This window comes from Halictus rubicundus, chromosome 1 (genome assembly GCF_050948215.1).
Source record: "Halictus rubicundus isolate RS-2024b chromosome 1, iyHalRubi1_principal, whole genome shotgun sequence".
NCBI classification, from domain to species: domain Eukaryota; kingdom Metazoa; phylum Arthropoda; class Insecta; order Hymenoptera; family Halictidae; genus Halictus; species Halictus rubicundus.
The window spans coordinates 23,968,875-24,183,096 of NC_135149.1; the positions used below are offsets into that span (position 1 = coordinate 23,968,875).

The 214,222-nt window shown below is 35.1% G+C and overlaps 22 protein-coding genes and 3 long non-coding RNA genes across 38 annotated transcripts; 7 read left to right on the top strand and 18 right to left on the bottom strand.

The window, feature by feature from the left end:
* Positions 1-4,286: 4,286 nt before the first annotated feature.
* Positions 4,287-17,999, top strand: Wech (tripartite motif containing 71 protein wech). Of its 3 annotated transcripts, none has more exons than XM_076795265.1 (7): positions 4,287-4,413; positions 10,168-10,341; positions 10,909-11,181; positions 11,535-11,861; positions 12,425-12,715; positions 12,968-13,528; positions 13,956-17,999. In XM_076795265.1, the coding sequence occupies exons 2-7, from the start codon at positions 10,243-10,245 to the stop codon at positions 14,535-14,537; spliced, it is 2,133 nt and encodes a 710-aa protein (XP_076651380.1). In that variant the 5' UTR covers positions 4,287-4,413; positions 10,168-10,242; the 3' UTR covers positions 14,538-17,999. The 3 variants fall into 3 exon arrangements, with proteins under 3 accessions (XP_076651380.1, XP_076651372.1, XP_076651390.1); XM_076795257.1 differs by lacking the exon at positions 4,287-4,413 and adding an exon at positions 5,933-6,266; XM_076795275.1 differs by lacking the exon at positions 4,287-4,413 and adding an exon at positions 5,933-6,266 and having other exon boundaries at positions 12,977-13,528.
* Positions 17,568-28,904, bottom strand: LOC143361615 (uncharacterized). The gene is made up of 23 exons (XM_076801170.1): positions 28,811-28,904; positions 28,466-28,599; positions 27,947-28,109; positions 27,713-27,822; positions 27,376-27,544; positions 27,104-27,219; positions 26,498-26,629; positions 26,097-26,331; positions 25,759-25,916; positions 25,572-25,699; positions 25,201-25,355; positions 24,935-25,059; positions 24,541-24,718; positions 23,686-24,153; positions 23,004-23,234; positions 22,238-22,358; positions 21,065-21,144; positions 20,853-20,978; positions 20,351-20,422; positions 20,061-20,267; positions 19,467-19,838; positions 19,106-19,265; positions 17,568-18,561 (listed from the first exon to the last, which is right to left on the bottom strand). The coding sequence occupies exons 1-23, from the start codon at positions 28,902-28,904 to the stop codon at positions 18,489-18,491; spliced, it is 3,807 nt and encodes a 1,268-aa protein (XP_076657285.1). The 3' UTR covers positions 17,568-18,488.
* Positions 21,145-21,938, bottom strand: LOC143358273 (uncharacterized). The gene is made up of 3 exons (XR_013082938.1): positions 21,853-21,938; positions 21,528-21,580; positions 21,145-21,210 (listed from the first exon to the last, which is right to left on the bottom strand). It is a non-coding gene; the product is annotated as an uncharacterized LOC143358273 (long non-coding RNA).
* A 2,704-nt stretch (positions 28,905-31,608) lies between the features above and the next one.
* Positions 31,609-38,146, top strand: LOC143359927 (uncharacterized). The gene is made up of 6 exons (XM_076798363.1): positions 31,609-31,918; positions 33,548-33,689; positions 33,908-34,063; positions 35,971-36,231; positions 36,777-36,946; positions 37,734-38,146. Exons 1-6 carry the CDS (start codon positions 31,694-31,696, stop codon positions 37,944-37,946), a joined length of 1,167 nt encoding a protein of 388 aa, XP_076654478.1. The 5' UTR covers positions 31,609-31,693; the 3' UTR covers positions 37,947-38,146.
* Positions 38,147-39,321: 1,175 nt separating this feature from the next.
* Positions 39,322-61,443, bottom strand: Dpp10 (Dipeptidyl peptidase 10). 4 transcript variants are annotated; one of them, XM_076795546.1, is made up of 16 exons: positions 61,257-61,443; positions 51,750-51,908; positions 51,019-51,171; positions 50,470-50,597; positions 50,118-50,329; positions 49,578-49,741; positions 48,838-48,941; positions 46,973-47,093; positions 46,154-46,389; positions 45,521-45,819; positions 45,186-45,355; positions 44,505-44,647; positions 44,193-44,387; positions 40,887-41,047; positions 40,191-40,402; positions 39,322-39,759 (listed from the first exon to the last, which is right to left on the bottom strand). In XM_076795546.1, the coding sequence occupies exons 1-16, from the start codon at positions 61,275-61,277 to the stop codon at positions 39,616-39,618; spliced, it is 2,622 nt and encodes an 873-aa protein (XP_076651661.1). In that variant the 5' UTR covers positions 61,278-61,443; the 3' UTR covers positions 39,322-39,615. The 4 variants fall into 4 exon arrangements, with proteins under 4 accessions (XP_076651661.1, XP_076651653.1, XP_076651644.1 ...); XM_076795538.1 differs by having other exon boundaries at positions 51,750-51,911; XM_076795529.1 differs by lacking the exon at positions 61,257-61,443 and adding an exon at positions 56,572-57,735.
* On the bottom strand, positions 59,574-61,261 carry LOC143358517 (uncharacterized). 2 transcript variants are annotated; one of them, XM_076795690.1, is made up of 3 exons: positions 61,000-61,261; positions 60,550-60,847; positions 59,574-60,331 (listed from the first exon to the last, which is right to left on the bottom strand). In XM_076795690.1, the coding sequence occupies exons 1-3, from the start codon at positions 61,055-61,057 to the stop codon at positions 60,313-60,315; spliced, it is 375 nt and encodes a 124-aa protein (XP_076651805.1). In that variant the 5' UTR covers positions 61,058-61,261; the 3' UTR covers positions 59,574-60,312. The 2 variants fall into 2 exon arrangements, with proteins under 2 accessions (XP_076651805.1, XP_076651814.1); XM_076795699.1 differs by having other exon boundaries at positions 59,590-60,385.
* Positions 61,444-62,637: 1,194 nt separating the features above from the next.
* On the top strand, positions 62,638-63,423 carry LOC143359986 (uncharacterized). Its single transcript, XR_013083196.1, has 2 exons — positions 62,638-62,999; positions 63,089-63,423. It is a non-coding gene; the product is annotated as an uncharacterized LOC143359986 (long non-coding RNA).
* Positions 63,424-66,152: 2,729 nt separating this feature from the next.
* On the bottom strand, positions 66,153-73,711 carry LOC143358287 (uncharacterized). 4 transcript variants are annotated; one of them, XM_076795306.1, is made up of 14 exons: positions 73,480-73,711; positions 72,482-72,597; positions 71,645-71,760; positions 71,451-71,574; positions 71,167-71,383; positions 70,809-71,090; positions 70,472-70,719; positions 70,259-70,387; positions 68,859-69,964; positions 68,385-68,726; positions 68,174-68,308; positions 67,787-67,975; positions 67,560-67,705; positions 66,153-66,858 (listed from the first exon to the last, which is right to left on the bottom strand). In XM_076795306.1, exons 2-14 carry the CDS (start codon positions 72,548-72,550, stop codon positions 66,683-66,685), a joined length of 3,279 nt encoding a protein of 1,092 aa, XP_076651421.1. In that variant the 5' UTR covers positions 72,551-72,597; positions 73,480-73,711; the 3' UTR covers positions 66,153-66,682. The 4 variants fall into 4 exon arrangements, with proteins under 4 accessions (XP_076651421.1, XP_076651441.1, XP_076651450.1 ...); XM_076795326.1 differs by lacking the exon at positions 73,480-73,711 and adding an exon at positions 72,886-73,219; XM_076795335.1 differs by lacking the exon at positions 73,480-73,711 and adding an exon at positions 72,839-72,857.
* Positions 73,712-75,828: 2,117 nt separating this feature from the next.
* LOC143358305 (uncharacterized) lies at positions 75,829-86,286 on the bottom strand. Of its 2 annotated transcripts, XR_013082941.1 has the most exons (5): positions 84,661-86,286; positions 81,651-82,506; positions 80,785-81,264; positions 77,805-78,338; positions 75,829-76,999 (listed from the first exon to the last, which is right to left on the bottom strand). XR_013082941.1 is itself a non-coding variant. In XM_076795347.1 (4 exons), exons 2-4 carry the CDS (start codon positions 81,944-81,946, stop codon positions 78,044-78,046), a joined length of 1,071 nt encoding a protein of 356 aa, XP_076651462.1. In that variant the 5' UTR covers positions 81,947-82,506; positions 84,661-86,286; the 3' UTR covers positions 75,829-78,043. The 2 variants fall into 2 exon arrangements, 1 of the variants encoding a protein (XP_076651462.1); XM_076795347.1 differs by having other exon boundaries at positions 75,829-78,338.
* Positions 86,287-86,356: 70 nt separating this feature from the next.
* Positions 86,357-93,931, bottom strand: L(3)72ab (U5 small nuclear ribonucleoprotein l(3)72Ab). Its single transcript, XM_076795294.1, has 5 exons — positions 93,778-93,931; positions 93,648-93,701; positions 93,312-93,475; positions 92,593-93,112; positions 86,357-92,481 (listed from the first exon to the last, which is right to left on the bottom strand). The coding sequence occupies exons 2-5, from the start codon at positions 93,690-93,692 to the stop codon at positions 86,806-86,808; spliced, it is 6,405 nt and encodes a 2,134-aa protein (XP_076651409.1). The 5' UTR covers positions 93,693-93,701; positions 93,778-93,931; the 3' UTR covers positions 86,357-86,805.
* A 218-nt stretch (positions 93,932-94,149) lies between these two features.
* LOC143360093 (uncharacterized) lies at positions 94,150-95,239 on the top strand. The gene is made up of 4 exons (XM_076798690.1): positions 94,150-94,399; positions 94,476-94,641; positions 94,723-94,926; positions 95,042-95,239. Exons 1-4 carry the CDS (start codon positions 94,216-94,218, stop codon positions 95,229-95,231), a joined length of 744 nt encoding a protein of 247 aa, XP_076654805.1. The 5' UTR covers positions 94,150-94,215; the 3' UTR covers positions 95,232-95,239.
* A 158-nt stretch (positions 95,240-95,397) lies between these two features.
* Positions 95,398-97,562, bottom strand: LOC143360022 (uncharacterized). The gene is made up of 2 exons (XM_076798580.1): positions 97,370-97,562; positions 95,398-96,697 (listed from the first exon to the last, which is right to left on the bottom strand). Exons 1-2 carry the CDS (start codon positions 97,448-97,450, stop codon positions 95,624-95,626), a joined length of 1,155 nt encoding a protein of 384 aa, XP_076654695.1. The 5' UTR covers positions 97,451-97,562; the 3' UTR covers positions 95,398-95,623.
* A 1,336-nt stretch (positions 97,563-98,898) lies between these two features.
* On the top strand, positions 98,899-102,165 carry Ecd (ecdysoneless cell cycle regulator). 2 transcript variants are annotated; one of them, XM_076795374.1, is made up of 6 exons: positions 98,899-99,078; positions 99,303-99,569; positions 99,651-100,144; positions 100,219-100,717; positions 100,792-100,990; positions 101,379-102,165. In XM_076795374.1, the coding sequence occupies exons 2-6, from the start codon at positions 99,314-99,316 to the stop codon at positions 101,797-101,799; spliced, it is 1,869 nt and encodes a 622-aa protein (XP_076651489.1). In that variant the 5' UTR covers positions 98,899-99,078; positions 99,303-99,313; the 3' UTR covers positions 101,800-102,165. The 2 variants fall into 2 exon arrangements, with proteins under 2 accessions (XP_076651489.1, XP_076651479.1); XM_076795364.1 differs by having other exon boundaries at positions 98,899-99,569; positions 101,379-102,164.
* Positions 102,166-102,168: 3 nt separating this feature from the next.
* LOC143358325 (tether containing UBX domain for GLUT4) lies at positions 102,169-104,878 on the bottom strand. The gene is made up of 7 exons (XM_076795386.1): positions 104,659-104,878; positions 104,501-104,556; positions 104,165-104,414; positions 103,638-104,006; positions 102,750-103,107; positions 102,473-102,638; positions 102,169-102,406 (listed from the first exon to the last, which is right to left on the bottom strand). The coding sequence occupies exons 1-7, from the start codon at positions 104,740-104,742 to the stop codon at positions 102,250-102,252; spliced, it is 1,440 nt and encodes a 479-aa protein (XP_076651501.1). The 5' UTR covers positions 104,743-104,878; the 3' UTR covers positions 102,169-102,249.
* Positions 104,879-106,637: 1,759 nt separating this feature from the next.
* LOC143358360 (dynein beta chain, ciliary-like) lies at positions 106,638-134,318 on the bottom strand. The gene is made up of 46 exons (XM_076795450.1): positions 133,370-134,318; positions 132,581-132,729; positions 129,904-130,149; positions 129,242-129,466; positions 128,949-129,150; positions 128,701-128,867; positions 128,027-128,439; positions 126,953-127,223; positions 126,092-126,354; positions 125,334-125,644; positions 125,056-125,171; positions 124,245-124,456; positions 123,752-123,955; positions 123,189-123,260; positions 122,333-122,548; positions 121,838-122,075; positions 120,719-120,911; positions 120,291-120,468; positions 119,880-120,008; positions 119,593-119,812; positions 119,086-119,247; positions 118,415-118,561; positions 118,158-118,319; positions 117,512-117,748; positions 116,733-116,954; positions 115,946-116,197; positions 115,535-115,661; positions 115,225-115,358; positions 114,650-114,887; positions 114,125-114,312; positions 113,711-113,880; positions 113,372-113,592; positions 112,952-113,228; positions 112,542-112,817; positions 111,606-112,011; positions 110,627-110,943; positions 110,118-110,250; positions 109,687-109,968; positions 109,398-109,604; positions 109,059-109,260; positions 108,840-108,971; positions 108,581-108,753; positions 108,059-108,169; positions 107,790-107,963; positions 107,519-107,667; positions 106,638-107,063 (listed from the first exon to the last, which is right to left on the bottom strand). Exons 1-46 carry the CDS (start codon positions 133,545-133,547, stop codon positions 106,769-106,771), a joined length of 9,597 nt encoding a protein of 3,198 aa, XP_076651565.1. The 5' UTR covers positions 133,548-134,318; the 3' UTR covers positions 106,638-106,768.
* Positions 134,319-135,777: 1,459 nt separating this feature from the next.
* Positions 135,778-137,580, bottom strand: LOC143358467 (dynein axonemal heavy chain 17-like). The gene is made up of 5 exons (XM_076795644.1): positions 137,358-137,580; positions 137,116-137,191; positions 136,873-137,025; positions 136,356-136,451; positions 135,778-136,224 (listed from the first exon to the last, which is right to left on the bottom strand). Exons 1-5 carry the CDS (start codon positions 137,519-137,521, stop codon positions 135,778-135,780), a joined length of 936 nt encoding a protein of 311 aa, XP_076651759.1. The 5' UTR covers positions 137,522-137,580.
* Positions 137,581-137,907: 327 nt separating this feature from the next.
* LOC143355942 (dynein beta chain, ciliary-like) lies at positions 137,908-138,384 on the bottom strand. The gene is made up of 2 exons (XM_076791236.1): positions 138,076-138,384; positions 137,908-137,966 (listed from the first exon to the last, which is right to left on the bottom strand). Exons 1-2 carry the CDS (start codon positions 138,359-138,361, stop codon positions 137,908-137,910), a joined length of 345 nt encoding a protein of 114 aa, XP_076647351.1. The 5' UTR covers positions 138,362-138,384.
* Positions 138,385-138,598: 214 nt separating this feature from the next.
* On the bottom strand, positions 138,599-140,025 carry LOC143356017 (dynein axonemal heavy chain 9-like). The gene is made up of 3 exons (XM_076791362.1): positions 139,433-140,025; positions 138,970-139,244; positions 138,599-138,773 (listed from the first exon to the last, which is right to left on the bottom strand). The coding sequence occupies exons 1-3, from the start codon at positions 139,544-139,546 to the stop codon at positions 138,599-138,601; spliced, it is 564 nt and encodes a 187-aa protein (XP_076647477.1). The 5' UTR covers positions 139,547-140,025.
* A 1,083-nt stretch (positions 140,026-141,108) lies between these two features.
* On the bottom strand, positions 141,109-143,356 carry LOC143356068 (dynein beta chain, ciliary-like). Its single transcript, XM_076791493.1, has 2 exons — positions 143,051-143,356; positions 141,109-142,422 (listed from the first exon to the last, which is right to left on the bottom strand). The coding sequence occupies exons 1-2, from the start codon at positions 143,354-143,356 to the stop codon at positions 142,372-142,374; spliced, it is 357 nt and encodes a 118-aa protein (XP_076647608.1). The 3' UTR covers positions 141,109-142,371.
* A 144-nt stretch (positions 143,357-143,500) lies between these two features.
* On the bottom strand, positions 143,501-146,151 carry LOC143358487 (dynein beta chain, ciliary-like). The gene is made up of 5 exons (XM_076795659.1): positions 145,834-146,151; positions 144,838-145,068; positions 144,569-144,676; positions 144,299-144,512; positions 143,501-143,860 (listed from the first exon to the last, which is right to left on the bottom strand). Exons 1-5 carry the CDS (start codon positions 145,957-145,959, stop codon positions 143,700-143,702), a joined length of 840 nt encoding a protein of 279 aa, XP_076651774.1. The 5' UTR covers positions 145,960-146,151; the 3' UTR covers positions 143,501-143,699.
* A 7,711-nt stretch (positions 146,152-153,862) lies between these two features.
* LOC143358508 (uncharacterized) lies at positions 153,863-162,816 on the top strand. The gene is made up of 3 exons (XM_076795678.1): positions 153,863-153,966; positions 160,743-161,204; positions 161,807-162,816. Exons 1-3 carry the CDS (start codon positions 153,952-153,954, stop codon positions 161,900-161,902), a joined length of 573 nt encoding a protein of 190 aa, XP_076651793.1. The 5' UTR covers positions 153,863-153,951; the 3' UTR covers positions 161,903-162,816.
* A 1,127-nt stretch (positions 162,817-163,943) lies between these two features.
* On the bottom strand, positions 163,944-176,151 carry Nes (lysophosphatidylcholine acyltransferase 3 protein nessy). Of its 2 annotated transcripts, XM_076795603.1 has the most exons (8): positions 175,587-176,151; positions 173,896-174,003; positions 170,095-170,217; positions 168,674-168,789; positions 167,084-167,242; positions 166,286-166,516; positions 165,598-165,906; positions 163,944-165,131 (listed from the first exon to the last, which is right to left on the bottom strand). In XM_076795603.1, the coding sequence occupies exons 1-8, from the start codon at positions 175,669-175,671 to the stop codon at positions 164,859-164,861; spliced, it is 1,404 nt and encodes a 467-aa protein (XP_076651718.1). In that variant the 5' UTR covers positions 175,672-176,151; the 3' UTR covers positions 163,944-164,858. The 2 variants fall into 2 exon arrangements, with proteins under 2 accessions (XP_076651718.1, XP_076651725.1); XM_076795610.1 differs by lacking the exons at positions 173,896-174,003; positions 175,587-176,151 and adding an exon at positions 172,630-172,651.
* On the top strand, positions 176,086-179,198 carry LOC143358546 (uncharacterized). Its single transcript, XR_013082965.1, has 2 exons — positions 176,086-176,195; positions 177,039-179,198. It is a non-coding gene; the product is annotated as an uncharacterized LOC143358546 (long non-coding RNA).
* Positions 179,199-179,980: 782 nt separating this feature from the next.
* Positions 179,981-200,218, bottom strand: LOC143358416 (uncharacterized). Of its 2 annotated transcripts, none has more exons than XM_076795568.1 (2): positions 200,005-200,218; positions 179,981-181,915 (listed from the first exon to the last, which is right to left on the bottom strand). In XM_076795568.1, the coding sequence occupies exon 2, from the start codon at positions 181,870-181,872 to the stop codon at positions 180,148-180,150; it is 1,725 nt and encodes a 574-aa protein (XP_076651683.1). In that variant the 5' UTR covers positions 181,873-181,915; positions 200,005-200,218; the 3' UTR covers positions 179,981-180,147. The 2 variants fall into 2 exon arrangements, with proteins under 2 accessions (XP_076651683.1, XP_076651674.1); XM_076795559.1 differs by lacking the exon at positions 200,005-200,218 and adding an exon at positions 190,636-190,965.
* A 905-nt stretch (positions 200,219-201,123) lies between these two features.
* LOC143358459 (G-protein coupled receptor dmsr-1) lies at positions 201,124-213,998 on the bottom strand. Its single transcript, XM_076795632.1, has 4 exons — positions 213,637-213,998; positions 207,651-207,888; positions 206,095-206,496; positions 201,124-201,988 (listed from the first exon to the last, which is right to left on the bottom strand). The coding sequence occupies exons 1-4, from the start codon at positions 213,958-213,960 to the stop codon at positions 201,783-201,785; spliced, it is 1,170 nt and encodes a 389-aa protein (XP_076651747.1). The 5' UTR covers positions 213,961-213,998; the 3' UTR covers positions 201,124-201,782.
* Positions 213,999-214,222: the final 224 nt, after the last annotated feature.

Here is a 214,222-nt window from a genome sequence, read left to right on the forward strand (position 1 = left end):
TTAGCTTCCTTGGTTTGTACGACAATAAATAAAAATTAGGAAAACGGACAAGCGGGATTCGAACCCGCGTCCCCAACTTTGGGACCGGGGAGTCCTGACCCCTATAAATATGTCTACATAATTGATATTCTATTCTTAGTTCATATAATTGCAAAATATTCTTTCAACCATTTTGATACTAAGGATTAGTCTGTATTATTTTATGAAAATACCACATGTGTATTATAGGCAATTAAAAATAAGCGAATGTTGAATAATTCCTTTATAACATTGTACAATTATTCTTTATTCGTATAGTATAGCTTTATTTATAGCGTATAATATACTGTACGCTATATTTTTAATATTAATTGAATAGTACTGTATACTTGACTGATATTTTCATTCTAAGTAAATGAACTTAACGTAATCGTTTTACAGCTACAGTTGTAAATATTGATGTGCATATAAATACATGTACAATTATGAAGACTTTAATTAATATTAGCAAATAAATATGTTCCTTATGTAATAGATTTTCTTGTTACTTAAAAATTAACATGTATGTAAATAAATAGATATTTGTCATGAACATATTTATAATTTTAAATAATTGTTATTTTTCATAATAGCTGCAGCAATATAGCCATTCTTAGTGTGTTTTCTATTTACAAAATTAAATTTCATTATACCAGAGAGGAAGTATTACATATCAACCTAAAAGAATGTAATACATTGTTACATTAATTTAAAATAGTCTAAAACGTCTTTTAAACAGGCGAACAGACAGTCGAAATTTAACAGCTTTTAACGGGTGCGTTCAGTGCCATTTATGATTAATGCCGGCAAACTTTCCCGGTACCTGTCCCCACTACTTCTTGAATTACTATGCACTGTGCCCTTTTTCTTTGTACTCTTAAGCTGCCAGTAGGTAACCAACGACTTAACAGACCTTCGAGTAAATCTCGAAACTCTGTTTCGCAGAGTGTCTAAAGAAACGAATATACTCCGTTCGTATTTTTGGAAATGTAGTTTCAAATAGAACTCAAACGACATTTTCAAATTGAGAAAGATTTTAGAATTATATCCTGTGTATAATCGCAACGATGTAGCCCCTCATTCTATTAAAATTATTTTTCAAAAATACAAAAGATACATTCGGTATCTGTGAAAATTAAATTTATTGCAATAGTAAAATGATTACACTATAACAAAATTATATTTCAATATATTAGAAATTATTATTTTATTTTATAAATTATTAAATAATAAAATTATTATTTTAATTCATATTAATGAAAACCTAAACTAATATGAGATAAGTCTGAAAGAAGACAGAAACGAGTAGATGCAGTTTAAAGCAGTGGACAGATTAAAAATATTTAGGAACATTAATAAATCGGTGTTAGCTTCTTAACATTATTAAAAGAAGAAAGAAATTTTCACTTGGCTCCTCTTACTTGTAACTGAAGCAAACAATTTTTGTTTTGCATGAAAATCCGCAGTCTCAGTGACAAATGTGTTAAATTGACACGAGGAACAGACGAGGGTTGAAAAATATGCTAATATTGGTAACAATAATACAAAATGTGATTGCATTTTGTGCAACGAATGAAAATTTGATCTGTGAATATTGGAATGCAGGAGCAAACGTGAAAATCATGGTGGAACACCGAGTTTCCCGTTTTCCACAAACTCGTGGTTATGGTTTCGTGTCCTGAGGGCGCACGCGCGCTTTGTATGGCGTCTGAGAAATATAGGTAGCGAATAGGGAGGAAAATCGAGAAGAATGGTTGGGACGTCGCTGAACGACACCCCTGCACAGTGATCTATTTTAGTGACGTGAGTGCTTCCAAGGTCATCGCAGGAGCAAACTACCACGACGCCTCCACCCCGACGCCTACACATGGTGTGTGGGTGTAGAAGGACATACTGGTCAATTCAAAAATGATGTCACAGGATTCACAAATCCCGTCATTGCCCATCAAAATTTTCCAAATCAATATTCATTTGTTTGTTGCATAGAAAATGCTCGATTTTTAACAGTAAACGAACATTACTTTCCTGTAAATACAAAGTAAGCAAGCACCATATTAATGTACCTCTTCTGTTAACAAATTACAAATTTCCCGATAGTTGAAATAAAAATTTCCGAACTCGATTGCGAGAAACAGAAGTGAAGTAAAAACAAACTGTTTGTATTAATAGTTTTCACGGTTCAAAAATATTGTAACTATATTCTTAAAGTCCTCTAATGCCTTTTTATAATTTTGTATTTCATTCATTTACTTGTCCGCAGTCTACTGATGACGAGTAAACATTTTCCAGTTTCAGACACTCTTTCTCTTGTTTTTCAATGTGATACAACTGAGAGTGGGCTGTTTATTATTACTATTATAAATGGGAGCTGTACCTTTTTCTACAAGAAGATCTATCCTATTGAATTAATCACTTACTATGCTCGAAAATTGGAAATCATTTAATAAGTAAATTTTTCCTGATAATGTTTTTTTCTTGTTTTTTTAATGTGATAAAATTCTTTAAGTTCGAGCGGATTGTTTATTACTATTATGAGTGGAAACTTCCGATTTTTCTAGAATGTTGGAGGATTACATTTTTTAGTCTCCTGTACATTTCAATTTTGCACATTCGCGCGTGCGCAGACATTCCGCAAACACGGATTATTCAACGATTCTATCCGTTCCCCGATGTATCCGCCTACTTTTACGCCTACACCTAAGTAACCGTGTAACGCCTACGCATCCTCCCACGCCATACGTTTCGCAAAAATTTCGGAAACGTGGCGCAGTGCTGCTGGAAAGTCCTGCTTACAATTAGTCCTGCTGGAAGCTTACATATGCAAATGACACAACGAATTGTTAGCTTTTCCCTGTGCCTGAGTATCGAATTCGTTTACAGTAGATTTCCATTTATTTCTACAGCGATAAACTGCGATATGTGCCTGGAGTTACCTTTAACATTTATGGATTCTCGGGGCAATATGCAAAATACCAAATTGTTCGCAACAGCAACGTAATACCGAACGGAGGGGCAGTCGAAGCGAGGTGTAATGCAAATAATTAAATCAAGATATAATACAAATCAACGCAAGATACAACATAAACGATTAAATTAGCGACTAGTTTAATTGCATTAAACCTGCTTCATATTGTAGAATATATACAAGTGAACATTTATAATTTTTAAATGATTGATGTTTGGTAAACTCGAACACGTCAATTCTAATTTACAATTATTTTGATAAAAATATTAGTGGATACCTAGTGTTGTAGAGTGCTTAATTGTCGTAGAATATTTTTAAGGTTCGATAGTGACGATTTTTGCGTTGTCTAAGGTAGATTCGCGCACTGTGGTTGATATGGTCTGTAGAATGTTCCATTGTCAAAGGGAAAAACGAGAGAAAGGTGCGACAAAGCTCGAGAGAAAGGGCAAGCAGGATGCTTTCGATCGTTAAAGCACTACAGCGCCCGGACACGTGATTCTCATACCCAAGCCTCTCATTCATAAACTCGTGCCGCGTTAATTCTTCATACGTCAATTGATGTTCCTGGCACTAGTCTCGCTTTCTCATCAAAATCAGTCAATGACTCTGCTAATGAAACGCTTTCGCGCAAAAAACTTATTCAGATCACGTGAAATAGCGATTTCAATGAAATTTTATTAAACCGAACGATAGAAGAATTTTTCACAAAATAATAATTAACCTTTTTGTGTCACTTCGAGCACTGGAAGGAGCTAACAGAATACTCCTAGAACCATCCACGGTAGATTTTCAAAACGCTGCGATTTTAGAAGGTCAAAGTAAACTCCTGCTACCCTAAAGTCTAGATGCCACTATAGGGTGTCTTATTTATCGAACCGTTTATTGCGTGGGGGATTGGCACGCTAACGAAGCCGATTAAAATGTCACGATACTAAAAAACGTGTAGAACAAATCTGCAGAATAGTCGAATAGATCTATCCCGACCGTGTCAAGTGGCTAAATTTGATACACAATTGTGCCAGGGATGCTGGGGTCCAGCACGCGACGACCGCGTACGATCGCGTCGCACCTGTTCCTCGGAAGACGTGGAACCTGATTTGGCTGATCAACCCTACCCCGGTTGAAGGTCATCGTTGCTGGGATATAAATAAAAGTGGAGTGGCTGTATGACTGTGACAGTGTAGCTGGACTCGCATTGAGCGGTGGGCTCCATTCATGATTTCGCAGCGCAGGCGCCCTGCCACATTCTCGGATAGAAAATTGCTCCTGGCTTGGTTACGTAGACACTGGGCTACGTTGCTACATGCACACGGTCACTCTCGAAGGTGCTGCGATCGAGCTCTCTACACCGGGGATGACGGAGGACGTCTAAGATTCATCTCGCTACGTCCGAACGACACCGAGACTGTCCCGCGTACGCTGCCACGCATGTACGTATCCGCCGAACAGTAATTATTCATCGTGACAGTGGCGTATGTTGTAACAGTGGCTGTGATCCTGACAAATGCATTCCGAACTGAATTTTTCGGTTTCATTGAGCATCCTCACCGAACGTCCTCCCATGCGAGAACGTCCCACAGAGTTTTCCGTGCTCGGCGATCCCCTGTAGAGTTCATTCGGCATACCTCCGTTAGAAATTCGTTAGAGAAGTGTACATTCGAATTTCTCGTCTTTTCAGCCTGTAAATCTCGCCGGAATCGTGCATATGTATAGATTCATTCAATCGAGTTGTATGGATTATTTAGAGTCGAAGTTAATAAATAAATTTAAGGTGTAATCATTGGATTATTATTTACGCCGGTGGACGCCGGAGCGAAATTCTAATAGTAGATTGTACTGAAATTTTGTTGACAATTTATGGTGTTTAGAACCATTCACAGCTTCATTCATTTATTATTATTTTTTTTTAATACATTTGTAGGTAGTTCTTGTCTCCACTATTGTTTTCGTCGTTCCTAATACAACATTTCGAAACTTGTCCGACTGTCGAAACTTGAGTGATAAAATGACGATTTTTATGCTCTGGGTCCAAATATACCCGCCTCCGGCCGTTTAAGTGTTAGCACTTTAGACTCCGAATTTTTGTTTTCATCTTATTCTAAAACAACTCCCTATCATTTTAAACATTCTATTTAAAAGACAGTTCCTATCCGAAAGATAGTAGTAAAACAATGATTTTAAAATAAACCACTATACGTACAGTGGCTTAAAATGAAAATATATAACTAACCTTTGATTGTACATAAATTTTATTGTTTTGCGATACTTAAATACTTATACTGTTTGTTTGCACCTTTAATGACCGGACACGTGAGTCTAAGGGTTGAACAATCTTTTCTGCTCATCGTGTCGAAAATGACACATGTGTACATGTATATTGCTTATCTAAGTAAAAGGAAAATTCATATTGGTGATGTATGATACACGTTTAAACAATGCAATTTAAAAATGTCGAGTCACGCTCGAGATAGGAGTGTGAAGGGTTGACAATTTTAATAATTTTATGGATTGATAGGAAGCAGGAAGAAAGGATAAATTCTAAGTAAAAAGAAAATTAATATAAAACATGGTAAATAATCCAGCGTTTTCGAAACATGTATGTTGTTTCTTTAAGTAAAAGGAAAATTAATATTACAGAATATAACGCGTATCTAAGCTGGCAATTTTAAAACGTCGAGTCACACTCTACGTAGGGTCGCAAAGGGCTGATAAACAATTTTGAAATTTTATCGTTACTGACGTAGCTGTCGTAGGAAGGAATAGTAAATTCGTAGGACGTGTAGGGGAAGGGAAAGGGAGGGTAAGGGGTGGTTTAGAGAAATGTTAGTTCCTCGGGGGAAAGGGTAGTGCGGGGGTGTGAATCACCGATCCGAGCGAGGGGTAAGAACGCATTCTTCCGATTGGTCGACGGCTCGGCGAGGGGAAAATGTGGAGGGGAGGGGTGTAAGGCTCCCGTTTCAACGAGACAGTCGAGTCGAGTAGTCGAGCTCAAGAATTCAGTGCGGATCGGGAGGCTTGACGGCGTTCGACGATATTCCGTTTTGACGAGCACGTGTCTTATACCAATGAAAATTTCGTGTTCGCCTAACCACCTTATTGGCATCTTGGACTTCCCTGTGATCGAGTAAAGAATCAATTTACCGCCGTTCAAATTCATCGCATCATAATTCGTCGCCGTTTCCGAAAATTCTTATCGGACTGTTCAAGAAGGTGTGTTTTTGTAACAGAACCAATGACGTATTGAATTTTTAATATATTCCGAGGGTGACTCATCGTGGCTAAGGTACGTATTTTTTCTCAAATTAGTTATAAAAATATGAAATTTTTGGAGGAAATCAACGATTTCTGTTTCGTCTGTTTTGTGTAAATCCGGTATGCGCGATCGGATTTTAAAATTCGTATTTGATGTGTTTGGATGTACGGGAAAGTGATGATACACGTTTCAAACGTTGATCGTTATAGGTCAAATGTATATGTTCGTTTACGTTCCCGTATTTATGTCGTAAAATGTACTTCTCGGACGACATTGAAATTCGAACGAGAGGGAAAGTATCTACGTTGGCGCTGTTCAACAATAGTGAAAACGAAATTAGGAAACTATCCGTTTCCACGGTTGTTTTTCCGAGAGCCTTTCTCCCTTTTTTACTACATTTATCGTTGCAAATGAAAATAAATTTTCTAGCATTTATAAATTTTAAATATTCGAGACGGAACTCGCCGAGAAATATATTTATAATCATAAAGCTTCCTAGCAGACATATATATAAAATAAATAAACATTTTTGTTTCGACCATAAATAATTATATACAATTTTTATTACGCTATGTACACTTCAGATTGTAAAACCTAAACACAATATATATAATAATAATAAAAAAATAAATAAATATATACGATTTTTATTTCATTTCTGAAATAGTCTATTATGGTTTTTGTTCAAAACACAAACTATATTTCCTCTTCGTGTGTCTTCGAATTAAATAATCCCCAATTAAAATGAAAAGGACCGTACTTTTGAATCATTGTTTTTTAAATACATTATAGTAAGAAGATTGGATGTTGGGATATTTAATTTTCAGTATGATACGTACACGTTTCTTTTTTTATTAGCTTACAAATAATATTTATTACAGCTGTGTATAAGGATATATTTTTGTTAAATAATGTTGTAATAGATGTTCAAATAAACTACATCTTCCATTTGTTGTAAAATGGACTACTAATATTAAATATTTTCATAAATCTGAGAAAATCTTTGTAAATACTGGGATATTTCGATACCGACTCATTTGGGGGATCAAACAGCAAAAAATAAATTTCTTAGCGTTTGTAAATTTCGAACAAATATAAAAATAAATATTCACAGTGCCTTACGGACGTGGAAAAATAAATTATTCTTCCCGCATGATGCTTTGACGGTAATGTAACAATTTAAAGGAAATCGCTATTCTATCGTTATCCTAATTTAATGTAAATATCCCCCATATATTGTAAAAGAATATACTAAATTTGGAAGTAAAAATTATATTATACTTAAAATATATTATATTTTCTAGCGTACCGCGTTTTCCCATTTAAAAAATGAATTCGATACTTTAATGAAGATATTGGAACGCTAGATTTTTTAGCAAATGCTTGTTAATGTTAAAGTTTCCGCAGTTGCGCGTTGCGGAGTATCTATATAACAGATGACAGATATTTCACTTTCTCTTTCTTTTTGACCCTCTGAGAGAATAGCAGGTCTAACCTTGGTCGCCATGGCGATTTCAAGGATAGCACCCTCTAACTGCTGCAGACCAGCTGCTGGAAAAACGAAAAGGGAAAAGTTTGCGGGTTGGCGTGTAGCGTTTCCATTCTCGTGAAGCCGGGCGGTAGGTACCGAAAGTGATCTTGGGTTTCCCGAAATCTGTACACAAGTTTTCCTGAGCTCTTCATGCTCCGAATTCGATGGAGTAACGATGTTACGGACCTTATAAGATAAATCTCTGTAAGAATTTGAATACCAATGTAATTTAAATTATGTTCTTCTGTAAATTCATTTCTTCTGATGTACATTTTGCACGAACACATTTACACAAATTAAATGTTTTTCATAGGTTTCCGACTATCTTTTAAAGGGCTTCAGTATATTAAATTCGTATAAAATGATATTTTCCAATGCTCTTTTTTTGTAAACAATAGTTGTTTTTACACGTACTAAAATTTATACTATTTTTTCAATCTTACGCAAACACAACATTGCAAATATATATATACTAAGGCATTGTGTGAAAATCCGAGAATAATTTCATAAACGGAAAATGAATTTTTCATTATAGTATTTATTGCAAAATAAAAATTAGTATCTGAAATTTTAAATCGAAATATTGCTCTAAAAATCTGTGTAAAATTTGTTTAAAATTTTAAAATGGACGAAGACTAAATTTCTCATCATAGAATGTACTGTAAAATCAATCATAATTAATTTTCTTTTTCAATTATTTCGATCAATGAGTACAAGCTTTAATTATTTGATCTATTATGTTTTTTGAAGTGGAAAATTGATGGTCACAAACAATGTTATGCTGTGTTACGTCGTTCAATATGCTACGGGCATGTACATACAATATTGTACACCACTTCACACTTACAATAAGCAAACGTGTACATATATCTACTCACATTGAATTTCGTCACAACTCTGTAGATCTTTATGCAAAATAAAAATGTTTCTGCATCGATTGCAAGAAACAATTGATTACTTTATACGTCATGTTTACTTATGTTTATTATATTTTATATATTTTATGCTCACAGACTACATTATACACTGAAGTGTATTTTAATTTATTTGGATCATTAGAAGAAGAAAAAATAAGAAGAAATGAGATAAATATTCCCTATGTACACTTAAATATAATAAAAATAAATAATAATAATATTTGTATTTTTCAATTCTTTTAATTTTTTTGCTGTTTTAAATTTCACCCACTAATTTTTAATTTTTCGTATGCCACGATTGAAAAAAGAGAAAAATTTCTGTAAAAATTTACACAGATATATGAAAACTAAATTTGTGATTAAACAGAGTGTAGTATATTTACTTTAATATCTACTCATTTAAACAGTTGGATACAAATAGGTGATAGTTGGCGAAATATTTGCAAAATATGAAGTTCTAATAGCTCCCCAATCAAGAGAACTCCGTACGTCACATTTTCACATTTCAAAATGCGACATATTATCGTCCATTTCGCTCACAGAAATAATAAAAATTAATAAAAGATTGAACCACCAAGCGTTGAAGTCATCGCGCAGAAAAATCTGCACGAGTCTTCCGGGACTCATGTTAATGTTCCTCGAGGGTAACTCTTAAGGGTAATTCTTAAATATTTTAATCACATCCTCGACAAGCCGTTGCAAACAAATTTCCACCTTTTATTAACACAAGAAAAAATTGCAAAGACGTAAATGTGGAATTGAAAAATAATTAACGAAAATTACTGAAGGACGTGAACCGTATTTTCATGCAAAAATGTTCATCATGTTCCATTAGTATAGCGTAAACAATTTAGCAATTCTTCCTTCGTGAATCGTGTATAAAGGTTCATGGGTAACCAATGAGGTAACTCTAGAGGAAACTTAGGGTTGAAACGGGACTGAGACATTTTTTTTTCTCAACTTCCTTATGTATGTATATGAATGAAGTTATGTCGAATTTCCTGTTATTGATTTCTGCAAGGTTCTACGAATGAAAGCCCGGAACCCCATTTCTCCATCCTCGAACCGAAGGGGTATCACAGTTCTTCCCTACTCTGAACTTGTATGATGACCTTGAACCAGCTGTGTAGGGGTGTGTTCATCTTTGAAACTGGAACAGGGGGACATGCGTAAAATTTAAACTGCTTTACCGTTGACTTTCAATGAATGATTTCGAATTAATTCGTAATCGATACACGGCGACGAATACTGGAAAGTTTGCTCATAATTCGTATCAATGTTCAAGCTATAGTTCTCAGATACGTATCGATCGTATTCAGATTTTTAGCGATTTTGATCATAATATATGTCCAACGAAATAAATCTATCAAAAAATCTATGAATAATGGTAAAATGAAATATTTGAGATCCGCCATTTTCGATCTACTATTTTTGTTAGATATGACCAGTATGATACAATGTTGTTCTGATATTTTTGTTTCAGGCGAAGGCATTACGACGAATTGAGGACTTTAATACCGAATTTCTATACGGTTTTTAATTAGTCGTCTAATTCACCATGAATAATGGACAGAGCTACCATCGCGATACACAGTTTTTGGGAAAATATACCTCCGACAGTCAAGAACAGGAACAGGATATAGATATGATTTGGAAGGTATGGTAAAGAGTTCATCATAAATCGAAAACATTTAAATACAAATCATAACAAATCTTTAAAATTTTGCACACTAGGATTCATGACGCTTTACCATACTATTCGAAACAATTGTTACATTACTATAATAGATTTCACCCTTAAGTGGACCTTCGGAATGTACCTTTTCACATGCTATGTTTCCATTAAATTATATTCAACATTGTACCTATATTTATTTCATCTCTCTCAAAATGGTAAATCAAAGCGTAAAGAAATAGTAAAATTGCATCTACGAATATTATCGATAGTTACACATATGATTACTGACATAAAGAGCCGATGCGGCCCTAATAGTTCAACGGTTAATAAAAGGCTAAACATTTGCGTGTGATCAATTCCACAAATTTTTTTACGATTCTTTTTAATTTTAGTTTTTCTTGTCGATAAAGTGTATTAAATTTGACTCGAAACTGAGTGCAAGGGATTGAGATCCAAGAATTATTTAGCCTTCTATTTTTTTTTTTTTTGTTTAGGTGCCAAATATTTTGTTAATGTTATGTTTGCTGATCATTTAATTGATTGCAGATGGCGAACAAATTCCCATGGCAGTGTATGGGATCTGGTAACTCGGACGCTAGTTCACCGGGTACCGCGTCCTCGGGAAGTAGCACGAATTCTCAGTGTTATGGTCAATCACCCGATGACCTCAGTGTTGATTCTTTGATTAACAGTCTACTGCAAGTTGTAAACGCTGATACTTTTAACGGACCGGCTTGTTCGCAATTCCCACACTCACGCAGTTTCATGAACAGATGCAAGGACTGCATTGATACAATGTGCGACTCGTGTCAACACACGGTGAGCACACATCATCAGTACCAAATTATCAAACGTACCAATATACATGTCATTATTGGATTTTATGCATTCTTGACTGAAACGAGTAGATGCAATTTAAAGCAATGGATGGATCAAAAGAAATTAAGAATATCAATATATTAGTTCCAATTTATTTAAATTATTAAAGGAAGAAAGAAATTTCTCATTAGTTCCTGTTCATTGTTATCGGTACAGACAAATTTTTATTTTGCATAGAAATCCGCAGTCTACTTATAACAATATTTTGTATCAATTGCGATTGATTTGCTATATTTTTTTAGGTAATTAAATACCTCTTTCATTTTATTTATACAATATATTTTTGTTTACAGAATTCAGGGGACTTGAGCCACGAAGACGATCACAATACAATGCAAAATATACTCTCCGAGATACCAAGTCCTCCGCTAATTAACGCGCCGAATGTATCATCAGCAGGATTGACTTTATTTTGCGATGTGCATCGCGACGGCCAAAAATTTTATTGTCAAACGTGCAGTAAACCCCTTTGTGGCGAATGCGGGATTCACCATCATCATGGCCACGTTACCGTAAATTTAATGGAGGCTGTCGAAGGTGCTGGAATGCAAGCTAATCAAGTATTGAAAGAGGCCAAACTTGGCATCTCAGCTCTCAGAGAGGAACTAGATGCTGTACAAGTAAGATTACAAATAATTAAAAATCGTGCGAATCATCTCAACAAATCGGTATTAAATTGTAAATTAATATTTATTTTTATTTATTTTATATTTATTAATATTTATATTTACTTTATTCATTCTATATTTATTTTTATTTATTTTCCGTTGATTAATATTTATATTTATTTTATATTTATTTTTATTCATTTTATATTTATAAATATTTGCATTTATTTTTATTTATTTTATATTTATTTTTATTTATTCTTCTTTAAATATTTAATGTCAGATTTAAATTAACATTCGTTTTATACAAAAATGATGATACAACAATACGAGATTAAATGTTACACATGAGAAAAATTTGGACGATTATTGTACAGAAAATAAAGAAAGAATTACAATATAACTTGTTGGTTAACTAGAAAGGGAAATCACAACTTTTTCCGTTTAGTTTTTTCTATCCTTGACTTTGAGAGTGACCTTGAACGACCATATTTATACGAATAGAGGTTTCTACGGATCATATTTTCTACGATTAAAATCCTCGTTTGTAATTTGACAATGTACTTTTTTTGCAGATAGCAGCTGAAATTTTAGAACAGAAAGCTAGACAAGCAATTGCGGACGTGATGCTATGCATAAGAAGGGTGGCTGCGGCTTTAGAAACAAGAGAGAAGGAGTTGTTAGGTAAAATCGAGAAAGCTAGGCTTCTGAAATTTTCTGCGTTGAAAGTGAGAGATGAAGGACTTAGGAATGGACTATCCCGATTGTCGCGTGCCGCTGAGAAATTAAACGAGGCGATGGAATCCAAAACGCTTTCTAACAATCCGCTAAACTTATTGCTTACTAAGGATATGGCTTCTGCCGAGGTAGTTATTAACGAACTGACATTTAATCCGACAATACCAAAACTAACTTCCTCTAACATGCTGCATGAGAATTTGCATGAATTTCTATTGAACTTGTGAAAGTTGATTTTTTTTTTCATTTTTGTCCATTCTCAGCGCACTATAATAACCTGTCCCCGACCATTCTCGCACACCTCCGGTTATGGAGGGTACTTTTGCACATTAATTTTGCAGGTACATGGCATATCAGTCCATCGTTTTCATTAATTATAGGTTTTCCAGATACGTCAGAGCCGACAATGTCTTCCGTCACAAGAAGAAAATTGGATTTCCTTCAACGGCTTGGAGGGGACAATACTGAACGCTGTTGCGAATTTAGGAGCAGTTGTTGTGAACAATCCGGGCCCTATAGGCGACCGTCGACCAGTGAGAGGTCGAGGGAACTCGCCGCAGATATTTCGTAGACAAACATCATCCATCAACTCCATCACTCTACCTCGAGGAAGACCGGTTTCATCGAACAGTTTCCCGGTTACTGTTCGAATAAATCGCAACGCAGATTTGTCGGTGAAGCCGTTGAAAATTATCGGGAACGATGGGGACGGACGAGAGAATCTTTGTCGGCCATGGGGCATAGCATGCGACAGAGAAGGTCACATAGTGGTCGCGGACAGATCGAACAACCGGATTCAGATTTACCGACAGGATGGTGTTTTTGTGAGAAGATTCGGCAGTCCTGGTGCCGGGCCTGGACAATTCGATCGCCCTGCTGGCGTCGCAGTCGATGCGCGTCGACGTATAGTTGTAGCTGATAAGGATAATCACCGTATACAGGTAACGATCAACGGTAGACTGCCGACTTGTTCATGCTCTGAAAATATCTATAATATAAGGTCTTCTAAAACTCCTGGAGAGCAAGTCAAATGTCTCAAAAACTAAAAGACTCTTGAAAGAAATGGAGACAACAATTTTGAACGCTTTATCAGGCAGTAAATTTTTAGTTACCTGTAACACTGCAAAAACCGATGAATTCATTTAGAAAAAGACCTATTAACCGTGGCGTGACCTTCAGTCCTACACTTAAGGTCAAATAGATGGGACCATTCAATGGGATTTTTGATAAAGCTTTTGTCTGAAACATTCTTTTCTAAAGTTCCTGGTTTGTTTTTGAGATATTTGAGACATTTGTCTTTTTGTATGTTCAAACTTAGACGTCCAGAAGATAAGTGCCTTCTTTACATTATTTTAATGATCGCTTTAGGTGTTGACAATGGAAGGCCTATTTCTTCTGAGTTTTGGTGAGAAGGGGTGCCGCTGCGGACAGTTCAACTACCCGTGGGATGTGGCAGTGAATTCTGAATGCCAAATAGTCGTGTCGGACACAAGAAATCATCGTGTTCAACTGTTCAGCCCAGAGGGCGTGTTTCTACGGAAGTACGGCTACGAGCTAGCGTCGAACATGTGGAAACACTTCGATTCTCCGCGCGGAGTGGCGTTCAATCCGGAAGGCAACGTCGTCACGACGGATTTTAATAATCATAGAGTAGTAATTATTGACGCCGACTTTATGCACGCTAGAGTCTTCGAGTGCGAATGTGCAGGCGGTTCGAAACAGTTCCTAAGACCACAAGGTTTGGTGATCGATGACGATGGTAATATTATTGTAGCTGACTCTAGAAATCATAGAATACAGGTGTTCGATTCTGCCGGTGTGCTGAAGTGGAGATTTGGCAGCTACGGGAAGGGCGACGACGAGATGGACAGACCATCGGGCATCGCGCTCTGTCCGGATGGTAGAATCGCGGTTGTCGATTTCGGTAATAATCGGGTTCTTATTATTTAGATCGGTTTAATATTATTGGTTCGTGAGAATAAGATTTTATACACGTTGAATGTACGACGGCCGTGACAAAAGGAGCAAACGTTGCTGTTTTCCTTCGATTTTAGATATAAGCGTGTGACGCTTAAAGCCCCATGGATCAAACGTTAGAGGCAATATTTTCCTACTTGTTGTACATAATATAGAAATCCGTGGTGGGTTCCTTTCGAGGCTTCGGGTTTTCTCACTTTGAGTGCCAAGCAATAAGTACAAAATGAACTTTTTGTTCTGAAGTCATATCGTTATTGAAGGTTTCCACGTAAAAAAAAAGGGGAAAAAAAGAAATTATTTTCACATTATTCATATATATAGTTATCACACGTCCGTAAATTTGTGATCTGCGCAGAAAAAAAAATAAAAATAAACGAGAGATAACGAGCATACGACCGTAATAAAAAAAAAAAGAAAAGGAAATCGAGAGTGATTATAAACTTCAGTATTGACTATCTTATAAGATAGCAGTAAATTATAAGAAAAGAAATAGAGTTAACTTAGTCTATGTCTCTTGAAATTCCTAAATTGTGTTCTATTTATTTTTTAAACGTTAACGTATATAGTTACCAATGTATTTCTTATTATTATTATTTTTTTTTATCAGAGGACGATTGCGCATAGGAGGCGTATAGAATCGAGAAACATGCATTAGAATTGAGAAATTGAAAGTAATGCAATAAAAAGAGCGTGTGTCGAAGTGATTAATATCGGCGAAGTTGACTGACATTTTGTAATAACAATCGCATAAAGGGTGCTGTCCTATATTTTTCAATGGAAGCGTGAAAGAATGTCAATTTTTAACGAATAGAAAATGCGAACGAAATTTGTTATCACACTTTCACTACGCACATTAAAACTTCCTTTCATTAGTTTGCTTGCATTACTTTACATAAAAAGGTTCTCTACTGATAGAGTATAGTTATGTATTTCATATCAATTTCGTTAATATACACAACTAAAGAAATATAGTTTTTCTTCTTTGACTGTAATGTACATAAAAGAAAATATCTTACTGTTGTGTGACCGGACAACACTTAAAAAAGAAGAAAGGAACAGTATACAATACTATTATATGACCAGCGTCTTAAAATGCTTAAAACTATTTCTATAAATTAATGATATTATTGTCTCCTGTTAAATATACAAGGAGACTAAAATGCAATTTGATGTTAAACATACGCATGTGTGCATGATCAGTGTAACTAAAGAGTTTGTTTATGAATGTATGCATCTGAGAAGGAATGTTACTTGGGGAAAGTGATGCTGCGTGTAATAAGAAGAAAAGTTATGAATAATAAGGGGATTAACAAAACAAAGAATGGATATGAAATGATGAAAAATAAGAAAATATATAATGAATTTCCTCCTGTAAAAAAATGCAACACTTCATCGATTTAAAGAAAATTAATGCTCCAGTAATATTTTAACATATCACGATTCGAAATATATTTTTAGTTACCATTATGGCAATTTAGTGTAATCATTTGTAAATCAGCATAACACATTTTTATTATACAAATTATATGTTTTACATTTATTACATTATTTATTTTATTACACTTTTTTAAAAATTTATACATATATGTTTTTCGATGGTGAATAATATCGTCTGAATCATCCTCGCTATTACAATTATTATCTTCATCAAAATTATACGCAAGATATTATGAAATTTATATAATTAAATCATTTCATCTAATGACATTTGCTGCGGGCAAGAAATGAGTTTTATATGATGTGTAAGAATTGAAAAAATATATATCAGTCTTTTAAAGAAATACAGATGTTGCCGCATCTATAATTTAATTTGATGTTAGTGAACTGAAATGAAATAATTATTTACATTCGCACGATATAAGACTGAACTAAGACTGATTTAATAACAATATAACAGATTTTGTTCCTTGTTTATTTGTACACAGTAATTAAAATATTAAGAGATTTGTGTTTGAGCTTCTATTTTGAAATTACGTTCAAACCATTGAAGAATTATTAAATACAATTTAGTATTATATAAGAATACTTTTATTGGCCTACTTTTAAGAGGTACGTACGATTTTATTAGTCGACTTATATTCATTCTTTAATGAATAGCATCCGTTAACAATGCAGTTGCATCAACGTAATATTATACACTTCGATAGTCAATCAATAGCAGTATTAATCGTTTCATTTTTGACCTCACGTTTGAACACCAATTAATTAAACAAATTGATCATATACAAATGTAATATGTAGAAATATCTTCGAAAGTGCGTAGACATGTGTGTATATATATATATATATATATATATATGTATATATATACATATATATATTTTAAAACCATATATTCGATGTTTAAATTAAAGTACAAATTTTTGTACTTAATCATATGTTACTAGCTAATAATAATTGAGTTTTAACTATCGAAGATGTTTCTGCACAGAAGAAATCTATAAAATCAATTTTTTCATGTTATATGTATTATATAAAACGTTATGGTGTTTGTGGCAATAACATTGACCATAGCATAAAATGATTTTAATAAGAAAAATGTGTGCTTATCTAATATATATATATTTTTTTGTATTTACTATGCTATGTTAACAGACAAAAACTAATAAGTTAGATTTTTAAGTCATACATCCAGCTCAAGTATTTATTATGAAAGATATAGTGATATTCAAGGTGTCTTGAGATAAGTGAAAATAATATGTAATTCACTGTAGATGGAAAGATAAAATTGTTTATCTTTATTACTTTTTATGCAATGTTTGATAGTAATACAAAATATATATATATATTTCCTCTAGTCTCATGTCAGCAGCATAGTTTTATATTTTCTTCACTGAGGTGTAGCACACATTTGGACAAATGTTACAAAGTTACAGAAACAACTGCTATCTTTCTAATATATATAACAAGATGTCAGATTTTATAGAAAGATATTAATAAGGAACAGCTTTTCTCTTATTCCCTCCTTTGTTTTACTATTTGATTGCTATGGGCATATGATACTTTCTTTTTTTTTTTGGGACACCACACATATACTTTGATAGGCCAGTCATTAGTAAGGTGCATGTAAATATTTCTAGTAAATATGTGGCAGAAAAATGAATAGCTTATAATAAAATCAGAGCAGGGAATAGATATCAAGCGCTGCACGTCCATTTTCAGAGAAACTCATACACGAATCTAAATGTTGTGTAAAATATTGAATTATAATATAACTTCTGTTATGGATTCGGATATGTGCAACAGAACAGATGTTATAATTAATTCAATATTATACTCACGTGTGTATAAAATGTATGAAATATTATAGCTGATACATAATGTGTACTATACAAAAGTAAAGTACAACAAGACTTACATCCAAGATATTTAGTAAAATACATTGTACCCGGGAAATTAAATATTCTTCTGATGAAAATAAATTGATTCTTGCTATTTTGCTAATGTTTTCCTTATTCACCCTTTTATGTAAAAATTGCATGCTATCAAAAATACATTATTTGTTATAATAGTAATCTATTTTACAAAAAAGTTCAAAAGATTATGTATATAGTGTTTCAGTTTTAAGTAAAAATAATGCAACAGCTTATAAATAATTGAAGGTGTGAAACTGACGAGTAATAATAAGTATTATTAAAAATGTTCTAAGTCGATCATCAGAAATGGAAGACGGACAAAAATGTATTTTTTCTTCCAATAATTTTAACAAATCGAAAATAATGTAATAACATTCAAATTCTTGTAATATATTTATAGTCTTCTCTTCATAGTCTAGTAAGTATAAAATCGCGTAAAGTCATATATTATTGAATAAGTTGATAATATTTAATTCTTTTAAGAGCACACAACGTCGCTTCTATAGTAACACCTGTATATGTAAATATTAATCAAATGGAATCTACGAAATGTGTTCATTAGGAAAATTTAATTTTCTGGTACCGTAACATTTTTCATTTCGTTTATATCTTTTTTTGGGGGCAACACTATCTTCTTTCGCCTGAAAAATATTTTGCAATTTATATATTTAGATATACACAGGGTATCCCGAAAATGTTGTACTTCCTTGAAAGAGGCGATTCCCGAGGTCATTTGCAGTAACTTTTTCCTTTGCGAAAATCTTCTGTGCTGCTTTGTTAAAGAGTTATTTAAAAAAAAACGCAGACCAATCGGACAGCGGCTAAACTGGTTTTCGCCGAGCGGGCATTGGCCGAGCCCGGGTTCCCTCTGCTATAGCCGCGCTCTGATTGGTCCGTGTTTTTCGCTAATAACTTCTTAATAAAGCCACGGAGAAGATTTTCGCAAAGGAAAAAGTTACTTCAAATGACCTTGGGAATCACCCCTTTCAAGGAATTAGAACATTTTTGGGATACCCTATATAATGAAATTATAAAATATATATAATTAAGTGACATAAAATAATGAAGTTATTCACAAGTGGAGTATGTTTACGGTAATATATTTTATGGATTCAGTGATTAATAAAAATAGAAAATTTTCGAATTAAATTTTCTTTTACCGTTCGCGAAACGTGGTGTACCTACCTTATGTAAAATCGCGAAACTAGAATCGCAGCTGCAATTAAAATCACTGAAATTATTGCAGCAATGACAGCAACATATTTTTCGTCCGGTAACCAAAAGAAAAGAAAACGTGTCGCTTGATCCTCCATTAAATGGGTTCGCCAATTCGGAGGCCCCAAAACTGGAACGAAAAATTCAAGTACAATTTTGCATGTTTTTATACTGCTAATTTCGATGTATTTATTTATGAAAACAATTTGATTAAAAGTTGTCTACAATAACGAAATCTAAAATAACAAAAGTTCCTTTCTGTGAAAATCTGATTAAAGTCACTGCAATCAGGCAACATTGTTAATATAACACTGATATAAATGGTAGTTACCTTTAACAGAGATCATATTTGTTATCCAGACGAAGTTCAAGTCGTTTTGCTTCACAACACACTGCCATAGTCCTTTATGCGTTCGATTAACTTTTAGAATATGGTCTACATCAGCTGCGACAGGAAGAGTGATGCCATAATCTTTCCACGTCTTATTCTGCACCAACCAAGTCACTTGAAGGTCTGAGTAAACGTGGCCCAGGATAGCACAATGACACGTAACAATCATGCTCAGAGTTTCTCGTATTTTCATGTTTTCGTTCGCTGGAATGACCGCCAAAGTAATGACTTTGACGATCGAATAGGTCCCATCGATACGGCGCAAAGTTAGGGCATATACACCGGAGTCGTTTACCAAAGCTTTTTTTATGTCTAAACAAACATGCGAACGGGCGTATTATAAATTACGTATTAAATTGTCGATTTTACAATAGCTATATCTTCTGCAATAAATATGTCGTTCAGGAATGTTGAAGAGACGTTTCACCATTTTATACCTTCTTTTATTTTTTTCGAATTGTTCTCGAAATAAATCACTCTTCTGACTCATTTGTTTGCGAAGCTAGTAAGACATTACGCCAATATTATAATTACCAATATTATAATTTTTTAGTTCCACTCTGTCTGCTTCGTCCTGCACAAAAATGCCGTTTAAAGACCACTGCAGTTCAGAATGAGGAGATTCTTTAACAATCAGATCAACGATATTCTCATCCGATGTAATTGTTGCTGAATGAAATTCTTTCACGGTCAGAGATGTATAATTTGAACGAACCCTTCGATTAATCAGAGTTATTGTGTCTGTGTCACCGAAACACAAGCCATGTTAGAACTTCTATTTATACCACTATTAGAATTTTTGTAATTTATGTATTTATGTTTACCTTGCGTTACATCACCACACAAAATTTCATTGCAGCGACCAACCATAGTATGTGGCCCAACACATGGTTCACCTTTAATTGTAGACCAAAAATAACAGTTATCCCAACAATTTTTACAAAAATAACTGAATTTCATGTATTATATCAATTGAGATTCACAAAATGAAAGTTTAAAATAAATATTTTAGTTACAAATAGAAGTGATAAATGACCAAAAACTATTTAAAAAATTTTCAGTCACTCGTAATTAATATTTGTAATTAAAAACAATTTCGGTCGAAACGATCATTGTCTTCCTATGGCTAGACGATTTTATGCATTTATGACAAAAATAGGTAGTTGTAACTTCAAACAGTAGAAAGACGAAAATCTTAATGTGAATTTATTAAAATTGTTGAGGAAAGAAATTTTTATATGGTTCACGAGTGTTGCAATTAACAAGGAAAATTTCCATTTTGCATAAAGACCCTGCAGTCTGATTATAACAAATTATGGTCCCTGCCTTTAACATTAGGTGCTGGGGAATTGCAAAGTCGTTTTCTAGTTCCTGTGCCACCATTGCAGCTCGCGCTGCACGACCATGGTCCCCACTCTGACCAACCACCATCAATTGGTGGCCCATCTATATCTGTAAATATTAACGCCTATAGTAAAAAATATAGAAAAACTGAAGGTCCATTTGACACTTAACGGTGATTTAAAAATTGCTTTTACCCATTGGTAAACAGTTTACAGACCAAGTAACCCATCCACCAGGGTCAACTCCGATAGAAAAGAAGTAAAACAGAAGAGGGCTAAGGTGTTCATAATGGAACACTTTAGTTTGATTGCAGTATGCATCGATAATATTTCCGAACCACCTTGAAACAGAAACATATATGTAAGTAAAATTGAAAATGATAAAATTCTTTATCTGTGCGAAGAATCGAAAACACTTCAATGGGTAACAATATTTGAAATTTATTATTATACATATTATTATTATAGCACTTTTTAAAAATAAATCTAAAGATATATACAATTTGGAATCTTAATTTTATTTAAAAAAATAATATTTACCATATTACGCGCGTGATTCAAAATTCAAAATGAAATCAAATAGAATACGATGTTGAAGAACATGTTTCATTTTATTTATATTTTATATAAATTTTATTTTACAATTAATTATTCTTACCTTACAGTTATATTAGTCCACGAATCAGTTGTAAACAGTGCTGAAGATACCATCTGTCTATGGAAAATTGTTACATTAGGGTACGTGTTTCTTGTGAACAGTATCCAGTGATTTTTTTCGCTAAATGTTAGTGCATAAAATCTGTAAGAAAATGGTATTCGGAAAAATTTGTAATATACTTTAATAAAACACAACGTCGGGTTGTTTGATGCTCTTAACTTTTACCCGCCTTTTATAAACAAACATATTTTTGATTGGATATTTTTAATTGGAGAGATGCCGCAACAGTCAATAGTATATATTTTACAGAAAAGATAATCTTTACCCTGGAATCGCAGGTAGCATGAGCAGTGGTATATTAATTACGCCTTTTCCTCGCAAATGAAATGTAACTTTATCAGGATGTATTACTTCCTTCTTGCTCCATGCTGATATCGATAAAATTCTAGCATAACGATCCGTTTTCGTGTTTTCGAGAGGACAGCCTGATATGATAAAAATTATAACACGCGAAATTGTAAATAAGATTGAAGAAATCGGCATCGATCGATTTCCCAAATTTCTGCCTTCTAATATTTTAAAACACGTTAAAAAAAAAACCTGAATCATGATCAAAAGCAACACCAACAGTCCGTCCTTTCTCGCTGCTATAGTAATAGTATATCGGCAGGAATGTTGATGACGGATCTTTATGCGCCCATTCAAATAACGGCTTAGGGTCCTCTTCATAATAAAGTAAAACTTTTCCTCGAGGAATACTCAGTGTGAACGTGCTCCATTTCCCCAAATACAACAAGTGTGGCAAAGTTTTCATTTTCACTAAAGCGACAGCTGCAAATATAATAAACAATTTATACAGATCATACAAGCCACCAGTCAGCAATCGACTGGACTTGCTATAAGAACAAAGAATAAGTAAATTAATTTCTGAAACGATTTCCTAATTTAAGAAGACCGACGCGAATCGATGTATTTCTTAAGAGAGGATAAACATTTTTTTTCAAATAAGAACATGTAGAAAATACTTTCCAAGTATTGAAATAAAATTCAAAAATACTTGCGATAATTTATAGAAATTCTAATATTAACAGAATTCTATAGCATTAAGTTACTGAACCTTGAAGTAATGATCCTTAAAGTCATTTGAAGTAATTTTTTCCTTTACGAAAATGTTCTCCGCGGCTTTGTTTTCGAGTTATTAACGAAAAACACGGACCAATCAGATCGCGGACAGATTCTGGCTCGGCCAATAGCACCGCTACGCTCAGCGAGACCTGTCGCCAGGCCTGCAGTCCGTTCGCTATAGCTGCGCTTCGATTGGTCCGTGTTTTTTGTTGATAACTCGAAAACAAAGCCGCGGAGAACATTTTCATAAAGGCAAAAGTTACTTCAAATGACCTCCGGAACCACCCCTTTCAAGGTTTACCGACATTTTTGGGACATCCTGTAGTTTCATATTAAACACCGTAAAATCACCTTCAGTTTCCGACTCATAATAGAGAAGTACTTTTTCGTTATTCTGAGCTCCGATCTTAAGAATATAACGTGACTTAAAATTGTCATCAGCTGTGAAGACGAACACTATACAATCTGGTTGATCTGGCTCCCAAGATTTTAGAGCGAAGCGTAATCCTTCGAAACGATGTTCGGGTAAAACGTACAAACGTCTTCCTGCGGCTTCTCCTCTGACAAGAATCGTATATTCTTCTAGAAATTATAAATAAATAAATATTTCAGTTATTTTCCAATTACAAGGTACTCTATAGTTTATTTATCAATCTTTGTATGGTACATGTATATAACTTAAATATCCACTGTAAGGGTATACAGTGATTTCTCTATATATGTCGCCAAGGCCTGGATGATAAACGTCGCGGAATTATCTCCACTACCGCGGGGTATACCTCGTGAGAGGCCACGAAGCTCGAGAAGCGTCGGAATGTAAACATAACACGGCTCGGGGTATGTCTCCTGGACGATACACGACACTGACAAGACCCGTGTTGTTGACAAGTATCGAGAATTCACTGTATTTTCTTCGCCGTCGAAATTTAAAATTAAATATGGAATTAATTTATGATAAAATACACACAAACTACTTCATATATCATCACGATTAAATACATTTAGGATCTTTAATTTTAAATGGCTAGTGTACCTGGTTTTTCACAGTCTCTGACATTGCAAAGATCCTGTGGCACCGAAGGATCTGTAGTATAGCACCAAGTTCCAGCAATATTTCGCGAAGGGTTTCTACAATAATTGCTAGCATTTTTAGCACTACCATCCGGGTACAAAGTACCATTGAAATGTTCATGTGCAATCGTTCTCGATGGGCTAATTTTCGAGATGGATTTCGTCGTAAATTTCGTAGAAGGTTTTGGAGTAGATGTTGTTGTTCTGCTGATCGACAGTATCCCTTCATTTACCGGAGGTCCCCATTTTTTGTATGGTTTCACGCGGCTTGGTCTTCGTGTACGTTGCGACGTTGTTGAAATTGTTGTAGATCCTTGAGTTGGTTGCGGAGGAAAGTCGTGATCGGTTAGCCAATACTCGCAAGCACGGCCAGAACGTGTTTCTGACAGTGTACCTACATAATCGTTTGCTGTTCCTGCCATGCGACACTCTAGGAATAAAATGTAACACTTTATTTCCTAGTAGGGTAAGGGATCCAATTACTGTGGGGAGTACCCATTACTGTGCCTATATTAATTACACTTATGATTATTTTCATAGCATTACTGATCACTAGACTGCGGATTTTATGCATTTGTGGCAAAAATCAAAAAAATTTTCATCCTATTGAAATTCTTCAAGGAAGAATTCGATTTTTATTTGATTCCCGCTTCTTGCAATTTATGCAGACAATTTTTATTTTGCTCTTATAAAACATTGAGCAAATATTATCGCACAAAAATCATGAATTTCACGAACACCAATGTATAAATTATACATAATTTTAAATAGCAAGTGTAGTACAAGCTCAGTACAAATAAAAGTTCAGGGACCTTACCTGAGGATCTACAGAATCGAACAGGACAGTATTGTTTCGAGACAGTTATCTCTTCCCAAGGTGTAAATGTGTAACAGTAAGGACCATTTGAATCTCGTGTGGGATTTCTGCATTTGTTTAATGCTTTCAAAATGGATCCATCCGCAAACTTGTTGTCATCTTTTTCTTCGTTTCGAATCTTTTAAAAAGCAATTGACAGTGACAAAGCTACAAGTATATGTAAATTTAATAATGTGTACTACCACGCGTAATAAAAATGCTATTAATAATAATAATAATATAACAAGATCAATTTGTTAGTACGTATTTTTTTAAAACCGAGTAAAAATTTACAGAACAAAAAGTTATTCCAAAGATTAAAATTACTTTGAATAATACATTTCACGTTACTTACTTCTTTCGAAATCCATGGAATACAAGGAACTTCGCCGTCACTCGTCCATTGTCCACCTTTGTACAAATAATCTGTCAAATCGGAAATACAGTTCGGCGCTGAAGGAATTTCCACAGCATCTGTGGCTGGAAAAAGAATTTCATTCAATTAGATTGGAATATTTTTTTTTAGGGAAGCAATTTTCCTCGAGGACCCAAGGTTTTTTGAGTGGTACAATATTGACAGCTTTCTTTTATGTTTCTTTTTTTTAAAGTAGTGATTTTTACCTTCGGGAGAACAAAATAGTGTCCAGTGTGCCACGGACTTTTCACTTCCAATGCTGAACCATCTCAAATTAGCAAAAAAATTATTGTTCACGTAGAATAGTTCGATAGCTGTCTTGGCCTTTTGATAAAATAAGCGGAAATGTTCTCCAAAAATGCTAAAAAGTAGATTCTGTTACTATTAACTAAAAACTAAACTGCTGACTTCATGAATCTATTAATTCAAAACTGTAGACGAACTAAAATATTAAAAATTATTAAGTTAAAATTAGAATTAAGATTACTAATCAAAGAAAGTATGAAATGTCTATCTGGCAGCTGTACTTTTGCAATTTTGATGAAGACAATTTTTATTTTGCATAAAGTTCACGAACCTAATGCTAAATTCTCTCCAGGACCAGAAATCAAGCAGACCTCTGCTTGGAATTTCTTTGAGATAGTGCTTCGTCGAGTCCTCTTCTTCTTGGTACGTGAGTGTTGCAATGTCTTTGCCTATTGTTACCTACACCAAATAAGGTTTCGAAAAAAAGCTGCTGTTTTATTTAGAATTGATGTTTTTACCGTAACAGACGGATACTCCGATTTGGGTGTTGGATATAGTCGTATGTGAATATTTTGGCTTGCGCGAACGAAAACTCGAGCGTCGTTCGTGTCGTTATTTTTTTCCATGGTCCACGCTCTAGAGTAATTAGTCCCAAAGGTCGTATGGACTTCGCATTCTAAAAAAAATTCTACCTCAGAATTTACATTAACATTCAAATTCATTAACAATTCAAATGTAATACACGGTTCACAGATATATTTTTGATATTTAATTAGTTTTAATTCTAAATAGAATTAACTATGACAATGTTCGACGCGAATACTGCGACAAGCGTTTAAACTACTTCAAAGCATACGTTTTTGACAAAATGTGGTGCTCCACAAAACTCCAGTCCCTCGAATCCCGTAATACAGAAACGTTTCTGGATACAGGCTCGTGATACCACGTTTCCTTTTGTATTCTTGCATAAGCAGAGGCTTCGAACTACCTTCAACACCAGCAGACACAAACCCGCCGCCCCAGGTTATCCATATTCCTATCCATTTTGTGCCAAGCAAAATTTCAGGACTGCTTTCAAAAACTTCCTCGTCCTAATGCAAACACTGTTGTGAAATATCAATCGCATACGAAACCTCCGTCGCCTAATTTATTACATTATTCGAAAAAGAAAAAAATTACTTCAAATGACCTTGGGAATCACCTCTTTCAAGGAAGTGTAACATTTTTGGGACATCCTGTATATAAAGTATTACTCACATCAGATTTAGGGAAAGTCTGTCCACTGCCAGAATTTGCGAACAGCAACTCTACACCAGCACTCCATTCTTCAGCAATTTTCTCAGCAGTAACAGGGACTGGCAGCAAACTGAGTAAAATTCGCGCCTCGGCCTACAAAGAGAGCCTTTGTAAATAAATAAACAAAAAGGAAGTTAGAATTTGCCAATTGCAACATACAGAGTGTCCTGAAAATGTTGTACTTCCTCGAAAGGGGGGATTCCTGGGGCTATTCGAAGTAACTTTTTCCTTTGCGAAAATGTTCTCCACGGCTTTGTTAAGGAGTTATTGAGGAAAAACACGGGCCAATCAGAGCGCGGCTACAGCGGACAAGTTCGGCTCGGCCAATGCCAACGTCGCGCTTAGCGGGACCCGTCCCTGCGCCGGAATCCGTCCGCTATTGCTGCGCCCCGATTGGTCCGCCTTTTTTCGAATAACTCCGAAGCCGCGGAAAATATCTTCGCAAAGAAAGAAGTTATTTCAAATGACCGCGTGAATCACCCCATTCCATTTCAAGGAAGTACATTTTCGGGACACCCTGTATATAATTCCGCAGAATTATAATTGAATGTCTGATTGAAAACTTACGTTTTTTTCGTCAATGGGGTCCCACAACTTCATCCAAAATGAGGTGTTACCGCCAGGCGCGTCCAATTTCGTAAGTACCGAGTAGTCAGATACGTTTTTGATGTATGTTAAACATTCTAGAAAATACAGGACGTGAAACAAATATTAAAATCAATTTAATATACAGGGTGTGCCGAATATAGTTGTTACAAGTTGCTTGCTCAGAATCTAATGACGATATCGATTTTACTTTTCTTTTAAATTATCAATAAATTACCAATAATATAAAACACCTTTAGCGTCGCAGAATGGGATGTCACAGTACTCCTTCTGAAGATACTCGGAATCTTCTTGTTCAACGTAACACCATGGCCCTCCGCTGTCTCCGGAAGGATTTCTGCAGAAATTGCTCGCTTTCTTGCGGGACACTTCCGGAAAATTGTTGTCGTCGAACTTCAAATTCTAAGCAAAACGTCATAATTAAAAATGTCAAGGTAGCGTTCAGATTTATCAGACTTATGCACGCAACAGGTGGAAGAAAGGCGGAAAATATTATTTTCTATAACAATGTAAAATAAAAATAATAATCCATTTCGTTTCATTTATCTGATTCGTCGATGCGTTCTTTACTTTTGCTTTCTCCATTTTCTTCAGCTTGTGCCACGATATACATTTTCTTCCCGATGCTGCGACCTCTCTGGTACCACCGTATTCAGCACCTGGCCCTGACAGTCTACACTCTAATGAATCGCGTTTTATCAGTATACGATCATCATGCAATATAAAAATGTTCTACCTTGATCACAACCAACCGGTATTAATGATTTCTTCACTTTCGTAGTGATTTTTATTCATGTTAATTACCTCCGAAATTACAAAGGGGTACATCACATCGATCATCTATGAGTGATAGATCTAACGTATAACACCATGGACCTCTCGGTTCTCCTGTTGGATTTCTACAGTAATTTTTAACAGTTTTCATCGATCGTTCAGGAAAGTCATCGTCGTGAATGTCTTTACTGACCTGATGACGAAAGGAGATTATGTTGTAGGAGATGCTTGACAACATCATTAGTAAAATGGATTATTAGAAACGAACAGATAGAAATAATGAATTTATCAATAAAATTTATTTGATGTTATAGTTTTTCGAATGTCTCAAAAATTGCTTTTTATTTCGAGTTCTAGCAGTTATTTCTATTAATATGTTGGACTGTGTTATGGTCAAGGGAATGCTTAACGATATTGCTAGTAAATAAATTGTTATGGACATTAAGTATCAATTCAAATCAATCCAAAGAAGAAAAGAAAAGAAAAGAAGGTGAATTGATGTTAGTACAAAATTCTAGGAAGCTGCATCGGAAGATATAACTTATTAACCTCGTGTATTGGATCAGCTGCTGTCCAAGATTGACACGGAACGTCGCTAACAGTTTTTGATATCGAACCTCTGTATTCTTTTCCGATCTGAGTTAGCTTGCACTTCATTAAGTCGGTTCGTGATGCGTTGTGCACTGTAATTATTTACAGTTCATGTTGCACGTTCATTTATTTTGGTTTAGTTACAGAGGAATAGAAAAAATTGTGAATTAACATCTATCTAACTGCCAACAAATTTTCTTTTATGCACCAGTCTGTTGTACATACAAATCGTGTAGAATTTGTCAAAAAAGGAAATAAGTATAGAAGAAATGTCTGAGAAATGTAGGAGATATTAATTATTACCTTTTTGAGTTGTAATTGATGGTACATTGCAGAACAGAATTATTAAGCTAAGTATTCGAAATTGTGCAGTACGGCTGTAATTTTCACAGTACATATTTATCAATAAGCTGACAATATACAATTTGCAACAATTATCGTTTAAAGTTGCCCTTTACACTGGTATAAAACACATTCAAAATGCGATTTAAATGTACACAATATTACAGGCTGACAAGATTAAAGTTGTAAATTATTGGCAACGTCAGACGTCCATTGAAATTCAATGGTTATACTGAAGATTGCTGAGGATCTGAACAATAATCATACGGAAAATCCAATTACGTCAAATGTCTATACAAACGTTTAATTTATGGCATAATAATATACATAAGTGGCGTTGTGTGTATGTTCTCACATGCGCACAATTTGAGAAAATATGTATACATTATTTCAATAACATTGATAATTTTTTTTATTCAGAAAAACACAAAAGTGGTTACACTACAATAATTGTACAATTGTTTTATAACTGCTTACAAAAAAGGTCATACTGCTAATCTAAAATAAAGAGCTGAGAAGATTCTTAACTGGGATATTAACAGAATATACAATAATAATGGTAATAAATATTTAATAAATAATATTCTGTCGCCATTTTACATCTGCCTGCAAAGCCTAGTTCGCTAGAAAAGCAATTAGGATGTTTCTTGTCGTAAACTTACGCTGCTCGTGTTACTTGCAGGTACCGGCACTTTTAATAGGTCCAGGTAAAGAACGAAAAAGCTGCAGTTTCTCATAACGTGAAAATAAACTGCAAACTGTTCGCTGCGATGCTCCCGACAAATAATTTAACGAGAGTTATCTTATTACGTACCTGGCTACGAAACATTATTGATAACACATTATTTTCTCTATTATATCTTTCCTCCTACTTCGAACAATGTTATTCAGTGCATGCGAGAGTAAAGTAGACAAATAAATAAATTGACGCAGCGATTTTCTACAGAATCATCTTCACAATTGAAATAGTTGTGAATTAAAAAATTTTAAATGTATCATTTTGTTCTGACTGGTAATTCTAATTTAAATGATCCTTTTTAATGACGTATCGACTGTACAGAAACAATAAACAAATCGATTGTTTACCACTAACAGTTCTTCATAAAGAACATTCTATAAACAGGACGTTCTTCTTGAAAATCTTCTTTGATTAATTGCACCTGTCCGGTGGCTTGTTGCAAAGGCGAAAAATCAGACTGAGAACATTCCTAGAATTCTTACTGTTTCGCGTTTCAACTACTCATTTTCCCATTTTGCGCATAAAATCCGCAGTCGTCGCCATCTCGGTGCCGAACAGATCGGAGTAGAATCGTCGAATATCGTTCTATCGTTCGAAGTTTAATATTTCATGGAAAGTAATGAATAGCGAGCGTTCTCAGGTGACGAGAAGAGCGAACGGTTATAGAAGGGAAAAAGGAAAGGCATCGGGTAGCGAAGTAAAGTGGAAGATGAGCAGAAGAAAGAAGAAGAAGAAGAGGAAGAAAGAAGAAGAAGAAGAAGGAGGAGGAGGAGGAGGAGGAGGAGAAGGGGAGAAAGAGAGACACCTCAAGTAGATAATATGAGAAAGAAAGTAAAGAATCAGGGAGGCAGTCGAGGCTGGTTGGCAGATCGGCGGTACAGGCCTGAGGAAACGCGACGAAAGAAAGAAATAAGACAGTCTCGGGAGGCTGTTACGTAGAAGAAATGGCGAGGAGAAGAGGAGCGGTGAATAAAAGGATATATGGTAGGGCGTGGAAGCGGTGAGGATGGTAGGGACTAGAAGAAGACGGAATAGAGTGGAAGAGGAACGTGAAGGAAAAAGAAAGGGCACAAGGAGCGACAGGTGCCCAATCGCCCACGTGGGTTCTCCTTTATGGCGCTGTAGAGACGGTAGAAGGGTGAAGAAGACGACGAGGACGACGAGCCGGCTTCCTTGTGCTGGTGAAGAAGCCGATACTCGTTCTATACGCCAAGTGCACTCGCCACAGGATGAACATAGTGGGGCAAGGAGCTCCATTGGCGTATAGTTACCCGCTTTCTTGCCCATCGTGTCGATCTACAATTCAATTTTTCACCGCGAATAATCGAAATCTTCGTCCCCGTCCGTCTGCAAGCGAATCTATTCACGATAGAAAGAGACACGGTCGTACCTTGACGAGACCGTCAACGTCACATGCATCGGGACAACAGGAAAGTCAAGCCGCCGGCCGAGACTACGCCATTGAAAAAGTCTACAGCGGGCCATGTACTGTGAGTGGGAAAAGAGGTAAAGAAGGGGAAGGGCTACCCATTCGGTAGCAAATGCTGGTAACCCGTCGCAAGGTCAAGATCAGTCGGTTAATCCTATCCAGTCAGCCGAGGCCCTTGCACCTTGGAGGACGAACGACCCTCACGCACGGAACTGAAATTTCATTTTTCGATCTTGCTAAATATATAATATAGTTTCAATTTCTCGTATTATCCGTTTCTCGAGTGTACACAGTCGAATGGTAGCACCAGTTCCGAAAGATCGTCAGTGCTCCGTACGTGATGCTTCCCAATTAATTTGGTCCGATTCCGGGAAGACGATTCGGTGTAAATGTTCCTCTCTCTCACTCTCTCTCTCTCTCTCTCTGTCTGTCTCTCTTTCTCTCTCTGTCTCTCTCGAGTCTCTTGTAGTATTCGATCGTAAGTAATATTCCATCGGTCGGTCCGAGAGGCAATTAGGCGACGCTCGACGTTCGGCACGGTCGGTCTATCGGAGGGATAAACAATTTCGCGCGACGATTCACTTTGTCACCGTGGGACCAGTTCTAAGACAGTGTTTACAGTGGAGACAACCGTAGTTGTGCCTTCTACAACGCATCCCTCCACGGGGCCTCTGTTATGGAAACCTGCGTTTTAATACCGAAAGAGTTTTCTCTGGTACTCGCTAACGATCGGTCCACCTACAAGGGTCTCTTCAAGAATGATTCAGGCAGCCTAGTCACCGACGTCAGAATATCGGTCTGGTCGAACGTACTTATTCCATCGGGGACCTTGATCTACCCCTTTCAGGGGTCCATTCGATTTGACAAGATCGACCTCTATTCGCTTCTAGACGATAACGATGTAAGTAGTCGTAGCCATTAACGTTACATTAACACCAAACCTATCCAAACGTGCCAAAACACTACACGCAACTGACGAATAGACGACTGTCGCGGATCTCTGCGCGAAAGATCAGCGTCGATCGCGGCAAACAGACGTCCGATAGAAAATTATTTCGTCTCTTAAGTGTTCTAATAACCTGGAGATAGTATAACAGTTTTAACCGTAAACAATTTTACTGGTTTATGGAACGAAATCGGGGAACAAGCGTGGTCGTTTAAACCCTCGCGGTGTACCTTATGTTATCGTAAATTTCACAGCACACCTTTCATTCAAATTTCAACAAATTGACCGCAAAGAATCGTACATCAAGTTTTGAGGTCTCGTCGTGAAGCTTGAATCTTCAAATCTGTGGTGTATCGAAATGAATTTTTTAACGTTCTCACGGACGTTTGAATTTGTAGCATTTTCGAGAACGAACGCCCAGTTTTTCACCCGATTGTATCGTGCACAATTTTTCTAGGAGAAAAAGGTAGAGGATTCAAGTTTTAAAATGAGTCCAAGTTTATTGTTGTACTATTTTTCTGTTTCTGCACAATTTTTCATGAACGGGAAATTTAGTGTTCACTTACTTTTCTCGAGATCCTCGGTCTAATTATGACAGATTGAATCAGGGATTCTATTCCTTCATTTTCGAAATTATTTGTATAGTGATCGTTAAACAAAGAGACAGTCGTTTGTCAGTTTACTGTGAGCTGCTTGAAACAGTCCGAAACTTTGCTGTTGAATTTTTTGCCAAAGTCCGATACTTTGTTTCGTTGAATCGGTTTTGTGGACGAGACATCTTTTTTTTTGTTCGAGCTCGAGGAATGTAGAATGACAGGTGAACTGTTCCAAAGAACCGATTTCATTCATAAAAAGGTTTTATGAAAGTCATCAATTGGCTAATAGTGTCTACTGCCTAGTACTTCTCTGGCATCCAGCATGTATCGTATAATCAAGAGTGACTTTGATCTTTGGATGACATGAATTTAATTAGTCAATTATTGAGGATCGTATAAGAACTCCATACGTTAGAGATTAAGTCGTCAATTTGATTGCCTCGGCGGTTCTAGTTTTTCGAAGTAAAAATCCAATCGAACTGCTACTACTCCATAATTGTACTACTACGTAAATTTATGTTACCGAATGTACACTGGCGTGCAAAATTGAGCACTAAATTTTCTAAGAAAAATCATAATCATTCCGGAATCATTTCAAAGTGTAAAGCCTCTACAGTTTCAGTTTCTGCGAAGTAAAAACATAATCGAACTGCTACTACTCCCTAATTGTACTACTACGTAAATGTATGTTTCCAAATGTACACTGGCGTGCAAAATTGAGCACTAAATTTCATAAAAAAGATCATGGCATGATTAAGTGCCATTGAAACTTTTGCGACAACCTAATATTTCGAAATTGCAATAATGACTTCGTTGAATCAACTAGAAATATCGAATTGTTCGTAAATTGTTCGAAAGAGAAGTGGAAAAATAGTGGAACGCTCGCGAAAATTTCCATCCCTGTTAACTTGATTTTTATAGAATGTAAAGAACTGTAATATAGGGAAAAGAAAATCTTATTCTTTTCCGTCATTACTCTCGGTTACAGATCAGACGTGAATATGGGTGCTACGATGAAGTTTTCTTTTCAAATTATAGCCTTAACAAACGCCAATGCAATTGGATAAGATTCCTTCGTATAGTGCAGGCTTATAATGATCAAGTTAATCTGATTGGTACCAAAGTAAAAGGTAAGATAATAAACATGTTACAACGTACCGAATAACTAGGATGTGTTTTAGCATTCTAGCTTAAAAGATGAAAATCAAATTATTGCAAATGGCTAATCTCATTATTTAGGGAAAACATTTCAGAATATTCTGTGTAAAATTCTTTAATAATTACAATTGTTTAGCGAATATTACAATAGCGAATCTTAATTTGTTTATGTTTCATTTCTGGGACCTAGGGGATCCAATTTTCGAAGTAATAAAGGACGTTCAACCTGATACTGAATTAGTGGCTTGGTTCCTTCCTACGGCAGAACAAGATTTCGTTTTTATATCGCATGATATGTGTTCGAGGTCCGCTTTGTACAGATGCACGATCGACTCTATTCTAGATGGTGAGTTATTCAACAATTTCAAACCGTAAAACTCTCTGCACTAAAATGGCGACTTTGAGCTCTAAAAATCACCCACTATTTAAAACAATTTTTACGTTACCAGATTCGTTTTCACTTAACAAATAGCTAAAATATTCTGGAACTAAAAACATTAAAAAATTTTGTTCTAAATTTTCTCCTCAATTTGAAAAATTAAACTTCCCCTTTACAACAACATTTTATGTGCGATTTTTTTTAGTCGTTCACTGAGCTTTGAATTGAAAATCAACTTTGCATTTCGTTCACGGGAACGAACTTGTTGCTCGTTTCTTTTTAATAAAAGGGCTAAAAGAATCGTACGTCAAGTTTCAGGAGATTGTTGTAAAGCTTCAATCTTCAAATCCCTGGTGGATACAGTCAGGAAAAAAATGTGCCAATGATTTTAGAGTCATTTCAATTCAAAGTAACAGCATGTCTGCAATTTCCCAGCTGTTTCGTCCGCTATAAACATTATTTACGCCTGCCATAAACATCTTAGAAGGAAACGAACGATAGGCTGCGAAAGCAGAGGCTTCCAGCTTCAAAACGAGCCTCGGTTCATTGTTGTGCGACTGTTTTTAACAAAATTGCAACGGTTTCAATGTTGAGGATTTTTTCGAAAATCGGTCAACTCCTTTCGGGACTACTGCGAATGTAAAACCTTGTAATATTTATGAAACGCGAATTGGCACGGAGTGCGACCAGTTTAAACAATCGACTGCGTGCGGAACAAAGAATGGCCGCGATATCCGGATTTTTGGTAATCGTAACTATTCGCCGGGGCGCAATCGCGTTAATCGGCAGAATCGCGTGGGGCAATTGAAAAAGAAAGGAGTCGATTGGGCCCCGGGAAATTTGAAATGCAAATATATGCCGGTACTTTTGTCGGCTAGATCAGAAGACGCTTGTTCGTTCGGTCATGATTCAAATGCGTAGACCCCCGCGCTTACGAGGAGATAAAGGACAGTACAATGCCACCGAACCTTCAATTCCGAACAGAGGCTCGCCGGCGAACGAAAAGAAGAGTAGGGAATGGTTAGGGGCTGAGGGCTGGGCGGAGACAGCGAACGGTTGCCGTGGTGACGAGGGATCGTTTGCCAGAACAAGTTTTATAAGAAACAAAAAAAAAAAATATTAATACTACTATACAAAGTGCGACAAAAACTATCACGTACGTATCGCGTTGAATTGAAGACAACCTCGTAGAAAACGCTCTAAGTGCCAAAAGTCAAACAAAATTTCTGGGGCCCAGAAGACTCCATTTTCAAAGTACTCGAGCACTCGAAATGCGAGATTAATTTATTTTTATGTTATCCTCTGGAATACTTGAGGCTATTTATTTACGTTTCTTATTTGAAATACTTTAGCGTGTTTTCCTTTTGTCATAATTATTTTTTTCTCGCCCCAGGTTCAATCAATCATTACCTAAAATGCCTATAAACATTATCCAACGACATGGAATTTCACATAGAATTTAAACGAAATGCTGTTATCCATATTGTTATAATTTTATTAATTATTTTCTGGTAAAATATATTAAGTTGTTCCAAATATTCGTTTTATTTTTTATGCAAATATTTTTCAAGTAAACGAATGGGACGGTTAAATATGTGGAAGCTGAGGACGTAATAAAATATTAACAAAAGCGATTTTGCGAATAATATTTTCAATGAAGGATAGCATAAAACACTAATAAGTAGACTCCGGATTTTTATGGAAAATAAAGATGGTAATTTTAACGTAGTGAAAATAACATGTAGATACTCTCACTGTTTTAAATTGCACCTACTCGTTTTTCTCACGAATGCACAAAATCCGGAGTCTACGACTTAGTAGGGGATTCGCTATGGGAAGATGAATAAAAATGATCGTTTCATTTCGGTTTCAAGAATCTCCTTTAGATTTGTCCATGGCACTACTTTCTCATCATTCGCCAGCCGCAATCCCGCATCCGTACTATGAAGTTGACGAATACGAGTCAACATCCGAAGAGTCCTCCTCATCGACATTGTCCTTGACGGGGGATCACTTGGACTGTAGTATTTTGACAACGATCAAACGGGGCGAGAGAGTTTTACTACCTTGCGAAGTGTGTGGAAAATCCTTTGACAGGCCTTCTCTTCTGAAACGCCATATGAGAACGCATACAGGTACGTGAAACACATTTAATTAAATAGTTGCAATATTATTGCGTTGAACACCAGAAAGGGCATATTATTAAGTTTGGCCAGAAAGTATTTTTGCATGTTTTAATGTTTACAAGCGAGCTCTAAGAATGTGCTTTGAAAATGCAATGATTCAACTAAAGTATATTTAAATAATATTATATTTAATATTTAATATTCATCTGTATCCAACTGGTAAATAGAAACGTAGTGCGATAGTAAAACTTACATATTAAATAATTATTAGCACGAAATGCTTTAAAAATGCAATGATTCAATTAAATTATATTTAAGTAATGTTATATTTAATGTTCATCTGTATCGAAATGGTAAATAGAAACGTCAACATAAAATCTTCGTCAAATTCTACGTCATCATAAAAACTTCATCAAAATCTACACATAGTTATATTATTTTTATGTTATTAATGGTTAAATATTAAACAATTATTAGCATAAAATTGAGTGGGTCCGCGTCGGCGGACATATTAATAATAATCTGCGAAATGCATTGATATTATTATATTTAAGGGGAGAAACCGCATGTTTGTGTGGTGTGTAACAAGGGTTTCTCAACCTCGAGCTCTTTAAACACACACAAGAGGATTCATAGTGGTGAAAAACCTCACCAGTGCCTCGTTTGCGGTAAGAAGTTTACGGCCTCCTCCAACTTGTATTATCATCGCATGACTCATATCAAGGTAAGTTTGGAAGGAGTTGCTTCTGATAAGAAACGCTCTATACATTGTTCAGTGATGACTGGAACAAATGCCAGCAACTTGTATAACATAGCAAAACGAAGTAACCATGAAACACCTCGAAATCATTGTCATAATCGTCATAATCGCAAACTCAGTACATAGATGGATGGGCAAACCATAGAGAGGATGAATTATAATTTGAAGGATAATTTTAATGACAAGCAGAAACAAATTTTTCGAGGTCACTATAATTTTAAGGTCATTTTCTTAAGCTTCAAGGTCACTTTTTAAAAAGATATCAAGGTTATTGCACTGTTCTCGAATGGAGCTATGTATGTTCTTCATCGCAACATGATAGCTTCAAGACGAATCTAATGACTTATGATACTACGACCTTCAGATGACCTTGACTACAAAAGTTAATAATAGTTGAGTAATGGATGAAAATAGTGAAACCATATCTACGATTGAAACATTGCCGAAGGAAAAATTATTCTATTATAGAAAACGTTCGAAATGATGTCTATTATCAGGAATACATTTTTTATGTATTAGTTTTGCTTAATTTTTTCATCACACATACCGTATTATTTTTTTAATATAACCGTGTTCCTCACCCATATAGAAACTAAATTAAAAAATGAAAAAAGTGTTTGATAAAATAGAAAATAAAATGAAAAATTATTTCAAATACATTCCAAATAACGAAACAATCCGTATAGAAAAATTATTTTTCTATTCAAATCGAATAGCACATTGAATAGCAAATCGTCATTGTGTTTCGCAGGAGAAGCCACACAAATGTTCCCAGTGTTCGAAATCATTTCCGACCCCGGGAGATCTCAAGAGCCATATGTACGTGCACAACGGATTATGGCCGTTCAGGTGTCATATTTGCAGTCGAGGTTTCAGTAAACCGACCAATCTGAAAAATCATATGCTACTACACCTCGGCAGGTGTACTAACAAGAAGATTGTCAAAACTATCTCCGATTATTAACAGTGTAAAAACATTCCCGTTACTCTAGAACAGAGCTGCTCAACATGCCTGTTAGCGGGCAAGGGCACCCACCGATGCTCGAGGGCACAGCTACGGGCAAAACTACAGGCAAGTGACTGGCCACGTAGCTGTGACAATGCTTCTGACAAATACACGCAGCCTTGCCCGTAGGGGCGTGGCTTCGTGCTCACCGTTCTGTGTACGCCCAGGGCAAGAAAATCACTGCCCGTACGGGCAGACGCTGAACAGCTCTGCACTAGAACGTTCAGCGAAGATGCCAAATCTTCCCATTATACATAATACGGTGATAACTAAACTTATTCTTTTAAATAATTATTTAATAAAATTATTTACCTAAATTAAATGTTATTTTCCCTGTTTTATTTATACGAATATGTGCGGACATTATTCTATAATGATTGTTGTTAACGCTCCGACAGCAAAGACAATGTATGTACATACATAAGCCAGACGAATCCTACTCGATATTAGAAATACCTTGGCAGGTGCAAAAGCCTCAATAAAAATATTGATTTTCACACTTTTCAATGTTGTTTGTAATATTTTTATTTTTATATGTATGAAATTATACTTTTAAAATGTTCAATTGTTAAGCATCGTGTAAATCAGGATAGAAATGAGTAATTCATAGTTATGGTTGATAGGTAGTGAATGCGATTGTTCAAATATTTTTAATACGTTCATAATCGCATGTTCTAAATTGAATTTCCGTTTTTTTTTCAATGCGATCATGCATTGATAAATATTGATAAATAACAAAGAATCAGTTTCAGGCAGGTAACAATTGAAACTGGTATAAAATAAAATCATAGAACAATTTAAAAAATATTAAAAATATTTTTAACCTTTTCATGATTTGTTTTAGTGTAAACCGTTTGAACAACGAACGTCTCAATAAACATGTTACGATATTAAAGTTTTACAAAGTTGTAATATTATATTGTTATTAATCTTGTTACTTACCTCTTAATTAATAAGGATCAGGTATTTCGCAGCTGTAAGCTAAACTTCATCCTGAAATGAAATGCAATTTATAAGCAACAAATAGATGTACAATACAATTTTACACACCATAGTCGATAGGAAAATACATACCATAAAGATCAGTACTTACTTAATAAATTTAATATAGCATAATGGAGTGAAGCTATATTGAACGAGTACTTTGAAAAAATTAGTTTAATTCGAATGAGAACTTATACAATACACATACATACATATGTAAATGCATTTAAATAAATATTCAATTCTTTAAACAATAATAGTTCTTATATTATTCATTCAATCTTTCATTGACGATCTAGACGATCTTCTCTAAAAAAAATTTTGTTTAATATTCAACGCTGTTGCGGTGTTTATATGTTTCTTAAAATTGCATAGGTTCATTTTTATTGATTTAAATCTCATTTTTAATTGAAAATACAATGATCGTAATTTAATTTGCTTGTAAATAACGATTTTTGTGTGTGTGCCCTTTCGTTACAACATCAATTCAGTGTACAAAATAATGCGAAAATATTTTTTGTTTTTTTTTCTAAAGATATTAATGAACGGAACACAATATGGAGATATTTAAGATATAATATTTATGCATAGAGTTCTTTCACAAATGTTAGATTGTTTTTTGAATCACATTATATACAGACAGCTACAAACCAGTACCACCACTGATAAGACCCGCTTTCGTATCGGTAGGTACTTGTTTTTGGAAACAATCGTCTAAGAATTGTGCCATTGATAAATAAAGATGTCCCTTTACTCCCGCTAAACTATGACTCACGTCTGGGTACACCTGTAAAAATGATTACAAGGGTCACAAAAATTATTACAAAATTTACAAAAAAATATTTTGTTTTTTGTATTTGTAACTTTGAATACGAAGCTATACATTTTTTTCATTCTCATGAACAGAGAACAAGATGAATTCTTTCATAGTTAAATATTATTAAATATTAATATTACATGCCTCATTTTCTGTTTTATATTTGTACAAAACTTTTCTATTTTTTTCCATTATATCCAATCAATTATCTTATTTGAAAATAACGAATTAAAAAATAATAGAATGAATTTTAAAACAATGGATGCTATTCATTTCGTCGAACATTTTATATACGCCAATGTAATAATAATTGAAGAATTGTCCATTATAAATTCACACGATAAATAAAATAAAAATAGGAAAGATTACAAGGCGTGTGTAGGAATAATAAAACAGTATACCTGTTGTCGAAAAAGTATGCCTTTCTTGGCAAGATGCCGTGCAAGTGCCATTGATTGTTGAAATTGAACATTATCGTCAGCAGTGCCGTGCACTAGGTAGAACATTTTGTCCCTCAAAGATTCTACTTTCTCATAAACGTCTGATTCCGCGTAACCCTTGTAATTTGACACAACAGTTGGCATGCCCATGTATCTTTCTGCATACGCGGAATCTGCAAAAATGCAAAAATGCAACAATCAAATTATTGCAATCATATAAAATTGAAGAATGACGATTAACGCTGCTAACGAAATACTAAAGCATTTAGGATATAAGAAAAGTATAAATTATTATTTTAGAATTAAAGCTAGATTTCTATTACTCAGATCTCTGATTAAAGATAGCATAAATAATTACAAACTCTGGTAAAAAGTACCAACTAAAATGCAATTTTCTTCAATAATAACTTTTCTATTTTTTAAAAGAATATTTTTAGGTACTTTAATAGTGTGGTAAAATAGCCCTAAAATTTTAAGAAGGGCGAATCAACCTGTTACAATAAATTCCCAAAGAATTAATTTTTTAAAGAGATTCTTCTTTTTTTCTTTTTTTTTTTTTTATTGTGTTTATTCTCTTAATTAGGAAGCTTCCTTTTTGCTTTCAGTTATTTGTGTAAAGTGTTATATGTATAAATGAATCAACGTTTGTTAATGTACCATAGAGTTTCCATGATACAATAGGCGCCACGCTTATGCCACATTGAAATACATTTCGGTCGGGATGCGCTAATGCGAGTGCAGCTACGAAACCACCGTAGCTCCAACCCCAAATTGCAACGCGCCTTTTGTCCACAAAGTGCAACGAATCTCGCAAATATCTGTAAATAGAAATATCAATTTTATACATTAACGGTATAAATAGTAAAACTATTAAATACATATTCAACATATCGATTACATTTATTAATATATAAGAATATCAATTACGGCTTCGGCACACGGTGTTGTCACGTCTAGGGATTATGCCGAAGAAAATTTATAATATTCTTAATACAACTATTTGCTATTTTAATACAAGTAATACGACTTTTCGAATGGAGTAATTTATTTTTTAAAAGTTTTTGCAAATTGATGTCACATTGACTAGGTGCAAGTTTATTTTCATATTGGACAACATTTGTATGAATTATGAACAACAACTGAATATAACAATGTAAACTTGCGTTAATTGTATGTTGAATGCTAATGAAAATAAAAATTTCAATGTTTATTATAATGTTATTATGTGTACAATGAATCGCTTTAGATTGAACAGTTTATCACTCGAATTATGGAGAATTCTGATATCCTCGGTTCGGATAATCGAGGTCCTACTAAACTCTTCAATTAAACAAGCAATTATATTTCGAATTATATCGTGTTTGGTCTCGTTTTAATCGGAAACATGTCACAAATAAGTTGGTAAAATTATCATAGAAAAATAATTAAAAATAAAAAAATGTCGTCATTGAATTAGTGTCGTCTCACTCTTCTGGAGCTCCTAAGTTCTTCGAGAGTGTTCCCAGCAGGGGATAAATTTTTCACAAATATCGTGCACATCTCCTTCACATGTATCGAGACATTACTGTAGTTTGTTCCGGAATCCTTCGTCTTTGAATTTGAAGAAACCAAATATAGAAGTATAGTGTAACTCTCGACAAATGAAATTATATCCAATCTAAAACACGACTTAGCCAATTTACACTCGAGTCCATGCAACAATTCAACCACATACACTCTTAATAATATTCGCACACTCTTCAAAGGACGATAACTTTTTTAATACTGGACCGTACGTCTTAAATTTTTTTTTGAGAAGTTAGAACAATTAGTTTGCTACAAAACGTAGAAAGAAATTTTGGAAAAATCGAGTCGGAATTACAGCGGAAATACTAAAAGTTGTTTTTACAAAATTGTAGTTTTTTAAAAATTGGTTTTGACATAAAACAAATCGTATAAAAGAAATTGTAAGAAACAACCTTCAGTATTTGTTCTGCAATTCCGACCAATTGCAATTTCTTCAAAATTTCTTTTTCACGTCATGTGAAACAAAAATTCGAGTCGTATGATCCACTATTAAAGAATTTGTCGTCTTTTTAGAAGTGTCCGAATATTATAACGAGTGACCGTATGTGAGTAACATTGATACCGCTGACATCTCTACACATCCTATAAGCGACCTTTCCGCCGCTACAGAAATACAAACGACAATTCCACAAGGACTCACGATCATACATAACAAACGAGGCTGCTCTACGTCGAGGGCAAGCTCAGCTGACTATGATACGCTTGCCAACGGCCTCGTTTTGTTAGACACAAATGCAATTGTACCGCTAAACATATTTTGGCACACTTTCTAATAACGTGGTCGATGAAATGATGTGCTGGAACCAGCTCAAATTAAACTAGAAACGATCACAGTGGAACAGTGAAAATGACCAAATTCGTGGAACTATGACTCCTGAAATTTTTAATAATATGTATCCTTCTATTAGTTTCAAAGAATTCAGAAGTTTCCTGTTGATAGAAAACTTCTAAACAATACTGGAATAGTAAAAGCGCAATCGTACTATTCACAGAAAATATTTCGAAAATGTTAAATGAAAAACACGACACAAATTTTCATTTACATCAAGTAACCAAAATTTCGGCAATACCCTACTATGCATGATTAAATATTTTCAGTTTATGTTAAAAGACAACATCAGGTACCATGGCAGAATTAATGACCACCAACCATGCCTTTTGGCTATGAAGACACGTATCAACAAATAGCTAATATCGACTAGCCCTAAGAGTGCAGTACCATCTACAGTAACGATTAATCTAACAACGGTACCATTCTCTTCAAACGTTACAGATCCACAAAGGAGTACTAAAAAAAAAAGAGAAAAAAATTAAACTTACATGGATCCTCGGTCATGACTGAATTCCTGTCAACGAGAAAGCTGACAAGCAGCCAAAGAAGCCATCAGCGTCCAATGTGTACGTACTTATTGTAACCTACACATGGACGATCTGTTAAAAGAAATGGGAAAATAAGCTAATGATGCAATGAGAAGCGGAGTGCGATCGTTGTTAGCCTCACTACCCGGAAATCATATGTCCGAAAGCGTGACCTCGGTGACCTCAAAAAATTTACTAATTGCGAGCGATTTTTTATAATATTAGAAACGCTTTTAAACATGTTCAAACATGATTCCTCAATATTCGGATATTTCTCGAGTTACTTTAAAAATTGGCGGCCTGAAGCAAAACCTAACTACACCATGCGATAAAGCGGACAATAACAGCATTTTAAATTTATTCTTATTTATTTGGAGAAGATTGTGTTTGTGTTTGGAAGATGAAGCTGTGTGAAAATAATTCTTCCAGTACCGATTAGTAACTTCCTTGATCATTTTTCCTAGCTACAACAGAACTCCAGGTATAACCTATCCCAATTGTGTAACCTGCCCTATACATAAAACAGAATGAATGGTACACATTACGTATAACACTTCCTATATGGAAGCATCAAAGTGCAATAGAACGGTTAAACAGAATCGTATAGCGATTTTTGAGGGGCCATTTTGTAGGAGAAGATTCAATCGTCAATGGTGGATCCAGGTATAAACAAAATTATTCATTCTCGTACGGACGGAAGAAACCTATGATAAAAATTTAGAAAAAGTTTGTTTCTTCCCCCTCCTACAGTTTTCTTCGCAAATTTATTTTTTGTAGTTGTGTACGTATAACCGTTTATAAAAATTATGTTGTCAGTAGTTCTTGGGTGCATAAATCTGTATTTACGCAATCTCCGAAGAGAACAGTAGAGCAGTAGAATGTTACGAATGAAATGAACAAATTAAGATTGTAAGTTGGAGACATTAATACCTCCAGGACGCAACATATATTTATGCATAGCGCAGTTGCAACTGTAGTGATGCATTACTTTTGTTCAATAAAAAAGAGGAAAAGATTAATCGAATATATTATACTCACTCAGTAACTTCCAGCTGGTCGGCGACTTCTACGGAGCCAAGTCTATAGTACACTTCGTGCAAAAACTTATAGCCTTGACCTCCACTGCCTCTACCATCGATCTGAGCGACAATCACATTTTTCCTACTGGCCAGGAATGTGTTCCAGTCTATTTTGAACATTTCCGTTACTAATTGCGACCCAGGTGCACCGTATCTAAACAAACAAACGATCCCACGTCGAGGAAAAACACTTTGAACTTCATCTGCTCAATTTTTATACAGGGTGTCCCAAAAATGTACAATAAGAACGGTGATTGAACGTCATACTTACACTTGCACAACCAAAGGGTACCTCGTGATTTCATCTTCTCGCAGACCTGGCGGTAAATGTAGTCTCACTTGTGCGTTGTACCCGCCACTTATTTGAACGGGAAATGTCTTTATTTGTGGAAGTGCGAGATTAGCGACTTTTTCCTAAACAAAATTGTTCGCAGAAAAATTAGAGAGCACGAAATATGTATATTACTGACAAGGGACGATCCCGAAGCTACACCGTCAAATCTGAATGAAACTGTGGGAGGATGTAGTTTTTGCAAAAATATTATACACATATTTTTCTCAGCGGTCATCGTTTGGAGCTAGATGGGTGGTTTACAAGGCAAAATGGTGTATTTTTCAATAAGGAATCCAGCCGCACAACCCGAGTTTAGATACCTTAATTTATTTAAAAAATACATTGAAAATGACACTTTTTAAATTTGTTATGCAAATGTTAGTCAATTTTCTCGAATAATTGTGTGTGATAAGTGAAATACAAAATACGGATAAAAGAGGTTTTTGATTTTTGTATTTTAAAAAAGTTGTAATTTTAATATTCCGGCATTTTCTGTGCTAATAATTAATCTAAAAATAAATATGTGTCTAATATTTTTACAAGAACTACGTCCTCCTAAAGTTTCATCTGGAGATGTCATTTCAGAATCATCCCTTGAGAAAGAACAGGGTGCCTTACACGCAATAGTGTGTTATTCTGCAGAACGTAGATCAACCGTGGCATAGGTAATTCTGTTTTGTACAATGCGACGGTCGGTATACTGGGCCCATAGCACTCTAAAATAAAATAGTTCGTACTCCCCCGTGGAAAAATAGCATTATGGTATTGACACGGTTCTTCGTTAAACGCTAAAAAAGGAAAAAAATTGCTGCATTAGAATTTGATTTTATTTCAATGTTATAGCCACTTTCGTGTTCCAATAATACGCAACTGCCATCGTGATAGTGAAGTAATTTTGCAAAATCTAAGCTTACGTAAAAATTACTAAAATCACTCTAGATTTTTATACTTACTCGGAGGTACATATGCTTTAGGTTTTTGTTTCTTCGAAGGTTTCTCCTTTGCCTTTTCTCGTTCCGAATGTTGCGCGTTTTCCCGCGCTTCATAGTGGTCACGTATATAGTTATTATCGGATGAAGTACTGTGATGACGTGAAAGCACCGTGTGATGATCATTCAGATTTCCTTCTGTGACATCTGTACATGTAATGCAGACAGCAGGATGCAGAGACGAGCCCACATTCGGTAACAGAGAGCTCACGTAATAGAGATGTCTCTGACCTGGTCGCATAGGCGGTATACCTATAAAATATCTGTACAGAACAATTAGATTAGCTTTGTCCAACAACTTATTATAATAGTTCAAGTCGTTTCATAACGGAAGATACATTCAACTTCGTGGGTTTCAAGGACGTTCGATATATTTGAATATTTATTACAAGAACGTATGCAAGAAAACGTGTATTTTCTTTTTTTATTTATACGAAATATTGAAATATATCAAAGGTCCTATCATTTTGTCTGGCACTGTGTCTCCTGTATCTTGCAATTGACGCAGACAATCTTTATTTTGCAATGAAATCTAAATGGTTGCAGAAATAAAGCAAACCGTAATTGAAATGAGAGCAACAAGCATGTTAGACTTACATGGTATGGTTCACTTGATCCCATGCCACTATTTGGGTGACTTCGAATTTCCCGTGGGTTAGAGGAACAACCAACTTTCGATCAACATTCACCCAAACAATGTGTTTATAATAACCAGATGGACCATCCTTAACTGGACTTATTGCAATATAACTGCTTCCATTTGCTGAGAAAATAGGTGCTTCCGGAGGAGTGTCCACCCATCCGCGCTCTTCAGATACTATCCTTTGATATTCCTGAATGAAACATTAATACTCATTGGACGTACAACAATTTCCATTTTGATGTACTGTATAAGTTTAGCAAATACGATAAGGGACCCAATTACCGTGCGTGTGCCAATTACTGTGCTTATATTAATTGCACTCATTTTTAAAGCATAATGAATATTAGAATAGAGATATATATATTGGTTAAACTTTACCTCGGGAAACCAGAAATTTTTAACTTTTTTTTGTGTAATCCTGTAGATTTTCGCGAGAAAATGCCGAAAATCCAAGTTTCAATCCTAGGAGATCACTACTTCAAAAGTTATACACGTGTAAAGACGTGCGATTTTTAGCATTTTGGACAGGTAAGAGCACCGCCATGTTGCTATGTGGTGACCGTCGCGCGTCGGTCACAGGATTACATAAAAAAAGTTAATAACTTCTGGTTTCCTGAGGTAAAGTTTAATCTATATGTTAACTGATTTTAATGAAAAAGATTTAACATCTCTTTTTAAATATTTATCATGCTTGAAAAATAAATATAATTAACATAGGCACAGTAATTGGCAACCTCACAGTAATTGACTCCCTTACCCTAATTCTAACGTACCTGGCAATGCCACTGTGGGCTTTTGCATATAGTGACGACCGAAAGGTTTTGAGCACGTGTTAACCACGTTATGCACACCTCCGTCGAAGATATCCAAGAAGCCGAAGTAAAGTAATGCTCTCTGTTAATGGACAGAAACAGTTTATGGTCGGAATTAATCAATACAATGACATTGAAGTAGAATCTTCCGCGTCCGAAGTATTAAAAAAGAGAAATATAACATATACATTAACTGATTTGAATGAAAAACAATTTAATGTCTCTTTTTTAATATTCATTATGCTTTAAAAATAAGTACAGTGTTTACTCTATATATGTCCCAAATGCCTAGCCGATAAAAGTCCCAGAACTATCCCCATTGCCGCGGGGTATACCCCGTAAGGAGCCTTGAACCGATACCTCTAGAGCTTCGTTGTCCTTTTCTACGTTCGGCGTGGATCAAAGAACAGTATCCCCTGGCCGATATATGTCCCTGACTAGACCCGTGTTTTGGACATATTTCGAGTAAACACTGTATAATTAATATACAGTAATTGGTATCCCCACAGTAATTGGGCCCCTTACCCTATTCAGTAGGGCCATCAAAATTGTGTTCGTTAATTTTACTCTTTTTTTCGAGCCTTTCTTCTCGAAAGACCGTTTCCAAAAACGGAACTGTTAGGGGATTTAAAACAACTTGCATATTAGAGTTGTGTTCGGATACGGAAGATTCTACTCTACTCTCACTTTTGTGTCTATTGTCTATACTATAGATTCTACAGCATCGCATGCACAATTCAATCGTTGATGACATTTTTACTTCTCCCTCGTGTTGGCAAATGGAACAGCTATAATAATTTTTGAAGCTACTAGAAATAATTTTAAAGCTTCGGTCGTTGCATTAATATTTATCTTAGTTCAGAGCGTTCTTATGGTTTTTAGAAGAACATCGGAAATTGTTAAAATAATGTATCCGGTAGCCAACATAAGGGTCGAAAATAATAATTTTTAACATGTATTTGTACATAATGTTATATTACTAACATTCCTTTACCATGAGACGCCCGTACACAAGATTCAGGAAGCAAGGGAAACATATGACACGATCTCTTGTTGAAGATGTATCAAATTGTTATTAAAGTACAAAGTCTTTAATATTTAAGGTGTTTCATTTATCTCGTCCACTTTAACATCTTCGTTAATTTTGCAGATACAAAATATGTAAAAAGAAAAAATTGTTTGATGTAAACGAACGGCGAATATTGCGAGTCATGCTGTTCTTCAAGGTCATTTCTCGAACTTTCAAGGTCATCGATAAAATTTTCCTCTAACAGTGCCTCGTTTTTATCATTGTCTTTTACATTAAAGCCAATGTATTTTGCCATAATACATAAAGACAAATTACAGGATCCAAACAAACATAATGTTTGACATTCAAGAAGGTCAACATATTTGATATCTCTCTTTGAGCTACAATACATATTGCGGTAATGAAAATATGTGAATCGATTGAAAGAAACATCGGTGACCTTGAAATCTCGTAAACAAATTAAATAACAAAAACGTTCTACCAATCAGAATGCTTGTCCCTTTTCATCGTTCATTTTTCTATATATATTTTTGGAAGTGAAATTATGAAATGCAACCGAGATATTTTCACTGCTCCAGTTAGACGAAACGTTCGGTACCTATGTACATACATCTGTTACTATAATAATACATTGGCATTAATGATGAACGTAAGCAGGAACTAATTAATGCCATTATACTGTGTGAGAACTCAACCAAATTTGAATTATTGTCGACAATGCTACTGATTACCATGCAGAAATGGAAAGGGGCAAATTTAATAAACCTTTTACTCTAAAATTCATTTGTAAACTCACACATGCTCGATGATAGATGGCGGTTTCACTACCTTCGTATGAATAGTCTTTGGATCTGCCAAATCTGCTACGTAGAGTCGCGCCACAGGATTCGGAGTACCTGGCTGAAATATTTAAACAATATCCAGTTATATATCTCTTGTGTGTATATGTATACATGTGTATGTATTTTTCTTGAAAACTGTTTTTAACCATGTTTCTAGCATTTGAAAGAAACTTCATTATTCCGTGGTTCTTCTTTGTAAAGTGGATTATTTACAAACAACCAAAGTGCATTCTACTCTTAAAAATAATCTCTGCCACTGGCTATATACAGGGTCAGTCAGCTAACGTTTGCATCTCTACGTTTCCTCTGTCTGTGACCTTGAATGAACTTGAATAATGATAGTCACTGAATTCCCAATGAAAGGGACTGTCATCGTAGATGTTTAAAAAGGGGTGGTCCCATTAAAAAAAAAACCTGGTGACCTTGAGATCTCTAAAAATAATCACATAGAAATAAATATTTTTATGGCATCGTGTGATCCCGAACCTATTCAACTTTGCTCTCCAGATATTTGATCTTTTTTTAAAAACAACAAAGATATTTGAGGTGCAAACGATAGGTGACTCACCTTGTACATTTACTCCATCTTACAAGTAATTAATAAAGGTCCAGTAGAAAGAGTCCTATTTGAGATGAAGTGATCTGAAAATACAGCGAACGAAAATCTCATGAAGATGGGAGAATAAAAAAGTACCTTTGGATAACGAAGGGACCGTATATCGGGATAAAGAGCCTTGTTTCCTTCTCCAAACCACGATATGTGCATTTCCTCAACGAGCGAATCATTGAAAGATGCATACAGCATCATGTGGCTATCTGGCGACATCCAGATAGCCTCTGCGCAGTGCAGTATTTCCTCTAGGATGTTACAAAATAATAAATAATGACATACTCTCCGTCAATCATGCGCAGAATAAATGTCCAAGTATACAGGGTGTTCATGCCGCGTTTTTCTTACAAATAATAAATATTAGAAAAAAAATGAAAGAGGACAAAGTAATGCTGTTCTTTGCAAGCAACGCAATGGCGTGTATAATTTTTCTGGGTTTGCACTATTTTCTTTTCAAATGGAGGTGACCTTCAATTTTTTAAATCTTATACACACGGTCCCAAAAAATAATGTCCCAAAAGTAAATGTTGTATTTCGTTTTTATTCGATTCCTGATATTTATTATTTGCAAAAAAAATTCTCGGTAGTAATAGCATGAATACCCTGCATGTATGGCTAGTGTACCTTCGTATAGCCAGTCTGGTAATCCGTTCGACAATATACCAGGAATCGACGTGTTAGTAACTCTGTATCCTGTGTTGCTCATGGGACCAGTTACGTAATAAATGTCATAATCTTGCACCATGACAAGTCCGTGACCACGCGGTGTCCATTGTGCCAATAAGAGATAAGGATGCTCCACCCTCTCCGGGTACGGGGTCAATCGTATGCTTTCCCTGCAATAATAGACTAGCGATGTGTATTCCTTACAATTAGTATTATCGCGACAGGAACGTTATCTCGAATTGTGCGTTCCACTCGAACGGTAACATGTCTGCATTATTTATTGGTCCGTGTGGGAAATTTCTTTACTAACCGCGTGTTCACATCGTAGACTGTGTACTTCGCTAAATACGAGTACCGAAACAGTTTCTTCACGTCGTGAGCTAGCAGCAAGTATTTACGATCCGGTGATAACAAGAACTTGGCTGGATTCAGTCTTCTCTATACATAAAAAAGAATTCTTACGACATTGCTTTATTGAAATAACAAGAGTACGTTTATTCAGAATTGTAACAATTTTTATCATAATCTATGTCGGTAGGAACAAATGTATTGAATGACTCCTTGGAATTGTAACTTGGAAGGAACTTCAATAATCATGGATTAGAAAATTAGGAGTCCGCCATTTTGACAAGTTTCGTAATTCCAGCGTTACACGCTAACAGAACATAAAATTGATTATCTTGTCAACCTAGTTCTTGTAAAAACTTTTGCTAATATTAATACTGAAATTAACCATCTAATATTAACTAAAAATTGTTATCGACAATGCTGATCGGTTGCAGCGGAAATGAAGTAAGCGAAACACTTGCGCCATTCAATTATGTTGCTCGTTGTGTCTGTTGAACGGTGTCATACTTACAAAAGTTTCATTGGGCATTAAGCTACGGGAGGTAACATTGTCTTGATTAATGTGTAACAGCGAAATTCCACCCCAAACGTCCCTGTAGCAAATGTGTTGTTCGCTTGTCCATGAACCGTTGAAGAGAAGGGGAGTTAATTCTCCGGATAGTACCTAAGAAATCGTTAATTTCGAATATTAAAGCGACACGAAATTACTGTGCATTATTTTCCTGAATTTTTACTCCGTAATCGCATTGTTATCGCAGTGTTTATAAACGTTCGCTGCTTAACAGTTCAGTGAACTGTAAACAATTTCCGATAGTTCAAATGGTTTCCGGTGATTATCTGCTCACTCGAACTAATTACGTTAACCATGTACATTAGCGAATATTAATGCAAAAATGCCGTAAACGTTAGAAATTAATTTTTACTGCGATACAATAGGCGAAATTAGTCTTTGTTAGAACCGAAGTGATGATATTCTTATTGGAAAATTTAGAATTTTTACTACAACAGTGTTGGTTCAATAAATAAATGATTTTGATTTTGTTAGATTTTTAGGAGGTAAAAGTGGCAAATTACAACTGATATTAAGTCGATGGGAAATCAATTTAATAAATATTGCACGTCGGTATCCTCCATGTTGCATTCAAAACGAGGTTTCTCTGTTCTAGGGGTTCTAGGTGTTAGGGGTTGGATGTTCTTATGGTTTGGTAAACAAAATATTAAATAACGAATAGTATTGGATACCTCAGATAGCCGTAGCCTCGCACCTCGGACCCTAGGACCTTCATCGGGTGGTGTCAACAGGGCAACCGACGTCACTATCAAAGCTAGGACAGCAACGATCACCAGCAGAGCAATCAAAATGCCGCGCCAGTTTCTTTGATTTTGATTCGCCGAGACGAGCTCCTATCACAAAGGTTTTCACTAACGCTAATGTCAAATAACAACAAACAGCACAGAGAAATTGAACATTTAGGCCTCCATGATTTTTTAACGTTCCCAATCGTTTGGTGAAAAAAAAATGTTTCGAACAAAAGTGAATCAGTTTTCAATGTTCTACAAGTCGCATAATTATAATTTAATAATCATTTAGTAATTTGAAAAAAGGTTTCATTACAATGAAAAATCAAGGGCACCTCGAAGCATTGCAGGAGGCCTAGTGATAAATTAAATGACCTTGAGGTGACCTTGAACTGAGAAATCGTCACGAATCTGTTGAAGTATTTCAATTTATTCCATTAGTACTTTTACTGTCTTTTGATGGCTGTACATTTTTGTAAATAATTAGATCTAAAAATATCGATACATTGCTTTCAACTTGTTAGAATTGTTACAGAAAGAAAGAAATTTCTAGCTCCTGTTTCTTGCAATTGATCCAGACGATTTTTAATTTGTATAGAGATCCGTAGTCTATCGATTGTTAACATGTAGAATCAATTTTAAGCAAAATACTTTATCTTGGAACGTCTAATGTTTCTGTGATTTGAAATTCTAACAATGATTTAAACAATAAATGAAAATGATATTCGCCACGATATTCATAAAATTGTTTACAATACTTTAACCCTCGGATGGTGGGACTTGGGTCCATTTTGAGTTACAAACCGTTTCATTAAAATTCTAATTTTTCAGCAGCCAGTTTGAATCATTGATTATTCGTATTGGGTTTTATAAGAAGATCGACGTTGATCCCAAAGAAGTAGATTGAAAAATACGTGAGAAATATTTCGGTGTACGAATTTGCATGGATTTAGCAATGGCTGCCACGAAACCGTCAAATGCATTCGCCTTGCGAGGGTTAATAATAAAAACACAAATAAATACTGTCTTCGAAGGTTGATACGTACGGTCTAATTCACTGACCAGCTGGTCCACCAGATATAAACCCCTCAGACTTTTATTTCTGAGGATATTTACAATCAATAATTTATGAAACGTGTAATTATAGTACCGGAGACCTTCGGAAATGTATATATATAATGCAAGCTTGTCGGAATGTGTACAATGTCATTTCACATTAAAGCAGCACACTCAAATCGATTAAAATATGTAGCACTTTCGAGGAAAGTAAAAGTGTCCGCAAAACGGGTGTTCATATAATTGGTTCACTTAACGAGCGTTCACATAACGGAGATCCTTGTATATACAAGAATTTATGGCTACAATTTTATAGATTTTCACGAAATTTGAAAATTTAACTTTAGAATCTGGACCACTGTGCGTCAGTTTTCTTGTTAATCACTTGCTTTATAACTAGACTGCGGATTTTATGCATTTATAACAGAAATAAGTAGCTCAAATACGAGACAGTAAAAACATTTATAAATATATTATATTATTTCCAGAAATGAATTATTTCAAGAAAAGAAATTAATATGTAAATTGTTCCTGTGAAATGAATGCAGACAATTTTTATTTTGCATATAAATCAAAAGGCTAGCGGTTAAAGTTGATGAAACGTAATGCAAAGAAATTTGAACGCGAGCTGACCATGGCAGACTGTGAAATTAGATGTAATTTTCGACAATTTGGGTCAAAATAGACTCAGGCTCCGACGTCGCGTCGTAGGGCTAATAGAAAGGTGACCAACTTTTTTTCCTTACTCAGAGCAAGAGATGTTTCAGCTGACATTAGCGCATACATGCAGCCTAAACAACGTATGCGCATAGCCGCACACATTCGCAGAAAAAGAAGCAAAGAAATGCAACAAAGACAGACAGATAGGTCGATGGAGTTGAGTGGATATGGAGTAGGCAGTTCTCTCGCATCTCATTTGTCAGCGAAACTGCTAAGTAGGGAAAGTGGTCACGTGCAGGCCGCAGGCTTTTAATTTGTTAGCCCTATTTTATCATATCAACAATAACATGCAGCGCGCAACAGTATAAAATTGGAAATTGAAAAAATACATGTAAAGAGAGGACGACTTTAAGGGATGCTTAACGCTCTGACTATATCATTTTTTAAAAGAAAAGTATTCGGTATGAAAATCGCAAATTTGGTACACTTATTGACTAACATTCGTAGTATGTACACGAATTTTTTAAGCAATTATTATAGTTTTTCTTAAGCAATAATAATAATTTTCGTCAAAGCTACAGCGGTAACGATAAAATTTTGGAAAGTGATATTTTCACCAGATTCATGAAACAGGAAAGAAAATTTTTTTGAAGAGACATGTCAGAGGCAGGATCGGTGAGCGCATTGTTTCATTAGGTGTACATATGTGTACGTTATTAGGGTACAAGAGAAAACAAAATGGCCATTACCGAGGAATTTCAATTTCTTCATACGGAAACGAAAGCGACCCTGAAAAGAAAATTGCGTCATTTAAAACGACCAAATGCAAACTCAAGTCAAGTCTAAAACAAGGAGCCGATTATTTTTATCACCGACACTGGCGGATATTCACGGAGCAGAACCGTCGCGTTACTGACATGTCCGAATGGGCCATCACTCGGTTTGAAAATAAATGAACGTCTCAATTGTACCAGTCATAATAAATAATAAATCGTCCCTTCTCACAGAATGTACACATTGCTCCATCGAATGTTTGTCCGTTTATTTACAGAATGATGCGTAAACGATTCTACTCCCCTTTTTACACATTGACGAGAATTATTAAGAAACGCCTTTTGTTAATTACGAAAATATGTACTGCGAGCAATCATAAAAACGTGTACTATAATTCATAGTAAGCACAAGAAATTTCAACGAAAACTGGAGTGGGGGAACGCATTTGTGGAATGCACTTTTCCAAATTGTTTGTGAAAAAACATTTGTCACATACGAACGCTTTAAACGTGACCTGTTCCGAGACAAACACTCGTCTTCTTTAAATTGTTTGAACTGTTCTCTCGACCATTGAATCTTCCCGATAAAAGCTACAAAATGAAGCTCAAGATTGAAGTCGTAAAAAGTTGGAGTTCAAAACACCTAACTTACCCCGTGCTTTAAGCTAGCACGAGCAACAACATGAGCAACACCCACGCAAACGAAGAATGGACTACATATCAGCTAAATGGACAAAACTTAGTAATGGCACCGCTACTGTGGCATTTTGTTCACGAAACACCACTGAAAATTCAATTTGAACTCCCCTATGATCGAGAACCCGCGCAAACTTTGCTCGGTAACTACTGTGCCACAGTCAAGCAATTGTGTTCGCTACTAATACAACCATGTCCCGATGAAATAATAAATAGTAATAACAATGCTAGGCTATTCATCAAGAACGTTGCAGAATGTGAATATATAAAATATTTTTCTATGTGCCAGAATTATCGTCATTGACCCTCATTTTTTGCTTTGAGGTTTTCCTAATTTAATTTGTTCTTTAGTTTCAAATTTACACAATGGTAAAGGTAAATGGAAAGATAAGTTAAAATTATGAAATTATTAAGATTATAAAATGATAAGGTTATTAAAATTATAAAAGTATAAAATTATTAAAATTATTAGCCAGCCGATTTTATTTATGGATAAGTGAGTAGATGCAAAACAGTGAAAATATTTAAAGGATTTGAAAGTTTGTTTATTTACTCATTAAAATTTTTATTTTGCACAAAAATCTGCAGTCTGGTGATTATTGTGAATTCCTTCTTTGGATATGAAAATGGTAAAATGAGTTTAAAATAGGGCTATTTACTTCATTTAGAATAAAACGGAGGAGCATACTATTTATTCAGCGTCAGTGGAGAACGTGTTGACACACTTTGACAAACGATGGTTAATACATGTGTATTGTATTTATAACAATTCTGCGCAAGTTTGTGTTAAGAACGTGAGAGGTTTCACGCATTCCACAGAACACTTGACATGCGTTTTCAATGGAGATACGAGCAGTTTGAAAATTTGTTGTTAATGGCGGGATACGTTTGTTCTTAGGGTGGATCTTTCCATGGGCAAAAATAATGGATCCACGAAAATTTCACAATTGTTTTTCCGCAATGCAATGCAATCGTAAATGTTTGTTGGCGTTGTTAATGTTGTATAAAGGCGTGTCATAATGAACAAAATTAAAACAACATGAAAAAAATTGAATTAAAACTAAAACTAAATAATACTTAATACTAATGGTATCAATATTTAATACTTTTTTTCTTTTAATTTCATTCAATTAAAATTTTATTTTCAAATGACACAACTCTGATTTTAATTTTAGTCTACCTAATTCAATCAGTGTCGCACAAATGTTCGCAAAAATGTATTAATAATAGATAAAAGAACTTAAAGCTACAGCATGCAAAGCAGTACGATCCTGTAAAATCATAGTGTGTTGTACCGTTACACCGAAAACGTATCGTGCGAATTTCTACAAAAATTAACTAAATCTCGTTGAAACAGCGTTAGACTACCACAGCTATAACGCATGCACGGACGCAAAGCGGTGTACGATCCTGCAAAACTGTATAGGCGCTGCGCTGTTCTACAAGCGGAGTGCAGTATTAAATGTTTATTAAAAAAACGGCCATAAAAATATCGATCGAAAGGGCAATCGTGACAATAGGTATTCCGGGAGCGTGAGAAAAGTGTTTCGATTCGACGATAACGCGAATCGCTTAATTACCTCGTCGTCGTAAATGTTATCGTGATCTGCCATTGAAAATAGAAATTGACTTTCCGACTATCTAGCCGTTAACTTAGAAAGCAATCGATAGGACGTGTTATGCTCTTTCGAATACGACGACGGAAATTATGGGCGCACTCCGCGATGCACGGGCGTACACACACTCTTCGCGGAAGTAGAACCGGAGAGGGGAAAAAAAATCGAGAAGGACAGACGGAGAATAATTTCGTTCGAACTGTGTGTTTTTTTTTCTTTTCTTTTTGTTTTCCCCCCGTAACGATACGACGTACACGTTCCTCGACTTCCACATACACCGTGAGAATTTCTGGTACTGCTGGGAAGATTGTCTCCAATGATGCTGCGAGAACGAAGCCTGCGCGTTTCGGATGCTGCGCGATTCCATCCACCTCTTTCGCGGCGTGTCCTTTTCCCGCTTATTTTTACGCGAATAGGATCACCATCCTAAGATCACTGTGGACGTTAACATCCGACACGGTCGCGGCCGACGGGTAACGATTTCACCGCGAAACCTAATCTGTTTCGATAATGGCGCGGTCGCTCTCTCCGAAAACGAAAACGTTCTCACCGAAAAGAAGCGACAAAAAAAAATTCGACATCTTCATTTCGAATAGCAAACCACGCATGTTGAAATCGTCGTCCGAATACGTTAAATTGTTTGAAAAATTCTTTATACCCTCACTTTCTCAAGCTCAAAATCTCACAAAGTCGTTCGATCATATTAAAATATGAGACGCCTGGAATTACGTGTCTTGAAAATAATAAAAATATACAAAAATATTTTACTCGCGCGCGTATCAATTTTTGATAAATGTTTCCCGACTATAGCCGGTAGAGAGTCAACGAAAGTACAACAGAAACTACAACGGAAAGTTCGGAACTGTAATTGTAGAATCGTGTGTTACATTGAGAAAATAAGACGATTATCTCAACACTTTGAACTTCTGTCTTTCATTCGCACCGCGTGTAATTACATTTGTTAAACATTGCACAAATTTCTTCCTTTCGAAGATGTTGCTAATTGCGATTCCATGGATTTCCGTTCGACCGGTGCCGATAGCGATGCAGATGCTTCGCAAACATGAACGCTACGGCCACATATGAACATTCGAGTAATGACTTTCATAGTATGTATGTATAATTTCGATAGATACAGGTCGCATGATCAACATCCGTTGAGTAGTACGATCGTATTACGTCTGCAACTAGCAACATATGCCACAACGGACGTACAGCCAATGAACGAGCGTACCTCATGAGACAGTATTGATCCAGCCACACGGACTGCAAATTAATATCTGTTATCAAAACTAATTGGGGGGGGAAAAAAAAAAATATATATGCGATCGCAGCGAAAGACTAATCACAGCGATCCCTGGACAGTGGACGTTCCTACACAGATTTTTGGGGAAAGCTGTAGGACCTGGTCAGAATCATGACTCCAGGATTCTAAAAATATATTTATTTGTATTTTCTGCATAATACATGTGTCCTGCATATTCATGTTTAATATGTAGTACATGCAAGAATACGTCGGATATCTTTTTCTAATTGTCGTGCTTATTAATATTTTTCAAATTAATTTTGTCTAACAGTAAATTCTTATTAAAAATCGTATACATTAATTGCACGGCATAGGAACCGAAAAGGAATGTATTTCTCTCTTCAGTTGTAAATCTTTTTATTGTTTGAAATTACACACATTTTTGCCATAAATGCATAAAATTCGCAGTCCAATTATACGTCGTGAAACATTGTGTGGACTTTTATGCAAAATCGTCTGTATTAATTGCAAAATGCAGGAGGTACATATTTGTTTCTTATTTTTTTAATAGTTTCAATCAGTTGAAATACATCAATATTCCCAAATTCTTTGAACGTGTTCGCTGTTTTGTACTTGCTCAACACATTTTTTTATTCTTCGCTCGTTCGTTCGTAATTGCATGGTTAAAAGGGAAAAAGCAGAATGAAAGCTGCGGAAAAATTGCAGTAGGCTGCTCGTGCGAAAGGCTGACGACGAGAGCATCGTCCTCTGGTGTTTCTGGAGGTGTGTGGGTGTACATTAGGGGTGGTGTAGTGCTCGGCTGACTGCAGTTTGCATTGCGTGTCTCCTAAGTCTTCAATTCTCAACTGCAAGCATATCGCCTACTGCTTAACAGTTTTTAGAAATCTGTAATCTGTAACCATTGTTGACAATGTTCCAATATCAATCGTTTCAATCGTGAACCAACAAGCAACAACGTGAACAACAGTTCGCGCGCGCGAACCTGATGATTTTTCAAATATGTGAATTTCGGAGAGGAATCTTGAACAAAAAGCGTTTGTCTTAAATTTGTTATTTATTTTGTTACGTATTTTGTTCGGAAGAACGATAACAATCGAAAGAAGTTGGAAAAGGAAAGGAAAGAAAACAAGAGGTGGAAAGATATTTTAATGCAAGCCGAGAAATGGAAGGGAATTAAAGATAATTTAGATTGATTTAATGTTCATTTATCGATATTCTTAATTATTTTAAATTCATAATTCCACCATTTTAAACTTCAGCTATATTTAAGCTCTTCCTCTCGAACACGTTAATATTTCCGACACGATAAATTACGAATGTATGGACAGTTTATTAATGAACTAAGTATTTGATTTGTTACCAACTTCTGCTTACGCGATAGAGTTCTAAAATTTTAGATTTTATATCCTCCTTCACGATTTTATTGATCCCTTGTGTACAGGAATCTCTTTTACAGTCAATTTCAAGTAAACTTTTGTAACTTTCAGTGTTAACACAAAATGTTAATAAATAAGCAAAGCGCTTCAAAAAATAAAACATTAAATAGAACGTTTCTTATTGTTTTAAAATCTCGAAGGATCCACTATTGCAGTTTGTTGAATTAATATTTACAGTGCTATAATCTATTAAAAAACAAACAAAATTTAACTTCCTATTTCATTAAATAAAGCTGAACAAAATGTAACTACTTTTAAACTGCGCTGCACAAAACGTTTTTGTGAAATTTTGAATGCAATACAAATATTTTTGGTGAAAATAATAAATTGAAACTTTCTCTATATTTACAATTTATTGACAATTAAAAAGACGTATTAAAGGAGCTTTATTATACTGAATAATATACTCAATTTGTTCTAAGTGTGTGTATCATTTAAATAATTTCACCTTCCCTTATAAAAGACGGTTAATAAAAAAGGGGTTATAATACAACTTTATCATTAATTAAATACAGTAGATCTTGTTGACATGGTACTGTGCATTAATATAGACTCAGAATGTCCGCAAACGTTGATCAATATCTGTTGCGTTTGCGTGTCAGTTTCGGAGAAATGTCGCAAAAATCGCGGGAAGTTCAAATTGTGTTCACAAAATCTTGTATTCAATATTTTAAATATATTATAGCTTTTAATATACACGTAGAACTTTAGATGAACTAAACGACTTATATATTTTCTCATAGAAAATTTAATACGGTCTTTTGTTACACAATTCAATTGTATAAACTCTAAGAAATGTTTGCATTATTACTGTTCTTAATGTGATACACCTTCTTACATTGCAGAATAACCTACATTTAGCATAGTGTCCTTTATTCTTATTATATCAGAAATTTGACATTGCAAATTGGTTCATTTAGATAAACTATAAGTATATGTCAGTCACATATTTGTATGCTGTTGAAATAATTTTCATGTTGCTGCCTGTTGCTACAATCTTGTTTAAAAAGTTATCCTCCTCCTATTTTGTAATATAATTATTTAATCAAATATTCGTTGGTCTCAGTGGTTTTACCTAATATAAATAGAATAAATCATAAACTTTAATGTCAATGTACTATTGTTAAGTCTCTTTGTTTCACGATTGCCATGATAATATTATATTATTGAATTACCAGAAGAATTAAGGAATCATGGATAAAATCTTTGACTATTTCAAATACCAAAATGAACTGTTACCTTTGCCTACAGTTACAACATTTACAATTTTGCTGGCGGGCATGGTTACTCCATTGTCTACGTAATTCAGAAAAGTTTGAGAACCATCTACAGTCAGGTTTAGGTGGTACACAGCTGTTCCACATTATTTCTTCAGCGCATTGACATGATTCTCTATATGTACTTATGGAGCTGTTAACGGTGTGGCTATTGTTTTCATTACTATAAGCGAAACATCCTCCATAATTTTGACAGAAACATAAATGGGCTTGAGGATTTGATATTGAACATCTTCTGCTTTCAATGTCACAGTTGTTCGCTACACAAATAGTTAAGCTTTAATAGTCAACCAAATTATCAACCCCGAGTTATATCATAATTTATATTATCATCTATCCATTAAAAATTATTTTACATTTTATACTTCTGAGGAAATACTATAATTATTAATATAGTTAGTATGCTACTAACCACAGCAGCCACCACAGGAAAAATGTTCAATTTTGTCAGTTCTTTTGCAACAGGACATAATTCTTGATTAAGCGTGAAAAGTAAACTCAACTTTTGTATAGTGAATGTATCCTGCCATTTGTACTCCTGTTATTACATTCGCAGTAATGTTCATTAAAATTTGGTTTACATTTTAGTAATTTGCATTAAAATTAGTTATAAGTTAAGTGTAAGTGCAGATGGAACTTCATTTATCTTAATTAATATTTTTTTCTTACATTATCATCATGGTAGGACATTATTTTGTGACAGAGGTTAAAACAATTGTTTATGTCAATCTGTTTACTCAGTTAGGCGTCTACTACGATGCGAGCACAGAATTTTTGTATAAAGGTGAACCACCGAACACAAAATGCTGGATTCGATCACAAATGATCACAGGAACGACATGCAATGTATTTTACTGTTTACTGTCAAGGATTTATTAGACTCTGGGAATCCGCATTACCATTTCCATGTTGCGTGCAACATTATCGACAGTTCATAAACTTCCTACAGACATTGCATCTTATGGGCTTTTCTGTCTAGGCCTGGGGGGGCTCTAAGAGTCCCGTACCATTTCGGTGTAGCGCCCAATGTTACCGATACTTCGCGAATTTAGGCGTACATATTAGCACAGACGAAGTATAGGAATCACACAGGTACGGCCTAACTACCGGCTTAAACCAACCAGAGAAATTTTAAGAATTCCACAAGGGCAAGATAAAGGTAAAGCTATTGAAATGTGGACGCAATTACCTATAGGCGCTTCGGGTACCACGGGTCCTCGGAGGGACCCCCGATCGGAGGAATGACAACTATAAGCAAAAAATATTAATTTTAGAATCGGAACCTTCGAAAGTTCAAAAGTAAATTTCGATGAGAAATCAACAAAAAAAATTACGATGTTCATTGAATGAGGTAATCCGTAACTCGAAGGTAATTCGAAACAAAAACTGAGGGAGCTGCCAAGAGGAAAACAAGGAAAGCATTGAAGGCCCACTTTGGCCCACCTCGAGCAAGCGAGAAGAGAGAGAAAGGCTCGTCGGCGACGAGCTCGTTACCGCTATCGCGCGGTCGCGCAGGCGCAGTAGCGCTTACCGCGCGGCACATGCGTGGCTGTGCCGCCGGCCCCACATACGGTGATTTCTACTGCCCTTTAGGATAGATTTTGGCTGGAGTAAGAAATAGAAAGCCAACGACGGAATCTCGTCTGTGCAGAAGGCCACCAAGCAAATTCTCGTCGGTGAGAAGGTGAATCATCACGGAACCATATCGATTATCAAATGTTACATTCTCCGATGAGTGCGCAGTCGGCTGTATGTAAAGGAGACACCGCTGCGGCTGTAGGTAAGAGCGCGTCGGCTGTAGGTAAGCGTAGCGACTGTGGGCAAGCAGGGGAGCGCAGCGGCTGTAAGTAAGAGCGAGATCGTGTTGGCTCTCGATATAAGAGGCCAGCGGTTTTCCTGGATATCGTCACGTTGCATGCATGAGTGGAAACAGAACCGAGCAGCTTCTAGCGGGGAACAGAACTGAGCAGCTTTTAGCACAGACGAGGTACAGGAGTAGTCCAATCACCATATAGGGTTTCGTGTCTCTCGATCTGAAATACCGACATCTTTAACAACAACTAGATTTCTTACGCCCTCTACTCTGATGAACGATAAAACTTGTAACTAGATCCACATGAACTTTAGACCATATACCTATCATAAATGATGATGATACGACTCTGTACCTCATACACGAGTACGGCCTACCATTCTCGCACACGGGTGTAAACAGTTTTAAATCTAACCCGCTGAGGAGAGCAAACCTAACACTAACCTAACCCGAACCTAACACTCTAACAAACTAACGAAAATGTATTCCGAAACAAAAACTGCGTGCTTGGATTAATAATTGAAAGGAGCTGCCTTGAAGGTGAAGGTGGGCCAAGAGTAAACAAGGAAAGCATTGAAGGACCTTCGGGTCATCCCGAGGTAGCCTAAAATAAATTCAGACACAATTCAATTAAATATATAAGGTTTTATAACTAGCAAGTCTTAAATTCTACTTTACAATGTTATAGGAAATTATAAATAAGCAGCTATTAGCTCGATATTGATCTCTCTTTGTAAGATACTAGAAAATCTTACAAATAGAGAATAATACCGATTGTCCAGGTCTCACCACGAGGAGGTTGCTGCACAAGTGACCCGAAAGGGACTCAGAATGAAATCGAGATTCCTTCTTGCTCCCTTTTTTACGACTTACAATCTTACAAATTAACAAGGGATATGGGACACGATTTTTAATGTGTTTCATATATGTTGTAGTGTAAATGTAATACAACATGTATGTTTTAAAATTGGGTTCAACACTCAAGCGTTTTTTAAATATTAATTAAAAAAGGATGCTCATGGATCAGGGAGTGCTTGTCGACATCGTGTCAAATATTTTAACTTTATTCCTTTCCATAAAATCTTGCAGTACTATCCTATCGTTTCCTGAGCATGAAATAAATTATCCAAGCCGGTTCATTTGCAAATCTATCTTATTTGTCCAAGCTTATTTCGAGCCCAAAAGTTCAGAAATTTCCACGGTAATCCCTTCTTAATCTAAAGCATCATTTCTTCAATTGTAAATAATTTTATTAAACGATTCGTGCGTGTCGTTCAGAGCATTTCCTTCACACTCTTGCAAGAATGCTAAATACAGTGAATTCCTGTTGTAAGTCAGTGCAAGCTTCACGGTTGGGAATCATTCAAACTACCCACACCACCACGGGTGTATACCCCGTGACGGACCGTAGCTCAAGAGTCGTCGCCGCCGAGGAGTATACCACAACACCGTCGGGTATATCGGTGTGAAACCAGAAGACCACTACTAATCCAATTACAAAACTTTTTTATTTTCCGTTATTTTTTTATGAAACTTTCACCAACATATTCGTGGCATTTTTCTGGCCTCGAGCCACGAACGCGAAAAGAACTTTCCGGACCACCGAATAGCACTTTACACAGCACATTATGTTGTATTAGTAAATAATAATTGATTGAGTACGCCTCCTTGAGTGCTAAAATCCATTTACATAGGGCGACTATACATAGTAGTCGGTATTAACTGAATGCTTAATAAACGCACACGATGAAAAAAGAAGAAAAGCTCTCTGTGCTCGTCTGGCTTATTTAGCACGTTCGCGGACACGAATGTTATAGCATTCAAATTTTAAAGCCAATTTTTATTCATTTAATTTTATACAACCTTAAGTTTTTTTAATTAATATACATTTCAAAGTAATGACCAACTGTCATTACAAATGACAGTTAACTTATTATTATTGTTTATGTCTAATCAGATTTCGGATAGTACAACTAGTTTCAAGAAAAATTGCCTGTCTATTTTTGCAGCTCACTGAAATTTTTACTGTCCGTGAACGTGTTAGGAGTGAATAGACGTTTAGACGAAGGTCTGATGTCAAACCCAGAATAGACGTTTAGACGAAGGTCTGATGTCAAACCCAGAAGAGCAAATATATAGTAGCCGAAAAAATAAGCGGTATAGGCGGGGCTTTTTTATCGCTGGTAATTACAGTAACAAGGTACTATTGCGCTGCTACTTTCTCTAGAAAATGTATTTTAAGGATATCAGGAGGCAATATTAGAAATAAACAACATTTAGGTAAAAAAATGACAATTTAATCATTCATTTAAAATGTATAATTAAGTAGCGAGCTGTAGTTTGTGGGTAGGGAATATGAATATGAGTACGAAGTCAACTTTATCTAAAGCTGAAAGTATAACAAAATATCGCAAACTAGATATAAATATATCTACGTGATCTGTCATGCATTTAGTTTCGCATATTAAAAACGGTTGAATTATTCTTAGAAAAATTATAATAAATAATTTTTTACTGTAGACATAAAATAAAGGTATCATCAATTTCGGTTAATTGTTTTCATACTGACACAAGAATATTTGACTGACTGTATACGTATTCAGGTGTCATTCTGTGTTGCATATGTCCAGTGGTGCCCGCTTAATGGTGATGTTCTGTTTCCAAGTAACTATTTGACTGACGCTTATCTCATTCAATGAGTTTTCTAAATATCCTATTTGCATTCAATGATTCTTACTGACTATCTCCAAACACCATTCATATTCCAACAGGCTGGAGACAGAAAATAGTTGATGATTTCTGGATAATTGCCTTTGTATAGTGCTATGAAGCATGTGAAAGTTGCAACCACTAAACGAGCACTACTGCTTGTGGTACACACAAATGTTATTGATGCACAGCATCTTCGAAGTAACGAAATACATTTACTTTCCTATGAAAGTAAAAGTTATGTTTTTAAACAATATATACAGGGTCCCGATCCAATCTTTCCGCACAATTATATCTGAAAACTATTAGCGATTTAATAAAATGTTTCAGTCACAATTTCCTTTCTGTATTGGCGAGCTCTACGGTTTTATTCAGAGTAAAAATACATCCAACATCTCAAGTACACCTTAGATTTCTATGCGATACAGTGCATTTCTTTTATAGTAATCTATATCGTTATATCGATCTAACACATAAGGGGAAAAAACGTACTCTCGAGCCTTGTTCAATTTTGCTCTAAAATCATTGTTTTGCTACACACCGCAGAAACATTATTTGGTATACAACCTATTCTAGTTTTAATCGTTCGTATTATTTCTAAGTTTAATTAATTATATGGTGTACGATTGTACGAAAAGAACATAAGCGATTTTCAAATTGTCGTAACTATTGATAAAAGTGTCTCTGTAAATCATGGAATGGAATAATCATGTTGATTACAATACGGCTTGCACAAAATGATTTATTCTTAATGAAACAAATATAGTGATTTTCTTGGAGCCTTTTGTGAACAGGCTGATAAAATATACTCTCTGAGAAGTCGTCTTACAAGACTGTGATTAATGGTATTGGGATAGTCCTCTCGTAATAATTGTTTCTATTTCTATTACCTGAACCATTCGTAAGATCCCAAAAAGAATTTGGATCTGCTGCATTTTTAAAGCATACTATATTTGTTCTATACAGAATAAACGACATCTGAAACATTGTATTAAATAATTGGTAATTTTGGAGATAAGAATGTGAAAAAGATCAAGATGGTATACCCTCTAGCATGTATATATATTTATAATCTTATTCATACAGAACACTTTTAAAATACAATAAATTTCTGTTTGAAAAATTTCTGTTTTTCATTCAATGGTTGCATAATTAATGCGGTAATGACTTCAATAACTTATTGCTATATAAATGAGGAGAAACTTTGAAATAATCCTATTACAATTATACACTGTTAACTAACCAGACTTTCAGAATGAAATTTAATACTTCCATTGTTACCGAAAATAGCGTAGACTTAAGTGAGATATATCCTGTACAATTTAATAATGTTGTTGTTGATTACTTCGAAATATGAAGCCGTCACGTTCTATATTCCTTTACAAATACCACAAAATCATTGCAATGGTAATGCATACTCTACAATAATCACGTCGTAATTCTCACTACATATCGCCTGGTAGAAAATACCAGTATACCATTTCACTTACTTTTTTTTTGCATTGGATATAATCGTTAACGACATCTGTACTAAATTTTAAATTACATTTACAACTAATAAGTAGTACATGTGTCAAACCTTCCTTTTGCGCAACTTAGCTTTTGCTTCTTTTAGTAACAGGTCGAATGTGTTATCTTCGTTCATCGGCGGCATGTGTCCTCCTCCTCCTCCTCCACCTCCTCCTCCGCCACCTCCTCCTCCACCACCTCCTCCTCCACCACTGCTCGGTGAGCTGCTTGCCATGCCATCTATTGTAAACAATGTACAGTCAAATTTAGAACATTCTTCCCATTCCAACATGAATATTATATTGTACTGCAATTGTATTAATTACGTTTGTTGTAATTTAAATCAAACATGAGGCAGCACTAGATAAAAAGAGACGAATTTTCAAAAATATTGTAGTTCCGCCACATAACACTGTACAACCGGGACTTGAAAACTATTATAATATCGGTTTCAGTTCTTAACACAGTTACGAAGAACCTTTATCTTAAATAACTGCTAAGAACAACCAAAATTCTCAGCTAAGTCTGTCTCGATTGTGGTTCTTATATCGGTTCAAAACAATTATTTTTTCGGTTCTATATATCGATTCTTACGGTTATACAATCGATTCTCGTATCAAAGTTTCCGCAAATGACTAAGAATTATTATAACTGCATTTTATGGTATGTTTTACAAAAAAAGAGAGATACATTTACACAGGGTACAAAAAGACTAATGATTATCCGTTCTAGGGGCGGATCTAGACCTCTGGATCGGTGGACATTTGTACAAGAAACTTGCCGTAAAATTGTTTCCATAAAAAACATAATTGTTAAAAAATTCGGAACCGTTTCAAGCTCTGCGTCCAACAAATAGTAACTTTAATGCATTTCGATAACCAGTTAATTCTCTGTGGTACTCCAGTATTTGTTTTAAATTTAATACAAATAAAACTTCTTACCAAGATCAGCATATTTCACTTTACAAAAAGCTCGTCGCCCTCCAAAACATAAATCGTATCTGGGTAAAGCAGGATCATCGTTACCATGCTCGACAGCTTCGTACGCATCATTTTTATAAGCAAACGTTACAAAACCATAATTATCCCTGCGATATAACGAACAGTCAGAGACTCCATTTCTATTTGTTGATATTACAAGAGATGCTACACGATATCAAAATATTTACCCATGTTCACGAAAATGAACACTAATGTCTACAACGGGTCCGAAAGCTTCGAATCTTCTACGTAAATCAGCTTTCGTAATTCCTTCTTCTAATCGTCCAACATAAATTACTCTTCGTTCCTCTACCTGTCTTTGCTTTTCCCTGTCGTACCAGGTGTCATATGCTTTATGGCAAGAACTCGACGGAGATCTAATACAATTAAAATGGCGCTGATCATCTAACTATTAACAGGTAATTAAACTTAGCTTCTATTCTAAAATGTGTCATTTGGTTAATATTATTGTCGTGATCAGATGTTAATATATGAAGTATAATAAAATTCCGAATTGCAAGACACCATTTTTCCCTAGACATAATGAATGAATTACACTTGTGAATGATATACACCTTCTCCAATCCCTATAACTACGATAACTGCTTGAAGAGCGTTGCCTGTGTCTATCGTAACTTTTGCGATAGCGCCTTTCCTTTCTTCGACGATTTGGCCATTTGCTTCTCCCAAAATTAGAACGGGTCGAAGATCTGTAAACGTAGATTTTAAAGATTTTTAATCGAAGGGGATTTTTTGTACTCCCTTCATATAAATTGAAGTACGTACCTTGAACAACTGGAATATCTTGAAGAACACCGGGACCTTGACCTGGACGATCTAGAACGTGATCGTGAGTATGTCGATTCTGAACTGAAAGTAGATCTAGTGTTTGAACGCGAACGTGAACGAGATGACCAACTACTACTTGAACTGACAGAGCTACGACGATGGCTTATTCTTCGGTTGCGTGTAATGCTGCGTTTACGGGATCTGCTTCTACTACTACTACTCCTGCTTCTGCTTTTACTCCTACTTTTACTTTTAGTTCTTGATCTAGATCGACTTGAACTAGAACTAATTCTGTGCTTTCTGTAAGATCGTTGCCTTGTGTTCGGGACATGTTTTTCTCTGAAAATGATAATTCGTACGATTTAAATAACACCAAAAAATTATGCAATTGTCTTTAAAAGAACAAATATTTTGTTTCGAAACTATTCAGTAATTATAGTAATATAGAAAATGTCTAACAATATTTATTACCTGTCTTGCTCGTGTCTTTCGTCAACGTCAATTAAAGACTTTGGAGGAAATTCAAACACAGTTTCGTAAGTTTGTATTCCCATGTCACAAGTTTGTGGTTTCGGACAAACTTTCTCCTCGTCCACATCTGCTTTTGGCTTTAAAATCGATACGATCTCTCTTTCAGTCCAATTAAGACTTCCAAAGTCATCTTTGATCGGTTCTGTTGTTGTAGAAACGTGATGAATATACACCAATGTCATTGGTTGTAATGGTGAATTCGTTCTGCTATTATCACTACGATTTTGCTCCCTTCTACTTCTGTATTCTGCTAAATTCAATTTTTTGCGAGGAGGTTTCCTGTCTTCTTCTTGTGCAAGTTTCTCTTCAGTATTTTGAATACTTTCGTTTTTATCATTTGAACCATTATTAGTAGTTAATACATTTTCACCAGCGTTAGTGATTACGACATTTGGTAGTTGCGCATTAAGTGGCTTCTTTAATACAGAAACCATCTGTTTTGTTCTCTGATTCTCCCCGTTCACGGACTTTGTTTTATTTAAAGCACCACGTTGCAATTGCAAAATACTTGTCGCTAAAGCCGAACGTATTTTCATTTCGGGTGTCGGAGTTGGATTACTTGAAGACTCATTCCGAAATTGATTAACAGAATTTGTTGCATGATTTGACGTAACACATTGAGAACTTTCCTTCTCTGTTACTTTTTCCTTTTGACTTTCAACGTCAATCTGTTTCACATATTTGCTTGGCTGAACACTGTTCAATACTGTAGCCCCTGTTTGTTCTTCGCTGTAGTCACTTGTTTCATTTGAATCTGACGTATCATTTTTCTTCGCACTACTTTCAATCGAGTATCCTCCCCTCTTTTTTATTACAATTTCATTCTCACGAAGTGGTACCGTCGGTTTTGCAAGCGTAGAGTGACAATCAGTTCGTTGCTGATCACCATCTTTAACTGGAGTCGCCTTTTCATTGTCACTCGATTGCTTTTCATATTCACTGTTACTATCAGAACTACTAATGGATGAAGTGGCACTACTACAATAATCATGATCCAATTGAACTAGTCCACCATCAATAGTTCTACTTTTATTATTATTTGTTACCTAATTTAATCAAATAAAGAGTTGTTAAACTTCATGTAAAGTGCCCATTATAGAGATTTAAAGAAACGGTATATTTGATTTTACTCATTACTACAATGTATAATTGATTTAAAGTGAATAATATTTAAATGTGTACGAGAACCCGATGGTTGGGACGGGTTTTCGAACATTTTGGGATGCTAATTTTCTTAGTGTCATGCAACTCTTTTTTTCTTAGTCTTACGAAACAGAATTTAATTGCTTTCCATTAAATTATATTCTGTAAACATATAAATAACAAATTTTTATACATACTATTTTTAAAAGCTTATTTCGCGAAAGCGTGGCAGCAGCATCTTGCATACGGGTTCCATTACTACGTCCGTTACCCTGTATACTTGGCCTTGTTGGTATTATTGAAATTAATTTTTTACGCCCGGATGTCTATTACAAATTCATTGTATTTTCAATAAGAATATATTTTAAACAAACGAGTATTCTATAAAACTTAGATTCTCGTATATTTACCTTCATCTTTTCTATTACTTCTTTGGATAGAGCATTTCTAATATTCTTATGAAGATTTGAAACTTGTGACAATGATTTCTTCGAAATAGTGATTTCAGACTCTCTAATGAGTTTCTGATTTTTCGAATAATTTAAATTCGAATCTCGATCAAACTCTGTGTTACTTTTGCTAGATGAATCAGACGATACATTATTCTCAGAAGCTTCAAATTTTTCTAGTAAACTTTCAACAGTTCCAGCTTCCAGGACTATGATAATAATTATAGAATCATTATAGTACATTTTTATAAAGTGATTTATCTGGATCATCTTAAAATACTGCGAACTCGTTTATTACCTGGTAATTGATTTATCGTATGAGATTTATCGTTACGATTACTAGTTTTCGTATCTTTATTTGAAAGTATATATTTCTCTTTTTTTCTCTTCTTTTGTTTTGTTAGCATATCTGCAGTGATATCAATTCCTATACTGTCGTATTTAGGTATATTCTTTTTTACCTTGTTCTGACTATTTTTAGAGTATAAATAACCTTGTTTATATTCTATATCTATGTGCTTATCTCCATTCTTAATAACACCAGCTATTTTCTGATATGAATTCTGCTCTACTATGTTCTCTAAAAAAATATGAAATTATATTACAAAGAAAATAATGGTTTTAAAAATAGGATGATAATATTAATATAAATAAACCTGTGTCTTTGTTACTACTGCTTGGTTCTTGCGTGTTTTTACTGTTCTGAAAACATTCTCTTTTGAGGCTTGCTTGTTTTGTTTTAAAGCTTTCAGGCTCTATAGTCTGTATTAACTGTTCCTCTTGACATACATTTTCTGAAATGCAAAAGCTTTTTCTGTCAGTAGTATTCATATTTATCCCTATAATATCCATATATTCGTCAATATCGGTTGTCTGAAAAAGAAAGTTTGTGAAATCATTCTGTAAATACCACATAATGTGATTAAGAAACTAGTAAAACCTGCAAGTAGCCAATATGTTCTTGCCAGTCTGTGAGAACTTTTGCAAAATCTTCTTTAATATTATCCATTTTAGATATAGTGGAAATGTCTGCCATTGATACTTCATCCACATCTTCGGTATGTCTAAAATATATTAAACTTCTTAGTGTCACTTGTTTTCAGAACTAAACTAAGAAAAACTGTCTCTACTTACTCATGTTCATTGCTCCATAAACTATCAGAATTTGCAATATCAAGATGAGTTTCCATATAATCGAAATCATTTTCTACTATGTGCATTAATAAATCTTGAGGCTTTTCCATTAAGTGCTACAAAGAGACGATGTATTTCATTGTATTTATAGTAACACAATACATAAATACTTCATTATTTCAAGACTATCATTACTCAAATAAAACTTTTAAAATTCAATTCACATTTTGTATACCCAGGAAGCTATTAGATCACATCAACCTAATTACGTACGTGTACTATTAAAATATTTAAATGAATTAGAAAAAAAATAATAATGATTTTACTAAACCCAAATGTAAGTCCAATAGAAGAGTATAGTATAGAAATTATATTAACAATAATTTAGAAAAGTATTAGTGTCATATCTAATATACTTTTGTTACAATGTCATACAAAAAATACGACTATATAATTTGTAATATAGAATTTGCAATTACAAGTTATAATTTATAATATTAAAATCTTTAGAAAAACATAGTAAATTAAATATAAAATGTGTTCATCTTTAATGAGTATATTAAAAATAAAACACTTCGCAACCATACTTTGCCATTGACATAAATTGTAAAAGGGCAATACACAGAGCATAATTGTTCAAACTCATGTGACAAAAATGCACAAATTATAAGTATCTAACGAAATAAATATACTAATACTTAAAATATTAAAAATTTATTTTTATATGATTATTAATATTAACATTAAAAATAACGTCATCTAAATATGAAAGCATAACCTTTGTGTCTACAAACACCAAACTATTTACATTTTCTGAAAATATAATAAACAAATTACCTGTTCCAGAGACAATGAAAAATCTGAAAAGTGTTCTTCATCGTGAAAATTTAAAAACCCTGTTTCCATGATACAACTTCAAGCGTATACTTAATTGGCAATCCTGTATAATCAGCCTGCAATTGGAAATATACAAAAACAATAAGGAAATTTGTCAAAGTGATATGATGCGGCCACGCGTTTCTTTAAGGTTATGTTCGAAACAATGGTAATGTGACACAAATCTTGGTATACAGACGTTGAAATTGATACTGGTTTCAGATTATCATTTCATTTTCAAATATTTCGCACACTCGACGATTTAACGATCACAATTACGTATATATTAACATAAAACCAGAAATTTATCCACATTACCCACTGCAAACGTGAAAATGCTAAAGATCGACAAAGACACGAGATACCGTTATATTTTAGCGGAGTGTAAGAAAAAAGGACTTGTCGCATAACCACAATCTGACAGGTGTAATACAATAAAACGTTCTGACAGAGGTTTACTTTATAAAATAATCTGCGATGTCTGCTGTTACAAGACGATTTTAAATGCACATGTCGAGTTTATATTCTTATAGGGACAATTCACGCCTGCACGCGCGCACACACACATGTACTGGCGCATAGATTATATACTATGTGCACGTGTATCTAACACGTGTGCAAAGAAAGCATACTCATATGTAGTTGCTACACACGCCACGCCTCCAAATATTTTAATGAATTGTTTAAAACCAACGTCCAAACGTAGGACAACAATCAATAAATTGTTCAATCACTTTGTAAGACATTACGAATCACACTATATACTATTCTTTGACAGATTTTCCGTACAATGCCACGCAACGTGAGCAGCATGTGTCACTGGACATATGCCGATCGACAGATAATTACATATGTAAGTTATCATTTTCATATAGAATTAAGGTTCGTTCGTGGAATCATTAACAATTGATAGTATTGCAAACAATCTCGAAATTTATAGATTAATACTGTGTACTTACTTAAACATACACAAGCAGCTGCATCACACGTGATCGACACGTTTATACATGCTTTTCCCGGTTTCTTCACACCACGCGCACTACTGGTATACACATGGAAAATGCGCACGCGTCTTTGTGTAGTAGTACGTACACACCATAAACGAAAATTGCACTAGCGATGAAACTTCAGCGTTTTTGGAAAACCTATTTCTAGACACATGCGCTCCTAAGTGGAACCATTATAAATTATGAATGCGGCCTCAAAACTGAATGCGGCCTCAAGTGTGCCGCAGTGTTGCCAGATTTGTCTCCCACTCTACCGCCCCCCTTCTACGACGCCATTTCCCCATCCCCCGGACGGCGAGCATCCCCACCATGGCTCGATCACGTGACGCGATTCGTCTCTGTCGTGCATGTGTCACAATGTCACGTGACTAATTCGGTAATGACAGAGAGAGGGTAACTGTATTCCCTTCAATTTCCTCTGGTCTGGTGACACTGGTGTACCGTGCGCGCTCCAGATGATGGCTAGCAAAGTGTATTCGTTCTAACTCTACTATTCTTCGGCCAATAGCAACTCCCAACCGTCCCACGCATTGTTGCTATTGGTCGAAGAATCGTCCTAGGGTTAGAACGAATACACTTCGTTAGCCATTATCTGGTGCGCGCGCACGGTGCAAGTGTACTATACGGAGCTGGAAAGAAAAACTGCGAAGGGAATGCAAGTTTAATTGGTTGTTATCTTTACTATTGGTCAGAACGATAATGTCAACGAATTAAGTAATATAACAACCGTTATTAATCTTTCCAGCCGTGCATAATACGTAAATCTACCTTTTAAATATGTAAGTTTTCATGTAGAAGTGCGCATGCGCCGTATTCAAGAGAATAAATTTAATTTAAAAATTACATTTTTTACTTAAAATAGAAAGATTTTTAATCATAGGAATAGTAACAGGACATTTGTCTGTTTTCTAACGTTTCGAATTTCTTGCATACTGTGTGTTTATCCTTTTTTGTCTAGAAAGTCGGTATAAAAGAGAGAGAGCAACGCTGTATGCATGTAGCATATCAAGGTTATCCAATTTAGGAACACAAACATAAAAAATTCGAATAGGAGCTTCATCTCTTGTGCACAGTATGACAATGATCGACGAGATCAAGACTCGATCCGGTTTATGCTTGAATGGACCTAGCTAATAGAAGATTAGTCCTCTTAAATTTAAATAATTGGAACGATTTAAACCGGTAGCTTGGAATAATGACTCTCCTTATCCCATAATTCCCACGTGCAGTCCTTCAGCATTATATCGTAGCCAGAATGTATCATCAATGTTGTTTGCAGATACCCTCAGATATTCTTGAATCCGCTCGAATTACTACTCTAAACATGAAACGTTAACTTCTCAAATACCTGAGACTGTTCGTTGTTTATAAGAAAAATATATTCCATATGTGCTAGTACACATAAAAAAGTATTAAATACTGTAAGTAAAGAATGTATGTAGTCTTATGTTTGGGTTTATGGAAACCTGAAACGTGAGTAAAAAATAAAATCAACTGGTTTTCTTTGTTGGTAAAGCTTGACGGAACATCGTCGGAAAGTTATATTCAAAAACAATAATAAACAAAGCTTTTATGACAAATATTTTTCTATATAGCGTAGTTTCTTCTGCAGTCCGACACAATTTTATTAAAGTCATTTTTAATTTAGGATCCTATTCTTCTTACAAACTTTAGGATCGTTAGGGCAGACTCCACATATGTATCTGTAACTTACTGTAACTATAGTACAATATTCACTCCGAGAATGTTAAGATTTTAGGGCTAAAGATGGTTATTTATTGTGCAGGGACTACATTATCAAAGACGCTCTTTAGATGAGACTAGAAAAAAAGGGGAACCAAGGGATTTAGAGACTTAATTTTAATTTGTCCTAATGTGACTCTAAGCTTCTCTTTTTGTCCGCATGATGTTCTTCGCGTCCGAGACATCTTTCATTAAATAAGCAAATGTAATTAAAATTATATCGTGTTTGATCTCATTTTAATCAGAACTATCTCACAGATGTGTTAATGGAGATCTTGTAAATAAAAAATTAAACATAATAAAGTTCTGTCTTTGATCACTCTTGGAGTGAATGCTGTATATCAATTACCATAATGAGAAGTATATCAAATCGGCACTTTTTAAACGTCACAGATTAAAGTTACATATTGGTCAGTAGAACCTGTATTTTTCTTAGGTGTTATAGCCCCTCCCCCTTTTTACAGCACCCGGCATCAAGTAAGATTAAAAAATCCTAGGTAATATCCTTGGAAGAGAAATCAAGAATCCCCCCCCCCCCTCGTGCAGTACATAGAATCATAGCCACAGAAAAATACAATCATTAAACATTTCATGACCGCCATGCCCCATCGTCAATTACAATATATATTAATAGGAAAATATTAATATCCATATTAAAAACATATATCGCATTCCACACCATATCTCGTTTAGTTAGAGACCATTGTCATACATCACAGAAAAACACGTTGTAACACATTCTAGTACGCTGGTATTGTTTGTATGTATATATGTAATTATTATATTAAATTCTTGTATGTCATTACAAATCGACTATCTATATTAACGTTAAACCACATCTAAATTACACAAATGGTAACGAGCTTTTCGTAATAGTTAGTTATTAACAAGCAGCGGCTTATTCCGAATGGAAAATTGACCAGCAGCCCAATAAAGAATCGGACCGTACCGCGCTATGATGAGTATACAATCACCTTGTGCAATTAGGATGCACAAAATAGAGTCAAATACACTTCTGCTATATGCATCCTGTTCTTAACGCTACGTAGTATAATAAGTAAGAAAAGTTATAATCAATTATGGTTTACCGTTACATTTATGTGAATAATTCATTATAACCCGTAACAGCTGAAAATATATTGGTACAGAATAATATTGCTTAGAGTCAATGCAAGAGTGTGTAACACTATGCTAAATTGAAAGTCATTATCTTTCAGTTACAACAGGCTTTTACTAACTTATTAAACCCTTCGAGATTTATTTTACAAAAATTGCGTAACTATACACTGGTGGAGCATTGCAGCGAGTCTCAAAAAACAGAAAACTTTGTCATTTATTTTTAATTTAATTATAAAAAACATGCAGAGAACGTAAGTTTGCGGTTTTATTCTTAGTATTTTTAGAGAGGAATAATACTGTATTTTACTGTAAGGAATTTCATAGTACCAAGTAATTCACCTAACTTGACGACTTGGAATGTCTCGTAAACCACTCGCTGTACATTAAGATTGTGATCCAAAAATATAAAACAATAAAACAATTACCTAGCTACAGTACTAGATTAAATCTTCACTGGTTTGTGAAAATCGCTTTAGATTGAGTTGTTTATCATTTGGATAATGAAGAATTCAGAGATTGGTTCGGATAATCGAGGTTCTGCCGAATCGTGGATTAAACGAGTAAATATGTCGTGTTTGGACTCATTTCAATCAGAAAAATGCGTGCTTCACTGAAAACAATGTAGTTTTAAACATTCGTTGCGTACAACGAACAGCTTACGGAGTATACATTTTGCAATGGCGTTGAAGTCGCTCAGGAGGTTTGAACGCGTCTGAACAATCTCACGACCGTTTCCTGAAATTCTCGTTCTCGTAATCTTCACGGATGCTATATCGCATTTACTCCCCGGTAGCTGCTACTATAAACATGAAAAACAGCGCGACCTTGGCACTTCTCGATATGAAACGAAAGAAGCGCGTTCGCGCCACTTGGCACTTTCTCCTCCGGATTTTTGATATGACACGCGACGTTTAAAGATCTAGAAAAAGTTTGCAATGATCGTGAACGTAGTTCGACGGAGATTTCGAATTGAAATCCAGCAAGCTCGAATTCCCCTTGGAATGTCACGTATATGCACGCAACGAAGAGTTCCAATGGGTTCGAACAGAAGAGCTTGCGAGCTCGCGGTAAAGTTCGCGACTTTCCGTAAAAAAAAAAGTTCAAATACGAACTCGCGAGCCTCCGCGACATGTTTGGTAGTCGATCGCCGACGTTTTCATCACGATATTATCACTTGAACCCCAGTCGCCAAAGAACTCTGAAGTCGCAATGGAGGGAGGACGTCGACGGCATACGTCGAGGTCTCGGAGGCTCATTAATCGAATTGCTCATTAATAAAAAACCGTGACACGCTCACAAGTTTATTTTGGACGGTGTCCGAATCTGTTCGAAGATTTCGTTGCGTACGTATACACGTTCAAACACGTTCAAACAGAGCGCTGTCAGTTCCAACTTCCTTAAGTTGGACGAATTACCTTTTATAATTCCTATTATTCGTAGGAACAAACTGAATAAATTCATTTAGAATGTACCGTATGTCATCCCGTATAATAATTAACGTTCTGTACATGTACCTTTGCATCCTCGAATTTATAACTGTTTCTCGTGACTTACTGTACAGATTTCCTTTTACTGCCCTGCATAACGAAAGGGTTTACACCTTTGCGCAATAAATTATTTGATCGAAGATTCGATAATAAATATTTGATTCAATTTATTCAACACTATCAACAGTAGCAGTATCATCAAGAGTGTGCAGCCAGTTGAAGATCATCATGTTCCTCTCGTACTTCGACAATTGATTGCCGCGCTCTCTCTCCACGTCTTTAATGGTCAGCGCGTGATTTCGTTCTTTTCGTCCCAACAAAGCGATTCCGGTAATAGTCGATGCACCAGGAACTAGTAAGGTACTGCTGGAAGTTTGCGCCGCGCTCGCCGCAGCCTCTAATTGATCCAAATTAAACTCGCTCTGCGAGAGCCGTTCCAACGCGCGGTAAGTAGTCAACAATCTGCAAACCATAAGGACGCCCAATCAATAATTGATCCTCGTATCTCGCTTCGCGTTTTCTCTACCGCAAACAAACGTCAGCCAACTGATACACCACTCCGTTTCAATGAAACTCGCGCAAATATTACTTCAGAATGGAATATTGTTAAATTTGCAAACGAAAAAATAATCATGGTATTTAGGTCCACTCTGCGGTAGATTTGTAAAAATCGCTACGTATTCTTGCGGCCAACATGCCCTCTAAGAGTAAGACTGAATTCACTGTAAAGCTAGCATACGGGAAGACTAATTTTGGTGAAAGATACTTTGTTGACGAGGTTGTAGTCTCTGTTACCGTTTATGTACACTATTAGCAAGTATGGCATTGCTGTGCCGTTACATTCAATGGAAATTGTGTAGTATAGCTATTAAATAGACTTCCAAAGGAAGGGTCATGCTGGTACCGTTGAACCAAGGGCTATATGCCATTTCTAACGTATCGATAGCAATTAGGACCCTAAAATAAAATTTGCTTTCTTTCAGTGACAATTCGGTTATGGCACCTTGCGTTCAACCGCGTCAGCAGAACCAGAAAATCGAGAATCTACTTGAAACCGTGATTATACCGTTTTCATCAAGAATAACACGCCATTTTGGTTACACTGTATATCTGCAATGAAGCGCAACCTATAAAAAAATAAACACTAATTTATCACGAACTATTTTTTCTTCTTGAAGTATAGTTTTTTCTCTACTTGATCAGAAGATAAGTCAACTGTTTCTACTACTATACAGGATCTCTTCTTAAATGTTGATTGATTAAGTCACAGAGGGTACTCTACTATACTACCATCGGTGAAGTAGCTAAATATTACACGACTACTGCACTGTGAAGAATTATTAGATTTCCTACGTCTGTTATGATACTTGCTCAACATTACTCACGGTTTGCGAGATTATAAAAAAGGGTTCATTTTGATACACCGAGGAAATCTGTGAAGTCAGGTATTGAAATGATAAATTTTCACTTTTGCGTCGTTCATTGCACCATGCCTACAGTTTGTTACTATTCTAGAAACTATGATTAGTCCAAGTCCTGTGACTTGAAACCCGATTTCTTCCGATTTCTTCTGTGTGAGCTCCGACTATGCAGAATATATGAAAATTCATGGTATTCTGCTAGTACTTGTGGAACTCTATTCAAAGGGGTATGCAACCCTGTAAGCCTAATAAAATGGAGTAAATCTAACATTTCTTTTCGCATATAAAGATTCTGTGAAAACAAAGATTTTTTTAGGCAACATTAAGCAATGTTTTAGCTTCATTTCCAAATTCTTTTTTATTGCAAAAATTACAAAATAGTGGAGTTGTATAACATTACCTAACTCCAGGTCCAGCAAAATCGTACACTACATTGAAGATAATCTATTTTTGTTGAAGTTAATGAAACAATTTCTTATTTTTTATATTCCAGTCACTTTTACCGCTGAATGCAAGCTGACTAAGGTTTCGCTGGACGTGGAGTTAGATAATGATAAACATCTCCACCATTGTGTAATTTTATGTAATGAAAAAAATACGAAAATAAAGCTAAAACGTTGCTTGAAAATCGACGATGGTATAGCAGCTGTACTATAGCTTCTATAATCTTTACCGAGGCCGAACTCTGCCCTGGAATTATAGCAATCCTCCCTTTGTGCGGGAGTACCGTTACCTTCTACCTGAAAGCCAGCCGTTGAGGCTATGATTTATGACACGGTGAAAGAAGAGCCCGATTAGGGCTAAAATTTCGCCAAACCCTCACATTCCCAGCCAATGTCAAACAATACAATTCCAAAAACAGAAGTTTGTGTCCGAGTCATAAACCGCTTGCAAGCCTCAAGAATTCATCAAATCAGCCCATAAACTCATTCGGACTTGGGTTATATAAACCTCGACCAAATTTGAATGAAGTAGTTCCATTTAATGGTATACATATACAGGAGGTCTATCCCACTTAAATCGACCCCCTCGAATACCTCTGAAATTGTTTACGATCCCGGAAAATGTTTGGAACAAAAGTTGAATGGTATCGAGGGGGACATAATTTGATGCCGATAGCTGTTTTGTAGACCAATAGTTTTGTATCATAAACGGCTAAAATCTGCAGTCTAGTCGTATCATTTAAATGCAACGACATGCTTAATATAAACTGTCCTGCGACGAATAGCCCCTAAGAAATAGTAGAAGGTACTAATCAATTATTACAAATTGTTGTAAATTATTATAAAGTGTTGTAAGTAAACTGTTGACATCTTTCTGACAATGAGCCATACTACTCAGTCTTCAATCTTTATCGAACTCCTAAGATCCTCAAGACCCTAGGAAACCCTGAATAAATAAACACATGGACTGGCCCGATACGTCATCCTCTAATCGCGCAATGTATAAATATTCCACACAAACCAGAATGAAGGTTATTTATTTACCTTCGGCGTATATATTTCTGACGGACTTTTTTGTTCACGGATCTGACCAGATCTGCTCCCGTGAAGGGTACCGAAGGTAGCGGGGGTGCGGGCGGAGGTTGAGGGGCTGATGTTTGAGCTGTCTGAGTGGATAAATTTTGCTGGCGTTGTTGCTCCTGTGCAGCCCCTCCATGAGGACTAGGAAGTTGCGACGTAATGGCCACGGGTTCGCCGACCGCGACCCATGTGCTGCAAGATCTCGAAGCATGATCGAGTCTGGTCTGCTCCAAAAGCAAAGTACTTCTTTGGGCAGTGTCCAAGGTCAAGGCGGAGACTGCTGTTCGCAGTCCACCTGTGTCCAAAGCATCTGGACTTGGTAACTGAGAGACATCGCTCGTACTGAAGCTTTTGCGAAGACCAAGCGCTGACGAGAGTAACCCACAGCTACGAATCAGCTCGTTTTCTTCCTCGAACCAAAGTATTTCCGGTATATCCGCTGGCCTAAAACGTATGAAATGCTGCATAAATCAATGTGGTAAATCCAGAAAAAATCATTTTCTTAAGTCTCTTGACTACGGAACGATTCTATCATCCAAAGGCTCCGTTCTACTGATCAGTTCGGATAATCGAGGTTCTACTATATCGTGGATTAAACGAGTATTTCCGATCCTAATTGTGTCGTGTTTGGTACCGTTTTATTCAGAAAAATGTCGCGGATATGTTGGTAAAGGTTTCATTACAAAAACGGTAGGAACAAAGAAGTTTTGTTATAAAATTGACTCGGCGATACGCTGGTGACGACGTTTTGTTTACTTGCTGCCACCTTCTACGTTCGCAAGATATTACAATAATGCGTTTCAGAGGATGTAATGATTAATAGCTGATACCTGGTGGTCTGAATTTGCCGGAAATCAGGTTTCGGCGATGGACCACGGCCAGCAAGATGAACATCGGTGTAAGATTTGAAGGTAACCAGTCTATTGCCAGCCCCCCTAAGTTCGCTTGCTATCGAGGAAACACTAAACAGGGAGAGATCGGTGGTGACACTTTCATGACTTGGCGATCTTAACATTCGTGGAGTTACTTGAAGCGCAGGACACGGTGTATTAGTTACGCTGTTGCAACACTGTATTTGAGCCACCACCGGTATCGGCGAAGCCCGTTTTCCTTCGCCCTCGGACATTTTTAATTCTTTCAATTTTCACCCCCCGCGATTTCTACTCGTAAAGACGAAATTCTTCGTGCTTTTTTTCACAAGTGATAATCATTCTCGTTTTGCTTGTAATAACTGTAATATAGCACAAACGACGAATACCGTTGCGTATTACAGCGTTCGAATTCGATTACTTCTTAACTTAGAGGCTTCCAGGATTTCAAAGAATTTGATAGTTAACTACTTCCAAAAATGCTAATATATTTTATAAATTCAAGATCGACTCTGGTTGTTTGCGACGGATTACAAAAGAAATTGCGAAGGTTGACTTTGTCCCACTTATTTTGAATGAACCACTGAATTAAGAATTTGCCGAAATAACAGAAAATCATTGTTCAATTTGAATGATTGTGGTTTTAGAATTTAGTTTATGTTTCATAGTAGATTGACGGTCATATTTCTGTCGCTACTCATATCGCCAAGCAATTAATAATTTTACACATTGCCCGTGATATATTGGAACATCGAAGCATTGTGATATTCATGTTTCCCCTTCATGTTACATAATTTACGTTGTGTGCCAGGAAATCCTGAAAAGATAATAATAAATATCGTTATGTTATCAATATAAAATTAGTACTTAATTAATACTTAATTTTATATTGATAAATATTAATTGTTATTAGTTTCTTTATTAAATAAATGCAGGGAACAAATAGATGGGAAAATAATAATAAGGAAAGGAAATTGATTAATGATATAAACGATACATTTTCAAAAATATAAATAACAAACAAAAATTAAATAATGCGATAATTTATTTCGAAATTTTTGTATAACAAAATATTTAAAATAAATGTGTTTCCTACTATATTTCTATTTTTTCGTCTCTCAACGGAGATTTATATCCTGAAATATTAAGTGTTTATTGTTGCGACTCGACATGGTTGAGAATCTATCTGTCCACTAGCATTCTACAAAGCCTCCTTCATATCGGTGTCTAACATATAGTGCGGTTTCTTTGTTAGAGACAAAGCCTCATGCTCGTGAATAGCTATATTTGCTCGTATAGAAATGCACGCCTTCTGATAGGAACGTCTTTCAGTTTGTCATAGTATTTCACAAAGGAGAGCTAAAAGCTTTCAATGTTATAAAAACTCGATACCGTCGTGAACAAATTTCAATTAATGCTTGCTAAAACTAACTTTGCTGGTAACAACGATTTTCAACCGCAAGATATACATACACAAAATAAAATTAAAATTAAATACAAAATATTTTTAACTTTCACAAAAAAGACCATAAATGAAGTTCTAAATCCTCTAACATAATGATACAATAAATTAATAATGATTATTTTTTTAGAGAACAATCAGTATATTTAGATGATATGTTGCAACGTGCTATTAATGAATTTTCATTTGTTGTGATATAAAGAATATTGAAAATTACTGTGACATTAGCATCAGCCATGAATATTCTTATTTGATCAAGGAGTAGTTACTGTTATGTAAACAAATAGGATAAATGTAATTTTCATTCATCTGTATGGACTTTTTAAATCTTAAATAAACATATGCATATTCTTGGTTTCTTCAGTCGATTCTAAATATATTAAGAGAATTAATTCTTATAGTTTAGTTAAATTACTTTCTAAATATATGTGATTCAACAATTTTAATTAAAAATGTAATAGGAAGACAAATATAAATATAATAAATAAATGCATTTCTAAATGTACAAACCTGCACAATGTTGAATTACATATATAAAGTTTATTGTTCTCTGATGAACACCTGGGGTGCTAAACCAATTTTTGTTTGATTCCTATTAGCAATGTGAATTAATGTAAAAAATTCAGGCAGCTGAAGTAGACAAGTATCAATGCATAATTTTTATGATAATCAATACAGATACAAAGCTTTATATTTTAAGATTAGGTACAACTATTATTATACCGTAATACCTTGTCAAATAATATTAATATTCGTGACCTCTTGATCAATTTTTCGTGACATTTTATCCCAGCAAATATTGTATATGGTAACAGCACTGCTAATATTCTAAAAGTACATATAGCTTATTCCATTTTATTTTTTAAACAATTACATATGCGTATGAAGAAGAACTTCAATTGAGCTGCAACTTGTGATAAACAAGTTACTAATACAGTCCAGCTAAGATTCTTATTTTGCGTGAGTGTGAGTGCATAAGAAAAAACATAAACTATATGTACCTTATCTACCTCTACAAACTAATTAATGAATAGATATACATATAAACTTAGTAGTATATAGATAAATAAAAATCTCATGCTCCCAATGCAAGTTATATAATAGATAACACTGATAGTTCTTTTTTTTTTAATAATTACAAAATTTATTTTATATCTGTATATTCATATTGTACTTCAAACTCATATTTTAATTTTTATACGTTGAACTTATTTACAAAATTATAATAGTTTACTTTTAATCTGATCTATTTGATGCACAGAAATATATTTGACAGTTATACATAATATTTCAACACTGAAAAGGAAGATTAAAAAAAGTTAGTTTTTATGTGTATTAAAAATATGAACTTCAATGACAGTGTTGTAATCATGGATAACATGTCATAATTGTAAAATAATATAACAAAAATATCCATGCATTATTTTATTAAAACATCATTTTGTACTGTCAATTGTTTTAGAATACGAATGTTCTATCTTACAACATTCACTATTTAATACGTCTTACTTGAATAAAGTAGAATTACTACATTGATTGAAGTTATTATTGCTTCAAATACTGCTGTCGTTTCACCTTGCAGGTACTTCAACGACCTCTTTATCTCCGTACTTTTCCGTCCAGTGTTTTCGTTCAATTATTAACAAATAGAGACGGCCACCGTACGTTGCATGATCGTGTCGAAGATAAGGTTAAAATTCTAAATGTTAGGAAACGATATATAAACGATATATTAACCGATGATTACTTCTCATAGGCTAGGGTTGATACGTCGAGGTCGCTTATTGCACAGGCGTCGATCAATAAAAACAAGTAAAGGTATACCTGAACAGCGCGTGAACTCTGTCAACGAAGAATGTCAAAATAGATTTTTAAAAATTGTTCATATACATTTTTTATATTATCTTTTCATTTTCATAAAGTATACCTCCGTCTATTCAATAATATTAATATATTGTTGCATTTGTATGCAACGCTTACATATATATTTATTGTTACGAAAATAGGTTATGATGAAGACAAACATTATTTATATTTTGCGCGATTTATTCTTATAATACAATTGTTCGAACTTTTGTTATCTGAACACTGTATTATTCAAACTTGGATGACACGTACATAATAAGTATAAGTTAGCCGGGAAAAGTTTTAATTCGCACAAACACGATGGTTTCAAAACAATCTTTTTTTTTAAATCCTGAAACCGTTTCACGTAAATTCGCGTGGTCTTAAATTTTAAAATGTGCAACTTGCATAGTAACAATTTCTATATGAACTGTCATCCATTTTCCACCCATTTGAAGCGGAATTGAAACCGCCACGACTAAAAGAGATATTAATATCGATTTACTATAAAAACAATGAAGTACGCGATATTAATTATAATATTTTATAGTCAATACTTCATCTCAGTAATGAGAAAATACGATACCAATAATTTAACAATTGTAATAGGAAATAATTTTAAGGCGTATTTTAAATAATTTCGAAAGAGGAATACAGTTTAACAAAATTTTTATTAAGATCACTTTTTCGAAATCAAACATAAAAAATTGAGTATTTCGCTTAAAAAAATTAAATTGACCTCTATATGTCCTCTACGCACCCATCTGTCAGGAAACTATTATTATTATGTTATTTATTTCTTTAAATCCTACAATTTTCATTCTTAACATTTCCGTCTATTGTTTAAAATAACAATCATAATTCAGGTGGGCAGAATACGTGGGATGCAATGTATAATGGACAAGTTTGATTTTCCAAATAAAACGATTTTTCTTATAAAAAGATTATTTGTTAATAATTTCAAATGGTTTAATAATCTATGAAATGCACATTTTATATCTGTAATTTAATTTGTGACAATGGGTGTACAATAAGTGCAACATTGTCTATTGGAAACAAATACGAAGGGGCGGTGATGTGTCTGACAGGCTTAGGGTTGATAATGCTAAAAATAAGAAGCGTAGCCGTTGAATGTTTTACACGCAGCACTTACGAATCTGACCTAGACAGTCTTTGATACTACTTGAACGAATTTTACTTAATTTTTTTTTGTTCGAAAACAATTCAAAATTGAATGTGTATTTTATAGAGTAACGATGTCGAACATGGGACCTCATTTCCATTTGATTAAATGTATTGAGAAGCGCAATAAAGTAATGTAAAAACGCAGAATTTGTTTATTTTTCAATGAACTTCATACGATTATTCGAATGTACTCTTTATTTACACGAAAACTGTATTTACAAATATTATAAAGGTATACTAGTAGTTGAAGACTACATACACGTTTTTTTTTTATTGTTCATACACTGACTTGCACTTGAGACATTCATATATTTTCAAACTAAATGACACTCACATTTCTGATAATGTAACTAAAAGTTACTACACTTTTTATAAACACCTGTATTTTTGACATTTTTTAAAAATGCAATAATTAATGATAAAGCCGGCGTAGAAAAGGAAAAGATGATTTATATTGTATCCGTTTACAAATGGTGAAAAATAACTACTTTTTACCTAAATCGTCGTTTACCTTATATTACCAAGTCTGTTCTCGCATGTATACTGTCACTAATGTGTAGTTATATTTATAAGTAAATATAAAACTATGTCAAACATATTGAAAATGAAGAAAACGCATTTCATTTAATCTGACTCTGATCCTGAGCTCGCGTCTGACTCGTATTCTCCTATATTTATGGTGAATTTGTATTCCTGATCGCATCCCAAGTAAGCGTCGCTCATAAAGTACAAAGTATAGGAATGTTGTCCAGGAGCAGGTGCTACAAAATCAAGTTTAACCTTTGCTTTCTGTTGTAGCGTTAATCTCTTGATAGACAGCAGAGAATTGGTCTTTGGATCACCGATCACCACCCACCATCCCTCTTCGCGTTTCTGTGGGAAGAAAGGTGCCACGACTGGTCCAGTAACTTCATCTTCCCTTTCCAGCTGAACGATAACGTTCACTGTGCCACCGCTACGCAATTTATCTTTGTCCTGAACTTCATAGGACATTTCTATATTGGGATAACGATTACAGAACTTAGCAACGTCTGCCATTTGTGTTTCAGATAATTGCAGAAGACGATTTCTGTCATCGTCCTCCAGCTCCATTACATCAAATACAGTCTCCACCCCCTTATCAGTGCAACGTTTAATTGTTTCAGAAGTAAAGTGCGGCAATTGTTTTAAATAAGAATCCTTAGACCACATCGCTTGAGTGACCATTTGCGCCAGTTCCATAGCTGCAACCGCAGGTGCCAACCAACCAGACGAGCTAAGAACATCAACGCAAGCTTGTATCAACCTGACGGCTTTGCTTAACACCAACTCCGTATCTTTTTGCAGCTCCGGGCCGAGTTGTATTCGAGACAAATGCGCTTGCAGCAGAAGCTGTGCTTTCACATGAGGATCAGCCATCCTTGCGGCTTGTGGAGCGTGTGGGAGGCGTGCTGCTAAACTTCGCAACAAATTTTCTTCCCGTTGTCTAACGGGTACCGTTTCATATTCCGCGGCTGCTGAAATAATTTCCAGTAACCCTCTGATTTTGGTTTTATTGTTCAAAGAAAGGCTGAACAGTTCAATCGTTGCATAATTGATATAATAATAAGCAGCGATCATTCCAAGATTCAATGGCAATGTGTCCATTTCATCTTCCACGGCAACGCATTTAGCTTGTTCCAAATCACTCAGAGTACTCTCAACTAGTTCAGATAAATGATCGGATAAGTGCCTATGCGTAACACCTTGCAATCCGTAATAATTTGGATTTTGTGTGAGCCGTCTATACAAGAAAGTCCATGTAAGATAATCGACTGCGTCTTGTTTATTCTCGATCGTTTTTGTTACTATTTCCGCGTTAAAGTGATCGTGCAACCTGTGATCCAAATGACTCTCTACGGGCAGAGGTTCGTTCAAAAACTTCTTAAAGAAGTCTTTCTTTGAGCTCTGACAAAGGAGAACACATTTAGCATCGTCGTCCTCTAATGGTCGATTTGCACGAGCTACCATTTGCAAGACATCTGTGATAGGATAATCTTCGTAAGCGTGTGTCTTTCCATTGTAGCACTGGGTATCCATAACAACTACAAGATGACAGTTTATAGACAAATCCCAGCAAAGATCTCTTGTAACGATTGCAATTTGAATAGCGCCGCTATCGAAGAGCTGTTCAACCAGGCGTCGATCATCAGCTGATAATCCTTCGTGAAGATAAGCAGCCCCTTGTGAAAGTGTTTCCTTCAACGTCTTATCGGTCATTCTATCTAAGAATGGTTTAATATCTGCTTCCTCTGCATGGAAGAATCGAGAGGGTTGTCCTTCTGCTGCGGTAAAGGTCAATAAATCAATGGCTGTCAATCTAGCTTGACGGCGAGTAGGAACGAAAACAATAACTGGCTTGTGAGTAGCATATCGCAGTATTGCATTGTACACTGGCTTCGCCATAGCAGCTAATCTCGATGCATTATGAGTAATATTTATCCCTTGTACATGTAACTCTAAGGGTACAGGCCTAACCGACGGATGAAAATTGAAAGTTGCTGCGGCGGGTGCACCTAGCCACTGAGCTACATCTTTGGCGTCTGCGAGTGAAGCTGATAGTGCAATAATTCTGGTTGGTTTGTCCAACTGAGAAGAAATGTAACGAGCCCTCGAACATGCTATTTCTAACACAGGTCCTTCTTCGCCACCAATTAGTTGAAGCTCGTCAACGATAAAAAGCTGAATATTTTGCACGTTCTTTCTCTGCTTCCATCTTCGCGATAAGACGTCCCATTTATCTGCTGTTGTGATAATGATTTGTCCTTTGGCGAGCAACTTAAGATCCGTTCCCGTTTCACCAGTCAGTAAAACTACCTTTCTCCCCAGAAGTTGATTGAACTTCACCGACCAGTCAGCATAGACTAATTCTGCCAATGCTTCTTTGCTTACCATGTACACGCATCTACCTTCCGAGTTCTGAACTAGCAAACGCAATACTGCAAACTCTGCTACTGTTGTTTTTCCTGAACCTGTAGGTGCTCCGACGAAAACGTTGTCGTCTGAATTATAAACAGCATTGAACACTTGTGTTTGAATCGGATTAAATTGCGGAAATTTATCGGTATAGATACTTTCAAATTTGGAATTACGCAATGCGGTAATTGGAAGAGGCTGTAAATCGAGCAACTCGGTCGGTGGTAAATTCTTTTCTGGTAGAATCAAATGACGGAAACTAACGGGCAATTGAGTTTCCGCTCCAATCCATCTATCCGATACAACCCGTAAGAAGTATTGCGGTGGTAGAGGCTCGAATACTGGTACAAAAAATTTGATCAAGTGCTCGTCTATCGCGTATTTCGCTTTCAATAAGAAATATTCGTGATGTAGTATTACTTCAGAATCTACGTCTTCAACTAAAATCCAGAATGCCTCTGAAGCCCCATGCACCTTTTCATCCCACTGGAAGTCAGGTGTAATTGTTAGTTCTACTCTTAATGTAGAACGCGTTATCGGTTGAATATGCGTTGATAATTCTAACTTCGGGAACTGATGAATATATTTATGAATAGTTTTGCCCAATTTAGGTACTCGAATCAGTTCACCAATTTCATTCGGTCCAAGATCGTATAATCTCTCCCATGGAAAATTCTTCTTCTCTATTTTCTTTACGATTTCTTCTGGCATTTTACGGAATTGTCTTAGAGGGGACATCGATTGCCACATTCTTCTATCGATCATTTTGCACAATGACAAACACTTGTCAGCTAGTTGTGCCCAACCACGGAACAGAACAATCTCAAAAATTGCTCTCATTAATCTCGATGCGGACTGTGTAACAAAGACCATGTCCGACATAAGCGCAAATCCTTCTAGCTTCAGCTGAGAGATGTATGCTTGTAAAAGTACGTTAACTTTTGCACTTGGTTCTTCTATGCTTTCTTTAACTGGAATAGGTACTCTTTCCATCAACTTCTGTAACTCCAATTTTTCTTCTTCTCGAACGTTTATATGTTTAAATTCACCGGATAATGAAAACACTCGGAACAGTTCAATTTCACTTAATGTACGTTTCAACAACTGATTGTACGTGGACATTGTGTCATGCGTACAGTAATAATGTGATGCTATCCGACCTAATTCAGTGGCCTGGAAATTTCCTGATTTTCGATCGTATTTTATTAAACCGCTGCGATCCAGTCCAACTGCTGCGGAATGAATAAGATCAGCTCTGTGCAATTCAAGTAATGGATCCTCTTTTAACTTGTCATGGCTTATACCATACAGATTTGGACAACGAAGCATTCTAATGTATAAATAAGTGTATCCCACCCAGGTAACAGCATCTCTAATGTTTTGTATAGTACCTAAGACAATTTCAGCATTCAGCATGTCTGACATTTTACTGATTAGCTGCGACTCGATGGGCAGCTGCTGATTTAGGAGAGACAGATAATACTGGAGTTCGCTGTGATTCGTGATAAGAATGCCTTCACCTTTCGTGTCGTATTGCGGACGACCAGCTCTGCCCAGCATTTGCAATACGTCTAGGGCACCTAATTCAACCCATCTACCCTTTTCCGGATTATAAACCTGGGTTCCTTTAATGATAACTGTGTGCGCCGGTAAATTAACTCCCCATGCTAAGGTTGCAGTAGACACTAGAACTTGTATATGTCTATCAGCAAACAGATCTTCGACCAACGTTCGATCCACTCTCGTCATACCTGCATGATGAATGGCAAACCCGTAAGGCAATAAATCTTTAAGTTCTTGATTCTTGACTTGTTCAGCTTCTGTTCTTAGAACCTCCATGGATGCAGATCCTTCTCTAAGGAATTGTCCTAGTGTATCTTTTTCCAAGCACATGTCCCTAATAGCGCGTGCTGTTTTCCCAGTCTCTTTTCGTGAATGTACAAAAATGAGAACTTGATTTCTACCTGCGTGCTCCATTGTTTTCTCGTATACAATTTCATTCATTACTTGAAAACGTTTCAGTGCCTTTTTCTCTGTAATACCTATATATTGTTGTTCTAAAGCGACGGGTCTGAAACTATTGTCGAAATAAAATAAGCCTGTCTCTGGCTTTATACGTAAAAATGTTGCCACGTCTTGATAATTAGGTAACGTAGCTGAAAGACCGATTAACCTTACATCTTCCTGTGTTGTTTCAATGTTTCGAATTGTTCTAGCCACCAAAGCTTCTAAGACGGGACCTCTCTCGTCGTGTAATAAGTGGATTTCGTCAATAATGATCAATCTAACCAACGAAGTAAACGTTTTTTCGCCTCCTTTTCTTGTTATAATATCCCATTTCTCAGGGGTGCACACTATAACTTGTGTCGCAGCTATTTGTTCTCGCGTCAATTGATGGTCACCAGTTAATTCGGACACAGTTAAGTTATACGTGGACAATCGTTTACCGAATGTCCCAACCATTTCCTGTACCAATGAACGCATTGGTGCTACATAAATTATTTTGAACTCGTCGCTATTAATTGTGCCATCCGCATTTATATGCTTACCAATTTCACGCATCATACAGAGAAGAGCGACATTAGTTTTACCCGCGCCTGTTGGTGCGCAAAGCAATAAATTTTCATCACTCTCTAATGCAGTTTGATATAAACGGCTTTGAATTCGATTTAAAGTTTTGAAACCTTCGAACGCTGGTTGCACATATTTTGGTAATTGTTCAATGGGATGAAGTTTCTCACTGTCTGAAAATGGTTTCGGCTTCAACGCCGGAACATGTACCTCTTCATATCCTTTCCGTTGTTTTCTAAAGCTGCCATCAGGTAATTGACAGCGTTTGTTTGCCATAAAGTGGCTTCCTTGTGCAAATATAAGATCTTCTAAGTCTATCAGATTTCTTGTACCCTGAACCTGACCCCCAGGACCTCCAGTATCTTCATTTTCTTCCCTCCTTTTACGTTGCGCTCTTGCCTCCATTGTTTCATCAGCGTCATCGTCACCTTTGCCTGTATCCAACTGACGTAGAATTTTTGCCAATATGGGATCATCGTTCATTTTATTTCGAATCTTTTGCCGTTCGGATTCAGACTGTGATGATGCCAACATAGTACAGTATGCAATTGTATGCCTATATTTCTTCAGTTGTTTGATAAAATCGAAGCAGTCATAACCCAGTAAAAGTACTAACTGATTCTCACAGTCGCGATCATCACCAGCATCTTTCAAAACTGCTAATACTTCCGCAGCCCTTGCTTGTGAAACCATTGCATCATCATAAATTCTGCTTAATCTTCTCTGCAACCAGTATGCATCTATATCCAGTGGATGCAATGGCTTTTCTTTTTTCATTTCTTCTGCACTGCCCAGCTGAAAGTGAATTCAATAAATTCCGATTTCTATTTTTATTTTTATAAGACCATACAAATATTAATTTAAATTAGCTTCTTTTTAAAAATGATATACATTTTCTATACTCACATTTTCTGCATGAATAGCTCTATCATCATTAGCTTCTTCGCCTTCATCGCCCTCGTCATCATTTTCTCTGATCTCTCCATAAACATCTTCATCATCTTCTTCACTGCTTTCTTCGAATTGTACATTGATCCCGTATGTTTCATCGATGTTTTCTTCATTAGTAGTGTTCTTTTCATCACTTCCAAAGTCTGTTATCTTTTTCCCAAGATTCACCAGCAGTGCAAATCTTTCTTCTGCTAACAAACCTAACAGCAACTCTGTCTCCTTCTTTTTCTCTTTTTCTTTAAGTTTGTCATTTTTTAATACTGCCAGTACTTCATCAGCAGCACCACACAGAATATCTCGTGGTTGATCTCCTAAAGCTTCTTGAATAAAACTTAGTAATACTTCATATGTTTGCCGTGTCTCTTGTGTTTTTGGACGGTAAACAATACCAACCATTTCATCCACTCCTTCAGAAAGCAATGTTGCACCCTTCATTCGGGCAAAATCATATTGTGCTTCATCTCGCTTTTGCCGCCTATCAAATAAAAAAATTATTATACAGATCATTTTTATAAATTTTACAAACATTATACAAATAATGTATTATCATACACGCATTGACATAAAATTTAAGTACACATAATTCATCATAGTACCATAAGTACTCGCTCATTGGACAATGTGATTGCCAGAACCTACTGTGTTCAAAGTTGTTTGAAAACTACAATATTTACTTGACTTTTCGTTCTTCTGCTTTTCCTGGCTTAGTACGTTGTGCTCTGTCACCCATTCGTGTCCCATCAAGTTTTCCCACGAGGGACATAACCTCGCCAGTAGCTTCATCTCTACTGCGTCTTTCTATTAACCGTACATCCGCTTGTAAAACAAGATTAGAATTCTGAAAAAGCAACCGTACATAACACATACAGTATAGAACAACATGAATTATAATAACAATGATTCCATTATCACTGTGTTCAGTATAATAATTGCATATATAATAATGGTATAATAGAAATGCATATTGAATTACAATATTCCAATGCAAACAGATATATAAACATACTTACAGCTTTATATTCATACTGCAATTGCCTCGCTGCAGCATCAGCCATGGTAGCTTCCTGTACACAGAGAACTAGCTGTGAAACTTATGTAAAAAAGTGGTTTCCCGCATACATAGACCGCAGATTATTTTACCTGTTCAAAAAGATCTAACACAAATAATACGCAACGCCTTCTGAACTTTGCACACGATTATATGTATACACTTTCATAAATATTATGTTTCCATAACCTCCTCGAATTCATTACATTCATAGATGGGGCATAAACATTATAATTCTATACATAATCTACCTAGAAAGTTAGCAAGTGGTCGCATAATAGAACCATCACTGATGCGTTCCCCAAAACATCCATATCTAAACACAGTGTAGTACACTTGTATACACATGCGCATATTGAATACGACGCACGCGCACTTGAATACGAAATTTGAATTTATGATGGCATGAATGAACTTTTATACGGACGCATGCGCATTGACAATTGTTTACTGAAAACCGCGGTCTTTCGCTTCTGGTGAAAACGTTTGTAACACCCCTGCGACTGTAAATAAACAAACTTTATAAGAAAATGACAGAATTTCAACATCTAGAAGATGCTATTGAAAAGTTAAATAAAAGTATCTCCAATTTTTGTGTTGGAGCGGATTCGCTGGACGATTACAAACCTGTCGAAGATAGGATAAAAAATATGAGAGATTCGTTAACACAATTAAGTGCCAAGTTAATTATGCTTAAAGCACATACAAAATTTCGTATGTATATAAACTACTATATGAGTAAGAAACGTACAATTTCAATATGTAACAATAATTTGCTTCGACCTTGTAGTAAAAACAAAAGACATGACAGGGGAAGTCAAAGCAGACACAGTAACGAAGTTGCATGAAGCAACATCAGAATCTCTTTTAAATAACAAAGCAATTAAGTTGTGCCTCCATTCTTATGCAATTCAACGTATCCTGAAAGGTGAGGAAGGTGATCAAGATAAGCAAATGTAAGAAGCTTCAGTTTCCAAATAGTGGAACAAAATTTTTGTTGATACTTGACATTGAATTGTGCTAATATTTTATTTCAGAAAAATTGATGCCTGCTTTCGTAAATTATTTAACGTTAATGATGAAATGTTGACAATACAGAAGGACATTGACGAAACAGTGCAGAAACAATTGGATTTAAAGATTGAATGTCAAAATATGCTATATCAACATAGAAAGTTTCTAGATGAACAAACAGAAATACGAAATAAAAAGTTAGAAGAAACAAACAGTGAAGTTGCAAGGTACAAACCTCTTCAATAAATCTTGCTATAAATTACCTCTCATTAGATTATAGTTTTATGAAGCATTATAAATTCATTCATTAAATTTTTACTGATGGTTGAATTTCCATTTCAGAAATAAGAAGAATGTAATGAAGAGACTGGATAAAATAAATATAATGAAGAAATTGATAGTAAATATGATTGGTGCTTCTAGCCACTTGCTTATGCAAGAACCAATGCTGGTGAAGATGTTAGAGAAACACAAAGACTTGATTAGTATAGATACAATTTCAAAAATGGCCCAAGACAGTGCAGAAAATTAAAGTAGACAAAAAAAGTTAATGTAACTAACTTGTCTGGCTCAGGAATGGCACATTTTTTTTTTTTTTGTTAATAATACCGTTCTAATTTGTGTTACGAATCTGTGTTGTGTACACTGCCATCAGTATTAAATAGATTAAAGCGATCCATGCCATCAGTATTAAATAGAGTAAAGTTATAAATAATTTTAATCGTTTACGGAATAATAATGAAACAATATAGTTTTTATAATTTTTATTATTTAAGACGTTTATATAGATAGTTAACAAGTAAACAATTCTTCATGTTGTAACTATTAGCTAGAGTCTCAATCAAGTTAATGACAATATAACATGTGAGAAATTCGCCTAAGTAGTTCTAATATTACAGATAAAGGAAACTATTTTAGTCTAAGTTAAATTCGAGGGATGTAAAACAGTTTTCTGCGATCAACAATGTCCTCTAGTAACCGCAAATCTGGTAAAACTGGTGGAAGCTCAATATGAGTATTAGACCAAGTGTTTTGAGCAAAAGGTTTGGCATACGGCAGTTTTTTGTTGCTGTTACTTGGTGTATAATATGATTCTGTCGATGTAGATTGTGGATAATATGGATCATATTCTAATTCTCTCGGTATTAATGGTTTCAATGATAAAGTCAAAGCATATATAGGAATCTCTGTGGTTGTATTTGGTGCAGCAGTACTAATTTCAGTTGAAGATATTTTTGTTATCTTTTGGATGGAATTTAAAGTTTCCACATAAGGATGATTTCTATTATTGTTAAAAGACCATTGTGGCACACCTGAAGAAGCTTTCATAGTCTGATTATCATTTTTTATATTCTGTTGATTTCTAACACTCTCAGAAAATGTTTGTATTGGTAATCTTAGAAAATTATGCAAAGTAGTATTTGTTTTCTTATTAAAATGATCTTCTTGATTGAAGTTTTTATTTTCATTGAGTCTATTGTTGTTATTAAAAGTTCGACTTGCTGTAGACAAATTTTCATTTGTCCTTAATACAAACTGTTGATTTTGAGATTTTTCAGTTTGTGGAGAAAAAAATTTCATTGTATTGTCCACGTTAACATCCGTTTCATTGAAGATTTTTGGAAATCTACGTAAATTCAACGTAAATCCATGTTGCATAACATTATGCGTGGCTCTTGATTGTGTATCTCTTGATAGTTGAAAAAAGTATTGACAATTATTATTATCCATTGACCCATTTCTACAAGAAGGGTCATTGTGCTTACTTTTCACACTTTCTGTATTAAATGGAATAGTTTCTTCACAGTTAACAAGATGGGCATGATCACATATTAAAGCATCTTGTCGAAAGGCAGTTTCCTCTGGGCAACGATAAGTGAATTTATTTCCATATTCGTCACAAGTATGATATATTTTACATCTGGCGTCAACATCAGCATAAAATCCAGCAGTTTTATCCAAACATGAAAAATTTGTCTTGATTGCAGTAACAATTTTCTGTAAAATATACATATAAAATATGTAATAGTTATTTTTAAAAATGTGATAAATATGCTCACATAAAACTATTCTGGTGAAACAGTTTCAATTTTTCATATGAAATAAAATTTTTCATAAAAATATTTTTTTAATAATTATTACCGTTCATATTATTGCATTATACTTGTTACAAGAACTTGTTTTCGTTACTAAAATGCGGACGTTGTGCAAATATAAAAATAATTATAAGATACTTGATGGAATTACAGAAAATATAATAAAACTTAGTTTTATTTTATTTGAAACGATCTAGTTATTATGTTCCGTAATTTAAATATGCATACACTAATTAAGAAATGACTATCCTTAAACATCCAAGTACTTGTCTATGATTGACAAAAATATAGATAAACAAATAATATATTTAATATATTGAATTTTCAATCCAATAAAAGACAGAAAAAATCTTGACTTATTTCAGAATGATTAAATTTTTTTAAACTTTCCGATATAAAAACAAAAAGGATAACGAAAATAACAAAGAATTTTTTTTTACTGTTACTAAAATTAAATAGAAATTAATGAAATATTTAAAAAAATATCTATAGATTTTTTAAAGGATAAATTACCTTGTATTTATTTGTCAAATCGAATGTTATTTAATAAATTTGTATACTTCGTGATACTTACTGACATTTCCCAACTTGTGTGTACAGCAAGAAACGTATACATGAATGATATTTGGGGTATTCGATTTAGGTAAATCATCATGATAGTAAATTATAGTAAAGATCAAATATAATCTTGCACTAATGCAATTGATGTTACTAGTGTACTTTGAGATGTGCACATTCTTCATTGAACTAGTTAAAGTGAAAGTGAAGATGAACTTAGAATGCTGATTCGGCCTGTCTCAGTCGTCTCCGGTCCCCACCATGAATCTCCTTTATGTGCGAATTTTCTTGCATAATGCAGTTTTTCTTTAATTATGCTATTTATATTTTCCTACAATTAGCGCTCCTTTAAGAAATTGAACAATGAACAATTCAATAGATACCAAATCTTCGATATTTTGAAATAAGATAACAATTTTAATGATCTGTTCCGATATTGAATATTACAATAGATCTTTATTCATTCAGTTCATTGCACTTTGAGTTGAATAATTTTATCGATATAAATGATTGATGAAAAAATGTATGTTAAATATTTTTGTATTTCTACCAGTTCTACTTAATTTAGTTATATTTAAATATATGGGAACGTTATTTCACGTAAGAAGAAGTGCTCACATATTTTGAAATTTGAAAATTCGAGTAGAGTACGCATGTCAGTAAGTAAGCGCGTCTGTTCAAGACTTGCCAATTCTACTTTTTACAAATACGAATGCGCGCGAACCTGATGAATTGTCAAATTTGATTTTCTAGACGAAGCCTCGGACAAAAAATTTCATCTTAACATGAATTTTTAATAGAAAATTCTCAAAATGAATGAAAAAACTATGCGAGAAAATTGCTGCGAGACAGTAGTTTTGCGTGTTGTTTTCACCCCCTGCATAAGGATGTTTGCAAATCAAAAATAAGCTCCAATTATTTTGCTAAAAATTATATGAACATTTTATGAAACTTGATATGTAACGCTTAATTGACGTTGTTTATATGTAGACGTATGTCACCCGTAAAAATCGGTAGAAGCCTGTGCAGTCAAAATTTTTTGAATTCATATCTTTAAATTAGACGACCTCGACGTTTAACACACAGACAGTGTTGCTACTTTTATGTAGAAATTGGAAACGCTGGTAAGCGCGGTAATATTTGAAATTTGGAATTCTTTTTTTTCAATTATCTGTTTTCATATATGTATAGATGTAGACTATGATAAATTTGTCGTAAAATATTTCCAATTTTTCCGGAAAAAATAAATGTATCATAATAACGTAGGTAATTTATTATAGAGTAATTAGATTTTTAATATTCATTTGTACTTTAAGAGAATTTCGTTCATAATATTTTATTTGTGCATCGTTTCCCCATTAGTACATATTAATGTTGCAGAATCTTCGAGGATGATGAAAATTCGAAGCTTGTTATTGACAAAACATTTTGCTTACGTCACAAAACATACTGGCATAAGATTCAGACAGGCAGACGCCGTTTTTTGCACTCGAGAGGTAAGAATCGGTATAACTATGTATATTTTGTATTCGGCGGTGTTTGTGTCGGTCAATGCACCAATCAAACGTCGTAGCTATGCTACCTCTTTCGCGCCTTGCGCATTTGCTGGGTCAGAAGTAAGCCATGTGTATGCAGAACTGTGGTTCTGACCAATTTAAAGAAGTCTTTACGCATAGTTGCACCATGACTGCGTTTGAAAAGCTCTAGTTTCTTTTAATAAACACAGTTAAGTGTTTGATATATTATTCATAAGAATCTTGAATAATTACATATTAGAGGGACTTGTATAAACGATCTTTTTACTTATTTTTTATTAGTTATAATGTTTGTACTGTATGTATCTGTTACCGACTTTTTATACTCATAAATGCTGTTTACCATTTTCAAGCAAATAATAACATGAAGAATACGAACGAAAGTATTAACATTTAATATGATAAAAATGTTAGGTAGCAAAACTATGGCACATACAAAGATAACTAAAGTAAGAGAAGATGATTTTCTTGAATGCTTCCTATACCCAGAAATTTGTTATACACAACCTCCAGAGACAATAACAGAGGAAATACTTTTACAAGAAATCGCAAAATATAATGAAGAAATTGCACCGTTTTTGGAAGGCTATATCTGGCACAGTGCTAGTTTAACGCTACGTCCTAGGACAAAGCAAGCATTATTACTAGAAAAACTGGTAGAGAACTCATCTACTGTTGAAGGTAATATACTGCATTAAGATTGAGCATTTTATGGATTCATTAGATATTTGAATGTAATATTTTTATCTTTTTCTTTTCTAGAATGTGATATATTACCCCATGTTTACATATCATTACACTTTGACGAAGATATAAGCGACGAATGGTTTACAGTGTTTCTTATATTTAAACTTACACAGAAATTTGATGGACTAATTGCTAAAGTAGTTGACTCTGATGGAGAATTTTTATTAATCGAGGCTGCAAATGTATTACCGTCATGGGCTAATCCAGAAACATGTGAAAATCGTGTATATATTCATAACGGAGATTTACATATAGTCCGTGAAAAATATAAAACATTCCTTGACTTATTAAATAATGTTCAACAAAGTCCGTATCTGTCTAAAGCGTCTGAGAAAATACAAAATGCTTTACAAAAAAGAATAAACAGTTATCCGAATGAAATTGAGAAAAGGCATCATAAGACCAGAGTCTTTTTACCGGAGAAAGCAGTTTCAATGCTTTATCAAGAACCAAGACTTGTTGCACCAGCCATTAGGACTATTTGTCATTCTGACCCACTTGAGAGAAAAGTAATAACTCGGTATCATAGCTTAGACCAATATAAATTTACTTTAATTTCTTTTACATGTTATATGTATTACAGGTCTGTCGTGCCATGAGATATTTCCCTCCTGAACAGCGAATTATGGTTAATGTAAAAATGACTAAATGTTTATATGCAATGGCAATGCATTGCCGATACACAGGCGATCCAAGAACAGGCTGGAATATACCGCCAACAAACTGTTCAAAGTACAATGCACATATTCTTGGTGTGAAGATAGCGTGTGGTTTAGAAATGTTAGTTGCTCATGCACATGAACAACGTAGACATAGAGTAAAAGAAACCGATAATGACTCTGATCAATTGAACATCAATGAATATGCTCTAAATGCATATTTAGCACGTTTAGAAGCTAGTGGCTACTTTAGAGATCTGTTAAAAGGCAGTCAAGAGTATGAGAAGCTTCTGAACACAGCGAAAGATTATTATTTACAACATTTACATTCGTTTAATTCTGTTACAAATAATGTTAAAAGTGACGCAGAGAAAGTTTTAGAAGCATGGGAAAGCATACAGTCTAATGATATTGATCTGCATGGTAATTCCCTTATCATTCATATTAATAGAGTTCCATTAATGTTCAATTATTGTTATACTATATTTTGTATGCAGTGCACGATGAAGCTGCGTTAAGTCCCGCGGATAGCGACAGTTGGTTAAACGTAGATCCAGTACAATTAGAAACATTCTTAAACGAACAATGGGGAAATGTTAAAAACAAAAACCAAAAGCAAGAACCACTGAGTCTTCGGGAGAAAGTACAATCGTTCTTCAATCATACCAGTGATATTGATGGTGTTCAACTTTTAGAGTATGTTACTATTTTTATTACAAATTTCATTATTTAATTGTATTATACGGTACATTTAGTTATACTATGTTATATTCAAAATGTTTCTTCCATTTCTGATCTTGTATGACCTTGGAGGTCATTGTATCATATACAAATGAATTTGTCTTGACACACGCTTTCATGTGATATAAAAAATATAGCATTCCATTTAAAAAATTGAAGGTCACCTTCATGTCTAAAAAAAAGTGCAAACACAAAAGAATTACATATGCCATTACGTTGCTTGGAAAAAATTGTATCACTTTGTCGTCTTTCATGTTTTTCTAATCTATATTATTTGCAAGAAAACGCTGGCTAGTAATAGCGTGAACACCCTGCATAAATCATAATTTGTATGTTTCTTTAGGGATCGTTCTGTGGAAGCTGATATAATGCATGATCCAGAAGATAATGGAAAAATTGAATTTGATGCGGACATATTTGATTGTACACTGCAAGGTATATTGGATTTAGTTGTTCCAGGAAGTGAAGGGGAGTTTGAAGGAAGTTCAGAAGGGTCCTTAGGTGAAGATGATGAAGATAAGGGTGGTGAAATGGATAAGTATATGCGCCTATTAAATTCGGAATTACAATCTGAAATGGTTAAAGATGAAAGATTCGAGACAAGTACAAATTCTGATAGAATAGAGGAAAACTTAATGAAAAGTATTAAAGAAGAGGCAGGTGGTTCAGGACCAACTGGAAATATAATTGGCGGACCTGTTCGTCGGTTTATGCATTTACAGCTACAATCGCCTACCGCTGTACCTCCTGATTTACAAAGTTAATGATATCGATTCTATAAGATATTAATAAGTGTTGATAGGTCTAAATTCTCTTTGTTGACCAGTTCAAGATAAACTAAAGCTATCCGTCAGTTGAGAAAAAATATCTATTAATAAATTCTATTAACAGAATGACTCATATCTACATGTAGGTACAATATCAATAAATAAGAGTACTTAATACGAAATTATAATAAAAAGATTATAGTTCCAGAATTATTCTTAAAGTCAACAAATAATACTTCTTTCATTATATATCACACTTTGTATTTTTAGAGATTAACACAACTAACATTTTTTTATACACGCAATTTAGTTTTATGTTAACGGTTAGCTTATAGAAGTATATTGAATCACATAATTGAATAATAGTAATGTAAAAATGCATCCATTTATTCATGTATAATTATGTACATACAAATTAATAAAGTATCCTTACATGATAGAATTATTTCATTTTTTTAACGTTGAATGAAACCATTTTGGCGCTTTTGTTGTATTGTCATCTAGTTTCTTAGTAGCAGTTGTATTATGACTGGATTTGCTATTTGCTTTAGACGAAGCAATGTCGGTTTTAATTGTTTTATTTTGAGGCTTCAGCATGGACTTTCTGAATCAAAAGTTGATACAACAAATAAGAATGTGTAGTATACAGGTAACATAATTGATCACTTACCTAAATTTAGTAACTTGAATTTCAATTTCTTTAGGATCTACAGTTTTTTCTTTAATCTCTGGTTTTAGAAGTGATGCTCCAGAATAATAAACTATAGCAGAAGGAACCAAGTACTCGTCAATTAAGTGTTTGCTAGGATCCAAAATGTGTTTCGGTGGTGCAGTAACTGTTGAGAAAAATTAAATAGTTAATATTCTTTTTAAGATATACATACTATACTAGCATAAAAGTGCAGTAGAGCTAGGATATATTAATTATAAGAAATCGCTATACATACAAATAGTAAAATCACTATTTGGGTCATCCAAATAATCTTTTATAAAATCTTTTATCGTTTGTACTGTTTCCATTGGCTGAAATACACCTTGAAGCACAAACTGGTCTGGAAATTGTACACGGATAATGGATTTAAAGTATTTGTTTAATTTAGACGACATTTCTTTTTCGTGTTTCTCTTCACGCAAAACATTCGTTAAAAGAGGAGCTTCCTCTAACTCTTCTCTGCGACGTTTGGCATCTCGCATTAACACTTTTGCATCTTCGACTGTTAATTCATAGAAACTGTCCGGGAATTCATCTCTGGATAATGCTTGAACCATAGCCTGATTGAATACCAAAGCATTCCTTTCACCTAACTGTAAAAAAGAATTACAAATACTTTTGTAATGTACAGCACAAAAAATTAGTTAACTGTACGATAATTATGAAATGTTACGTAACATTCTGTAAACAGACAAATATAAATTCACTAATAATGAAATTAATAAATGACACAATTGTCATTCTAACCAGTTCTTTTTCTATTATTCTAGCATAAATCCTACACTAGAAATATAATATTACATTACAAGCACCATTGTGGATATTCAGAAATCAAGAAGTGTCATTATATAATTCAAAATCATTTTCATCAATTTCTTCAATACTCCATCATAGACAAAAAACATTTATAACTGAAAAAGAGATGTATTTCCGGACTTACGTTTATGCGAATTTCTTCATCCTTAGAAGTAGTAAAATACACTACCAAACTTTGATCTGTTCACCTATTTCGTGACGAACCTACTGTAGTAAACACATAGTGGCTAACAAGAATATTTGATTAAGATATTCCAACAATGGTGCTCTTCAACATCCTATCTTCATGGTACCAAGAAAAACTTACAAAGTCTATTTCATGTGTATCCATTAATTCATCTTCAGTATTTGATTCTGTTACAACTGTATTAATATCGGTGCAACGATCTACACTTGTTGACGGTACTAACTCGTTTTTTTCTATTAAAGCTTTAGTTTCTGCATTTTCTTTGGTTTTAACATCTTTCATAGTATCTTCTACAACCATAGGCTCTACTGTTTTAGTAGTGTTTACAGAGGATTCGGTTTCATTATTTTTATCACTCGTTTTCAAGGTCTCACAAGTTGGGGTACTTATTTCTTCAGGAATTCGATGTAACAATCGTACTACAGCTTTACCATGCGTAAGTCCTAATGAGATTAAAGTTGTATCCTTCAAAGCTTGTGTTCCAAAAACCTGAAATTAATGGTGCACACATTGTATCACAAAAGTCATAACTTCGAAGTGTATGGATCAGGATTTGTCCAGAACAATGACAAAAATACATTCATTAAAGTAATGGACTTTTTGCACATTTGCCCATATAATCAGTTAGGTAATAAATATTTGCCTACCTCACGATGCATGTACGTTAAAACTGTTTCATCAAGTTCTTGACCAGGATATGCTTGCAATATAACTTCTGCTAACGTTACATCAGGCAAAAATTCCTTCACTACTCGTTCTCCTTGTTCAGATTGTACACACACTGTGACAGTTGATTTAGAACGCATTTTAGTACATGGTACCATTTCTAATAGAGCATTGTTTGGTATCACAGTGAATCTTAATATTGTATTAATGTCTAATACCTGATTACGGTATCTGAAAAGTAAATCAACTGTTACGGTCAGTTCAAGTTTTATAAAGTTTTATATTTAATATTGATTGATTTCGTATTTAATATTTACTTAAGATCATATTCATCTATGTTATGTCCGTGTTTCTTACATACTTCCTCCAAAACCTAAAAATAATAATTTTGATTTAACATAAGAAGCTGATAACAGTCCTACATAACATGTCATTTAACGGCTAAAACACCGTTTTAGGTTTGCAAATACCATACTTGAAAGATTGTGGTGTTTGGTGTAGTTTTAACATTTTGTCTGCGCCCATTCGGCGCAAGTACAGTAACGCTCTTAGCTGCCATAATATAAATGTTGCAATTTTAACTGTTAATAGAAAACAACATTAGAAGTCGGAATGTCTGTTCCACCCGGCTCAATTCAGTTCAATTTATTGAAAGTCACCAGCGAAAATGATAGCTCCTCTTGTATTTTGATATTCAATGGTTGTTTTGCAATGACAGGCTCGAAGTATAATAATATTGGATTCGAAACACTTTTTTTGGAACCTTTGAGTTTTATGGGTGGCTACATACAGACAGTGTTGCCGTTTTTGTGTGCAAAAAATTGAAAACGTTAGAAAGCGAGGAAATATCACAGACGAGGTATAGGAGTAGACCAATCGCCATACAGGGTTTCGTGTCTCATGATCTGAAATACCGACATCGTTAACAACGACTAGATTTCTTACACCCTCTACTATGACGAACGATAAATGTTGCAACTAGATCCATGAGAAATGATTTCCATGATTTAACATAAATTTTTCATCTATTTTGTGTAGTTAATTACAAATATTCCCGTTAGATGTCGCTTACATTTCTTTTTTGTGATGGTAAATTTGTAATTTTTGAATGAGGGAATTGTGCCGGGTTTGTTATTTCAATTCACCGCCAAGTTTGATATTCTTTTTCATTTTTGTTATGTAAAACTTATTGGTTGATAGAGTGCTTATGAGAAATTGTGATTTATTTATGTTGATTTATTCTCTTGTGAAGGCTGCCATATAAATTGTGCTACATGCAGAAAAAAGAAGGTAATTCGAAGAAAACATACGTTCTAATTGTTTGTTGCAATATCAATTTTGCCACCATATAATTCTGTATAGCGACATTTTAACCCTGCGAAGTAGGCATGTAAGGATAACTTTTCTCATTTTTATAATCCCTATGTTATTAGCGATAACGTACTCAGTGGGAGGTTGTTATGTTAGATGAAAAAAGAAATATTTTTTTAAAGAAGATTAGGTGTGGAACATAGTAAAGTTAATAGAAAACATGATCGTTTTGTTATGAGGATGGTATAACCTCAGAAAAGTCGCAGGTGGATTCAATTATTACTACAATAAACAGCAGAAATACTTAACAATTTATAAGACATACTTGAGCAGTGCAACTTTTACATTGAGCATTATACTTCTTAAAATAAACGATGTATTTTTCGTAATTTTATTCAATTTATGCACCCATTAACTGATAGACAGATAAATAAAATAATTATTAAAAGAAATGGTAAGTTTTGATAAAAAAATGTATATTCTATTATGTTCTAAGTACCCTTTTAACATAATTAAGTTATGTAAATCTAAGTCAAACTACTGACAATAATATCCTGTCTCTGATAATTGCCTCTATAAAGTTAATTAAACATTTCTCTATAAATTGGAAAGGTGATGGAATAGAAGGAAGGATGGTTGGTTCCGTAAGTTTCTGGTGATTCTTTAATTTGAAATCAATGCATCTGTTCGAAGGCTCACCAGTCATGTCCATTTTTGATTGGTGAGTAATGAACCGGAACATGAGCAAATCCAGTACATTAGAGCAACTCCATAAGGCATACGCCAGTATTAGTGTGTCTTCGACCCCCTGATGAATCTAGCTGCAATGCTTGTGAAACATTAGGAAAATAATTCTACGACACAGCTTGTACCCGGAAGCCTGAACAGTGAAAACTGTTTTATACTCGTTGTTTATACTTGCCAACATTTTTTCTTCTTATTTTTTTGCTCTCACCACTAGAGGTAAAAATATTATAGATGGTGCTACTCAGGTGGTAGGAAAGGTATGCTATTGTAATAATTTTCATAGTTATTATAATGCAAGTAGTAATTAAGATTAATGTAAATAAAACACAACGATGCTGTGTAAAATGTTGTTTCCTGTTTCTCTTATACTCTGTTTCCTTGAAGCGAGTATTGTGTTAAATTAAACGATTCGTTAAGTTTGAGATTTTTCTGCTTACCAGTAAGCTTTTCTTATTATAAAAAAATATGTATTTTCATGAATAGTGAATAGCATTTATTTTAGGTAATTATTAGTTATTGTAATACATTTAGATTTGCAATAAAATAGCTACTCCAGCAAGAATCCACTTCTCTGCTTTCTCCTTTGTTCTCAAATTAAAAGTCCACACATAAGTGGGTCCCCTAGATCGAGTTTTGTATACAGGACATTCGTATATGTTTCTTAGATCTTGCTTATCTTGAGTGATAGCTCGAATGTAAACGATTGGCATCAAGGGATATAGTTCTTTAAATCGAGAATCTGTGATGCAGCCCGCTTGCATGTCCCATCGAGCACCATCCATGTATAATCCATTTATGTATGCCCCTTCTCTTGGTGCTGATCTAGAATTTTAAATGAAAAATCGCAATGATTATTTGATAACAAAGGAATGTAGGTGTGCCAACTGTTAAAATTTTTGTTATAAAATATTCATAAATAAAAAACGAATTCTACAGACAAGTATATACAATATTCAGAAAGGGACACATTGTTTTGTTTGGAAGTGTTCAGAAGTTCCTGAAAGAAGAGTTAAATTCTCCAAACTGAATAAACATAGGACAGTGTCCTTAAACCAAGTTGATCTAATGTGTAATTTTTTTGAGAATTTTTAAAATGTGGGTACATAGTAAAAAAAAATTAAAAACCAATGTTTTTCACTATTATCTTAGTTGTTTATACTTTCATAGTTTTAACAGATCGTTACAATTATTTCTGTGTATTTATTAACGAATAAATTAAATGTGCAAAGACTTAGCATTCCAAAAAAATCGTAAAAATTAAAATTTATAATAATTACGTGATTTCTTCCTTAGCTTTCCTTATAACTTCACAATACAGACACATCTTGTCCAATGGCCACTCGTTCTTGCGCGCAGTTTGTTGCATAATTGCGGTTAAAAATGATTGCGGATTGAAAAAACCGCCCAGCCATATCGAAGCGGGAAGCTAAAAGTTGAAAATTTATTTCTTTTACAATAATTTCGATTAACTGTACTAGTTGATTAACGAGACTCGACGGGCGAAATTATTGTTATAGCAACCCACGCTAATATTAATTTTAAACTTACACCAAAATCTGCAGTCCAACTGGACAAATCATTTATCCTATTCAGCATATCCGCGAACCAGCTATTTAATCCTAAATTAGAAGGGTATGCTCGTTTGGTCCAAGATGGCGGAACAGCATCCATCATTATGTAATTTTGCAGATTTTCCATTTCGGCGTTAATTGTTAATTCACCCTGTCGTAAAACAAATTTTATAATACATCAGCACTGTAGCCAATCCTGTAGTTAATTTTACAAAAATCCCATTATTTTCCATTATTGTCCATTACCTTCAAACCCAATTCCAATTCTCGAAGGGATCTTCGAAGTTCCTTACACAATAAATTCATTCTTTCACATTCTTGCAATGCAACTGTGACGTAGGGCGTGCGATCTTCAACCTGGCATGTTTTAATACTTCATTTCGAGTACACAGTACTGTCCGTGCCTCACAAGAAGTCTCGCGGGACGACTCAAGGGCAAAGGGAGCACTTGCTCGCTCCGCCTATACCCACTGTTGATATTTCAGTAGTCGAATGCTTGGGCTTTGACGTCACACGCTACATAGTATGTGCGACCGCTTTAGCCAATAGAGCAGCTAGAGGCGTGCCCTTTCCACTCTGACCAATCAGCTCCGCATTCCTTCAACGAGACTTCTTGTGCGGGACGCACAGTACACACACTTTTAAGGCAATGTAACGCTAAAGCTACAAGATTCGAGATGCATTCATGGGGAATTATTTACAAAAATACAAATTAAAATATTCAAATACAAAGTTAAAATTAAAATTAATATACAAGTCTTTAGTTACCTTGCCATAAAGTTCTGCCATGTTAAACTCTTCTGGCAATTTATCTAATAAATCTTCCAAAATAGATCTCATTTTCTCTTCTTTCGACATATCTCCTTCTGCGTCGCTCACAGTTTGCGTTAACATTCCCAGTAACGTTTTAAACAAATTTTCGGCGGTTGATGTTAAAAATCCTAATGCAGGCATCGTGTTTTAGAAACATAAAGTATCTTCAAACAATTCATTATTCTTACAGTGTTTAAGAGTATTAACTTATTACCAATTTCGGCGTTAGGATGAAGACCATAAAGAATTGGACTTTCGCTAGGCAGAAAATCATCAACGTATTGATGATACGCTGTATAATCGTTGTTAGGTGGCACTAAAAATTCGGGAGCTAGGTACAATTCACCTAAATGTACAAGAAACAATTTCAAGTCACATTTTACTCCAGTTTGTTGCAATTACGGTAGAAAATAAGTTTGTAATAATTATTTACCCTCGACTAATTCCGGCTTCAAGTACACCATCAAATACGTTCTGCATAATCGCCTGTCCCAGTCGTCTGTGATGTGACCACCGTACATTATTTCACCGAACAAATATCGAAGGTCCTCCCAGGGTACCTTGATACTGTTTTCTAAATAATTGAACAACACCGATACGCTGATCGTCAAATCGCCAAAATTGAATGGATACGACTGGAAATAGCAGAGAATAAATATTAAATTAATATTAAACGGATCGCGCAATAGCTAAGCAATTACTTAATCGCATTTTCATATTCAGTAAGTTTCAGGTATTTAGTATATATAATTATTTTTAAAAAAATCGGCACCCTATTCCATCCCTGGGCTCCGAATTTTCTGCGTTCAGCAAGCACAGCATGATAGTAGCATAGCGCAAACAATATAGCTTTGAACTCGGTTTCCTTGCTGCAGGACTCCAAAGTTTCTTGACTAAAATTGTCCAGTGCTTTGTGAATGTTCGCCTGAATTCCTGACGGTGGTTCGTTCGTGATTTTTATAGCAGACTCTAGAATTCCCTGGACATACGAGTGTATGTAGACCACAGTGTACATGAACATTTTTAACTAAATTATTTTCTTGTAATTACAGTTCAATTACCTGTGGTATTATCGATTCCTGAGGATCTGGGCTGGGTTCAGCACTGATAAATAACCGATAATCGGGGTGAGGGTTGTCTGATAATTGTTCCATTCGCTTTTCCAGCGTAGGCAGCCATTTTTTCACCAGATGAACGTTTTGCAAAATCACCCAGTGCCCTTCGTTTGCGGAAATAATCATTGCTTCTTCGGCTACCGGCTCTTGTCCTTGTCCCAATGACACATTATGGAAGTTTCTGCCTTCCGATGTGAATCCTAATTGTTTTCCAAGTTTTTCTACATCCTAAAGAATTATCTTGTTAGTTTTCGATTATTTATAACTACAGTAGTTGATTGATCGAGCTGGTTTTGTTTGGGGGTTTCAAGTGACAGTTATATGACGCACTTATCGAACAGCCATCGTACAATATATTATGCTGCAAAATGATTTACCTTTAGAGGATCCACACCTGGAGAAAGAATGAAAAATATAGGAGTAATCGAGCTTGTTTCTTCAAAGGATTTATGGAAAGGGGGAGATCTAGATTCAACAAATTTTGAACCCAGTTTTTCCTCCACAAAACACCTGTACAAATTCATGAAATTTTAGTAAACTTTCTTTTTGTTAATGCTAGATCTAATAAATATTTTTACTTTATTAAGAGCACATGTAACAATATAAAGATTTCTATTTTTACGAGACTATTAAACTAAACAATTATCTTGGTCTTTTACACCCTGTAAGGATATCGAAAGGAAATATTGCGCTCCAATTGAAAACATACAACATTGAAATTTTGGAAAAATTGACCCCAGAGAAAATCCATTTTTTACTGTTACATGTGCCCCTTATCCCCTTAAATGTTGCTGGGACACCCTGTATATACGACAGGACATAAAATATAGGCTGTTAAAAAATTCACCAACGATAAGGATAATCTGCAATTAGATTTTCAACAAACCTAAGTGCGTAAGTCATTCGATCCAGCCTGAGACATCTCATAATGCAAAGTCGTTGCAAAGCTGTTTTATTTTTCCAGTCCTGCGGAAAGTTTTCGCGTTCCGGCGTTTCTGATTCCGCGAACTTTTTCCATCGTTTCGCTGCACCTTCGATGTCTTTTTCCAAATTTCGAAAGTCGTCCATTTGGCTCAAATATTTGATTCCTCCCCAACCAACGTTCGTCAGAAAGTCTACTGGACTGATCAAATCGATCATGTAAGGGAACCGCAATAGAAAATCGAGCTCGGACTGCGTTATTTCTTCCGATTGCATAAAAATCTGCGAAAAGTTTACTCATATGATACAATAGAGTTATGTACTGCAGAGCCAGGCAATTTCTTCCCCGCTGTCGCTTCTCCCACTCTTCGACACCACACCTAGCTTGACTTTATTCTTTAGAGCCGGGGAACTGGGTCCTACGGCCCACACGCTATTTCTTTCATAGGATACCAGTCGAGTGGTGGGAGACGAGAGGAGGGAGCACGAATTGAGGGGAAAAGTTACCCTCTCTCTGCCAGTACCGGAGGAAGCGTGGGGAATAGCGCGGTGGAAAGGGAAATTAGAGTGGGGGAACAAGTCTCGATCTGGCGACACTGCTGAGAACATGGGCCGCCAGTTGCCCGACTCTGATATACTGAATATATTAGTTTGTATAAAAATGAAAAATATTTGCCATTTTACATGTGATTATATTTTTTGCACACGTGGTCTTAGATTTTTCGGAAATTGTTTAGATTCATAGGAAGTTCAGAGGCAATACATTTCAAACAACAATTGTAATTAAAACGTACTTTGAGGTTTCATTAAATCATTTTTCTCTGATATGATTTATGAAAGTGTTGGTCACTAGTAATGCGACTTTTATATTAGGCTTTGATATCGTCGTGATGTTTGCAACGCGTGAACAAATTTTCAAAGAATGAGACACATGTAGACGTTACCTGAATTGTCATCTGACAGAGGAACGTTAGCTTGTCGTTCTCAAACAATCCTCTGCTCGTGTAAATGAAAACTAAATAGGTGATGCTGTCGATTAAAAGAGCAACGCGTTTTGGTAACGTGTCGGCCTCTTCGGCGAATTTGATGGCATTTTGGAAAACCACACTGAAAGCCTTCAGAGAAAACTGGTAGAGCATGTTGATTTTGCTGAGATCGTTTAAGACAAAGTACAGAAGGCTGGCCCTGGCTGCCACTGTTCGGTAAATTTCACGAGCCTCGTCTATTTTCACAGAAGTCACCTTAGCCTCGGCTACCTTTATTTGAATTTCTGCAGCAGTCTTCTTCGTGGTCTCGAGATTTATCACTAGATCGACGTCACTTAATATATCTGGTCCTGCTGTCGATAATCTTTAAGAATAATTATTATTCGTCGTTACTAGTCGGTTAAAAACGCAGTAATGCCTCAATATAAAAATGTCAAACAAGACAACGCTAGTTAAAATACTACACAACTTTTTTGTTTGTAATGATTCTCTCACGAAACTTTTACCAACATATTCTCTACACTTTCTTAGTCAAAATGAGTCCAAACATGACACTTCGGAAAATATTTGCTTGTTTAATTTACGATTTAGTAGAACCTCTATTATCCGAACGGATGATATCTGAATGCTCCATTATCTAAATGATATACTCATTTCATTTCACACAATTCATTGGTAAATATTTAATCTAGCACTACAGCTGGGTAACACAGCATATTCCACGGATCAGTTCGGATAATAGAGGTTCCATTAAATCGTGGATTAAACGAGTAAACGTGCTCCGAACTATGTCGTGTTTGTACTCATTTTAATCGGCAAAATGTCACGAATACGGTCGGAAAAGTTCCATACAAAAAAAAGATAATTAAAAACAAATTTTCGAAAAAACAGTACCTGTGCAAAAGGTCGTCCTCCAAAGCCTTCAGCGTAATTTTAAATGTATTTTGCTGCGTGGTCAGCTCTGCTTTTTTGGCTTCCAAGTCAGGTCTTTCGGCTTTGACGACATTTCCTAATAATTGTTCCTCCAAACCATCTTTCGTTACAGTGAAATTGATCAGGGTGGTCTGCGCCTGTATCTCGGGCTTGTAATGAGGATTGCCCAGCTTCGTTTGCAGAATTAAACGGAAGTTGGGATCATAATCGACCTCCTTGTCCCAAATCTTGATAGCCCTTGAAAAAGAAAATCAAAGTACATGAAGATTCCATAACAATTATTTTTCAAATATTCGTTGTACTGATTAAATTTGTGGTTCAAACATATGCCGATTATTGTACATTATTGGAGATAACAGAGGGGAACGTACTTTCCTTTTTTTATCAAATCTCTTTTAATAACCGGGTCCAATACGGGATCGATTGCTTCCATAATGTTTTCAATTAAAACGGTTCCACCATTCGCAATGGAAATCTCAACGAGATTCAAGTAATTATGTTGAGTAAGTCGAAGTACTTGCAAGTCTTCCCCGTATCGATTTTTGATCCATTTCAATCCTTGCAACTGTGGATCTATCATTAGAGGCCATCTCGACGAGTTCATTAAAATCGTTGCGTTTTCGGAAGACATTCTGTCGGTTGGCAGACCTTAAACAACGCGTTTAACGTTAAATGGATATCATTTTGAATGATTATTATAATGATATGATATATTTTATTATAATGAAATAGGTTTTCCTTTCTTACTCCTTCAATCACAATTATTATTTACAGTTCTAACGTTCTATTACCTTCGTTGTTCCATTGCGCAATTTGCGCATCATCAGACAGCATTGCCAACACGTCCAAGTCTGCAGTCCTTGGTATTTTGACCTCTAAATTTTCCAGGAACGGCAACCAATTCTCATACATCAAATCGTATCTGAATTTTCGTGTGAAACAACCCATATATGAAAGGAATGCTGTTACAAGCAGAATATCACCTGGCACAGTGACTCCTGAATTATTCAGCCTAAGCGAACGAATTAATTAATTTTCGGTGGCGTCCATCTCTTGGGATTGCATTTGTATTCTGGATATGTTCCATCAATGTTATAACATTAAATGTAGTCTGAAAAATTGTTACTAACATTTCCACAGTTTCGGTCCAGCGAATTTTTTCGGAAGCTAGTCCATTGACAAGCCTATTCGCAAGATCAATTGTTAATGCAGTGGCGTCTGCTTCGTCTTGGCATTTCTGCTTTTCCTGCAAAGCTGTGTTCATCCGTTCCCCCAATGCGTCAAGCACTTTTTGCAGCTCCTGGAAAGCAGTTGCAACAATTGTTTAGCAGCTTAACAGTGGTTTCTTTTATTCTTGAAAATATGAAGTCCCCCCCTGTAACTCCCCACGTACACTATTTTTGCAGACAATTTTGAAATCGTGTTAGAAAATTCAATTGGTGCTTGGAGTTCTTAGTTACTTCGTAAAAAGTTAATTTTGGCTTAAAAACAGTTTCAAACATCAAATGTAATAAAAACGATGATTATTAAAAATCATAACCTACCGCCAATCGTGCTCTCAGAGCGTTCAAGTGATCCATTGCAGCCTTAAGTTCAGCGTTCGCTTGTGCAAGTGCAGCTCTTAACGGTTTTACAGTTTCATTAATGTAATGAAAAACCATAATATTTCTAACCCAACTGCAGAGGCCGGCGGCAGCTTGAGATTTCGAGTGAATGATCTCTGGATCAAATTCTAGAACAATTTAGTACATTTATTTGTTATTTTCTTACTTTTAAAAAGTGGAAGCTAGACGAGAATTTTTCTTTCAATAATTTCAATGATTCCCAAAAAAATGGAGTTAAAAATAGAACTCCAGAATAGCCCTTAATAAATATTTCTCTTTTCCATCATTTACATAAAGTTTTTCGATTTTTACAAACGCTCGCATACTACCTTACGCTTAAGTTTTCATTACACGAATTTTAGTATCCTACATTGCATTCTTTTGTGTGGTGTGTCCCCTTTTAATAAATAATTGGGAACTGTAAATGGCATGTTTACTTCAATCATGAGAATTTATTTGTCTTGCCTTTGTTATTGATGTAAGGCTGAATGGCTTTGACAACATCGGCATGGATGTTTTCCTTGTCGTAATTCCGAAGTTGCGAGAGGAACGTGTCAACACTCCCCATCATTGCTTTACACGCTTTCCAACTTCTGTCCTTCGGGATCTGTCCCCTGGGAGCAAACAGGACCAGCACCGCCTGCGCTACCATCGCTACTTGTTCCGGCGGTGTCCCGAAGGATTTCAATTCCGTCAAATTGCTCTGTAAAGTTCCTGTTGCTTTAACAGAGTAGTGGCATGCTTTGCGTTTCCCGTACAACAGAGCCGTTCAGCGCCTGCCCGTACGGGCAGCGATTTTCTTGCCCTGGGCATACACGGAACGGCGGGCACGAAGCCACGCCCCTGCGGGCTCGAAGCCACGCCCCTACGGGCAATACTGTATGTATTTATCACACGCACTGTCACAGCTACGTGGCTACGGCGTACCCCCACTCCGTTAAGTCACTTGTGACCTATGTGCTGTGACCCATTGTGACCTTGTATCACAATGTGATAAATGCAATTTTACGTGAATCATGCTAGTTCAAAAGATGTCTTACCTTATTCAAAGTGTCCAGGGCAGCTTCAGCCTGTCGGACAGCCGGCTCGGCTTTTGCCAGATCTTCATCGCATCGTTTCTGCCTTTCTGCCACAGTTTCTTTTATCTCCGCGATTTTTGCTTCTTCTTCGGACACTATAAAAAACATTATTTCATTTGTACACGCCTAAGGGAATCTGTATTTGAAGTTAATTGAAAAAGTAATGCAGGTAGCATCTAGCATTACAAGTACAAAATTCTCTCCACGGTACATATATTGAAATATCAATCGCAATTTAATTTAAATTAAACTGACGAATCTGAAACTGTACCAATCGCTTTTTCAGCTTCGGCTTTTGTATTTTCAGCCCGGACTTCGGTAAGAATTTTGTCCGCGATTTCATTCTTTTTCTTCAATTCAACTTCTTGGACTGCTAATACAACCCTTAGCTCACTCACCTATCACGTAAACAGAATGTGAAATCCACTAATTTTCATGTTTAACGACAAACCTTACAATCTTCGACCTTGCAATCATTTTAGTATCTTTCACATTATTTTTTATGGAGTGTCTAACTTTTAATTTGCCATATTTTTGCAGTTCTATATATACTAAATAAACTGAACAATTTTAAAATAAGAATAAATATTTTGTTACTATTTTAATTTTTTTTTTAACTGTTCGAAGATACTGGTGTTCGAGATCGGTTTTTAATAATAATTGTAGAAAATATATTAGTTACCTGGGCAGCACAGGATTCTAATTTTTCCAGACCGCTTCTTAATCGTTCTATCATTGCTTTTATATCATACGTTCTCTCTATAAGTAATTTCGTATACAAAGCAATTTGTTCTAAGAACGATTTCGGGGTGGTATAATTATATCTCCTCTCGGTTTGCAGATACAACGCGGATATGTTGTTAACGCTGGTATGTGCAAACGACATAAACATAGACGCTGATTTTTTATACTGTTTCGGAAGTTCATCTAATCCCTGAAATCAGAGAATAAGAGATTAACGAATAAATAAAAGAATACATAAATGTGTTATACCGGGTAAGCCTCGTGACATTAAGACTTCAAATAACTGATAAACTAATTTTATCAAAAGTTATCTTATTAATTACATTCATTACATGTAATGTGTTCGTCTACTGCCGAGGAAAATGAAATCGCGGACTGTTTCGTGACATCTAATAGAGATATAATTAAGGAAGTGAACCAGTCTATAAATTCAGATCGTTACAGAAACAACATGTCTTCCGGTCGGCATAATGAATTAAGTGAAGCAGCATTAATACGCGGGAAATTCAACATTTGAATTGTTTCTTTAAATAATATGGGAAGAGGAATCGAATGGTATGTTGAGGACCTTATCAATATAAACGAGAGAACAATATGCTCAGATTTTTATTAGTGGAGTTTTGAATATTCGCGAGAACAGTTCAATTATTTCTAATTGTTCACAGTCATCCGGTGAAATATGTTAAATTCTTTATTAGCGAAGCTATTTTTTCGAATATTCTTACGTCTAAGAACCTAGCAGAAACTGATCTCAGAGCTTCCAGCGGCCAACTCTGAACCCAATTGATCGACGTATTGTTCACTATTGCTGGAAATTGTCTGGCTCTGTTTCGCAAAGTTGATCCAACCGGAGAGAAGCATAGGACACATTTCAATTTTCCTCGAACTCGATCGATGAAAAATTTCCAACAATTTTCGTTAGTGTCCAGCATGCCGGTTTGTTTCACCTGCATCGTGTAAATATTGAAATGTTATAAAATATTGAGTATAAAAAACAGTACAGAAAAATTTATTTGTTGACCAATAATGCATAAAAAAAAATTCTGTGCAGCTAGATTTTTATTTAAAATTGTTGTTTCCAATTTAAGAATTGGCTGTATGCCATTTTTAATTTTGACAGTGCTTTTGTTCAAAATTAAAAATGAGCGGATGCAATTTAAAACAGTAATTAATAAAACAGTGATTAATAGATTTTGAGAGTTTTTATATATTATTTTTTAATATATTCAAATTATTAACCAAGGATATACATTTAGCCCTTGTAACTTGCAATTGATGCACAAACGTTTTATTTTGCATAAAGGTCCACAAAATAACAACCATAGAACAATAATTCATGAATGAGAACTAATGGTTTTGTTTCTAAACGAAATAAAACAACACATCTTCACGTTCAACAAATAGTTTTTTAGATAAAAATTCCTAAAAAATTTCAAATTAAGAGAGAAAATATTTATAAAAAAAAACGAATCTCAGGTTCATTTTTATTAAAATTCCACGTTACCTCGTTCCTCACGGCATTCACGATATTATCAATGTCCTCGTCGGCGAATAATTCTGAAATTTCACCGAAAGCCAACATGTCATTAATCAGAACTAAAAACCTTTCGTCCGCAACGTGAGAATCAGTCATCAGGAATGTTATTCCGATTGATTTTAATCCTGCCTTCAAGTATAGTGCTGCTAAATCCGTCCGTAAATCATTCATCGAATATCCCGTTTTTAATTGCATTTGAAATACCTGTACGAGAACAAAAATGTAAAGAATGCGAGTGTTTAGTTACGAAACGAATTTGCAAATATTTATTTTAGAAAGACATTTAATTTGTGAAAGTTTGGAAGTTGACTATCATTATATATCGTTTCAAATTACGACATTTCGTATTTTATAGCCAGTGTTTATTTCGTATGTGTGTAGGCATCTCGTAGGGTAAGGCACCCACTTACTGTGGGGGTACCGAATACTGTGCCTATTTTTAAGTTTTATTTATTTATTGACTTCTACTTAAATATTTTTGTTTGTACTTTCTATAGTTTCGAAATACTCAGTTTTTGTTGAATTGGAGTACACTGTTTATATGTTCAAGTTCAGCTTAAAATAGTTAACACATGTAGAATACTAGGCTTGTCATAATTAAATAAATAGATACCTCTAAACCTGAGATGAACGATGCAAGGGAGGAAAGAGACTGTTTTCCACTTCCCCCAACTCCTACCAAAAGAGCATTTCCTCTTGGTAACTCCAAAATGCGATTTATTTGGCACACTTGGTACATCGCATCCTCAAACAATATCAATTTCATCGCTGCTACCTATTCATAGACATAGAAACAGTTCTTGCATTAAATAATTTAGAAGCAACGAACAACATCGTTAATTGAGTTTTTGTTTCAACAGTTATATTTACCAGATCATTATAATTAAGCAAAGCTTCGTCTAACAGTTTTGTTAACTGCGGCCAGTCTTTTATTGGCATGTACTTTGGTTCGCCTATTCCCTCAGCGAAATGACAATATATTATTGGCTCAGCAAATATAACATTCTCGTCAATTTCCTAAAGTTAGAAACATGTATATCGAATTAATACATTGCACGAAAATGATTATTGATCGTTGGAAAAATAGAAATACAGCAAAGTCTTGACCTAAGCAGAACCGAGCTACCCGATCTTAGTCAGTTCGCCTATCCCCTCCACTGGACCCGGCCGGGCGGAAGCGCGGGGAACAGCGCGATGGAAGGGGAAATTAGAGTGGGGGAACAAGTCTTGATCTGGCGACACTGGGTCGAGGCGGTCACAAGAAAATAGTAGGCCTACACGATCTATGTCACAGCACGGAACCGAGGATTGGGCTTAGATCGAGACTTTACTGTACTAATGTTTTTCGTCCTAGTTTTGTTACCATGCAATGTTTTAAGGTAAATGAGAAATCTTGCGGACATTAGTTTAAAATTGAAAATATATTTTCTAATCATCATTTATTTATTGATAGCTTGAAAACTAGAAATATTAATGTTTTTTCTACTGTTTTTGTTGCCATATGGATAATGCTCTAATGTTAAATTAATTAAAAGACTTACAGACATAAATTTGCGAAGAGAGCCTTTCAGTATTTGTTGGAACGTGTTCTTGTCATCGGCGTTGATTAATTTGTCAGAGTACACTCTCGTTGCTTCGTGAACGTACAAGCGTATTAAATGATTTGCTGTAGGCACTGCTTCACCGTTAGCGAAAAGTAAGCCCTTAAAAATGATTATTTTTCTAATTAAGATTAAGTTCTAATAGTGACAGTCTTGACTGAGGAAAAGAAAGGGAGAAGCAATTCAAATACACAAAAACAGTATGAAATTGTTTGAACGACTTAAACTAATTGTTTGAACAATTTCGCAATTAAAATACACAAAAACAGTATGAAATTGTTTGAACGACTTAAACTAATTGCTTGAACAATTTCGTTCTGGCATAATGAGTTTTCAATGTTATTTATTTATTTATTATTGCTTTAAACCAAGTGGTTTATTTAGCAAGTACAGTAGTTTTCATTGCAATTTGTATGCAACTTCGTCGAATATTTCAAGAATTCTTACCTGAAATATGTTCGATAAATCGCGCAGATTGAACACATAATGGAATTTAACCGCGGTCGGCAAAAATGTGGTTGAAATCTTGTTGTGACAGAACAACGCTGTCGTGAGTAAATTCTCTGCGATATTTGCCAGCGACACGACGAATTTATTAAACGGATTCGTCAGATGCTGTTCCAGTATTTGACTGTAGATCCGTATCAAATTATCTTCGGATGGAAAACTGCAACGATGAATTATATTTTCCACGGCAAATGGTACATTTAATGGTTATCGCATGCACAACTCACTTGACTGCGAAAACAGCAAAGTGTCTTTGCAAGCGAGGATTTATAGTGAAGCTTCCAGCCGTGGGGTTCATGCAGGACACGTACTGTGTATTGTGTATTTCCTTCAAAGTTAGTTTTGTTCTATCGTACCTTTTTTTTTTCAAAACAATTAATCACTTTGATAATATTAAATAATTCTGACATGGAACTGTCTTTTTTTTTTAAATATCTTCCGAGTTGTATTTTGTGAAACAGTCTTTGTTTGGAGAGTCAATGAACATCGATAAATAGCATACTTGCGGGTTTTTTAAATGGAAAAAGAATTTTAATAAAAGAGGTTGAATGCCAACGTAAAGGAGTTAATATATGTACTTTACTAATAAGCTAGATGCCAGGAAATTATTATTTAAAATATTTTGTATATTTTTGTACCAGTGAGTGTAATCAATGTGCTGCCGAATCAGGGTATGAGGCTGGACGGTGCCATAAGTGTCGACCTCCGGCATGTTCATATCGTCGATAAAATATATCAGTTTCTTCATACCTGGTGGACCATAATTTCTACCCGTCTTTTTCTCCAAGTACTTCTCCATACTACTTTGTAACATTTCTGAAAAATTAATTTAAAAATAATATTATTTTAAAGTAATAATAAAAGTAAATAATTCATTATTTTTTAATTAATTAGTTATTTTCTTATTGGATATATAATCACGAATAATTCGCATAAACGGTCAAGTTATTATTTTAATTAGTATATGCACATTGGTTGGAAAGGATCATTAATATTTCATTAGTCATAAATATTTCATAACACGTAGACGTTGAACAGAAAACAAAGTAAAGGACGCAACAATTACCAGAAGTGGTGTAATAATTAAGAGGCACGTTCGCAATGTTATAATCATCCGGAAGGGACCCTAATTTCTCAGCAACGATTACGCTTTTCCCCGATCCTGGGGCACCTATCAACATCACCGGCACTCTTTTCTTGATGAGTATGTCCAAGAAAAAGTGTAAGTATACCGTGTCACCGGTCGCCACGAGCGTAGACTGTGGAACGAAATCATTTTTTAATCGGTTCAAAGTTCACCGAAATGTTCGAAAAACCGAAAATTACAGACTCTGAAAAATAGAACCAACAATTGACATAAAAATCGCAACGTCAATGGGAAATGTGAAACAAAATTAAACACAAAAAGTAAAGTCAATTCTATTTGGAAAAAAAATTATTGAGTAATTAGAGATTATTTCTGTCACTATTTCTGTGACGTATCACTAAATAATAAGCACAATGAAATTGTTTTGATAAATGTTTGTCGATGGCAATGGCAACACAAAGAAAATTACAAAATTTCGTTTGCGAAGAAAACATGGTGGGGCATCTGACCAGAAATTTATAGTAAATTGAGAACGGTAGTGACATTAGTATAATATAGATTATATTGGTACACGGATGTGTATGTGCGTATACGTTTACGGGTACGCGACGGAACGAGAAAGTTGGTGGGGAAAAGAGCGTGGGAGCGAGCAACGAACTTGGGGAAAGCGAAAGTTTTGTAAGATGAGACAGAAATGCTTTAAAGGCGGACCGAATGAAGCGTGTAAACTCCGTAAGATTTTAGAAAATGAAGGAAAACGATTGAAATGGAAATGGCCGACGCGTAACAGACGAATGCAAGTTGTATAACGGCCCCTTATAATGAAACCGTCTCGAGAGTGAACAGTATGTGTAGGATGAAACACCTGTGATTAAAAAAATATTTGTCAAGCAAAATCGGCGAATAAATTTTGCAGAAAACGCACAGTTTCGACGTTAAGCATCTTCTTCCTATTTTCTAAAATTCCTGCAGATCCTCGTTTCGACATTTTTACAGCGAAAAACACTCTGTAGATTGTTTTAGAATTTTACGGAAATTACAGAACATGAATTTGTTAACAACATTGATTAAATTTTTTAGTGAATAGTTTCAACGAACCTGCAGAGGTATATCGGGATCTAATTCGAATTCCTTCACTCTCTCGGTCCACGGCGACAGTTTTTTGCTTTCTTCCTCGATGAAGTAATTGAATATATTTCCTCCGGCTGGAAACTTGATCGTTTTGAATTCGTTCTGCCACCATTTGTTGAATTCGTTTCGCCAGTCGATTAACTGGTCTTGAAACGTGGCGGATCCGAATGCCCAAATGCAGGCAAATGCGAAGTACAATTCGTGCCTTTTTTTTTTTAAATAATAAAAGAAATGTATGCATTAAAGAAACAATAAAATTATGTTAAAATTTTTAAATTCTAGTTCAGACCTGCATACACTAAACCTACTACCACCGGACAAATAAACGATTTTATACATTTTATTTTACAACTATTGAAATGATAAAGATCCTTCCATGGGAAATGGTTGAATATATATATTTTTTTAATTTTTAGTGGTCGGTAGGTTTGGTGTTAAATAGTTATTAAATTTCGTTCGTACCATTCTTTCGGACAATCTGGCGGCACGTTTTCCACCGTCAGAAAGCAATCTAACAAATTGCAAAGCATTTCCACATGGCAGATATCTGGCAACGGGGTGATCTTTCGAAATTTGTGCTTCATCACTTCTACCAATGGTGGAACATACTTGTCGAATAGTATAGTCAAGTTTGCTCTTTCGGAAGCTTCTCTCGTCTCTATCCAGCTAATTGCAAATCTACATTCACCGTAAATATGAATTGTTAACGCGTTTAATAGTATATTATTAGACGTCGGATTTTATGCATTTATGACGAAAATGTGCAATTTAAACCAGGAATTTAAAAATATCAATGTGTTAGTTCAGCTTAAAAAGCAATGAAATTTTTATTTGAATCCTGCTTTGCGCAAATTATGCAGACAATTTTTATTTTCAGATCCGCAGTCTATAATAATTAGACTGAATCCTTTAAAAGAATTAAAGGAATGTAAAAGTTTGAATTTATTATTTTCAACTCATTAAAATGATTAAAAGAAGAAACCAAATATCTGGCTTTTGTTCGTTGCAATTGACGAAGAACATTTTTATTTTGCATAAAGATCCGCAGTCTTTGACAATCTTAAAGTGCCAAACTACAAGTCGGGCTTGCAAATGCAAACGTCATTGTGTATTGGATAATGTGAAAAATTTTACAAACTGCATTCATTTTCATGATATGACGACCTTTTGCAATCACAGTGATTCAGTGATGTCTCGTTAGCATAACTGATTAACGAGAGATAAATGTCGATCGCGTTGAATTTGTGTTTGGTTGAAAATTATTCGATTGAAAGTAACATTTTGGGGGTTTCAGAGCGATGAGTAATTAATTACTCACGGGTACCAACCGATATCTTGTGGATTTATATAAAGAATTCCGGCTCGGGACACTGTAGCTGGGGTTGCCGTTCTAGATAATTAAATGGGAAAGTTTATTAAGCCTCGGACTCTTGCGAGTTCTCCTATGCCGGAGTCATTTCTGACCCACGCCGATATTTCACTAATACATATTGACGGTGGCTCGAGCTTATCCTCACCAGTGTCGCCAGATCAAGACTTGTTCCCCCACTCTAATTCCCCCCTCTACCGCGCTATTCCCCACGTCACGTGACTGGCTGAGAGGGGATAACTGTATTCCCCTCAATTTCCCCGGTCTGGGAATACTACCCCCACCGCGACGGGTCACGAATGACTCTGGCATGACATACGGAGGGTTAAATTCTAGAATTAAACAAAAAATACCATGTGTACAAAAATTTGTGCAAAAACAAACATATCGTGTGTCTATGGACAAATGGAAGGGTCTATTATTATAAATTAGAAGTACACGTACGGACATGTACCAATTAAATATACTTGTCCGAAAAATTTGACTAAACTAACCGATAGAAAAATTGTTACCGTAGATTAGAAATTTCGAAAAGAAGTCTCATCTGGCTGGTTAAAGCGATTCTTTCGTTACTAGCCAACGTTAACACTTTATTGTCGTCCATAACGGTATTTAACGACTCGATCCACATAGGATCTATGTCTCCGTCGAAAATGATCCATTTCGGATCGTTTCCCGCCATGTTTGCCTGATCCCTCATTATCACCGAGAACAATCTAAAAACGAACGGTGAATGAAACGAACTTAGTTCAACACTCGACTTAAAAAAAAATCAAAATACAGTGAAGTCTTGATCTAAGCCCAATTGTCGGATCTGTGCTGTGACATAGATCGTGTAGGGTTACTATTTTCAGGAAAGGACAGCGCGGCATGTTTACGAGCATGTTTTTGGCCCCTCGCGGGGCATGCCCCACAGTGCAGGGGATAGGCGAGCTGACTAAGATCGTGTAGTTCCGTTCATCTTAGATCAAGACTTTACTGTAATAGTTGTAGGAAGCGTCAAACCCGTCCTTCCATTCCCGAGTGGCCGGATTAATAATTCCAAACAATTCGTCATTGGTCACAGCCTTCGGGTTCAGATCGTTATAATACGGTTTCAATTTCTGATTGAAGTAAGTTCGATTTAGCGTCCTCCAAACTTCTGTTTTCCCGGTTCCCGCGAAGCCGACGATGAAAACTGAATGTCGAACGTGAAGCAATTCCTCCAATTGAACCACCTAATTTTGTGAAATTGTTGATCGATTATGTTTACGTGATTCATGCAAAAAAATATATACAGGGTCATCCGTTTTTAAACGGATTGATTCGAAGTTATTTCATTCAGTCTCCACGGCGTGCCCCATGTCAAAAAAACCAAGATCCAAAGGTCATACAAAAAAGTTGACTTGATAAAAAAGATGCCCCTATTTATTTTAAACCAAACAAAGGAAAAATCATCAAGACACATAATTGCAGTCCTAATATATTTAATCTTAAGTGAACGCAAAAAATGACGGGTTTTTGCAATTATCTAAAAATCAAGACCGAATCAAAAAAAGTGTTAGGGGTGAAAGTTGTTTCATTTGGGGTCCTCTATAGCTGGTTGACGTTTGGCCGTTTAAAAACGGATGACCCTGTATATATCTCGTGTGTCTATGGAGAAGTGGAAAGTTTAAAAGAGTAAAAGTCAAACGAGATTCGCGTGAAACGAGTCTAACAAATTTTTGCTTTAATTTGTAGAAAAATTGAATTGGGTGATTTAGTTTGCGGAAGGAATTCAGTGAAATTTGCGAACCAACTCGAGGATAGAGAAATTTCCTCGAACGCGCAGCGTTACCTTTAATATGAAACCGTCTTCCGGTTGCAGTTTCAGATCGACAGCGGATTCCTTGACGGTCATTTCGAAATCTAAATCCCTTTTCCGTGGAACATCCAAAGCAGGGAATAAATCACCTAGAAAGTCGATAATACAGGATCGAGTATCCTTTTGCGGGAGTTGGCGCTAGCATAACACGAGAAATAGAAATTTCTACTGCTACTATAAATAGTATGCTGCTGCTATAAATGGAAGCGGGGTATAAACGAAGATAAAAAAAATCGAATAGTTGCGTATACCAATAAGCCCCATGAAAACAGGAACGTCGTCGGTAACAATTTTCGGAATATTGAAATCTCTGAGAGCTCTCATTAACACCTGATCTTCCGGTCTCTGAGGATCGTCCCTTTTTAATTTCCCAGCGACGACCAGCACTGACTTAATTGCTCTTAAGCCCCAATCATAGTGGTCTTGTTTCGATAATAGTTCTCGGCAGAGCTGATACAGCGTTATGAATTTTCTCGCTAACAATCTGGCTTCTTGGAAACCCTCCGCTACCAACATGATCTCGCAGATTAGGTCGAAATCAGGAACCACCATCGCACAGGGCCTTTAACGAATGTTAGTGAATATTCTTCAAACTTGGATTTTTATTGAAATTTTTCAAATTTTTATTTATACGCTGTATGCTGCATGTGTGTTTTATTTATAGAAGCGATCAGCGTTATTGATAAAAATTGTCAGCTATTTTACAATGAAGTTGAAGTATAATTGAAGTATAATTTAGTTAATTTTGGTATTGATAAATTGATATTTAATACCATTAAGTTTACATTCAACGGGTTATTATTATCTAAATGTTAGTTCTGTATTCATTTTTCTTTCTTTCCTCCTTTATTTCTTGTATAGGTTACGACTAATGTAAAACTGGTAGAACATCGTATAAGCATTGCAAAACTCCCTTTCGTACTTTCAGAAACACAAAACCATAATGAGAATCATTCGAGAAACAGACGAAACAAGTAATTCTGCGATGTAAAAATGAATTGTGTAATACCGGAACAAGGTTTTCAAGTTCTCCGGCAATTCTGTCCTCCCAGCATATCCTGGATTCATCGTGATGAACATTCCAACAGTCGGGACAAGATTTAGCTCTTCCCCGAAGAACAGAAACGTTGCTTTGCCAATTTTTATTCCGTCTAATACAGACTTCACTTGCACTGCAACCACAGAAAGCACTTCCACAGAGATACGATTAAACTCGTCGAAACAGCCCCATGCTCCGACTTGAGCGAGACCTTTGTAAATATTTCCGCAAGACTGTAAAGACATACAACCATGAAACTTTTATCGACGTATTCGTCACATTTTTCTGGTCAACATGAGCCCAAACACGACACAGTTTGGATCATGCATACTTGTTTAATCCACGATACAGTAGAATCTCTATTATCCGAACCAATTCGAATAATACAGATTCCATTCTATCGTGGATTAAAGAGGTAAAGGTGATCCGAATAGTGTCGTGTTTGGACTTATTTTAATCGGGAAATTGTCACGAATATTTTGGTAAATGTTTGATTAAAAAAAAAATCGTTAGCAACATAAATGTTTTATCAACAAATTTTCCGAAGTATAACTGCAAAGCTAACAACAGTGTTAATTGTTGGAATACTAATATCGTGTTGGAAGGTTGAATTAGACTACGGACTCTATGCATTTATGACAAAAATGAGTAGGTAGATTAACAAATTTAAGAGCTTCAGTGTATTAGTCCTATCAAAATTATTAAAAGGAGGCAGAACTTTCTGTTTGACTCCTGTTCATTGTAATCGAAACAATTTTCATTTTGCACGAGAATCCGCCTGTCTAGTAATAATTTTTATAGGATTCTAGAGGTTTTACTGTTGCCTCTCACCTTGTAATCCATTTGCTCGGAACAATTGAACACATAGACCATTTGCCCCAAAGCTCGTCCCAAATCTTTAGTGGTCTCTGTTTTTCCGGTTCCTGCCGGGCCAGCGGGTGCCCCGCCCATCACAAGATGCAGCGACTGTGTCAAGGTGATATAACATCTGTCGGTCAACGGTGTTATTACCAATCGCGGCACGTTCCCTAAGTATTCGTGACTGTATCTAAAAGACGCGTCGCATATATCAGCGAAGCAGTCGTGAGCCTTATCGTCCCATCTGCAAATTATTTTCCCGAAGAGATTAGTAGTGGAGGTACAGCCACGCGGCGGCTCCCGTTCACTTTCTTTTGGAAGAACAAGTAATTTGTGACGTGCAATTTAAACAGGTAATTGAATGATAATAAATAAACACAGATTCAATCTTTAAGAATCTTTCTGGTTGTTACGTTCTACGTAATAGTTAACGTCAGGAAACGCGAGCCGTAGTCGCACGTAACTCTGTGCTATTGTGATTGCAACAATTATCCTCACCACCCGAATCATTTTCAACTTTTACAAGCACAGTAGCAAACGTTCCGGGACTTGTCAGATTTTGAATATTTGAGTCGAAGTAACAAAATCTTACGTATGAACAGATTCGAATTGGATAAGGATCTGAAATTTATTATTACAATAATGATAATGATAATCAGCGAAATTTAGCACGGTTTAACTGTACAGTGAATTGCATAAACTGCGGATTTTATCCATTTATGACAAAAAGGAAACATGAAAGGATGGAATCAAACATCGGTTCGGATAATCGAGGTTCTACCAAATCGTGAATTAAACAAGCACACGTGCTTTGTATCATATTATGTTTGGTATCATTTTAATCAAGAAAATCTCACGAATGTGTTGGTAAAGGTTTCACAAACAAAAATGATTAAAAACGAAAAAGTTTTGTGAAGTTTTATAATAATCCTGTTACACTTCTCGGCGATCGAGCTTCGAAATTTTTTAAAATAAAATTTGTTTTTACATCTTTCACATATACCGAGACTGCTATAATCACCTGGTCAGATTTTGTAAAAATCTCACCTATGTCTGAGTTGCGATTGCCACTGAAAGCTAGAAGAATTTTCCGCTTTCATCGCGATCAGCTTCCCGACAACGTCCCTAGCGTGCACATCAATGGTACAAATTGTCATAATCTTCATTCTGCTGCTCGCGTCCAAGTCTCCGCAAAGTATACTAATCAGTGCATTAAGCTGATTGATCTGTTTCCGTTGATAGTCTTTAAAAGCGTTCTCGAAACCCTCTTCGAGTCTCATAAATGCCATGTTCACTTCGGTCGTCCACCATATTTGACTTCCGGTAAGTGCTGGCTGAGCTGGATGATCAAAAATCCATTGTTCTCTCGGTTTTTCATCATACGTTCCTACTGCTTGAGATATGTGATGCCTGACTGTCTTCTTCATGGCGTCCGTCACGTTGTTTAACCAGTTTTCAACCTGGAGGAATAAATTATGTTCCGGAAAAGGATAACTTAAAATTCGATCTTTTGTTTCTAAACAAATTCGAGTCTTATGTTTTAGAACTATGTTACAACACGTCAATAATAGAATAGAGTGCAAAAATATTCCCTGGAAAATAATAAAAATTGTAATAATCCAAATAGACATGGATTGATTTCATTACTATGGGATGCAATTGTTTTTGATAAATTTATAAAGATTATCCGACCTGTTAAAATTAATATTTGACGGGAATACCTTTCCACTACAGTCACAAGATCCGTGAATCGTCAGATTCTCGCCGTCTTTAGCAACCATAACTATAGCGTTCTTTGTTGTTTTGTCACCGTCCTTTTTCCATAGCAAATTTGCAATAGAATCGTATAACTTAGACAGATGTTTGCAAACCAGTTCGGGATTGTTGCCTAAGAACGAATAAAATAATTAACGAAAAAATTCGCATAAAAATTGACGAAATAAAGGATGAATGGCTTAATTTTTCTAACCATTGCTCAAAATGTCTAGGAGATCAGCCGAAGAAATGAAATAGAACCTTGGATAAATTAGTCTCTTCGTTTCCAAATAGTCTGCCAGAGCTTTCTCGCAGATGTTCAATTGCAGTTGCAATTCTTCCAGCTTCTCCAAAAGCTTCGGTCGATTCGTTGCTTTCACTATGTTCAAATTGCTCATCATTTCTTTTAACAGTTCCTTGAAATCAACGATATTTATAACGTACACGTAAATGTTTTATGTACAAGTAATACAAATACCGTTACACAAGGAAACTCGAAAAGAATACTTTGAAATCCCTGTCGATCTTTTCAAACCGTTTCGATTCCTCCGGGAGCTGGCTCCTTATATCCTCCGAGCCAATGAAAATACTTTCAAGATGCATCCACGCTCTCTGAACCTCGAACCACGCGTTAATTATGGCATCCGCGTTGCTCAGCTTCTTTTGCCAGTCGAGTATGTCGTCCAAAAAGTATCCTACGAATTTCGATCCTAACATGTTTTGCAGTTGTACCTGTTACAAATGAAATGTGTAGTAACAATGGAATCGAGTAGCGCGAAAAAAGACAAGTTAATAGGATGATAATTTATAATGTTATGTAAAATATTTTTTTTTATGAAACATTTGTTAACATATTTGTGACATTTTTCTGATTAAAATGACTCCAAACACGACACAGTTCGGAGCACATTTGTTCGTTTAATCCACGATATAGCGGAACCTCGATTATCCGAACTAACCAGTGGAATCAGTTCGGATAATCGAGGTTCTACTGAATCGTATCAAATTGTATCGTGTTTGGGCTCATTTTAATCAGAAAAATGTCAGAAATACGTTAGTCATAGTTTCGTAAGGAAATAATAAAAATAACTGTAATTTTTTACGATAGTGCTTATGTGTTATTGCTTTCCTTCCCTTTTTATTCGAGATAATGAAATTTGTAGTATTACCTGATTATCCTCAAGAATTTCTATAGTTTCCTCGTCGATTCTAAGAACATTCAATTTCGTGCGGTCGTGCACATCTTTGCCAAATTCGAGAGTGCTCCAGGTGTCGTGCAATTCTTTCAGAACTTTTTCCATTGCCATTTCTTTCACCGATTTTGCCACAATGTTTTTCACTTCCTCTTCATATTTATGCAATTCCAGCTTCAGCAAATCTTCCAGTGTCGTACTATCGGACATGCTGAACACAACCTAGCGTGAAATATTTATTAAGACAATATTTATTTTGCGTTAAAAAATTCGTCTAAAAAAAAGGAAATCTGAATTTTGCCATTCCAATTTTGAAATGGTTATATTGTAACTTGGGATTGCATGATCTTACATAAAACTTTGCACGAGAGGTTTCGAAAACAGTGCGATTTAGGAAATATGCAGAAGGCGTGGCCGGAAGTTAATTTATAGCACGATAATGAGCTCAAGCATAAAGCAACCAGTACTCGGCAATGATTAACATATCAAAGTCCCTACATGTGCCTTGCAATTTCTCGATTTAAATTCTGCAGAATATCTGTGGGCTTGTTTGAAAGAGTTGCATATGCAGACTTTTATGATGGTTTATGACTATGGCAACAATTGTGGGTAAATATAAAGAGGGCATGGGATAATATCATGGAAACAATGGGAGTGTCTTCTAAACACTTTGCAGGGGCAAAGTGAGGTACAAGAAGATGCTAGACAATTATAATTTTAATTATATTCTAAAGGAATCTTTAATACTACAGGTTATATTAACAGGAGCATGGAACTAGTTGTCCAAAATAAATAATATAGAGGGATAGTGTAAGCCTAATTTAAGAAGAAAGTAAAATTTGAAAAAATTCCTAAAGTATAATTAATAAATATTTGGGAAGAAAAATAATTAGAATTGTTTCGCAGATGAACGCACAATATTACAGATTATATTAACAGAAACTAAAAGTAATAAACATTCGGAAACACAGATCCAAACTTGCGAACCAGTAAATGATTTACGAACACTCGTTTATGTAAGAAGCACATACATTTGTTTATATTTTCGCGACGTATGTGCCTGCCAATATTCGTAGAGCTGTTAGTAAAAGTTTCTGTCGTTCATTCGTTAACACTTCTTTCACTATTGCATCATGTTTCCGTTTCTATCTTCGAGGAGATAATTCTAATTTCAACTCGCATGATTGCCGTTTTGCTCTCAGGTCGTACGAAGCACGCAGGATGCCTCTCCTCGTGTAATTATGCTACTTAGACAATTATTGTCTTCATTAATCACGCTAATTACTTCCCACGAAGATTGTTTGCATTGACGATGAAACGAAACGTGCACTAATCCATGCAAATTATGGAATACTTTCATTAATTAAGCAGCGAAGTTGAATTTTCAGCATCTTCCCAAATAACTAAAACTGGTGGCAACAATTGTTTTCCGTGTGTGTATTTATGACATTGTGCTCGCTGATAGAAATTTATAATTGTACAGGGACAATCGTTCTCAAGAGAACGCATTCTAAATAGCCACAGTGTGTGTCACTTTTGCTATACACAAAATAATGAATTATTTTTCCGCGAAGCTTTCACTAAAATGTTCGGGACATTTTTCCGATTAACACGAGGCCAAACACGACACAATTTGGACCACATTTACTCGTTTCATCCACAATACAATAGAACCTCGATTATCCGAACCGATGTCAGAATTCTCCATTATACAAATGATAAATTAATTCAAAGCAATCCATATACAACACAGTACAAATCACTGAAGATTTAATGTAGCTAGAGTATTGTTCTACTATCTGAACGTGCACGTCCGATCAGTTCGGATAATAGAGGTTCTACTATATCGCGAATTAAACTAGTAAATATGATCCGAAGTGTGTGGTGTTTGGTATCATTTTAATCAGAAAAATGTCACGAATATGCCAATAACAGTTACCTAAAATAATAGTTAAAAACAAAAAGGTTTTATCATTGAATTCGTATTGTCTCACCGAAATTTTTACATTTATCACTAGTTAGAAACTAATCTGAGTTTGCTCCACCTGTTAAGATCGAAGTGCTAATTAAGCGGTAATATCTTTCTCAATTGAATGCAAACTATTCAATCATATTGTGACAAATTTGTATGAATTCTGCTACAGATACGTGATGTTCGTTCAATCATGTTTACGTGCTCTCGTCGAATGCGGCGCGAATCCTTGCACGCTTATCTCGCCGATACCTTTCTCACTATTCTTGAAACACTAGCTTACTCATTCGTTTCGCTTTGTTCTGTGTACGTCACACGTTTTATCTGCGCTTGTGAAAATTTGACGCACAAACAAGCTCATACCCATATTGCGCAGACGCCTACCGACACAGAAAAACAATTCGAGTTTCATACCTAATTAAAACCAAGGTTTTGCACCGACTTGTCCCAGTTAGCTGAACTACAGATTTTAGATAGCGCGAAGTTCAACTCGTGCATCGATTAGTATACATTTTTCGTTTGTTTATGTTACAGTTGTTCGACTTAAGTGTCTGACGTAACATCAGTAAGACTTTGCAGCTTAGTGTCTGAAACTGTACAGTTATAATCTGCCCGTGTACCATTGTACGAATAATTTACTTATTTATGCAAAATTTACGTGGCAAAACTACTATTAATTACCTTCGTTTCGGCCATTAATTCCCTCCAATGTCTGTCCCTGATAGCTGGATTCTGCAATTCTGAGACTGCTCTTAGGGAGGCCATCATGTTACGCACTTGAGCCTCGACGTCTCCGTACAGTGTCCAACCACGCACATCTTTGTCCAATTCTGCAAATTAATGTTAATTCATTTTTAACGAAACAAGTATTATTGCATCTGAATATAAAAATATCAGTGTAAGTATATAATGCCTATTATTATAGACTTTACACTAAATTATTACAACGTCTGTACATACCAATTTTAAGGGGAGGAAATGAGATTTTATAGGCTACTGTTTATTTGTACTCTGTAACGTAAAATCCGCAATGCTATGAACGAGGCATTAGAACCAGAGTCGCCAGATCAGGGGAATTGACTCGAATCGAGGGGAAAAAGTTACCCCCCTCTCTCTGTCAATACCAGGTTAGTCACGTGACACTACCACACGTGCACAAAGGAGACGAAACGCGTCACGTGACCGAGCCGTGACGGACGCGTGGGGGATCAGCGTCGTGGAAGGGGAAGGTACAGTGGAAAGACAAGTCTTAATCCGGCGACTCTGATTAGAACATAGCAAAAAAAAAGCAATAGTGATATGCTGCAGTTAGAAGCATAAATGATAAATGATAAATTAAATTTCGTTATATCTTGATAAATGAAATATCGCATAAAATAAGATTGCAAAGCTTCAATTTCGTTAGAAAGCGTTACAAAGCGTTACAGTATCACAGCAAAAAATACTGGCGAAATTGAAAAATGTTCTCACGTCGTAATTCCCTGAGAAGTTTCTTGCACTCTTGATCCATCCATTCGATGTCCAGCTTTTTCCAAGTAGTCTTCTTCCATTCGTTCAAACTAGTACTAATCACGTTCACGTAATCCCACAGGGTCTTCAAAAGCTGCATCTCCTTCTGTACTTGTTTGTTCACTTTGAACTCGGGCATTTCTTGTTCAAATATCACCGTCTGATCGAGCAGATTTTTCTCTTCGGACAGGAACACCACAACTTCTTCGCGTATTTTGTTCAATTGTTCGTAAGGATCGACACATTCCGGGCTGGAAACAATTAACACTTTTTATGTTGCAACAGTTGGTTCCTTTTTGTTCGAAAATATCTTTGTATGGATGAACCTTCGTCAATGTTTATCAAGAATGTAAACTGATTTATGATACTTGAAAATATCATCCTCTGGATCAGTGGTGGGCATTTTTGTCTCAGTCGAGACAAGACCGTCCCCACCATAGCACCCATTGTCCCTTGCAGTAAGAGCCGTGCATGAGAAGGTGCGCGCTGCATGAAAGAGAGGTTGGTGGGGGAAGCAAGCGTTTGAGGGGCCCCTACCGTGCCCATCGCTGTGGTGGGGCAACGAAGACGCGAGACACCAGCGAACGCGACGAAGGTGCGCGCTTCATGAAAGAGAGGATGGTGGGGGAAGCAAGCGTTTGAGGGGCCCCTACCGTGCCCATCACTGTCGTGGGGCAACGAAGACGCGAGACACCAGCGAACGCGACGAAGGTGCGCGCAGCATGAAAGAGAGGTTGGTGGGGGAAGCAAGCGTTTGAGGGGCCCCTACCGTGCCCATCGCTGTGGTGGGGCAACGAAGACGCGAGACACCAGCGAACGCGACGAAGGTGCGCGCTGCATGAAAGAGAGGATGGTGGGGGAAGCAAGCGTTTGAGGGGCCCCTACCGTGCCCATCACTGCTCTAGATACAAATTAACAATGAATTTACTCGAAGACAGGATTCTGGTGAAATACGTCAAGGAAACGTTGCTGCTTGAAATCGTAGTAGCTCAGCCTCTTCTTCAGAAGTTCGATTTGACGAGTCATTAAAGGTTGCACGACCTGCTTCACTTGAGCAGCTACTTTCTTCAACGTTTCCCAACTGTGAGGTAGCTCTGTCAACCACTCGAAGATCTTCGGACTTATAACTACTTGATATTGCTCCAATAGTTCTATCGTTTTCTGAAACACAAATCAACAAGTTAGAGATAACAAATCTCCACCAACAAAAAATAACAGTGTTTGTCTCCTGTAATTAAATGTAATATGCTAGTATGACCGAATTTATCGAAATGATTAAGAATTAATTTTGTTAGTTCGTTCGTTCAATATTTTGACAGTTATGAAGTAATTTTTATTGCCTAATTTTTAGGATCTACAATTAAAAAATTGATATGGGCGTCGTTCAATATTATTCTGCGCTAATGGCTGCATAAAAATTGGCAATGTAATTATCAACGTTACCTTAATAGGATCAAACATGTCCTCAATCTCAAATTGTCGATCTCTAATCTCTTTTAGGAAAGAGATCGTCACCAACAGTGCGTCGTAATCATCCTCTTGAATGGATTGCGAAAAGTTCTCCATCGCTGATTTTACGAAATCGGACAATTCTTCCAATCTGGAAAAATTAGAATCAGATCGTAAAAGTCCTATAAGAAAATAATGAAAAATAAAGAAGTTTCGTAATTGCATTAATAGTGGTTCACACCGATATACCCGACGTAGTATCAGATTACACGTCATGTTTACACTTTGCTCGGAGGTATGCCCCCCAGTGGAGGGGATAGTCGAACTGCCTAAGATCGTGTAGCTCCGTTCGGCTTAAATCGAGACTTTACCGTACTTCTATTTCAATTCATGATAATTTGTAAAGTTGATCGCTTAGAAGAGTTCCAGCGAATCGTGACTGAGCGAATCGTATTGTTTGCAAAATAGTTTGATACGTTGTTGGCATAACTATTCGCGATGAAATACCCAGTTTACCTGCTCGATTGCGCAATTATATGTATGGAAACAATGCCAACGATCCGATAGTAGTTTGAAGTGAAATCGGTTTTACTTGCGGCTAAAGGTCAGTATGTGACTTAGGTACGAAATGTTGCAAATGAAATGCTGGAGACTATTTAGAAATTCAAATAAATATAGCAAGCATTAGAAAATAATTCAAACTCCGATTTACTTTAACGAATACATTGTTTATATTGTTTTGGCACGTTCAAAAAAAAAAAAAAAGAAAGTGACGTTCCTAAGTTTAAAATTGCAATTGTTCCAAAGATAGCATAAAACGTAGCGGTAATTACAATCTTAAAAATTAATAATGACTAAACTGTGGATAAACTGACTTGTTTTGATAATTTGAATAAGTCGAAAATGATAAAACAATGCTCTCAGATTCTCCAACTGTCCCTATAATTTTCTATTTCGTGGTTTTTCTGATAAATGCATAAAATTCGCAGTTTGATAACGATAATAATTGTAAGAACGTACTGGGTAGTAATACGATTGACCAAATAGTCCTTCAGCACATTGGCCCACTTGCAAATGGTATTCAAGAGAGATTGTTTAAATGGTTTTATGTCTAATCTCAACCACTGACAAGCGATGTATTCATTAGACAGTTGATCGCATTTCTGATATAGATCCATGAAATAATCAATCTCATCTTTGAAATCCGATAATTCTGGCTTCTTCAGCTTTAAATGTTCCGGGAGGTAATCAGGATGTTCAGAGATCATCTCTCTGTCTTCGATTGCCACGTACTGAGCGTACCGAAGAAAATAGTCTAAATATTCTTGTCTGCTGTCTAACCACAGCCAGGAGAAAACTTCGTATATCTAGAAGTAATTAAAGAATCGTTTTATATCGTTGTACCATTATTTAAACTTTGGTATTTCGTGGAAATATCAAAAGTTAAGTTAAATTCAATTCAATAATAATTTAAATTATCTGCCAATTTATCTCTCACGTGAGCGTGCTCTTGAATATCAACTAGAGCCAGCTTTACTCTGTTGCAAGTTTCCTCCATCATGAAAACAATACCGAATTCCTCTGCCACGTCTGTCTGCGAAGGCAAAGATTAACTAGAAATTAATTCAAAACTCAAAATATAATACAATTTTTTAAATAGTGAATCTTAAAATTCTTGAAATAATTAAAATTCTTCAAATACTAAATGCTAAAATCTTTGAAATGTAGACCAACTTTTGTCAAGTGCAATAATTAATTGAAAACTCAAAATACAGTACAACTTTTTAAATAGTAAACGTTAAAATTTTGTAAATATAGACCGAGTTTTTTGAACAATAAAAACTCAACTCATTCGAGACGAATTTAACAAACAACCTATTTACAGTTGAGTCTTCAATTTAATAAGAAGTATATTAAGTAATTCGAAGAACCATAAATTGAACAAAGCAAATTTGATTCCTCCGTTAATTATGCTGAAGAAGATCGGAAAGATATCAAAGCTTGAAATAGTATACCCCATAATTTTCTCGTTCTTCTAGCATTTCGGGATCGACACGGGGAATGAGTATGCCCATCTTCACCATATCAAGTAACAATCCTTCGAAGAAGACGTAGAATCCTTCAGGGTCGTCAAGTTCCACTGCTGGCCGAAAGTTGATGTGAGGGTTCTTCCGGATTTAGTAAGAAAAGACGAGTTTTCAGTTGTACAATAATTATAAATTATTTAGCTTTCAAATGTCCATAAAGTAGGTATGTACCTCTAGATACAGTTGTATTTCGAACAAAGGGAACATGTTTCCTTCGGGATCAGTTTCGTCCAGTATGTAGCAGATACTGCAAAACAATTATAACCTTAATTTTCTCGATAATGTTTAAATAATCTCTTTAAAAAAAGCAGATTTGACCAAATCAGATATTTTTTATATAAAAATCCACAGTCTTATAAAGTGTCAAGAATGGGATAAGTAAATCAGGAGAAATCAGGTTATAAATAAATAACCTGGTAGAAACAGCCTGGATGAGACCCTTCGAAATTAAGTTGTCAACGTAGGTGAGATAGGGCTGCCATTTCTCACGTCGTAGTGCTAGCGTTTCTTCGTCAACTTCTTCCTCTTCCTCTACCATTTCCTCTTGTTCTTCTGCTTCGTCATTGATCTCTGCCATCAAACTAGAATTATTAAACAATTCTTTGTATTACTTAAATGCGAAACAATAAATAGTAATCTCTGTAGTAATCACATTGGGTGATCAAATATTTTTATCCAGTATCAATAAGTTCCTAGCGTTTTTAAATTAAAATTCAAAGATAAAATTAAGATATTTATTCATAGGTTTATTCAGTAACATGATAAGTTACCTCAAAAATGGCAAAAAGTAATAGAACAAAATGGAAAATATCTACGAATAAATTTCGTAATTTTTGAATTTGTACACTACAGGAAATGTCTGTCATATGGATAAAAAATATATTTTTCGTACTGTGGCTTTAGTCATTGATTACCAAAATTCACTGTACTTAAAAAAAATGATTTTCGAAAGTTCTGGTCACATCACCTTGGTGATTCCGGCACTGCTTCTTCTAAAATTTCTGATTGGTCCATTATTCGCGCTGTTGTCGTGGCATAAAAAAGGTTCGAATTTGAAAAAAAGGAATTCTACATTAATAAATATGATAAGTATAAATGGAATAATATTTAGTCGGACCATCAGTGGCTTACCATCGGCATCCTCGGACTCTTCCTCTTCGTAAAACGAATCCGGCAGCAGGTTGAAGAATAACTTGTAATTTTCATCCAAAATTCGATTCAGTTCTTGAGCGGTTTCTTCGATTTCCGCGAATCTTTCCTCAAATCGATCATCTTTGTCTGCGATCGACAGTAAATGTTCGTCCCTCGCGTCTTTGCGATACAGAACCGGCGCCATTGCCCAGAGATACAGTCTGTCCATAACGTATTTTAAATTGTCCTGTGCTCGGAACACTCGAGCATGCAGTTTTTTAACCATTGCTAACAGACTGTCTATATATTCCGGAACCTCTAGAGTAGATTTGATTTTTAGAGATTTTCGGAGAAATTTTGCAAGACTTTTTCAGGAGAAAAGTACGACGTGCAAAATCATACAATTCAGAAACTGATTAAATAAAAAAAAAAATATTATATATTTTAATATTGCATTCTAATAATAATAAACTATCAAAGTTCATTACATTTTTACATGTTGTGTTATAAAGTTTCTATCTCGCTACATACATTGAAAACTGTCATTAATTAAGGCATAAAACATTCGCACATCCGTACCTGGAGATTTCCAATTGTAATTCTCTTGGCCATAATTAATTAACTTGTCAATTTCCTCAACCTCATCCTCTATTAATTGGAACTCGACTGGAACACTTTCACTTCGTATTCTGTTGTACCTGAGACAGAATTATCAGATCTGATTATATTATCAGGTATTGCGGGATCGTTATAAAAATATGTTTGGACGTTTTCATGATTTAAACAATTAGTTAATTAACCTCTCGATGCTTCAAACATATAAAAATAATACAAAGTCGGGTTCAAAATAATGCAAAAGAAGCTATGATTTGTCAGTTTAGACTTATCACTTACCAGTTCGTAATCAAAGTGAGATCGTAAGTGCTCTTGGAATAAAATTCTGAACTATCGTAAAAATTAAGTGCCTCTTCCGAGAGATCGGTCCTCTTCATTATAATCATATAACGAATTTCCCTTAACAATGTTGTTAACTCAGTATCGAAATTCAGTTCCAATAGTTGGTCGTCTCCGACTCTTAACAATGGTTTCGATAAATGAAGTTCAATTATTTCTGGCACTGTTTCCGCCCACGCATTGAAAATCTCTTGCTCCTTCTCATTAATGAGCGTCTTATAGAAATCGATAAAATCATTATAGTAATTTTACATTACATTAATAGTAATTAAAATGCATAATAAAATAAAACATATATAATAATTTCACATTGTATTAATATTATGCAGATACGTAATAATATTTAAAAACATTTTAAAATCAGTTTGTACACTAATATGTTTACAGTTTTATTAATAATTACTTCCAGTTCTAGGTATTTGCTTCTGAGCTCGCTTTGCATTTTCGCTGTAATTAGAGGATGGTCGCATAATTTTGCACATTCGATTGGAAAATGATACCTCTCACGCAATTTCATTAACAAACACAGAGCCCCAGCCACAGGTGGGAAGTATTGATTCACAGCTGCGCGTAAAACTTGCGAATCTCCTTTAACAAAATTTTCGTCAAACAAGATCTACGAAATGAAATTGTTTTTACAGCAAATTTATGTAATAGCAAATCATTGACTAAGTAACGTATCAAATTCTTAAGAAAATTATACGGCAGCTTAAAAGTAAGCTGAAACAATGCTGCTTCATTTTACTTTCACCCTAATAAAATCACGTATGACAGAGATTAAAGTTTACTTTCTAAAGTGAGTCTATAAATATGTAAATTTGCATATACATCCATAAATGTTGCATGTAAATCGTTGATTACACTTCTCGAATATTACGCACAAAAATGTTTAAAACGGTCCTAGTTAATGTAGTATAACGTTGTAAGTGAATTAATTTAGCTCAGGAATATTTATCAGGAATGTCTGCACAAAAATGTAAATCCGGGAAAAAAGAACAGAGTCGAACAGTATTAATTATCTTACCTTCACGTTACTGAAATGCTTATCGATTCGGTTAATCACACCCTCATAATGACACCACAATTGTGCCATAATCAGAGGTCGATTCGCAATGGATCCCATCATCCAAATAAACTTAAAAGCCGATTCTAAATTATGACATTCCGCGAATACTTGTTCGAAAATGCTCGCCAAACGTCGATCGAACTGTTCCACCTTTCATACGAAAAATCTTTTTATTAATTTATTTGAACACTGATTTCAGTTTCTTCGTTACTTCATCACCGGTGTTCCGTTATTCATTTAAATAAATTACTTTAGTGCAAAATGCTTCCAAATCTTCAGTGAACTGCGTCTCATCTGGAGAGAGAACTTCGTAAGGCACTTCTCCAAACAGTTCATACGATTTTATAAATTCATAGTAGACTTCGTTGGTCATATTGAGCAACGACCTTGCCTTTAAACCGGTCATTTCTATTCTTTCTAATTTTATGTAGTCTTGGGCTATGTCGAATAACGACTACAAACAAAGTATAGAAATAATATAATATAACAAACGTATAGTCTTTTACATTTACATGAAACAGTGAAGACGAGATAAAACTTTGTTCGCTTTTAATTATTTTTTTGTTATGAAACATTTTCCAACATATTCGCGACATTTTTCTGATTAAAATGAGTCCAAACACGACACAGTTCGGAGAATATTTGTTCGTTTAATCCACGATATAGCGGAACCTCGATTATCCGAACTAACCAGTAGAATCGGTTCGGATAGTTGAGGTTCTACTGAATTGTATCAAATTGTATCGTGTTTGGGCTCGTTTTAATCAGAAAAATGTCAGAGATACGTTAATAGCAGTTTCATAAAGAAATAATGAAAAACAAAAAAGTTCTTAAATATCAAGACAATACTATATTATCAAAAATTAATTGCTATCGAACCTCGATCTCTTTCAGCCTCTTCTCAAACTTCTGAATTCTATCGAAGACCATTTTCTCGTGAAATGTCCAAAGTATAGGTTCAACAGGTCCCTTGAAATAGTTCTCAATTTTTTCTTTAAAATATCGAAACGTGTCTTGATAGTAATCAAGAACAGGTAGGACTTCCGCTATTTTTGCTTTATTCTCGTCGATATCTCCTTCGAACAACGTCGATGGATTTATGTACTTCACTGACTGCAAGAAACATTCAAATTACTATTCCTTTGTCCCACGAAATATTTCGAAACGTTATCCTTTTCTACATCTTGCATGTACAAGTATTCTAATAAAGTATGTAATTTGTTGGGCACAAAAGTGTGACTGTTAACGGCCTCCATAATTTAAAAAATTAACTAAATCTTGCGTTCTAGATCTTGAAATTACCGAAAGCTAGAGTTGTTATGAAGATAGGCATCGCATTATGAATATGTTGAATTAAAATTTGCGCTGAGTAACCACTTAAAATTTCAAGATCGAAATGTGTTACTTTTTTGGGCAATTCTGTATGAATAAACGTGGTATACGAGGAAATAATTGTGAAATTGACAATTAGACAAATTGCTATAATTATCTACTACAGAACACGCAAATAATCCTACATTTTACAATCACTAAATGGCAATTACAATAATCCTCCTTAAAAATATTTTTCTCCAGCTTTAAAATTTGTATTTTCGAATAAAAAGTTAAGACCACTGAAAATAAATTTCTGTTTACAATTGTCAACATTAAAATTATTATGAAAATAATTTTGCTTCAGCTATAAAATTTCTGGTTTCTAATAGAAAAAATATTTAAATAGTACATATTTAGAAATTTAAATAAACATAAATATTCAAAAGGTGAATTTAAAGAATGTGTAATTTCAACTTGGAAACATTACTGTCCAGGCGAGTTTGTAGTATAGTGTTACGTTCGAATGAGTGCAACCCACTATTTTTAATTTATTCGCGACCAGCGTCAAATATGTGTGACGATTTCGTGTTTTACATAAGGAAAGTCAAATTAATCCTATGCAGGCTGTTATTTAAAACTACAACGCGTAGCAAAATATTTGAACAATCTACAACCACAGTTCCTTTCGTTATAAAATTTCTCCATACTTCGAAGAAAAAGATACGTTGCTTTTAATGAATAATTGAAAACTAACGAAGGTCACTACCGAAGCAAGTGATTGCGGCGAACGTATTAAAAATTATAATAGTTACATTACAGAAATTGAATGAATATACTTTCTAGAAGCCAAAACGACAATTTGTATTCTCATGATTAGCGAAACCAGTTGCACTTTAATTGCTGACCAAGTATATTATATTTCAGACAACTTTCACGTGTGCCGGTTTTAATTTATACATAAATCACCGGATGTATGCACGCCTAACATTTAAAGTATGAATGCTTGAAACATGCTGAAACAACATTGATTAAATATTACAGTTCATTCCATTCTTATCTCCTTCTTCCCTATATTTAATTTAGAAAATTAAACTTCTGTATACCAATATTGAATTTCTTACTATTTAGTAGACACATAATTATTTCTATAGCTTTACAAAAATAAATCCAAACATTTTTACAGTCTATGCATTCAAGATTTATATTGAAACATTTAACATAATTTACTGTACTACATTTATACAGGGTGTCCCAAAAATGTTGCATTTTCTTGAAAACGTTAATCCCTAAGACCATTTGAAATAACTTTTTCCTCTACGAAAATGTTCCCCACGGCTTCGTTAAGAAGTTATTAACGAAAAACACGGACCAATCAGAGCGCGGCTACAGCAGACCAATTCCGACCCGGCGACAGGTCCCGCTGAGCGTGGCGTTGGCATTGGCCGAGCCGGAATCCGTCTGCTGTAGCCGCACTCTGATTGGTCCGTGTTTTTCGTTAATAACTCCTTAATGAAGCAGTGGGGAACATTTTCATTAAGAAAAAAGTAATTTCAAATAACCCTAGGAATCACCCTTTTCAAGAAAATACAACATTTTCGGGACACCCTGTATATTTCATGCTTTACATTAGAAATTATATACCTGAGATATCACCAAGTTCGAAATTTCTTGCAACAGGGCAATCATTCTTTCCAAAGAGTAGTACTTTGAGTTTGCCCACATTAGACAGGCACAATGTAGCAGGGCTTTCACTTTTGATCCCAAATCCTTGAATTCACAGCTCTCGACCTCTTTAAAATTGTATTCCAAAGGTTTCAAATATAAATTAATATCCCTGGTTTCTAGCAGTGCTGCAATAAAAACAATGATATTAAAAATTACAAGTTGAAGAAGGATCCAAATTTTAAATTGTATATATTTTCTTTTTCTTTTATGCAAACATTTCATATTCATTCACCATTTGCCAAAAACAAAATTTAATCTTCACATTAATTTCAGAATATTGTACAAGTATGTTCCTTTTATATTACGTTATAGAAAAAATTATAATCTAATTATTAATTGGTTGTGGGTAATGAAACTTAGTAGACTGCGGATTTTATGCATTTATAGCAAAAACGGGTGGGCGTCATTTCAAACAATAAAAAGATTACAAGAATTTAAGACTGCCAATACATTTCTTACAACTTAATAAAACTATTAAAGGAAGGAATAAATTCCTACTTGGCTTCTATGTCTTCCAACTAATGCAAACGATTTTTATTTTGCATAAAGATCCGCAATCTAGTTATTACATACATGCAGCTACGCTTCTTATTAAATTTGTAAAATATTCCGAATAAGGACTCTCCATTTGTTCCAGAAACATGCGCATGCTGATCACTCTTGGATCTTTCAATTGTTGGTAAAGCGATTCCATATTCTTCAGTCTCATACTCCAATAATTCATCTCTGAAACATTTGATCAATTAATACGATGAAAATGTTTACAAATATTTCACATATTACTTTTTAATTCATATTTTGTATAAGGTATTAAAATTACTGTTGCAAATGTTTATACTCTAAAAAGGTGAAATACTAGATCACGGGTAGTTCCAATTATTAATAACGGATATTTTTACCTACTAATGGCAGAGCAGTGTTAACTATTAATTACTGAAGGAATTCCGTGACATTTTTGCATCAAACCTAAACTTGAATGGTACTATTTACCAAAAATATATTTTAATTATTATTAAATTAGTTTATTAATTATTAATCATCTTTAATACATTTATTAAAAACCATTTTAATTATTTGATAGGTATAAACTATTTTTGTATTTTTCATGTTGTATCGCAGCAGTAAATTTTTAACAATGAAAAGTATCAGTAACAATACAATTACCAGACTGTTCCGGCACAGGTGCACCTGTCTTCTTAGTGAACTCTTCATTTAAGATCTCATTGATTTGAGTCGCCCACTTGATTACGATTTTCTCAATGTTGTTTTTCAGTTCGAGCGTTTTAGAGTCAACCGGAGATAAATTTTCATGTTGAAGAAGATCTTCGATACCCATTGGCATTGGGAGCAATGTCTGGCCTGTTATTTTCCCTTTAACCTAAATCATTCATTCAATTATTTGCAGAATAGTTAATAAGAATAAATATTATTTACCTGCCAGATTAGTGTTCGAAGATTATATATTTGTTTCTTTACATCTGCTCTGGCAACTTCGGGCCAGCCAATATGATTCTTCGGATTGGATAAAACGGGAACGTATGCCTGGAAGAATTATCGAAATGATCAAATTATAAATCTTGAAAGTTTTATCAAACTGCTTAGTTTCTGTTTATAACGAAGATAGAGTTTAGTACAATTGCAACAAAGTTCCTTCTATTGGTCACCAGATGAATAAATAATAAAATAGTGTTAACAATACTAACATCCTCCACGAGGACTGCCAATTCTTCGATCGGATTCGGTGCCATGTCACCCGGAATCAGCAGATCCATGTAATTAGTCTCGGTAACTGTCTGCGGTCTCTTCTTTATGAAGTACGTAAGCTTTCTCTTGGATTGCGTTATTTCTAGATAAGGTGTCAAGAGACCAGCTTGTGTGATTTGCAATACTAGGATCATCTCCGATGGTGTGGTAAAAAACTTGCTAATGAGATCCTACGTAAATGGAACCGTAAAAGGAACTCGATTAATTCTAGATCCATCTGATCGGACATGTACGTCGTAACGTCGTTACTTCTAAGTGTCCCAAAAATGTACTTCCTCGAAGAGGATGATTCCTTAAGTCATTTCCAGTCACTTTTTCCTTTGCGAAAATGTTCTCCGAGGCTTCAATAAGGAGTTATTAACGATAAACGCGGGCCAATCAGATCGCGGATACAGCGGACGGATTCCCGCTTGGCGACACGCCCCGCTGAGCGTAGCGTTGCCATTGGCCGAGCTGGAATCCGTCCGCTGTTGCCGCGTCCTGATTGGTCCGTGTTTTTCGATGATAACTCCATAACAAAGCCACGGAGAACATTTTCGCAAAGAAAAATGTTACTCCAAATCACCTCTGGAATCACCCCCTCCCAGGAAATACATTTTTGTATGATTTTTAAATACAGTTTTGTATTGTTAATACATGTATTTTTATGGACTGCGGATTTTATGAATTCATCGGCCTATGAAAATTATTAACAGAAGAAAGAAGTTTCTGTTTGGCTTCTGTAATCGATGCAAACAATTTTTATTATCCATGAAAATTGTCTAACAATTTGTAACCATCGATTACCATTGGTTAAACTTTCAAGGTTAAGATAGACAGCAATGAAAGACTTTTATGGTAGTTTCATAGAAGAACTTTATTCTGTATATGTTTTCTTCAATTTGTGCGAAAGACATCTGTAATTGTTCTGTAGTTATACAAAATAGATTGTATACCTTAAAATCTGCGTTCGACAACATTTTCGCCCATCTGTCAGACTTCAATTTCCTTGATAGTGTGAGATAAGTGTAAATGTACTCGAACCGCTCATCTTCCTCCTTCTTTTCTTCTTTGTCAGCCATTTTGTGGCTACTTTTATTCTTTATTACCTTACACTTCTATTATTCTTTATTGCTTCGTTTAAATTCATTTGGTACCGAATGCCTGCTGCATTATTGACAGGCCATTAGTTTATTATATATTTGTAGAACAGATGACAACAAAATGAAACTCGGATAAATTCAGAGACGTGGCAATTAACAGATAATATACAGATCATATAATGTACGTATTGTATGTTATAAATAGAATGCGTACTTTATGCATTTATGAGAAAAATGGGTAGATGAAATGTAAAACTGCATGTATAAGGATGTACAAATAATTATAATAAATTTCATGTATCACATTTTCAACAATCCATGGCTAGAAAATACGTTTCCCATCGACTGCTCTATCTCCTTGTTGCATCAAAATTTATTCGCACTAACGAGATGTTGAAATCGAAGTCCTGTAGGGTAAAACAAAGACTACATATTCGTCAAGCAACAAAGTTGTTCACCTTCCGGGGTCAGGAAAAAGGTAAGTTGTGGGCGAATGCTACCTCTCGAGTGTAAAGGGTAAAAGTAATACCATGTCGCGGGTCTGAGTTTTTTTACTTTTTTGGATTTATATACCAAAAGCAATTGGCCGATGCGGCCCGCACACGTCAACGCGCCGTCACGCAAGATGGAAAGTGCACAGTTAATGCAGCTATTTGTATCCGGCGCGTGGCATGCAGCCTGTGACACACGCGCTGGATCAAAAACCGTTTCCGAACGCCTGACTAGAATTTTTTAATGATTCGATTACGGTCTTACGATATTAGGCTTTTATGAAGCCGACACTGTTTCAAAGTTAAACAAACCCGCGTGTTATCCGTTATCAATGCCAAAGGGACAATTCGTACAAAGCAATTCATGTTCATTTCTCTTAATGGTCAATTATCATAAGAAAATTACAGCGTCGTACAGAAAAAGATTGAAGGTGACTTTGAAAACTTAGAACAGAAAAAAAAATATCATTCATCATTTGACTGCGGAGTTTATGCTTTTATGACATGTTTGGTAGGTGCAATTTAAAACCGGATTCAAGGAATTCGGGAATGTTAACACATTAAAATTATTAACCTCTTGCTCTATAACATCGAGTCAGACTCGTGATGAAGATTTCGAACGGGACTATCAGGGTGTCCCAAAAATGTTGTACTCCCTGAAACGGTGATTCCTAAGGTCATTTGAAATAAGTTTTTCCTTTACGAAAATGTCTCCCGCGGCTTCGTTAAGGAGTTATTAACGAAAAACACAGGCCAATCAGGGCGCGACAACAGCGGACGGATTCCGGCTCGGCCAATGACAACGCTACGCTCAGCGGGGCGTGTTGTCACGTGGGAATCCGTCCGCTGTAACCGCGCTCCGATTGGTCCGCGTTTTTCGTTAATAACTTCTTAACGAAGCCGTAGGGAACATTTTCGTAGAGGAAAAAGTTATTTCAAATGGCCTTAGGGATTAACGTTTTCAAGAAAATACATTTTTGGGACACCCTGTAAAAATGTAGTATAGTAAATTATGTTAAATGTTTCAATACAAATCTTGAATGCATAGACTGTAAAAATGTTTGGATTTATTTTTGTAAAGCTATAGAAACAATTATTTTCAAGGAAGTGCAAAGTTCATGGGACACCCTGTATATAGATACTGTATCGGTGCCATAATTAGCCGTGGCCAATTGTGGGCCGTCGGAAACTGTGGGTTTACGGTACGAGGATTTGCTATTGAGGCCGAAAACGGAAAATTCCAAATAAATCTATCATTTTTTTATTCGATAAAATACGAGTCATATTATGTAATACAATGTGTTTAGCATTATTAGTATGTCGTGAGAAGGTGTTATGTGTTACGCTCAATAATTTTCGACAAGTGAACAGTACGTAACATCCCATAATAGCGCGAATCGTAGTATACGTTGCACGGCATCTTCCAGAATAATTAACTAGCCGAAAATTAAGTAATCAATGCTCTCCCACATACCTACTTGGAATGGCGCTAAAATACTAAACGTAGTCAGCATACTGATACTTTCTCCCTACAACAAAGACCACTCAACTCGTCCGACCGTTCTCATTTGTAAAAGCATTTACGACTACACGCTAAAATGTCCGCACTTCCTTGCGACTACGAAACTGCAGCGGAATGAAGAATGCAACGCAGAGGCTGATGTTAATTTACGCGACGGCTTTAATGTCTCTCTTGTCGGATTAGGATTGTCGTTTAGGCAATTGCCATTGGTAACAATCTTTTAGAGAAAAAGAATGTATTCGGAAATTCACACAAAAGCAACGTACGACTATTTATTGCAAAACATAAATTACTAATACGACTAATATTAATCATTTTATGGTCGATGGTTTTCGTCACACAGTAGGATATTTAAAAAGAAATGGTCGTATAACAAAATAAGTTAATTTTTTGTATAATTCGCAAAAATAACGAAGGCACAGTCGAAGCACTTGACTGTTTGAAAATTTATAGAAAAGTAGTTGGAACTGGTGAGAAATCAAATTTACAATTATAGCGGGAAATGTGTTGCCTATCACTCTTCAAGATGTAAATCTCAACGACTAGGCAAACAGATACTCGAACGATGATAGCATTGGGACTTCCCGAGACTATTATCAATAGAGCCAAGTGGTCATTTGCATAAATAAGTCGAAACGCAAACTTACAAGGTCTCCGTGCATTTAGTTCAGCTCACGGTCAGTCTACCCTAAATCGCAACATTTTCGGCCGAATTTTCGGAATTACTTTTTCCCTCGCAATTTCGACCAATTTTTAATTAGTTTTCATAAATCAACTAGTAAAATTCTTCTGGCATAAAAAAGAACTCGAGCAGTTTGAACTGATTCTAAAAAATCAATTTTCAATCCGAATTCGATCTTAACCTAAACAACCGTTCGTCCACAAGAACGAAGATCGTTTAACGCTAAACCTGCCGATCATTAAAAGTTGCTACGCATTGTCTTGTCAAAATAACAAAACTGAATTTGTGTACATTTCGTGCGATTTTTATCACAATATTATACTTCAGTAAAGAAGTCTATTGGATCAATTCTCATGAAGTTGATAGTTCATAGTTTCAGTAATTGTGAAATGAAAAATCCGGAATCGATCACTTGACCGGTTAATTTAATTTTGTTAGTATCCCAATGTCATTCATTAAAAAAAAATAGTTGTTCTACATCTGAATAAAGTCCGGATACTCTTGCAGTGTATGTAAATTTTTCCTGAAGCCAGCTCAAGTTTTCAATGACAAAATGCCGCGAAGGCAATCGTTTCGAGCAACGGCGAACGTGTTAAAATAAAATTACAGATGGTTAACTGCAACGGCCACAAATTAATTTATACAGCAGCCGAAAGGGATGTGCCCTCGTTATCGCATGCGGTTCCAATTCGAGTCAGCGCGCATACTCGAGATAAGCAACATTCTTTCACAAGGGAGCCTGTCTGAGCACGCTGGAAACCGGCCGAACGAGGAAACACGCGTTGGCCTGTGTAACCGGCGGTACCGACGAAAGATAAACACGTAGCAATTTATCGCGAAGATTCATCGATACAAGATGTGTCCCGAGGAAAACGAAGAGGGCGGGGGAAGGTATTCGGGCAGAAGCCGCCGCCCTTCCCTCCGCTCCCCCGGGAGAGGCGGCAGTGGAAAGCGGGCAGGTGTTCCGGGTTAATATTCGTAGCGAAGAGGATTGTTTTGCAACGCTAGCTCTCCGGGCACCTTACGTGCCCATGCCCGGCTCGTAATTAGTTTGACTTTCACCGTGAGGGCCACCTTACCGGGCACACTTTCGCTCGTCTTCATTTTACCCGTCTCTCTGCTCGGCTCGGTTCGGCTCGGCTCGCTCGCTCGCCTCTGGAATTACGTTACGGGAGAAAATGCTTGAATGCGTCCGGAAGAATTCAGGCCGATATCAAGGACGTCCTCTCGTAACCTCGCCAGATTCGGAACGTCGCGTCGTGCGTCGCCGCCGCTCGTCCGTCGTACCCACCGCGATCGCTCCCGTCGATTCGGCGATCGAGAGGATCCACTGTCTCGCCCCTCGTGACTACGATCGTAAACCGAAACAGCTCGTCCGAGAATTTCTGACCGGCGCATCCGCGCCGCTTGCCCAACGAGCTTTGATGTAATCGGGATTTCTTGTAATCTCGGAACGATCTGTTGCGATACGAACTCCGGTACCCACCTCTCCTTTTCGTTTTGCTTTTCTCGGGGACGACGCTATACTTACTCGCGTTCGGAACCGCGCCTATTTCGTCCGGCGAGGATCGAACGTTTCAACCAATTGTTTCGCGATCTTGTAAAACGTACCTTTTCCGGTTACCAGTTTCTTCATTTATTCTGCAGCGATAAGAATTTCGTTGTTATTCAACCCTCAACACTCGAATGGTGCCTGTAAGGCGCCACTAAAAATTGCTGTATCATTATTCAAAATATTTTTGATATTGTTAAATTTGCTTGTATTTAATAAATTACTAAACGTTTCGGTATTGCACGAGTAAGTTGCACCATTTTCGTATAACATGAAAAAAAATATAGAGGAGGGCAATATTCCAGGTCGGAAGGAATGTGTCATTTTGGAGTTAAAATAGCTTCGAGTGCAAAGGGTTAAAATCTCGTAGAAGAAGAAGAGGGAAGTACGACGATATAATTAGACAGTGGATTTTATGCGTCTATGACATAGATGGGTAGGTGTAATTTAAAAGGGTAAAAACCTCAGAGGAATTTAAAAATACTCTTATGTTATTTTCAACCTATTAAACACAAATAAATTTCCATTTCACTCCAATTTGTTGCAATTCAGGTAGAGAATTTTGCATAAAAATCTTCTGCCTACTGATGACAATAAAATCGAATTTCATTTCGATTTAGAGGAAGTTAATAACTAGACTGAAAATTGTCCAACCCGATTGTAAGAAACAGAGGTTGAATAAAAGTGCATTCTTTTTTCTAATGATTTTAGCGAGTAGAAAATAATATATAAAATCAGTATATGTAATAAATAAAATATATATAAATAAATATCAATACAATATAAATAAAATATACAAAATAAAATAGAAAATGTCATAAATACATCAAATCCGCAGTCTACTGTTAATGGTCATACTCTTCCGCCTTTTTGGTACAATTGTTTGTTCACAAAAGAAGATTAAAAGAACGACTGAATCTCTGCACACCCTTAAAATTGTTTGTAATACTTTTAATTCGTAATGTATTCAGCACTGGTTCCGATGCCGTGCTTAACCATCGTTTATTCTTCCTTTTGTTTTTCTCCTGCCACCTGTTTTTGTTGCTCGCTGAAATCGCTGGAAGGAAACGCATATTTTCTTCAACAACGGAATGATATAGTTCATTCAGAGAAATAACTCCGTGATCTTGAAGTCTCGTAACATATAATATTGAAAGAAAATTATCCGCCATTATTGGACACAGTCTTTGATGCGGTACCAACTTTGTCCGAAATCATTTTTCCATAAAATAGGAGACAGTTATTATAGATGTTAGAGATGGTTATTACACGGTAGTTATTATAAATAGCGGGACCAAACGGATCAACGATTCAGCGAATGAATAGCATTGGCACTTGGCACGCTGAGGTGACCTTCCAAAAATCCATGGTATTTAACAATTTCACCAAGTGGGCGAAAATCTGTGGGCGAAAAATGTTGTGTCCTTCGTCTATTTTTAAAAGTTAATTTCAAAATTTACATTCTCCCCGACGTCTTCACAATTTTGTATTCACCAATTCGTTTTTATTGAATGTATAATAATCGACGGTCTTGTAGTCCCTGTAATTTTAATTTCTGCGGTTTTTATTACAGTGACTGAACTACTTGACTTACTGTGTGCAATACTTTTTATTCGAAATTTAGCTCTGGTTCTGCTACCACCACGCTGAACTATGATTTCTTCACCGATATCCTTCGGTTTCGCATTTAAATCCTGAAATTATGCTAGGCGAATTTATGCTTCGAATCTCACGTACTGATCAACACGCCGACGCGACGTCGCGCCGGAATCCGATGATTTTTGCCCACGATGATTTACTCTGAATGTTAATACCGCGTGGAGGCACACGACACACGATCCAATGTCGCATTATTATTCCGTCAATTTAGCAATGTATAGCAGGAAAACTAAGTTATTTTTCGACAGCCGAACAAATTGGTTGAAGACGAGGAGGCACGGTCGAAATCGTTACGACATTCGTGACGTCAAACGTACCCCACTTTATATACTTTAATACCTATTCACTTAATATGACGTCCTTGCCTTGAAATACTGTAATTTTGTAATGCAATACAACACGGTTAAGACACCTTTACTTACCGTTAATGTAATATTGAATAAAAGCGAAATTACAAGTGCTGTATACTAAAAATATCAACCACATAACATTTTTAAAAATATCTGTACACTTGTTAGTTAAAATCAAAAAATTTTTATGTATGTGCTAGTAAAGATATTTTAATATTTCTATAGAAAGAAAGAGAAAATATATATACATAAATAATATATATATTTATAATAATATATATTATTATATGTATATTTATAATATTATTTATATATATTCCTTTCTTTAATATTTCTATTTCAAAAGATATCAACTGTATAATTGTTATCTTAAATTCAAAAATGTTAAATAAGTGCTGGTAGAGACTTAATATAATAATCTGATTTATTCTCAAATAAACAATATATTAAAAGCTAAATATATACTAAACATAGAGTGGAACGTTCAAAAAGATTTATCAAAGTGCAAAAAGTTTTAAATTTTTGTTCCGTGACCCAGTTTTATTTTTTGTATCCTGTTCACCCGTCGAATTAATTTCGAATATGTTTCATTGTGAACAGTTCTGCAGTTTAAAAGAGCTTTCCTTTCTCTCTGCGGAACGGCTCGATTTATTTGCATGTTTTGGGAATAAATCTGAACGTACGAAATAGAATTCGGCAAATTCTTGAGGTAGTTTCGGTAATGCGGCCTACTAAAATGAACATTGTTTCGTTCAAAGTTAGAACAAATTGATCTCGTGTATTTATGAAAAAAACAAGTATTAGAAATAATAATTAGTTTTGTTAGTGACTCGTAAAGAATATGTCTATTCGTGCAATTGTTACATTTTGTTAATATATCCTTTTTAAATTATTAGGCTTCGTAGATGCAGGAATCAGTTTTCATAAAATTATAATGAAAACTTTAAGGCACAAAAAAAAAGATAAACAAAATATTATTTAAATTTTTGAGCAACGGTATAATTTCTATTCAGCAATTGGTTGATTCCTAGACTGCAGATTTTAAACATTTATAACAAAAATGAGTGGGCGGAATTTAAAATAGTAAGAAATTAAAGAAATTTAATATAACTTCAATGATTTGTCACAATGCTACACGTATTTCTACTTGTGCAAATTTTAAGCCACTCTAAAATCCAAACGGGGAAAAAATAGCAATCACAAAAATACAGAACAAATTTCTAAAGTCTCCTTCTCCACCGACAACATTCGCGACAGACTAACGGAAAATTCGCTACAAAAAAGCTACGTCTTAACGCAACACAGTGTTCGAATGGTCTAAATAAGTGATCCGCTAAGTGAGACCTTTTGTTTGCAGTTGCATACTAGTCGCTGCCGATGGCGCAACGTTTCCGAAACTATGGTTGTAAATTTCTTGTCTGTGACGGTAGGCAATCCGAGCGGGGAGAAAAAAGAATTCGGGGGGATGCCGTTAATCGTAATAAGATCAGGGTTACGTAGTCCTGCGGACGAAGATCGACCGATCGATGATTGAACAGGCGAAGAAAGAGATCGAGGATGCTCCTTTTCCCCTCTTCGGGCCCGTATAAAAGTCCGAATGTGTCGATCCGGCCAACACAACGGTGAAAGATCGCCAGTGAAAGACGTTCCTCTTTGCAACGTCCACGTTTCGGCTTCGTTACCCTCTTAGTCGCCGCGAAATCCAACGAGAGAGCATGTTGTTCTACCTGGTGAGTCCACATCCGCTCCCACACTGTGGCTACGAACTATCGGTGAACCGTACTCTTCACAGAAACATATTACACGAAATTAAATCGGCCGGTCGTGCTCGACGTCCTTAGGATCGTTCGCGTTCAATTGAAAGTGAACATGCCTCACCTAAGAGGCTCGTAAACTCAACGAACCGAGCCTGTCAGTGCACCCTTCGCAACGAGTCGCGAAACATTGTCGCCATTAACCCCTCGCCTTACAATTTCATTCCGATGTTTTTCATCGAAACGTATCATTCCATCCGACCTTCTAAACACGCAACGACGGGAGATAAATTTGTATTACATTAAAATCAGTGTAACATCGATCGTTATTCCGCATTGTTGAAAATAATCAAAGTTTCACCACCATAACCCGCGACGTCATTTCAAGGTAAGGGTTCGCGGCCCATGAAAGATACAGTATGCAGTTGCTAAACAGTTTCAAGCACTCTTCGAGTTTTTCGTACACCGTTAGGTGTTTGAATTAGTTCATTTTCTCTTTTGTGAATTTGTTGATTATAAACAGAATACAGTGGATCCAGAAAGTATTTAAACATTTCTGACTTTTGACAAATCGACGACGTTTAAAGCGTGATAATTTTGTAAACATCAATAGTGCATTAGCAATTGAATAATTAATAAACACGACGCAACAGGTGGGAAAAACCCTGCAAACTTAAACGTCCTCAGAAACTCTCAACATTTTTTCTCGCGAATGAAACCACCACAGATCGAAAGATTGAATTTTCCTTTTTCAAACGGCCCCTTAAACATTTATGTGCGATTTTTTTTCACCGTTTTATGGAACAAAAATGAGGCACTAGTTCGGTGAAGCCCTCGTGGCGGAACTTATACTACTGTAAAGCTGCCAGCACAGTTCTCATATAAAATTTGATAAAACGTCTAAAAAAAGTCGTACATCGATGTTTACGGTGTCATTGTAAAGAGGAAGCTTCGATCTTCCAATCTGTAGTAGTTTCAGGCGCGAAAAAAATTTTTCGAATTTTTCACAGGCGTTCGAATGCGTGGCATTTTTTGAGACTTTTTTTTTAATTATTTATAACTATTTTTTAACAATGTGCAGAATTATATTCGATCATAGTGGCATCTTTGCAATCACAGTTTTGTATATTAATGAGACGATATTCTTTTTTATCTTATTCTCAATTTTCCCTTTCACAATTATTTTGCTTAAGCACGTTCCATTCAGCACACGAAAATTTTACTTTTCATCACGGTATCGTGATAGATCGAGTAGATAATCTTCTCTTTGTGCGTACAGTGAATTACAGTGAAAGTAGTCGTTCAAAATCGTACGGTTTTGTTTTTTTTTTTGTTTTCTTCACATTGGTTTCGCAACTCGTAATCGAACGTGCAATATATTTCATTGGATCCCACGATCTCCGACGACTCCATTTTTCAATACTTTTACTGCGATACCGATGACCGGTTCTCACCACTTTGGACCTTTCTGGACGTTCCATAAATGTCGCAATTTCACTCGCACATTTCACGGCGCAGTTATAAATTTCTTTCACTTGAACTTCTTCCTTTTTCTACCAAATTTTATTCTTTCTCCGAGAAACTCGCAATTTATAAACGAACATTATCCACGAAAAACGTGAAACAAAGGTGCAACTGATCATTTCTTTTAATTGTATGTAGATTGCGGATTTTTGTGTAAAATATAAAATTTTGCATTAATTGCAGGTTGCTCACAATTAATGAGAATAATTTGTTATTTTTGTACTCTTTAAATTTGCACACTGTTTTGCATTTGATTCACTCATTTTCAATATTTTTACAATTCCTATACTTACTACAAAATAAAACTATCTTATCCACAATTCTTTATTAGAATAAATTAAGGATAACACAACAGTATTCCTAAAATCTTTAAATGTTTTACTTTTTTGTTTTACTCACTCATTTTTTGTCAAATACGCATAAAAATGTGAAATCCAAGTAGTAGAGAGCAGCACCAAAAAGAGAAAAGCAATAGCTAATTGCATTTTTGCAATGTATAATTACAATACACAGCGAATAGAAACTAACATCGTTATTGCATCGGAATTTTTATTGATCCGGAATTAACAATATCCACATTTCTTCAAGTATCCATTGATTTGTTTAAAGCTTGTTTTACGATAAGAAAATAATTTCTAAATGATTCGTTTAAACAGATGGGACGAAAAAAAACAGTTGAATTTTCCTTTTCAAACGAAGTGTTAACTCGCAGCACCTTAGCAGGTCGAAAGAAATCGAGTCGAAAGAATTCTGATTTATGATAATGTGCGATAATCTGCGCTGCGCGAGTTCATTTTACGCTCTAAATCGCCGGGGAATTAACAAGGCGATTCGCTCAAAGAAATTTATTCCAAAGAACCGTGTCGGCGGGAACGCGTCTTTAAGTGATACTTTAGTTCCATTTCGTCGCACTCTTTTACAATTCGAATCGCGTTGTAAAAAGAAAAGAATGATTGCTTTTCGAATTGACTTTTTCAGAGAAAACGTTTACTTGTTTGGCAGCGTTGCAAAATTATTTCGGACGTCCGCTTTTTACGCAATCGCTTGTTAGACCGTGTCAGTGTTACTATAATTTCAGTGTTGCCGAATTATTTGGTAAAATGAAAGATGAAATGAAAAGTTATTTGTATTTCGTTTGACGTTGTGAAATAATTTTTCGAAAATTATTCGATTGTTCAGATAAACTAACATATGATTAGAAAATTATTTACAATATTGAAGTTATTATTTATTATACAGGGTGTCCCAGAACTGTACTTTCTTGAAAGAGGTGATTCCCGGGGTCATTTGAAGTAACTTTTTCCTTTGCGAAAATCTTCTCCTAAGCTTCGTTAAGAAGTTATTAACGAAAAAACATGGACCAATCAGAGTGCGGCTACAGCGGACGGATTGCGGCTCGGCCAATGCCAACGCCGCGTTCAGCGAAACCTTCCGCTGTGCCAGAGTCCGTCTGCTTTTGTCGCGCCCTGATTGGTCCGTGTTTTTCGTTAATAACTCGTGAACGAAGCTGCGGAGAACATTTTCGCAAAGGAAAAAGTTATTTCAAATAACCTCGGGAAAATCACCCCCCTCAAGGAAGTACATTTTTCGGACACCATGTATATTAAATTATATTTCAAATGTAGCCAAATAAGATAATATATTATCTTAGCGATTATTTGTCAAATAATTTATTTCGATAATGCCCAAGCCTGCAACCTGGTAGTATAAATAATCAGTGAATTTTTTCCCTGAGAAATGTGCGAGGATTGCGCGCTATAACTGTTTCTTTGTAACAGAGCACGCTATAACTTCCTGAGCACGCCCGTGCTTTTCCACCAGACTGTGTTATGGTCGTTCGAAAGCCCCGAAATGGTTTTCCCGATGAAAGTTAATCGCGTATTCCGTGTACAGACTGTCTCGTCCTCACGTAGATATGTACCAGAAAACGCAACGAGGGTACCACGGTACGCTCCCAGCAGTTTCGCAACCGATTTTCTACCATGTTAAATTCTAATGTTTACGTAACCGGTCTTCTCCTAATACGCAACGCCGATCTTGATGGCTGTTTAACTAGTTCGCGCATCTTCGAGAAAATTTCACTGTTCGCCGTGGTTCGGTGCTCAACGACCGTTTCATTATCCTTCCGCACCGATTACTATGTCTATTGCTTCCTGTGGAAAAAAAAGAACACTTCGCGACGGTCGCGTTTACCGTAATAACTTGCCGCTGCTGCACACTACTGGCGCTCGCACTATCGTCGGACCGGCCGACATTATGCGATCCGTAACTTAACCCCTTGCACTGTACTATTTACGTTGTGGTTGTAGACATTCTTCGTCGTTCAGAATTTCATCGAAAAAAATACCGAAAATTCCTATTCATTGTACGTTTTCTCCAAAGGCCGCACAGGGCGTCACTTAACCGTACCACCCGGAAATTACTCGTACTTCTTGCATCAAATAATGTTTCGTACAAAAGTCGGTACACATTAACCGGTTTTATATTTGATTTAGTGAAACAAATTAGTTTTCTTTTTTTTTAGATTTCACTTTATTATCCAGATACAAAGGTGACCTTGAGTTTTGGTGTCATAATGTGTGATTTCTGAGTATGCGATTTGAAAGAGTATCGAATACCGAGGAAAAAAGTATTAAGGCATGTGGGGTGACAAAGTAATAATTACCGAGATATTCTTCAGTTAATGGTGGAAGTATGATGAAGACATTTGTTTAGTTTCAATTAATTGTTTGCGAATTTTTGCGGATCTATTTGCGACGTTTTTCTGATTAAAACGAGTCCAAACACGATGCGATTTGCGTCACGTTTGCTCGTTTAATCCACGATTCGGTACAGCCTCCATTATCCGAACAGTCACGTCCTGCTGACCAGTTCGGATAATTATCAATATTTTAAAACACATTTTTGTAGGTTCAGTGTTAATTGAGATGCTACAGCAGTATTGAAACTAAAATAATTTAGTTCTTTGTTCCGTTATATTTTTTTATTTAAAGTATAATGAACAAGCAGTGTTGTTGTCGACGAATAGAAGTGAGCGAACGATAGTAAACGGCAACCAGTTTACGGGAAAGGTATTTCATTAGTTATTCACAAGTTATTCAATAAATTTCATAATCAAATGAATTAAGGATTAACTAACCAGAAACAACGCGATACAATGAATTCTTCGATGTTGAAGGGAAAGAAAAAATAATACAACGAGCAGTCTCGAAAGGAGAAAGCCAGAACCCGAAAGTAAAAGTAAAATGTGCCGGCTATTTTTTCAGATGTACCCGCTGGAAATAATTAGCGCGATAGCTTAATTACGCTGACTCTGTACATAATGATACCCCTTTACTTTGTTCGGAAAAGACGATTCTCTTTCGATGAAACATTTCGATAATGTTCGACTGAAACATTAGGGGAAAAGTATCGTGTGCTGCTATTATTTAATTTAAAACTTTGTTTAATAATCTTTTTAATCATTTCTCGAAATTTTAATTTTTCACAATAAATAATGAAATATTTTTTGAAAGATTCTACTGTTGTTAATACGAGAAGCAGGCGAAAAAGATGAAAGAAATTATTCACGCTAAGCATTAAATAATATACGACATTACTAATGAAGAAGAAATCACATAAAACTTCCTGTTAATTCGATACTAATAAACCTTTCATCTCTCGAAGATGTATGCGTGATAAAAAATGAAATTTAATATCAGTCACCATAAGTTATCGTTACCGATACGAAGAGTTCCGAATAAAAATTCATTTATTTTGTATTTTTTCACACGAATTAACTTTTTATCGAAGCGAAAGGTGCTACTTCATCTTAATAACTGCCAAAGTAGTAGCTCCGACTGATTAATTTTGATGATCACCTATGGTTTTTTCAATTAACTCTTTCGATATGGCATATTAAAATTTATACATAGTTTCACGAATAAGTTTCACTATTTTAATTTACTCCAAAATAAATACAATATGTACATACATATATATGTACATTTTTATTTGAATATTCTGTTCGAAATTGAAACATGTAAATTTGTAAAAAATTATCTAGCAATAAAGAATCAATAACCTTCAATTGATTGAAAATGTATGGATTACGTTTAAATTAATTGGAAAACCGTGTTATTGTTCAAAATAATTTGAAGAATGTGTATAACGAATTATTTATATTAATTTAAAGAATGTGTATAACGTATTGGCCACAATAATTTAAACAAATGTGCACAATATATTGTCTGAATACGTTAAAAAATACACAACAAAATTAATTTATTAATAATTTTTTACGGTCTAAATTTACAAAAATTGATGGTTACTTTCGTTTTAACATTTTTTATTTGTTAATACATCGATTAATATAAAATGCAAAGTTTGAACTTTGAAAGATTGCCGCTGACATTTGTCATTTCTTTGGCATATGAAAGTGTTCAAAGAGACATTAAACAAATCGACGTCGATGATCACGCATTACCAATTTCTCGTGCTGAAGGACACGTTGCACCACGAAGAATCCACTTTCTCAATTTTTACTGCACATCTTACTTTCGGGTATCTGCGGGCAACCGGGAATTCAATCTGTAACGTGGCCGACTGGTTTTTCTTACTGTTCCACTTCAAGATTATTACACTCGTCAAAATTACAAAACTTCTGTTACTATCGTACGATTAATTAAACAGGTGATCAAAATACTAGAACCACAAACAATTTTTAAATGAATGTCCAGCTACGCTCTTATCATTATTGATGTTCGCATATAACAAATGCACATTTAGCAGCACTGTAGACAACATTATTCATCTCATGCTGAAATAATGCGTTTTCACACTATAATAATTTGATCAACCATTCTATGCAAAATAAAAACTTTCTACCTTGTTCACAGGAAATAGAAACCAAATATAACATCCTTTGTTTCTTCAATAATTTTAATAGACTAAAAATAATATACATTAGCATGTATTGTCATAAATACAAATTACTAATCTCATGATAACAATACTTACTTTGAATATGTGGGATGTCGTTCGGACGGCGGTTAAGTAAATGAATGAAGTGTGTTATAGAAAAAGATCTCTTCCGCAAGACATCAGTGAACTTGCAAAAGAATTGCTGTATAATATTTCAACATGCAGAGGGCGTCATGAATTATTTTAGATTAATACGAATTATGTTCGTTCATTGGGCAGGTCACCGTACGCTATTCAAGTGCTGATCATGATGCATTAAATTTCAGACGACGGTGCTACTGGTAGCTACCACAGTATACTCGAAGCCAGCTCCAGAACCACCAAGTTCATACTTCCCGCCCCCAAGCGGCGGTGGTCCAAGTGGACCAGGTAGTTATGGTCCCCCATCGCTTCCGGATCGTTATGGGCCACCTCAACAGCAACCCGTCGTTCACAAGCACGTGTACGTCCACGTGCCACCACCGGAAGCTCCGGAATACAAGCCACCAAAATACATACCACCCGCAGCAGCACCCCAGAAACATTACAAGATCGTCTTCATAAAGGCACCAACGCCACCAACACCAACTGCCCCGGCTCTGCCACCGTTGCCGCCTCAAGATGAAGAGAAGACTTTGATCTATGTCCTCGTGAAGAAACCGGAAGAGGCACCGGAAGTGGTTCTACCGACACAGGCGCCAACGCAACCCAGCAAACCGGAGGTCTACTTCATCAGATACAAGACACAGGTGAGGATTTCGAGAAGCTATCCGACAGTCACTATCATTTCTTTCTCCCCTTATCTCTTTCACCGTCAAGAGTGTATAACCTTATGTGTCTACCTTCTTTACTGCTTTCATCAGTATATTTTTATACGACACCCTATATATTTTAATCGATATTCTTGGAGAGCGTAAAAAGACGAATCCAACGACTACCATGACCGTACTGTTACGATCATTTAATCTCGAGATATACGTGTCTGAAAACATAAAATATTTTACCTTTCAGACACGTGTATCTCGAGATCCAATGATCGTAACAGTACGATCATGGTAGTCGTTGGATTCGTCTTTTTACGCTCTCTAAGAATATCGACGAAAATATATAGGGTGTCGTATAAAAACATTACTCATGATATTGAAACTTCGATAATAAAATAACTTTTCTAAAAGTGAACCAAATTTCCGTTTTTCTACCGAGCTATATAGAAGAATTTAGTGGATGATGTCTGAAAGAAATTGTTTAAAAATGGCATTTTGAGAGGAAATGCTGGCCAGATATGTGTTAAGATAATCGAAAGAAAATAGACGAAGATAATGGTGCTATTTATTATTTTTCTGTTTTTCAGAAAGAGCAACAAAGCGCAGAATACGGACCACCCCCGCAGTCGCCACCCTCAGACAATTATGGTGCTCCACCATCAAGTTCCGGTGGTCCCTATTAAATAGCGGTACCTCGCGTAAACTCGTTTCCTGCGAACGAAATACTCAAAACATGAATCTCAAACTACCGGGAGTTTGTTTTAAACCATACGTCATCGATTACGAGATCTCGTGAACGTTGAGTCCTGCAGCAGGTGATACAAATGTTACCGCTATTAATCATTATAGGCTCCGTGAATAGATTTAGATGTCGATACTATTTAGCTTTGTACATTCCTAGCTACTTATCTGCAGTACCTTGAACTACCGGCTCACTATCCCTGCAAAATTTCTTGAGAAACTAACCGAAATATTTGAAGTATAAATATGTTCGACTATAAACTTTCTATTCTGCTGCATCAGTTTTTTAATTGATTGATTTAAACTAAAAGAGAAATCTGTTCGAACATAGCTTTGGCATTTACGTTTCTGAAAATGAGTGTGTCAATATCCATTGATAAACTTTTAAGGCGTATTGATGCAAGTGCAAATGATTGTAATCTGTGTACGTGTATTTTAATAAATATATTTGTACTTTTGTAGAAACCCTTTGTCTGTTTTTATCAGTTCTCAAAGATAAACCTAAGGTCCAGGGACAATTTTTTTCTTCAAAATAAATTGTTATCAGTAGGCTACACTCCACAACGAAGATATAATTTATGTTAAAACAATTTTATTTCTAAAAAAATTAATTGGAAGATAGGGTAAATATTTGTGGAAACGAAACAGTTACTTCGAAAATAAATTTCTCTATGACTAATTATAATGTTTAAACATACGTGTTAAAGTTTCGCTCGTATACACATCACTAATTTTGCATCGAAGTTAATAACATAATTTTACAACAAAAGTTTCGGACACTTTGACAAAACGATTTTACAGAAATTTTTCGAATACAGTTTCCCTGCGAGGGGGCTATATATCACATTTTTTTAAATACCAATGAAACAGAGAATCACTCTTGATACAGTAATTTATGCATTATAATTTAGTTACTGTCACTTTCATATGTTACTTCACATTATAGATTCAACTATTCAAGCTTTTATTTGTAATCAAGGTTAGCATTATAATCATTTTTCTAAACATTCGACTAATTAATTTTTTATCAAAAATAATTCGAAAAGCGCGTACTCTGGGAACTATATGCCTAAAAACAATCCCGAGTGCTCTTTTCGTTATAGGCAAATTTCCTCTGCAATTTCTACTACGAATAATTTAGAATTTTCTTAATAATACTTCTATATGTGTAAATATTAAAAATAATATTTTACTTTTTAATCAGTCACATTGAAAATTCCTTTGAATTCAATTGCGATAACGCGTTCGATATACGATTAAGAGTGATTATTGGCATTGCACAAAATTGAAATAGGTAAATTATTCCATACATAACCAAGCATGTTTATCAGTCGTACTCGATAATCAATGATTTATTGTTATCAGACTTTGGTACAACTGCTTTGCCGTATAAGCCGCGCATAATAGCATATTAGTAAAATGTATTGTCAGTCGTCCACTGAGAGAGTGTCGCAAGAAGCCTGCTTCAGATGTGTACATTCATAGCCAAAATATTTGAGCAAATGCAATTAGTGATAAACATGCTTCATTAATACGCCCATGAAAGAGTCAACTGTTGGTCATCTCATTTCCCATTCATCAATTTAACACAACACTTACTATTATATCACAAATATCCCTTACAAATGAAACACTACACCAAATAGCAAGATATTCATCACAGATGCAAATACTCCTTTAAGCAGTTCCATTTCGAACCACATAAATATTTATGAACATACTCTTATACAGTTAACGTTGAAGCCGTGCGTTAAAGGAGTGCTTGAATCCTTAAATCTATATTCTACGGAAAGAACAAGTAAGTAAATAATCACTACAATGAAAGAGATAATACACCATTGATAAATGAAGGCTTACATGAAATTAATATTAATCTCTGCTTGCACAGTAGGCTAGCTAAACACGCGGGCAAAACACTGAATAAAAGTAATACCTAAGTGATTACATTGATCTGGTAAACATCATTAACCCCTTGCCTTATGATTTCGTTTCCAACTGAGCCTGTTCGAGCTATTTTATTATAATAGACGGGAATTTACATTTTCGTTGTAAATTTACATTCATTCCAAATGTTAAATATTGATATCAGAAATATGGCGTTCCATTTCATCTTAAAGAATAAAGTTCGTTTAATGATATTCGTATTTCGTAAAACCATTTTAAAAATCTTCACTGCATGATAAGGCAACAGCTTAAATTCTCTACACATAATCACTGGGAACTACTCACAAAACCTTAATCAGTCCTTAATTGAATAAAGCGGTAAAGAATATGTTCAGAATTATATGTACATTCAAGATAAACCTTCTAAACAACATATTGTAACAATCTTTAGCTTTCAAGGAAGCAAACTATCGACACGGATAAAATTCTACATTTTACGTTAAACAAAAATCTAGAAACAATTCGTGTAGATTTATTTACATGTGTCTTCTTAAAAATTTCGCCATCAGCTTAACGCGCGTGAAATATTGTTCCTCTGGAATCTATTAAAACAAGTTCAACAGTATTAAATAAACAACTTTTTGGTACCGTGTTCTATACATTTCAAGTAATGCAGTTACATTAGCTTCTCCATAATAATACTAGACTTTGGAGTGTAATTTCGTCTTAACATCAAGATGACCCGTAAAAAAAAGTACGCGTCAAACACGTCAAACTAAAACTCTGTACAAAGTTTCGTTAAAATCAGCTGAAACCTCGCTCCTATAAATTCTCAAAATATCCGAGGACATGCTCGTGTCGCACAAAAACACAGTGTATAAAAGTTCTTTGTACATAAAAATTTGTTTTCTCATCTTTGTAACAAGACTCCTTTAAGCCCCAAAAAGCGTGTCACATATAGTTTCCTTAAATGTTTCTGTATGGTAAAAAAAAAAGAAAAGGAATTCGTTTCTTTTAATCCGCCTTCTCCGCAGGTTTTTTGAGAAGCGTCTTCTTAATCAGTATAGAAACCAGCGGGTATGTCAGGTAGATTATGTGACCGCAGTAATAAATGGAAGAGTAGACTTGATTGTAACGGGGAAACGATAGAAGATGGAAACAAACGACGCTGTAACCCATAAAGATAAATGTGTAGACGAATGAAACCACTGCGAATAACATTCGAAGTTCCACATGGGCTTTCATTATACTTTGCAGCTTCTCCTGCTTCTCGAATATCGAGGTCAACTGAAAAATAAACAAAAGAATTTTAGTGAAATATACATCAATTCTGTTTACTTAAATAAGTTGTTTATAATCTACAGCGAGAATTTGTGTGCAAAACAGCATATGCAAATAAAGAAATGATATACAAAAAATGAATGCATTTGCATATGCAATATGTGACTGGACTTTTATACATATTCAGAAACTCATTTTTTTGTTAGTGCTTCATTGTGATTGCTGGCAACTGGTTAACAATTTTTGAGAACCAAAAATCAATTATTTTACCTACGAAATCCAAAGATACAATGTATTATAATTTACAACTCACAGCATACACAAAGTAAATCAATTTAAAAGGTATAGTAGCTGTTTGAAAATTGATTAAGCTGTTTTCCTACATTTTCACCACACTTTCACAGTTTCATAAACCTGATAGAGATACAACAAGAAAATCTAATTCGAGCATGTACAAAAAGATTGAACTTACGTCTTTCTCGGCATACATGATGATGAACTCAAGGAAGAAGCACACATAGTATCCCGAGTGGAATCCATGCCACAATGCAAGGAAAAGTAACGTGAAAAATTGACTATACAGCTTCGACCCCAAGAATTTCAATCTCTTATAAATATATTCTGCACACCAATTATTAGTGTTTGTATTAAACGACATAATATAATGATTGAACCGGTTCGCTGTTTCGAAGGTGTACAAGTTTACATTTTCGCAACCATTCCACTGGAACTCGCCCTTCTCATTCTTTCCAGTGTATGTCAAACCAAATGTTGTGCAGACCTGAAAAAATAATAATAATGTTAAATGATGAAACATGAAAAATGAATTACTCGTAAGTAACCGATACATGGTGGCAGAGAATAAAATATAGTTTTATAAATAATTTCACAATTGCTGCTTGGACAAATGAATTATGTATTGTCAGACAAAGATGATTTGATGCTAAAATATGTGTGCACTTAATTTGTTCAATGTTTGAACAACTTTGAAGATATTTAAATGTAATATTGAAGTTATTAATTTAAACTTGAGCTTTCTAGTGAAAAATGTTATCATAAAGTATCATGGCTATATTGTTTTATTATTAGTACTTCGCTTGTGCATTATCAGGGTTTTGTGTATGCAAAGAATTATTAATTACAGATCTTGTTGTACTCACTCCTTCAGTAAACAACCAGCAACCAATATATTTGTACATATTTACATGACCCCAGAAACCAATTATGAGAAGTCGTTTAAAGAACGACTGTTTCTGGAATTCGAAACTTAGGACGTACTCATCCGAAGTGTACATTGTTCCTAATTGGTAGAGTGTTATGTATATAAATCCAACGAGTATACGAGAAATTCCAGGAAAGACGCAAGGTGGTAATTGTCCGTTCTGTGAAATCTGAAAACGTAAAAAGGGAAGTCAATCATACTTGCACAACTATTATTAGCTATATCGTTCTATAAACCCAATATTTAGGATCGATATCGATTCAGTGGAGCCAAAAACTTGTTCTATTATCGTTTCTTCGGTGCTTTAATTAGAAAAATTTTTTCTTAACTCGTGGATAACATATGTTTTATGATTTTGGTGTTTTTTAAATCGTTATTGTCGACTAATGTATAATTATGTATATGTAACCATATAGCAACAGTAACGATTTAAGAAATACCATAATCATTCCAAAAAATATATTATCCCCGAATAAATTTTTTCTAACGAAAACATTGAAAAAAATAATTGCAGCTCAAATTAGTTTATCTGTGATTATTATTTCGAACGATTTAGCACAAAATAAATATGAAGAGTATATTTATAGCACAAAATAAAAATTCTCATGCATTGGTATTTGCAAGTAGAATCGGCCAGCCATGATCAGACAAATCAGTCGATTCTTATTTATATTATTTGGTACTGAATTTATTTTTGTTGCCACGATTAATTATATTTTATTTAAATTTAACTTACGTCATCTAGCAGGCGGCCGTGTACGTAGTCCAAGTACCTTTTCATACTATATTGCGGTCCAACGAGGAAAGATCCCGGAAAGTAAGCGAACGCTGTAACTTCTAAAATCGTTGGTCGCTCTTTTAAGGCCACTTCCCTCTGCGACGCGGATAATTTTGCCTGAAACGACAACTATACTGTTCAACGAACTTTAACCATGTCTCAGGCTTCTAATGTCAAAGAACCGCTTTTTAGATATTTTTTATAATATTAATTCATCTCCCATACACATTTTTCGGAAAGAGATTTAGAAACAAATACAAATTTTTAACTTCAAAAATAATAATAACGAAAATATCGAATCCCGTTTAAAAACAACTACAATGACCCTGAAATTCCTAAATTTTATTTAGAGTGCTCAAGTTAGGTGGGACATCCTATATAATTTTTTATTTGATTTATTTTAAATCCATTAATGTTGTACCACCAAAATACATAATTTTGTACAATACTATTTTATGAAAATGAAGATATGCATCCACATCAGAACAATTCTATAGATAAGTCAAAATTTAATTTTAGCGAAGAATTATTACAAAAATTTAATTTTTATGTTTATATGTAGAAAAATATAGCCAAAAATACAATGTTGCTTTTTAGTTAAAAATTTTTATGTCTTAAATTATTATTTTTATTTTTCACTTTACGTGCTGTCATTTTAGTGAAATTATGAGTCGTAGTTATTTCTGGATGATGCTATTTCAGCCGTTCCATTTTATGATCTAACGTTATGATAATTAATACAATTTCGATCGATTATTTCCAGAATTGGTGAATTAGCTCCTCGTGTTACGCAATTCTTTCTGACTCCGTCAAAATAGAATTTAGAACGGCCACCAGTAATTGTAAGAACGAGACTGTTGCGTGCGTGTAATCGAATGAGATGAGAGATACAGTGTAGCGTAGGGTTAGCAGTTAACCATTTGGCCAGTCGTTCATAAACCGTCCTTTCGCCAGAATTGTACACGTCCTCTCTTCATAGTGGTTCACAAATTTTTAGTTTCTCCTTGTTATCGATTGCATCATTAGTAAAATGCAACAACTCAATACAGTTAATTAACGGAAAAGAATTCTTTCTCAATAAATTAAAATTACATTTTTTTTTTGTGGCTGCAGGAAAGCGATTCAGGAATTTAGCATTCGAAATGACACAGATTAATTATATGTATATCTCCAAATGCATAATATTAAAATAATATTTATAATTAAAATAGAATAGTGCCAAAATTAATAATAGGGATGGAAGATTAATAGCGGTAAGTTTAAGACAAAAATGTTATGTATCAATTATTAATTAAATTACCAAAGTGACAACCGGTTCACGCGAAATTTTAAAAGCTTTTTAAATTTGTCAAAATGGTACCTAAGGCATCTAGTTTTCGTTCTAATACTTTTTATATCAACTGAAAAAATTTTATTTGCAATATTTTAATTTATTGACATCCGTGAAACGACTTGTATAAGTATGTAAATAACCGTACTACTGGTTACGGTGTATTAAAAAAGTGATTATTCATGAGACATTGAAGTAGTCAATTCTGTGTTACGTACGTCAGGTTGTCGGCCATCGAGCACATTGAACGCGAGACCAATTAACCGCAATGTTAACACACACTGTGGCATAGTCCACTTTATGTCGTAATCATCCGTAGCTGTCGTGTAATATCCTGACAAAGGTGAAAATAAACATTAGTATCGCCAAATTTATAGTGTAGCTCCACTCGTAATTTGCAAACTGTGGATCTTTGTGCGAATAAAGTATAAGTACATTTTCATACGTCGCTTTAAAAGCGCTAAAACACCATTAAAAATATTTGTCGATCAAAAATCTACTTATGAACGAACTAAAATAACTGTTGCAGTTTTCCTAAAGTTTACAAATTTACAAATGCAGTAGTCTTTTTTTTTTTAATTATTATATTGTTACAAATAAGGGATAAAGTCAGGAAAAAAGAAGGAATAAATGAGTGAAATAGTTCGAATAAAATTGCAAAAAAAAGAATCTCTTATTTGTTACCGATTAACACTACAATTACGGGTCCTGACAAAATGGCAGACTCCAAATTACTTGATTTACGATTATTGAGGTGGTGAAGATGCATTTCCGAGGAATTTGTTCAACAAATTTAATTCTTTGGACGCGTAGTATAATGAAAATTGTTAAATTATCTGCATAAATACATTTTTGTTCCATTTAAACCATTTTTAGTGCTCCATATATGTAGATAAAATCCATTTTCCTCGGAATTGATACACGACATTTTTATTTTGCATAAATATCCGTACAACCGAATGTTTGCAAATTAGATCTAGTCAAGTTATCTCTCCAATGTACTACTATTATTTTCATATAATTGAAATGATTAACAGGATTAAAGACCCGTAATCTACTGATGATTATTTATCAGACAGGCACGTTACGAGAAACTTGTTAGACTATCTAAATCCTTGACTGACATAATTTTCCTAATCATAGGCTATGGACGTATAATTTATCATGCGGTTGCCACATGTACTCCTTATTTTCTCTGTGTCACTATTAAAGATTATTTATTACATTAAACCCATTGTTCGCAGAAATTGTTCTCTCGCTAAATTGATCAATATTTGCATCAGAAATTCTAAGATAATTATAATACGCAATTTTCAACTAATTGCTATGTTTAACACTGAACCTACCACCGCCGATCAAATGACCGGTTTCAGATAGTTTATTTAATAATTATTGACATACTAAAGATGCTACTGTTGGAAGTGGTTATACATATTTCTGTATTATAGGATTACATTGTAATGAAAATTATACAAAATCTAGATAAAAATCGTGTTTTATTGTTTCATAAAACAACGTATGCCAGTAAATTTTAGTGCTCGGTAAGTTCGTAACAGTGACACAGAAGGTAATATTTTCATGCGAAACGCGGATTGTCAAATAATTTTAAAACGAAAAATATTGCAATGTTTTTCCATACCCCATAGTAGATACACCATGTTGAAGATCAGAGTGGCAAGCACTGACATAGTAGTTCCTCCGAGAAACTTCAAAATAAGATAAGTAACGCATACTGCTGTCCCTGAGTGAATAGTGTTCAACCCTGCGAACATTTTTAGTATTATTAATAATAGTTATTTAGCACGTCAAATTCAATGACGAAGCATAGGGTGAATGTCCCAATTACTGTGGGGCTACCAATTACTGTGCCTATATTAATTATACTTATTTTTAAAGCATAATGAACATTAAAAAAGAGAAATGTTGAATTTTTTCATTAAAATCAGTTAATGTATAGCTTAAACTTCACTTTGGGAACCCAGAAATTTTTAACTTTTTATTATATAATCCTGTTCATCTTGACGCGAAAATGTCAATAGTCGAAGTTTTAAGGCGAGGAATTCAGTGGTTCAAAAGTTATGTTATACATTTGTTTTTTAATATTCATTATGCTTTAAAAATAAGTATAATTAACATAGGCGCAGTAATTAGGTCCCTACCCTACGTGTTTACGAAATTCTATAAACAAAAAGGAAAAACTTAAAACAAGTCGGAACAGAGACATCATCAATACTAAACATTGAATTTTTTCGACGAACTTAGAATGTAAAGGAAAGCAAACATCTACTGGCACGTTTATAACAATGCACGTTGTTGACAACACCATTTCAGAAGGTGCACGAGTGCAAAATTCAAATTTGTGGTGTTAAAGTTGAAATTTTGCGATTATCATATTTTATAACTAGTTTTATGAATAATTATAACTAATTAGAAACCAATTTAAAACTAACAATAAGAAGAGGTATAAATAACTGGATGTAGTTTGTTTTTACAGTTTATCCTAGAAAGAAAGGGTTAAAACGTTTTTTCAAAAATACCGTAACGTTTTTGGTGTATTTATTTCCTCAGATTATACTACTTTAATGAAATACATCAGCTTTGCCTTAATAAGAGCTATTGTATTGATATGACTGTTATACAATATAATGATCATGACTGTTGACAGTAATGTGAATTCTTTTCCATAATGTATGTCGCGCGTGTAATGAATTTTTCAAATAATGGGAAAGTACAGTACATTTGCTATTGCATTGCAAATTACGTCAAACTAGCTGTGCGCAAACAGCTACCGAGATTTGTTCCAATGTTTGCCAAGTACACATTTGTGCAACATGATTTTTACCAAAATGCATTTAAAAACGACTACCTATACTCATGGCTGTGACTTCCTAATTAATTCTACTCATTTCATACTTACAAAAGCGTCACTTTAACGGGACACGACTCGAACGGGCTACAGAATGTGAAGATGTAGCAGAATCACAGCATATCGTGAGTAAATGATAATCTTCAAAAAGATTTTCTACTGTTTTATGATTAAAAATGAAATTCGCAAGTTCGAAGACAACAAAACTTAAAAGCTGCAACAAAACCTAAAAGTTATCTTAACGATATTTTGATTACAAAATTTATTTTTTTTTTTTATTATTGTTCATTATTGACAAAACTTTGAAAAAATATGTTACGCGTTTCATATCGAACACGTGTTATCGTATGACAAACGTTTCTCTTTCCAAGGACACATTCGTAAGTAGACTGCGGATCTTTATGCATTCATGAAACGTGTAAGTTTGCAAAACGGAAAAAGACGAGCAAATGAACGGAATTAATAGCGCCATTACCTTGCGTCTAGAACAAAAAATGCTGGTTGACGCAAAAGGCTATTCCCTCTTTTAAATTTTTATGAAATAGTTCGCGGAACGAAAATTTGCATAAAGAATGCATATAGTAATAAATGTTAAGCGACATTTAGTTTCCAAGAATTTTCGAAGCTAACATCGCTAGCATCATTAACATTTCGAGGAAAAGATTTTTGCTTCGCTTTTTTACTTGCATTGTTTATAAACGAAAGTCATTTTAGCCTGAATTTTTATATATATAGTGTTAGTCAACTAAAAAATTGTCGAAGTGTTTTTAATACTTCGTTAATAGAATATAGTAATTATTATGTTAATTCTTCCAATGGTTTCAATGGCCAGCATGACAGACGAAAATTTCGTATCGTTTTACAAACACACATTGCTGTGAAGTGCTTGCCGTATGTGCATTAATACTGTACTTGTGAATAATGCAATTACAAACAAAATTTTTGCTCTATCATTAGTTGCCACATTTGCAATGATAATATTTATTGACTGTACGAATAATTGATCCTGCACAATGGAACAAGTCGGCGTTTATGTCCAATTGTTTGTCGATGCATTCAAAAAATTTTGAAACTGTTAGCGAGATCATTAAAAATGTGACTTCCTACGTTCTATTTCGCAAAAAAGCTTCATGTTAATTCTATCGTCAAGAAAACAATCTTGACTTTATAGTGAGAAGTATTCTAATTACGATGACATTGAGAAACTTTTTTTTTGGAAACTGCTGTTTCTAAATTTTAACATATCAAAAAATTATACGCTGCTAGTGCAAAAAGCAAATATAGTCTCTGTAGTCAAAATTCGATTACCTTAATAATCGGTGAAGATATTGTTGAAAATTGTTGTATTGGTTTCTTCTCAGCCAATACCTGTAGGAATGTAATTTCTAACTAAAAATTGTACTAAAAAAGTTCGACTGAAAATGTATGTTTATAAAAACAATGATTCCGTGAGCTTAGTTAATTGGTTACGCTGAATTCATTTTTTTTTTTCAGTGGACAAATTTTGATTTTTATAAAGTGACACCCCTGTAAGTAAATACCTACTGCACCCTGTCTGTTGACTGTTCAGAATAATAGGGTAAGGGACTCAATTACTGTGCCTATATTAATTATACTTATTTTTAAAGCATAATGAATTTTAAAAAAGAGATGTTACATTTTTTTCATTAAAACCAGTTAATATCTCTCTTTTTCAATATTCATTATACTTTAAAAATAAATATAATTAACATGCGCACGGTAATTGTTATCCCTACAGTAATTGCGTCCCTTATCCTAGTAGTAAAATTGAATACTTAAACCAAATGTTTATTTAAAGTAAACTCGAAATATTTTACAATAAATAGAAATAATTTCCACGTACAGATAATACGAAGGAAACTAGACTTTGTACTAACTGTAAGATACATAAATATGAGTTACTCATGTCGTATTTCGCGAAGAGCGCCGATCAACGGAAAAAAGAAAAGAAAGCGGTCGCGTTAGAACATTAGAGGCATCGACCACGTGTTGCCGTTACGCTTTATGCAATTTATGTACTTATGTTTACTTAAGAGACTACTACAGTATAAATGTTATTTTTTGGATAGATAAATGTAAGTATAGATATAACTATATCTGTGTGTGTATATATGTTACATTGTCTGACCTAGACAACCTTACGTTATTATTTGAAATATTATTAATATTATCTTTATCTTTCTAGACTAAATTAATCTTTCACACACCCTTAATTGTAAACCAAAAAATTTATTTGAATTTATTGGACGGTGGTATAGATTCATATAATATTTTTTGTTTTCTGTAAACCATAAAATCTGGCAAGATAATTGGATGAGTAAAACTGAAAGTATCCTAAATAATCATGACACCCCTGTAGACTCAATAGAATTGAATTAAAAATTTCTGACAATGTATTATGTTACGGAAAAATTCATCATTTTCTATGCCGTATAATGCAATGAAAAAAATGAAATAAATGCCGTGAACGAAAAACATTTCGCGAAATCTGGCACAACTTAAAATCAATTTTCCCCGAAGAATATCTTAATAAATCAGAACGAAAATAATTACCGTAATTCCAGTAGCAAAGCAAAAGGCCGGAACTCGTGAAAAATAAATGCTGGAAAACTGGACTCTTTCCATAGAGTGTGTACCTGTGGATAAGGGCGATGGGAAATCCTGAAAGTTCAATTACATTTCCATTATCCTTTGTTCTTTATTAGAAGTCCATCGAAATTTCACATCCATAAAGCAGCCGTTACTAAACACCCAAGATTTATGAACAAATTTGTGACTTAATGTTAGTACTACTTTCGACGCTTTCCATTATTAATTACCGATTCATTAATTCGTCCGATCCCGCGTTCCACAGTTGTTTTTAAGGAAATAGTGCAAAACATTAGACATTTTCGAAGGTATTATAATTTTCTCTTTAAGCAATATCATTTTCAGTACACACTAAAATTGCCATGCTTTTTACAAAAATGTCTTGTGTCATTTATGCCACAAGTGAAATTGAATATTTCTACGGGTCCTCGAACTTTTGTCGACAAAACTTTACAGGTAAACAAAAAAAAAAAAACAAATGTTAATCTACTCTCGTGAATACTTAATGCAATTCACTATCACGTATTTTGTTCGACGAATATAAACAAGACACAAATGGATCTTTATTCAAATTCCTTTTTCGACACCCATAATATAACGTGACATAGTGAAAAATAAAAACGGGAAGGATCATTTTTCACAAAGGAGATACACTCGCATGAAAGTGCAGAATAAATTGCAAGAATGCTTTTGTTAGTTTAACTATTATTTTTTCCTCAATCTCATTATCACTAGAACAAACATTACTATTTACAAAGGCCATTGCTATAGACAAGGAAAGGATTAAAAATTCTACAAGAGGAGAAATAAATGAACGTTGATTTTTTATTAAAATTATTATTGTAATATTACTCGAGGGGATTCAGGCTCTAATGTCATTACACATAAACATGTCTCCACTTTTTTTTCATCAATTCGGATAGTGAATAAAATAATAATCATTGTACCATTTCTATACACAGCGGTTAAACGATTGTATTATTTCTGTACGAAGCAGATGAGATAATACATTAAACAGTAGTGTAATTTCTAAAGAAACACTAAAAGCAATTTATTAACATCGCAAAAAGTATTATGTATAATGAATCGCACCCGATCCCGAACCAAAATAACGTATTCTTATCGCGATAATGTTATTCGAATTAATCACATCGATCTTTTGTTTACTCATTCGCAACAATCATTCAATTTTAAGTGACATTTCTTCCTGTACAAAGAATAAGGGGGAGTATAATTCGATTCGATAATTTCCATACAATCATCGAATAGTAATGATCGTTAGTGATGACAGTCAACATTGATTCCAGAGTCGAAGAGAACTTATCTTATGCGCATGCTCGACTGCATGTAGGTTGTACATAGGTTACCTTATCCGAATGCTCAAATGTCATAACCAAACAGTATCACTATCAAAATGTCAAAATTGTGTAGATACATTAAGAAATTATTCAAAACACACACACGCACACGCACACGCACACAGTATGTTAAAATAGATAAGAACAGAAATGATTGTCGATTATGCAATCAATGATGAAGCAAAGCAACTGAATCGAGGTTATAGGTTAACGAGCACCAACCACAGTTCGTGGAAACGATACAAAAAAACGTGAAAGGAAGAAGGAAATTATATTTCTGTAACTGGGTTCAATTACCAAGTAAAATGGAGGTAAGAAGTCGAAATGCAGCCTCCGAGGCGCCAACGGCGTCGGAGATAGTAGATAATACACTGCTGGACATTGCCAGTCCTCGAACTAGAACTTCGGTCTCGAAAGTTTTGCTGTTCGAGCAAAAACCTACAACGTTCCCGCTTGTCCTACGAACTCAGACGACTAATTTCTTTGTGGAGAATTACTTTGTAATTTTTCCGAGCGATACCGTAACTCATCCCCACCGAGGTTATCAATGTTTGTTACTATGTAAAGAGACGATCGGAATACGAAAATCAACTTTGCGTAACGCGTGAGAAAAGCGTTCTAAAATGCACTCGATTAATTCGCGAAAAAAATTCGCGCGTGAGACGCTTTCGAGGCGACAATTAGTATCTTCAGATCTTATGTCTGCAAGCATCTGACGTAATCAATTGTTTTTTCGAACTGTATCTTCAAATTTTTATCTAGGCGAAACAGTCAATATTTTGGTACTTTTAGGAACGTTCGCGAATGCACTTCTGTGATGCGCGAATCAATCTGTCGTTATGAGCGTCGTTTGTCACCGAATTTTAAATCTGTTTCGACTGCATTAGTATGAAATTAGGAATTTACGTATGCAATTCTGTTTTCTCGTGTACCACAGTGCGACTACCCTTCTAATCAACAAGGGTTGTAAATCCTTGATACGTGACAGCCAGTGGCGGATCTAGACGAAGGCTTTATGGGCTGCAGCCTAGGGCCCCTTTCGCGGTCAAAAAAATAAAAATAGAAACAATTTAAATTCAAAACTGAAGTAATTTTGACTATGGCCCTATTAACGTGAAAATTAAAAGTAACGGCTCTCTGAATTGGGGTTCCGCGACGGAACAGATTCCACGATTTGATTACAATTGAAAGTAGAATATACAGTAAGGAGCAAAACTGAGTCCACACTATTCGAAGCAACATAACTTTTTCAAAATTAGATCAAATGACTTGAATGTTATTGAGAAGTTAGAAGGATTAGTTTATTAGACGAGGTGTAAAAAAATTTTTGAAAAAAATTTGAATTGGTCGGAATCGCAAAAGAAATAGTAAAAGTTGATTTTTCAGCTTTGTTATCTGAGCCTGTATTGAAAATTTAAAGAATGTGTTTGATTCGCTCGAATAAATTATATTCATGCTAAAAATTTTTAAAATTTTGGATAATTCGTTTACGAGTTATAAACGATAAAAAGTGCGATTTTAAGTCGAAAATCGTGAGAAATGGCAATTTTCCCACTTTTGCGTATACATCAGAATATAATTCAAAATATTTAATTTTCCATTTTCGTATGAAGATGCAATAGCTGACGTATATACCTATTATAAATATTCATGACAGAAACTACATCTTTTTTCTGTAACGTTCCTCTAAAATGAAACAACTTTTTGAGGCGTGCATAGTCGTTTATACGATTGCTTTAAATTTTTCAGAACACAACGCAGCCTGATCTTCAACTGTAATTTATTTAGTTCACCAATTAAAATAATGCGAACAGAAACGTAAAAACGATTTCCTGGGTTTGGGAATGAAACTCGAAAGACACAATTCTGGTAATAAATAATCATTTAATAACTTAACTCGTGTCATACTATACATTGTTATAATCGCAATATAAAACACGAAATCGCAGAATTTGCTGAGTGGCAGTTTTTCCATGACAAACGCGCCTTCGATTCGACTCTTAGAATTGGAAAAATCGAAAATAACTAACCCTTCGCAATCCAGCTAAGAAATAGCACATAGGTATTGGAAATTGTAAAATATTACTAACTAGTGCTCGGTAGGCATTACGGGCCGCTCTATGTATGCGGGCAACGGGTAGTAATAAATTAACAACGTCAAAATGCAGAAGGTGGAACTCCACACGACGTTGGTAGTAATAATTTAACGTTTCTCGCTTCCGGATTACACATTCTTAAATTATGCTGCCGATCAATATTCCATGGTTCGCGTTAAATAATACGAAATACAAAAAATTTCCATTGAATGTTGAATTTTTAAATAGCTAGCTTTAAATCTTCTGATTTGCTTTATCCTTGGAGATGTAATTAAAGCGAAGATTAAATTATCATATTCCTGCACACCATGATCTTGAAATTTATGTTAAGTTCCGTGTGAACATTGAGATTCGCAATCATTTCAAGATCATAATATGAATTGAACGCTGAATTCGTTACTTATAAGATAATACGAATAACGCGTTTTGTGTTGACACAACGTTGAATTCTTTCGCATTAGTTTAATACAAATACTGCAGGTATCATGCAGACCATTAAAGCGTTCAGCAAACTACCCGTTGCCCATAATTATTTTCGACATTTACAAATTGAGCTTCGGAAAATGGAAAGCATACTATAAACGATTTTTAAGCTACGTACGTGATCGTAAAACAATTTTATTTAAGATTCTTCTAGATATCAAAATAAATATTATTTATAACTAATTCAAGTAAGAAAGTAGCCCTTTTGTATTAAATAATCCTGTTCACGAAGGGTAGGCATACCGACAGTTAAAAAGTTTCATCTCTAATATAGAGACAATGAATAAGCAATTCTAGAATAATTTATACAGGGTGCCCCAATCAAAACGATAAAGAAATTTACAATAAAAGAAAATACGGCATCGCGACGTAGCAAAATATATGTTCAACGATACAATTCAATTGAATGAATTTGTATTTAAAGGGCACGACTTTTGAAACACCCTATATAAGATTTCTTATCAGAAAAATTCTGTACGATTCGAAAAGAACGCCGATTCTTATTTAGAAAAATATATCGACCGTAGTAAGTTTTGCAACATTTTGATCGCCCTCCTTACTGTCTATACATATACACATACAAAGGTATTGTTTTACGTACACACATCTGAAATTTTCTCCTATACACGCGCTCGAGCATACATACACACGCACACATACATTTGAAGAAATTTGCTAATACACAACAAGAATTAAATTAATTTAGCGTTTGATTCGTCTGCAAAGTTTAACTCTTCGTTTCTGAAATTACTGATTCCATTCCTATATATCAGAAGTTTTCGTATAAAATGTAATTATAAAATATTTGTCTTATGCGCTGCAAGATCCTATATCAAAGACACGACAGTCACATTTAAAATTTGTTCTCTGCTACATTTAATATTCTTTTTAAAAATAAACTATGTAAACTAATCCATAGGTAACCAAACACGTATCGTAATTATGCGCCTTGGATTGCAGTAAACAAGATATACTGTTCATGAAACAGTATCCATTCGTATTACGAAAGCTGCCTGTTCAATAAAAGTTAATTTAACATTGAACCATTTGTCAACTATTCTTAGCAACCTTCGTGCACAAGCATAAAATGCTTGTACAAGTGTAATAATCAAAAGATGCTCTTGGTCGTCTATGGATTATTTAAATTGATTTATATGTGCTTTCAGAAATTGTATGAAAAACATCCGCCTGTAGATTTCTCGCACCATGAAATTATTTTATAAATATGTACTCCTATAGATAATCGTTTTTTGTATAAACTAGTTGTTTCATAGCTATGTCGTCACTTTTATTAGGAAATGAAGAGTCAAATCGATGCTTTAAATTCTAATACTGCCTTATAATTCCTTCACTGAAGCCGATTTAATATCATTCTTACTGTTTTCGAACAGTTTCAGTGCAGAGCAATGATTCGCAACTATAAGCACGCATTGCAAATCACTGCTCAAAAAGTATCAGAACTGACCGAGCTTTGCGTTAAACTTATTATTCATCGTCAATTCCATAACGTATTTTTACCATTTTTAAGCTATATTGCCTCCATGTTGTTCCTTTAAAATAATCATGTTCACTATAACGATAACAAAGTTCTAGTTATAGTTTCAGAAACGAATGATTAATACATGCGTTATGGAAAGCTTAAAACCACATTGTTCCTCTCATCATTAATGAAGGAAAAGACCGTCTACAATTTTGTTTGGTCCAAGCAGGGTATGTAAATGGTACCCTGTCCTTCAGGAGGATTCTAAAAGATTAAAAAAGACTCGGTCGAGCAATCAATCTTTTAATATTATGCTTTGCTGACTACGAAAGAAATGACATACTTTCGTCTTAACTTTCAGAATTGTTATATCGTTACATACCCCCTTCATTAAATATGGCCCGCTATTCTCAATTGTTAATGAATTTGATGAAAATGTAGCTTTCGATACAGGTGGTTATACGGTGTATTTCGTGTTACATCGAACATACAAATTCCGATACAAGTAATTGTAGAATGTATAAAAATAAAGGTATTCCTCGGAGTTTCTGATTACTGGAACTATCATTTTCTATCATTTTACTAGTTTACAGTACAGTGTGAATTGCATTCAACAACTGAAATTATCAAGCAAAAATCGTATTTTGAAGTATTTAAATTATTGAACTTCTACATAAACGTTCTCTTTACTAATAATTTCTAAATAATGTAATGGAAATGTTAATGAAATCAATTTTGGAACTTTGTAGAGTGAATGGAAAACCTCCAGGAATCAGAAAAACACGTCAAGCATTATTTTTCAAAGAGTATACGGATATTCTGCAAGATAATTTTTAATTAGTGGCGGCAGATGTTCGGTAGGTAATTTGTACCTATTAACAATCAGCCTGGCTAAATGACTAAGAGACCTAACTTCCTTCACTAAAGGCTTCGTCAAATAAATCTCGCTATAAAGTTGGCCGCTATAGTCTACCCAAACTTCTTTCCTATGCTCGTCAACACTTTTCGAATATTCCACGTAATATTCTAGCATTTTGATTGGACAGTCAAAAAGTGGTATAGCAAAAGCAAGTCTAGGCTCAGCATCTAACCGAAACTGTCCTACGAAATAGTGAACTCGAACAGAGGTAGGTCCCCTGGCAGTTTGCACGGATATAGCGAACGTATATCTGCTGTCGGAACTGTCTCTCATCAGCCACCGTCCCAGTGCAGATTTTTTCAATAAACTCTCACTCTGCTGCCAACTGAGACCTTCATGGTACCAACCGCATATTTGCAAATGTCTTTTAACTTCGCAGAGTCTAGCCGCGTCTCTATCCATCACAGAACTATCGAAACTCCAGGGACAGGGCATTAGCCACGAGACTGGTGTGGTCGGAGTTCTGTCTCTTCTTTCTTCAAAATGTTCTTCGTTGTCCTCGACCTCGTTCTTTTGTACCAGACCTCCACCATTAAAATTGTTTCTAGTTTTCGAAGCTATACTTGACACAGAATTTGCAGGGTTCGCAGTAGTTGCTGTAATATTTACTGTACACTGTCCTAAACTGGCAGGAAGCTGTACGGTTGCGTTTACTTGGATTTGAACTCCTGGATTCGAATCCAACAGCACAGAATTACGATTTTCAGTCACCGACGGATTATTTGATTTCATATGACAAAGATTATCCATATGATTCCAACAGCAATTAAAATTCCTTGCTGGGTCTGTTTCTTGGCCGTTCTTCTCAGAATTACTAGATTGTTGAATATGCATGGCTGATGCAGCGTTAGCTTGGAAGTTGGACAGATTTGGTTTTTCTTCGGAGTTTCCACCCATGAAATTTCCCATCGATGCTTCCATATCCGTTTTCTGAGGTAACACGTTCCTTCGAGTCCCTGGCAACTCTTGACAGCCACTCGGGGGCAGCAGAAACATTCTACCGTCTCGTTCTGTGCTCTCTTGCTGACTTTTCTGTTCTGAAAGTGTAATTGATACCTCTTGATTTTCAGACGGTAATGTTTTCTGCACAAAACAGCCACCACCAGACAACTTTGGACGGATTTCCATGTGCGGTGTCTGCATGAGGATACCAGGATTTACACTTTGAATCAAGCAACCTCCAGATTGTATATTCGGTGTTGTTATAGTTACGCTACTGCCAGTTAAATCACAGCTAGTTGTGATCTGACCCCCATAATTCTGGTTCTTGTCAATTTCTTGATTAAATATTGGAAATCCATGACCTCTGATGTCTTTTTCAGCTCTTTGTAGGAAGATATCCTTCTGTTTATCGATTCTGGGTTTCTCTAAATCAATGGCCATGGATGGATGGTTAAAAGAATTAATAATAGGCTGACTGTGAATAATAGTGGGAGCATTTATGAAACAGCCACCGCCGCTGGTGTATCCTTTAGGAACTAGAAGACCACCGTAGTAACAAGTTGTCGGGTGAATAAATCCATTAGTCTTCTCTATGCTTTGTGGTTCACAGCAACCAGGAGCTGGGAACCGATGGCGACAGTTTGGACACATTACTGTCAACATTTTGTGCAGAGTTTAAATTGCTTTCAGCATAACAGTCTTGTATCTGTAACAAAAACAAAAATATATATGAAATATATGTCATTCTTTTCCAAATAGAGAATTATATATAAAATTGATTTTTTGAAGCAGATTATTTACTTCTGTTTTTTCCATGTAAAAACTATGTCGTATTTAATATTTAAATTTTGTAGATACATATTACTTAAAGGGAACTAGTATTTAGTGTAATAAGTTTTCAAAATTTATTCATAAAATTAAAATAAAAAATAAATTACTTTTGTAGCTAAAATATTTGTATGACAAACTATTATTTAACGTGTTTAAATGTCAGTATTATCTGTTAATAAGTGTCCAACAGTATAAATAAAATCTAAAACTAAACATTCAAAATTTATTTGTAAAAAAGAAGTTTGATTATTCTGTTTAAACAAGTTAAAAGTTACATACTTCCGTATTTCAAACATATGTTATACGTGATTATTTATAAATGACTCGGATAATTTACGTAAGTGATCGCGTTGCGCAAGACATTTTCCATGAAAAACCGTTCCAACTAAAAATATACCTGCGTAATTTTGTTTTTAATCATAATTCTTCTGACTCGTAAATGTTGCTTATATTTAACATAGATAATTTTTTGGATTATGCTTTAGTCTGGTGTTTTTTAATTTCAATCTTTTTTATTATATATTTTTGTAACATAAAAAAATTATTTTTGTATATCTTACCATCAATAAAAATTTATTTTCAAGTCGGCCATATAAACTTCACAACAGTTATAATTAAATACAATTTGCATTTTGTTCTAATCAAGCAAATGCTTCAATTTATTCCGATCGAGTACTAACTGAATAATCGAATAACTATTTATGTATTCCGCGTTTTTAAATCATTCTTGTGATTATATTAAACTCGATACATAAAATCAATACATTACGCATTACAAGTTTCTTGTTCCAAGAATAACGTACGCAGCAAATTCTCGCAATCTCCGTTAACGAACGCAAAAAACAATGAATAATACGTGGTATATAAAAAAAACTAGCAGACCGTAGTTAATCATATTTCTTGTAGACAGACCAAGATTGATAACATTTTATCCATAATTCGCGAAAATAAATTAACAAAATTTTACATTAAATTTATTTACATTAAAAACATTACAGGACAAATTATTTTATAATCATTTTTTCAAGTTTTATCAGTATCATATTTTTCTGCAGATTTATTTTAAAAACTATTCGAATAAGATAAGAATCATCAGTTGAAATGCGATATAAGTCCTGTCAATTTTAATTTATATATTTTTTTATGAAATTTTCTATTGCCAGTAATACACATATACTAAGGAGACAAAGGTTTTTATGTTTTATTCTACTTCGTATTACTTCCGCCAAAAATCGTTCAACCGAAAACTAGATAGCAGGATAATTATTCCAGTGGTCAGCCATTTAAGGCCAGTTGCAAAAATTTTATTCTGAAATAAGAAAATCGAAAATATTTCCAAATTGACTTTAACTTATTTTACTGGTTTGCCTTATTCCAATACAAATCAAAATAATATTGCTGCTGTTAGTATGAAGTGGCTGATTATATCAAGGGATGCAAGGGGTTAAGAATAACTAAACTGACAATTAAAAAATTTAAATATTGGACATGAGAAATAGAAGATTAGTAAGTTCTATAGGAACAGATATATTTTCTTAAACAAGACATATGCCTAAGTTCCAACAGAATTACGTTCGAAACCTAAGGAATAATTGTTCAGTTCGATTTCGTTTCTGTGAGTATATTTCACAGTGTTCGTGGTTTAAATTCGGTAGTCGGTATGCAACGAGATGTATCTCTCGTGCGATGCGGGATAAATATTTGGAGTTCTGAATTATGTTTGATACAAGGAAACCAGTAGTCCAGGAGGCATGGATGTGGTGGGGATAGCGAGTGACAGTTGGTGAGTGCAGGCGGCGTAGGGAACGAGTGGGGGACATAGTGAGAGTAGCGGTGGGGAGTTGGAGAGGCCAAGAACAACTTCTAAATGGGGGCTTGGCCTTCTAGCGTTGCGAAACATTCGTGGAAAAGCGGCTCTGTGCCGCTTTACTAACACTCGGACGTCTCTCTGCCACGTGGCCCATTAAAACACAATGAGAAAAGAAGGCAGCTGGCGGTGCGCGCGAACGATGTCGAAAGAGATGCATCTCTATTCCTGTCGAGATCGCGGTAGAATGCGACACCTGGTCCTCCGCGTCTCCCACGAATCGTAGGAAGTACCATGGACATGTTGGACTCGGTGCGTTTGCCTTGCTCAATTATTTAAATAACCCGATGAGACACCGGCAAGGTTAACGGACTCTCGTACGAACCAGACACTCGAAATGATCCTCACTCCTGAGAAATCGATTTTCGCTCGTTCTCCGAAATGCCCCCTTGCTCTACGGCGGTCTAGTCGTTGTTCAAACCGTTCGTGAACGCGCAGATAGGGCACATGTGCCTTGTTTCGGCCCCTATCCAGTAGTCACTCTTCTCGAAAATAAATTGCTTAAAAACCAGAGATATATTTACCGACAAATTTCTATAAATGAGCACAATAGTCAGCCTTCTCGCTTACTATACATTTATAGCCTCATGTCCGCAACATTTGGAAAATAGTATACTAATAATAACGTGTACGATGCTTCACCACCGTCCTTAAATGGCTGACTACTGGAGCAATTACTCTACTCATGGTATTTTTATAAGAAAATTACTCTTAGGGGTCTTTTTAACTCTTTGTATATTTTTAATCTACCAAAATTTTAATTCTCATAGTTTGTAATTTCATGAAACTGTCTCTAGGGAAACTATAGATTTAATTATCGATATAAAAATCGCGTAAAACTGCAAGAAACGTACATTTTGCATTTATATAAGAAATTGCAAATCAGTCACGTTTATTGTTGAGTAATTCTAAGTTTGTATTGCCTAATGCAGGGATTTAGAAAAACGCTAAGAAAAAGGAAAACATATCGAGGTCAATAAAAAGTTGTTTGACACGCTTGTTGCTTTCAACGTTTATCATAAAATTGCTTCACCTCAACGTGTAATACAAATGTTTATTGGTGTTAATCAGAATTATTCTTTTAACTTTTAATCTTCCTTTCGATGCGTTAAAAAAATGTGAACACTGAACGATTGTATTTTTTAACACTTGACTGGTAAAATATTGTTAATTTCTCGGATGACGCGTCCGCAGCAACTTAAAATGTTTTTAGAGGGCTCCATGTAAATTGCAACATTTTGCTACGCAATTTTTTTGCCGGATAAAAGGTTCCCCGCCGCAACTCGGACTCGATAGAATACTAAACAAAGTTTAGCGGGAATCCGAAGAATCAATATCTCTTGCAACTCCGAGGAATCAATGTTTCTTGCGACGCAATGTTCCAGTGAATGGTACACTTTCACCAGAATTATCGCGTCACGATTAACAAACCTGTACAATATTCATTGTACGGGAACATAAGGAACGACAGTCGCTGCCAATTTCGAGAAACGATTTCGCATCACGTCATCGATAAAGTGGTATTATCCGGAACCCCGTAAATGTTTCCATCAAATATTCTTGCAACCCCCTTAATTCTCGTTATCGATAGTCGGCATATAACGATGTAAATACGGTATCAAGAGCTGTGACGACAATCAAGATAACAGTTTCCACGAACGTTCCAATTCGAATGCAAAATCTATTTAATCCACGATTCCTCAACAAAATACTAGGAAGTATTCAAATAGCGAAATTATCTCAATTTGCCCGTCATACATATTGCGTTTTAGATCATAAATTGCAAAAAAAAAAGATAATTATTGCAGATTGCAAAAGAGTGCAACGTTTAAGCTAATGGCGCGTGAAACTTAGTCCATATACTTGCGATATAAATAAACGTACTTAACTGCAAAGAATATTACATCATCGTTAAATTTTAATTGTGAAATAAACAAAAAATATTTGTTTTTCGAATGAAAATGTAATGTACATGTTACGAGTAATTATAGTAGAACGACCGCTACGATATTATGAAGATGAATGAATTTCAGGTTTTTTTTTAAATAAAAAAGGCTAAAACTACACGTTTATAAATAGTTGAAGAGCTGTTGAGTAAGTATTTGAAATTACTGTTCAATCTGTGAACTATTAAATGCAATATCGCGGATTCAAAGAAGTAATTAAACGAAGAAGTACACTGTTTCATGACGCAAGAAAACTTATCAAGTCTTGACAGAAATATTGGTCATGAATCGACGATAGATAAGCAACAGGTAGTTTAACGATACCTAGAACGTTACACATCTATCTCAAAAAATGATGGACGTTTTTCTTTCGATCTGAATATTAAAACAAAATTTATTTATTAATTTCTGTTTCGTTTCCAGTATTATTCTTATCGACTGTTTATAGGAATATTATTAAATGCATATTATGTTGCTAAATATATATTTTTTAATGACGAAAGCATTTTATAATTTTTCACAAATTGTATTCTTCTCTATTAATCATAAATTAATTTTTCTTCTCCTTCTCTTTGTATAAAATAAAGTTGAATCGAATTTAGTTTAGATATGAAAACCCCATAAGTTATCCTCAATGCACTTTCTCGTTCAAAAATGAACAGTGACGGGATAAATATATTCTTGGTCGGTTATTTTTATTTCTCGACTTTACAAGGAATTTCTACGGATGATCTTTCTTCTTTGCATGTTCATTAATCTTTATTTTTTATTTATCGCATCATCCTGCCTTTATTCTTCTCTGGCCATCTGTTCTCTTCTGCCGTTGGAATGCTAAGGGGAGTGAAAACGACGAACGCAGGGAGAAAGATAGAGAGAGGGGAGAGAAAGAAAGAGAGAGGGTAGAGAAAGAGAGAGGTAGGGAAAGAGAGAGACAAAAATCTTCAAGCAAAGAGGACTTCGCAGAATTGAATGTCGTAGTTTTATTTGAGGAAACAGAACGAGGCCCCGATGGAGGGCCACAAAATTAGAAGAAACCCACGGGAATACTTTTCTATACGTATCGACTGAACCATTTCAGAATAAAATACTATCCATCTTTTAAATTGATCAATTTAAAAAAGAACTCGTTTAAGAGCACAATTCAAATTAACATTGTGCATACAAATGCACGGACTATAGTACAACTGAATTTAATAAATTGTACTAAAATACTGGTAAGTAATTAGAAAATACTTCTTTTTTAAGATAAAATTGAATGAATCTACATTTTATAATGACAATTTTTATTTTTTATTATCCTAATTATTTCGTATAATCTGATCACCAGCAGATGTTGTGCATTTATGCCAAAAATGAGTATTTATTTATTTAATCCTCGAAACTAAATGCCTTTAAAAATTCGCTTACTTACTGTTTTTGCAATCAACACAGAGTATTATTTTGCATGAAGACCCTCAGGCTACCGATAACATATCTCAAGATTTGTTCGAGGAATTAATCAACAAAGGTGCACGACGAATCCCCACAAAAAAAGACGTTCCAATGAAGTAACCTAATGCAAAAGTCCACGAATCGTTCAAAAAAAGCATCATAAAGAACCCTGCTCAAATAAAGGTGATATTTAGTTAAATGAAACAGCAGATGAGAATTGAAAGATAAACGGCCGAGCAGGGGGGAGCAAATGATTATTTTGTGCAAATATAAATAAGGATAACAGGGGATCCGTAGAGGAGTGCATAAATTTTGAAGAAGCGAAGACACACACGAACGAACGAACGAACGCAGAGCGAGCTCCGTGCACGATGCAGAAAGGCCTCGTAGTTACAAGGTGGTTCGAAAACATCATAAATCGAAAAGGAGAAGGAGAAGGAGAAGAAGAAGAAGGTTTTCGGGGGTCCACCCCTGGTTCTCGAGGGGCCTGGCTAGAAATTCGTCTTCTCGGAAAGAGACGAACTGGGCTGATGACCTGTACACGCCAGGCGAAATACAGTTCGTCGTAGCGAATGCTAATTTTACTGGTCAACTTCATCGATGCCTTCCACGGGTCTTTGGTCTACAGGTCTGCTCAGAGCTCGCGGATCGGTCTGATGAAACGCTTAGATAGCCAAACAGGTTTTGCATAGGACAGTTCTATCGTTAAGTTGGCAGATTTCGACGAAATAGTTAAGAAATCGGCGCTCGTTCCGACAGAAATGGCCGACAAACTACATATACCCCATTTAATCCGCATAACTCTACCATTACCATCGATAGACAATATTTAAGTCGTTCTGTACTTGATTGGTTACGTGTCGGTTCAGTTTGTTTAGCTGTTCACTCGTTTATTTCAATGCACGTTGAGCGGGAAGGACAGTTATAAGGTCGTTGAAACAGTATAAAGAACGATTTTAAGTACACAGATTTGCAACATAGGGTAAGGGACCCAATTACTGTGGAGGTACCAATCACTATGTCTATATTAATTATACTTATGTTTAAAATACAAAGAAAAAAGAAAACAAGAAAATTCAATATCTCTTTTAATATTCATTATGCTTGAGAAATAAATACAATTAATATAGGCATAGTAATTGGGTTCCTTACCCTAGGTACTGAAAGGTATTAAAGATATTATAAAAATGTATGAACGGTGCAATAAATTACGTTTCGATAGACATCCTTTAATAATTTAAAAACTATCGAATAAAAGCTACATGGCCTCGCCGAGTAAAATATGCATGTATCGATCAGTTTGCTAAAGAACATTTGTATTTTCACCCATCTGTTAATACAATTTAATTTGTGCAATGAATGTGTGTTGTTTCGAAGCTCCAGCAAGCTAAAAATCGTTTAAATTCCTTAACTGAAAGTAAATAATTTGCGGTCATGATAGGAAAAATTCTTCTTCTTGTACGCTTATTTAAAAAAAAAAAGTAAGAATATTTTCTGCACACTTGAAAGGAATTTCACACGATGGAAACGAGCAGGATTGACGCGAAACAACGACGAGCAACCGAGCGGACATCGTTCGTGAATGACGCTGTAGCTGGCCTCGTTATCGGCAAGATTTCCAGCAAGTATAATGAGAAGAGGTTCGCCGAATGAGTGGTAACACGGATTTTATCTCTTACAGATAAGCGTGAATTTTATTTTACAAGGCTTCGGGGAAATGAACCTGCTTCCGTGAATGATTCTCTTTTGTCATAGCATGTATTTAGAACGTCAACCTCGAGGCATTGACGAAGTTAACATTGTTCTCAGGAACGTGACGAAATTAAAACAACAGATGTTATTTTCTACGTAGATCGTTTTCTCGGAACCGTTTGAAAATACTATTCCAAATGACGTCGCTTTTATCGCATATTTTAATGCTGTTTACTATCGTCAGTGTTATCGATTTTCATTTAAATTATACGTTTAGAATTGTTTGCAAATTAGCAGACGACAATTATTCTTTATTACATCCTTGTTAGTGAATTAATTAATTTTATCAGTATTTTTTTGAATAGTCATTTTTAATATTAATAAATATTGTGATTAGATTATTCTTTATATTGTTCTCGTTATTGTCTTAATAAATAGTGAATTAAATTGTAGAATATGTTTATCATTACTCTATGCAACTGGGTGCTTAAATGTTTAAAAAAATCAATAATCAAATTGTAATATTCAGTTTGTACTTGCATTTTTTAGTAAATTTGTCAACATTAATATTTTCGATCGTTTGATGTAAAAGTAGCTGTTTTGATTATTGAGAATATCAATACAAATTTTTAGTGATTGTTGCAACGACAAAAGCGACATTGTAAATGTTCTAAATCGGTATAGTTTTTATTGGTACGTTCCGCTCGTTTTCCAGTTAAAATTGTTTTCCCTCGAGAGCACACCGAAAGGCATAAAAAAGAAAAAACTAACACAAAGTGATTCATGTAGTACGTTAAACGTTACAACTCACGATAGTAAAACCGTTTCTAATTCCCGGCATAGATTGCGCTGAACGGACACGAAGTTTATGACATTTTCAAAACCATCATAAATAGTCCTTTACTTCGACCGAAAGTAATTGTCGTGACATTACCGTTGACAATAGCTACGAGTATTTTCAAAACATATCTGACGTGGACGAATATCAATGTTCCATTTAACTGTCTCAAAATGCATAAACTAGTGCAATAAAAGTCGAAATATACTCGAACCGTTTTCACCTTCGACATTCTTGTCGGACGGAGTCTCTTAAAACACTTTCAAAATTCGGAATTCCGCTGATTCGATAAGTTCGATAAGAATTAATAACATCCCGAAATATCCAATGAACAAATCGAAAAAGCAATAAATAAGTAACTCTATTGAACCGGTGAGTCACAAACGATGGACACTTTTCGATGAAAATGCTTTTACAATTTTCTATTTTTGTATCTAATTTTATGAAGAGAGGAAAACTTGTATAGAATCCTTTCTGGTAAGAATGGAACGAAATTAATTTTTCTTCATCGTTTCGTTGCATTTTAGAGATTTTCACGTAAGTGTAGGCTGGCTCAAGAATCACTAGACCATTTTATTTTACTTCTTATTCTTTCATAAACGAATTCGAATTTTCTCTAAATTGTCACTAGACCATTTCACATTTTAAATGGCCTAGTGATATTTGTGCCACCCTTTACACCAAGATTTGCAGCCCAGTTATAAACAATTAGTCGGAGCACAAAGTTTGTTCGAACAATAAATTAGTATTCGAACGACTTCGAGCTCCGAAACTTGCTTACAGTGGAAAGAGTTCTAGGGAATTTTTAAAGGGCAGCTTACCGAAATGGTTTTTGTAATCGGGCGACCACCGGGAAGAAATCCCCTATCGAACTTTCTCCGAAAAGGCACTTCCACTTTCACCTCACCGTCTCGAAAATAGCTCGAAGCACTGCTAAAAATAATCTTTCCCCGAATCACAATCGAAATTGCCAAACGTCTCGGGGCTAGCTTGTCAAACTCGAGAGGAGAAAGCAGACGGTAGGAGCAGCGTTCATTTCTTTCTAAACACTGGTTCCGATTGAAAATAATGCTTGACAAATGAAATGTTCGAAAGACCAGGGAAACGATCTTCCGTACACGGGTGTCGGGACAGCACTGGCGCTGCTACCACTGAATGAATCTATAATTGCTTTTGTAGAAGGGCGGAGTGGGGGGTGAGCACGTGATCCGGGCATATGTGGTGGTGGAAATCGTGGAAAACTCGTTGAGGGAGCATTAAGAACTCTATTCTAGCAATGGCTATGATGGCGGTACGACGAAACCGACGAACAACATTCGATATCTCTTCTTCGAGCCATTTAGAACGTGGGATGCCATTAATTATTCCCGGAAAAAATATTAAATACAGCGGTACCAATTACTGTGCTTATATCAATTATACTTATTTTTAAAGCATAATGAACTTTAAAAAGAGAGATACATATACCATATATATTAACTGATTTTAATGAAAAAAAATTAATACCTCTTTTTTAATATTCATTATGCTTTAAAAATAAGTATAATTAATAGAGGCACCGTAATTGGGTCACTTACCTATACCTCTCAGGAATCAAAAAATTTTACTTACTAAAACTAAACCTACCGCTATTGAATTATTTTTTATATTATTCTCGTTATTATACGAACACATAGTATTAGCACATAAATAAAATTGTACAATATTTTTATCGTTACTTCTTGTATAATAAACGTATTTTCATAATAAACGTTTGAATACTCTTTTGGGTCACTCTATATTTCAGGAAGTGAACAATTTGGAGTAAAATAAAAATATATTGTATGTTGTGTTTAACATCTCGTAATACAATCATATTATTCTTCACATGTATATTACTGAATGTACTAATTAACGAAAGTAATAATTAAATGGATTACGTTAACCGGTATGCAAATTGTACGATTAACATTTATGTAAGTAAATCAAAGAAGTTAATATTATTCAGTTCGAAGTGGGTGAAATAATAAACATACTAGGAAAATTTGAAAAAAATATTATATTATTTTCAACTTATTAAATTATCTATAGGAGAAATTTCTGTTTAATTTGTATTTCATGCAACCAACTCGGACAAGATTTATTTTACACGGTGATTCGCAGTCTAGTGGTAATACTAAACGCAGCATATGTATTGGCGGCTAATTGGCTAAAACGTACATGTAGTGGAAAGGCTGGACTCCGAAGCCGGCAATTATAAATATTTCGTAATAGTTTGGAGATTGCTGCAACAAATTCTTGGATGCAATGAAACAACAGCGGAAAATACGTCAAGGAAAGAACTTTTGTTGTAACCACCTAATAAATTTGCTCGGTAACGTAAAGCTCGAAGAGTATAATTTTTAAAAATAACTAACACCATCAAGCATACAATACTATAAATAACAAACAAGAAAACAGTCCCTTCATTCAAGAAAGCGTAGTTCTAATATTATAATACAAAATCGTCAAGGTATACAAATTAATATTTTACTGACCCACTATAGTATCAAATATATTTTTGCAAATACCTCAGAAACTAAAAGAGAACTGCATATTGCCCATGTAAAAATAAATTGTTCAAAATAATGACCTTGACAGTATATTCCAAGATTATTGAAATTGGAGCTGGCTCCCTCATCCACCGTATAATCGCTATCTTTTGTTCTTGTATATCTTATAAATTCGATATGATCTTTAACAAAAGAAACAAACGTTCTATCCATTAAATTGTATTTTTAAAAATACGACTTTTCCAAGAATTCTTTGGAACAATTTAAGCTTTCACTGCGTGAAGAATTCGGTGAGTAAAAAGATTAATGGTCAGAGATATAATCGGTTACGGTTTACACGTTACACGAAATAATAAAGTCAAAGTCCGGGCCGGCTCGAACCCATCGCTGCGCATGTGCTCCGGCGCACATACCTCGTGGAAAAATGGATTCCTTTTAACTGGTTTACGTGCGATCTCGTCTACGCTATCACGTCATCATTCTCGCTTACGAGTTCGTATTTCCGTGGGCCTCTCGACGAAACGTCACGAATTCCGACGATTTGACGCCGTACACTTACGATCTTGGCTGCCAATCGATTCCTGCTGCCAGTCTGCCTGACCCCCCTCCCCGGCCCCCACTACGCCATCATTCTCCTACCCAACGGTCTCGATATTGGCAAACATTTCGCGAACTGTTATTTACGCAAAAACCACCGTCACGAAATCGTAACCCGAATCAGGGAACACAAACAAAAAGGGTATGCAAACTGCTCGTCGAAAAAGGCTCTCTAAATAAATGGAAATGCTTTATGAAGTTGACCGTGTAGACTCTCATTTTATATTTTATTTTTGGCACTTTTCGAAAAACGCCTGCAACACGAGCGAAACAAAAATTTGTACAGTATGCGAAATATTCTGTGCTAATTCAAAAAGACTGTGTAAATAAGTGAAAATTATTTGTTATATTTTTTATATTGTATTTTATATTAATTTTATCTTCTTAGAAAATACTTGCAACACAAACAAGAGGGTATATTGCAAACGATTAATTGGAAAAGCGTCATTGAATAAGTAGCAATGTTTTATGATGTTTACGGTCTTGTGAGATTATTTGATATTTTAATTCTGTTTTCTCTTTTTGTAGACTAGAATGCCTAGCTCGGAAGTCAAAAATACAGCAAAACATGTTTACCGTCGTCTAGCAAGCATTAAAAATAGTTTATTATTTTGGTGCTAGTGTGTCTATACACGTTGTCGTATTAATACAACGTGAACTATGAAACTTACGTTCTCGGAACTGTAGAAAATTGAAATTGAAATTTATATAAATACGTATCAGAAATGTCAAGTTTATTCTCAAATTCTCTAAAGGTCAAGATTTTATTAGCATTGGATCCATAAAACCCGTCAAAATGGCGGATTACAAATTTTTGAATTTACTCAGTGTTTATTCATAGGAAGGTTAAGAGAATTATCTGCTTATTAAAATTATTAAGGAGGAGAGAGGAGTTCTTAATTGGTTCTTGTCAAAATTTTGATTTTGCGTAAGCATCTGTGGCCAAATAATAAATAATATTGAAGTGTCGATCTAAATTTTGAAATTTTCTGAATGTCAAAATTTGATTAAATTTGAGAATTGTTGTAACGATTTAAGGGTCGGTCATATCTGACTATTGATGAAGAATCCTGGAAGGGAAGGAGATGAAGCAGGGAGAAAAAGGAAGAAAAGAGGAGAGACAGGCTGAGGCCTATAGAGAAAGGAAAAGAAAAGGTGTAGAAGGGAGAGAAAGAGAGAGAGAAACAGAGAGGGAGGGAGACGGAAAGAGCCGCGTACCTAAGACACGTTATTCTTGTTCATTTCCAAGAATAAATCCGTAAGAATCCAGCTGGTCGCACAATACGAGTTTCTCTCAACAAAATACATTTACTCCCTCGGTCCCTCTCCCTTTCAGATATTTTGCGAATTCACCAATCCCCTAAGTCCGATATATTTGGCTTCCATTAGTCTTTTTTTGGCTCTTTTCGTCGAAATATTGAAATCTTATCTGTGGTCTTTATCGTTTACAAATTTTGCGACATTTACTACGTTTTTTTATTACTTTCGCGATACGGCGCTGAAAGCTCATTTCGCGTTGTTAAGAAAATAAGTTTCAATCATGTACTCCTTCCAATCTGTTAAACATATGAAGCTGCATGCTTTACCAAGCCTTTATCAAAATTTAATTGTAATTACATTTATTGCTTTTCGTGGAAATATCGAAATCTTGTTTTTATCGTTCAAAAATTTTACGTCATTTATCACAGCGATTTTTTATTACTTTCTGTCGTTATACGGTACTAAGAGAATATATTTGACTTTTTAAAAAAAAAGTTAAAAAATATATTTCCATTATGCACTCCTAATTTATTAAAAATATTTATACAGAAAAATTAGAGCAACACGTGACTGGATCAAACATTCACGTATTTCTATAATGATTTTAATTCTGCACAGTTAGACAGGATAAATGGCAATTGAAACGGGCAGTTTTTTCAGCTGCATTCCTGGGGCTTCCACGGAAGATGAGCGCATTGCAGTCGACCAAATTGTTATTCATAGATCCCATGAATCCTAAAGAATCATCAGGAAAACGCTCCCCTTAGATGCTACATGGTGTGTGAAAGAGGAACACCTGGCCGTGAGTCACGATTCTGAAATATGTATCCTAGCAGACCATGTGGCGTTTCTTTTGCTCGGGCATTTGTGTCTTCCGATTAACGATTGCCTTCTAAGAGCGTTGCAACATTATTAACAATCCGCGCCATCACCGCAAGAAATCTCAAACCCGTCATCTGTATTTTTAAAACGTTTATCTTGATCGAAATCGATTTTCAGCGAGCACAATAACGTCTAGATGTGCGCGGAGAGATGTGCACGATATTTGCGAAAATATTAAAATTTATCCCCATGTAATTATTTCTTTATGAAAATTTGATCAATATATTTGTGACATTTTTCTGATTAAAATGACTCCACACATGACGCGATTTGGATCGCATTTACTCGTTTAATTCACGATACCGAGGAACCTCGATTATCCGAACCTCTAATAAAGCGATTAATGTACAGTACGATTCATTGTACATTGTACATTGTAGCTAGGTAATTCCGTTCTATGACCGAAATACTCATGTCCGTCTGACTAGTTCGGATAAGGGAGGTTGCATTTTATCGTGAATTAAACAGGTAAATGCGACCCGATTTGTGTCATGATTGGTATCATTTTAATCAGAAAAGCGTCGCGAATATGCTAGCGAAACTGTCGTAAAAGAATCATTGGTATCAAAATGGTTATATCACTTTTTATCAAGTATTGTCACAGCCGCTACCCTGTCTATGTTCGACGCTAGCGGCAAAAGATCAAAGAGCACTATCTATACACGAAGTGTACATACTCTAGTGTACATATCATACACGAGAAGATATTTCTGTTCCAAAGTGTACACGTATACCGAGAAATTAACTTACATTTCACGGTACAAATCTATGTTTTTGAAAAAGATGAAATGGACTTTAATTGAAACAGGTTTGAAGAGTAGCTCGAAGCACTGAGTTCGTAACAGTTTTCGAGACAACGATATAACAATTTGTAAAACCGTATGAAATGCGACTGACTGTTCGATGTGACTGCGGAATTGTCCCTATCGAATGCGCAGCGATAACATATGTATGTGGCTCGTGCAACGTTCGGAACAATTCTTCCTATATGCAAGTATTTCCCGAAAGCTGTTATGTTTGTTGGACAATGACTGGAGGTCGATTCCGTTATTAGGGACACACAATACCGTCCATTGTGCATTGACGGGACCCCTGGCGGGGAACATTTCGTGGTAACTCGACCGGCTTTTACAGAAATCGTTCTTTTTGATACTGAACGCCTCTGTCAGCTTCCTCGAACATGTCTACACGAAATTCAAATTCCGGGACACTTCGTCGAATCACTTTTTACACAAGTGCTCGGTCTTGATATTATAATGTTTATGAAATTTCGGTTCCAAGAAGCCAAGGTTACAGGAAATTAATATTGAACGTACCACTGTCAATCAAATTATCGGTTTCGCATTTTTTACCGAACAATTGTTGGAATTACAACGATCCTTCCTCGCAAATTGAAAACTACCGAATAAATTTTTTCGTTCCAATTGTTATAAAAATAGCGAAGAACCTATGTCAATTCAATTTTGCAATTTTTATTAAACAACACAGTCACTTGAAAAAAAAACTTTTAAATAACTTCGAAATCTAATTCGGACTTACAGTAAGGTCCAATGTATGCATAAGGCTAACAACGACGCGACGTATGTGAAGAATGTAGTAAGACCAAGTTAAACATGTTAAGAAGCTTGCGAAACTTCGTAATGGAGAAGATACAGCTCCCGGAAATTTCTAAGAAAATTGTATGTGTATTTTGGCGGCCACGTAAAATGCTACGGTCTTGTTCTGATTAGATTATAAACTCATATGCAAAACTCTACAGCAAGAATCGCCAAATAAAATTGAAGAAAATAAAAGGAAAGTAATAAAATTGTATTATCTGGCATTAACAATGGAGCCATCAAACTAAGATTTTTATATTAGCAATAGAACTCTGGTAGTTCTAGTGGATCCAACGAATTTTATTTTTTTTTGAACGTATAAAAATTCTCCAGTACAAATGCAATCAGTCAAAATGACTAGATGAATCATTTTGATTCCTCTGGTGGTTCTGATCTGTGAAAAATCGTCGAAAAAAAAAAGAGTAGTGCAACAATGTACTCGGCAAACTATGAAGAAATATTTTCCCTCGAACAGAAAAAAATAAAATAATCGTCGATGAAAACGGATTGTTCTGCGAATCGATACGGGTTCTACTAAATTGGAATATCTGAAGGATACGTCACCAGCCGAAAAGGTGACCTAACATGTCGCGCGTTTAGCCTCAAATGTTGGCGATAATTGCTTTCCAAGGAAAGCGAATGATTTTATAATGTTGCATTGCGAGTGCACATAAATTAGAAAGCTTTCCGCAGAGGAGGAATTACAGGCTGCCGGCATAAAGGTTACTATATGGACGTCGTTCATCGGCGGATCGAGGACTATTTCAGAGAGGATTTCCAGGAACGTTTCGAACAGAGAAATCGAGAGACACGCTATGCTCCCATTTCAGCTGGTCGCATATATGGTCCTCATAGAGCCTGTTATCGTATCTGTTACTCTGTGGTTGGAGCCGAGAGCATCTTATCACAAACAAACAAACTCCTTTATGACGTTTATACCCGGTTTCTCTCGAATCGACCTTTCCTCGAACTGGTTGGCCAAGGGCGCGCCGCACGATTCAAATCGACCGATTGTCCGAAATATTCCGCGAACATCTCGGTCTTTTTCGGATTGTTTCCGAGTCCGTCCACTTAGCAGATATCTCTGATCTAATGGCACACCCTCGATCGTTACTTCAGCTATCCGGAATCGACGAAATTCGTCCCACTAAACTGCTATCTGTCGCCGGAAGCACTAAACGTGTCCTGGGCTTTTAGCATCTTTGGGAAACTAGAAGAATGTCCTTTTTTTGGAACACATGTGGGCAGAATGATAATTCATTTAGTCATTCTTTAGTCCAGAGCTGCTCAACAAGCCTATTAGCGGGCAAGGGCGCCCGCCGATGCCCGCGGGCACAGCTACGAGCAAAGCTACGGGCAAGTGACTTAGCGGAGTGGGGGTAGGCAGTAACACGACCGTAGCTTGCCACGTAACTGTGACAAATACATGCAGCCTCGCCTGCAGGGGCGTGGCTTCGTGCCCACCGTTGTATGTGTGCCCAGGGCAAGAAAATCGCTGCCCGCACGGGCACACTGTCGCCAGATCAAGACTTGTTCCCCCACACTAACCTCCCCTTTTACCGCGCGTTTCGACTCTGCCGTGCATACTCCGGTACTGGCAGAGAGAGGGTAACTTTTTCCCCCTCAATTCGTGCTTCCTCCCCTCATCTGGCGACACTGAGTTAAAGGATAGAATAAAATTTGTTTTAGTGCTCCCCCACCATCCCTCAAGAGAATGAAATTTGTTTGAGAGCTTCCTCCCAGTTCACAAATTGCATCTGACTGTTTGCAACACGTTCTCATTTTATTTTTCAGAAAATGAGAAAATGAAACGAAATTTTACTTTACATTTATTTCGTGATAAATAAAACCCTGTAACTATGCTTGTATAACAGGAGGAGGCATAAAAGAAACCTTCAATAGTCAAGAATAGAATTCAAATTAATTAATCGAAGAATTAGTGTGGACGGTAAACATTTGAATACATGGACCTTCAAAGACTATGATTTAGTTAATGAGATTACGACATTCCAAAGGATTCAGCTTGCTATTCTAGAATAGTATCTTTTTTTTTTAAATGCGCATGTAGCTTGAGACAATATGTGTCGTATATATGGAAAGGCGAATATTTGTGGAAGTGTATATTTTTAAATTACGATTTTAAAGTTAAACACGATCGAAGTTGATATAATTTTTCTTGTGCTCACGCTTTGATTTTTTATGACTTTTTTTATAACGTAATTAAGGGCTTGTGAGTGATAAAAATAATATTTTTAATTTTATTATTAGTATGGAAATATCTTTTTAGTTAATTATTATTACTATTTATAAGCATATAATTTTAAAATTTTTTCTTCAATTACCATTGAAAAACTATCTTTTAAAGTATTTTAATATAATTGGTCCCAAAATTTAGTCTATCCAATTTTGAGGATTCAAATTTTTCGAAAAATTGTCGATCTTTTATTTCTAAAAAAAGAATACTATAATCAACGTTAATTCTATGAAAAATAAATCTACAAATTTTCAACTAAGATGGTTTTAAGGAAAACAAATCTAAATTTTCACATGTAATTTATATTCGGATGCAATGTCGTTTTCGTATTTAAATAAGATTCCCATTTCTTTAAATTCCTCAACAAATTGTTCAGATTAACAATTTTAAGGGTAGTAATACCTGCCAAGACATATATAGTTTTTTAAACTATATGTGGAAAACTTGATTGGTTAATGCAAATACAATCAAAGCCTGAAAATGTTGTATACGTGCACATATTCAAAATACGTATTGGTCCAAATAATTAATTTATCTACTAAACTACGGACTTGTTCAATTTGTGATTGATAGGTACACATAGTGATTATAATGTCTTGAAATTTCACAATTCCAGTAACAAAAATCCTTCATAGTAGTAAATAGGAAACGCTCGAATTATATAAAAGGCACGGGATTAACCTGTTTACCAATTTCCTCAGCACTTGAAGCAGTATACTTATCAATTAAGATTAATACTGTCGCATGTCCCATTCAACGGACAACTTTATATGTCGGTGTGTTACATCAAGATAAGGAGTAGTAAGAGGTATATGGAAAGATAAATATTATATCACGTTTCCAGTAAATGGGTAAACCCGATTTCCAACAACTAGTGACAACTACTGAAAAATTAATTTAAAAAATAACGCATTTTTTCACTGCGCCGGTTTTTTCAAAATTTCAGTTCCTTTTGGTATGTAGAAATCATGAAAGAAATAATTTAAAGAAAAACTGACAAGTGTAGGAAGAAGTGTGAAGTTTAAATAATGTAAAAATAAACATTTAGAAGGATAAAGGTGAACGTACCTTCTATGTATGTCCGTTCTCAAAGCGTCTCCTTCTTCGTGCACGCACAGTTGCAGAATAGACACTTAAGTCTCGAACAGTTGCACCAATTTCTCTTCATCTATGAAGTAATGAACTCGAAGACTATAAACAATCGATCTCACTGGCTTTACATTTGTAAAATTGTTTTGTGCGTTCGTCTCGTTTCGAGAAATGTTTTGTAGCGTCTCGAACGAGCTTGCTCCGCCATTGGCGTTGCTAGTTCGTAGAATTAACAACAGAGGGAGCACGATTGACAGCGAATGCAATTCTTCGCAATTTTCAAATCGAAGAATTTCACTTGGGGGAATGACAACTGAAAGAAGGATGTTATTCGGCAGTTAAAACTACAGGTATCGTATATAGTTTATAATATGCCAGCGTTTGTTACTAAATACAGATAATACGTCTTAACTACTATCATCAAATATGGTTTTCCGTAGAAATATCAATATTTACAATTTGTACAAATTTCCATGAACTAAAATACTATCGCGAAAGTAGTATTTACATTTATTTTTTCGCATATATATATATATATAGCTTTTCTCACGCTGATAACAAAAATGAACATGCATAGTTGAAAAATTATTTGTAATAACTTTATGCAAAGAATTTGCACCCTTTAGTACACCGTAAAATTAATGTTACTAATTCATTACTTAAAAATAATGCAAGAGAATATTCCATAGTTTTTATGAATTTCTGTAATCTCAAGAATAATTTACAAACTTTTTTGACAATTTATAGCAATTTTATATTATTTTTGTAGAATAAATTCAACTCTTTTGGCAGTGAATTTCAAATCGTTGTTCTGCTAAAAATAATATCTTCCTTTCATGGAAAATTGAAGGTTTTATATTTAACCAATAGTTTTCCCTGATCACTTTATTACACCAATGAAATATAACCTCATGATCTTAGCACTAATAATCGTTCTAAATATGTAGTGACATAATATTTGAAGATAAACTTTGACCATTTATAAATGGATTTTTCGTTACTTTTCCTGTAACGTGCTAAATATTCTAACTAATATAGTCAAGATTTTCTTGATCATGAAATTCTTCATTCTTCATTCTTCATTCTTCTTCATTCTTCATTTTTCTTTTATATATCTTCAAATAGTAAAACATTGCCGTATGCAAATAAACTTATTGATTATGGTGAATGGAGATGTACTAGATAATCCAAACTATCGTTACAAATTGTTACCACAAAAGAGTACAAATAATTTTTCGATACGCTGCAAATTATGATGTGTTTAGGAATACTTTGCAGTGCGTTTAATCTCCTTCGTTAATTTTTTCAATGAAATATCACTGTGTTAATACGAGAGAAATAATTTATTTCTCCTTTAAATTCAGTACGGCAGTGGTGTTCCTTTATTTAAATTTTCAAAGTATTCCTAAATCCATTAAAATATGTGATTTTTCGGAAGTCCGTCGTTGGCGCCATCTATCCGAATATTGGAGTACTTTTACAACACAACTCTCTTCTCTCGTGATAAAACCGAAACAAAACAATTATGTTAATGAAATATTAGTAAAAAGCACTAAGATTATTCCATTGTCTATTAATTACTATTTTAAAAAATTAATACTTGTAGTTTGAATATCAGATGCTTAACAGAAAGAAATGTATTCTCAGGTAATGTTAAGTATTCACTTGAAAGTTATTAACAAATAAAATTATAATGATTAGGTCCTTTTTGGTGGACGTGAACATAGAAAAAGGGAGGCCCACCATTTTCTTTCCAACTACACTTGCGTCACTTGTGTCACCGTGTGATTCGTACCCGTATGACCATTATTATCTATCAATATCTGTTTTCCTGTGTGCCGGGTGATCCTCCAGTTTTTGCAAAATAGTTCATTGAACGTTTTTCTGAACTGTCTGCTCATGGTGCAGTAGAGAATGAAATTTATGGCTGAATTGACAAGGGTCAGCATGTCGATAACGTCACCTGCAAATTTCATAAAACGATTAGTACATTCGATTAAAATTAGAAATTTGGTATAAATAAACATATCATAATGGCACAAATTAATGTCATCTACAAAAGTTTTCACTTTAGAAAGATTGGGGGTACCAATTACTGTGTCTATATTAATTATACTTATTTTTAAAGCATAAGAGATATTAAAAAAGAAATATATGACATATATTAACTAATTTTAACGATAAAAAATATAATATCTCTTTTTTTACATTCATTATGCTTTAAAAATAAGTATAATTAGTATAGTAATTTCGTCCCTTACCCTAGTTGGAATCTTTTTGAACGATTTTTTAAATATTATTGAATTCAATTTGGAAGCAGGAGAATTAAACAGATAATACGTTTGATAAGTTTGATAGTTTGTCATAACATTAATTTAACACTGTTTGAAAATTATTAATAATGGGGTATAATATTTGTATTGGGTGTACGTTTTTAATTAATTCGTCGTCTTTTTTCATAAATTTATTGGCTATACACGTGCATGTTTTATGCATGTGTATTTTTGCATCTTATACATAATTAATAAATCCCCAATATGGGTGACAAAAGGTTGAAATTTAATATAAAGTTAGAAATTGATTGTAAGGGCCACGAATTGATTTTTACACCTAATATTTTTATAGACGAATCTTTAGCAATTCAACAAGATTTATGTACATACATTGAATACAATGTTTATCCAACTATAATAGTATCGGATTTTCTCTAAAAAGGACAAACAGTTCATGTCATCATGTCATGTAATCAATTTTTCCCTAAATCCACCATGCTTTTAGCCCTGATACAATGCAACTATCTTTCACATACATGAAAAATCAATTACCGTATAAAATATTCCTTCATAATACAGGACGAGCGGTTTTGTTCTTTTATAAAGTTAGAGCTACTAAAAGGTAAATGCACCAGGTATAGGAATTTACTAAGAGCAGGAACCAGTTAGAAATAGTATTCTTTATATGTTTTCTAGTTCTGTTAATTACGCAGAAACGAAACAGATTCACCGAATATTACCGAACATAAAAGTGTAAATTCGAGTCTAAAGATGAGTGAAATTTACATATCTGACCTCGAACGATGATACGAGACTGGCAGCAGACTGCTTTTTCGTTCGAAGTGGTACGGATAAACAAATATCGATCACGGTTTCGTATTTTCTTAAGCCTGAGGTGCACAACATGCGGCGAGCATGTTTGAATCAAACAGTAATTTAAGGTTTTCAAACAAACATCAGATTAAACCGTAAGTAATACGAATTTTTTTCTTGTTATCGACATAATCTGAACCATTAGTATACAGGGTGTTCCAAAAATATTGTACTTCCTTGAAAGGGGTGACTCCTGAGGTCATTTGAGGTAACTTTTTCATTTGCAAAAGTGTTCTCCGCGGATTCGTTGAGGAGTTATTCATGAAAAAACACGGACCAATCGGAGCGCGGCTACAGCAGACGGATGCTGGCTCGGTGACAGGTCCCGCGTTGGCATTGGTCGAGCCAGAATCTGTCCGCTGTCGCCGCACTTCGATTGGTCCGTGTTTTTACATGAATAACTCCTTAACGAAGTCACGGAGGATATTTTCGCAAAGGAAAAAGATACTTGAAATGACCTCAGGAATCACCTTCTTCAAGCAAATACAAAACTTGTGGGACACCCTGTATAGCGCCTGAGTCTTGCATACAATAGTTTCATTTAATTTAAATTTATATCTGAATTAGAATTTAAGAAGAATGTTGCACAATACCGATAATTTTTAATCATTTCCAACATCTGTTACGCTAAAGAAATTTTTGATGAATACATGTAAATTATCCGGAAATAATTGAATAAAAATGATCGTATAAATTCCAGTTTATACGCAAATTAGCATAGAAGAGAAGTAAACGCATTTCGGAAAGATTAATATTACGCATTTGTAATACAGGCGGGACAAGAGCTCAGACTATCCATGTGTTGCATTGTTTTCCATATAACGCTGTTCCTTTCTCATGGAAATTAGAACAATTATGTGCTATTAAAAGACTGACGTAACGCAACAGAATAAATTGCACCTGGCAATTTCTAGCCAGAGATGAAATAGTAAATTCCGTCTATAAAATAGGGCTCAGACAAATGACCAGAAAAAGAAGGTGTTGCGATTATACGTATCGCATTCTTCTACACACGATACTTCCAGAAAAGCTATCTTTTACAGTAAAAAAAAAACAAATAAAAAATAAAGTAGACCTTCGTAGCGGTAACTCTACATACATCTGCATATTCTACAATGTAGAATCTACATTTTAATGACACGTGGCAACGAGTGCGCACCTTTCACAATTAGAATTCACAATTCACAAAGTAAATATTTCGTGAAGCTACCACAGTAATTGGACAGTAATTTGGACTTTTGGTTCATATTGAAAAATTCATCAGTTTTAATTTTAATTAGAGTTTATGGGACGGTCATTTTAATGGAATTGATTTTGCAATGGTTCTTTATTAGCATTTAAACGACCAGTTCCGGCTAACCTAATTGCATTGTAATTAGATTTCCTATACATATATTGTTTAATTTATTTTCTCACAATTCTGTTTCTGGTTTCGATGATAACGTTCATTCGTAAGAAAAGTGACATAAGTAAAAAAAAAATGAAATTTTATAGGAGAGCATTTGAAAATTACCTAAAATTGCCAATTTTTTCTATTGTATATAACCATCTTAGAAATGTAAAATAATTTGTTGTTATTTAGACACCGGGTTAATTGTCATGTACATTAGTTATAAATTACACCACAATTTATATATTTATTGTTTTAATTTTTTTCTAAATATATTTCGAGTTATGTCGTTTTTTCCTGCGAATCATTGTTGGAAGGTTGAATTAGAGTTGTGACGTTTTTACTGTGAAATGTTGGAGTGACTTCAAAGCTAGTGAAAATAAAATAAGCCAATAAAAATAATTAAAAAAATGTTTGGGTTGTGTCACTTTTCTTATTGAACTACATTGTCAGCATTTATACATGAGGGATATGTATAAATTTATGTGTCGGAAAGTCAGTTTTATTGTTAAGTTACAATTCAGATTCAGGACTTTTATTGAACCCAGTGAATGAAGTCACGTTCAATTTAACAGCAGCATTGCGCACTCAAGAAAGTAATTTGACGAGCAAAGCGACGTTGTTCCGCGATAATAAGAAATACTATGTTGTCAAGCAGGATGCGCTGTTGAACTTCCAATTTACCCCGTTCTTTTACAATTGAAACAGTCGAGCGCGTTTGAGAGGCCCAAGGCCAAATACAATTTACCGATCTCACTTGAAATATTTATACTTCTGATGATACTTGAAGAAGCAAATAAATGCAAAAGTTAATTTTTCATTCGTGTTTCGGTCCATGAACAGCGTGTGATTTATTGTACGACTCGAGGACTTAACTCATCACTGTAAGAAGCTATTCTATTATCCGGACGTTCACGTTTTCCTGATTAATTCGAATAACCGAGGCTCCAGCTTAAAAATTCATACGCAACAACCCCATATTTAATCAAGGAACTTGCACGTAAATCTTCGTTCTGTGTATGTTGCAAATGCTTTCCCGAACTTTCAGCAAAGTTTGATTGTGTACCAGATTTAGCTTCATCTTTCACGCCGGTATACTGTTCTTTCGAAACTTCGTGTTTATTCTTCTCGGCCGTGTAAACTTTCGATACAGTGAATCCGGGATATACATCGCCGAGACATCTTAGCCGTCGCGGAATTATCCACACTGCCGCGGGGTATACCCCGTGAACATAACACATTAATCATTTTAATCAGAAAAATTCCACAAATATATTCGTGAAAGTCCCATAAAAAAATAATGAAGTTCTCGCCGGCAGATAACTCATAGGACGCACGAATTACGACGTGTTTACAGACCGCGGCGAACTGTAAATGGCGCTGACTGTCGCTGTCCTTTTGCTATGTTCGACACTGCCGCAAAGATTAGTGTCCCGACGACGACATGACCCGGATTGCTGACATATAACGCGGATTCACCGTATTCCGATCGCTATGAACTCTCGAAAAATATGAATTTACCATCGTACTGACCTAACCTCAGGTAACAGGTTTTGAAGAAACCTTGTCCGAGCAGCACGCTGAAAAGTCCCAGGACCCCCTGCGGCAATTCCGTGAGCAGGAACAGGAGTAAAACTGCGAGCAACATCATCTTCGTTCTATCGGTTTGCCTCTCCATGTCCACTCTTCGGGAGCTTTTCTTCCGATCGAATTTCTCATCGTGCATGTTCGTTAGCTTTTGCCTCCTTCGTTTCGCTTCCAGCAGAACCAGCAGAAGCTTCAATATGACAACCGTCAAAACGACGCAGGGAAACAGTTTGATCACGACGCTGTATATCCAGAAGTTCAAAGCCACGAGAATGTCGTCGTTCTCGGCCGTTTCTGTTAACTGAACGAAGTAGAGCGTCGTGTTCACCGTTTTAGCTATCGACGAATCTGAAAACAACAGATCCTCATGTACTCTGGTTAACCACTCGCCCTGCAATATCGAGTCAGACTCGTGATGAAGATTTCCGAACAGGAATTTCCTTTAACACGTTGACCGCCGTGTCACCCAAAATATAGGTGACAACATTTTGTGTCCATATTTAAAAATTAATTATTACATTAATTTCATTATTGTGCCAAATTTGATTAACCCTGCGTATGCTATACCGGAGTCATTCGTGACTTTTACTTGATTTTTACTTCGAACTATGACAATTCTTCTTCATCCGAAATAAGACGAAAGACAGTCCCGAGTCATCGCCTTATATCGAAAGAAAACTGTTGTGAAATATCGGGGCATGGGTCAGAAATGACTCCAGCATAGGCCTTGAACGCGCAAGAATTAAACTCTTCGATAGTTATTTTATTAAATAAATTATTCTGATTTTATGGAATTTTTAAGGTTGTTGCTTTGGCAGTCGAAGTGTTAAACCGAAATAAAATTCCGATATTTTAATGGAAATGAATATTGTTTACACATATTGTTTATTACATTCTCTCGTCCTTCTACGTGAAAAAGTATTAGGGTACGATGGTAAAAAATCGTTAGAAATATTAATAAATATGTGACACAATATATTTACAAATACTTAACAGAAAGTATAAAGTAAATATGTAAAATATATAAAGAAATGATCAGAATCGTGAAAACTGAATTTAATGGTTCAACATCGATACACAGGGGTAAAATAATTAAGAAGATACACGAACAGTAAGTCGCTTTTGCAATTCAGTTTTCAACATTCGCTCTCTTCCATTTATCTTCGCGACCTCGTAAATCATTTGTCACGATTAGACTGCGGGTCTTTATGCAATATGAAAATTTTCCACCTCAACTGCAACAAGCAGGGGCTAAATAGAAATTTATCTTCGCTCTTAACAGCTTTAATAGTCCGACAATAATGTGACTGTATTTTCGAATTCTTCTCGTGTGTTTACTGTTTCGCATTCCATCTGGTAACATAAATGCATAAAATCCGCAGTCTAATCGTAATGAAATGTGCGTATCGCTCCTTCGAAAAATTACGCTCGCTTTCGTTGTCGCGTGCTTTATGCAAACAATCTTTGAATTATTTGGTCATTGTAACTGGAAAATTACTCACCCGCGAGAGATTCAGTTTGACTGACAGGCATTCCATTCGAATCCAGAACTTCCACTTTTTCCCGCACCTCTGTAGTAATGTATAGAGGTACGCATAGTACCGGGCAGAAAGCATACGTAATCAAAATTGCGAAAACGGTTCTTCTGTAACTGCACCACTCTCTGTTTTTCTTCGCCACTGCCACGTACCTCCACACGGCCAGTATCAAAGTTAAACAAATCGAGATGGTATGACACACCTGCAAAAATGAATTGGTATCCTACGAGTTCCATTCCATTCGTCGTTTACCTAGAGTAGAATCGGGTTTCCTTGCCGCCGTCGCTGCGCGACCCCCGCCATTAATTTTCCGGTTCTCCCATTTCTAGCTTGAATTTATCTACAGAGTCGGGGAACTGAGTCCCACGGGCTGCACGCTATTGTTTTCATAGGATACGAATGGTGGGAGACGCTGGTAGGCACTGTGAACCAGTGTCGCCAGATCAAGACTTGTCCCCCCCACTCTAACTTCCCCTTCTACCGCGCTATGCCCCTCGCTTCCGCCGCGGGCAGGTCACGTGACGCGTTTCGTCCCTGTCGTGCATACTCCGGTACTGGTAGAGAGAGGGTAACTTTTTCCCCCTCAATTGGTGCTCCCTCCCCTCATCTGGCGATACTGCTGAGAACCAGAGTCGCCAGATCAAGACTTGTCCCCCCACTCTAACTTCCCCTTCTACCGCGCTATGCCCCTCGCTTCCGCCGCGAGCAGGTCACGTGACGCGTTTCGTCTCTGTCGTGCATACGCCGGTACTGGCAGAGAGAGGGTAACTTTTTCCCCCTCAATTGGTGCTCCCTCCCCTCATCTGGCGACACTGCTTTGAACACAGGAAGGAAACAATGTGCGGCCCATGGGCCGCCAGTTGGCCGGCTCCGATTTAGAGGACCTACAGTGAGTCTAGAAAATATTCGTGCCGGAACCAATTTCGAAACTCTATACAATTGACCTTTATCAACTCGTTTTACCACATCAATGAGCTTTTACAATGCTCTCAATATTTTATAAAACAGATGTTTGAAAGATTTTTCATGTGTATGCACAATTTGCGAAATTAACAAGGGAAGCATATTTTAAAGGTTATTTTACTTCAATGTTTATTAACTCATATTGGCAAATCAACGAGTTCGTACATGTTTTTATTAAATGTTCTACGGAATGAATATGGTATGAAAAATGCATCAAGCGTTTGCACAATTTGCGAAATTAACAAGGGGAGCTTATTTTGAACGTTATTAATTACGTCAACGTTTATTAATTCATTTCGACAAATCGATGCGTTATTCAATATTTTCATTGAATATTCTTTGGAATAAATACGGTATGAAAAATGTTTCAAGTGTTTGCCCAGTTTGTGAAATTATTTCTGTGTTCACTCTGTGTTCTCCGTTCTAATTTTTCATTCCAGGCAAGGTTTAATAAGATTAGCATACATTCAGCGATTGCAGAAGAATTTTTTAAGTATGTTTGTGTAATATCCACGCTCGCATATCGAACGCAGTGTGGGAATAAAATTGCCCCGAATTCCCATTTCTTCGGCGATACAAAATCTCAATATAAACCCGGAGGTTCGTTATTTCGTCGATAAACGTGTAATGTACCAACACCATGTGCACTCGTGCAACCCCAAACCGTTACGAAACCGCCGTTGTCTTTCGCGGATGCTAGCAAGCTCTCTGGTTTCCGGTTTTCATTTTTCTTTCTGCATGCAGCACGACATCCAATGGCCCCGAAAATTTCGTACTTACTCTCGTCCGCGAAAATTAATCTGTGTTCGTATTGTTGTTTACGAATTTCGTTCTCTTCTTTTTGTTCGCTTTAAATTTGATGTTCTTTTTATTCGACTGACGTAGATTCCTTAGAAAGCGCAATTGTAGCATATAAATCAATACTTCAATTATTGTATAATTACTTAACAATGCTTATTGACCTTGCACTTTGTTTCATCATTCGAATAATAAACCAATCAGCATACCACTTGTTTTTCTGCTGCAGACGTTCGTTTTTTTAAGTTATTTTGTAGACCTTTCTTTAATTTGTACCTATCAATTATTTATTGACTTTGTGCAAATTAATAACAATTTTTTCTTCTTTCTATAAACGTCTTTCGTACGTTTTCATCTCATTATTCGGTAATGCGATTAAATAATGTGAAATTGTGGGCAATAGTGACGTTAATATTGATTCTAAATACACTGGAATTGTTAATGATAATTAGGAAGTGATTATGTGATATTTACGTTATCAACTAATAACTGTGACACAATAACGGTATAAATACTCGTTCCTCTTATAGGGTAAGGGACCCAATTAATGTGGGGGAATCAATTACTGTGCCTATATTAATTATACTTATTTTCAAAGTATACTGAATATGAAAAAAGAGAAATATAACATTTTAATGAAAAAATTTAACATCTCTTTTTTAATATTAATTATGCTTTAAAAATAAAATAATTAATATAGACACAGTAATTGGGTCTCTCACCCTATATCCATTGATTTTTCAATATTTCCTGTAATTTTTGCAAACTGCGAAAATAATTGATATAACATCGAAGACATGCACGAATTAATTATTTTACAAAATTTAATCAATAAACGTCAATAGTGTAAAGTTCTGCTTGAAAATGCCCAGTGTACGAATACTTTCTACGCTCGCTGTAAGTTGAATATTTTGTCTAACAATAAATGCTCCAATGAACAACCTTTTTTCCTCTTCAATGAAAACATAAAAAACCTTTTTGTTTTTAAGAGATTCCGGCGGTCTTTGTAATAACGACATACAGATAAAAACACACGACCGCGATGATCGTCGGAATAACAGTTTCTCGATTGTCCGAAAGATGCATGCGCGACTCGATAAACAGCAACGTATTATTAGCATACATCGAATATTTCTTTGTTACGAGCGAAACACTTTCGATTCTTTGATATTACGTTTACACGAGTAACATTGGAAACACCGTCTGCGTATTTTCGTTTCTTGATCTTATCCAAAATGCTCCGACGGACTGTTTGTTTCCATTGAAAAGAATTCTGCGAATATTTTCGCACGTCTCTCGTGGAGAGGGGAATCGGAAACAAAGAGGGGCGAGGATCGAGGAAAGGTATCATCGACGCTTGTTCAAACACAATTTAGTCTTTAATTAAAAAGATGAAGAAGACTGATTCACTGGATCGAGGCGTACCCTTTCCAAACATATAGGTCAGGTCTCGTCGAACAATACAGGGAAATTGTGATAGGGGGAGCCTGCGATCTGTAAACGACGAAACCATCCCTCCGGCGTGGGATGTGGTAATTTTTTATTTGAATTCGGAACTTTCAAGATGGTCGTGAATCATCAAAAATTGTTTAACCCTCGGACTCCTGCGAGCTCTAAGCTTATGCCGGAATCGTTTCTGACCCACGCCGATATTTCGCTTCAGTTTTCCTTCGATATAAGGCGATGGCTCGGGACTGGCTTTCGTCGTATTTCGAATGAAGAAGAGGGGATAGCGATTTTCTTATTTCGAAATGAAAAGCGTCACCTTGTATCGGAATAAAATTGTGCATATTGACGGTCCCTCGAGTTTATCCCCACCGCGACGGGTCACGAATGACCCCGGCATAGCACACACGCGGTTAAAGGGATGTAGTCATTTTATTGCAATTGGAAATCTCACAGGTGGCTGTAAATCGTCGAAAAATGTTTAAAGTAAACTTTTTTAGTATTCGACAATTTAAATGGGGAATTTTTGTGCGGAGCGAATGGTTTTGGAAAACAATGTGTATTGATGGAAACAGGGACTGTAATTGTTATGTCCACAATGGAAAATGGTCATAAATCAACAGTTATTTTTCAACTGTGTACACACGCTATTATTGAGTTACCAAAATCAATTTTTTTTTTATTAATTATAGATTTTTTGAATGTCTTTAATAATTGTGGATTTTTGGTGCAAAATAAAGGGTTTCTGCGTCAGATATAAGAAATAGGTATTGCACATTTTTACATCTGTAAATTGATTTATATTCGTCCAAGGAAGCAGAAATATTTTGCAATTTTGGTATGTGTTAACAAGAATGTACATCAAATGTCCATGGCAAATTGTATGAAAACGAGATTGTTATCTAAAAATGTGTTTCTTTAAGCAAAACAGTATATATCTTGATTTTTAAAGAATATTTCAAAAAACCTTTTACGACAATAATTGCATCATTTAGTCATAGTAATTGTAGAAAATGTTGATACATTATCGCTACTTTATAATAAATATCAAAGACGATCTCCAGAGATAACGGCCGACACATCGGATACATTTCCATATTCAATGCGGACCGAATAGAACGTGATTTCCATTATTAATGCTCTTCTACGTTGAAATAAAGTAGAAAGGCATGTTAAAAATTATTGAAGTCATTACTGTACATAACAAAAAATTTTTCACGGCAAATTTTCACTTTGTTATATCTCCAATTTTGTTCCGTTAACAAAATAAAACGAATCTACAAAAGTGCTTTGCATTCTTTCTTTTTAATTTAATTCTTCTTTATTTTTAACTCACAGTATATTAAATATCTTGAAACTGAATTTTATAACTTTGAAGTTTTTATTAATACGGATAAGAGTACTTAATATGCATTTGTTGAGATTATTGTTGATAATTAGAACATAATTGTGAGTTAAAAACAATACGTATGAATTTAATGAGTTCTTAAATCAAAATTATTATTAACCAAGTCGATTTCATAGGAACCTGAAATAAACAAATAATAACACAAAAGCTGTTTGAAATAAATAATTACTATTTGTACACATTTGTCAGGAAAAAGTTAAAATTTACAACTGCAGTATTTTATGCGTTTGAGAAAAAAAGTAGACTAAATGCAAAACAAAAAATTTTCATTTCGCACAAATGTCCGCAATCTACTTATAAAAATATAGCTACAAAACATTCTCCAAAATACTATGGAACACTATAGAACGAAACTTGGAGGCCGTGAAAGTTACGATCAGTTTATAAGACCCACAATATTTATTAAAAATTGCGGAAAATTCACTCGTAACTGAGCAAGTTATTGCAGAAATAGATGATTATCGTTGCACACACGAGAAGCTCAACGAAGTATACTAACTTCATCAGAGATAAAGAGCCGAACCACGTTTCGTGAAACCAGTTCTGAACCAGCTGTTCGAATTCACAATTTCGAGAAATATTAAGCGTACAAATTAATTCGTCTTGCGACTCGACAACCGAAGAACATGTTAATTTAGCGAATTTGAGAGAATCAGCTTCAAATTATTTATTAGAATGCATAACATTTTTTAATAAAATATCTAACAACAAGACATGTCCAGAGGGAAGTTTCCTGATGGTTTCATTCAAAGCTCAATAAATCGACTAGAAAAAATCGTAGATCAAGTTTTAAGCGTTCGTTGCAAAGGGGAAGCTTCGATCTATAATTCTGCGGTGGTTTCAGTAACGAGAAAAATTTTCCAATATTTTTACGTACGTTTCAATCTGTTTCATTTTGGACCAATAAAAGCGTCTTCGATTTCCCAGTCGCAGTATCGTGCAAAATTATCTTTGAATGAAATGAACGACGGATGGCAAAAGTAGGGAATTCCAGCTTTAAAATGGATCCAATTATATTATTGAACTGTTCTTTTCAACGAAATTATCACAGGTCAAATTTCGCAATTTCTCGCGAAAAGTGTTAAAATAATTGTTGTGTATATACAGTCTTTCGAGACAATTCTTTCTGTGCTGAATTCAGAATTTTGAAAAAGAATTAATACTTATTGTTAACGCGGCCAGATAGTTTTCGCGATCGCGTCTGTTTATCCCGACAGTGCACTCGATCATAGCGTTCCCTCTTTTCCGCCGTTATCCCCGAACTCTTTAATAAAATATCTAGAAGACAAGTTCCAGGAAGAGTTTCCCGAAGGACAAGTAAGGATCACCCGTTACCTGTGCGAAGTTCGAATGGAACAGCACGAAAATCGCCCATCCGTACGTGAACGTGTCCTTTCTTGATCGACGATACAGGTAAAGGTGGAACGAATAAGGGATGTAATCGATCATCACGAGCAAATCTGCCACGGCTAGCCCCGTCAAAATTATATTCGTCGGTGACCGCATCTCCCGCCGCGTTAGAACCAGGATGTTCAGTATGTTCGCGATCGAGCCGAAGATGCAAACGAACAGCGAGATCCATCCGTGTAATTGAGAGTAATGATAGTGAAAAGACTTCAGATCACAAACGTAGCCGTCCGATGTCGCGTTCAAATCCATGGCTACCGTTTTCTCTTCTGTCGTACCGATGCGATCTGTCGATCCAAACGATCCAACGATCTCCCGCAGAGAGTATCTTCGATTTTCCGGTAGATCGATACCTCGCTAAATCGGCATCGTGCCACGAATTTCTCAATTCGTCCAAACCGAATTTCAGTTGATTGATTCGGTCGATCGATTGCTTTTATTAGCGTCGGATAGAAAAATTGACAAATTTCTCCCTCTGAAAAGTCCGCTCGGGCAACGTGAAAAATGCTACTGG

Excerpts from the sequence above, each read along its gene's own strand:
- LOC143358305 (XM_076795347.1), bottom strand. The coding sequence starts at position 81,946 with ATGTCCGAGGGCGAAGGAAAACGGGCTTCGCCGATACCGGTGGTGGCT. Across the intron at positions 81,265-81,650 it reads CGGCAAATTCAGACCACCAG|GCCAGCGGATATACCGGAAA; the intron begins GTATCAGCTATT and ends CATACGTTTTAG. Across the intron at positions 78,339-80,784 it reads CAGAAATATATACGCCGAAG|ATTGTTGACTACTTACCGCG; the intron begins GTAAATAAATAA and ends TATGGTTTGCAG.
- LOC143358416 (XM_076795568.1), bottom strand. The coding sequence starts at position 181,872 with ATGTTGACAGTAATGTGTCCAAACTGTCGCCATCGGTTCCCAGCTCCT.
- LOC143358459 (XM_076795632.1), bottom strand. The coding sequence starts at position 213,960 with ATGGATTTGAACGCGACATCGGACGGCTACGTTTGTGATCTGAAGTCT. Across the intron at positions 206,497-207,650 it reads TCAAACTGAATCTCTCGCGG|ATTCGTCGATAGCTAAAACG; the intron begins GTGAGTAATTTT and ends TGTTGTTTTCAG. Across the intron at positions 201,989-206,094 it reads AACCTGTTACCTGAGGTTAG|GTGACGTTATCGACATGCTG; the intron begins GTCAGTACGATG and ends TGAAATTTGCAG.
- LOC143358360 (XM_076795450.1), bottom strand. The coding sequence starts at position 133,547 with ATGCCCGAGTTCAAAGTGAACAAACAAGTACAGAAGGAGATGCAGCTT. Across the intron at positions 122,076-122,332 it reads CCAGATTGTCCGAAAGAATG|GCACGAATTGTACTTCGCAT; the intron begins GTACGAACGAAA and ends AAAAAAAAAAAG. Across the intron at positions 119,813-119,879 it reads TTTGCTGTTTTCGCAGTCAA|TTTTCCATCCGAAGATAATT; the intron begins GTGAGTTGTGCA and ends TCATCGTTGCAG.
- LOC143356068 (XM_076791493.1), bottom strand. The coding sequence starts at position 143,356 with ATGAAATGTTTGCATAAAAGAAAAAGAAAATATATACAATTTAAAATT. Across the intron at positions 142,423-143,050 it reads CGAACTTGGTGATATCTCAG|CATGTTTCAAGCATTCATAC; the intron begins GTATATAATTTC and ends ATGTTGTTTCAG.
- LOC143358508 (XM_076795678.1), top strand. Across the intron at positions 161,205-161,806 it reads TCATCAGATACAAGACACAG|AAAGAGCAACAAAGCGCAGA; the intron begins GTGAGGATTTCG and ends TCTGTTTTTCAG.
- Nes (XM_076795603.1), bottom strand. The coding sequence starts at position 175,671 with ATGTCCAGCAGTGTATTATCTACTATCTCCGACGCCGTTGGCGCCTCG. Across the intron at positions 174,004-175,586 it reads TCTTACCTCCATTTTACTTG|GATTTCCCATCGCCCTTATC; the intron begins GTAATTGAACCC and ends TTGAACTTTCAG. Across the intron at positions 170,218-173,895 it reads GCTTTGCTACTGGAATTACG|GGTTGAACACTATTCACTCA; the intron begins GTAATTATTTTC and ends AAATGTTCGCAG.
- LOC143360022 (XM_076798580.1), bottom strand. The coding sequence starts at position 97,450 with ATGATGATTTACCTAAATCGAATACCCCAAATATCATTCATGTATACG. Across the intron at positions 96,698-97,369 it reads ACACAAGTTGGGAAATGTCA|AAAATTGTTACTGCAATCAA; the intron begins GTAAGTATCACG and ends TATATTTTACAG.
- Wech (XM_076795265.1), top strand. The coding sequence starts at position 10,243 with ATGAATAATGGACAGAGCTACCATCGCGATACACAGTTTTTGGGAAAA. Across the intron at positions 10,342-10,908 it reads ATATAGATATGATTTGGAAG|ATGGCGAACAAATTCCCATG; the intron begins GTATGGTAAAGA and ends AATTGATTGCAG. Across the intron at positions 11,862-12,424 it reads AGGAACTAGATGCTGTACAA|ATAGCAGCTGAAATTTTAGA; the intron begins GTAAGATTACAA and ends CTTTTTTTGCAG.
- Dpp10 (XM_076795519.1), bottom strand. The coding sequence starts at position 56,604 with ATGGCAGATCACGATAACATTTACGACGACGAG. Across the intron at positions 51,172-51,749 it reads CGAGGCTACGGCTATCTGAG|GTACTATCCGGAGAATTAAC; the intron begins GTATCCAATACT and ends ACGATTTCTTAG. Across the intron at positions 47,094-48,837 it reads CCATCTATCATCGAGCATGT|AGAGCATTACTTTACTTCGG; the intron begins GTGAGTTTACAA and ends GTCCATTAACAG.
- LOC143355942 (XM_076791236.1), bottom strand. The coding sequence starts at position 138,361 with ATGGTTAAAAAACTGCATGCTCGAGTGTTCCGAGCACAGGACAATTTA. Across the intron at positions 137,967-138,075 it reads AGAGTCCGAGGATGCCGATG|CGCGAATAATGGACCAATCA; the intron begins GTAAGCCACTGA and ends CCACGACAACAG.
- LOC143358517 (XM_076795690.1), bottom strand. The coding sequence starts at position 61,057 with ATGTCCTGTTGCAAAAGAACTGACAAAATTGAACATTTTTCCTGTGGT. Across the intron at positions 60,848-60,999 it reads TTCCTGTGGTGGCTGCTGTG|CGAACAACTGTGACATTGAA; the intron begins GTTAGTAGCATA and ends CTATTTGTGTAG.
- LOC143361615 (XM_076801170.1), bottom strand. The coding sequence starts at position 28,904 with ATGTACTGTGAAAATTACAGCCGTACTGCACAATTTCGAATACTTAGC. Across the intron at positions 27,823-27,946 it reads ACCCCTTTGTAATTTCGGAG|AGTGTAGACTGTCAGGGCCA; the intron begins GTAATTAACATG and ends GCGATTCATTAG. Across the intron at positions 25,356-25,571 it reads TGGAGAGAATTTAGCATTAG|CATTTTTGGAGAACATTTCC; the intron begins GTTCGTGAACTT and ends TCTACTTTTTAG.
- LOC143359927 (XM_076798363.1), top strand. The coding sequence starts at position 31,694 with ATGGAAACCTGCGTTTTAATACCGAAAGAGTTTTCTCTGGTACTCGCT. Across the intron at positions 33,690-33,907 it reads GATTGGTACCAAAGTAAAAG|GGGATCCAATTTTCGAAGTA; the intron begins GTAAGATAATAA and ends TCTGGGACCTAG. Across the intron at positions 36,947-37,733 it reads ATCGCATGACTCATATCAAG|GAGAAGCCACACAAATGTTC; the intron begins GTAAGTTTGGAA and ends TGTGTTTCGCAG.
- LOC143358487 (XM_076795659.1), bottom strand. The coding sequence starts at position 145,959 with ATGGCTGACAAAGAAGAAAAGAAGGAGGAAGATGAGCGGTTCGAGTAC. Across the intron at positions 145,069-145,833 it reads TGTCGAACGCAGATTTTAAG|GATCTCATTAGCAAGTTTTT; the intron begins GTATACAATCTA and ends CCATTTACGTAG. Across the intron at positions 144,677-144,837 it reads TGGCAGTCCTCGTGGAGGAT|GCATACGTTCCCGTTTTATC; the intron begins GTTAGTATTGTT and ends TAATTCTTCCAG.
- LOC143358287 (XM_076795306.1), bottom strand. The coding sequence starts at position 72,550 with ATGGAAACAGGGTTTTTAAATTTTCACGATGAAGAACACTTTTCAGAT. Across the intron at positions 71,761-72,481 it reads TTTCATTGTCTCTGGAACAG|CACTTAATGGAAAAGCCTCA; the intron begins GTAATTTGTTTA and ends GTCTCTTTGTAG. Across the intron at positions 71,091-71,166 it reads CAGTAGTAACAAAGACACAG|AGAACATAGTAGAGCAGAAT; the intron begins GTTTATTTATAT and ends ATATTTTTTTAG.
- LOC143358325 (XM_076795386.1), bottom strand. The coding sequence starts at position 104,742 with ATGGCAGCTAAGAGCGTTACTGTACTTGCGCCGAATGGGCGCAGACAA. Across the intron at positions 104,007-104,164 it reads TAACGTACATGCATCGTGAG|GTTTTTGGAACACAAGCTTT; the intron begins GTAGGCAAATAT and ends CATTAATTTCAG. Across the intron at positions 102,639-102,749 it reads AAATAGTGATTTTACTATTT|TTACTGCACCACCGAAACAC; the intron begins GTATGTATAGCG and ends TTTTCTCAACAG.
- Ecd (XM_076795364.1), top strand. The coding sequence starts at position 99,287 with ATGATAAAAATGTTAGGTAGCAAAACTATGGCACATACAAAGATAACT. Across the intron at positions 99,570-99,650 it reads GAACTCATCTACTGTTGAAG|AATGTGATATATTACCCCAT; the intron begins GTAATATACTGC and ends TTTCTTTTCTAG. Across the intron at positions 100,145-100,218 it reads CTGACCCACTTGAGAGAAAA|GTCTGTCGTGCCATGAGATA; the intron begins GTAATAACTCGG and ends TATGTATTACAG.
- LOC143358467 (XM_076795644.1), bottom strand. The coding sequence starts at position 137,521 with ATGGCAGAGATCAATGACGAAGCAGAAGAACAAGAGGAAATGGTAGAG. Across the intron at positions 137,192-137,357 it reads ATCCAGGCTGTTTCTACCAG|TATCTGCTACATACTGGACG; the intron begins GTTATTTATTTA and ends ATTGTTTTGCAG. Across the intron at positions 136,452-136,872 it reads AAGAACGAGAAAATTATGGG|ACAGACGTGGCAGAGGAATT; the intron begins GTATACTATTTC and ends TTGCCTTCGCAG.
- LOC143360093 (XM_076798690.1), top strand. The coding sequence starts at position 94,216 with ATGACAGAATTTCAACATCTAGAAGATGCTATTGAAAAGTTAAATAAA. Across the intron at positions 94,642-94,722 it reads GGTGATCAAGATAAGCAAAT|AAAAATTGATGCCTGCTTTC; the intron begins GTAAGAAGCTTC and ends ATTTTATTTCAG. Across the intron at positions 94,927-95,041 it reads ACAAACAGTGAAGTTGCAAG|AAATAAGAAGAATGTAATGA; the intron begins GTACAAACCTCT and ends TTTCCATTTCAG.
- LOC143356017 (XM_076791362.1), bottom strand. The coding sequence starts at position 139,546 with ATGAAATTGCGTGAGAGGTATCATTTTCCAATCGAATGTGCAAAATTA. Across the intron at positions 139,245-139,432 it reads GCAAATACCTAGAACTGGAA|ACGCTCATTAATGAGAAGGA; the intron begins GTAATTATTAAT and ends GATTTCTATAAG. Across the intron at positions 138,774-138,969 it reads CTCACTTTGATTACGAACTG|GTACAACAGAATACGAAGTG; the intron begins GTAAGTGATAAG and ends ATTCTGTCTCAG.